The 209,420-nt window shown below is 45.8% G+C and overlaps 4 protein-coding genes, 3 long non-coding RNA genes and 4 pseudogenes across 22 annotated transcripts; 4 read left to right on the forward strand and 7 right to left on the reverse strand.

The window, feature by feature from the left end:
- Positions 1 to 9,541: 9,541 nt before the first annotated feature.
- On the reverse strand, positions 9,542 to 10,221 carry Atp5mc2-ps5 (ATP synthase membrane subunit c locus 2, pseudogene 5; annotated as a pseudogene).
- Positions 10,222 to 23,188: 12,967 nt separating this feature from the next.
- On the forward strand, positions 23,189 to 29,235 carry LOC102546542 (uncharacterized). Its single transcript, XR_005495548.2, has 3 exons — positions 23,189 to 24,021; positions 24,485 to 27,763; positions 27,846 to 29,235. It is a non-coding gene; the product is annotated as an uncharacterized LOC102546542 (long non-coding RNA).
- Positions 29,236 to 32,470: 3,235 nt separating this feature from the next.
- LOC108353141 (uncharacterized) lies at positions 32,471 to 50,594 on the reverse strand (annotated as a pseudogene).
- A 53-nt stretch (positions 50,595 to 50,647) lies between these two features.
- On the forward strand, positions 50,648 to 54,872 carry LOC102549715 (uncharacterized). 6 transcript variants are annotated; one of them, XR_010059401.1, is made up of 4 exons: positions 50,648 to 50,900; positions 52,788 to 52,949; positions 53,035 to 53,815; positions 54,587 to 54,872. It is a non-coding gene; the product is annotated as an uncharacterized LOC102549715 (long non-coding RNA). The 6 variants fall into 6 exon arrangements; XR_360841.5 differs by having other exon boundaries at positions 50,711 to 50,900; positions 53,035 to 53,193; XR_005495551.2 differs by having other exon boundaries at positions 50,719 to 50,900; positions 52,836 to 52,949; positions 53,035 to 53,180.
- Positions 54,873 to 59,260: 4,388 nt separating this feature from the next.
- On the reverse strand, positions 59,261 to 70,859 carry LOC120097933 (uncharacterized; annotated as a pseudogene).
- Wbp11-ps4 (WW domain binding protein 11, pseudogene 4) lies at positions 69,206 to 73,991 on the reverse strand (annotated as a pseudogene).
- A 7,775-nt stretch (positions 73,992 to 81,766) lies between these two features.
- LOC120097801 (spermatogenesis-associated protein 31E1-like) lies at positions 81,767 to 87,169 on the reverse strand. Its single transcript, XM_039096321.2, has 4 exons — positions 86,940 to 87,169; positions 85,691 to 85,742; positions 85,104 to 85,164; positions 81,767 to 84,853 (listed from the first exon to the last, which is right to left on the reverse strand). Exons 1-4 carry the CDS (start codon positions 87,120 to 87,122, stop codon positions 81,889 to 81,891), a joined length of 3,261 nt encoding a protein of 1,086 aa, XP_038952249.2. The 5' UTR covers positions 87,123 to 87,169; the 3' UTR covers positions 81,767 to 81,888.
- Positions 87,170 to 99,090: 11,921 nt separating this feature from the next.
- Positions 99,091 to 108,994, reverse strand: Spata31a5l1 (SPATA31 subfamily A member 5 like 1). The gene is made up of 4 exons (XM_039096324.2): positions 108,809 to 108,994; positions 107,568 to 107,619; positions 106,993 to 107,053; positions 99,091 to 106,741 (listed from the first exon to the last, which is right to left on the reverse strand). Exons 1-4 carry the CDS (start codon positions 108,992 to 108,994, stop codon positions 103,555 to 103,557), a joined length of 3,486 nt encoding a protein of 1,161 aa, XP_038952252.1. The 3' UTR covers positions 99,091 to 103,554.
- A 12,584-nt stretch (positions 108,995 to 121,578) lies between these two features.
- On the reverse strand, positions 121,579 to 185,520 carry LOC689316 (hypothetical protein). 2 transcript variants are annotated; one of them, NR_144439.1, is made up of 3 exons: positions 185,434 to 185,520; positions 182,073 to 182,193; positions 121,579 to 122,034 (listed from the first exon to the last, which is right to left on the reverse strand). It is a non-coding gene; the product is annotated as a hypothetical protein LOC689316 (long non-coding RNA). The 2 variants fall into 2 exon arrangements; NR_144438.1 differs by lacking the exon at positions 121,579 to 122,034 and adding an exon at positions 132,372 to 134,192.
- On the forward strand, positions 123,839 to 141,687 carry Fbxw17 (F-box and WD-40 domain protein 17). 10 transcript variants are annotated; one of them, NM_001082409.1, is made up of 10 exons: positions 123,884 to 123,994; positions 126,908 to 126,945; positions 133,291 to 133,451; positions 133,741 to 133,859; positions 136,850 to 137,059; positions 138,614 to 138,772; positions 139,572 to 139,782; positions 140,164 to 140,339; positions 140,420 to 140,547; positions 141,269 to 141,678. In NM_001082409.1, the coding sequence occupies exons 1-10, from the start codon at positions 123,905 to 123,907 to the stop codon at positions 141,375 to 141,377; spliced, it is 1,401 nt and encodes a 466-aa protein (NP_001075878.1). In that variant the 5' UTR covers positions 123,884 to 123,904; the 3' UTR covers positions 141,378 to 141,678. The 10 variants fall into 10 exon arrangements, with proteins under 10 accessions (XP_008769763.3, XP_038951790.2, XP_063132633.1 ...); XM_039095860.2 differs by lacking the exon at positions 123,884 to 123,994 and adding an exon at positions 124,984 to 125,118 and having other exon boundaries at positions 141,269 to 141,687; XM_008771541.4 differs by having other exon boundaries at positions 123,839 to 123,994; positions 140,220 to 140,547; positions 141,269 to 141,687.
- Positions 185,521 to 188,039: 2,519 nt separating the features above from the next.
- Nutm2f (NUT family member 2F) lies at positions 188,040 to 195,812 on the forward strand. The gene is made up of 7 exons (NM_001419755.1): positions 188,040 to 188,189; positions 190,072 to 190,783; positions 191,739 to 191,867; positions 193,048 to 193,175; positions 193,585 to 193,880; positions 194,245 to 194,361; positions 194,781 to 195,812. The coding sequence occupies exons 1-7, from the start codon at positions 188,132 to 188,134 to the stop codon at positions 195,546 to 195,548; spliced, it is 2,208 nt and encodes a 735-aa protein (NP_001406684.1). The 5' UTR covers positions 188,040 to 188,131; the 3' UTR covers positions 195,549 to 195,812.
- Positions 195,813 to 209,420: the final 13,608 nt, after the last annotated feature.

Raw genomic sequence — 209,420 nt, forward strand, 5'->3', positions numbered from 1 at the left:
TTTCTGTCCCCTTTGGGACCCATTCTCCTTCCTCCCACTCTTCCTTAAGAACCTCCAAGCTCTATTCACCGTTTGGCTGTGGATGTCTGCATCTGTCTGAGTCAGCTGCTGGGCCGAGCCTCTCAGAGGACCACATGCTCCTGTCTGCAAGCGTAACAGAGTATCATTAGCAGTGTTAGGAACTGGCGCTCTCCTATGGGATGGGTCTCAGGCTGGGCCAGTTACTGGTTGGCCATTCCCTCAGTCTCTTTGTTCCTGCCTTTCTTGTAGACAAGATAAATTTTGGGTTGAAAGTTTTGTGGGTGGGTTAGTGTTTCTACTACTTCACCGTGGTTTCTGTCTGAATACAGAAGGTAACCTCTTCACGGTCCATATCCCCAGTGCAGTGAGTAACAAGTAAGGTCGTCCCCATTGACTCTTGGGCATCTCCTTTATCCTAGGCCATGCCTCAGCCTGGAGATGCCCCCGCCCTGTCGCCCCACTCCCCCCATCAGTTGCAGATTTTCATTCATTTTCATGGCCATCTAGCCATCTCTCCTGGCCTTCTCCACACTGGATCCTGAATTCCCCATTCTCCTCCTTTTACCCCCACCTTCCCAGTTCCCTCTCCATCTGCCTCCTATGACTGTTTCATTCCCCCTTCTAAGTGAGATTCGAGCTTCCTTGCTTGGGTCTTCCTTCTTGTTTAGCTTCTTTTGGTCTGTGGAGTGTAACATGATACCTGTATTTTATGGCTAATATCTACTTATGAGTCCTTGCCATGCATGTCCTTTGTAGACTGGGTTACCTCACTCAGGAAGATAGTCTCAAGTTTCATCCATTTGCCAGCAAAATTCATGATGTCTTGGTTTTTAATAGCTGAACAGTATTCCATTGTGTAGATGTACCACAATTTTTTAATCTATTCTTCAGGTGAGAAACATCTGAAAATTTTCCAGTTCCTGACTATTACGAATAAAGCTGCTATGAACATGGTTGAGCGGGTGTCTTTGTGAGATGTTGGTACATCTTTTGGGTATATGCCCAGAAGTGCAATATCCAAGTCTTGAGGTAGAACTTCTCCCAGTTTTCTGAGAAAATATCAATTTGATTTCCAAAGTGGTTACACACGCTTGCACGCCCACCAGCAGAGGAGGAGTGCTCCCTATGCTACACGTCCTTACCAGCAAGGGCTGTCTCTTGAGTTTTTGATCCAGGCCATTCTGATGGGTGTAAGATAGGACCTCGGGGTTGTTTTAATTAGCATTTCCCTGATCACTAAGTTCTTTGAACATTTCTTCAAGAGCTTCTCGGCCATTGGAAATTCCTCTGCCGAGGATTCTCTGTTTAGTTCTGTACCCCATTCGTTGATTGGGTTATTAGGGTTGTTGGTGTCTAACTTTTTGAGTTCTTCATAAACTTTGAATATTAGCCCTCTGTCAGATTTAGGGTGAGGGTCTTTTCCTAATTTGTGTGCTGCAGATTTGTCCTATTGAAAGTGCCTTACAAAAGCTTTGTAGTTTCATGAGGTTCTATTCATCAGTTGTTGATCTTAAGAGTCTAAGCCACTGGTGTTCTATTCAGGAACTTGTCTCCTGTCCCACTGCACTCAAGGGCATTTCCCACTGTTGTTTTTATGAGATTTAGTGCATCTGGTTTTACGTTGAGGTCCTTCATCTACTTGGACTTGAGTTTTGTGCAGAGTGATAAATATGGATCTATTTTCATTCTTCTACATGTAGCTATCCAGTTACTCCAGCACTGTTTATTGAAGATGCTTTCATTTTTTCATTGTACAGTTTTGGCTTCTTTAACAAAAAAATCAAGCGTCCATAGGTGTGTGAGTTTATTCATGGGTCTTCAATTTGATTCTACTGATCATTTCTGTACCTATACCATGCAGTTTTTTTTAATCACCATTGCTCTGTAGTACAGCCTGAGGTCAGGGATGGTGATTCCTCCCGAAGGTTTTTTTCTTTTTCATTGTTCAGAATTGTTTTGCTGTCTTGGGTTTTTTTGTTTTTCCATATGAAGTTGAGAATTGGTCTTTCTAGGTCTATAAAACATTGTGTCGGATTTTGGTGTGGATTGCATTGAATCTGTAGATTGCTTTTGGTAAGATGGCCATTTTCACTATGTTAGTCCGATCGATCTATGAGCATGGGAGACCTCTCCATCTTCTGAGGTCTTCTTCAATTTCTTTCTTTGGAGACTTGAAGTTCTTGTCAAACAGATCTTTCACTCGGTTGGTTAGAGTTACACCAAGACATTTTATATTATTCGTGACTATTGTAAAGGGTGTTGTTTCCCTAACATTTTTCTCGGTTTCTTTATCAGTTGTACACAGGAGTGCTACTGATGTCCTTGAGTTAATTTTGTAGCCAGCTGAAGGTGTTTGTCACCTGCAGGAGTTCTCTGGTGGAATTTTTGGGCTCACTTATGTGTACTATCATACCATCAGTGAATAAGGATACTTCGACTTTTTCCTTTCCAGTCTGTATCTCCTTTAGTTGTATTATTGCTCTGGGTAGAATTCCAGTACTATATGGAATAGATAGGGAGAGAGTGAACAGCCTTGTCTTGTCCCTGATACATATTCTTTTAACATTGTACAAGAATTCAAAGACCTGCCTGCCTCTGTTAAGCACAGATGGTGAACTTGCTAAGTTCCTCTCACCGACCTGAAATTACCATTTCTACTGTACTGGGGCCTAACCTTGCTGTGTCCCAGGCTGATCCTCAACTGGGAAGTTTGTCTGCCTTTATAAGAATAAGAGTGGGGTCTCCTGCAATCACCATTCTCTAAATCTTTTTATTTCCTTCCTTAAAATCTTTCTGATAAGTTGCCTCCAAGTGTAGCTGCCTCTGTTCCTTTAGATTCTTTATATGAGAAGCCCCTCGTATAATTAATATCGCATCCTTATTTTTGGCATAGTTGAGAAATTATATCTATTCAAACTCACATTTTCAGAGTTCTTTTCCACAGCCTCAGGGGTTCTCCTGAAGGTCCCAGTGTTTACCATTTTGCTGAGACATTAGTTACACCTTTGCCTCCTGGACTCCTGTTCTCTGATGATTGTGGAGCCATTAATGTTAGCAGGGAGGACATGGAAAAAGAAAAACTGTGGAAATGTGTACATTATTATACAAACAATCCTTATGCCCGCATCAGCCACTGACACTCATGGGGGCCCATGTTCCCAGGCCCTGGGCCAGGGGCAGGAACCACATCATTCTGTCCCCACCAAGACCATGCTGGACCCAGCAGCAAGGGTAGATTCTGGGTCCATGGTAGGGTACAGGATGGAGTCCACAAGTAAAGAGAAAGTCCCAGAAAATCCTAGTGTACCCCATAAGAAGATAATGTTGGAAGTTGCTGAGTCCAGAGAACAGGGGGCTATGCAGGTGTGTGCCTGGTCACAGGGGCTGGCATTGAACATGGGGCCACGAGGCCTTGTAAACTTGTTACTGAGAGTTGCAGCCTAGAATGAGAAGTGGATCGTGGCATGGTAGGAGTACTCTTTGTGTCTACATGGAGGACAGGGGACAAGGGGACAGAAAAACTCATAACTGGATGTGACATCATAACCTGAAATGGGGGAAAATATAAAAACTAATTTCCCCAGGGGGGGCAGGAAGAAAGGAGGTGGCTGGGGACAAGGATAATTAGTTATGAGCATTTGTTGTTCCTGTGGAGAACCTTAGTTTGATCACCAGTAACCACACGGTGGCTCTCGACGGTCAATAACTCTGGTTCCAAGGAATCCAATGCCTTCTTCTGACCTCCCCAGGTACCAGGTCCTCACGCGGTACATAGACATGCATTTGAACAAACAGTCATACACACAAAACACAAAGTAAGATAAATCTAATAAGTGAGGAAAAAAGAATTTTATTTTCTGGGACACAAGTTGAGTTTTCGTGTTTAAATTTTTCTGGTCGTACCTCTTACCCGCAGGGACCCCAGTATGCACCCCAGAGAAAGAAACAGCTGAGAAGTAGAGTCAAGAAGAACTTCCCCCTGCTTGGCCTGGTAGTGTCCCCAACCTCCTCCAAAAGGAACAGGCAGCAGTGGGGACCAAGCAGCGTCCTGCTCCCATTGGATGGCAAGGTTAGTGTAAGAGGGGGAGGTAAGGGTGGGGATGGGGAGGTGAGGGTAAGGGGAGGAGGGAGAGAGTGTGTGTGTGGGGGAAGGGCCATTGTTCTGGTGAGGTCAGGAATTAGCTGGACCCCACCAGGTAGTCAAGTGAGCCCCTGACCCTGAAGGTTTCTCCTGCTGAGCTCTCAGTTTGTTGCTTGGTGACAACCACTTGGGACTGTAGCTAATGACATCCCATTTACTAGAAAACCACAGATGCCTGCAGCTGGCAGCATGCTGACTGACAGCCTCGGCTGCTCTCTCTGTGCTTCCCTCCTTCCTGCAAAGCCCATCCTTAAACGCCAAGCAAGAGCTAGACAGTTGCAACCTTTTCTTGAAAAAGAAAAGGCCCATCCCATGGGCAAGCGCCAGTTCCTAACACTGCTAATGATACTCTGTTACGCTTGCAGACAGGAGCATGTGGTCCTCTGAGAGGCTCCGCCCAGCAGCTGACTCAGACAGATGCAGACATCCACAGCCAAACGGTGAATGGAGCTTGGAGGTTCTTAAGGAAGAGTAGGAGGAAGGAGAATGGTTCTCAAAGGGGACAGAAACTCAACAGGAAGGCCAATAGAGTCAACTAACCAGGATCTTTGGCTGGGCCAGAGCTCTAGGGACAGTCAGACACCTCTGCATGGCTTCTTGGTCTCCGGAGGCTCTCCCGGTTCCTTAACATAATTCTTTGCCTTCCACATTCATTGTTGTCCTTGGGTCTCATTCATTACACATGAACTGGTGTTGGCCTCTGCTCTTGGAGCTCTGATGGCCTTGACTGTCCAAAACTTTTGTCCCCTTCTCGGAATATTTTTAAGTTTATTAAATATCATCATCATCATCATCATCATCAACAACAACAACAACAACAACAACAATAACAACATATTTGTGTGCCTGATGTATGTGTGAGTGTGGCTACCATGCACTGTGGTGCATATACAGAGGTCAAAGGACACCATTTAGAAGATGGCTCCTCCTATCTTGTTGAGGGAGTGTCTCCCTTGTTTTTTCTGTATTGCATATTTCATGCTAGCTGACGTTTGAGTTATAGCTGATCTCTCGTCTCTGCTTTCCCATCTCAACCTAGGAGTGCTGGGACGACAGATGAACTCCACATCTGGCTTTTTTTAAATGTGGGTTCTGGGGATTGAAACCAGGTCATCTGGTCTGTGAAGAAAGCCATGTCCTGTGGACTGTCAGACCAGCACTTTCCTGACACTGACATTTCATGTCTGGAATCTGTTTTCCCACAGTGGCCTCCAGCTTGTACCAAGAGGAGGCTTTTACAACACCTTCTGAGCTTCGATTGCAAAGACTTGAGACTATCGCTGCCATTGGACCCCCAGCCTGTGACAGTTATCCCAGATAAGCTGCTCAGTAAACATGATCAGAGATACTGTCCGCCAGCAGAGAGGACTTAAGGGTCTCCTGATAGCATCCATATATCCAGGACTGAATACAAACTCAGCTGTCATAACAGAACTTACGACAATTACAACTGGGAAAAAGAAATCAGCTTCTGATACCAGAAAGAATCAGATACTGGAATTGCCTGGCAGGGATCTTAAAGAAGCCATCATGAAAGTGACAATACATGGTAAATATGGCAGTTAAGAGCACTTGTTGCTTCTGCAGAGGACCTGTATTTCTCAGCACTTATGCAGAGTAGCTCACAAGCACAGGAAACTCCAACTCCAGTGGATATGACGCCCTCTTTTGGCCTCCTTATGCATCTGCATTCTTGTACACACACACACACACACACACACACACACACACAAATACACCTACATGATTTAAAAATAGAATCTTGGGCTGGAGAGATGGCTCAGTGGTTAAGAGCACTGACTGCTCTTCCAGAGGTCCCGAGTTCAAATCCCAGCAACCACGTGGTGGATCATAACCATCTGTAACGGGATCTAATGCCCTCTTCTGGTGTAGCTGAAGACAGCAACAGTGTACTAAAATAAATCAGTAAATCTTTTTAAAAAAAATCTTTTTTTAAGTAAACCCATTATGATTTACAAACAAAGAAACAGGGAGTCTATCAAGAAAACAGCACATATACTAAGTAGCCTAGAGAAATTATAGAGTTGAGGATTAACTTCCAAATAAAAGACTCTCTCTGGATGGGCTCAATAGAAGAATGTATACACCAGGGGAAATCAGAGAAAGCAGTAGAAAATGTGCAAACTGAAAAGCAGAGGAGAAAAAAAAAACTAAAAAAGGAAAAAGTGCATCAAGGACCAATGAGAACACAACAAAAGATCCTATACTCACTTCTTAGGAGTAACAAACAGAAAGGAGAACCTGGCTGGAGACGTGTGCAAAGAGATGGCTGAAAACCATGAACCTGACAAAAATCTCTACATCGACAGTTTAGATCCGCTAAGTGGTCATAAATAGTACAGGTCTAAAGAAAGCCACGGCACGGTATGTTACTATTAAGCTAACTAGGCAGAGGGGGCGGAACATGTCTATAATTTCAGTTCTGTGGGGACTGAAGCTGAAGGATCACAAGTTCCAGGCCAGTTTGGGCTATATGAACACATGAACACACACACACACACACACACACACACACACACACACACACACACACACTTCGTGTGCACACCATAAGAAAATATTCTTGGGGCCTGGAGATAAAGCTCAGTTGGTAACATGCTTGCCTAGCATGCATGAATCCCCCAGTTCAAGCCCGGCATTCATAGACTGACTATGGCGGCACATGCCTGCAATCCCATCCCTTAGGCAGTAGTGGCAAGAGTAGCAGAAGTTCAAAGTCAGTCTGGGTTATATGACACTCTTCCTTTCTTCTTCCTTCCTTCTCTCTCTCTCTCTCTCTCTCTCTCTCTCTCTCTCTCTCTCATTAGATAAGTACACCGTAGCTATCTTCACACACACCAGAAGAGGGCATCAGATCTCATTACAGATGGTTGTGAGCCACCATGTGGTTGCTGGGATTTGAACTCAGGACCTCTGGAAGAGCAGTCAGTACTTTTAACCACTGACTCCAGCTCTGAGACTCCGTCTTAAAATATAAATAAATATAAGGGATGAAGGGAGAAGGAAGGAAAAAGGGAGGTAGATGGACAGAGAGAGGGAGGAAAAATCTACATTTCACACATTATATAACCATAATAGGCCCCAAATGTAAGTGAGAATGGAAACATGGGAGAAAGCATTTGAGTTTAGGCTTAAGAATTCTTAGACCTAGGCCTCAAAGCGTTGCTTCATTGGAAGTTAATGTGTTTTGTTTGCAAAACAACCTGCTAAAGGACAAAAGAGAAGCCACGGACCTGAAGAACGCATTTGCCAACCACTGATCGGGAAAAGCCGTTCTGTTTCTGTAAGCTCGGTATAGCCAGCTGATGGGAAACGGACAACAAGCCTTCACTTTAACTGGTGGCCTTTGCAGATGGTGAGTGGGACAGATGTCCATCATTGATCACTGCCAGGGGACAGTCATCAACCCAGAGAGCAGGTCCGGTGCAGTGGTGCTTGTGACCGAACACTGTTTTCTACAGACAATTAGCTTATTGGGGTACAGCCCATGCGGCACCTGTCTTCATAACTGAAGCCCACAGCCTATCTCAGGTTCACCCTTGTGTTCTCTGATGTTTTGGTGCACACATAAAGCCACAGTCTTATCACGACACCACCACAGGAGAGTGTCACTGCCTTAACTATCTCTTGGCCTACAGCGTTCATCCTTCTTTGGCGACCCTCAAATCCTTGTAAAACACTGACTTTTTTAAAATAGTCTCTGTGGTTTTGCCTTTTCCAAAACGTCATGCAGCGGAACTCAGAGGTACTTAACCTTTTCTGACTGGTTTTCCTCCCCCAACCCCTTACCTGAATACTTTGTTGCTTTTGCAGATTCGTTTTGTTTTGAGACAGACTCTATATAACCCTGGCTGTCCTGGAATTTACTCTCTAGACCCTGTTGGCCTCTAACTCACGCAGCTCCCTCTGCCTCTAAGGCCGGGGCCACCACAGGGCTTAGCTTGTGTCTTTTTGTGGCTGGTTAGCTCATTTCCCTTCACCGCTGAGTAACTGGGCTGACACACCGGACTTTTCATTTTTACTCTCCTTCATCTAGTAATGGACATCTTGGTTGTTTTTCTGTGTGGACAAGGAAGGAAGCTGCTGTGTGTGGATTTTTCTGGAGCCTTTCGATTCCTTTGTTTCATCACCAAGGAGTAGCTGGGTCAAGGATTTAATTTTCTGAGGAACTCCTGATGGTCTCCTCAGGTCGCCACACCTGCTCACATTCGCGCTAGCACTGAATGAGTCAGTGGCTATCTTTGCCAGGGTTTGGTGTCATCGGTGTTTGGGACCTGGGCTATTTTACCAGGGCTTAACTGCCGTCTCGTAGCTGCTTCATGCATTTCTCATACTGTGTGGTTTTTGCTCATCTGTTTGTTTTCCCGACTCTGCGTCTTCTCTGGTGAGGTATATGGTCAGATGGCTTGCTACTATAATCACGGTTTGTTTTAATACGGAGACATTTGCCGAGTTCTTGTGTAGTTCAGATCCAAAGACTATGAGATGGTGCTTTGCAATCCCCCTGCCCTCCCCCCAAATCTCTGACTCATCTTTCATTCTTTAATAGTTTCTTTCTCAGATAAGAAGTCTTTATTTTTAAGAGATGCGTGTGCTTACGTGTGCGTGGCGCACATGCGAAGGCCAGAGGGACCTAGGGTGTCAGTCCTAAGGGGTTTCCCACCTTCCATTTGATGCAGGGTCTGCAACTTTGCTACATAAACAAGACTAACTGGCCCCCAGCTTCCAGGGACCTTCTTGTTTCCGTTCCCCATTTCATCATTTCCGAGATTACAGACACGGGTCCTGGAGGATCCAAACTCGAGTCCTCACACACACAAGGCTTTACCAGAGGAGCCGGCTCCTTGGCCCCAGAAGTCTTTAATGACACCCATTTACCAGTTTTTACGAATCGTATCTTAAAAGTTATTACCAAGTATAAGATCGTTTAGATTTTTTTCCTGTGTTATCTTTTAGACATTTCTTTTAGTTTTGTGCTTTAATTTTTAAGTCTGCGATTCATTTTAATATTAACTGTACCTCAGTGTGGCACAAACTGCCCAGTGACCGTGTCCAGTCCTGTCTGGCGTGCTGCCCCTTTCTTTACTGTGTCGACTTTGCTGCAGCTGGCCGTGTGTACGTGGACAGGCGCTCTCTCTGTACCTTCATTCAGTCATCCATTCCGTGCTGTCTTCGTTACCGGAGCTTCACTGGAAGGCTTGAAGCTGAGTCAGCACTCCGGCTTTGTCCCTAGTCAATTTCGTGTCGGCCACTCTGGTCTTATTTGGTTTTTCCATATAAAATCTTTTCATGAAGAAGTCGACTTCTGGAATCACACTGGATCTTCCAGATCAAGTTGGGAGGAATGTCTTAACCATGTTTTTTTTTTTTTCTTATTAATACAGTATTTATTTGTCTTCTCTTTGTCAAACCCTGAGCCAAGCACTTTCCCCAGACTTCTTGGGGAGGCACAGGAAAAGGAACACACAAGGCAGACGAGACACGGAAGAACCACGGGAGGTGGAGCTGGAGACAGCTGCTTCACATGGTGAAGAGGATGAGGAAGGCCACCATAGGCAAAAGAGCCCCATGGCCTCAAAGAGGTCGAGACCCATGGCCTCAGAGAGGGCGAAGAGAGGAGAAGAGTTGCTGCTTCAGAGAAGAGTTCCTGGCATAGCCAATGATGAGACTCCCCAAAACAGTCCCAATTCCTGCCCCAGAGCCAGCCACCCCAACTATAGCAGCCCCAGGTCCAATGAACTTGGCGGCTTGTGTCGATGTCCCTTGAAATGGCGCTGGTTTGGAAGCTGTGGGCTAGGGATAAGCGAGGTCAGAGGCCGCCAGACCGCCAAGCTGCTGAGGCCCTCATCTGTGGGCATCTGTGGTCGCTTCAACTCCACTGAGGAGAGCGGACAACTCAGCAGCTGAGAGGCGCTCCTTATAGGGGAGCGGGTAGAGACTTGGAGCAGGCAAGGGGTGAGGGGCAAAGGCAGAAGAGCTGCTCCCAGGGTAGAGAGGACAGAGAGGGGGTGGGGTGTCTTAACCAGGTTAAGTCTCATCCATGAACGTGGACTGTCTTTCCTGTGATTTCCTTCAGAGGTTTTTCCCATTCAGATCTTGAATACATCTCTGTCAGTATCTCCCCGTGATGGGGTCGCCATAATACAGAGGCTGCAGGACGCAATAACGCTATGCAGTTTTGAGTACCCCGATACGAGTTGAGTTATGTTGTCTTTTCTTTCTTCTTAAAAGGTCCCTAACACATTCCAAGGACGCTAACTCAAAAATATTAGGCTGTGGCTGTAGCTCAGTGGTAGAGTGCTTGCCCAACACACACGAGCCCTGGGTTCGATTCTCAGTAAAAAATAAAGAGGCGCGGCACTGGGAGCCGGCCCAGTAGTTAAGAGCACCCACTGCTCTTGCAAAAGACATGGGTTTGGTTCCCAACACTTACACGGGGATAACTGCCCATTGTTCCCAGCTCCAGAGAGATCTGATGCCTCTGGCATCCACTGGTGTCTTCGTTCATGTGCACGCGCACACACACACACACACACACACACACACACACTTAAAAATAAAACAATAAAAATTATGCTGTTTTAAAATATTTTAAAAAGAAAACTAGTAAACAAATTATAGACACGCAGGCAAGGCCGAAGGAAACAAAGACGGCTGTTGAAGCACTTGTTTTACACACGGAGAAACTGGGATTTATGAAGACAACAGTCAGCCACTTGTGATTGAAATAACTTTTCTTTCAGCAGAGCCATTGTAACTGTGTTACCCTCAGGCTTCCAGGGTGTTTTCCTCTGGGACGAAAAGTCCTACTGATCAAGTCTGGCGTTCAATTCATCTTCAAAGCGGGCGGGAGGTGATCGTGCTTTTAAAATCACAGCAAATTCGTGAAGGTCAAGGTTCTCTTCGTGTTTTCAAATGAGTCACAGCCTGAAAGGAAAGCACCTCTGACTCCTGTGGATAACGCAAGACACACGGTGATCCCCCTTCTCCCCGTTATGTAGAGAAAACATGTAGCCACCTGTCTGGAAATAAATTAACTGGAAGTTAGAAGGACAGGTGTCACATCTGCCAGCGTCGTCCCTGAGCGGAGGGACACTGTGTGGTGGGGGAGGATGAGGAAGCTCATCTTTGGTGAGTGAGCGAGTGGCAGACCAGGGTTAGAGCCTCAACTGCTGCCGCTGGAAACAGTCCTGGTTTTTCCCTGAGACACAGCAGCACGAAAATAGATTCTCCGGCCGCTGAGCACTTGCTGGTGAGGACGCCGTGGAAGAGCTGTGTTCCCTGCATTTCTGGAACAACCGTCTTCTGGGTGTGCACAGCAGTCACAGAATTACTCTCAAAACCCTTGTACATTTTTTATAATTCTCTCCTAGCTACAAGCTACTCACAGAGGGATTCAGTTTTACACACCCTGAGCCAGGCATGGAGTCTAAGCTCTTGGGAGGTAATTGACCCTCTTGAGAGGAAGACGAAGGAGGCTCGGAAATTCAAAACTTTCCCTTGCTACACAGAGGGCCCGAGGAAGGCCTGAGCTACAAAGCAGGACGGAGGAGATGCCTCAGTGGGAAAAGACACTTGCTGCTAAGACTGAGGCACTGAGTTTATTCTAGGGACACCCAGGACGGAGGGGTGAGCCGCTTCCACTTGTCCTCAGACCACCATGCTAATGCCACTGCACGCACACACGCGCGCGCGCACACACACACACACACACACACACACACACACACACACACACAAATCTAAAGAGAAACAAGAACAGCTATTTAGATCCTGCATATATTAGCATTTTTATGCTGACTCAGCCTCCTGAGGCAGGACAGATGATGGACAATCAAGGGGCACAGGAAGGGAAGGAGAGGCCTTGCCCTCAGATCTGCATTGTGCTTGCTTCCTGCAAGAGTCAAGACCTTCCAACTCATTTAAGCAGCCAGGCTTGGTGGGTTGCACACACCTTTAATCCCAGCCCTTGGGCAGAGGCAGATGGATCTCTGTGACAAGTTCTAGGATAGCCAAGCCTATATGAGACCTTGTCTCAACAAACCACTGAAATTGCCTGCACAGGTAAAGTGTTTCCCTAAAGACCCACAAACCAGGCTGTGGAGAGGAAGTCGGTTGTCTGTGGAGAGGAAGTCAGTGGTCTGTGGAGAGGAAGTTAGTGGTCTGTGGAGAGGAAGTCAGTTGTCTGTGGAGAGGAAGTCAGTGGTCTGTGGAGAGGAAGTTAGTGGTCTGTGGAGAGGAAGTCAGTGGTCTGTGGAGAGGAAGTCAGGGGTTTGTGGAGAGGAAGTCAGTTGTCTATGGAGAGGAAGTCAGTGGTCTGTGGAGAGGAAGTCAGGGGTTTGTGGAGAGGAAGTCAGTGGTCTGTGGAGAGGAAGTCAGGGGTTTGTGGAGAGGAAGTCAGTTGTCTGTGGAGAGGAAGTCAGTGGTCTGTGGAGAGGAAGTCAGGGGTTTGTGGAGAGGAAGTCGGTTGTCTGTGGAGAGGAAGTCAGTTGTACCTGCTCAGGGCTGGAGCATTTTTAACTTTCTGCGTCTCCACCCCATGATCCTCCTCTTATCCCTAACTCTGAATGCATACCCCATACACTGGAAAAAATATTCCATTTTTTCTTTCTTTGGAAATAGGTTTTTTTTCTTCATCTAATGTATCCTGATTACAGTCTCCCCTCTGTCTACTCCTCCCAGTTCCTCCTCACCTCACCTTCTGTCTGGATCCATTCCCTTCTTGTCTCTCATTAGAAAATAAACAGGCTTCTAAGGGATTAAATAAAGTAAATTGTAAAACAGAACAAAAACCAATACACCAGAATAAGACAAAGCAAACAGACAGAAGGAAAAGAACCTAAGGAAAGGCACAAGAAACAGAGCCACCGGTTCCCATACGCAGGAATCCCATCCAAACAGTAAACCGGAAGCCACAGTACATATGCAAAGGTGACAACGGAGTTATATTTGATTCTTCTTGCTCCGACTTATCCTTCCAGATTATAATTATATTTAAACATTAATTCCTATTTATAAATAAAATTAATGCATGATATTTTGCCAGGGAAGTTCCAACGTGCACTAAAATTAGACGTGGCAGTCTTGTACCTGAAAGACATTATGGAAATGATAGAGAGGTTAACTCATCGGAAATACGAAGAGTGCTTACTGGCGCTTGAAATAAAATGCATTCCTATCACCAAAAGGACGAAAGGGAAACCTGATTTTTCTACCGCAGCTTTTTCTCACAAGCCTGACTGTTTAAAGACTTGAATCAAATCTGCTCTCCTTCCGACATCTCCATGTTCTGCCTCAGATTACTACTTTCCAACAAGCTCAGAGGCTTCATGAATGTGAGTCTGAATGGAACCTTGTCCACAGCGATGGTTCAGCAGTTAAGAGAACTTCCTGCTCTTGCAGAAGATCTGGTTTCAGTTCCCAGCACCCACACGGCGACTCATGATTGTTTGTACTTCCTGTTTCAGAGGACTTGGTGACTCCTCTGACCTCCGAGGGCTCCTGCATGTGCTGTGCTGTGTGAGCATATATATAAGGGCACACACACACAAAATTAAATATATATAATTATATATATAATATAAAAGGATAAAGGCAGGAGGAAGGGATTCCTTGCACCCTTGCACACCTCTAGCTCCTGGTTGCTATCTGGCCAGCTCCAGCCTCTTGAGAGCAACATTTCAACGGTTTCCTCAGCTCTTGAAGGCTGTAGTTAAAGTGGCTCGGTTTCCTATGTATTCACCCTTTCACTCCAGGAGAAAGATACACCTAATAAACACTTACTAGGTTCTTATGATCTCCTGTGATATTTCTCAGTCGGTGTAAGCATTTGCAATCCAAAGGCATTTAAGGTTATAGGAACAGAGACAGAGAAATATCATAAACACTGCTGCTTCACTCAATATAATGCAGACAGGTGTCTAAGGGAAACTGAGGTCACTGGAGATAAGGTTAAACCTCTGCCTTTCATTTTCTAGCCTTGTTCCCTCCTTCAGTCCCCAGAACCAGATACACTCTGAATTTGGCATGTTTCCATTGCTTAAAAAGTATTGTTTGCATGGTTTAAAATTTATACAGGGTAACTTCAATTAAAAGTTAAGTTTAAAATCTACACAAGTAGTAATGCACCTTTCGTTTCATGTTGTATTCTCTGTCTCTCTCTGTGTCTCTGTCTCTCTCTGTGTGTCTCTGTCTCTTTCTGTGTGTCTCTGTCTCTTTCTGTGTGTCTCTGTGTCTCTGTCTCCGTGTCTCTGTCTCATCTCTGTCTCTCTCTGTGTGTCTCTGTCTCTCTCTGTCTTTGTCTCTCTGTCTCTCTCTCTGTCTCTCTGTCTCTGTCTCTCTCTCTCTCTCTCTCTCTCTCTCTCTGTGTGCACCATTCCATGCACAGAGATTTGTATGCAAAAACTGTGCTCTCACCACACCTGTATTTCAGTGACTACCGTTGCAGTCACAACCATCTGTAATGGGATCTGATGCCCTCTTCTGGTATGTCTGAAGACAGTGACAGTGTACTCATAAATAAAATAAATAAATCTTAAAAAAATAAATCAAAGTTTGGATTCCAAATAACTCAGTTTTTGGTGGAGAAACCCAGAAATTCCTGAGTGATTTGACTGGTGTTTTAATGGATTCCTGTTTTGTGTGTGTGTGTGTGTGTGTGTGTGTGTGTGTGTGTGTGTGTGTGTGTGTGTTGGGGTGTTCTGATGGATTCTTTTTTCTTCCTATGTTGTCCCACCTCCAGCCCTGGAACAGTCCTGCACTCTTTACAAGCTTCACTTGGTCTCCTCAAAAGATGCAAAGCAGCACGTTAACTTCTGTGTTAGTATAACATTGTTCTTTATTCTCATCTTCTGATTATTTCCAGGGAGAAAAGAGGATTCTTCTTGTTTTACAATTTCAAAATACAATTTTGTGACAGACCAGCTTTTCCAGAGTTTCTGAGTTGAGCATCAAAAGGATCCATCAGACCCTGGAAGCTCTCCTTTCCATGGTAGACAGAAATGGTCCCCAGGGCCAGTGAGATGGCTCTGTGGATAAAGATCCTTGCTGTCAAGCCTAGTGACCTAAGTTCAATCCTCATGACATAGATGGTGGAAGGAAAAAAACCTCACTCCTATGTCCTCTGACTTTCATATGTGGGTGGCTACACACACACACACACACACACACACACACACACACACACACACACACACACACACAATTTACAAATACAATAAAAGTTGAAAATAAATAAAACCTGCACCAATGTACATTTGAGGTAGAGTTAGACCAGGTCTTGATATATAGCCTAGACAGTCCCGGAACTCACTGTGTAGGTTAGGGTGACCTAGAACTTGTGACCTTCTCACTTCTGTTACCTAGTACTGTGTGGGTTTCTTTAATACATGTGTGTAGTGGTTTGAATATGCACGGCTCAGGGGGTGGCACTATTAACAACTAGGAGGTGCAGCCTTGTTAGAGTAGGTGTGGCCTTTTTGGAGGAGGTTGTGTTTTTGTGGGTGTGGGCTTTTAGACCCTTCTCCTAGATGCCTAGAGGAGTTAGTCTCTCTTAACTGCTTTTGGATCAAGATGTAGAACTTGATCCATGCCTGTGCCATGCCTGCCTGGATACTGCCATGCTCTCACCTTGATGATAATGGACTGAACCTCTGAACCTATAAGCCAGCCCCAGTTAGATGTTGTTCTCTATAAGAGTTGTCTTGGTCACGGTGTCTGTTCAGAGCAGTGGAAACTCTGACTAAGACAACATGAAACTGTGTGTTTTGAGAAAACAGAAAAGTCACCCACATTTTGAAGCTTCCCTATATCAAGTAGGCAATGAGTTAATTTAATTTGCCCACTTATGTTTCTGCTGCCTGATAAATAGATAGGTAGAGGACCTCATGCTTGAACATGATGTCGTCAGTCATTTGTCCTATGCTTTCTTAGGTTTCATTAAAATATTCATAAAAGATGAAACTTAAGTTATCAACTTTAATTAACTAAGAATTAAGGGAAATGTTTATGTATAAATGTTTGATTCTCACATCTGACAGTTCATGGGCTCCAATAGAACCAGTTCTATCCAAGCAAACTGTGGATGCTACCTTTTGGAAATGCAAATCAACACTGCCTTGTAACTGGGCACAGTGGTTTATGCCTGTAATCCCAGGATTCTGGTGGCTAAGGCAGGAGGGTTGCTGTGGATTTGCAGCAATCTTGGCATACATAGTCAGACCCTGTCTCAAACTACCCCCAAACAAGTAAAATCCTGCACTGAGATTCCATTTCACTGGTCAGAATGGTTACCATGAAAAAAATCAAAGAGTGCATGCTATCTATGACATGTGCCAGGGAGGGAGGCATCTTATACAAAGTTGCTAAGAATGTAAATTAGTGGGACCAAAATGGAAACGAGTATGAAAGTTTCTCAAAAATGAAAAGGGGGAACTTTGGCAGTTCTGGATCACCTAGCCCTGGAGAGCTAGGTTAAAGTACAACAATATGACTGTACCCATGTTTATTGTTGCCTCGTATTAAACAGCCAATGCATGCAATTAGCATAGATGTCCATCCACAGACAAATGCATAAAGACACAGAGTTTTAGTCAGCCTCAAAGAAGCATGACATTGTATCATTTTTCAGGAAAATGGATCTTCAATGGAGCATTGAGTGGTTAGACCACCACCATCCAAGTGTTTCTCAATTGCACCACCATCTGGAGACCAGGAAGCAGATTCAACACAGGAGCCTTTGGGCAGGCTCATGGTTTGAATATCTGGTGAAGGACGGAAGGAAAATGTAACCAGTGGCTAAGAGGGACTCAGTCCGGCATCTCCCCAAGAACAATGGTGAGATGCGCAGAACTGAGGACAGAAATGTCACAGACCGGAATACCCAAGGAACAGAGATTGCTATAGGAATGATCTCATTCTGCATGCGAGGAGTTTCATCTCCTTTTTCAGCTCCACGGTGTGCAGCTCCAGGGTCTGTACTTGTGGCTCAGTGCATGCTAGTCAAGCTCTTCATCCACTGGGCCACATCCCTAGTTGTTTGATTGATTGTTTCCACCTTTTAGATACTGTGTCCTGTGAGTGAAAAGAAACTTTGATTCTCTTTTCAACACCTTTGTCTTAGGGTTTTACTGCTGTGAACAGACACCACGAGCAAAATGACTCTTAGACAACATTTAGCTGGGGCTGCTTACAGGTGAAGAGGTTCTGTTCATTGTCATCAAGCATGGAGCATGGCAGCATCCAGGCAGACATAGGGTTGGAGGAGCTTAGAGTCCCACCTCTGTCCCAAAGGCACCTTGGAGAAGCCTAGCATCCAGGCAACTAGGACGAGGGTCTTAAAACCCACACCCACAGTGACACACCTACTCCAACAGGGTCACACCTCCTAATCATGCCACTCTTTAGGCCAAGGATATCCAAATCATCACATCTTTGTTCCTCTGTTCTAGTCTGTTTAATGTCCTCTCCCTTTAACAAGAATGTAAAGAAAAACTCCACCAAGAGTGTTTGAGCAGCCACCCCCCCCCCCATTCTCCTCTTGGAAGGAGCACACAACATTCTCTCCAGGTACTGTAAAACAGAGGCTTTGCAAAAAGTAGGGGTCTCATCCTAAACACAGTCTTTCAATTTAACCCCAAAGAGAACCAACCATTATCATTCTAGAAACTGAATCATGGTATGAACACTTCCGTTAAGACAGTATCTAAGGTATTTGTGTTGTGATAGCATTGTCTGTGACCCCCTTGTTTACAACCACAGAGACTTTGCAGAGTGACATTGATGTGTGTATCCCGAGTCTATGATGGGAACACCAGCCACAGAATGGCTTTGTTTTCCTGGTCACCAGCATGAAATGTCTATCACGAAGTTTCTTCCTGTTTCTGAGGATTGTGTGGACGTCAGGAGAAAGGATGAAGGGGTCCCACAGACAGTGACTCTCTGAGCTGAAGCATCCATAGGGGAAACATCTGGGGATGTGCACGAGGTGCTTGCCGTTCGACACCCATATCACCAGATGCATCCACTCTAGACACTTCAGTTTGGGCTCTAATTTGCTAATCCTTTTCCTACAGTGCCATCTGCTGCCAACTTCTAATATTGCAGGCTTCCCTGTTAACTTCCTGGCCTGAGGTGAGATCAGAAAGGGAAGTGACTCACTACAGCAACTGTTGGCGAAGCACTTGGCAGAGAAATACTAAACTGTACAGGGCAGTGAAGGAGGAGGACAAGGAGGTCGAGGCCATCTTCTGCTGCAGGTCGGGAAGTCGTCTGTATCCTGTCTCATCTAATAGGACGCACACTAGGTAACCTCAGGGAGTTAGCCGAGAAAAATCGAGCGGGACAAAAGTGCCAGGCAGAGTGGTGCATGCCATATTCTCAGTTACTCAGAATTCTGAGGCAGGAGGATTACTCGTGCACAGGAGCTTAAGGCCAGTCTCTTAAGCTAGCCAGAAATGGTGTCTCCTACCTGTAATCCCAACACCCAGGAGGCTTAGGTAGGAGGATAGAAGTTCAAGGCCAGAGGGGATTCAAAGCAAGTTATAGGCTATCTTGAACTACATAGAAAGTCCCTGTCTAAAAAATGAAGAAACATGTATGTAGAAAGATAGATAAATGATTGATAGACAATATAGACATATTTGATAGATAAGAGAGAGGTAGATATGTGATAGGCACAGGATAAGATTAGATTAAACAGATTATTAGCAATATAAGGTAAATAAGTGATTGATCATGAATAGTAGCTAAAAGGTAAGTAGATAGACAGACAGACAGGTCTGGCAACAGAGGCAGAGGAAGAGATTCCAGGTTCTGTGTACTGGCTGTGTGTGTGTGTGTGTGTGTGTGTGTGTGTGTGTGTGTGTGTGTGTGTACTTGACACAAGCTGGAGTTACCACAGAGAAAGGAGCCTCTCTTGAGGAAATGCCTCCATGAGACCCAGCTGTAAGGCATTTTCTCAATGAGTGATCAAGGGGGAGGGCCCAGCCCATTGTGGGTGGGGCTGTCCCTGGGCTGGTGGTCCTGGATTCTATAAGAGAGCAAGCTGAGCAAGCCAGGGGAAGCAAGCCAGTAAGCAACATCCCTCCATGGCCTCTGCATCAGCTCCTGCCTCCTGACCTGCTTGAGTTCCTTTGGTGATGAACAGCAATGTGGACGTGTGATCTGAATAAACCCTTTCCTCCCGAGCTTGCTTCTTTGTCATGATGTTTTGTGCAGGAATAGGAATCCTGACTAAGACACTCTGCTATATGTAAAGAGAGAGAGAGAAATGAAAACACTTATGAACAGATCCGATATTGACTGAGAGGGACAGATGTGAAGAATGGCCCAGGGAGCCAGGGATGGGATATGCCTGGAACCAGGAACATGGAGGAGAAGGATCAAGGACCTCAGAGTCATCTTCAGCTACATACAGAGTTTGTAGCCAACATGGGCTATGTGAAATCCCACCTTAAAAACCAAAAGGCAAGAAAACAAACAAACAAAGTTGGGGTGGACTTACATGTGAATGGTGGTAGTATTTTTTGAGAGCTGGGATTTTGGAACAAAAAAAAGATGGCAATGAGTAATTAGATTTGAGATGTCTTTTAAAAATATCAAGCAGATATGCTGGAAGCAGCAAACTGAAGTAGGAAGTCGGGCTAGGCATGATGGCACATGGTGTAAACCCAGAACTCCAGCAGTTAAGACGTAAACATCATGTGTCTGAGGTTAGCATGAGACCCTGCGTCAAAAAACCGAAAGAAGAGGAAAAGAGAAGACAATTCCAGAGTCCTAGGAGAGAGACATCTCATTGGTAGGAACATATCATGGTAGGTTTCCTCAAGTCGTACCCTAAGAGAAGCCAGGAGGGAACCCATGGTCACAGTTTGGGTTGGAACAAACTCTTTTTGTAACACTGAGCTCTTCTGATGGGAAACCTCAGTGGACTTGGGGCTGAGGTGCCCCAGGGAAGTCAGGAAGCAGAGAGAGGTGAATGCTGTGCTCATGTCATGTGTGTCTTTTAAGTTTTTGAACATTAAATCCATAGAAGGATGTCACTGTCAGGGTGGTTCCTCCCTGCTCACAGAAACCTATTTGGACTTAGCCTCACAGATGTGTCTAGAATGTGTCTTTTCTTTTTAATTCTAAAACCCAGTCAAGCTGGCAGTGAAGACCAACCATCATGTAGTGTATTAAACATGATCAAGCTATGTAAAACACCCAAGATGTGTGAGTGTGTGTGTGAGTGTGTGTGTGAGCATGTGTGTGAATGTGTGTGAGTGTGAGTGTGTGTATGAGTGTAAGTGTGTGTGAGTGTGAGTGTGTGAGTGAGTGTGTGAGTGTGAGTGTGTGTGCATCTATTGGTGTGTGTGTGTCTGTGTGTGTGCTCGAATGTGTGTGTCTTTCTGTTGTGAGTGTATGTGTCTGTATGCATGTGTGTGTGCATGTGAATGTGTATCTGTTTATGTGTGTGTATATGTATTTGTGTATTTGTATGTATGTGTGTGAATGTGTGTGTATCTGTATATGAGTTGTGTGTGTATCTGTCTGAGTGTGTGGTTATATGTCTGTGTGTGGGTGCAAATGTGAATGTATATCTGTCTGCTTAGATGTGAGTGTGTGTGTTTGTGTGTGTGTGTGTGTGTGTGTGTGTGTGTGTGTGTGTGTGTATTAGGAAGCTTCTGTAGCAGTACATTTCTATATGAGTTTTCGAAAGCTCTTTAGTGTTATTTACCCTTCCTTACTCTACCTTGCCCTCTGCTGTCCCACTATAATCTATCCCTTCCTTTATATCCATTATTCCCCTTTACTCTTTTATACAATACACTCTATCTCTCTTCTGTTGAAAACCCACCCTCCAACAATGCTCCTACTGGACACCAGAGGCTCACAAATAAAACACCCAATGCCAGGAACTGGTTATTTCTTTTGGAGTTGATGGCAAGCGAGGTCCCACAAACCCCAAGTAGTTCATGACATTGCCAATGCTCTTGGTTACCCTCCAGAACACCGTGGTAAGACCCTATTGTTGGTTGTGTATTGTACATACCTTTATTCCAGTGCTTGGGAGGCAAAACCAGGTGGGTCTCTGAATGTGAGGCCAGTCACTGCTACTTATAAAGACTTTGTCTTAAAGATGGCGTCACATACATGAGTCACAGAACATGGAGAATCAAGCTGGTACTGACCCGAAAGCTTCATCCTCACTCGATAGCTCTCATAGTGTTGGAAGGTGTTCTGTATGGTACTAGAGAAGAAAAGCAATCGCCAGTCTTCCTCAGCTGTTGGAACCTGCAAGCTACAACAATAACAGGCCTGACAAGACATGCCCAGCTAGTTTCTAAATGGATTCGAGTCCCGATCCACGAGATGAAACCCATACATTATACCCTTATCAGGCCAAAAGTGCTTATATAGAGTGGCCATGGATCCTTGGGGGAGACCTACTGCTATTATACTGCTAAGTGGACATCGTATTAAGCCAACTCCTACATATTGTCATGTCCATATATCAGTGCAGCTTTTAGCCCTTGTCAGATAAGCTTCTATTGTAGCGACTGATACAGAGACCCACAACTGGCCAGGGTGTAGAGAATAAGAAACTGTACAGTGATCAGCCCTAAATGGAACCTAGACACCACACCCTCTTTCCCAGAGGCTCAGGGATCGTGGCAGAAGAGAGGCAGGAGCACAATAAAAGCCCGAGGCAGTAGCTGATGACAAGGGAAAGAATCTTGGGGACACAACAGGACAGCCACGCACATGAACTTACATTGGTTGTGACAGCACACGCAGAGCTTAAACCAGGACACATTCAGCATGGAGATGGATCAGAGTTCGGCACAGAATCCCAACCCTGTGGTACTGCTGGAGGCTGCTGGGAGAGGGAGAGACAGTTTTCTACGAGATTTTTCTGAGAGCCTCTGATAAGTAGACAGTGCTCCAGTGGGAGACCCTACATCCAAGAATGTATGGGCAGCACGGCTGGGTCTTAATTAGTTAAAAAAGAGACAGAATGCTGGGATGGGTGTGGAGGAGGAGTGGATATTTGGGGAGAATTAGGGAGAAGTGCATATCACCCAATTGCATCATTCAAACTTCTCCAAGAACAAATTCTTTTACAAAGTGAATAGGACTGTTAAAGACAAACCTCTCAGACTGTAGGAAAAGTCCTGTTGAGACAAGATACTGCTCAGCTCATCAAAGGATCTAAATCAAGAGAATGTAAATTGATTTGAAGTGAGCACCTCTAAACTGATGGTGTGGCCCAAAGCTTAACAGAAGCTACCAAGGACAGAGTCTTTAAGTCTGACCCATTATGGGGCAGAGAGGCCACCTGGCTGTGCTGATACTGAGCAAATCGCACTAGGGCTAGCCACAGACTGGGGAAGCAATATTCACACGGTACGGGATTTTCAGATTGCAAAATCCAAGAGCAGGGATGGCATGCAGGCTTCGATGGTTGAAAGTATTTTCCAAAAGTACTGGAGAAGTCAGGAAAAAAAAACTGGGGGAGTTGCTACATCTGAGAAAAAATTTCTGGATTAAAATTATCCATCATGGGGACCCTAATGAGGAGTTAGAGAAAGAACTGAAGGAGCTGAAGGGATTTGAATGCCATAGGAAGAACAATGTCAACCAACCAGAACCCCCAGAGCTCCCGGGGACTAAACCAGCAACCAAAGAGTACACATAGAGGGACCCATGCCATGGCTCCAACTGCATATGAAGCAGAGGATGGCCTTATTGGACATCAATGGGAGGAGAGGCCTTTGATCCTGGGAAGGCTTGATGCCCCAGTGTAGGGAAATGCCAGGGCGGGGAGGCAGGAGTGGGTGGGTGGGTGGAGGAGTACCCACATACAATTGGGGGGCAGTGATGGAATAGGGGGTTTCCAGAGGGGATACTGGGATGGGGAAAACATTTGACATGTAAATAAATAACATATCCAATTAAAAAATTTATCCATCACAAAAGCATTGCAAGGAATGATGGGAAAAGGCAGAGGAAAATGTCATTTAATTTTAAGATATTTTGAGAGGAAAATCAAGTATGAGAAGCCTCGACTATTTTACGATGGAGTTCACTTTGGAGTTCACTGACTAATGGTGTTAGCACACAGGGAAGCACAGGCATTAAGGAAGAGCCCCTCTCTGAGGTAAAGGCTGTACACACTCCAGACGTAGACACTGCTTGAAAGAGACTCACTCATTATTTTAGACCGTGTGCTTCCTGAAGACAGGAATTCCTTCAGTCTTGTTGCCCTCTGAACCCAAAGGTAATCCCTAGTGAAAACTGAACAATCATGGACTGAATACCTAACTGAAGTCCCTTGTACTAGGGAGGACACACAGCTGGGAGCAAACCCAAAATCTGACCTTAGGAAACAAATCAGTATTTCAGGACCTGGGAAAGGAAGTGCAATCCTGACTTGTCCTGCTGAGGTAGGAGGTGGGATTGGGGGAGGTGCACCCTAGCTGTCACATCTCTGGAAAGGAAGCACAGAGCAGGCTAATGACTTTCCTTACCCCTGCTGTAATACTATTGCCCACCCTATGGTCTGAATGTGAGTCTTCTCACTAGAGAGCAGGAGTCACGTGATTTCAATATGACCATTCAGGAGAGTGCTGGTTGGCTAGCCAGTCTGACTGGCCAAGTTGTGGACATGTGACCAATTAAGTCATAGATGAGGAGTTACAGTTGGTGCAGGGTGGCTGAGACAGTTGGTAACTGGCCTGCTATCATTGAGGTTAAGGTTTCACTCTGGGACTCCAGAGGCAGAGACAGTATGCTGAGGCAGTGTGTGACACCATGATAGGAGGACAGTGGCTCTTGTCTACTCCTCAAACACCCAGGTACAGCCTGCTCTCCCTAGTCTTGCTAATGAGTTGGGTCCCTCACCCTGACTTCTCTGCTTGTCAGATCCACTTTGGTTGGGTTGTAGGCACTGACCCTCTCTTCCCACCGCCTGGCTAACGGAGGTGTTAAGGCTGCAGGAGTCTATGACTCTCCTAGGACTCTGTGCAGCCCTCACGGTACAGTCAGTGGTGACTGAGACACCCAAGCCCTGCCCAGGACATGTCCTGTGGTCCACCCCAGGGAAGCAGAGCCCTGCCCTCTTTGATGTCCCCTTTTTATGTCCAGGATCCTGCAAATGTGCACATTCTGCATAGGGGAGAAAATACATTTGTCTTTAGAGACTTGGCTTATCTCGTGTAACTTTATCCTTAGTTCCACCTGTTTCTTAAGGCTAGGCGCTTTCTTTGTCTCATATACACTTCACGTGCTTTTATTTGTGGATCTGTGTATTTCATTAAGCTTCTGGATCATCCAAACATCATGGAGCCGTTCCACATCAACCTGAAAACACATCTTTGTGGCAGGAATGTGCTGCTGAGGGAGATCAGCCTCACTGAGAAGGGCGGCTGTCTACAGAAGGGATACACTCATCACATCTTCACCCAGATGGTGTGTTCAGCTCGCTAACCCACGAGAACAGAATTGCACACAGATACATCAAACTGTATGTCTTTGGCCTGGCCATCAAACTCACCACTGGACAGAAGTTCAAGTGTGGTGTGGTACAGTGTGGGGTGTGGTGATGCCAGATTCCCAACACATTATGTGTAGCAGAGGGGCTCTCCATCTGGATCTGATCATAGCATTATATTGTCAGGTAGTGTGGGATGGGGTGGGCAACAGGATCTGATCACCTAGAAACTTACATATGTGCTGTGCATACACCTACACCCCATTAACACCTTATTTACATTGTTACTTTGAGGGCATGTAGGACTCACCTTATAGATTTCTAGATATCACTCCTGGCTAGGCAGCATCTTGTATGCTGCCACATATGCAATGCCAGGTACCAGATACTCCTAGATATCTCTGACTACATTGCCACTTGAGATACTGGGAAAGGCATTAGGTCTGCTGGACATTCCACCTCCTGTCATTGACCCTCATATCCTGCTAGATTCAGTTCTCACTGGACACCTCCGCCCTGGCATACACCCCAGGGGTATTGCACTGTGAGACATCACCTGTACAGTGAGGTTCTAGGCATTGCTGTACCACAGCCCCGTGCCTCAAATGCATTCCTAAGTATTGGGCAATGCATGGCTTCCCAGCAAACACCACATTGACTGGTAGGTATTTGGCCATGCTGAACAGACCCCCAACATCTACATCACATAAGTTCTGGATATCGGGTCCTAAATGATCTCTGACAAACCTCACAATAACTGACAGTCATCAGGCCATGCTGGATCCTCCCCTCCCCTGTATGCACAGCACACTGCTGTGTACAGGACCTGCTTGTCAGCCACACACTAACGACGCCCACGTGTACTGCTGGGTGTCAGGACTCTCTTAGACATGAGCCTCATCAGCACCTACTACAATATAAATTATCAGGCATCCAGCATGGCGTGATAAAAGCAGTGTATTTAAGGCTGTGGAAATGAGGGAAGTCAAGTGCAGAATGACCTAGTGCCTAGCAGTTGTCTGTGGTAGTGGAGGTGACATCCTGGAGGGTTTCAAACCTCAGTGAATGTGGTGTGGGTGGAGAATGTCTAGGAGGTTCTGAAAATGGCAGTGTATGGGGGTCTTTGTCAGGGGACAAGGTGTGGAGTCTGATAACTAGGCTGTGCTTTTCAGATCGCAGCAAGGAAGTATTCACGTGGTCTCATGATGTCTAGTACCCAGTATCGTAAGTGGTGTAACCCCTCGGATGTATTTTTCAGTGGGCCCTGACATTGCAAATATTATATGGGGTCCTAGAAGAGTGTGTCCAACCATGCCTGAAAGTCGTCATTGTATGTGGGGCAGCAGCATGGGAGAGGGGAGCGAGGCTGCTCACATACATCGAGCTATCGACCCTTGAGCATTTTCCTGGGCACATACAAACCTCCAGAATTGGGGTCCTCTCGGGCCCTACCCCACATAAACTGGACCATCCCAGACCCTGCTGGAGGCCACTCTGCAGCCTTGTGTACACTGTTATGAAACAGATGCTCCTGGGACCCTAGCCATACTATAGGACATTGGGCTGTGTCTCTAACTCTGAAGGACACACTCCCTCACTGTCCTCATCACCCATAGAGATGCTATGTTTCAGACTCTGCTGGGAACCATATTGTGTCTTACCCCACATACCGAAGTCTCACACCCTATGAGACCCCACACCTCCCATTCTCTGCTAGGAATCAGGCCCTGCTGTTCCGAACTCACACCCTAGGTACACTGCTAAGGTTTAGTCCCGTTAGGCACTTATCTACCAAACTCAGGGCACTCTGAGGAATCAGGACACACAGGACACCCCTCTTCCTGCCACCACTGTGCTGTGTACATTATCGGGCCCTACTGTACCTACCCCATACTCACAGTGTGGAGGGACTGGACCTAGCGATGTATGCCCCCCTTTCCAGTCTTCGCACACACATATCCACACATCGCATCTTCTCAATCCCTGATGGGCACCTTCCTGCTGTTTCCCTAGAAACTCCTTCCTATCCAGCCTTCCCCAGCTGCTCATGTTGTCCCACGTACACTAATACATGAGACCCTGTTGGACTCCCTCTATCTCTGTAGCCACCTCACACGTGCTTCCACTGTCAGAGCATACTGGGCTTCCCACTGCACAACTCACCCTCTGCTCTGTGTGTGTGTGTGTGTGTGTGTGTGTGTGTGTGTGTGTTGGTATGTGTGCCCTGCTCGTCCTCATATCTACTGGATCATGTTGGATTGGTCAGAAGTATCTTTCAGACGTGACTTTTGGGCAGTGACCGGGTGCAGGATGTCCACATATGTGCTTGTGCCTTCAATACTGTCACCCTGATATCTGTTCTCTAAGCAGAAGCAAACTTGCTGACAGACACAGTGAGCACATGGAAGATGGTGGCACCTGGTGACATGTTTTGGACAGTCTCTCAGGGACGTAAGGTTGCAAGGAATGAATGCAGGCTTGGCTGCATTGCTGACTTCCCTGGAAAGGAAAATGCTTCTGTGACCAGGAGGAAGCCACACTTGCTGGCCTTTGCACAAACCGATCAATCCTTCACAATTACTCCTGTATGCGCAGACTCTGGAGGAGACTTCTGCCACCTCTCTCTGGCCCGTCCCATATGGGTAATGGCATTTCCTGGCCCAGAATCCATTTCTAACATGGGTTAGGGAATGCTGTTGATACAGCTCAGGGCTACTCAGTACTGAGTCAGTGAGGTGTTTTAACCTTTCTGAGAGAGACTCTGTCCTGTGTCTCTCAAATGATGGAGGAGAAGAGGCTCATCTCTGTGGTTGTTGAACCATGGGAGCAGGGAGTTTCCTGACAAGGACTGAGAGGTTCAGGAAGGAGCCAGGTTCTAGCTTCCTGGGGATGTGTGTCTGTACACCATCAGACAGCAATGAGACTCTGGGTCTGTGTGCTTATAGGCTTCCTCCAGTGGATGGAATTTACCTATTAGCTCTACGCTCTGTCAGCTTACAGCAGCACCAGCCATGATGTCATGGTCAAACTGGTCAAGCATGGCACCCTATCCTAGCTCCTGACTTTGTATTTGCAACATGTCCTGGATCCTTGACCACCAGCAGCAGGTGAGTTACCCATGGGAAATGGGAGCCTTTGGTTCCATTTGCACATTTACTAGGCTGAACCGTCATGTCCTCTCTCTCCCAGCACATGGTGCAACGAACTTCCTAAACAGGATGTGAAAGTGTTTCCCGCTGAGCCTTGAGACGTGAACATGCATCGCGCCTGTCGTCTGGACTGAACAACTTGAGGAAGGGCCATCCATATTCCTGCTCCCTAACCAGGACACTGCTAAGGTGAATATGAGGAGTAAGTCCATCTCTGACTTCTTTTCCCTGAAGGGCTTCACTGCCCTGAAGTCGGCACACCTGTGTATGCCCTGCCTGTGACATCAGTGATGCAGACCAAATGGAGAGAGCAGCATGGCCGATGCCTGCCCTGTGGGCTACACTGATAGTCTAAGAGCAAGACAAGCACCAAGGGCTGTCATGGCAGTGAGTCAAAGCCAAAGTAAGCAGAGATGGAGGAGGAGGAAAGGAGAAACTTGACGGAGTGAGGAGAGCATTGGCATTCATTTTGGAAGGCCATGCCCACTGCAATAGTTAAAGCAGAGTAGCTTCTCTCCAGGAGCCTGGACCTAATGGCAGAAGTTTCGGGTGATCCCTGAGCAGGCTCCATGGAGGCAGAGCGTCATGCTGTGAGTGTGCTCAGTACAGCAGTTCACTAATCTAAGCTTAAGAACCGTTTATGTACTCCAGGGCATGCTCAATGCGTGTTGATGCCGCACATACCTTAATAATTTAAATGACACACAGAGGAGAGGACATTATCTTTTAGCAGACTCCACAGGTGCCTGCCTCACAGTGTGACAAAGAATACTACAGAGTGTGGCTTAGACACCACAGTGGACACTGACTTGTTGCCAGACCTTGGGCACAGGGCACACATGCAACTGTGTGAGGGTCAAAGCTGTTTCATGTAGACTGTATATCGAAGTGCTGCTGGGAAGCTATGTACAGTTCAGTCAGTGTTAGCAGGGGTCACGTATGGAAAGAATATAGAATCACAGAGTTGCTTTTCCTTCCAGCCTTCGTGCCTGGTCTCCTTCATATGAGCCGGTGCTTCTTAACCTTTGTAACTCTGCAGCCATTTAATGCAGGTATTCATGTTGTGGTGACCTCCACACCCCTACACACAACCATAAAATTACCTTACTGCTACTTCCAAGCTTCCTAGTTTTCTTTTTTTTTTTTTTGGTTCTTTTTTTCGGAGCTGGGGACCGAACCCAGGGCCTTGCGCTTCCTAGGTAAGCGCTCTACCACTGAGCTAAATCCCCAGCCCCACTTCCTAGTTTTCTACTGCTATGAATAATATTGTAACTATCTGAGATGCAGGATATTTGATATATACACCCCAAAGTGGTCGTGATCCTCAGAGTGAGGACCAACTCTCAGAGCAGCTCGTGCAGGGCTGTCAGCATGGCTGATCCCCTGACACCTGAGAGGGCCTGGTGTCCAAGGGTGGCTCACAGCTCCCTGCCACAATGCTCTCTCCTCTGTGATGAGACAGCTGTACTGCGGCAGTGTGATGGTGCAGGGATATTTTTAGGTCCATTTCCTTCTTTTCCCTGAGTCTTGGAGCCTCAATGCTTGTGGTACACAGATCAAGTGTAGAGGACATTAGCCAGCCTGTGCACTCCAGGCTTTGGTTATCTAAGATTCACTATTCTTGTGTGGGACCAGAGGCAAATTCCCAGGAGGAGCCATAAACAGGTCTCCCAAAAAGCACCTAAACGGTAATGGTTGGGACTCCTTAGGGCCCTCAAACAGGATGTGAGCTAAGGGTTTCAGTCCACTGGTGGTCAAGACAGATCGGCAGTGCAGTGTTAGACTCCAGTCAGGTCAGCTCATGTCCAAACAGGATGCAAAGAAGGTGGCAGAAGCCTCAAGACCCTTCAGGTACTTTCTGGTTCCCCTTTCCTCCAATAAAGTTTTTATCTATGGGTGTATTTAGACCCCTGTGCATATTTTAATAATATATATTACATGCCATAATTATACATATAAACATTTAGACCTAATTCATGGCAAAATGGGCTTTTAAGAGTCGGAGACACCTGTCCTTAATGTGCCCACTCTGAGGGAGGCATAGGTTACAGAGACAGGAGAGATGTGAGTCTATTGTGCTAGGTCCACTTGTATTTAAGTGTGTATCAGTTTTCCTTGCTCACTCCCTAAATTCTGGGTGTTTGATCTTACACTGTGTCTCGTCTGGCTTCTTCTCTTTCAGAAACACAAATCGTGAACCTGCTGCAGGGTGGAGAAGAGACAACTGGAGCCTTTCCCATACACTTGTGCACTCCATCTAGCAGGCTTCAAATGGGTAATCTGGATTTTTAGACACAGGGAAGGAGGAGACTGAGAGGTGAAGGCTGGCCTGGCCTGCGTGTTCTGCCAGGGCAGTGACTTGCAAATGTTGTTCCGCTGACGAGATTGTTGTGTAGTAACTGGGGAAATCTAAGAGGCTCTTTGAAAGTAGACTGGGTGAATGTGGAGCATGGTGGGGAACATAATTTTAATAGTAGTATTCCTTCCTCCCTCCCTCCCTCCCTCCCTCCCTCCCTCCCTCCCTCCCTCCCTCCCTCCCTTTCTTCCTTCTTTGCTTCCTTTTCACAAACCCTCTTCCTTTTTCCAGTCCTCTGTGTCTCCAACTTCCCTGTCCTGGACTGGAGATTACATTTGTTACCACCTCCCGTTACCTTGGCCAACAATCCCAAAACCAAGGAAGCTGATGCTGGAGAATTGGACATTATTGGCCAACCTAGACTGCCTTAAAAACAAAACATAACGAAACAAAATAACATCAATTACAATAACAAAAAGCAAACTCCTTCTCAAAACCATGTTCCTCTTTAAGTTTACCAACCTACCCTCTAAACCCATGCTCTCAGCTGTTCACTGATGGGGTTAGCCTTGCATTTTCCTTTTTAACATTTTGTTTCATCCTCCTGTTCATGTTTCTTTCTCAGATGATTCCTTTCATGCTCTATACTTTATTTGGTCATGTTAATTATTTTGCAGATTTTTGTAACCATAGTTACTAGACACTCTAATGAGGTACCCAAAACTATTTCAGTTTGGTAGTAATCTAGCTTTCATAAAATAGAAAAACTACTTCAAAATAGCTGTTTTTTTCCCTTCCCTGTGCCCTAATGGTCATTTTTCTTACATCTCTATGATGGAAACTAAATCAACACGTTGTTTCTTTACTCTATTGGACCTACAGCCCTCTTGGGTCTGTTCACTTCTACACAGAACATATTACTCCTGCCCTTGCCATTTCTCTGTTTAAGTTTGATTTACCACCTGGTACCATTTCCTTCCACACTGGGACTTTCCTTTCCCTTTGTGACTTGTAAGGCAGCCACATCCCACTCTTTAATTTGTCCTTTGCTGTGGGTCAATTTGCCAGGAGCCTGCACGGCTGGACAGAGTCTGAAGCAGCTTTAAAGACTGAGGGTCTCATACATGGACTGACCCTGGACTCCGACCTCATAGGTAGCAATGAATAACCTAGTAAGAGCACCAGTGGAAGGGGAAGCCCTGGGTCCTGCCAAGACTGAACCCCCAGTGAACGTGATTGTTGGGGGGAGGGCAGTAATGGGGGGAGGATGGGGACACCCATATAGAAGAGGAGGGGAAGGGGTTATGGGGATGTTGGCCCGGAAACTGGGAAAGGGAATAACAATCGAAATGTAAATAAGAAATACTCAAGTTAATAATAATAAAAAAAAAAGTCTGAGGGTCTCCAGATGTTCCTGCTCTCTGACTATACTGAATGCTTGCTGATAACTTCTAGAAAATCCTAAATATTCTTGCCTATTCTAAGGGTTAAAAAAACTGCTGGCTTAGGCAATATAGACCCATAGCAAAATGGCAGGGCATTAAGTAAGGTAGCCTTTGTTACTTTTCTGCAGGACTCTTTCAGAACTAACTCCCAGCCTGTTGGTGGAGTTCCAGAAAAAAAAAAAAAAGCATTGTAGTCTTTGTTTTCAATTCTTTCCCCTTCTCTGTAGGACTGAAACCTCCACACTGTGGTTTTCCATATCTAAAAAGTTCTCTGAGAATCTGTATGCTCCTAAAATTTCTCTAAAAATTGTCTAAAGAAAAAAGATTCTCTGTTTTCTCTTTGTCCTTAGCACTTACATACCTTTCAGAGTATATGATCACATGCTAAAAATTCATAGCAAGTTTATGCACAAATTCGAATCATAAATCGGACAAAAGTTTACAACAGATTGTTTGCATGCCTGTCCCTTAAGAGTAATTATCTGGCTAAACATTATCTCTCACAAACTCAGCAGGATCATGGAAAGTGAAACACCTTAAATTTTGTGACTAAGTTTTTTATAGATAATCTCAGTCAGTTTTCTATCTTTTGTCCTTGCAGCTATAGGAAATTGTTTATTCCATTTTTATGACCTTTGATTGTTTTACAACCTCTTGGAATATGCTCTAAGTTGTAAATACCTGCTTTCTATCTCAGAAGAATTTACTCTTCTGAAGCCTTGAGTAAGTGCAGGGTTCTCATTGCAGTTTTGACTTAAAAGCAGTCCTGTTATGATGTTAACAATTCTGAATATAATTGAAGGAATTCCTTATATGATCATGATTAAGAATTAAGAAATCATCTATTTACCTATATAGCATCACTATAAGACACTATACATTGGTTGTTCTGCAGAAATGTGCTCAAAATGGTGGACTAATAGCTAGTGTTTGTATATAAATTTAATAATAACTGAAAAGCCCATCAAGAGCAGGAATCTTTCCTCCAATGTAATCTTCTCAGCCTAAAGAAGCAAGTCCGACATACTCTACCTTCCATAAGGGAATCCTCTCAGGACGATCAGCTGCTAGGTTTTGGGTTCTCCTAGATGGCAGCTGGCACCAATGGCTTTATGCATGACTCCTGGTTGCTGTTTGTCTCCAATTTCTTTGTATCTGAGCGAATGGTTATGCCCCTTGGGGCTTCTTTGTAGACAGCTGCTGATTCCAATATTTATTCTAATTGGGCCTGGGTCACAGGCTCTCTGGTGAGCAGGACCTGGCTCCTGCTTCTCTCCAGTTCCCCTGTACCAACATGGATGGTCTTTCCCCTTGGGAGTGGGAAGCTAGTCAAAGCCCCTTCCTCTCTTCACTCACTTTGGATGTTGGTCAAAGGGTCTGTGGGTTTCAACTCCTGACTGCAATTTTTTTCAATTCCTGGTATCTGAATGGATGGTTGTGTTCCTCAGGGCTGCCATGGTCCCAGCTCATTCTGCTTCCTGGTCTGCTCTGGTTTGTGTGATAGAAACACCAGAGAAATGGGATGAGTCTCCCGGTTGGGATGTCAGTGATTGTACTTTATAGCCTTTTACCTTTGAACCCTTCAGTGTTCTTCAGGATCTGGAACAGAACACTCAGAGGGGATTGCAGCTCAGCTACCATAGTGTAGATGCCCTTGTTTCTGATTACAGCCTCCTGTATTTGCTCAGTACCTGATGGGGGCTGTCATTCCTTAAAGAATCTCCCTGTCCCTTGCATTTTGTGGTGAGATTTCCATATTAGAAACAGTACTTGAATGCTCTTCAGAAATATTGATGTAGGAGCCTCTCCTTTTTTTGGTATATATAGGGAGGACTGACTCCCAGTCTTTGCTGTATCCTTTAGCTGGGTGGAGCTTGGGATAGAAGACCTTACTGTCCCGAGACATGTTCCCTGACTTATCCCTCTAGGTCTTGTAATCCTCTGCGTCTCTCGATGGGGAGGAAACACCTTGAGATCATTCACTTTGATCTTATCCTTGGGGACTCTGAACTCTTGAGTCTCCACCCTCCTATGTCTTCTTCTGACATCATCACCTAAGCTGTGGGAAGTTTGGGCTTTTGGCGTGTACTCTGGGCAGAGTGCTGTGAAGGCAAGCTGACATTGGTGGGGTGTATGTACTGTAGGTGGGGGCCTTCTGGATGACATCTCATAGGCCAGGTCTGGGGCTGCTTGTTTGATCTCAAGTCAATCTTACTGTATACTTGTGTTTTTAGAGCCGTGTCCCATGAGTGCTGTGGGGTAGGTGTTTGGCGATGTCCTGTCCTATTGGCCTCTGCAGACTCAAATTCTTGGGACTGATGTTGATGGTTGGGCCATTGGGAAACCTATTGGATCCCAGTCTAACTCCCCAGTCAGGGGTGGCTCTCTTTCACCTCTCATGTATTGGTTTGTTTTGATCACTGAAGTTCGGACCCTATCTTTAGGGCCTATTGTTTTTGTACTCCAGAGCAGATATCCTGAGGTCATATCCTCAAATCTCTCCTATGTTGCAATCCTGGCCATTTCGGGTAGTCCTGATAGCAGAATGCATTTTCCAGTCCCTTTGATAGTTGTGTTCTGCTGGGATCTGGTCTCGAGGCAGGGAGCACAGAGCCTACCGCTCAGGTATCTCTGCCATGGATCACAATGAGCCTTTGGGTCCATGGTTGGCTGCAGGTGGAGGGACTCTTTGTATCTCCTGCACCTCTGCAGCTGAGTGCATAGACAGAGCCCTCTCTAGCCTGGCAGCTGATGCACTTTCTCCCCTTGTCCCTCTTGGGTCCTGGTGATGCAAATTTTTCAGATCCATGGCAGCCAGGGAATACTTAGTATTAAGGCGTGGAGTCACAGATGGGTGAGGATATTCAGCCTTGGAGTCACAGATGGGTGAGGATGGACACACAATGTGTGGAAGGTTTGAAGCTGAAACTGCAGGTGGGATGAGATCCCTTGCCTCAGAAATCTGCAGCTATTGTCTCCTTCTGCGTTTCACTGGAAGGTATGTGATGTTTGATTCCTGCTCCCATTCAGTCTTTGAGTCAAGCAGGGAACGATGCTCAGCAGGGTTCACACAGAAGAGCTGGTTTCTTCTCAGTGCAGGGTTCCTGATTCCAGCCTCTTCCCAGGGCTGCTGCTCAAAGTGCAGGTTAGGCCTTTGTCCCTAACACCTAGGCTCTTATTGAAGGTGTTCTGTGTGTTACACTTAGCTATTGCCTTTCTGAGGGCATCTCTCAGCACAGACCCCGTCACCTGGCCCCACTGGTAGCTTTTGGGGTTGAGGATGTAGGGCTGGGCAGGATAGGAGAGTTCAGGCTTGTTCTTAGAACAACACAGTGTTTGCTGGACATTGACCCTGGATGAAAGTAAGTTCACAGGATGGCAACAACCAGAGGGACGTTCCTTGTTGTCCTTAATTGCCTTGTCTTCTTCATTCTGTGACTATTCGTGATGGTGGATCGTCGGACAATGCTCAGGATGCTGGAGGCTGATCTGGTAGTTTTAGTCTGCAGGGTCCCCTGGACAAGTTGTCAGTGTGCCAAGTAATGGCTGTTTCATGTTTTCGTTCCTTGGAACCTGTTGTGCCTTTCCAATTCAGTCCATTTGCCAGAGCTGGATTTCAGTTGGTCGGCATGCCTGCCTGTCTATCTCAGTGCTAGGCTCAGCTCTTCCACAGGCCCTACTCTGTAAACAATCGGTGTTGGTTTGGTGTGGAACTTGGTAGTTCTTCCAGTTCCTGGGCCTCAGTCACAACAACCAAGCTTGGAAATACAAATGGTTGATGCAATGGCTGCTCCTGGGAAATCTCTGGAGGTCTTCCAGCCTTCTTTAGCCCTCGGACAGGGACAAATGCATCACTAAATGTCACAGTTTATATCCCGATGATGAAGGGCTTCTGAAGGCCTGGTCAGTAGCCACAACTGACTGAGAACACAGGATATGCCCCTGACAAGTCCACTAAACTTCAGCTGTATAGGATCCTCCAAGATCTTGAGGTTGGACAACAGCTGAGAAAAAGGACTATAATCCATTTTCTGATTAGGGTTTGAAAAAGGCTGTGGTGTGGAAAAGTTGTTTTGTGGGTCTGCAAGAGACAGGAGGCAAAAGTGTCGGGCCTATGCAGAGGATCATTAGACTGTGTAAATATGGCGCCTGTAGCCATAGAGTCCCTCCACTGCCTCCATATCCCATACCCCCTAGTGTCACATCCAATAGGGCTGTGTTCCAATCCCACCCTGCATGGCACCTTCAGTATGGAGACCCCCAGACCCAGAGCTCACATTATGGAGTGAAAAATTCCACAAGACTTAGAGATTTTCTTACATATTCACAGTTTGTGATGGAGTCTGGGCCTCTTCCTCAGTTTTTCTGCCATCTCTAACCCTAGAGATAGTTATGTAAGATAAGGACAAGGAACGATAACACAGATTAGTGAGGCATCTCTCTTATGACAACCCATGCTAGGACTCTAATGCTCAAGCACCATTGTGCAAGGACAGCACTGTGAGCAAGGGGAATGTGGGACCTCATCTCTCCATTTATACTTTCCTTGCTCTTCCCTCCATTCCTGTCATTCCCCTTACAATATAGCAAGGGGCACAGGACCTGTTCTCTGTGTAGGATGATGTCACAGGTGAGGCAGGTACAGGATAGAAGGAGGCCTGTCATTGGAGGAGAAGGAAGGATGGGCGGGAGAGAAGTTTGAAGGAAGAGGAGGAGACTAGGGGAGAGAGGAGGAGACAGGGCGGAGGAGAGGGTGAGAAGCTATGACAGGTGCTGTTAAGATTCTGCTCTGTGCATTTACAGGTTGTTATCAAAGTTCCTAAGGGATGGATGGTACCCGGGCTTTGTATGTTTAAGTGGGCAATTATATTATCTATTGGATCTAAGATTACTGTGTTGTGTGTTCTTTTATGTGAGGGTTTGAGTGTAAGAAAGTGTGCAGCTGGACTGTGTTTCCGCCAAGATATCTAGCAGATGTCTTGGGACACCTGCGGTGAGGACCTAGCGGGTAAAAAGACCAACATTACCATTTTATTTTTATATTTTACAACAACACTCTGAGAGAGAATTGCAGCTAGAATTGAAGCTACATGCTGTCAGGGGGACCTGGAGTTCCCATACCACTATCACCCCAGTATTATTCCAGTGCCTCAAACTACACTCCCAAGTGCAGCACCCACCAAGACCAACTACAGCTTTGTTCTTTCATGAAACCTGAGGATTTGTGTCCCTGATTTCCTTCCCAGCAGCCCCCCTTCCTTCTTGGAGCTCTGCATCTCATGTTCAAAAAGCATGGCTGACACCATGACCCTCATCAATGAGGTGAGGGCCAGATGGAATTCCTCTCCACAGGAAAGCAGGAGCCTACCTTTTACAGCAGCAGTTTTCTTCCTGGTCTTGCTCTGCCCCTCTTCAGCCCCTGTGAGTTCCAAACAATACAAATGAGCTGGGGACTTGCTTTACTCTCTCTGGTAGACAACCTTCCTGTTCTCTGTGCTCATGAATAACAATGAAATGCATTTCCCAGAGAGCTCTGTCTCATCCATCCTTGACCCATTCACACGGTGTATAAACACATTTTCTTTTAGCCCTGTTGGAAATAGCAGAAGGCAGTGTCTGTGCCTCAGGTTCCACAGATGCCTCAATCAGTGTTCCTCAGACAGGATCCTACTCAAGCCCAAGCTCTGCAGCTGATTCTGGGCTCTCAGGTGATATCTGCTTCCTCAGAGCAGAGACTCAGTCCGTGATCTGAGGCCCATGGCCTCATCATCTGCTTCACATTAGTTCACCACAAACATAGGCAAGTCCCTGAGCAGAGGACAACAGCTTTTCTCATAGCTTGTCCTGTGTCCTCAGCAACTCAGAAATAGTGTGTCCATGGAGCCATGTCACAGATGGTCTGAGAGCTTCACCCGGTCACCCCAGGGGCACTCTACTCTCACCGCTGGTCTACCTGCCATTTGCTGCAGACAGAAGTGCTGCTCTTTAGAGTTTGTCCCTTATGTATCTGTAGCTAGAGTTTGAATGTTTTCCTCTCTTCCAGCCTTCTCCACCCCTTTTCTTCCACCCTTTCAATTACTTAGCACTACATAGGAGAGAACAATGATGGAGTAGAAAGGGGGTGATGTTATTGTTAGACTACTTCCTGTTGACTAGGGGCATTGAATTCCTTGGGCCAAGTTTGATCTCTGCCATCAAGATATCCAACTTCTTGCTTCTGTGCACATGACTATGTAACAAACTGCAAACACCAACCACTAATAGGAAACACAGCCCACCAACAACCCACCATGCCTACCATTTTGTCATTTGTATACTCCTTGAGAAGATCACAGACCTAAAGGCATCAGAGAAATGCAGAAAATAACTGCTGCTGGCAGAATCACTCACCTGCTAGAGCATGAGGCAAATCATAGTCAGCTGATGTGGAAAATCTTAAGTAGCACCCTATACTCCTCCTGAGATGAAAACAAAACCATATTCTTATATTTATGTTTTTAAAAGAACGAAAATGCTAAACTTTGTCAGCAGCTGTCCCTGTCTTTCTAGGGAATGTAAGAGTAAAGTCGTGCACAAAAGACTGCAGCTCCATTGTGTGTGAACCATTTATTTGCTCACCTTTGGGATGTTCTCTGTGCTCCAGCTGTTGGTGACCATGGATACTTCTTGAAGAATGGGATTAGTAGGACAAGACCCCCTGTTCGCACACATCCCAATGCTCATGTCCATTGCTATATCCATGGGGCTGGGGCTCATCCCTGAGTCTCCCACGCTGTTCATCAGGAGAAAATTCTCCGTCTTCTGAACTGCAGAGCAGCTCCCAGGACAATGAGTCCTACACTTGATCTTAGCCAAAAGGCCGAGAAGCGATGGACAATGAGTCCTAAAGCTCAGTTTGACATGTGTCAGGAGGGCTCAGGGCACATCACACTGCTGTGGCCTCCTCATCACAAAGGGATTCTGGCAGTAGAGAGGCTGCCACAGCCCCTTGCCAGGCTCCAGCCCAGCCAGCCTCTCCTATGCCCTTTACCTGCTCCCTCCATCCAAATCCTGCTTGTGAATCAGTCTCAAGTAGATTCTGTCCATGTTTTGTTCCATATCCCTGAGCCCCATTATTTCTCTGTGTAGGTCTATATTTTCACAACCTACTTTAATATAGTTCAACTCTCCCCAGCCCAACATCCACCAGAGGTAGTGGAAAAGGAGGATTATTAGGATATGGGGAAGTGGACCTGTTTAGAAATAGTTCATTTGGGCAATTCCAATCTCTGTTGTTCTCAATCCAGACCCAGAGTAAACACCAAATATGAATCAGCAGCTGTAGTCTGGAGCATTGAGCAGACACCACACAGGAATCAGGAAGGGCATTTCAATCCTGAGCAAACTAGGTCAACCAATATACTGTAAGGGTGTGTTGACTTTAGAATGTCAACCTGCATTAGTTTTAAGATGGGGACATGGTTATGCTTATGTATGTATGGGGACTCAAAAAAATATGGCTACCAGCAAAACATAAAAAGATCAGAGATCAGATAGGACCAGGGAATATTCCTATCACTGGAGACCTGGATGTCTTCATGAAGCAAATAGCCAAAGTTATTCACAGACTGTCTCAATGTATGAATCCTTAAAAATGCATGCTAATCAACTTCAGAGGGCCCTCGTGTCCAATCACACAGGGACTGTATAATATAGACTGGAAGGGCAGTACAGAAAATGGATAAACACAGAGACTGGACAATAAATGATCCAGCTCACTGTTTTCAGACTAACCACTTTTCCTTGAGGCCCAAACAACAGATAGTTCAGCAACTGTATAAACCTAGAGTCTGGGCAATAAATGCTGCAGCTACTTTATTCAGACTAACCATTTCCCTCTGGGGCCCTAAACAGGAATTCTTCACTGGAATACATCAAGAAAAGAAGACTCTCGTCCCACTCCCTTAAGTTGACTAGGTAGTTTTAGTCACTGGATGTGTTATGGTTGTTATCCTCTAGTGTTATTTGAATTTGAAAATTAATAGAAATTTAAGGTTTTGGTTTAATTATTGTGCTTTATATTCAAAGACATGAAAGGATTATGTTTAGTCATTCTCTTTTCATAGACATCTGAGCTTGTTTTCTAGACTATGACAATATTGTACTTAATAAGCCCTTTATTGAAAAGCGATGATTTCTATTAATTATTTCTATTGTGAAAAGATTATTGATGTTAGAGAAAAGGACAATTCTTAAACAGAGAGGGGGATGTGATGAGGAACCTTAAGGGTTCTTTGGAAAGTCATTTCTTCTGGGTAATGTTTTGCTGGGGTGACAATGTGAAGGAAGAGTTTCCTGAAGTAGACAGAGGCGAAAGGATGTTTTGCCAAAGCAAGCATGCGAGAGGCCATGTGATGAACGATTCTCTGTTAACAACCAGCATTGATTGGTCTGACTTACATTTTTACTTGAGTTTCATTTGTCAGGACTCCATAGAGGAAAACTGGCCAAAAAATTTCTGATAGTGTGCTATTCTGAATTTTCTGGCTTTTTTGAGGACTTGAGCCAATTGGCAGAGTGGTGTCAGCTGAGGCAGACTCACATCCTGAGGCAAGACACCTGGTGAGGCAAAACCAGGGAGGGCATGTGATGCTTGGAGGGAGGGTAAATAGGACTCAACCAGTGTGAGAAGAGCTTGCACTGCTCACACAGCTAAACTCATCTTGGCCTTGTGTCGTCACTGATGTTCACTCAGTCCAGAGAGACACAGCAGCTCCTGGCATCCCTGCTGGTCTGAATCCCTCCTGCTGAATTGGTCTGAAATTCCCTTTCTTGAGTCTTCATGTGGTTTACCTATCAGGGTCATTGTAGCCTCATACCATGAGTTGCACAATGTTTCTTTCTTCTGTTTGTATTTTCTCAACTAGTTTGAGGAGTATTGGCATTAGCTCTTCTTTGAATGGCTGGTGGAGCTCTGTGTGAAAACCCACTGACCCTGGGTTTGTTTTGTTTGAGCGTCTTAATGGCTGTTTCTCTTTCCTTAGAGGTTTATAGGACTGTTTGAATTATTTACCTCTTCTCGATTTAACTGTGGAGAAAGGTATCTGTAGAATTGTTCCTGACATTTAGATGGTTTAATTTTATGGCATTCGGACTTTGAAGTCAGTCCACATGATTCTTTGGATTTCCCAGTGTCTGTTGCCATGCGCTGCTTTTAATTTCTGATTTTCCTGACTTGGGTACATTCTTCCTGCTTTTTTTTTTTATTAATTTGGCTAAGAGTTTGTCTTTCTTGTTGATACCCCCCCCCCAAAGAACTAGCGCTTTGTTTCTTTGGTCCTCTGTATAGTTCTCTCTGTTCCTCATTTGTTGACTCCTGTCCTGAGTTTGATTATGTTTTTACTGTCGACTTCTCGTACGTTTGCTTCTTTTTGTTCTGAAGCTTTCAGGTGTGCTTTGACGTTCCTAGGAGGAGTCTTTGTTGAGGATTTTGGTATAATTCTGGTAGGCCTGACTTTTTATTTTACTTAGCCTTTTTCTCTTGAAACTTTTTATGTTCTTTTTTGGTTGTCCTGTACATTTAGTGATTTGATTACTGTGTGGTAGGAGAACTTTTTTTTCTGGTCCAGTGTATTTGGTGTTCTGTACACTTCCTGTGTGTTTTATAGGCATTTTGTTTTTAGGCTTGTGAAACTTACCTCCAAGATTTTGTTGAAAATATCTTCTGACCCTTGTACCTGGAAACCTTCTCCCTCCTCTGCTCCTATTTTGCTTAGGAGTCTTATCATAGTGTCCCAGACTTCTTCAATGTTTTGTGTCATGACTTTTTATATTTGGTCTTTTCTTCATTCTATCGATTTCTTCATATCATACCTTCTATGCCTGAATCCCTCCCCTCCATCTCTTATACTCTGTTGGTGATGTTTGCCTCTGTAGTGCCTGTTCCTTCCCTTGGTTTTGAAGCTCCATGATTCACTCAGTTTTTGTTTTCTTCGTTATTTTTGTTTCTGATTTCTGGTTGTTGGCAGTTTTATGCATTTTTTCACATGTGTGATTGTGTTTTCCTATATTTGTTAAGGGATTTATTAATCTCCTTTCTACAGGTCTGTATCATCTTTATGTGTTTTGATTTAAGGTCACCTTTTTGCCCTTTGGCTCTAAGTGGTTAAGTATATAGAATGTATATACTTGTCTCACTGCAGATCTTAATGTACATACTCTGAGGTTTGCAGTGTTTGATATAAAGTTGTTCTTAAGTCTCTCACATAAAGCCTTTATTACATTTAAGCATGTTCTGTCAACTCATAATTGGTGAGAGATTTTCATCATTTAATCATGTTGAACATTTGTGTGTCTGTGTGAGTGTGTATGTGTGTAAGGGAACACACAGAGTCTAGCGGGATAATTGGAGTCCTTACCGCTGGACTCACAGGCAGTCGTGAGCTGTTTGGGGTAGGTGATAGAGTCTGGCTGTTATGCAAGAACAGGAAGTATACGCAGTCTTAACCACTGAATGCTCTCTCCAGTCTTTAGATTTTGGAAGGATTTCACTGTGGAGCACTGGAGCACTGGTGCCTTGGAACTCACTATGTAAACCAGGCTGTCTTCACACTCACAGAGACTTGCGTTCTTTGCATCCAAACTACTATGGATATTAAAGGCAGGCTCCACCATGCTTGGCCTCTAATTACTTTCATATGTTACAGTGGGTTTTCTATTTATTCTATATTAAGTTTTTTGTTTTCTTCTATGTATTTTCATGTGTTCCCCCAGCAATCCTTTGGATGTATTCTGAATGTGTTGTAGGATCTCTCCTATCATCTCTAATTTTGCTATCTGGGACTCTACATCTTTGATTAATTCAGGTGGGAGGTTTCCAATCCTACTTATTTTCTAAAAAACTGTCTCATTTAACTTATTGTTTATATTATCCTTTAGTCTCTATTACAGTTGCTTTTGCCCCTATGAGTATTATTCTTGAAATGTCCTGCTTGTAGTGGGTGCCAGCTCACTTTGTTTTTCTAAGACCTCAGGATGCATCATTAGGTCGTTTATTTGAGATTTTGGTTGTATTTCTTTTGCGGGGGGTGGGGTGGGAGTGGAGGTTAATGCATGCATACATTGCTATAAAATTTCCTCTTGAAACTGCCTTAAAGTATATCCCAAGCTAAGACTGTGAGATAGCACCTGAGGTCCCTAGTAAGAGATATATCCCTAACTGGCTTTAGTCTGCAGGCCTATTTTCTCCACCAGTACATTTGGAAAACGCCTTTCTAGTGATTGGATTTCATGAGCCACCGTCTTCATTACTGATCCTATCAGCACATTGTGCTGTCTTTGTAAATGGCTCACTGACCAGTTTCCTCACTGTTGCTATAGTGCCCACCTGAATGTCAATAAACAGCAGCTAGAACAATAAATAAATAAGTAAATAAGTAAATAAGTAAAAAAAACAAACAAATAAATAAAGAAGTAACTTTCATTGAGGTTTTCGAATTTTCCCCATGAATATATTGACATAGTATTTGGTTTATTGTAGTTTTAATTGTGTGTGTCTGCACACATGTGGAGGTCAAAGGACAAATTGTGGGGCCAGTTCTATCCCTCCACCATGTGGGCTCAAGAACTAGACCTGGCTCATCTGCTCTGGTGGTGAGCAGCGCCGCTCACTGAGTTATTTTCCCTTTGTCTGGCTTTGATGACAGGGATTGGCTTTGTGGAGCGCACTGGGAAGCGTCCCTTCTCCACTTTACGGAATTATTTTAGGAACATTGGTGTTTTTTAAAAGTCAGGGAGATTTCATCCACAAATATTTCTGGTCTTGGGCTTTTGCGTATTTGTTTTGTTTATTAATCTTTCAATTTCATTGCCTAGTATTGATATATTCATGCATTTTTATGTATTTAGAAATTTGCCAATATCTCCGTTTCACAATTGTTGGCTGTATGTCTGTCCCATAGATTTTTAGATCTGTTCTAAAGGCTGTTGTTTTTAGATTATTTATTTATTTTATTTAAGTTAGTACACATTTGCTCTCTTCAGACACACCAGCAGAGGGCATCGGATCCTATTACAGATGGTGGTGAGCCATCTCTCCGGCCCTGTCTTAATGTTCTTAGAGCCTTGCTGTATCTGCTACTGTATTTCATTTGTGTCTCCTTTTACTCTGTATCTTCTCATTTGTTAGATTCGGGAATGCTGCCTCAGTTTCCTCTCTCCTTCCCAAGGACCATGCCCATTCCCCACTGTTCATTATGGTCTGGTTAGGTTCAGCTCTCACTTCCAGCTGTTTATCAGCGGCTGCTTTGGGGTTTTGTGTATTATTTTTCTGTGACCCTGAAGCACTGTGGGGCCATCTCACCTCTCTCTCACTTACCCATGTGGGAACTGAAAGCCATAAAGCTTCCTCCCATCCTGCTTCTCTTGAGTGCAATATCATGGTTTTCATGTCAGTGTTTAGTCAGCTGGTGTTAGCATGGGAATTGCCGAGCAACCTGCCAGCAAGTGAAGAGAGCAGGCAGCAGTGAAGCTGGAACTGGAGTTAGATCCTCCAAAATGTGTCCGTTTCACGCGATCTTGTCACCTTCAGGACCCTTGGCACAGAAAGGCAGCTTTCCCCAGCTGTGCCTCCTCCATAGGAGGCGTAGGACACTTTCAGGGTCCAGGAAATGGGGGAGAAAATGACTGAGTCAATGTGACTGAAATTGACATAATGAATCTTCTGGGCCATCCAAATATAATGCAGCTGTTCCCCTCATAATGGGAAAAGGTATCTGTGTGGTGCTGGGACGGCTGCTGAGGGAGATCTGGTGAGCCTCATTGAAAAGGTCGGGCGTCTACAGGCAGAACAGGCTCAGCCCCTCTTCACAGAGACGGTGTTCAGTTCACTGAGCAGTGAGAACAGCATTGCACACAGCAGCATCTAACTGTGTGAATTCGGCCATCAAAGTCACCTCTGGAGAGATGTTCAAGCCTAGTGATGGTGCAGTGTGTGCTGTGCTGAGGCCAGATTCCCAACGTACTGTGTGTGGCAGGGAGGCTCTGCAGCTGGAACTGATCGCAGCAGTATATTGGCAGGTGCTTTGGGATGTTGTATGCAACATTGTCTGTTATCCTAGAGTCTCATATATGTAGTTAATCTGGTCCTCCCACCCTGTTAACACTGTATAATTATTGTTAGTGTAAGGAAATTTAGGACACTCACCATAGAGATTTCTAGATATCAGTCCTGCCTAGACAGTATCTCTTCTACTGTGGTGTATACAGTGCCAGGTTCCAGAACCTGCTCGACAACCCCTCTGACCCCAGTATAACCTGAGACTCAGGGATAGGTATCAGGTCCTGCTGGAGACCTCACCACCTGTCATTGACACAAACATTCTGCTAGACTCAGATCTTGCTAGACAACTCCTGCCCTGACGTAGGAAAGGGAGTAAAAGGTTATCAGCTTAGGTGTCAATAGAATTTTTTCGCCAGGGGAGACTTAATATCTACCCTTCTTCCCAAGGTCCCAGTGACACACGCTGATAGGATCCACTCTGGGAATCAACGAGTGCATGGGGTTCACTTAAAGACCAGAGGTTAGAGGTTACCTGCAGAGGTGCAGTGTTACTCCCTGCCAAGTAGTACCAGAAAAGTTAGTACCAAGTGAGGCTGACATCTTCCACATTCCTACATAGATGGAGGTCCCTCCCCTACTCTGCCCTGGCCCCACTCCAAGGCCAACATCAGGAAGGAAGGTGTTGCACATAGGATTTGTTTGTTGTGGAGACTCTCTTCCTGGTTGCAGATGAGCCTCTTGTATTGGCACACCCACCCACCAAAGAAACAAAAGAGAAAGGTCCACACACATAAACACACATGCCACACACATGCATAATCACACACATCACACATGCACATACACTGCACATAGATGATAGTGCAATACTTGTCCTCTCTTTCTATGTACAAGGGTCTCCCTCTAGATAGGAGGTCCCATGCTCCTAGTAACCTAGTAATGCCCCAAAGCCCATCTCAGGGGGGAATAGAGTTTGTGTGTGAAGTGGGCTGGAGAAGGGATAGCACATGATGTTCCTAAAGGCACACGTTATAAGGAAATGAAGAGAGAGGAAAATCTCTGAGAAGTGAGCCAAGTAGCCTGTTAGCAGGCCAGTGTGCAGCAATAAAGTGTGTTTCCAGGTATCAAAAAAAATCTCATTTGCTTTTATTTGAATGGCGTGTGCTAACACATCTGTTTTCATTTTTCCTAACTATTGTTTGTTTTATTTTGTTTGTATTTCTTTCAATATATAAGGGTCATATTCTTTTCTTCCTCCAACTTTCCCCAAATTTCTCCCTCACTACCTACCCAACTTCATGTTTTTATCTCAAGGAAAGCAAAACACACAAAATTAAAGTGGTCTAGAGGTTATAATTTTAAAACATGACTTGCATTTAGAAAAATATATAATACAAGTAGAAAAGCCTTGAAGGTAAAGTTTTACAAGATTATGAAAAGATACATTTAATCGTCCTAAACTTAAAATAATAACCTCATCTTCATAGTTTAAAAGAATCAGTTTAATAATGATAATGGCTATTATAATTGATATATTATAATTTAATGAAAATTAGAATTCAATATACTATCTTATGATTCAATATGATAGATTTTATGGTTTTCTCCTTAAATTTTGACAGCTATACAAAAATACAGGGGCAAAATAAAATCCTTTTGATGGGTGAAGTAGTGAAAGTCTTATCTCACAGTATTAGGACCTGTGGGACTGGAGAGTTGCCTCTGTAGTTAAAACCACTGGCTGCCTTGGACACACCCAGGGTTCATTCCGAGCACTTACATGGTAGCTCCCAGCCATGTGTAAGCCAATCTCCAGGGGAAAGTTCTTCACATGGAATAATTTCCTGCCAAGATATAACCAGTGAAATGCTCACATCCAGAATATACCTTCCTATCAATCAGTGAGGAGAAAGGAAGAGTGAGACTGGCATGGCTGCAGGTAAGAAAACAGAACCGTAAACAGAACCGTGAACAGCACCAAGCAAACCGAAGTCTCAAAACCCATCTGTTAACCCTGTAGTTACTCAAGTGAGTGCGACTGGGAAAAGAGGCCCAAAGCAGCCACAAATAACCAACCCTTGTGCCAGTGGGACCTCTGTACACCAATGCAGGAGCCCTAGAAGCACACAAGCTATTACTAGCATCATGCAGGGAGGAAGCAGTTTCCAGGGCAGTCATCAATTAAATGGGGATGTAAACATCTGTCCACTTTGGAATGGACAGAGAAATCTGAGTACATTAAAATAAGGTGAAAGTGCTAAATGATTCAGATGTGGGTCCTGTGAGCAGGGATGGATCATCCTATGCTACAGTGTTAAAGGGACGATGGCAGACAGAGTCACTGAGACGAGCAATACAAGCTCGGGGTGTCAAGACTCTACTTCTATGTGAGGAAGAGGAAGAGGAAGCTCCTGAAGCAAGGGCTTCCCTTGCAGAGGGGAGGGGTGATGACAGAGGAGCACATAAGCTTTGAGGGGTTGACAGCATCCTGTATTTTGACCCTGGGTGTTTGTTCCCTTGTTAGTTTTATACTAATGACTTAACATCCCATATATGTTTTGTTATGTTTTCCTTATTTTACACTAAAAACAAATATATGAAGAAAATGCAAAAGAAGAAGTGGAGATGAGATCTGGTGAAGCAGTGGGGGAGGAAAAATGGATTGTTTCCTTCAGGGCTTGCAGGAGGGATGCAGAATTGAAAGAAAATTATGGGAGGAGAGAGCAGAGATGAACTCTACCAGACAGTGGATGCAGATAGGGTGTTTGGTCTCCACAGAGCTCAGAGGGGTGGTAAAGTAGGAATGTAGGCTTCCAAATTATCTGCATAATAATCTTCACCAGGAAACAGTCTACAACTGACAGACATTGACTACTCCAGAGTGGCACTGGTGCAGCATCATATGAGCTGCATGTCTCCATGGTGATGGCTTGGGGAGGGAAGTGGAGAATATATCCAGGTCTCCAGGGAGAACACTGAGGGGACTCACGGGGATGTCTGTGGTTTCTCTGCAGGATTTCCTGTGTTACTGGGCAGGCCTGTGTGACGTGGCCCTCAGTAACTATCCATGGTCACACACTGCGCTCTATACTGGATCAAGCTATAGTCACAGAAGAAGGCAGACTGGTGATGATCACTGACCCATCACACAGGCTTAGATGTGTAGTGATAGGGTCTGCCCGCATCAAGGTGAGGAGCAGCTCCCAGGATAGGTGTTCTCTATGTCTGTCCTGGAAATGCAGATAGAGACTCCTGAGATAGTTCTCTATGTCTATCCTGGAAATGTACGTAGAAATTCTCCTAGCTTTGAAACAGGGATAGAATCTTTGTAATTGTTGTCTCTGCATATCATTCTGTACAGTGACAAAAGCCTCAGGTGGGGGGACAGTAAGGGAAGACATTGGGCCACAGACCTGGGTGGGGTCTTCACGGGGTTGGCTCATCCTGAAAAGGTGTAGCCTTTTGTTGTCTCTGTAAAGACAGAAAGATTAATACTATCTGCGCACTAATGGAATTGTGTGTAGATGACACCTCAAAGTGACCGTGACTACCCATGTGCCCTGACTCTCCATGAACTGTACTGAGGCAGAAGCACTTCTGACCTTCCCCCGGCTCCATCACTGTAAGAAAGAAACCACTGCGGTAAAAGACGTGAGCACGAACCATGTGCATATCATGTGTTTGGGAGCACGGCTCTCATCTGACCCTGGTCACTGAGGGGCAGGACAGATTTAATATCTCACCTCAGGGAAGCAGAAGCCTACCTCTTACAGTAGACATTTTCTTCCTGGTCTTGCTCTGCCTCCTCTTCACATCCTGCCATTTAGAAACAAAACAAATTAGCTGGGGTCCCTTCTTCCTCACTCCCGTTAACAAGCTGCCTTCTCTCTTCAGTCCTTCAGTACATGAAATCTTAGTTTCCCAGGGAGCTGTCTCTCATCCCTCCTTGCCTCTTCAACACTGTACATAAATCCATCTCCTTATTGCCTTGTTGCAAAGGTAGGGAAAGGGGGATGTCCTCAGTCAGCGTTCCTCAGACAGGATCCTACCACAGGCTGTGCTCTGCAGCTGCCTCTGGTCTGTCAGGTGATATCTGCTTCCTCAGACCATAGGAGACTCAAGCCCTGATCTGAAGCCCCTGGTCTCATCACCTGCTTCACCTCAGCTCAACCCAAACAAAAGCAATCGCCTAAAAGAGGAGAGATGGTCTTTCTCTGAGCTTGTCCTGTGCCCCCACCAACTCAGAAATATAGTTTGTCCATGGAGCCACAGTAGTCACTGAAGGCCTCTCTGCCTCCTTGTACAGATGGCCTGAGAGAATCAGACATAAACATTAGGGCCACTGCCACCTCCTGCCTGCCAACCCCTGCAGACTCTTTCTGGAGACGTCTTCTGACCTGTGTGCCGCTAGATTTTAGATACCTTCTTTCCATCCTTCTACCTAATCTATCCCCTAACACTAAATACGGAAAAAAGGTAGAGTTTGGGAAAGGGGGACACATTATTGATAGACTATTTTCTTGTGATTGGGGGGGTGAGTTCCTTGGGGCAAGATTGATCTTGACTGTCAGGATATTTGCTTTCTTCCCTGCACATGTCCAGTTTACAATCCGCAAACACCAGCAAAGGATAGCTGCCCACAAGAACCAACAACCCACCATGCTTCTCAAGGATCTAGCATTTATACGCCTTCTGAAATTTCCCAGAATTCCAAAAGACACAACAATGAAACTGTCTTCTGCTGGCAGAATCATGCTCCTGCTTGAAAAGGAGGCAAAACACAGGTCCTGTGGAAAATCTGAGGACGCCCCATTCCCCATGCCTGAGATTAAAATAAACAATCATATTCTTATATTTAGCATAATTTGTCACCACACCTGTTTTTCTAGGAAATGTGAGTAACAGTCCTGAACAATAGACCACTGCTCCATTGTGTGTGAACCAAGGATCCCCTCACCTTTGTGATGTCCCTGTCACTTTCAGGTGGTGGTAACACTAGGCTCTCCTTCAGGAAGTGGATTAGTAGGAAAAAGAGCCCCTCCCTCCACACAGGATGGCAATGCTCAGGTCCATGGCTGTGTCCATGGAGCTGGGGCTCATCCCTGAGTCACTAAGGCTCACTAAGTTCATCAGAGCGAGAAAACTCTCCATCTTCTGAATCCCAGTGCAGCTCACAGACCACTGAACCTGGGTGTATAGCAGGTGAATTCTCTATATGGATCTTGCTGTGTTCCTAAATCTGAGGGCACACCTACTGGAAGCAGACTAGGATTACACGAGTGACCCCAGGCTTATAAGCAGGTATCAGAAAATCCTGGGAACACAGTGACAGTTCCTGCTGCTTTTGATAAAGTGTAAACAATAACTCCATTATTTGCCCCAGCCTGAGGGTCATGCAGAAAGGTACGCCATCCTGAGGGGAGCTCCAGATGCATCCAAGAACAGCACAGAACACATATTGCTCTTGCCTGGTGACTGTCATAGCATCTTGGATGTTGAAATATGGGCTGTGTTTGTTTGTTTTCTGTGTATGTGTGTGTGTGTGTGTGTGTGTGTGTGTGTGTGTGTGTAGCACTTTTGCTCCTATCTAACACTCTTCTCAGAGGACAATGTCTGCCATCTTCAGTGACCCTGGTGTTAAGGCGTTCTGGCCAGCTTTCTCCATCAAGTTTTCTTTTGTTTTGTGTTTGTCCCCTACCTCCTTCCCTCCCCCTCTCCTTTTCTCCTTCTCCTCTTTTTTCTCATCTTCTTCCTTTTACTCCTCCTCCTCCTCCTCCTTCGTTCAAGATGCACTTTATCCTACCAAGCAGGATGCGCTGCTAAGTTATAGGGACACTACCCCGAAAGCTGTCAGTAAGGTTTAGACCGGGTGCTTTCAGAAGAAAGATGCGAGTGATGTCTTGTGGACGGAGGCAGTGGGGTGGGGGAGGTGCACCCTAGCTGGCACATTCCTTGAAAGGAAGCACAGAGCACAAAAAGCCTGTTTTCTTACCCCTGCTGTAATAGGATTGCCTACCTGTGGTCTGAATGTGAGTCTTCTCACTAGAGAGCAGGAGTCACATGATTTCAACTTAACCATTCAGGAGAGTCCTTGTTGGCTAGCCAGTCTGATTGGCCAAGTTCTGGACATGTGACCAAATAGAACACAGATCAGGAGTCACAGTTGGTGTGAGGTAGCTGAGACAGTTGGTATCTGGCCTGCTATAATTGAGGTTGAGATTTCACTCCAGGACTCCAGTGGCAGAGACAGTGCTCTGAGGCAGCCTGTGAGACCATGATTGGAGAAGAGGCCCCTGTCTACTCCCCAATACTCAGGTAAAGCCTGGTTTTCCTAGTCTTGCTAATGAGATGAGACCCTCACCCCGCCTTATCAGCTTGTCTGAATCACTTTGGTTGGATTCTAGGCACTGACCCTTTCTTTCCAGTGCTTACTTAGCTAATGGAGGCCTCGGGGCTGCAGGAGTCTGGATTCTGAACCTCTCAGGACTCTGTGCAGCACTCACTGGGCAGTCTGAGGTGACTGAGACACCCAGGCCCCTGCCTAGCACCCGCCCTGCGGACCGTCGCAGGGAAGCAGAGCCCTGCCCTCTTCCATGTCCCTTCTTTATGTCCTGGATCCTGCAAACGTGCACATTCTGCATAGTAAACACACTGCATTTGTCTTTAGCAACTTGGCTTGTCACCTGCAGCATTGACTTTTGTTCCACCCATTTGCTGGAAAATGACAAAATGTCATCCTTAAGGCTCGGTGCTTTTTTTGTCTTGTGTATACTTCACACGCTTTTATTTATGGATCTGTGTGCTTTAAACTTACCCTATGTTCGTGAGTGAACTGATCTTGATCATGAGCATGTGTCACTGAACTAGTGTGAACCACCAAGGTCTACTGCATCATTTACATGAAAATAGTGGCCCAATATTTGGTTTCTTGTAGTTTTAGTTGCATGTGTGTCTGCACACATGTTAATGCCCGAGGACAAATTGTGAGGCCAGTTCTCCAGTCATCAAGTGTGGTGGTCAGCAACTCTTCCCAGTAAAGCAGTGGTTTTCTGGTAGTCTGTTCTTGGCTCCAGGGTAACCTCGTCTGGACTGGACACTGGAAAGTGTCGCTTCCCTTCTACTTTATGGAATTATTTTAGGGTCATTGGTATCCTTTCAAAGACTGGTAGGAGTCATCCATGAATATGTCTGGCCCTGGAATTTTGGTGGTTTTTTTTGTTGTTGTTCATTAATCTTTCATCTTCATTGACTGCTAATGATCTCCTCAGGAAGTTTATATGGTTTTGGAAATTTGCCCCATTCCTACCAGTTTAGTGGGCCAGCAGAAGTTGGTGGTTTCCACCAGGGTATCTTAGCTAGCAGTGTGTGTGTGTGTGTGTGTGTGTGTGTGTGTGTATACGTGTACATACGTACGTACATGTATGTGCATGTGTGCACGCATGTCTGTCTGTCTGTCTCTGTGTGTGTTGGCAACAGGGTTTACCATGCTGGTTCTCATATCTCTTGGATCATTTTGGACTGGTAGGAAGGAGGTGTTTTCCAGACATGACTTTCCGTAGTGGCAAGATGCAGGATGTCCACATATGTGCTTGAGCCTTCAATACTGTCACTATGATTTCTGTTCGGTAAGCAGAAGAAAACTTGCTGGTCACATTGAACACACAGCAGAGGGTGGAGCCTGCTGATATGTCTCAGTCAGTCTCTGAGGGCATTAAGGTCACAAGGAGTAAATGCAGACTTGGGTGCATTCCTGACATCCCTTGAAAGGTAAACAGCTCTGTGGGCAGTTGGAGAAAGTCCCAGTTGCTGGACTTTACAAACTGATCGATCCTTCACAATTACTCATGCATACACATTCCAGAGGAGAGCTTTATCGCCTCTCTTTGGCCTGGCCCATGTGGATAATAGCATTTCCTGGCCCAGAATGCATTTATAACATGGGTTAGGGAATGCTGTTGATACAGCTCAGGGCTACTCAGTACTGAGTCAGTGAGGTGTTTTAACCTTTCTGACAGACTCTGTCCTGTGTCTCTCAAATGATGAAGGAGAAGAGGCTCATCTCTGTGGTTGTTGAACCATGGGAGCAGGGAGTATCCTGACAAGGACTGAGAGGTTCAGGACGGAGCCAGGTTCTAGCTTCCTGGGGATGTGTGTCTGTACACCATCAGACAGCAATGAGACTCTGGGTCTGTGTGCTTATAGGCTTCCTCCAGTGGCTGGAATTTACCTACTAGCTCTACGCTCTGTCAGCTTACAGCAGCACCAGCCATGATGTCATGGTCAAAGTGGTCAAGCACAGCACCCTATGCCAGCTCCTGACTTTGTATTTGCAACATGTCCTGGATCTGTGACCACCAGCAGCAGGTGAGTTACCCATGGGAAATGGGACCCTTTGGTTCCATTTGCACATTTATTAGTCTGAACAGTCCTGTCCTCTCTCTCCCAGCAGATGGTGCAATGAACTTCCTGAACAAGATGTGAAAGTGTTTCCCGCTGAGCCTTGAGAGGTGAACATACATCGCGCCTGTCATCTGGATGGAACAACTTGAGGAAGGGCCGTCCATATTCCTGCTCCCTAACCAGGACACTGCTAAGGTGAATATGAGGAGTAAGTCCATCTCTGACTTCTTTTCCCTGAAGGGCTTCACTGCCCTGAAGTCGGCACACCTGTGTATGCCCTGCCTGTGACGTCACTGATGCAAACCAAATGGAGAGAGCAGCATGGCCGATGCCTGCCCTGTGGACTACACTGATAGTCTAAGAGCAAGACAAGCACCAAGGGCTGTCATGGCAGTGAGTCAAAGCCAAAGTACGCAGAGATAACGAGGAAGAAAGGAGAAACTTGACGGAGTGAGGAGAGCATTGGCATCCATTTTGGAAGGCCATGCCCACTGCAATAGGTAAAGCAGAGTAGCTTCTCTCCAGGAGCCTGGACCTAATGGCAGAAGTTTCGGGCGATCCCTGAGCATGCTCCATGGAGGAAGACCCTCATGTCCCGAGTGTGCGCAGTACAGGAGTTCACTAAACTCAGCATGCTTAAGGAAGAGTTTACCACTCTCCTGGGCATGCTTAAATGACAGACAGAAGAGAGAAGATTACCTTTCAGCAGATTCCAAGGTGCCTGCCTCCCAGTGTGGCAAAGGATACCAAACTGTGGCTGAGAACACCACAGTTGACACTGAGACTTGCTGCCAGCTCTTGGGCCCAGGGAGCACATGGAACTGTTTGAGGTCTGAAGCTGTGTTCTGTAGACCGAATGTTAGAATACTATGGGGAGCTGTGTGCAATTCACTCAGTGTAAGCAGGAGTCAGTCATGAAAATGATGTGGAATGACATAGTTGCTTTTCCTTTGTCCTGTCTGCCGCATCTCCATCATATAAGCCAGGGGTTCTCAGTCTTCCAAACTCTGCAACCATAATACAGTTCCACATGTTGTGGTGACCACCCCAACCATAAAAGTACTCCCTTGTTACTTCCAAACTGCAATTTTCTACTGCTGTGAATCAGAATGTTACTACCTGATGCAGGATATCCGATATGCAACCCCATAGTGGTGGTGACCCACAGGCTGTGTATGCTACCACTTTATGCAGATCTTGCAGGGATAGCAGCTTGGCCCTGAAACCTGACAGGGCCTGAGGTCCAGGGGTGGTGCACAGCTTCCTGCTACATTGCTCTGTCTTCTGCGATGAGCTGTCTACATTGGTGAAGTATAATGGTGTAGGAATATATATATATATATATGTATATATATATATCACAATTATATACAAATATTTAGTCATAATTCATGGCAAATTAAGCTATTAAGAGGACACCCCTGTCCTTCATGTGCCCAGTCTGAGGGAGGCACAGGAAAAGTTTACAGTGACAGGAGAGATGTGAGGCCATTCTGCTAGGTCCACTTGTGTTTTAAGTGTGAATCAGTTTTCCTTGCTCACTCCCTAAATTCTGGGTGTTTGATCTTACACTGTGTCTCGTCTGGGTTCCTCTCTTTCAGGAGCACGAGAATCCACCTTGCTACATGTTAAAGAAGAGAGACAACTGGAGCCTTCCCCTTACACTCGTGCACTCCATCTAGCAGGCTTCAAAAGCCTAATCTGTGATTCTAGACACCGGGAAGGAGGAGACTGAGGGGTGAAGGCTGGCCTGGCCTGCGTGTTCTGCCAGGGCAGTGACCTGCAAATGATGTTCCGCTGACGAGATTGTTGTGTAGTAACTGGGGAAGTCTAAGAGGCTTTTCAAAAGTAAACAGCATATGCATCTGGAGCATGCTGGGAACATAATTTTCATAGTAATATTATTTTCAATAATCTATGAGATTGTTTAATAGTTTGTTAATTTATATATTTTGTTTACTTTTGTTTGATGAGCTTGTTGGGATTTTCAATATATGGATCCAAGTACTATATTAATGAAACGTCTACTGGCAGTTCCAGTAGGAGAGCAACTAATCCTTCCTTCCTCTTTTACTTCCGCCTTTCCTTCTTTCCTTCTCACATATGCTCTCCTTTTTTTCCAGTCCTTTGGGTCTCAGACCACTCTCTCCTGGACTGGAGATTACATTTATAACCACCTCTGTTCTGGCATGGTAGCAAGACCAACACTCCATAATCTGAGAAAGCTGAGGCTGGAGAATCTTGATGTTGTTGGCCAAATGGGCTGCATTAAAAACAAACAAATCCCAGTCAACCTCAAGAACCATAACCAAAAGCAAGCTCCTTCTCAAAACCATGTTCCTCTTTAAGTTTACCAACCTACCCTCTCAAGCCCGTGATCTCAGCTGTTCACTGATGGGGTTAGCCTTGCATTTTCCTTTTTAGCATTTTGTTTCATCCTCCTGCCCACATTTCTTTCTCAGATGATTCCTTTCATACTCTATACTTTATTGGGTCATGTTAATTATTTTGCTGATTTTGTAACCATAGTTACTAGATGCTCTAATGATGTACCCAAAACTATTTCAGATTGGTTGTAATCTAGCTTTGATAAAATAGAAAAAACGACTTCAAAACAGCTGCTCTTTCCCTCCCCTGTGCCATATGGCCGTTTTTATTACATCTCTGTGATAGAAACCAAATCAACATGTTGCTTCATTACTCTATAGAACTCCAAGCCCTCTTGGGTCTGTTCATTTCTGCACAGAACATATTACTCCTGTCTTTGCCATTTCTCTGTTTAAGTTTGATTTACCACCTGGTACCATTTCCTTACACACTGGGACTTTCCTTTCCCTTTGTGACTTGTAAGGCAGCCACATCCCACTCCTTAATTTGTCCTTTGCTGTGGGTCAATTTTCCAGGAGCCTGTACGGCTGGACAGAGTTTGAAGCAGCTTTAAAGACTGAGGGTCTCCAGATGTTCCTGCTCTCTGACTATACTGAATGCTTGCTGATAACTTCTAGAAAGTCCTAAACATTCTTGCCCATTCTGAGGGTTAAAAAAACCGCTGGCTTAGGCAATATAGACCCATACCAAAACGGCAGGGCATTAAGTAAGGTATCTTTTGTTACTTTTCTGCAGGATTCTTTCAGAACTAACTCTCAGCCTGTTGGTGGAGTCCCAGAAAAAAAAAAAGTAGTCTTTTATTTTCGATTCTTCCCCCTTTTCCGTAGGACTGAAGCCTCCACACTTTGGTTTTCCATATCTAAAAAGTTCTCTGAGAATCTGTACTCAAAAAATTTCTCTTGAAAATGTCTAAAGAAAAAAGATTCTGTTTTTTCTTTGTCCTTAGCATTTATGTACCTTTCAGAATATATGATCACATGCTAAAAATTTATCACAAGTTTATGCAAAACTGCAAATCATAAATTGAACAAGAAGTTTACAACAGAGAATGTTTGCATGCCTGTCCCTTAAGAGTCATTATCTGGTCAAACATTATCTCTCACAAACTCAGCAGGTTCAATGAAAGCAAGACACCTTAATTTTTGTGACTAAGGTATTATTGATGTTTTCTATAGATAAACTCAGGTTTTTTACTGGATATTTTTTATTTACATTTCAAGTGTTATTGTCTTTATTTCCCAGACTTAAGCCTCCTATCCCATCCTCTTCACCTCCTTCTATAAGGATGTTCCCCTCCCCAACCAGCCCCCCTTCCCACCCCCTGACATTCCCCTACACTGGGGAGTCCAGCCTTGGACCACAGGCTTCTTCTTCCATTGGTGCCCAACAAGGCCATCCTCTGCTACATATGCAACTGGAACCATGGGTCTGTCCATGTGTACTCTTTGGGTAGTGATTTAGTCCCTTGAAGCTCTGGTTGGTTGGCTTTGTTCTTATGGGGTTGCAAGCCCCTTCAGCTCTTTCAATCCTTTCTCTAATTCCTCCAATGGTGATTCTGTTCTTAGTTCAATGGTTTGCTGCTAGCATTCGCCTCTGTATTTGACATGCTCTGGCTGTACCTCTCAGGAGACATCTATATCCAGCTCCTGTCAGCATGCACTTCTTAGCTTCATCAATCTTATCTAGTTTTGGTGGCTGTCTATATATGGGCTGTATATCCAGGTGGGGCAGGCTCTGAATGGCCGTTCCTTCAGTCTCTGCTCCAGACTTTGCCTCCATATCCCCTCCTATGAATATTTTTGTTCTTCCTGTTAAGAAGGAATGAAGTATCCATACTTGGAATGTCCTTTTTGTGGTCTGTGGATTGCATCCTGGTTAATTTGAGCTTTTGGGCTAATATCCACTTATCAGTGAGTGCATACCATGTGTGTTTTTCTGTGATTGGGTTACCTCACTCAGGATGATATTTTCTAGTTCAGTCCATTTGCCTATGAATTTCATGAAGTCATTGTTTTTGATAGCTGAGTAATATTCCATTGTGTAGATGTACCACATTTTCTGTATCCATTCCTCTGTTGAAGGGCATCTTGGTTTCTTCCTGCTTCTGGCTGTTATAAATAAGGCTGCGATGAACATAGTGGAGCACGTGTCTTTTTTATATGTTGGGGCATCTTTTGGGTATAAGCCAAGGAGAGGTATAGCTGGGTCCTCAGGTAGTGGAATGTCCAATTTTCTGAGGAGCCTCCAGACTGATTTCCAGATTGGCTGTACCAGTTTGCAATCCCACCAACAATGGAGTAGTGTTCCTCTTTCTCCACATCCTCACCAGCATCTGTTCTCACCTGAGTTTTTGATCTTAGCTACTTTGAATGGTGTGAGGTGGAATCTCAGGGTTGTTTTGATTTGCTTTTTCTCTGATGACTAAGGATGTTGAGCATCTCTTTAGGTACTTCTCAGCCATTGGATATTCTTCAGCTGACAATTCTATGTTTAGCTCTGTACCCCTGTACCCCATTTTTAAGTAGGGTTATTTGGCTTTCTGGAGTCTAGCTTCTTGAGTTCTTTGTATATTTTGGCTATTAGCCCTCCATCAGATGTAGGATTGGTAAACATCTTTTCTCAATGTGTTGGTTGCCATTCTGTCCTAATGACAGCGTCCTTTGCCTTACAGAAGTTTTGCAATTTTATGAAGTCCCATTTGTCGACTCTTGATCTTAGAGCATACCATTGGTGTTTTGTTCAGGAAATTTTCCTCAGTGTCCATGTGTTTGAGGCTCTTCCCCACTTTTTCTTCTATTAGTTTGAGTGTATTTGGTTTGATGTGGAGGTCCTTGATCCACTTGAACTTGAGCTTTGTACAGGGCGATAAGAATGGATTGATCTGAATTCTTCTACATGCTGACCTCCAGTTGAACCAGCACCATTTGTTGAAAATGCTATCTTTTTTCCATTGGATGGTTTTAGCTCCTTTGTCAAAGACCAAGTGACCATAGGCATATGGATTCATTTCTGGGCCTTCAACTCTATTCCATTGATCTATCTGCCTGTCTCTGTACCAATACCATGCAGTTTTTATCACTATTGCTCTGTAATACTGCTTGAGATCAGGGATGGTGATTCCCCCAGAAGTTTTTATTGTTGAGCATACTTTTCACTATCCTGGGTTTTTCGTTATTCCAAAAGAATTTGCAAATTGCTCTTTCTAACTCTATGAAGAATTGAATTGGAATTTTGATGGGGATTGCATTGATTTTGTAGATTGCTTTTGGAAAATGGTCATTTTTTACTACATAAATCCTACCAATCTATGAGCATGGGAAGTCTTTTAATCTTCTGAGATCTTCTTCAATTTCTTTCTTGAGAGACTTGAAGTTCTTGTTATACAGATCTTTCACTTGCTTGGTCAGAGTCACACTTAGGTATTTTATGTTATTTGGGACTATTGTGAAGGGTGTCATTTCCCTGATTTCTTTATCAGCCTGTTTGAGAAGAGAAGGCTACTGATTTGTTTGTAAACTTTGTTTTTTTATCTTTTTTCCTTGCAGCTTTAGGAAATTATTTGTTCGATTTTTATGACCTTTGATTGTTTTACAACCTCTTGGAATATGCTCAAATTTGCAGATGTCTGCTTTCTATCTCAGAAGAAATTAACTCTTCTGTAGCCTTGAAGAAGTGTAGAGTTCTCACTACAGTTTTCATATGAGGTAGGACAACAGCAATCCTGTTATTAAAGATGTTAACAATTCTGAATATAATTGTAGGAATTCCTTATATGATCATGATTAAGAATTAAGAAATCATCTATTTACCTATATAGCATCACTATAAGACACTATACATTGGTTGTTCTGCAGAAATGTGCTCAAAATGGTGGACTAATAGCTAGTGTTTGTATATAAATTTAATAATAACTGAAAAGCCCATCAAGAGCAGGAATCTTTCCTCCAATGTAATCTTCTCGGCCTAAAGAAGCAAGTCCGACATACTCTACATTCCATAAAAGAATCCTCTCAGGAAGATCACCTGCTAGGTTTTGGGTTCTCCTAGATGGCAGCTGGCACCAATGGCTTTATGCACGACTCTTGATTGCTGTTTGTCTCCAATTTCTTTGTATCTGAGCGAATGGTTATGCCCCTTGGGGCTTCTTTGTAGACAGCTGCTGATTCCAATATTTATTCTAATTGGGTCTGGGTCACAGGCTCTCTGGTGAGCAGGACCTGGCTCCTGCTTCTCTCCAGTTCCCCTGTACCAACATGGATGGTCTTTCCCCTTGGGAGTGGGAAGCTAGTCAAAGCCCCTTCCTCTCTTCACTCACTTTGGATGTTGGTCAAAGGGTCTGTGGGTTTCAACTCCTGACTCTGCTATATTTTTTTCAATTCCTGGTATCTGAATGGATGGTTGTGTTCCTCAGGGCTGCCATGGTCCCAGCTCATTCTGCTTCCTGGTCTGCTCTGGTTTGTGTGATAGAAACACCAGAGAAATGGGATGAGTCTCCCGGTTGGGATGTCAGTGATTGTACTTTATAGCCTTTTACCTTTGAACCCTTCAGTGTTCTTCAGGATCTGGAACAGAACACTCAGAGGGGATTGCAGCTCAGCTACCATAGTGTAGATGCCCTTGTTTCTGATTACAGCCTTCTGTATTTGCTCAGTACCTGATGGGGGCTGTCATTCCTTAAAGAATCTCCCTGTCCCTTGCATTTTGTGGTGAGATTTCCATATTAGAAACAGTACTTGAATGCTCTTCAGAAATATTGATGTAGGAGCCTCTCCTTTTTTTTGGTATATATAGGGAGGACTGACTCCCAGTCTTTGCTGTATCCTTTAGCTGGGTGGAGGTTTGGATAAAAGACCTTACTGTCCCGAGACATGTTCCCTGACTTATCCCTCTAGGTCTTGTAATCCTCTGCGTCTCTCGATGGGGAGGAAACACCTTGAGATCATTCACTTTGATCTTATCCTTGGGGACTCTGAACTCTTGAGTCTCCACCCTCCTATGTCTTCTTCTGACAACATCACCTAAGCCCTGGGAAGTTTGGGCTTTTGCCATGTATTCTGGAAGCTGGGCAGAGTGCTGTGAAGGCAAGCTGACATTGGTGGGGTGTATGTACTGTAGGTGGGGGCCTTCTGGATGACATCTCACAGGCCAGGTCTGGGGCTGCTTGTTTGATCTCAAGTCAATCTTACTGTATACTTGTGTTTTTAGAGCTGTGTCCCATGAGTGCTGTGGGGTAGGTGTTTAGAGATATTTTCTCCTAATAGCCTCTGGAGATTCAAATTCTTGGGACTGATGTTGATGGCTGGGCCATTGGGAAACCTATTGGATCTCAGTCTAACTCCCCAGTCAGGGAGGCTCTCCTTTCACCTCTCATGTATTGGTTTGTTTTGATCACTGAAGTTCAGACCCTATCTTTAGGGCCTATTGTTCTTGTACCCCAGAGCATATACCCTGAGGCCACATCCTCTGATCTCTCCTATGTTGCAATCCTGGCCATTTTGGGTAGTCCTGATAGCAGAATGCTTTTTCCAGTCCCTTTGATAGTCCTGTTCTGCTGGGATCTGGTCTCGAGGCAGGGAGCCCAGAGCCTAGAACTCAGGTATCTCTGCCATGGATCTCAATGAGCCTTTGAGCGCACATGGCTGGCTGCAGGTGGAGGGACTCTTTGTGTCTCCTGCACCTCTGCAGCTGAGTGCATAGACAGAGCCCTCTCTAGCCTGGCAGCTGATGCACTTTCTCCCCTTGTCCCTCTTGGGTCCTGGTGATGCAAATTTTTCAGATCCATGGCAGCCAGGGAATACTTAGTATTAAGGCGTGGAGTCACAGATGGGTGAGGATATTCAGCCTTGGAGTCACAGATGGGTGAGGATGGACACACAATGTGTGGAAGGTTTGAAGCTGAAACTGCAGGTGGGATGAGATCCCTTGCCTCAGGAATCTGCAGCTATTATCTCCTTCTGCGTTTCACTGGAAGGTATGTGATGTTTGATTCCTGCTCCCATTCAGTCTTTGAGTCAAGCAGGGAACAATGCTCAGCAGGGTTCACACAGAAGAGCTGGTTTTTCCTCAGTGCAGGGTTCCTGATTCCAGCCTCTTCCCAGGGCTGCTGCTCAAAGTGCAGGTTAGGCCTTTGTCCCTAACACCTAGGCTCTTATTGAAGGTGTTCTGTGTGTTACACTTAGCTATTGCCTTTCTGAGGGCATCTCTCAGCACAGACCCCGTCACCTGGCCCCACTGGTAGCTTTTGGGGTTGAGGATGTAGGGCTGGGCAGGAAAGGAGAGTTCAGGCTTGTTCTTAGAACAACACAGTGTTTGCTGAACATTGACCCTGGATGAAAGTAAGTTCACGGGATGGCAACAATCAGAGGGACGTTCCTTGTTGTCCTTAATGGCCTTGTCTTCTTCATTCTGTGACTATTCATGATGGTGGATCGTCGGACAATGCTCAGGATGCTGGAGGCTGATCTGGTAGTTTTAGTCTGCAGGGTCCTCTGGACAAGTTGTCAGTGTGCCGAGTAATGGCTGTTTCATGTTTTCGTTCCTTGGAACCTGTCGTGCCTTTCCAATTCAGTCCGTTTGCCAGAGCTGGATTTCAGTTAGACACCATATCTTTCAGTGCTAGGCTCAGCTCTTCCACAGGCCCTACTCTGTAAACAATCGGTGTTGGTTTGGTGTGGAACTTGGTAGTTCTTCCAGTTCCTGGACCTCAGTCACAACAACCAAGCTTGGAATTACAAATGGTTGATGCAATGGCTGCTCCTGGGAAATCTCTGGAGGTCTTCCAGCCTTCTTTAGCCCTCGGACAGGGACAAATGCATCACTAAATGTCACTTTTTATATCCTGATGATGAAGGGCTTCTGAAGGCCTGGTCAGTAGCCACAACTGACTGAGAACACAGGATATGCCCCTGACAAGTCCACTAAACTTCAGCTGTATAGGATCCTCCAAGATCTTGAGGTTGGACAACAGCTGAGAAAAAGGACTATAATCCATTTTCTGATTAGGGTTTGAAAAAGGCTGTGGTGTGGAAAAGTTGTTTTGTGGGTCTGCAAGAGACAGGAGGCAAAAGTGTCGGGCCTATGCAGAGGATCATTAGACTGTGTAAATATGGCGCCTGTAGCCATAGAGTCCCTCCACTGCCTCCATATCCCATACCCCCTAGTGTCACATCCAATAGGGGTGTGTTCCAATCCCACCCTGCATGGCACCTTCAGTATGGAGACCCCCAGACTCTGTGCTCACATTATGGAGTGAAAAATTCCACAAGACTTAGAGATTTTCTTACATATTCACAGGTTGTGATGGAGCCTGGACCTCTTCCTCGTTTTTTCCGCCATCTCTATCCCTGGAGATGGTTCTGTAGGGTAAGAACGAGGAATAAGAGCACACAGGAGTGCGGCATCTCTTATGAGTACCCATGCTCTGCCTCTCATGCTCATCAATCATAGTGCAAGGGCAGAGCAGAGACATAGAGCACGGGGAATGGCGGGACCTCACCTTTCCATTGCCACTTTGCTTGTTCCTCCCTCAACCCATGTCTTCCTCCTTACAACAGAGCAAGGTTTACAGGTTCAGCGTCTGAAAGAGAAATGCAGCTGGCAGAACTGAAGCTCACTGCTGTAAGGGGGACCAGGGAGTCCCCATACAGGGCACAGCATCACTCCAGTGCCTTGAACAACACTCCCGTGTGAAGCACACATCACAGGCCAACCACAGCTTCCTCCTATCACAAAACCTGGGAATTCCTCATTTCAATGTCCTTCCCAGAAGCCCCCTCTTCCTTCTTCATCTCATGTCCTCAGGCATGGCCGTCTTCATGATCTCCTCACTAAGGGGCAGGCCACACGGGATTCCTCTCCACAGGAAAGCAGGAGCCTACCTTTTGCAGGAGCAGTTTTCTCCCTGGTCTTGCTCTGCCCCCTGCTCGGCCCCTGTGAGTTTCAAACAATTCCAATGAGCTGGGGACTCTCTACTGCCTCTGGTTGGGAATCTGCCTGTTCTCTGTGCTCACGGATAACATGAAATCCATTTCCCAGGGAGCTCCCACTAATCCATCCTTGACCTATTCACAGTCTGTATAAACATTTCCTTTTGGCCCTGTTGGAAATAGCAGAAGGCACTGTCTGTGCCACATGTACCACAAATGTCCCCATTCACTGTTCCTCAGAGAAGCTCCTACCCAAGCCCAAGCTCTGCAGCGGCCTCTGGGCCGTGAGGTGGTATCTGCTTCCTCAGAGCAGAGACTCAGTCCGTGATCTGAGGCCCATGGCCTCATCACCTGCTTCACATTAGTTCACCACAAACGTAGACAAGTCCCTGAGCAGAGGACAACGGCTTTTCTCATAGCTTGTCCTGTGTCCTCACCAACTCAGAAATAGTCTGTCCATGGAGCCATGTCATCCTGAGTAGCCTTTCTGTTTCTCTCTATAGATGGTCTGAGAGCTTCACCCGGTCACCCCAGGGGCACTCTCACCGCTGGTCTACCTGCCATTTGCTGCAGACTGAGGTGCTGCCCTGACGAGAGATTTCCCCTCCCCTATCTGTACCTAGAGTTTGAATGTTTGCTACTCTTCCACCCTTCTCCACCCTTTTTCTTCCACTCTCTCAATCAATTAACTAAATAGGAGAGAAAATGGGGAAAGGGGTTGTATTGTTAGACTACTTCCTGTTGATTAGGGAGATTGAATTCCTTGGGCAAAGTTTGATCTTTGCCATCAGGATATCCAATTTCTTCTTTCTTCTGTGCACACAAATAATTACCTCAAACACCAACCACTGATAGCAAACAACCGACAACCACCAACCCCCCACGCCTCCTAAGGGCCTGTCCTTTCTGTGCCCTCTGAGAAGCCCTCAGAATTCCGAGTCACAGAAACATGGAAACTGTCTGCTGCTCCCAAAATCACGCACCTGCTGGAGCATGAGGGAAATCATAGTCAGCTGATGTGAAAAATCTGAAATAGCGCCCTACTCCCTACCTGTGGTCAAAATACAAATGTAGTCTTATGTTTATGTTAAAAGAACCAAAAATGCTTACATTTGTCAGCACTCTTGTCTCTCAGGAATGTGAGAGTAAAGTTGTGAACAATCGACTGCATTTCCATTGTGTGTGAACCATGTTTGCTCTCCTTGGGATGCCCCCTTTGCTGTTGGTGACCATGGATACTCCTTGAAGAATGGGATTAGTAGGACAAGACCCCCTGTTCGCACACATCCCAATGCTCATGTCCACTGCTATGTCCATGGGGCTGGGGCTCATCCCTGAGTCTCCCACGCTGTTCATCAGGAGAGAATTCTCCGTCTTCTGAACTGCAGAGCGGCTCCCAGGACACTGAGTCCTAAAGCTCAGTTTGACATGTGTCAGGAGGGCTCAGGGCACATCACACTGCTGTGGCCTCCTCATCACAAAGGGATCCTGGCAGTAGAGAAGCTGCCACAGCCCCTTTCTAGCCTCCAGCCCAGCCAGCCCCTCCTGTGTCTCTTTCTCTGCTTGCTTCTTTCGAATGCTGTTGAATTCATCAGAAATGCATTCTGTCCATGTTTTGTTCCTTCTTTCTGAGCCCCAGAACTTCTCTGTCTAGGCACATGTTTTTCACAATGTACTTTAATCCTGTTCAACCTCCCCTCTGGCTTACAACCCACAAGAGGTAGTGGAAAAGGAAGGGTATTGGGATATGGAGAAGTGGACCTGTTCAGATACAGTTCTTTAGGGCAATTCCAGTACTTGTTCTCAGTCCATTCCCCTAGCAAACACCAAACATGAGCATGCAGCTGCCGTCTGGAGCACAGAGCAGACACCACACAGGAATCAGGAACGCAGTTCAAGCCAGAACAAACAAGGTCAACCAATATTCTGTAAGGACGACTTGACATTCGAATGAAACATGCAAATGTTTCACGATGGGGACACAGTTATTCCTTTGAATCTTCAGGGAATGAAAAAGTATGCTTTTCAACAAAACTTATTAGATCAAACCAGGGAAATCCTCTTATCACCTGAGACATGGAGGTCTTCACAAAGCAAATAACCCAAGGGATTCACAGACTCAGCGTCTGATTTTACAAAAAAAAATGCAAATCAACTTCGAAGGGTAGCCTAAGTGATTGATCACACACAGACTGGATAAACCCAGAGACTGGACAATATGTAGACTGGAAGGACAGTACAGAAACTGGATAAACAGAGTCAGGGCAAAAAATGTTACTAGCAGCTTTCTTCAGACTAATCATTTCTTGGGGGGGGGGGCGCGGGTTGTGGGGTTCTAACAACGTACAATACAGAGATTACATAAACCCAGAGTCTAGGCAATAAATGCAAGAGCTAGCTTTATTCAGACTAACCATTTTTTCCTCTTGGGGCTCAAGCAGGAATTCTTTGGCCCAATACAGAAGACTCATCACAATCCCTTAAGTTGGCTGGGTAGTTTTAGTCGCCGCATGTGTTATGCTTGTTATCATCCAGGGTTGCAGGTGATTTTGTTTGAATTTTTGTATACTAATAGAAATTTAAGGTTTTTGTTTAATTATTGTATTCTATATTGAAAGAAATGTAATGTTTTTTCATTTAGTCATTCTGTATTCATAGAAATTTAAGTTTATTTTGTTAGCCTATTTTTGATTATTGTAATAAACCCTTTATTGAAAAAGTGATGTTTTTTATAATTATATCTATTATGAATAAATTGTTAATGTTGGAGCAAAGAACAATTTTTTTCATCTTTATTGGGTATTTCCTATTTACATTTCGATTGGTATTCCCTTTCCTGGTTTCCGGGCCAACATCCCCCTAGCCCCTCCCCTTCTCGATGAGTGTTCCCCTCCACATCCTCCCCCCCATTACTGCCCTCCCCCCAACAATCCCATTCACTGGGGGTTCAGTCTTGGCAGGACCAAGGGCTTCCCCTTCCACTGGTGCTCTTACTAGGCTATTCATTGCTACCTATGAGGTCAGAGTCCAGGGTCAGTCCATGTATAGTGTTTGGGTAGTGGCTTAGTCCCTGGAAGCTCTGGTTGGTTGGCATTGTTGTTCATATGGGGTCTCGAGCCCCTTCAAGCTCTTCCAGTCCTTTCTAAGATTCCTTCAACGGGTGACCCGTTCTCAGTTCAGTGGTTGGCTGCTGGCGTTCGCCTATGTATTTTCTGTATTCTGGCTGTGTCTCTCAGGAGAGATCTACATCTGATTCCTGTCAGCCTGCACTTCTTTGCTTCATCCATCTTATCTAATTGGATGCCTGTATATGTATGGGCCACATGTGGGGCAGGCTCTGAATGGGTGTTCCTTCTGCCTCTGTTCTAAACTTTGCCTCCCTATTCCCTCCCAAGGGTATTCTTGTTCCCCTTTTAAAGAAGGAGTGAAGCGTTCGCATTTTGGTCATCCTTCTTGAGTTTCATGTGTTCTGGGCATCTAGGGTAATTCAAGCATTTGGGCTAATAGCCACTTATCAATGAGTACATACCATGTGTGTTTTTCTGTGATTGGGTTACCTCACTCAGGATGATATTTTCCAGTTCCATCCATTTGCCTATGAATTTCATAAAGTCATTGTTTTTGATAGCTGAGTAATATTCCATTGTGTAGATGTACACACTTTGTGTATCCATTCCTCTATGGAAGGGCATCTGGGTTCTTTCCAGCTTCTGGCTATTATGAATAAGGCTGCTATGAACATAGTGGAGCACATGTCTTTGTTATATGTTGGGGCATCTTTTGGGTATATGCCCAAGAGAGGTATAGCTGGGTCCTCAGGTAGTTCAATGTCCAATTTTCTGAGGAACCTCCAGACTGATTTCCAGAATGGTTGTACCAGTCTGCAATCCCACCAACAATGGAGGAGTGTTCCTCTTTCTCCACATCCTCGCCAGTATTTCCTGTCACCTGAGTTTTTGATCTTAGCCATTCTCACTGGTGTGAGGTGAAATCTCAGGGTTGTTTTGATTTGCATTTCCCTTATGACTAAAGATGTTGAACATTTCTTTAGGTGTTTCTGAGCCATTCGGCATTCCTCAGCTGTGAATTCTTTGTTTAGCTCTGAAACCCATTTTTTAATAGGGTTATTTGACTCCCTGCGGTCTAACTTCTTGAGTTCTTTGTATATTTTGGATATAAGCTCGCTATCAGTTGTAGGATTGGTAACGATATTTTCCCAATCTGTTGGTTGTAATTTTGTCCTAAGAACAGTATCCTTTGCTTTATAGAAGCTTTGCAGTTTTATGAGATCCCATTTGCCAATTCTTGATCTTAGAGCATAAGCCATTGGTGTTTTGTTCAGGAAATTTTTTCCAGTGCCCATGTGTTCGAGATGCTTCCTCACTTTTTCTTCTATTAGTTTGAGTGTATCTGGTTTGATGTGGAGGTCTTTGATCCACTTGGACTTAAGCTTTCTACAGGCTGATAAGCATGGATCGATCTGCATTCTTCTACATGCTGACCTCCACTTGAACCAGTACGATTTGCTGAAAATGCTATCTTTTTTCCATTGGATGGTTTTGGCTCCTTTGTCAAAAATCAAGTGACCATAGGTGTGTGGGTTCATTTTTGGGTCTTCAATTGTATTCCCCTGGTCTATCTGTCTGTCTCTGTACCAATACCATGCAGTTTTTATCACTATTGCTCTGTAATACTGCTTGAGTTCAGGGATAGTGATTCCCCTGGAAGTGCAAAGGACAGTTCTTAAAGAGAAAGGGGGATGTGATGAGGAAACTTAAGGATTCTGTGGAAAGCCGTTTGCATTGAATGATGATTTGCTGGGTGGGTGAAGGAACATTTCCCTGAAGTAGATAAAGTTGAAAAGATGTTTTACCTAAGCAAGCTTGTGAGAGGACACATGATGAATGACTCTTTGCTAACAATCCACATGTATTGGTCCACTTTCGTCCACTTCTACTTCATAGTTTAGCTCTATTTGTCTGGATACCACAGATTGAAACTCACCCAAAAGTTTCTGGTGGTGTCCTGTGCTTGTTTTCTTGCTACTTTTGAGGATCAATTGACAGAGTGATGTCAGCTGAGGCAGGCTCACATCCTGAGGCAAGACACCTGGTGAGGCAAAACCCAGGGAGGTCATGTGATGTTTGGAGGGCGTATAAATAGGATTCTACAGCTGTGAGAAGAGATTGCATTGCTCACACAGCTAAACTCTTCTTGGCCTTGTGTCTTCACTGATGTTCACTCAGTCCAGAGAGACACAGCTGCTCCTGGCATCCCCGCTGGTCCGAATCCCTCCTGCTGCCTCGTGTTAATTCAAGTGAGGCCTAGTTATACCTGCTAAGGTCTGTTACCACTGCTGCTATCCTGACAATACCAAAGTGGTCTCCTCATGTATCCGTAAAGTGTTTTTGAGAGTCAGTCCAGCTTCCACTGCTGACCTGTGAACTGAACTGCTGATTTCCTGAGAAGGTAGATTGGATTTGCTCCCAAGAACCATTTCTACACAGGTCCACTTCCCCTGTATCATTTCTTTTCCACTACCTCTGGTGTGTAGTGTGCTAAAATGGAGATTACAGCATTTATGATTGTAATTAAAAGTAAGCTTTGAAAAAATTAAAGTTATGACTACTGATTTTTTGAGTGAATTTTGTCCACCCACTTTGTTGATGTGTTTGTTACATGCACTCTGCTGTAGGAGTTCTTGGGTAGAATTTTGTGGTCACCGAAGTGTACTATCATATCATCTGCAAATAAGGGTACTTTTGGCTGCCTCATCTCCTTTAGTTGTCTTATTGCTCTAGCTAGAACGTCAAGTACTATGTTGAGTAGTTAGGGAGAGAGTGGGCAGCCTTCTTTCCGATATAAGTGGAATTGCTTACGTTCCCCTCCATTTAATTTGATGTTTGCCATTGCCTTGCTATATATTGCCTTCATTATATTTAAGTATGCACTATGTACCCTTGATGTCTCCATGACTTTTTAACATGAAGTGTTGCTGGATTTTGTCAAAGGATTCGTCAGCCTCAAATGATCCTGTGGGGTGTTTTTCCTTTCAGTGTTTTAGACGGTGGATTCCCATGGTGGAATTCCATTTAATGAGTCATCTTTCCATCCCTGGGATCAAGTCTACTTGATCATGGTGGATGCTATCTAAGATACGTAGTTAGATCGAGTTTGGATGTGTTTTCTGATTGTTTCTACATCAACGTTCATAAAGGTAATTCATCTGAAATTCTTTGTTGAGTCTTCGTATGGTTTAGGTATCATTATGACTGTGGCCTCTCAGAATGGCTATTTTCTTTCTGTTTCTATTTTGTCAGGTAGTTTAAGGAGTATTGTTATTAAGTTCTGTGAAAGTCTGGTGGAATTCTGTGTGAAAACCATCTGCCCTGGGTTTGTTTTGTTTGAGAGACTTTCAATGACTTTCTATTTCTTTAGGGGTTTATAGGACTGTTTGAATTGTTTACCTGATCTTGATTTACCTTTGGTAAATGGTGTCTATAGAAAACTGTCCATTACATTCAGATTTTTAAATTTTGTGGCATTCAGCCTTTTGAAATAAGGCCTGATAACACTTTGTATTTCTTCAGTGTCCTTTGCTCTATCTTTCTTGTAATTTCTGATTTCCTTGATTTGGGTGTTCTCTTTCTGCCTTTAGTTTGGCTAAGCTTTTGTCTACCTTGTTGATTTTCTGAAATAAGCAGCCCTTGGTTACATTGGTTCTTGATGTGGTTCTCTTTGTTCCTCATGTGTTGATTTAAGTATCGAGTTTGATTTTTTTTTTATTGACTGCTTCTCTTATTTTGCTTCTTTTTGTTCTAGAACTTTCAGGTCTGCTATGACGTTGCTGCTAGGAGAAAATCTCTCCTTTGTGAAGGCATTTAGTGCTGTGAACTTTCTTCTTAGCACTGCTTTCATTCTGTACTATGAATTCATGTATGTTGGGCTTTCATTTTCCTTGAATTCTAGAAAGTTCTTAGTTTCTTTTTATTTTTCTTACTCCAGTGGTCATTCAGTAGAGAGATGTTCATTATTCATGAGTTTGTAGGGTTTCTGTCATTTCTGTTGTTGAATTACAGCTTTAAACTCTTGTGGTCATACTAGATGCAAGGGGTTATTTAAATTTTGTTTTACCTGTTGAGGCTTGCTTTGTGACCAGCTATGTGGCCAATTTTGGAGAACATTCCATGAGCTGCTGAGAAGAAGGTATACTCTTTTGTGTGTTGGTGAAATGGTCTGTAGATACCTGTTAGGTCCATTTCATTCATAACAACTATTAATTTCATTATTTCTCTGTTTAGATTCTGTCTTGATGACCTGTCCATTGGTGAGAGCTGGGTGTTGAGGAGTCTCCCACCATTAACAATGTGGGGTTTGACGTGTGAGTTAAGCTTTAGTGATGCTTCTTTTATGAGTGTGGATGCCCTTTCACTTGGGGCATAGATGTTTAGAATCGAAAAGTTGTCTTTGTGGAATTTTCATTTGAGGTGTCTTCCTTAACTCTTTTGATCATTTTGGGTTGAAGTTTTATTTTTATTAATTGTTAGATTTCCTACTGCATCCTGAGTATAGGGTGCAGTAGAAGAACCTTTTCCAGCCCTTTACTCGTTGGTAACGGCTGTCTTTGTTTCACAGGTGTGTTTTCATTATGCACCGGAATGATGGATCTGTTTTCAAGTCCATTCTGTCAGCCTGTTTGGATTTCTCATCAGAGGTCATCCTCTGACCCTCTTTGGGGTCAACAACAGTAGCCCTCTTATTCTCATGGGGCACCCGCAGTGCAGTGGGCACAAACCGTGTGACCTTTGCCTTGGGATTGGTGATCTGGGACTTGGCACTCATGGTTGCTGTGGCTTCTTCTCGATGGTGGCTGCACTTGCATCATCTGCCTTTTGTTTTTGAGTGAGGGCGGGCAGGAAACTCAACACTTCTGGGTTGGGCAAGGGAGCTGGTGAGAAAAGGCCAGGTGGGTTAGGTGCAATAGGGGGCAGCAAGGGTGGGCGCATCATGCCAGGATGAGGTGTGGGAGGAAGTAGCTTTGACGGGGGTCTTGAGGAGGAACCAGGGGGCAGGCCAGGAGGTGGGCCTGGGGGAGGATCAGGAGTTTGGTCTGGTGGTGGTCCTGGTGGAGGTAAAAGTTGTGGTAAAGGCCCTCCAATTCCTGGCATTCCAGATGGTTCTAGGAATGGAGGAGCCTCTGGGGTGGCCCAGGAGGAAGGCCCATAGGTGGTCCAGGAGACCACAAGGGTGGGACAGGTGGTTGTCCAAGACGTGGTGGTCCTGGCATGGGAGGTGCTTGTGTGTGAGGAGGAGGACGGACTGTGCAGGAGCCTGCTGCTGTGAAGAGGGAGCAGACGAGCCACCAGAGTGGGAATCTTTATGCTGCTTTGTGATTGCTTCTCTGCTTCAGAATCATCCGTCTTCATCGTCATCCTCCTCTGAAAACTCCTCCACTTCCCGTCCTTCCTCAGGGATTTCCTGACCTGCCATTCGCAGCATCATGACTTGAAGAGGAGTCAGCTCCTTCATGTTCTTCTCCCTTGGTTTCCCAGGCATCTGTAAATCAGATGCTCAGACCTGACTTCTCCTCCTCAGAGTTGTCGGGCTCACTGACATCGTGGTGCCCACCTCATCCCCATCACTCTCTGTGGCCAATCTGTCCGTGTCACCGTCCTCAGTATTGTCATCCCGCTTATCCTGATCCATGACCTCAGGATAGCCATTGTCCTCACTGGTACTGGACATGTCATCGTCATGACCCGCTGAGCAAGCTCTGGACTGTACAGCATGTCTTCCTCTCACCTCCGAGGGGAGATCTAGAGCAAAGCCCGGTCTTTGGCCATGCATCTGCAGAGGAGGAGGTGGGCCATGTAGAGGGCTGTGCAGTTTTCTATCAGGGGGCAAATGTGGAACACCATGTCCCAGTAGAGGAAGGATCAAAACAGCTCGAGTTGGAGACCCATATGCTGAGGTTTTCTTCAAGATGGAGGGTGGCAGGGCACCAGGAAGAGGAATGTCCTGGATCAAGATGTTGGAAGGAGCATGCGGCATGTCTGGCCAAGGAATGCTCTCTACGTCCACATGGTGAGCATTGCTGATGGCATCAAAGCATTGGCTCAGTTGAGCTCTCTTCTGTTCATAAGCTACGTCTAGCTTTCTCAACTCTTCATAAATATCTGGGTTTTCTTTTTCATAAAGTCGTAGAATTCATTCAAAGTTTTCCCGCACCTTTTTCCGCTTGTCTTTCATATTTTCTCATTCAACTGTGGCTGTTGCACTGGGTTAAACTCTGTTTCATTCAATTTCTCCAAGTCCCGGATAATCTGTTTGCGACCTTAACCTTCAAAAAAGCAGAGCTCGGACCGTCATGCACTGTTTTTTGTTCTTTTCCAATTCTTTTTTTCGGGCTTCCTTTTGGCTTGGTCTGTGGGGTTCATAAACTTCCCACTCTTCGTGGAGGATATTGATCTTCCCCCCCCATGTTGGCAATTTATATGATTTACTTCTTCATTTGGAAAAAGAACCAGTGCGAGGCTCCTTGGATGGTGAGAGCGACTAACAGGTGGTCCTGACTACCTTCTGTGAAGGGGCCTTCACCTCTGCCTCTTGGTCAACCACACAGACACTGCCATCTTGAAATCTTGCCTAGCCCGTTTTTTCTTTCTTTCTTGTGTGTGTGTGTGTGTGTGTGTGTGTGTGTGTGTGTGTGTGTGTGTGTACTTCCCTTCCTGTGGTTTACTGCTGTGGGGTTACTTATTTCCTGTGCTTTCTTGGGTATACTTGCCTCCCTGGGTAACAGTTTTCTTACTAGTATCTTCTGTAGGGTTATATTTGTATTTAGATATTGTATAAATTTGGTTTTTATCATGGAATATCTTTTTTTGTCTATCTATGGTGATTGAAAATTTTTCTGGCTATAGTTTTCTGGGCTGAAGTCTGTAAGACATCTGCTAAGGCCCTTCTGGCTTTTAAAGTCTCCATTCAGAAATTTGTTGTAATTCTGGTAGGTCTGAATTTTAACATTTTTTGGTTGATCTGTATATTAAGTGCTTTGATTATTTTGTGGTGGGTGAATTTTATTTTTTAAATTATTATTATAATTTATTACTTTCTTTTTTTTAATACTCCAGAATTTATTCCCCTCCAGGTTCACTCTCAGACTGTTCCATATCCCATACTTTCTTCCCAGCGCCCCTTTCTCCTTGAGGATATCCCCACCCCCCACCAGACTTCTAAACACCCTGGGGCCTCCAGTCTCTTGAGGGTTAGGTACATCTACTCTGACTGAACCCAGACCCAGCAGTCCTCTGCTGTATATGTGTTGGGGGCCTCATATCAGGTGGTGTATACTGCCTGGTTGGTGATCCAGTGTGTGAGAGATCTCAGGGATCTAGGTTAATTGTGACTGCTGATTCCCCTACAGGGTCACCCTCTTCCTTAGGTTCTTCCAGCTTTCCCGTAATTCAGTTAGAGGGAACAGCAGCTTCTGTTCATTGGTTGGGTGCAGATATCTGCATCTGACTCTTTCAGCTGCTTGTTGGGTCTTTCGGAGGGCAGTCATGATTAGGTCCCTTTTTGTGAGTGGTTCAGAGTCTCAGTAATGGTGTCAGGGCTAGGGGCCTCTCCTTGAGCTGGATCTCACTTTGGGCCTGTCACTGGACCTTCCTTTCCCCAGGCACTTCTCTATTTCCATCCCTGCAGTTCTTTTAGACAGGAACAATTGTCGGTCAGAGTTTTGACTGTGGGATAGCAACCCCATCCCTCACTTGATGCCCTGTCTTTCTGCTGGGGGTGGGCTCTACAAGTTCCCTCTCCCCACTATATGGTTTTTCATCTAGGGTCTCCCCCTTTGAGTTCTGAGATTCTCTCGCTTCCCAGGTCTCTGGTATATTCTGTAGGGTCCTCCCAACCTCCTACCTCCCAAGGTTGCTTGTGTCCATTGCTTCTGCTGACTCTCAGGGATTCAGTCCTTTCACCACACCCAATGCCAGATCATGTTTCCCTCTTCCCACTCCATGCTCCCTGTTCCCATTCCCCCTCATGTCCCTCCCTCCCTCCCTCCCTCCCTCCCTCCCTCCCCCCTTGTGGTTGCTTTCTTGTCCCTTTCAAGTGGGACTGAAGTGTCCTCACTTGGGCTCTTCAGCATGTTGACATTTTTGAGTTCTGTTCTCAGGTATTCTGTGCTTTTTTTTGGCTAATGTCCACTCATTAATGAGTATATACCATGTGAGTTCTTTTGGGTATGAGTTACCTCACTCAGAATGATATTTTTCTAATTCCATCCTTTGCCTGCAAAACTCAGGTTGCCCTTGTTCTTAATAGCTGAGTAGTACTCCCTTGTGTAAATGAACCACTTTTTGTATCCATTCTGTGTCGTGGGACATCTGGGTTACTTCCTGCTTCTGGATATCACAAAAAAGGCCACTGTGAACATAGTGGAGCATGCGCCCCCGTGGAATGTGGGGAATCTTTTGGGTACATTTCCAAGTTGTATTTATAGCTCGGTCTCCAGGTAGGTCTGTTTCTAATTTTCTGAGGAACCTCTAAATTGATTTCCAAAGTGGTTGTACCAGTTTTGCAAATTCCACCAGCAATGGAGAAGTATCCCTCTTTCTCCAGATCCTAGCCAACATGTGTTGTCACCTGAGGTTTGATCTTAGCCATTCTGATTGGTGTAAGGTAGAATCTCAGGGTCGTTTTGAATTGCATTTTGCTGATCACTGAGGACTTTAGGTGCTTCTCAGGGATTCGAGATTCCTCTGTAGTAAATTCTCAGTTTACTTCTTTGCCCCATTTTTTTCCTCCATCTTTATTAAATTGAGTATTTCTTATTTACATTTCAATGGTTATTACCTTTCCTGGTTTCCAGGCCAACATCCCCCTAGCCCCTCCCCCTTCCCTTCTATGTGGTTGTTCCCCTCCCCATCCTTCCCCCATTACTGCCCTCCCCCCAACAATCACGTTCACTGGGGGTTCAGTATTAACAGGACCCAGGGCTTCCCCTTCCACTGGTGCTCTTACTAGGATATTCATTGCTACCTATGGGGTCAGAGTCCAGGGTCAGTCCATGTATAGTCTTTAGGTAGTGGCTTAGTCCCTGGAAGCTCTGGTTGCTTGGCATTGTTGTACATATGGGGTCTTGAGCCCCTTCAAGCTCTTCCAGTCCTTTCTCTGATTCCTTCAATGGGGGTCCTGTTCTCATTTCCCTGGTTTGCTGCTGGCATTCGCCTATGTATTTGCCATATTCTGGCTGTGTCTCTCAGGAGAGATCTACATCCGGTTCCTATCAGTCTGCACGTCTTTGCTTCATCCGTCTTATCTAGTTTGGTGGCTGTATATGTATGCTTTGCCCCATTTTTTGATTGGGTTGTTTTTTTTTCTTCCCCTTTGGTGGTTAGCTTCTTGTGTTCTCTATATATTTTCGATCTTAGCCCTCTACTGGATGTGGGTTTAGTGAAGATTTTACCCCCAACCTGTAGGTTGCTGGTTTGTCTTCTTGACTATGTCCTTTGCCTTACAGAAGCTTTTGAGGTTCATGAGGTCCCATTCTGGGACCCTAGAACTTGAGCCATTGGAGTTCTATTTAGATAATTTCCCCTGTGCCAATGAGTTCATGGCTCTTTCCCACTTTCTCTTCTATTAGATTGAATGTATCTGATTTTATGTCGTGGTTTTTGATCCACTTGGACTTCAGCTTTGTGCAAGGTGACAAATATGGGTCTATTTTCATTTTCTACATACAGTCAGCCAGTTAGACCAGCACCCTTTATTGAAGATGCTTTCTTTTTCCGTTGTATATTTTTGGCTATTTTGTCAAAGACCAAGTGTGTATAAATGTGTGGCTTTATATACGGGTCATCAATTTTATTCCATTGATCAACCTCTCAGTCTCTGTACCAATACCATGCAATTTTTATCACTATTGCTCTGTAGTGGAGCTTGAGGTCAAGGATGATGATGCTCAGCCGATCTTTTATTTTTAAGAATTATTTCACTATTCTGGGTTTTTATCCCTTGCAGATGATTTTGAGAATTGCTTTTTCCATGTCTTTGAAGAATTGTGTTGGGATTTTGATGGGGATTGCATTGAATCTGTAGATTGTCTTTGGTAGGATGGCCATTTTACTATGTTAATTCTGCCAATCCATGAATGGGGCAGATCTCTCTATTTTCTGTGATCTTTGATTTCTTTCATGAGAGATTGAAGTTATTGTCATACAGATCTTTCCTTTGTTTGGTTAGAGTTACCCCAAGATAATTTATATTATTAGTGGTTATTGTAAAGGGAGTTATTTCCCTAATTACTTTCTCAGCCTCTTTATCATTTGTATAAAGGAAGGGTACTGATCTATTTGATTTAATTTTATATCTGGCCACTTTGCTGAAGTTGTTCATCAGCTGGAGAAATTCTCTGGTAGAATTTTGGACTGCTTATGTATACAATCATATCAGCTGCAAATCGTGTTACCTTTCTTTCTTCTTTGACAATTTGCATCCCCTTGATATCTTTTTGTTGTCTTGTTGTTCTAACTAGCACTTCCAGTACTATATTGAATAGTTATGGGGAAAGTGGACACCTTGTCTTTTCCCCAATATTAGTGGGATTGCTTTAAGTATCTCTCCATTTAATTTGACATTGGCTGTTGTTTTGCAGTAAATGCTTTTATTATGGTTATGTATGGGCCTTGAATTCCTGATCTCTCCAATAATTTTTACATGATTGGGTGTTGTATTTTCAAGTGGATTTCAGTATCTAAGGAGATGATCATGTGATTTTTTTCTTTGTTTTTGTTTATATAGTGGATTATGTTAATGGATTTTCATATATTGAACTAACCTTGCATCCCTGGAAGGAAGCCTACTTGATCCTGGTGAATGATGGTTTGACATGTTCTTAGGTTTGGTTTGCAAGAATTTTATTGAGTATTTTTGCATCAATATTCATAAGTGAGATTTTTCTGAAGGATTTTTTTGTTGGGTCTTTGTGTGGTTTGGGTATCAGAGTGATTGTGCTTTTATAGAATAAATTAGGTAGTGTTCCTTCTGTTTCAATTTCTTGGAATACTTTGAGGAATATTGGTATCAGATCTTCTTTGAAGATCTGGTAGAATTTGGCACTAAATCCATGTGACCCTCGGCTTCTTTTGGTTGTGAGGATTTTGAGAACTTCTATTCACTTAGGGGATATGGGCTATTTTAGATTGCTTGGATGCTTTTGATTTGACTTTGGTATATGTTATTTGTCTAAAACATCATCCATTCCATCTAGAGTTTCCAGATTTGTTGAGTATAGGCTTTTATAGTAGTATCTGATGATTTTTTGAATTTCCTCAGTTTCTGTTATTATGTCTCCCTTTTCATTTCTGCTTTTGTTAATTTGGAAACTCTCTGTGCCCTCTGGTTAGTCTGGCTGAGGGTTTATCTATCTTGTTGATTTTCTCAAAGAACCAGCTCCTGGTTTTATTGATTCTTTGTATAGTTCTTTTTGTCTCTACTTGGTTTCTTTCAGCCCTGAGTGTGATTATTTCCTGCCTTCTACTCCTCTTGGGTGTATTTGCTTCTTTTTGTTCTAGAACTTTTAAGTGTACTGTCAACTTGCTAATTGATTCTCTCTCTAGCTTGCATTTGGAGGCACTCAGAGTCTGAGTTTTTCTCTTAGCACTGCTTTCATTGTGTCCCATAAGTTTTAGTATGTTGTGCCTTCACTTTCATTAAATTCTAAAACGTCATTAATTTCTTTATTTCTTCCCTGACAAAGTAATCATTGGGTAGAGCATTGTTCAGCTTTCATGTGTATGTGGGCTTCCTGTGGTTTTTGTTATTGAAGAGCAGCTGTAGTCCATGGTGATCTGATGGGACGCATGGGATTATTTCAGTCTTCTTGTATCAGTTGAGGCCTGTTTTGTGACCTATTATATGGTCAGTTTTGGAGAAGGTACCATGAGGTGCTGAGAAGAAGGAATATTCTTTTGTTTTAGGATGAAATATCTTATAGATATCTGTCAAATCCATTTGGTTTTGTTAGTTTCACTGTGTCTCTATTCAGTTTTTCCATGATCTGTCCATTGATGAGAGTGGGGTGTTGAAGTCTCCCACTATTATTTTGTATGATACAGTGTATGCTTTGAGCCTTGGTAAAGTTTTTTTTATGAATGTTTGCATTTGCATTTACATTTGGAGCATAGATATCCAGAATTGAGTGTTCATCTTGGTGGACTTTTCCTTTGATGGGTGTGAAGTGCCCTTATCCTTTTTGATAACTCTTGATTGAAAGTCAGTTTTATTCGATATTAGAATGACTACTCCAGCTTGTTTCTTGGAACAAGAAACATTTGCTTGGAAAATTGTTTTCCAGCTTTTTCCTCTGAGATAGTGTCTGACTTTGTCACTGAGGTGCATTTCCTGTAAGCAGCAAAATACTGGGCCCTGTTTAATTATACAGTGTGTTAGTCTATGTTTTTTTATTCAGGAATTGAATTCATTGATGTTCGGAGATATTAAAGAGTAGTGATTGCGTTTCCTGTTATTTTTGTTGTTAGAGGTAGACTTAATCTTTGTGTGGCTTTCTTATTTTGGGTTTGTTGCAAGATTACTTTCTTGCTTTTCCTAGGGTGTAGTTTCCTTCCTTGTGTTGGAGATTTCCATGTATTATCCTTTGTAGTGCTGGATTTGTGGAAAGATATCGTGTAAATTTGTTTTTGTTATGGAATATTTCAGTTTCTCCATGTATGGCAATTGAAAGTTTTCTGGGTATAGTAGTCTGGATTGGCATTCATGTTCTCTTAGGATATATATGACATCTGTCCAGGATCTTCTAGCTTCATGGTCTCTGTTGAAAAGTGTAGTGTAATTCTGATAGGTCTGCCTTTATATGTTATTTGACCTTTTTCCCTTACTGTTTTTTTACATTCTTTCTTTGTTTTGTGCATTTGGTATTTTGACGATTATGTGTTGGGAGGAGTTTCTTTTGTGGTCCAGTCTGTTTGGAGGTCTGTATGTTCATGGGCATCTCTTTCTTTAGGTTTGGGAAATTTTATTCTTTAATTTTGTTGAAGATATTTCTTTGCCCTTTAGGGAATCTTTGCTTTCTTTTATACCTAATATTCTTAGGCTTGATTTTCTCATCCAGGAGGAGTTTCCTGGATTTCCTGGAAGTTTTGGGTTAGGAGCTTTTTTTATTTTGCATTTTCTTTGTTGTGTCAATGTTTTCTATGGTATCTTCTGCTCCTGATGTTTTCTCTTCTCTTGTATTCTGTCGGTGATGCTTGCATCTATGATTCCTGATCTCTTTCCTAGGTTTTCTATCTCCAGGTTCATCTCCCTTTCTGATTTCTTTGTTTCTATTTCTATTTTTAGATGGTTTTGTTCAATTCCTCTACCTGTTTGTGTTCTCCTGTATGTCTTTAAGGGAGTTATTCCTGTCCTCCTTAAAGTCCTCTATCATCATCATGAGTTATGATTTTAACTTCGAATCTTGCTTTTCAGCTGTGATGGGGATATCCAGGACTTGCTGTAGTGGGCGAACTGGATTCTGATGATTCCAAGTAGCCTTGTTTTCTGTTACTTATGTTCTAGTGCTTGCCTCTTGCCATTTGGATGTCTCTAGTGCATGCCATAGCTGTCTCTGTCTGGAGCATGTCCTTTTCGTGATCCTGCTTGTATGAGAACTCCTCAGAGTCCAAGAGTCTTTCTGATTCTTTGATCCTGTGATCCTGTGAATCAAACTGCCTCTGAGATACTGAAGTCCTGGTGTGACCAAGCTCCTGAGGTCCTTTTTTTTTGTCAGAGATCCTGTGAGTCAAGCTTTCTCTGGGTGTTGCAGGAGTGGGTGGGGTTAGGCCAGAGTCCTGAGTTTGCTCTGAGCACAAATAAAAGCTGGACGGAACCCATGTCTCTGGGTGGTCGGGAGTTTGTGTTTCCCTGGTTTCTATGTGGGTCCCTGTTATGCTGGGTGTTGGAGAAGAAGTTGTGGCCTCAACCGTGACTTTCAGTGTGTCAGAGCTCCAGTGCTCCTGAGTGTGTCCAATTTCCTGGGAGTTCAGCTTTCTCTGTGTTCCTGAGATCCTGGGCATGTTCGAGCACCTGGGTGATGGGCTTTCTGCTCAGGGTACAAGTTCAGACCATAAGGGACCCTCCCCACGGATGGCTGGGCAAAGGTTCCTGCATCCCTGGTTCCCAGGAGACCCAGTCACTCCGGACATTGTGACAGATGTGTCCTCCTCACCTGTGACCCTAGGCGTGTTACAGCACCTGGCTGATAGACTTGCTCTGGGTGTTGTGTATTCTTTATTGTACACTAAAGACCAATATATGAAGAAAGTGCAAAAGAAGAAGTGGGGATGAAATCTGGTGAAGCAGTGGGGGATGAAAATGGATTGTTTCATTCAGGGCTTGCAGGAGGGATGCAGAATTAAAAGACCATTATGTGAGGAGAGAGGGGAGATTGAACTCTGCTAGACAATGGATGCAGATAGGGCCTTGGTTCTTGACAGATCCAGACACATTGTGAAGTACGAGTGTAGGTTTCCAAATTATTCACATAGAAAGGGTTTCTGTTCTCCTTAGATCTTGAAGGATGGTAAAGTATGAATGTAGGTTTCCAAGTTGTCTACATAGAAATCTTTTACCAGGAAACAATCTACAACTGACAGACATTGTCTACACCAGGTTGGCACTGGTGCAGCATCATATGACTTGAATGTCCACATGTCAGCAAGGAGATGGGCTGGGCAGGATGATTCCAGGTCTCCAGGGAGGGCACTGAGGGGACTGACTGGGATGTCTCTGGTTTCTCTGCAATCTTTCCTGTGTTACTGAGCAGGCCTCTGTGACATGGCCCTCAGTAACCACCTATGGTCACAGACTGCACATTCTATTCTGGCTCTGGCTCTAGTCACAGAGGAAGGCAGACTGTGGACAGTTACTGACCTATTGAACAGGCTGTAATAAATACTAATATGGACTCAGCCTACATCAAGGTGAGTACGAACTCCTGGGATAGGAATTCTCTATGTCTGTCCTGGGAATGTAGGGAGAGCTTTTCGTACCTTTGTAACAAGGATGAAATGTTTGTAGTTGCTGTCTCTGCACATTGTGTGTACAGTGACACAATCATCAAGGTGGGAAAATGAAGGGAACACATTGGGACCTAGACCTGGGTGGGGTCTTTACGGGGTTGGCTCATCCTAAAAAAATGTAGTGTTTTGTTGTCTTTGCAATGACAGATGCTTAATAATAACTATAAAATGATGTATAAAATGATGTACTGTATGTCGATGACACCTCAAAGTGACTGTGCCTTCCCACCTGCCCTGTCTCTCCATGAACTGCACTGAGGCAGAAATATGCTATTCCATCACTGTAAGACAGAAACCACTGTGGTGAAAGGCAGGGGTGTTTACAAGGAAGCAGCTCCTATCTGGGAAGGAGCCATGAGTGCAGGAGGAAGAGCTCCGAAAAAGAAAAATCTTTCTTTGCAGGTACAAAACCAAGTTTATTACCAGGAAGCATGGGGGACACAATGGATGGGTAGATGGGACACCTTCTAGAAAAAGGATGGCCAGAGCCACCTGCTCCTTGCCCTGTCCTGGTCAGGTGTACCTGGTGTCAGAGGCTTGCTGGGCAGCAACTGAATGTGAGGACCAGTCAGTTCCCGTCTGACTGACTGGATGGTTCTCTTTGGGACTCAGAAAGCAGGCACAGCCCATTCCTTTCTTTGTATTTTGATGAGTGTCAAAGGCTTTATGGACAATGCCTGACTGCTGTTTGTCTGTAATTTCTCTGTATCTGAAGGAATGGTTGTGCCCCTCGAGGCTGCTATGTGGCCAACAGCCTATTCCAACCTTTGTTGTAATTTTACCTGGGTCACAGGCTCTCTGGGCTTCAATCCCTGACTGTAGTTGGTCTTCAATCCCTGTATATGTAAAGGGGAAGTTAATGATCTCAGGGCTGACATGATCACAGCTCAGTCTGTTTACTGCTCTGCTGTGGATTGTATCATGCAGACCCACAGGAGTGTGGGATGGGTCATCCAGCTGGGATGTCAGGGACTCCACTTTACACCCTAGTACCTTTGATTGGTACTCTTCAGTGTTTTCCGTGATCCGGACGAGAGCATTCACAAGTGATTGTATTTCAGCTACTGTATTGTAGAGGACCTTGTTTTTTGTTACAACCTCCTGTATTTGCTTAGTACCTGAGGTAGGGAGAACATTCTCTAAGAAATCCCCCTGTCCAATGTATTTTGTGCCGGAGGTTCGATATTTTGAAGCAGTCCCTGTGATGTTATCCCAAGGACTTTTCGAAGTAACCTCCCCTTTCCCTGGAATCCAAGTCTTGGTTGTATCCGTGATCTGGGTGGAGCTTTGGATGGAAGGACTTACCCTCCTGAGCCGTTCTCCCTGGCTTATGGCTCTAGATCTTATAGTAATCTGCTTCTCTTTCTGGGGATGGGACCCCTTGAAATCTTTCACTTCAATTTTTTCCTTTGGGACACATATCTCTCCAGTTTCCAGCATTTCATGTCTCTTCACTAAATCTTCACTTAAAGCCAGGGTAGTTATGGGGTTTTGGCATGTAATTTGAAAGCTGGGCATTAGGTGCTGTGAAGGCAAGCTGACCTTGGCAAGGTGTACTGTACTGGGGACATCTGGATCGTGACTCACAGGCCAGGGCTGTGCCTGCTCCTTTGATTTCAGGTCTATCTTACTGTGTGATTGTGGTTTTTGGACAGAGTCCTCTGAGTGCTGTAGGGTAGGTGTTTGCAGATGACCAGGATGTTGGTTGGGCTGTGAAGACTCAAAGTCCCTGCGACTGATATTGATGGATTGGCCATTGTGAACCTCACTGGATCCCAGACTCACTGTCCATGCAGATGGCTCTTCTTTCACCTCCACTCTGTTGCTTGGTTTGGCTGCTGAGGGTGGAATGGTTTCATCCTGACCAAGCACTATCACACGACAGCAGGGTTGAGATGAGTCCACATACTGAAACCCCTTCCATGGTAGATACTTGTCAATTTTTATGCTTGTATTTTGTTGGAGACTGCCTGTTTCACTTCCTTGGATGGTCCGGTTCTGCTGGGGTTGAGCCTGGAGGCAGAAATCAGGTTGCTGACTACTCAGGTGACTCTGCCATGAATCTGGATGAGCTTTTGAGGGCCCATGGCTGGCATCAGGTTGAGGGGCTCTTTGGTTCTCCTGCACCTCTGCAGCTGAGTGCATACACAGAGCACTCTCTAGCCTGGCAGCTAACGCACTTTCTACCCTTGTCCCTCCTGGGTCCTGGTGATGCAAATTTTCCAGGATTGTGGCAGCCTTGGAGTAGTATTCCTCCTTGGAATCACAGATGGGGGAGGAGGGAAACACAACCTGGGGAAGGTTTGAGGCTGGAACTCCAGGTGTGGTGAGATCCTCTGTCTCAAGGATCTGCAGATATGATTTCCTTCTGTGTTTGACTGGAAGTTCTGTGATATCTAATGCCAGCTTCCTTTCAGTGTTTGAGTCATCCATGGAAAGATATTCAGCAGGGTTCATGTAGGACAGTTCGTCTGACCTTAGTGTGGGAATACTAGGATTCAGCCCCTTTTTATGGATGCTGCTTGAAGTGCAAGGCAGGTGCTTGCTCCCAAGACCAATGCCCTTCTTGATGGTGGTATGTTTTTCACTCTTTTCTATGACCTCCCTTAAGGGGACCTCCACGGGCACAGACCCCCTCATTTTGATCCACGTGTACCTTTTGTGGTCGAGGATGGATGAGTGGACAGATTGGGAGAGTAGAGGCCTGCTCTTGCAATAATGACTGTATGCTGGAAAATTTCCCTGAAGCTGGGCCAGCCTCCAGGATGGGAGGAATATGATGGGGGTTCCTTGTTCTTGTCCCACATTAGTTTCCTTCCCTTCATTCTGTGGCCCCTCATTTTTGTGGGCCATCTGCCAATGCTCAGGAAGGATGGAGCCTGACCTGATAGCCTCACTGTGTAGGGTCAAGTTTTGAGTTGGTCTCATAAAGGCTGCCTGATGTTTTTGGATATCATCACCTTCGGTGGGGTTCCAATACTGTCCATGTTGCCAGGCATGTTTTTCCGTTGATAGGGATACCTGTATCCCTTTATCACTGGTAGGATATGGTTTTCTAAAGGCCTGCCTCTTGAAACAAGGAGGTGTTTTGATTGGTGTAGAGCTTGGGAAGATTTGCATTAGTTGGGCCTTTGTCACAGCTAACAAGCTTGGTGTCACAAGTTGTGCAGGCAATGGCTGTTCTTGGGAACACTCTGGAGGTCCTTGAGCCTGGGAAGGAGCTTGGCCAGGGTGACAGGCATCACAAAACCTCATGGTTTTATGTTCTGTTGAGGAAGGGCTTCTGAAGATGTGGGCAGTAGCCAGGACCGACTCAGAGAACAGAGTGGATATGCCCCAGAAAATGTGACTAAATTCCTTGTGTATAAGATATTCCAAGAACTTGAGATAAGACAACAACTGAAAGAGAGGAAGGTGTTCCATTTTCTGAAGAGGGTTCCACCAGGGACGCCATGTGGAGTCCTGGGGAAGTTGCTTGCTGAAAGTGCAAAAGAAAGGAGGCAAAAGCATCAGCAACAATCAGAAGAACAAGAGGTCCACAACTCTGTGTAAATAGGGCACCTATAGCCATATAGGGCCTCATTGCCTCCATAAATCCTGTCTCTCAGTGTGATACCCAAGAGGCCTGTCTTCCCATCCCACTCTGCATAACATCTTCAGTATGAAGATACCCAGACCCTTATCATACATTTTGGCATGAAAAATTCCACAAGCCAGATATTTCTTACATTTTCATAGGTCGTGATGGAATCTTGGTCTCTTCCACATTCTTTCCATCTTCTCTGCAACCTGGAGATGGTCATGTAAAAAATATGAGGAATGAGAACACCTAGGACTGAGGCGTCTCTCATGACTCCCCATGCTAAGAATGGAATGCTCAACTCCCATAGTGCAAGGACAGAACACTGAGTGTGCACAAGGGGAATGGAGGGAGTTTATCTGCCCGTTAAAATTTCCTTCCCCCCTCCACTCCTGTCATTCCTCTTACAATAAGGCAAGGGCCACAGGTTCAGTTATGTGAAAGGGAATTGCAGGTCGGAGAACTGAAGCTCCCCGTTTTCAGGTGGAAGTGGGATTCCCACATAAGGGGCACAGAATCACTGCAGTGCCTTGAACAACATTCCCATGTGCAGCACTCAGCGCAGGTCAACCACAGTTTCTTTCTATCACAAACATGGGTGTTTTCTGAATCTATATTCCTTCCCTGAAGCCATTCTTCTGTTCTGCATATCATGTCCTAGGGTTTACATCATGACCCTGGTCACTGAGGGATAGGCCAGATTTACTATCTCAACCCTAAGAAACGGTAGCCTACCTTTGACAGTAGTGATTTTCATCCTGGTCTTTCTCTGCCTCATCTTCAAATCCTGCCATTTAGAAACAACACAAATTAGTTGGGGCCCCTTCTACCTCTCTCATTGACAAGCTACTTGTTTTCTTTGGTCCTATAATACATGAAATCTTAATTTCCCAGGGAGATCTCTCTTATCCCTCCTTGCCTCTTCAACACTGTACATAAATCCATCTCCTTATTGCCTTGTTGGAAAGGCAGCAAAAGGGGCTTCCTATGCCACAGTTACCAGGGATGTCCTCAGTCAGTGTTCCTCAGACTATGCAGCTGCCTCTGGTCTCAGGTGATATCTGCTTCCTCAGAGGAGAGGAGACTCAAGCCCTGATTTGAGCCCTTGGTCTTATCACCTGCTTCACATCAGCTCAACACAATTGAAACCAAGTGCCTGAGCAGAGGACGGATTGCCTTGCACTGAGATTGTTCTGCGTCCTCAGCAACTCAGAAATGCAGTCTTTCCAAGTAGCCAGAGTCGTACTTAGTGCCCTCTCTGCATCCTCTTACCAATGGTTTGAGAGCTTCAGGCAGACACCTCAGGGCCACACTCTCCTATGCCCTTCCTGCTAACCCATTCAGACTCTTTCTGGAGATTTCTCATTCCCTGTCTGTAGCTAGATTTTAGCTAATTTGTTGGTTCTTCTTTCTTTCATCCTTCTCCACCCTTTTCCTACCACCCATTCTATCCCCTAACACCAGACAGAGGAGAAGAAGGATAGAGGGTTAAGGGGGAGACATTATTCTTGAACTATTCTGCTGATTACAGGGGATGATGTCCTTGGTGAAAATTTGACCTTTACTATCAGGATATCCAGGATGACTTCTTTTTTCTTCTGTTCACACAACTAATTAACAAACCACAAATACCAACAAGGGCTAGAAATGCCCAATAAACGAGAACCCCCCATGCCTCTCAAGGTTCTAGCTTTTATATACCCTCCAAAAATTTCCCAGAATTCCAAAAGTCACAAGAACAATGAAACTATCTGCCGTTGAAAAATTCATGGTCCTCCTTGGTCATGTGACAATACAGTTACTGTGGACAATCTGAAGCAGCCCCTTATCACCCACCAGACTTTAAAAATTAAATTCTTATATTTATGGTTCTTTTTTTAAATACCAGAATTGTCAGTGCACCTGTATCTCTATGAAAAGTTAGAGCAGCAGTGGTGAACAACAGACAGCTTCTCTATTCCATGTGAACCAAGGCTTTCCTCACCTCTGTGATGTCCGTTTCACTTTCACATGGTGACACAGGGAGGTTCTTCAGGAAGGGGGTCAGTAGGAAATAGAGCCCAGCTCCACACAGAATGGCAATGCTCATGTCTATTGCTGTGTCTATGGTGCTGGGGCTCACCCACGAGTAAATAATGCTATTCATCAGATTGAGAAAGCTCTCCATGTTCTGAACCACAGTGCAGGTCACAGGCCACTGACCTGTGCTGTATAGCATGTGACTTTTCAAGGGGGCTCAGGCCACATCACACAGCTGTGGTCTCCTCATCACAAAGGGCCCCTGCCAGGGGAGAGGGTGCCACTGCCCCTCCCCAGCCTCCATGCCAGGGTTACCTGCTGTGTCTTTTCCCTTTCCCTTCTTCCTAATCCTGTTGCTGTATCAGGCACAAATAGACCTCTGTCCATATTTTGTCCCTTCTTTCTGAGCACCAGTATTTCTCGGTGTAGGCATATGTTTTGCTCAACCTACTTTTATAAGATTTCACCCTCCCCTCTGACCCTCCACCCACCAGTGAAAGAGGAATGTTATTAGGATATGGGGGGACAGGGAGCTGATTGGAAATAGTTCTTTTGGGACATTTCAATCTTCCTTGTACTCAGTTCAGTTCCCTAGTAAACACCAAACATGAATTAGCAGCTTCAGTGCTGTCTACTCACAGACACCACACATGAATCAGCAGGGGCAGTTCTATTCAGAAGAATCTGGGAGGCTGGCCTGTTGGGCCCAAGTCTAATAAGATGGCAAGAATCCTCGAGGTTCTTTGGTGAGTCTTCTCAGATGAATCCCCAGGAGAAGCTTAGGAATGCAGTGTAAGGTGGACCAATACAAGCTTTTCTTCAGCAATGACTAGGAAGGCAGAGTAAGGTGAACCAAAGCCAGAGATCCCATTGTCTCTGGGGTCTTATCAATATTCCTTCTAAATATCATGTTTCCTTTCATGTGTCTCCTGTGTCTGCTTCAGGCAAACATTCTTTCATGTGTCCGCTGTAGCAAAGCATTCTTTCCCCTGTCTGCCCCAGCAAAACATTAGTATCATCTGCCTGGGTCTCCAAAGAAACCCAAAATTTACACTTTACCTTTGTCTTCTGGAAGATATCTGCTCAGGTCCATTGGTTCTTAGTTTTTCAGAAAATGAGCTTCTCTGTGGAACTTATGTTTCCTTCTTATGAATTCTTTCTGTAGGGTTGTGTTTTTCTGTAGATTCATGTTTGTCCATTATGTGATCACAGCTCATCTCCATTCAGACATTAAACTTCCATTTTCTCCTATTTATTTAGCTTTGTCATTGTTCAGTATAATCAAAAAAACAATGTACTTTTATTGTCTTCTGGTATAGGATGGTAAGGATAATGAAATTCATTTCCGAATCATAAGAAAGCACGTGGGTAATTCTGAACTAAACCTTCTATGATAATTGCCATGCTTAGTAGTGTTTTCCTTCTTGACATGTTCAGTTTTCTTAGTTACCAAACTCTAGTAGAAGTAATTTAGGTATTTTTAACTATTTAATTGTTGTTGGGAGTGGTACCACAATCAACATGGCTGTGCACGTATCCCTTGTCATAGACCACATCCTTTGAGTCCATGCTCAGAAACGGTATCCCTGGGCCCATGGTAGTTCTGCTTTTAGGAATGTCTGTACTGATTTCCCCCATGCTTCTCCAGTTCACACACCAGTTAACAGTTCCTGATGGGTCCCTTCCTTAATCTTTGGCCAAGTTTCTCTTTTGTTTTGATCTCAGTCATTGTTGTTAGGTAAAATGGAATCTCAATGTTTCCCTAATTTGAATCTATCTGATGGCTAAGGATATTGAAAGTTCTCTGTTGTGTCTTCTCTGTTATCCTCTTATAATTTGTCCCTTATAATTTGGTGACTTATTTTGGTTGTTGGTGGCTACTTTCTTGAGTTCATTTTATATTCTGAAGTTGAATTTATCTGAAGGCGAAGAATTGATCAATTGATCAATTGGTAAAATAGTTATTTTTAAAATTGTTTGTTAGTTCATATATTGGTTTTTTGATATTTAAATTGCAATTCTTTGTACATTCTAAATGTTAAGGCCCCACATTGGAATTTCACTAGTGGGATTGTCTCCCATCCTCTAGGCCTGTAACGCAAGCATCTTTGTTTGAACAGAGACTTTTAATTTCATTTCATCTCATTTTCTATTTATTGGGCTCTTTTCTGTGCTACTGGAGTTCTTTTTTTCCATTAAAGTTTTTTATTCCCTTTATCCCTTGATCCTAGTACATCTTTCCAGTCCAAGTCTCACAAATACCTCCCCCATTACTCCCTTTCCTTCTCCTCAAAGAAGGGGACACCCTACCTTGGATACATACCAGCCCTTACAATCAACTGGGAGAAGGCCTAAGTGCATCCTGTCCTGTCTGAATGAGGTCTACGCAGGCAGTCCAGCTGGGGGAAGGGAATCCAAAGGCAGGCAACAGAGTCAGAGGCAGCTCCCACTGAAATTTTACAGTATCCACAAGAAGCTTGAGCTGCACAACTGCTACAAATGTGTAGGGGGAATGATGGATTTGATGTGGTCTTTCATTTGGTTGGTTAGAATTTAATTGAGTATTTTTCCACTTATTTATTAGTGAAATTGGTCTGAAGTTCTCTTTCTTTGTTGGATCTTTATGTGGTTTATGTATCAGAGCAACTGTGGCTTCATAGAATGAGGTAAGTAGTGTTCTCTCTGTTTCTATTGTGTGGACTACTCTGACAAGTATTGCTATTATGTCTTCTTTGAGTGTCTGGTAGAATTCTTCACTAACACCATCTGGACCAGGGCTTTTTTGGTTGAAGATTTTAATGACTGCTTGTATTTCCCTACGGGTTATGGGACTGTTTAAATACTGGAGCTGATCTTGATTAATCTTTGGTGTATGGTATCTGTCAGCCATACCCACACTCATGCATTTCATCTAGATTTTCCAGTTTTGTTGTGTCTAGGCTTTAGTAGTAAGATCTGATGATTCTTCAATTTCCTCAATTTCTATTTTTATGTATCACTTTTCATTTGTTATGTTGTGAAACTGGATATTGTCTCTGTGTGCTTTAGTTGGTTTTGCTACGGTTTGTCTATCTTGTTGATTTTTTTTTCCTTTTCTTTTTTTCAGAACTGGGAACCGAACCCAGGGCCTTGCGCTTGCTAGGCAAGCGCTCTACCAATGAGCTAAATCCCCAACCCCTATCTTGTTGATTTTTATCAAAGAACCAGTTCTTGGTTTGGTAATTCTTTGTCTCACTTTCTTTGTTTCTAAATGATTTCAGCCCTGAGTTTATTTCCTCGCTTCTACTCCTCTTGTGTGTGATTGCTTTCTTTTGTTCTAGAGCTTTCAGATATGCTGTGAAGTTAGGAGAATAGGATTTCTCAAATTTCTCCATGAAGGCACTTAGTGCTCTTTATTTCATGCTTAGGACTACTTTCATTGTGTCCCATAAGTGTGGATATGCTGTGCCCTCTTTTTCATAAAATCTAGAAAGACTAATTTCGTTCTGTATTTTTTCCCTGAACAAGTTAGCACAGAGAAGAGAGTTGAAGAGTTTCCATGAGTATGGGAGGTTTCTGTTGATTGATAACTTCTGTTAATTCCACTGTGTCTGTGTTTAATTACTGTTTCAGTGACCTGTTTATTGGTGAGAGTGGGGTATTGAAGTCTGTCACTATTATTGTGTGAGGTTCAGTGTGTATTTTGGTCAAGTTTCCTTTACAACAGTGGGTGAGCACATGGGCACCCACACCTCTAAGAGGTGCTGTGTGCTTGTACTGTGTTTGGAGATGGTGTAAGTGATCAGCAGTAGCTGTGTCTTAGTACAAAAGCAAAATAACAGAGATGGGGCATAGAGAGTGAAGACTCTGTATCCGTCACAGGCATGAAGAGTACGCACATACTTTGTAAGGCACCATCTTCCCTGAACACAGAAGCATGTGTTGTCATCCAGTGGTAGATGGTACAGTCTGATCTTGAGCATGCTCAGTGAAGGAGGGTCTTGTCATCCTGAGTTTTCTCAGCTTAAGGTCGTGGCACCGAAGCACAGAGATTTCTGGTATGGGGCAGATGTTGAGTTGTTCTAGCAGGAAAAGCACCCCCTCTGTAACCTCACAACCCCAATAGGCCGCAGGTTCAAATGATAAAAGAAGAGCACTGATACCTCAAGTTGTCTCAACAGTCACACGTGTGCCCACAAGTTACACTAAAACACACACACACTCACACACACACACACACAGATTGACATACACACACAGACACACATACACACACACACACACACACACACACACACACACACACACACATTTGACACCTATTCTCTGCTCTGACAGAAGTCATTCTGAGACTGGAGACTGTGATGGTCTGGAGATCTGGCACTCAGAGCCCCTGGCTAAGAGTTAGACCTGTTAGATGGTCTTTCTTCAGAGTTTGTAGGCTCCACTCTCCCTGGGAAGGAGTTGTATATATGGATCTTGCTTGGTTCCCAAAATATGAGCAGCAAACCTACTTAATGCTGAATTGGATTACCTGTGTGAACCCAGGCTTATAAGCAGGTCTCAGAGAATCCTGGGTACATAGTGACAGTCCCTGATTCTTCAACAGTGCACACACATTACCTCTACTGTGAGGCTAGGCCTAAGGGTCATACAGGAAGAGACAGCAGCCTGAAGTGAGCTCCAGGTGCATCCAAGAACAGGAATGAAATGTTTATGCACTTTCCTTGTTATTGTCATTGCATCTTGGATCTTGAAATATGCGGTGTGTGTGTTTGTTTTCTGTGGGTGTGTGAATGTGAATGTTTGTATGTGACTGTGTGTGTGTGTGTTTGTGTGAGTGTGTGAGTGTGTGTGTGAGTGTGTGTGTTGGTGTGTGTTAGTGTGAGTGTGTGTGTGTGTGTGTGTGTGTGTGTGTGTGTGTGTAGCACTTTTGCTCCTATCAGCTCTCTTCTCAGAGGACAATGTCTGCCATCTTCAGTGACCCTGGTGTTAAGGCGTTGTGGCCAGCTTTCTCCATAAAGATTTGTTTTGTTTTTGTCCTCTTATTTCTTCTCTCCCTCTTTCTCCTCCTGCTCCTCCTGTTCCTCCTTCTCTTTTCCTTCTTTTCCTCTTCTCTTTCTCTTCCTTCTCCTGGAGTTATATGCATGCTAAGCAGTGATCTCCCACAAGCCATAGTCCCATACTCAGATATAAAATTAAAATAGACTGTGAAGTGCAGAAGCAGTGTGATATTTCCTCAGTTAGAAACATAACCAACTTATCATTAATGATTACTAAATTTGTAGGGTTTTTGCAAGCTCATCATAAAAGGTAGCCATTGCTCAATGATATCCTTTGTTTAATTATGTAAATATATTAAAAGGATATTATGTGCATGATGCTTAACATACCCATTGCCATCACCACATGGAGGCCCCACTCTATGGGTCACTATCCTCCCAGTGCTCTCTCTTAGACTTTGAACAATCTAGGCTGACATGCCATGGGTGACAGGTAGGAGCTTTGCCACTGAGTCATCCTCTGTACCTCAGATAAGAGTGCTTAGTCATCCTCAGTGATTTTATACAATGGAATAAGGACATTTATTCAAGGGCAGGGCTCTATGTGTCACAGGCTGACCTAAACTCTCTTAAGTATTTGAAGATAACCTTGAAACCTTGGACATCGGATCTCCTGTCTCCTCTGGGAGCTGGGATCCCAGGCTTGTGCCACAAGCATGGCATGTGTGGTGCATACAATGGAATACAGTGGCTCCAAACTCTCGCTTCATCCGGTTGAGGACTGTCAAAGCTTAGCTTTTTATCATCCATCGTCTGCCTGCTGAGGTCCTCATCTCTGGAACAATTGAAACACTCACATTTATTGGCAAGTGGTAGCCATTGTTAATAGCTCTCCCAACCCCTGAAAATCTGACCACATGAGAGGTGGAGGATGATCAGGAGTTCAAGGCCAGCTTCAGCCATATAGCAAAATAGAGGCCAGCTTGGTCTACATTAAATCCTCCTTGAACAAACCATATAAATACCAAGGTGTAACCACTTTGCAAATCAGTATGGGGAACTCTTGGGAAGCAGAGAACACAGGCAGATGTGACAAAGCCATACCACCCACTGATTTACTCCCAAAAGAATGGGCATCCTACTTCCCTGAGTCTTTCCCTGGCAAGTGCATTGTGCCCTCCCCCCTCTCTAGTGGAGTCACCCCAGAAAACAGGAAAGTACAAAGGGTGTGGGAGCTGGAGGGTAGTGGACAGGGGGATAGTAGGACACAGGTGCCTAAAACAGGGGAAACAGCAAGAAATATGAAGGTGATTGTGACAGTTTCTGGGGATGAGGGAGGGAGGGAAAACACTGAGAGAGGATGGCACCAAGGATGATAGGAAAAACCAGAGGAACATTATTTTATTTTTATGTAAACATACAGAAGGTGGACACACAGACAGCATCCCTGTCCCTGCACACTGCACACATATTCTGAAAACTCCCCAGAACAAAAACAGTGCACTTTATGAAAAGGAGTAGGTTACTGGGTTCTGGCACAGACCTGTGTACGTATGGCTCCAACAGTTTGTTCGCCCGGATCTCATACTTAGACACAGCAGTGTATGTGGTACTGGACAGCATGGAGGGCAAGTCAGGCAGGGGATGGTTTCCAGCAGGGGTGGTGGTGGGGATGGAGTCTGCTAGAGAGTCTGACCTCCAGCTGCGTCTGTGATGGGGTAGCATTGTTTGAACTCTATGAAGGTTACCTCTGTCCATCCTAACCTGCCTAAGGCATTCTCAGATTGGCTTTAATAAAGAGCTTCAGACCTAGATCTGCGCAGGACAGGGAAGGTGGGACTTCTGGGCAGAGAGAGGAACTGTGGGAAGAATTCAGAGGTTTGAGAGATTTACCAGCCAGCCATGCATGAAGTCAGATGTACTGAGGGAGAGGCAATGGACACATGTTAGATGTGAAGCAGAATACATGGGTTAGTAAGTTACACCTGCTTGTTTGAGGTAGCAAGCTAAGGCCCAAGCACAATCAATAAATACAAGTCTGTGTTGCTGTCCAGCAGCAGTCGGGTGAGACAGTTCTGGGATTGTTCTGTGAAGGAGTTCAGGAAATAGCAGTGAGTAATGGCTGGAACCAGGGGTGCTGAAATGCCTGACACCTAACTGTACCCATGGAGTTTCATGAAAAGGGAGGTGGTTATCTAACAAGCCCTGATATCTAGCAGTGCCTGCAGAATGGGGAGAAGGAGAGAGAGCCTGATGTGTAGGAGTTGATGTGGAGGCAAGGTGTGTAACAGGACTCAATATCCAGTTTTGTTGTGGATTGCAGGGTGAGAGCTGGACTGGACATGTTTCCTACTTAGCCACAGCGAATCCCACATGTACCACTCTGCAGCAGGCCCTCCTGGATACCTCAGGGTACTACTGTTTGACTACACTGTCAGAGTTAGTCTGTGCCTTGGAGGCCTGGAATCTAAAGGTTGGTGTGTGCTGCTGAAGTGGAGGTTTCCATCAGAGTCTGATGAATCACCAGGCTGCTGGCTTCCCCTAGTCGTGTGTGTCATAGGCCTGATTTCCAGCATGGTTTGTGGGTGGAGTGGGGTGGATGCATGGCTCAGGCTGCTTCAGAACCAGGATACCAGAGCACCTCAGGGTGAGAGTCTTTATCCTGCACGCAAAACTGGAGATTTGCAGCCAGGGATCAGGATGTGGGGACTGGGTTCTGTGAGGGGCAGGATGGGTAGTCAGTTGTTTTCCTTAGATTAGCTGTTTTGAAAGTGTGGGCTCTGTTGTCTCATTTTGCAACTACCAGGTGTCTGGGATGGGGTCAGCTGCTTTTCTTCTGCCTTCCCTAAATAGCCAGCTCAGTTTAGGGAATCAGCTTTTGTGGGGTTCATTTAAGAATAGTTCTTTCCACCCAGGAGGGAGGAGTGAAGCCAGATCAGCCTGTCTCCTATCCCGGTATGAGTTGGCACATAGTGAAAGGAGAGGTTGGGAGGTGAGAGCTGGCCTGGCCAGAGCATGCAAGCCCTTTGCTGTACCTGTTCCATGGGAAAGAGCATTCCTGAGACTAGGTTTTAGCTAGTCACCAACAAAGACCAGGAGAGTTCTTGACAAGTGCTGGGTGCTTTTCCCTGGAGCATGGCAGAGAGAGGATCTGCAGAGAGGTTGTCTACTTGGGGATTCATGAAGGGCAGCCACGAGACCCTGCTCTCAGCTGCTCTGTGAGATGTGGTGGCACAAGTAGCTGCTGTAGCAGGCTGTGCTGATTATCCCTGTCCCAAGTGGGTGTCAAAGGCTTCATCTTCAGCTCCCCGCAAGCCTGTTACTTCCTTAGCTGTCTTGGGAAGAGGAGAGCCCCCAACCTTTTTTATGGACAACCAGGTTAATTTCATATCCTTGGTATTGTGAATGTAAGAGCAATAAGCTGTTTTATCTCTGTAGTAGGATGCAAAGTCTTTTGGACTTGTGTGCACAAGTAGATGGGTGTATTTTTAGTTATTTTTGAAACTTCCCAATTTCCACCATGACTGTATCAGTTTGCACTGTACCGGCAAACAATACTAGTTTTTAATCAAATTGTACCTAGGACCCCCCCTCCCCACTTGAACAATTTACATAGGATGGCAAGGCTCCAACCTGCCTGTCTCACATCTTCATGAGCAGAGGCTGGGGAAGGCCAGCTTGGAGCCAGGCTGCATGGAGCCAGGCTGTAAGCTGTGCCCTCCTTGGCTGCATGGAGCCCCTCTCTAAGCCATGCTCTCACAGGCTGCAGTGGGGTCTAGGTGTAAGCTGTGCCCTCCTGGGTTTCACAGCTGCTTCTGCTGGAACATCCTCCACCATGGACTGAGCCTGGGACAGACCTAAAGAGAGAGTTTGCTCTCCAGTTCCAAGGGACCTAGGTTTGCCAATGAGAAGAGGAAGAGCATACATTCAGGGGGAGATGGTGACAGTGGGCAATGTTGTCACCTCTCCCTCTTCTTGGACAGCCACAGGTTACCAGATTTCTTAAGGACTCAGGCAGTAGAGAGCACCCTGCATTATCACGCCTAGACTTGGACCAAAATTGTCCTGAGCCGCCTCTTTGCTAAGCACTTGTGTTCTTACGAACAAGTTATGGACTCCGTCGGCTCAGTGCGAGTGATGTAGACATCTCTCTTCGTGAGGCTTGAAGTGTAGGCAACACCCTGGTCACCCTCATCCTAAGGGAATCGTGTTTCACCTTTGGACCTGAAAATTACCCCAGCTCTGGGCAAACCCCAGCTCTCTGCCCTGCGTTATCAGGGGTCCCCCAAGTCTGTCCTGGACAAGAGCGCTGAAGTTCTGGAAGATATCATCTTCCTTCCTGTGACACATTTATCAAAAGAACCCAGGTCCAGAGCATTGGAAGGATTCACCTTGGGGCTCTTAAATTTCAGGGCTCTGTCTATCCTTCTGTAGCAGGCGGCTCATTCCTGATTCCCTGGCCTCTAAGTGTGGCTGTGGATTCCAAAGCAGCATTCAGTGGTAGTGATGCCCGGCATGCCTGAGATCTGCCTGCCAGGGCACCAGGGGGCTCTTCTCTTCTATGCTGCCAAATTCTGGTACACAGCACACACAGGTGGTAGTGCTTCCGGGTTCAGCTCTGCTGATGAAACCCAGACTCCTACACAGTCACAGAGATTCCACCAACCCCTCAACTGAAGAGAAACAGGAAGAACCAGGTCACCTAATAATTCTCCCTTCCTCAACACATGCACATTTGAGGCCTACTCTCTGCTCTGACAGAAGTCAGTCTGAGACTATGATTGCCTGGAGATCCCACACTAAGAGCCATTGCCTAAGATCCAAGTCTGTTAGAGAGTCTTTCCTCAGAGTAAGTTGGCTCCAATTTGCCTGGGAAGGAATTCTGTTTATGGACCTAGCTGTCCGATTCAAATTGAGGGGCAAGCTCACCGGAACCAATCTTGGACTATGTTGTGTGGCCCAAGGATTATAAGCAGGTATGTAAAGTCCTAGGGACACAGTGACAGTTCCTGTTCCTTTAGATAGTGCACACACATTAACTCTACTCTGTGCCCATGTCCACGGGTCATGCAGAAAGTGATGCCAGCATTACAGGAGCTCCAGGTGCACCCAAGAAGAGAAACGAAACGTTTATTGCGGCTGACTGTATAGTGTCATTGTATCTTGGCATCCTGAATTGTGCAGTGTGTGTGTGTGTGTGTGTGTGTGTGTGTGTGTGTGTGTGTGCGCGCGCGCGCGCACATGCGTGCCTGTGGAACTAATACTTCTATCCACCTAGCACTGTTCCCAGAGGACAGAGTGTCTGCCCTCTTCAGTGACCCTGGTGGTGAGGCTTTCTGGACAGCTTTGTCCTGTTCAGGTTTTTGTTTCCTGTTCTTTTGTATTGTCTTGGTTTTTTTTTTTGTTTTTTGTTTTTTGTTTTTTTATTCTTTCATCATGCACTACCTTTAGCTAGCAGCAGGTGGCGCTTCCTCAACGATGACACTAGCCAAGATGGAAATGAGCTTTAGACCTGGGACTGACACAAAGCATCCAAGTAAGGTAATAAAAGGTAAGAGTCAGGGAAACCTCTAGGTGTGCTGGGGCACGAGGGGGGTAAGGCAGACACTGAGAAGTCTCCTGTCAGGACAGCTTTACTCCTCTCAAACACTGAGCAGCATCAGGGAGAGAGTCCCCACAGCACAGTGTTTGAAAATGAAGAGGCTAGGACCTCTGTTATGAGAGGGATTCCAGGCACTGGGGGTGATTCTCAATGGAGGAGCAGAGTTTGGTTGTCCTGGGGATCATATATGTCCTTCAAGTTCTGTGAACCTAGACAGAGAGGGAACAACCTCCCAGAGTTTTGGGGAGGAAGGAGCTGCCACTGAGAGGAGAGAAGAGGGGCACCCATATCTGCCTTGCTAGTGAGATGGGTCCCTCACCTGCCTTCTCATCCTGTCTGAATCACGTTGGTCAGGTTTCAGGTACTGACATGCTGTTTCTGCCGCCTGGCTAATGGAGACCTCGGGGCTGCAGGCGTCTGGAATCTGAATCTCCCAGGACTCTGTGCAGCACTGGCTGGACAGTCTGTGGTGAGGGAGACACCCAGGCCCCTGCCTAGCACCTACCCTGTGGACCATCGCAGGGAAGCAGAGCCCTGCCCTCTTCCATGTCCCCTTTTATGTCCAGGCTCCTCCTAACCTGCAGATTCTGCATAGCAGAGAAAACACACCATGTTTGTCTTCAGAGACTTGACTTGTCGCATACAGCATTATCTTTATTTCCACTATTTTCTGGAAAGTGACATTATGTCATTTTTAAGGCTAGGTGCTTTTTTATCTTGTATACCCTTCACATGCTTTTGTTTGTGATCTGCGTATTTTAAACTTACCCTATGTTCACGAGTGAACTGATCTCGATCCTGAGCTTTTAAATGTTTTGTTGAAATGGTGCGAAGTATCAAGTACTCACGTTGAGGTTTTCACGTCTTCTGCATGAAAGCATTGACATAGTGTTGGTTTGCTGTAGTTTTAATTCTATGTGAGAGCACACATGTGGACAGAGGACAGACAGACTGTGGGGCCAGTTCTCTCCTTCCACCATGTGGGCTTGAGGAATAAGTCTCCGTCATCAGGTCTGGCAGGTAGCAGCTCTGCCCAGGGAAGCAGCATATCTTCCTTTGGTCTGGTTGTGGTTACAGAGTAACAATGTCTGCTGGAACACATGGGAAGGTGTCCCTTCCCTTCCAGTTATGGAATCATTCCAGGAACATTGGTGTTCTTTAAAAGTCATGGAAATTTTATCCACAGTGATGTCTGGCCTTGGGATTTTTTTTGTTGATTTTTTGTTTGTTTATTAATCTTTCAACTTCATTGACTCTTACTGATATATAACATTGTTGTACATTTTATATATTAGGAAATTTGCCCATTTCTCCCAGTTTCAAACTTGAGTACAGTATGGGTTTCCTATATTTATTCTACAGATTCTATAGGTTCATTTGTCCCTAGTTTTATTCTGAATCTTCTTGTTTGGTTAGTTTTGGTCATGCTTCCTCAGTTTCCTCTGTCCTTTCCAAGGACCATGCTTTCTTGTTGTTTTAGTTGTTTTGTTATGCTTGGTTTTTTGTTATTTCTCATTCATTGTTGTTTATGATCTGGTTAGGTTCAGCTCTCGCCTTCAGCATGTTTTATCAGCTATGGTTCTGAGGTTTTGTTTCTATGACTCTGAAGTGCACTGTGGGACCTTCTCACCTCTCCTCTCCTCTCTCTCTCTCTCTCTCTCTCTCTCTCTCTCTCTCTCTCTCTCTCTCTCTCTCTCTCTCTCTCCTGGGAATTGAAAGCCGTACAGCTTCCTCCCATCCTGCTTCTCTTGAGTGCAATATCATGGTTTTCATGTCAGTGTTTAGTCAGCTGGTGTTAGCATGGGAATTGCCGAGCAACCTTCCAGCAAGTGAAGAGAGCAGGCAGCAGTGAAGCTGGAACTGGAGTTAGATCCTCCAAAATGTGTCCGTTTCACACAATCTTGTCACCTTCAGGACCCTTGGCACAGAAAGGCAGCTTTCCCCAGCTGTGCCTCCTCCACAGGAGCCGTAGGACACTTTCAGGGTCCAGGAAATGGGGGAGAAAATGACTGAGTCAACGTGACTGAAATTGACATAATGAATCTTCTGGGCCATCCAAATATAATGCAGCTGTTCCCCCTCATAATGGGAAAAGGTATCTGTGTGGTGCTGTGACGGCTGCTGAGGGAGATCTGGTGAGCCTCATTGAGAAGGTCGGGCGTCTACAGGCAGAACAGGCTCAGCCCCTCTTCACAGAGACGGTGTTCAGTTCACTGAGCAGTGAGAACAGCATTGCACACAGCAGGATCTAACTGTGTGAATTCGGCCATCAAAGTGACCTCTGGAGAGACGTTCAAGCCTAGTGATGGTGCAGTGTGTGCTGTGCTGAGGCCAGATTCCCAACGTACTGTGTGTGGCAGGGAGGCTTTGCAGCTGGAACTGATCGCAGCAGTATATTGGCAGGTGCTTTGGGATGTTGTATGCAACATTGTCTGTTATCCTAGAGTCTCATATATGTAGTTAATCTGGTCCTCCCACCCTGTTAACACTGTATAATTATTGTTAGTGTAAGGAAATTTAGGACACTCACCATAGAGATTTCTAGATATCAGTCCTGCCTAGACAGTATCTCTTCTACTGTGGCGTATACAGTGCCAGGTTCCAGAACCTGCTCGACAACCCCTCTGACCCCAGTATAACCTGAGACTCAGGGATAAGTAGTAGGTCCTGCTGGATACCCCACCACCTGTCATTGACACAAACATTCTGCTAGACTCAGATCTTGCTAGACAACTTCTGCCCTGGCGTAAGAAAGGAAGTTAAAGGTTATTGGCTTCGGTGTTGATAGAATTTCTTCCTAAGGTCCCAGTGACACACTCTGACAGGATCCACTCTGGGAATCAATGAATGAATAGGGCTCACTTACAGAGCCGAGGCTACCTGCAGAGGTGCGGTGCCCAGTGAGGCTAACATCTTCCACATACCTACCTGGAGGGAGGCTCCTGCCCTAGTTTTCCCTGGCCTATATCCTCTAGCCCCACTCCAAGGCCAACATCAGGAAGGAAGGTGTTGCACACAGGATTTGTTTGTGGCGGAGACTCTCTTCCTGGTTGCAGATGAGCCTCTTGTATTGGCACACCCACCCACCAAAGAAACAAAAGAGAAAGGTCCACACACATGAACACACACGCCACACACATGCATAATCACACACACCACACATACACATACACTGCACATAGATGATAGTGCAATACTTGTCCTCTCTTTCTGTATATGAGGGTCTCCCTCTAGATAGGAGGTCCCATGCCCCTAGTAACCTAGTGATGCCCCAAAGCCCATCTCAGGAGGGAACAGAGTTTGTGTGTGAAGTGGGCTGGAGCAAGGACAGCACATGACGTTCCTAAAGGCACACGTTATAGGAAAAGGAAGAGAGAGGAAAGCTCTGGGAAGTGAGCCAAGTAGCAGGTTAGCAGGTCAGTGTGCAGCGATAAAGTGTGTTTCCAGGTATGAAAAGAAGTCTTAGTTGCCTTTATTTGAATGGGGCGTGCTAGCACAACTCTTCATTTTCCCAACTATTGTTTGGCTTTGTTTTTTGTTCGTAAGTATTTGTTACAATATATATGGGTCATATTTTCTCCTCCCTCCAACGTTTCTCAAAATTTTCTCTCACTACCCACCCAACTTTATCTTTTTATCTTAAGTGAATCAAAAGAAATAAAAACCATAAAATTATAGTGGTCTGGAGGTTACAATTTTAAAACATGACTTGTACTTAGAAAAGTAACTAATATAAGGAGGAAATCCTAGAAGGTAAATTTTTCAAAATTATGAAAAGATACGTTTAATTGTCGTAAACTGAAAATAGTAACATCATCTTCATACTTTAATGATGGCAAGGGCTATTATAATTGATACATATTCTAATTTAATGAAAATGAGAATTCAATATAATGATAGATTTCATGTTTTTTTTTTCCTCCGAAATTTCTGACAGCTATACACAAATAAAGGGGCAAAATAAAATCCTTTTGATGGGTGAAGTAGTGAAAGTCTTGTCTCACAATATTAGGACCTGTGGGACTGGAGAGTTGCCTCCGTAGTTAAAAGCAGTGGCTGCCTTGGGCAGAACCAGGGTTCATTCCCAGCACTCACATGGTAGCTCCCAGCCATGTGTAAGCCAATCTCCAGGGGAAAGTTCTTCACATGGAATAATTTCCTGCCAAGATATAACCAGTGAAATGCTCACATCCAGAATATACCTTCCTATCAATCAGTGAGGAGAAAGGAAGAGTGAGACTGGCATGGCAGCAGGTAAGAAAACAGAACCATGAACAGCACCAAGCAAACCGAAGTCTCAAAACCCACCCGTTCACCCTGTAGTTACTCAAGTGAGCGCAACTGGGAAAGGAGGCCCGAAGCAGCCACAAGCAAACCGACCCTTGTGCCAGTGGGACCTCTGTACACCAGAGGAGCAGCCCTAGAAGCAGGGATGCCGCATCCAATGCTACAGTGGCAAAGGGAAGATGGCCGACAGAGAGGAGACAGAGCATGAGGGAGCCGGGCTGCTGAGGTGAGCAACACAAGCTCAGGGGATCAAGATTCTGCTTACATGTGAGGAGGAGGTTCCTAAAGCAAGGTGGCTGTCCTTGTTGAGGGGGCTTGGTGACAGAGAAGCGTGTGGGCTTTGAGGGGCTGACAGCATCCCGCATGTTTACCCTAGGGAGTTTGTGCACTTCTTTGGTTTATACTAATTCATTGATATCACTTAGTCTTAGCTATATTGTCTTTATTTTACACTAAAAACAAATATATGAAGGAAACACAAAAGAAGTGGAGAGGAGATCTGGTGAAGCAGTGGGGGATGAAAGGTGGATTGCTTCATTCAGGGCTTGCAGGAGGAATGCAGAGTTGAAAGAAAATTATGGGAGGAGAGAGGGGAGGTTGAACTTTGACAGAGCATAGATCCAGAAAGGGTCTCTGTTCTCCTCAGATCTTGAAGGATGGTAAAGTACGGATGTAGGTTTCCAAATTGTCTGCATAGAAATCTTCCACCAGGAAACAATCTACAACTGACAGACATTGTCTACCCCAGGGTGGCACTGGTGCAGCATCATATGAGCTGCATGTCCACATGTCAGCAAGGCGATGGCCTGTGCAGGATGATGCCAGGTCTCTAGGGAGGTCAGTGAGGGGACTGACTGGGATGTCTTCGGTTTCTCTGCAGGTTTCCTGTGTTACTGGGCAGGCCTCTGTGACATGGCCTCCAGTAACGACCCATGGTCACACACTGCATGTTCTACTCTGGACCCTACTCTAGTCAAAGAGCAAAGCAGACTATGGACAATCTCTGCCCATCACACAAGGTGAGGTAAGCTGTGCTAGGGCCTCCGTCTGCATCAAGATGACAGGGGCTCCTGGGATAGTTGTTCTCTATGTCTGCCCTGGAAATGCAGGTTGAAATTCTCCTACCTTTGAAGTGGGGATGAAAAGTTTGTGATTGTTGTCTCAGCACATCATTCTGTAAAGTGACAGAAACATAAAGGTGGACAGTAAGGGAACAGATTGAGCCACAGACCTGGGTGGGGTCTTCACGGGGTTGGCTCATCCTGAAAAAGTGTAACCTTTTGTTGTCTCTGTAATGACAGAAAGATTATTACTAACTGCACAGCAAAGGGAGTGTGTGAGGGTGACACCTGAAAGTGACCGTGCCTTCCCACCTGCCCTGTCTCTCCATAAACTGCACTGGGGCAGGAGCAATGCTGACCCTCCCCTGCTCCATCACTGTGAGACAGGAACCACTGTCCTGAAAGACAGGAGTGTTTACCAGGAAGCAGCTCCCATCTGGGAAGGAGCCATGAGCTCAGGAGGAAGACTTCCAGAAAGAAACGACTTTCTTTACAGGGACAAAACCAAGTTTATTACTAGGAGGCATGGGGGACACAATGGCTGGGCAGATGGGACACCTTCTAGAAAATTGGTGTGAGAAGGCAAGGACAGCCTGAGCCACCTACTCGTTGCCCCGTTCTAGTACCAGAGGCTTGCTGGGCAGCAACTTAAGGTGAGAAGCAGTCAGTTCTCCTGTGCTTGACTGGACGGCTCCCTTTGGGACTCAGACAGGAGACACAGCCCATGTCTTCCTTTGCACTTTGATGTGGGTCCAAGGCCTTATGGGTAAAGTCTGGCTGTTGTTGGTCTCCAAGTTTTCTATATCCAAAGGAATGGTTGTGCCCCTTGGTGCCTCCATGTGGACAGTGGGTCATTCCTAACTTTTCTGTAATTTTATGTTGGTCACAGGTCTGGTCTGTGAGACCCAGCTCCTGCTGGTGTTGAATTCCCCTGTACATACGTGAAAGGTCATATTTTTTGGGCATAGGGAGCTGGTCTGAGAACATCCCTCTGTTCACCTGGTTCAGATGTTGGTCACAGGCTGTCTTGGCTTTAATCCCTGACTGTGTTTTGTCTCCAATCCCTCTTTTTGTGAAGGAACAGTTATGCATCTCGGGGCTGGTGTGGCCCCTGCTCACTGTGCTTGCTGGTGTACCTTGATTTATGCCATAGACACCCTCAGAAGAGTGGGATGAGCTACCCAGCTGGAATTTCAGGGATTCTATTTCACACCCTTGTACCTTTGATGTGTCCTGTTCAGTGTCCTCTATGACCTCAAACAGAAAGTTCATAAGGTATTGCAGGTGAGCTATCATACTGCAGATGACCTTTTTCCCTGTCCAGTCTTCCTCTGTCCGCTCAGCCACTGCTGGGGGCTGATCTTTCTTTGAAGTGTCCCCTTGTCCAATGTCTTTGGAGCCAACATATCCATGTTTTAAAATCTCCCTTATGTCGCTCTTCCAAGAGCTTTTAGAAGTAGCCTCTCCTTTATCTGATGTCCGAGTCTTTACTGTATCCTTGAGCTGTGTGGAGCTCAGGCTACAAGGCCTTGATCTCCCAAGCCTTTCTCCCTGGCTTATGGCTGTAGGTCTTATAGAACCCTGCCTCTCTTTGTGGAGACACAAGTCCTTGAGATGATTTATTCTAATCTTATCCTTCAGGACTCTATTCTCTTCAGTATCTGCCCTCTCATGCGTCCTCAGGAAGACATCACATGAGCCCTGGGCAGTCTTTGGCTTTTGGCACGTATTCTGGAAGCTGGACATTGAGTGCTCTGAAGACAAGTTGACCTTGGCAGGGTGTACTGTACTGGGGCATTCTGGATCGTGTCTCCCGGGCCTGGGCTGTGGCTGCTTGTTTGAACTGACACTGATATTCCTGTACCCTTGTGTTCTTAGAGTTGAGTCCTGCGAGTGTTGTGGAGTACATGTTTGGAGATGGCCTGGGCTTCTCTTGGCCCCTAAAGAGCCAAAGACCCTGGGACTGATATTGATGTCCTTGCCAGTGTGACTCTCGTTGGATCCCAGACTCCCTCTCCATGCATAAGGTGTCTCTTTTTTTACCTCCCCTGCTTTAGTCTGTTTGGCTGCTGAAGCCCTTTCTCCAGGGCCCACCACTGTCCCATTCCACAAGTGATGTCTTGAGTCCCCCTCATGAAAGCTCTTGAGTGGTGCATGCTTGGCCTTTTGGGGGTTGTTATTTTGTTGTAGGCTGCCCTTTCCAATCCCTCGGATAATCCTGCCCTCCTGCGGTTTTGCCTCAAAGTACAAAGCAGAGCGCTGAATACTCAGGTTTCTCTTCAGTAGATCTGGATGTGTTTTTGGGAGTCTATGGCTGGCAGCAGGTGGAGGGGCTCTTTGTGTCTTCTGCACCTCTGCAGTTGAGTGCATAGACAGAGCCCTCTCTAGACTGGCAGCTGATGCACTTTCTACCCTTGTCCCTCCTGGGTCCTGGTGATGCAAATTTTCCAGGATCACGGCAGCCTTGGAGTAGTATTCCTCCTTGGAATCCCAGATGAGTGAGGAGGGAAATACAACACGGGAACATTTTGAGGCTGGAACCCTATATGGGGTGGGATCCAGTGCCTCAAGGATCTGTAGATATGGTGTCCTTCTGTGTTTGACTGGAAGTTTTGTGCTATTTGATGCCAGCTTCCTTTTAGCCTCTAAGTCATGCAGAGAATGATCGTCAGTAGGGTTTATGTCGGACAGCTCGTCTGTCCTCAGTGCAGGGTTCCTGGCTTTCAGCCCCTTCCCAGTGATGCTCCATGAACTGTGAGGCACATTTTTTGCCCCAGCACCACGTCCCTTCTTGATGGGCTTTCCCATATCATACCTTGCTGTGTCTTTCTTTAAGGGCACCCTTCTGGGCTCAGACCCCATCCTTTTACTATGTTTGTACCTTTTGGAGTTGCGGACGGAAGCCTGTGGAGCCTGGGAGACTTGAGACTGCATAGTACAGTCTGCTCTGTCCTTCATTAAGGTCATCCCTGCAAACACAGACGCTAAGATTTTGCCTAAATTGTAGCTCTTGGAATTGAGGATGGAGGGCTGGCCAGGCTGGGAGAGTTGAGGCCTTCTCTTGCAATAATGATCAGTGTTTGGTGGGAAACGTCCCTGAAGCTGCTTCAGTTTCTTGGATGGAGGGAATCTGATGTGGGTTCCTTGTTGTTCTCCCACATTTGTTGCTTTTTCTTTAGTCTGTGGCACCTTGTGGTACTGGAACATCCGAAGATGCTCAGATGCAGGCCTGATAGCCTTAGTCTTCAGGGTGTCCCTGGGCAAGTTCCCAGGGGGCTTTCCAATGGCTTTTTGATGGTTTCGTTTAACATAACCTTTGACGGCTTTAGAATACAGTCCATGTTTATGGGACAGGCATTCAGGGGGTAGGGATGTCTGGATCCCTTTCTCAGTGGTAGGACATGACACTCCATAGGCCCTTCTCTTCAAACTGGGATGTATTTGTTTTGGGGTAGATCTTGGGAGGATTTCCTTTTCTGGGACCCATGTCAGATCTACCAAGCTTGTTTTCCTATGTTCGTGAGGCAGTGGCTGGTACCAGTAATGCTGAAGTCCTTGAGCCTGGGATGGAGCTTGGGCAGGGACACAGGGATCACTAAACCTCACAGATTTCTGTTGTTCAAAGCAAGGGTTTCTGAGGACATGGGCCATAGCCACAACTGATTCAGAGAAAATAGAGGATGTGCCCCAGAAACATCGATTAAATTTCTGCAATATAAGATCCTCTAAGCTCATGAGGGAAGAAAACAGCTCAGAGAGTAAAAGGTGGTCCGTTTTCTGACTTGAGTTCCAAAAGGGTTGTGGTGTAGAGTCCTGGAGAAGTTGCCTAGTCAGACTGCAAAAGAAGGAGGTGAAAACCTCTGCCCAAGCAGAGGATCAAGGGGCCCTCAAGTCTATAAGTATGGCATTTGTACTCAGAGCCCTCCCTTGCCCCATATCCCAGTCCCTTGGTGTCGCATACTACATGGCTGCCTTCAAATCCCACCCTGCATACACCTTCCATATGAAGATGCCCAGACCCAGAGCTCACCAGACCCAGAGCTCACATTCTGGTATGAAAAATTCCACAAGACAAAGATTTCTTACATTTTCATAGGTTGTGATGGAGTCTTGGTCTCTTCCACATTTTCCCCTCCATCTCTACAACCTGGAGATAGTTATGTAGGATCAGGATAAGGAGTGAGAACACACAAGAGAGTGGCATCTGTCTTATGATTACCCATGGTAAGACTCTAATGCTCAACCACCATAGTCCAAGGACAGAACACTGAGCATGAGCAAGGGGCATGGAGGGACCTCCTCTCTCCATTTACACTGTCCTTGCTCCTCTGTCAGACCTTGTAATTCCACTGACAACACTATAATGGCCACAGGGTCAGTTATCTGAAATAGAAATGCAGGTGGGAGAACTGAAGCTACCTGGTGTCAGTTGGACCTGGGAGTCCCCATACAGGGCACAGTATCACTCCAGTGCCTTGCACAACAGTCCTCTGAATAGTACCCAGCCCAGGCCAACCACAACTCCTTTCTATCACAAACTTGGGGATTCCATAATGATAATTTCCTTCCCAGAAGTTCCCTCTTCTTTCCTGCATATCGTGTCCTCCTGACTGAGGGTTAGGCCAGAGGGCGTTTCTCTCCACAGAAAAGCAGAAGCCTACCTTTTTCCACATCAGTTTTCCTCCTGGTGTTGCTCTGCCCCCTCTTCACATCCTGCCAGTTAGAAACAACACAAGTGACCCTGCGTCCTTTCCTCCTCTCTCTGGTAGACAACCTTCCTGCTCTCTGTTCTCAGGGATAACATGAAATCTGCATTTCTCAGCGGGCTCTCTCTCATCCATCCTGCGTCATTCTCACTGTGTGCAAACATTTCCTTTTGGCCTTCTTGGATAAACAGCAGAAGCTGCTATGTATACCACCCTTACCAGGGATGACCTCAGTCACTGTTCCTCAGACAGGATCCTCCTACCTAAGGCTGCTCTCTGCAGCTGTCTCTGTGCTGTCAGGTGATATCTGCTTCCTCAGAGCAGAGGAGACTCAAGCCCTGATCTGAGGGCCTTGGTCTCATCACCTGCTTCACATCAGCCCAACCCAAAGAAGGCAAGCACCTGAATGAGGACAGATGACCTTTCACTGAGGGTGTCCTGAGTCCCCACCAACTCAGAAATGCATCTGCCCATGGAGCCCAGTCGTCCTGAGTGTCCTCTCTGCCTCCTTAGACATGGTTTGAGAGCTTCAGGCAGACACCTCAGGGCCATTCTCACCCCTTTGCTGCCTGTCAGCCCTGTCTGACTCTGAGATTTCCCCTCACCTGTCTGCAGCTGGACATTAGCTACTTTGTAGCTTCGCCTTTCTTCCACCTCCCCCACCCCTTTCTCCCACCCATTCTATCCCCTAACACTAGATAGGGGAGAAAAATAGCAGGGAAAGGGGGAGAAGTTATTGGTAGATTATCCATATCTGTCGATTAGGTGGATTGAATTCCTTTCATCTTCCCTGTCAGGATACCAAATTTCTTTTTCTTCTTTCTTCTGCACAAACAACTACTGAACAAACCACAAACACCAGAGACCCACAACAAAGGACCCACATGTCTCCTAAGGACCTGGCATTTGTTTATTCTGGAAAGTCCCCAGAGTTCCAGAAGTCACAGGAACAGAGAAACTCGCAGCTGATGGAAAATCATGCTCTGGCTTGACCATGAGCAAGGCTCACTCAGCTGCTGTGGACAAGGTAAGCAGCCTACATCCCATCCCTGAGTTAAAACAAAGAACATCTTCTTATGTTAATGTTTTTATAAAATAATCAACTGCCACTAAACCTGTTTTCCAGGAAATATGAGAGTAACCGTCATGAACAACAGCTTACTGCTCCATTGTGTGTGGACCAAAGCTCCCCTCACCTTTGGGATGTCTGTTTTGTTTCCAGAAGCTGGTGACAGTGGGCAGTCCTTCAGGAAGGTGATTAGTAGGAAAAAGAGCCCCACCCCACACAGAATGGCAATGCTCAGGTCCATTGCTGTGTTCACAGAGTTGGGGCTCATCCATGAGTAAAGAATGCCTTTCATCAGATTGAGAAATCTCTCCATCTTCTGAATGGCAGTGCAGCTCACAGGCCACTGAGCCCTGGGCTGCAGTGTGAGATGTGTCAGGAGGGCTCAGGCAGCATCACACAGCTGTGGCCTCCTCATCACAAAGGGCTCCTGCCAAGAGAGGGGATGCCACAGCCTGTCCCCAGCCTCCAGCCCAGGAGTCCCTCGTGTGTGCTGTCCTTGCTCCCTCCTTCCAAGGGAACCAGTCACAAATAGATCCCAGTTTATGCTTTGTTCCTTATCCCTGAGCCTCAGTAGTCTTTTGTGTAGACATATATTATGTTTATCCTACTTTAGTAAGGGTTCTCTTCCCCTCTAGCCCCCCAGCCCACAGAGAAAGTGGGAAAGAAAGGTTATTAGAGATCTGGGAGAAGCAGACGTGTGTAGAAATAGTTCTACTGGGCAATTACAATCCCTGTTCTCATCCAGTCCCCTAGCAAACACCAACCATGAGTCAGCTCCTTCAGATCAGTCCCCTGGGTACAAGGAACACACTAATCACCAAGGGCAGTTATGTCTGAAGAGTCTGCGAGCCTCCCCAGTGGAGCCAGAGTCCAAGGAGACTCGGGAATCTCACTAGAAGTTCTCTGGTGACTTTCTCTCTAAGAAGACCCCACAGGCAGAGCTCAGCAATTGTAGGGGGAACCAATCAATACAAACTTGTCACAAGCAATGACGAGCAAGGGAGGGCAAGGCGAACCAAAGGTGGAGCTCCTTGTCTGTTGGGTCATATCAATGTCCCTTCTAAACGTCATGTGTCCCCTCACGTGTTTGCTACAGCAAAGCATCCTTTCACCTGTGACTGCTTCAGCCAAACTCTCTCACCTGTCTGCCCCAGGAAAACCTCAGTATAACCGGAGTCTCTAAAGAAACCAGACGTTTTCACTCCACCCTTGTGTCCTGGAAGCTGTCTGCATGAGTCCATCAGGTTCCGAGTTTCTGACAAAGTGGCTTCTGTGTGGAACTTGAGTTTTTTCCTTGGGGATTGCTATTCTCAGGTTGTGTTCTGTCTGCAGATCCATGTCTGTCCATTATGTGATCCCAGCTTGTCTCAAGTCAGACGCAAAACTTCCATTTACCTCCTATTTTCAATTTTGTCATTATTCAATTAATTCTAAAATAGTATACTTTTATTTTCTTCAGCTATAGAACGGCACAGAAAGTGAAATTCAGTTCTTAACCATAAAAATGCATGTGGCTAATTATGAACTAAACTAGCTATGATAATTTGTATGACTAATAGTGTTTTGCTTCTTTTCTTTACATGTTCACTTTTTCAAAGGAGCAAACTCTGAAAGAATTTATTTAGGCATTTTTCAACTACCCAATTGTCTTGCTTTTGGTAGTAGAATCACAGTCAACATGGATGTGCAGGTATCTCCTTGGCAGGGTGTAGACCGCATCCTTTGAGTCCATGCTGAGAAATGGTATCCCTGGGGCTATGGTAGTTCTGTTTTTAGGAACTCTAGAACAATTTCCAACATGCTGCTCCAGTTTACACACCCAATCCCAGCTCTGACAGGTCCCTTCACTCATCTTTGGTAGAATTTCTCCTTTGTGTTGATCTTAGCCATTGTCATTAGGCAAAATGGAATCTCAAAAGTTGCCTTAATTTGAACTCCCCCGGAAACTAAGAATAGTTTCCTGACCCCTAAGGTCCAATCAGGAGCCAATCTGATTTGATCACACCAGGTTCTTTATTTACAAGCTGGATTTCTGGCTTAACTCACTACCAACCCACAGGAAGGTTCCAGCAGAGAAAAGCTCTGAACACTCATCGGGTCAGGTTCTATAGAAAATGGCAAGCAAGGTGTAAGTGTTTCTAGCCTGGAATGCACATGAGTGAGAGGTTACTGTTGCCTTAACATAATTGGCTGCTGTTGGGAGCTAAACCATAAAATTAACTTCTGCATTTCTCCTACTTAGTGGGGCTGTTGGGCAGGGGTGGGCGTGTAACCTGGAGGTGCAGATTTGTTGGGGACCCCTGGAAACTGGTGCGAGATGCTGGATTTGTTGGTGGGATGACCTGGGGGTGGAGCCCTTGCTGGACGTAGACAAGAAATGGGAGCTAAGCTCAGGTTTTCTAAGATGGAGTTTAAAACCCAGAAATTTGATGTCTCACTGTCCCTTCTCTGGTAACCGGAAGTCCCAATCATGGGACTTCCTGAAGCTATTATTATATTTTAGAGGGGGTATCAGGGTTGGTACCACTCAAGTCCTCATGGTGCCCCTGTGGCTTGGGTAGGTGGCCCATCAGTGGGACACAGGAGGGAGTCCCGAGGCTGAGTAACCTCCAGCTGCTCCAGTTTGGCCTCAGCTGATAACGGATCTGCCATTCAAGAGTGAGTGATGAATGCACACTACAGTTGTGTCAACATTTATGGTGGTAGATGTGAAGGATGGCATGGGCGTCTTTCCAGCATTGATTTAATGCCAGTATCTCTTGACTAAGACTCATTCTGTAGGCTGGAATCCATAGGGCTCTGGAGGTAGACCTGTTTCACAGAGAACAGGAAGTTTAGGTTTTTGTGGTAATTTCTTACCCTGATAAGCCCGCATAAAAAGCACACAACCAGTTATTATATTTATGAACTCTGTTCCTAGAGTGGGCGGGTCTATCACTGTATCTGTCTGGTCCCCAGCTATGAGACCCCCACCCCGATACCTGCAGCTCCTTCAAGCCATGTGGTTCTGCCCCATCTTCCTCCTCCTCCTATCTGAGACCACCCGTTCCACCTTTCTTTTCCACTGCCCAATCATTGGCTCATGTCTTTATTTGTCCAGTAAGAATGGGGAGAATGTTCAGGAAGATCACCTGAGTATGTGATCTACTTCTGCAGACCCTCTGGAGGAAGCGAGATTAACATCAAAATACAAACAGCGCCAGGGCAACTGACCACAGTTCCCCCTTTTTGTACAATTAAAAGGCTCTTTTCTCTCAGATATAAATTGAGCACAATTCTCACAATTATGCAAATGGTAAAATATAATATGCTTTTAACATACAGTCTATCATATTTGTCAATTTAGATAAAGCACTCTACTCTTTATCTGAACTTTAAGAGTTTACGATTCTACACCTGAATTACGTTCTGATTGTATTTTGCATTACCATCTGAGAACCATCCTGTCAAGTCTATATCGTATCTCTCAATGCTAAACAACTCAAGTTTGCTTATGAGACTCTAACCAGTCTTCAACACATCAGAAATCCCAGAACGAATTAACTATTATCTGAGTATATACGAAACACAAAACATAGATTCTAGGACTTAAACAGTTTGTAGAGACGGCTGACATGCGGAAAGCCCCCAATTTCTTATAAAGTTGGAGCATCGTCTCCAGCCTTCAGGCCCAGTACCATCTGACAGACCTTGAAATGAAGCAGAAGCAATGGAGAACTAGCTTACCCTGTCTTGGCAGAGTTTGGCAGTCAACTATCCCACATCTTGTTTTTCCTTTTTGGACAGTATTTTATCTGCAGATGATGTAGGCGAGTTCTGCCCAGGGGCTACCTTGTCACAATAAGCAACCTCGCCTGGAGACAAAGATGCTCAAAGTCATCTTTGAACTGTGAAGGCGGAAGCTGTCAGGGTCAGACATGTCTCATGGTCAAATTATCCTTAAAAATGAAATACCATTAGTGATAACCATGCCTCTGGTCACACTTGTCCTCAAGGAGTCTCTGGACGGGAACGCTGACATAGGCTCTGGCAGAACCCCAGCTCTCTGCCTGGATTGGCAGGGGGCCCCACGAAATGAACCACAACGTAGAAAGTCCCCAAGAATGCAGTACACTGAGAGACAGAGTGACAGCAATTACAGCATGCAGCTCAGCCTTGCTGAAACTGTGTCAAGCGGCTGTGCTGGCCCCATGACTCCTACCATCTCCAGTGGAGACGGCTCTGCCCTATTTCCTTTTGAGAACTGTCCAGCTCATTAGCCCATTGACTGACCGCTTGTCTTTTAGTGTTTAACATTTGCGACTCTTTACATTCTAGATGTTAGCACCCCACAGTGACGATCTTATCCCATACTTTAGGAGGTCTGTTCCCTCGAATGCTAGCATCTTCTTGTGCTGAAGCTTTTTAATTTCATGTACTCTCATTGTCACACATGGTTTCATGTACTCTCATTGTCACACATGGGTCCTTCCCTGAGCTCTTGGTGCTCCAGTCAGAGAGTTCTGCCAATGCCTGTGTAGGAAGACTCTTCCTTCTCCTCCCTCCAGCAGCCTCAGCACTCAGGGTTGAAATTCAGGTCTTTTGAGGCTGGAGAGATGGCTCAGCAGTTAAGAGCACTGACAGCTCTTCCAGAGGTCCTGAGTTCAATTCCCAGCAACCACATGGTGGCTCACAACCATCTGTAATAGGACCTGATTCTCTCTTCTGGTGTGTCTGAAGACAGTGACAGTGGACTCATACATGAAGTAAACAAATCTTTAAAAAAGATGTTAAATTCAGGTCTTTTGTCTATTTTGATCTGATATTTGTACATGGTGAGAGGCAGAGCTGTCTAAATTCTTCTTCAGTTTTGAGGCCTCAGTTGATTGTGCCACCCAGCCCCAGGCTTACATCTGTCTGGGCCCAGGCCCAGGCTTACACCACCCCCCCCCCCGGGAAGAGATACCCAGCCTGAGGTGATCAGATATGTCCCATTGAAGAGGCCTCACCCTTTCCCACCAGCCCCAGGAACAAAGACCGGCCCCAGTGGCTCAAGTAAGGTCTGCTCACTGGGCCCCTGGAGTGTGCTACCTACTAGTCAGGAGGATAAAGCAGGCGGCTTTCTGAGCCTAGGAGTTCAAGATCAGCTTGGGCAGTGTTTTCAAACCACAGATTTAGCCGTGTGTGTGTGTGTGTGTGTGTGTGTGTGTGTGTGTGTGTGTGTGTGTGTGTGAGAGAGAGAGAGAGAGAGAGAGAGAGAGAGAGAGGAGGTGGGGAGGCTCAGCTGATGACGTCTTTCTGTGTTCCTTGAACTTTCTTGCCTCTGAAAGCACCATGAAGCATGAGCACAGACCCCACAGTTTGATCTTTTTTTTTTTTCTATGTTGAGTCTAACCGTGTTCTAGATTAAGGTGACATGTCATGTCATCCAGGAACTCCTTCAGACTCTGCAGCAAGCAGCTCTTCTCCAAAGGGTCTCAGTTGCTCTTGCCTTCAAAGTCATAGACTTTACCACACATGCTTCTTCATCTCTCCCTGTGTGTGCATGTACACGCATACCTGTGTGCACATATGTGTTCATAGGTTCCCAAGAGTGACCAGTGTGAGCTCTGTCATTAAGCAGTAGCCTCACCTTCTGTGCTCCCAGCCACCTCAGCCCCAGGGGCAGAACAGCATCGTTGCCATGACAGTGTGCCTGGGACCCGGTGCTGTGCCTGACACATACCTAGCTGCATGGGTCTGTTGAACAAATTGGCACCTCTCTTTGCATTGTAGGACGTCTCTAGAATGATATGCTGTGTGGCTCGCCTGTCACTGTTCCTCATGAGGATGTTGGAAGCAGAGAAGGATGCTGCAGGTAACTGTGAGAACAAGTGTCACCTACTGTAAGCAAGGAAGGGGACACCATGCCTCAAAGAATGACTGGAGGAAACCAACAAAGACCTGGACACTCCACATCTGCACTTTAATATTTTTTATTCTAAGGCAAGTAGCATTTTCACCCTGGGTCAGCAGGTGAAAGGTTTATTTATATATGCAGGTCTACCGTAAGCCCCATTTTTAAGGAACCCAGAGCCCCTGCATAGCATTTCTACTGATGTGGCTTTTCATTTAGTTCACAAACATCCAGGGGCCAGGGGGAAGCTTGAAGCTTGCCAAACAGAACGAAGGAGAACCGTGTCCTGCGACAGCGTAGAGGACACTTAGGAGCACTTGGATACCTCTGTTTTCTGCAATCGTGGAAACCTCCGGAGGAAGCGGCATGCACCGCCACTTTTCAGCAGGGTGGTGGCCTTGGCCAGGGGATCACTCCTGGCATCACTCAGTATTTCCTGCACAGCAAGAACAAGGCCATAACGGGCAAAAGGGGCTTCTGGGGCCATGTCCCGTATCCCTGCAAATAAAAATGGTAGACCAAGTGTGAAGGCTAGCATGGGGAAAAATGAGGCCTTTTTATATTCTTTTTTAATGAAATTTTTCTTCTTGCCATGTCTGGCTACATTGTACTTCCAGTTTCAGTGAATGGTATGGGCCCGATCTCCAGTTGCCTGTGGGTGTGAAGTCTGGGACACGCTGGTGCCCATGCCTCAAACAGCTGTGAGCCTTGTACTTCTGAGGTGGCAACACCAGCCTTGATGCCACAGAATTCACTCCAACTGAAGCAATGGAACTGATGACAGGAAAGATGGCCATGGGATGCTATGGGGTTGATATCGGAACTCCAAAACCCAGTCTGAGTCCACAGAGTGTGGCTCGTGCTGTCTGAGGCAGACTCATGTGTCAGTGAGCTGTTAGCGTGTCTCCTTATAGCTTCAGGGTTACGGTGCAAATAACCCTCAAGCAGGAGCTCCATAGCCTTACACCGATCCTGCTCAGGAATGCCATGGGCAGGCAATGTAGGGTGCACATGTCTTCACTGCACTAGCTAAGGCCTGGTTCGCACATAATTGAGATACATCAGTTCCCTGTGAAATCCTTATGCTTTCCCTGGAGGAAGACACTGCCTCCCAGATAAAGCCCATCCTCTCCCTTCCTCAGACAACACATCTCTCTCTATACCTCATCTGTTTACTTTGGCTTTGTTTTCTTGGTGTTCAACTATTGTAAATTATCAGAGTAGCTAGAAACAGCAGCAATTCTAGTCTGTGCATTTGATGTTGAGGCTAACCTGGCCATGCAATCTTCACACCATGGAAAAGCCTTCAGGGGGAAGGAGTCAGAGACACACCACCACGATAAGGAAAGAAACACATTTAGGGGGTGGATAATGGACATAATGTTTGGTATTACCCAGGACTAACTAAGGTCAGCTTTCTCTGCAGAGGACAGAAAGTTCATTTTGGCTGGTTTCCAGGGACTAAGGGAGATAGCCATAAAACCTCTCTGCCTCCTTCCTTTGTGACACCTGGGCATTTTCTGCAGTGGCTTCCCAGAGGTCATCATTTGCAGTGACTAATGTTGCCTGGGTGGCCCTGCTGCTGTCCTGGGCACCAGGTTCTGGAACAAATGGCTCCAAAACAAAACAAAACAAAACAAAAACCTCCCACCCACCAACATGCCTGGACCTGGGGCCTCTACCCGCCATACCTCAACTCACTTGCACCTATCCATTTGGGACCAGGGACCCAAGATGAGAAGATGAGCTCCTTCATACCTCACATGGGCCAACTGAGCACACAGAGCTGATGGCAAAAGAGCCTGTGGGGGGGCTCTGGGGTTGGATTCTGAACTCCAAAACCAAGTCAGAGGCCACACAGAGAATCACAGCTAGGGCCAAAAGGCCTGGCTCATTAGCTCCAAGGGCCATCATGGAGAGCCTGTCCTTCACTAGACGCTAACTATTCACCACCCCTCTTTCGGTGTTCCAATCTGAGGTAGACATCGTGGGTTACATAAGGATCTATGCAGACAGACTGATATATAGGAGCTCTAATGGCACTCTCCACCCCCACTGTGAGGGTAGGAACTTGTGGATAAGAGAGTATGCTGGGGGTTGGGCATGTTGCTTTCCTCTCTCTCTCAGGTAAGAGTTCCACACCACCAGCCCAGCCTCCTGGGCAGTGCAGACATGATTGTGTACAACAACGCTACTGGACCCTGATGGAAAGCAGCTCTGTACACAACCAGAGACTAAAAGCCTTCCTCAGAAACCACCATGCTGAAGCACTCACCCATCTGGCCTGCTTCACTTAGGGCAATAGCTGCCCTCTTCTCTTTCCTCGTGCCCTGGTCCCATAAAGTGAACAGGGTCACAGGCTGGCCTCTGCAGTCACCCACTCAATCAAACCCACTCTGGTCCCTTGAGCTCAGTGTCTCTACCTCTATTTCCCCCACGGGAATCACCTGACAGTTGTGGTTTTACAGCACGGTGCAGTTCAGTGGCTGACCCACTCAGTCATTTTTAGCTCTTCAGCAAGTCAGGCCATTACACTGTCCCCTGGGGATTGTGGGAGCCTGGCCTCTGCTGCCTCCTTATCCTTACTTAGGCCAGCGTTCATCAAAACCAGGCTTCAGAAACTCATCTTCTGCCACCGGCTGGCACTTAGTAGACTCAGTGCCATCTTCAGCAATAAGAGTTCCACCTACCATTTAGTACTAGAGGTGGCCTGGCAACTTGAGGGTGTCCAGTCGATACTGCACCATTGGTCGAGAGTTCCAGTCCCATGGCAATCCATTTCCTTGTAGGTCTGATCCCAAAGGTGGTGTTGGGCACAGGGTAGAAAAATGACCACTGGCTTTGTAAGGGCTTCTGTGTCCAAGGCCTGACAGGGCCGTCTTCTCCAAAGTGGGACAGCACTAACTCAGTGATCCAGTCAATCTCCTGGGTTGGTAGAATAAAACTCAGACTAATGGAAACCAGCCAGGGAAGGAGATGACAATACCATCTGGGTACCAGGGCCTGGACCAAGGAAGCTGAGAAGACAAAGACACAGCATATAGTAGAGCTGCCCAAGGCTAGGTCAGACAGGAAGAGGGATGGTCTCCTCCTGAGCTGGGGCTTCCCTTCTCCTCTCTACCCATACCTCTCCTGTCCATGCCAGGAGCAGTTTGCCAAGGCTGCCTCCCATTTGTGCACCTTGACCCGGAGCTCTCCTTTCCTCATGACTGCCCAGGTCCCGCCTCCTCCAGCTCCACTCTTCTGGGGACTTGCTGCATGGCCTATTTGCCACCCAATGCCTTCATCCCTTTCCCTCAGCTCAGGATCTTGAATTTCCTCAGGACAGACTCTCCTTCTGGCCCCAATCCCCACATCCCATTCTCTATCCTTCCTCTCCCTTCTCTCTTCCCCTAGCCCTCCCCTCTCCCCATCCCTTCCTCTACCTCTCCTCTCCTCACCCCCTCCCCTGCTTTCTGTATTTCTTTCCTACGTTGGTCAGTAGAAGACTGTTAAGCCTGAAGGGGCCAAGCTGGTGAAAAGGCCCCGGGTTCAATTTCCAGAGGTGACTGAAGGTCCCACAGGTGGGGTGGTGGTGAACCGTCTTTCTCTGGCTCCAGCATATAGTACTGGGACCACAGTGAGCCGAAGGAGGCAGGAACCCAGCAGCTGGAGGAGTGATGGGCTCGGGGTGGGGGTGGGGGTAGAAGGGTGGTGGTGTGCCCTACTGGCGTCTAATGAGTGTGGATGCAGACACGCTCCTGCAGTTCTGACTTGGATCCTTCCCGTGGCTCTCCGTCCACACCAGGTTGGAAACAGACTCGACATTCAATAACCATAGAACTGGGCGTGTTCTTCACTCCTTGAAAAAATACGTGGAGAGAACTCTATTAGAGACTTTGACATAGACAGGACTTAGCCTGGAGCCACCCCGCTGTGTCCTCCCTTCTGAACCTGTGTTCTTCCATTTGCCAAACCCTCCCTCCCTCTTTCCCTCTCTCTCTCCCCCTCCTTCCCTACCTACCTCTAGTTACACCCTGTGCTGTCCCCTTCTGCCTCAGCTTTCCCAGATTTCCTAAGAAGGACGAAGTTCCTTCTTAGGTGAAAGACATCACATTTCATGTCCTTGTGATGGGTGCACATTGCAAAGGTTAATTAAAAGGCAAATATAAAATAAGAATGAAGAAGTATTGAAAGGCCAGCGGAGTGGGGAAGACCCCACTCAAATCTCGAGACAACACAGCCCCCCAAGAACTCACGAGAAACCAGTCTTGATGTAATGAACAAGAGGTGTATTTGAGGAACCAGAAACAGAGGAGGCGACGCCGAGCCCAATTAGGGGAAGGGATTTATAGGGAGAATTACATAGGCAGGTGGCAACAGTTACACAAAGCAAAGCAATTTTACTAGTTTGTTTACATTGGTGCACATGATCTAGCTTGGGCTCAGTCCAACTCCAGTCCACCCTGCCTCTGGGGCGAGCTGACCCCAACTCTTTTTCCTCAGGATTGGTAAGTCAGGCCTTATCGAGGCCAGATGTCTTATGTCGAGTTAGGCCTTAATGAGGCCAGATGGCTTATGTTCGGCCATGTCTTTTCTTTCTTTCTTTCTTTTTTTTTTTTTTTTTTGGTTCTTTTTTTCGGAGCTGGGGACCAAACCCAGGGCCTCGCGCTTCCTAGGTAAGCGCTCTACCACTGAGCTAAATCCCCAGCCCCGTTCGGCCAGGTCTTATTGAGGCCGGATGGTCTATGCTGAGCTAGGCCTTCTCGAGGCCAGGTGGTCTATGGCTGGACTACTTCCCCATAACATGTGGTGTTATTCTTTTGTGAGGTGCACTGGCCCTCACAGCAGGGACAGTGGGGGATAGTTTAAAAATCTTTATTCTTTCAGTATCAAGATCGCCTCAGTTATTGGGTCTCCTGCAGACTCCGATGTCCTCACCTCTCACTGTAACCTCTTACCTTGGGGATATAGTTTCTTCTCTCTGGGTCTGGAGGGCAAGAGCAAAATGTTCTAAGCACGTGGGTCTATCTCCCTAAACCCTTCCAGCCCCTGTGTCAACTGGACTCAGAGGCTGTGGGCACAACCTGAGGCTGGTTCCTGGGGATGTTTGGCCCAGGATGATTCCTGGGAAGGAAGATAGACCTGTGTCACCTCCACCGGCCCCTGCGGTTGTCATATCCTAGGGTGGTGCAGAGGAGGATGGTCATCAAGTGGTGGGATGTCATGCCATGTTACTCTCCCCAGACTGCTGGTTATGATATTGGTACCCAGGGCATCACTCTGCAACCCTGGGCTGCACAGTGGTCTTCTCCCAGCAGCACTGTATGCCGGGAAATTCTTCAGCTCTTCCACCTTCCCTTCTCCTCATCCCCCTCCAATCGGCTCGTTCCAGATGAGAGGAAAGGAAAGCAGGTTTACTTCACCTCTTCCTTGGGGAAAGGGGTGCTGACGGCCTTGGAGGGGTCCCTTCAGAACAGGGCTTCAGGCTTCACAGCCTGCTGACAAGTGTCTGGATAGGTCAGACAACGTTGCAACCTATTGGTATGTTGCTTCACCTCACTAACCTTGCTGTTCCTTGTAAATGTCATGATTTCCCAGACATACAAGGTTTCCACCATGCTCGTGACTGGGAGTCTGGGGGCTGTCTTTATGGAGGCTACAAAGTGAATCTCCTTCACAGTCAGATAGCCATGCATGCCCCTTGGGCTGGCCTGTAGGCATCCTGGTCTTGGGGCCCACATAGAGCAAGCACATCATGAGACATTGCATGATCCTAGATGGGTTGGTAGAACCTGATAGTGTGCGGCTGTGATCAGCCAGCGCAGGCCTCAAGGGGTTGACGCTTTGCGTGGTGTGCAACCACAGAAGTGACCGCGTTATGAATTACTACGCCAAGGAAGCACATGCTGATGGGAAGTCCCTGGTAGCCTCTGCCCTCCAGTTAGTATCTCTTGGGCTAAAAGGAAAGGTGGTCAGGGGATCCCCCCCAGCTCTTGCCCAATGCAAAGTCACTGCTCGGCATTGTCTGTCCCCTTCACTAGGATATTCTCCAGTTCTATGTCTGGGTGGGCCGTGAGTGCTGTCACCGTCCAGTGGAGAATGAGGTGGCCCAATGACACTCTCCAATCTTCCCTGCTGCAAATTCTATGACCAAATACGGCTTTGCTGGCGTGTCGATTAAGTGGAAGAGGGTAATGATATTTGTATGTTATCCAGACTCCATGAGGGCCACCTCAGTGGTGATGCTGGAGGTCCTGTTGACGCCCTTGTCCAAGATTGTCACAGCTACTTCGGTGTTGTGTGGATGTGGCAGACACGCTTTGTCTCTGCAGATGTGCCACAGGCAAATGTCACTGACATCTTGGACTTATCTTTGAGGGCTTCCTCATCAGAGGGCTGGCCTCAAGCTCCTCCTCCATTGCCACCATGTGAAGTGTGACATCATTGTACAGTGCTAGATCAAACAAACAAACAAAGCAGGTCTAGGAGACAAGTGCATGGTTATACAATCCTATGTCATTAAAAAAAGAGTTATCTTGAACAACTGGATGATGACCTTCAAGGTTATAGAAAGATAAGAACAAACCAAACCACAGAGCATAGTCAACAAAACACAATAAAAATCAGAGCTAGAATTAATAAAGATGATCGGAGCTCGTTATATGCATGTATAGAAATGTCACAATAAAATTCCTTATCTTGTACAGTTAATATATACCAATGTAAGCTTTATGATGAGAAAAGCCAGAGTTGAAAATGATAAGCATAAATAGTCTACATGGTGGTTTGAATGAGGATGACCCCCATAGGCAGGCAGAGAGAGAGTCTCAAGTTGGTGGAGCTGTTTGAGAAGGATTAGAGGGTGTCTCACTCTGGGTAGGCTTTTAGGTTTAAAAACTCAATCTTTCTCTGAGGTAGAGAGATGTAAACTCTCAGCTCTTGCTCTAATGCCTGCCTGCCTGCCTGCATGTAATTGTAAATCAGACTCAAAAGCACAGCTAGTAAGTGGATAAATACAAAATTTAAAAACCAAAACAGGCTGGGCAAAGTGACGCCTATCTTTAATCCCATTACTCCAGAAGCAGGGCAAAGGGAGAACTGTGAACTCTGGACCAGCCTGCTCTACATAGCAAGCTCCAGGCCAATCTGGTCTACATGGTTTCAGGCCAGCCCAGGAATTAGAGTCTCAAAGACAACAGAATCAAGCAAAACGGCCCCATCAAAAATCAAAGAGCCAGTAAACGTACTATGTCAAGGTCCAACTGATCAGGGAAGCCCAAGTTTATCAACGTCTATCCAAGTCCAACTTCTTTCCAAGCAACCAACAGTTCTCTCAGGTATAAGCACAAAGCCAGCTGGAGCCAGTGCCTTGTATGAACAGGTTCCTATGACGACTCCTTGTGAGGTCACCCCAAAGACGCACCAGACATGGGGAAGTACGGCCCACATGACGTTCTTCTTTCTCCCGCTATTTTCTTGTGGCCGTTCACCTCAACCTGACAAAACATGACACAGAGAAGGAAGAATTTACTTTGGCTTAGGCTTTCTGAGGGCAGGGACAGGATGGTGGTGGGCTCAGCTGGTGGCCCTGGCAGCAGGGTGTGAGGCATCTGGCTAACATTGCACTGACAGTCTCCCAGGCCTCCCAGAAGCCCCAGTATTGCCATAGAATCTCCAACTTTCAAGGGTTTCCCAACTTTCTAACACAGTGCTGCCTATTGGGAACCAATGGTACAAACACATAAAACAGACCCTTTCGCTTTATTAATGTCAGCAGTAGTAACTCTGCTAATGAGAGACTTGGGACACTTTGTACTTCCCTGGGTTCAATGCACTGGCATTTACTAGTTAGGGAGTGACTGTAGGGTGCTTCAGTGGTCTTATGACTTGTTAATAATTTGACATTCAAAGATCCTGTCTATCTCTTTACTCTAGGTATGCAAACCCTTTTCATTTAAACATGGGTCAATGGCTTTAAAGAATGGTAGGCCTCACTGGTGCTGCAGTGCACAGGGATTCGTGTGTACACATCTGGAGGTACTAGATCCCTCCACGGCTGGCCCATGTGCAGGGGTGGGAGAGGAGGTCATGTCTGTCATCCCAGTTTTAGGTGCTCCTCAGTGAAAGGGGGAGTGGCGTGTGTTGGGAAGATGACCAGGTGCCTGGTCTAGGGCAACCGTCAGCTTAGCTCTCTGCTCCACACTCTTCTTGGTCACCCCTCTTGCCTTAGGTCACCTTATGCTATGCACAAAGCAATCGTTTCTGTCCCTGGAGGGTTGGGAGATCTTTCCATGTTCAAGCATCTTGACCGTAGTGCACTGAAATGACCCACATGACACAGTTATTGGCAACCATGGTGATGAAGCCAGTTAAAGGTTTTAAGGCCTTTTTATTGATGGCCAGACCAAGAACAGGCTTATGTCTCTGAAGGGTCTCTTGGCGTCCAAGCTCAGGGGTGCAGACTTTTTAAAGGCAAAACTCACAAAGACCATAATTGACATCAAAGTCAAACGAGGGTCAAGGAACCTCCACACGTCCGTCACTGGCAAAGCATACTGATTATTTCAGACATAGTGTGTCATTTTTTTTTTTGCTTGTGCCTTTAAAATGTATTGTAGTTTATTTTTGGTTAATATATCTGGCCCATGGTCAAAGCCACGGAAATGTCAAATGTGTGGCCACTGCAGACCGAGCTATCTGAGCAGACAGGAAATGAGAGTCGAAACAAGATGATGCTCCCTTAATCATTTCAGAACCACACAGGCCTCACCTTGCTTAGGGAAGGTGTGGCTCTGACTGGGGAAAATGTCTTCACCTGCCCACCAGTGGCAGTAATGATGGTCTATGGCCAAGGATGGGCAGTGTGGGCTTGTAGCTGCCCTGATCCCTATAGGAGTACAGAAGCGTTCATTACGGACACACAGTACTCAAAACTTTCTCTTTTCTAAGGTTAAACTTATTTGTGCGTGGTGTTAACAGAAGCTGTAAATTGCAGTATTAGAGGAAGCAACTGATCACAATAGAAGATTCATGCTTCCTACGCTTTGTCCTACGGCGCAGCCCATTTCTGGACAACACCGAATGCATATAAAAACAATGCAGAATCATAAGCAGGGAGGAGGCTGAAGCCAGAACCGGTGAGGGACAAAGACTGGTTGTAAGAGGAGAGGCAGAGAGAAAAACAAGGTCAAGATCAGGCTATTCTAACTTCAGTGTTCGCTAGGCCAGAGCAGGATGGAGTTAAGGGTCAGCAGCTGGGGAGGAGAGCTCAGGAGCGGAAGTAACCAGTACTAATTCCGCATGTGGGCGGGCTTCTCTAACGGTGGAGGAAGCGGACGCCCGCAGGGCTGGGGCGTGGCAAGCAGGATGGCGCTGCAGCTTGGCCCGCACGAACTGCAGCACGTCTTCTCCTTCCTGGAGGCCCGCGACCTGCTGCGCGCTGCGCAGGTGAACAAGGTGAGGTCCCGGGCGGGGTCGCCCCACCGGCGCCTACCGCCGGCCCGGGGTCGAAGGGCTTCTCCTCCAGGAATTGGCTTGGCGGGTGGCCTCGGATGGCTCCGGGTGGCCCCGCCCTACCCTTCCAGTCCACTTTGTTGACCACGCCCCTGTCTTGGTGGTCATCTGCCCCTAGCACTCTCTAAACCCCTGCAGTGGGCTTCCCCTGAAGGACTGACTGCAAGGGCGACTAATCACTGTTAGTGTAAGGTACTTATTTTTCCTTGCCAGATTCATTACTGAACTGTGACCGAAAAAAAAAATGCTAAAAACTCTCCCTCTTTAATGTCTATCCCAAGTACCCGGTGCATTGTAGTGTGTCTTCATTAAATGTTCAAAAGGTTAGACGCAACGTTGCTTGAACAGAACACTTAATTTGCAGTTTCAGACCTGTTCGGTTTTAAAGCTTTTACTCACAGAAAGAGACCAATACTATTCATTCCAATCTTGTCAACTTTGCCAAAACCATCAAATGACAAGCATGCCACTAGCTCTTCTGTTAGGATCACCAAAGAATGGTACCCCAAACTCAGATAGTTCGCAAAAGCAAAGAGCGTTTACTGAGCTGAGTTTCCGGCGAGTTGGGCTCTCCCCACTGGGAAATGGAGACCCCTGGTGGACTCCAAGCTCAGCTTTTGTTGTCCGGGGAATTCCAGGAAGGGGTGTGCGCCTTTATCTCTATCTCTCCGGGCCTGACTGATTGTACAATTCCTTAGGCTCAGGAGACGTCCCAGCCGGTTGCTTACTCATTCTAGCTACCTATCCTTACTTCAGGCCAGAAGGCGAGGTGTCCTCAGATTGGCTGTCCACTGCTGTGGTTGGCTGACTGGAAGTTCCTGGATCCCGGTTCTCATTTCTGGGAAACAGAAACTTTGGCCTGTCATAGAGACAGCCTGACTCTGGCTAGCTCAGTCTTTTCACTTCAGACTTCATCAGAGGACCCAGAGTTGACATCTGGCAGTGAAGCTGGAAGGTTCTAGACTAAGGATGTGTATGTAGATAAGGCATCATCTAGTTCTGTGCTTTTTTTTTGTCGTTCTGGGGGAAGTGCCTAGGATCTTGAGCGAGCCATGTTTTCTTACCAGGTGAGGGACCTTCCTGTCTGCCCTTGTGGGTTTTTAATGCTGCAGTAGTTTGACCAGTATCTCTAGCTATTTCTTCTTTCTGCTACATGGTAATACTTCTTGGGGCCTGCATCTTTTTCCTTTGCATCAGTTGTCAAAACTTTGTGAATTGGAGAACTCACCCCACATTCTAACAGTTGGTCATTTTACACCTTGTCCCTGACAGACCCTGGAGAGAAAATGGAGGTCGTGATTGAATGGTCTGCCTACAGCGACTAGTTAACATCTTGGTTGATGGATGGAGATGGCTAAAGTTATATTTTAAGTTTAAATTACTGTGGGTAGGAGATCTGTAGAGCAAAAGTTGCCTCTCTCTTGCAAGCCCCACCTGTACAAGAACAGAAAATTTTCTGGAATGCCGGGGGCTGTTGTTCGTGTAAGATAACAAGCCACGAGTTTTCATTTCTGTAAACAAGATTGGTTACCTCAACTACACAGGATGCGCTTCATCACACATAGGTGGGAAGTACATAGGCGAGAAGTAAGTCAGGGACGTACTTGCCCTGAGTGGACAGAGGTGGCAAGTATGCAGCCTCATGGGTTTTGCCTACATAAGCCCCCATCTAATGTAATCCAGTGACATACTTTGGAAATACCAGGTATGGACCTGTCCAGGGTCCATCATCCTGGCCAATATGCATGTCTTGGTCAGTAGTTAATAAAGCTTGCTTCAAATTTGGCTCAAAAATTGGTGGTGGTGGTGGTGGTCGTATTCTCGCCTGGTGAGCTTAACTTAGTGAACAGGTAAATGATTTCTACCTCTGATGCTGTTCCAAATGCTTGAGTAGCTTACTGGCATTTTTACTTGGAAGCTTGGGAGCAGTAGGGTCCTTTTTCTGTTTCTTTTCCAACCAGAACCTCGTGCTCTGAGGCAAATTACACAACCATCCTTTTCATATTTATGAGTTGTTTGCATATCTGGCGTGTTTCCCTACATCTCTTTAGACCAGCTATCCAGCCCTTGTGTCTCTGAGCTCCTGGGCCCCGACCCATCAACCCCACTGAACCTCCCTTTCATCACTTGGTGGTGGCTGTTTGCCTTTTATTTATTATTCTCTCCTATATTACATTCCGACTGCAGTTTCTCCTTCCTCTTCTCCAGTCCCTCGCCCACCTCCTTTTCCCCCAATGTCCATTCCTCCTCAGTTTCCATTGAGAAAAGAGCAGGCCTCCCAGGGATACCAACTTGGCCTAACAAGTAACAGTAAGACCAAGCTGGGCAAGGAGACCCGGTAGGAGGACATGGATCCCAAAAGCAGCCAAAAGGTCATCTGTTCCCACTGTTAGAAGTCCCACAGGAACACCAAGCTACACAATCATAACATATGTGGAGGACCCAGGTCAGACGCCTATAGGCTCCCTGGTTGTCGGTCCATCTGTGAGCCCCTATGACCCTGGCTTAGTTGACTCTGTTGGCCATGTTCTTGTGGTGCCCTTGACTCTTCTGGTTCGTCCAATCCTTCCTCCTCTTCTGAAGGGTTCTCCAAGCTCTGCCTAATGTTTGGCTGTGTGTCTCTGCATCTTCTCCCACCAGTTGCTGGATGAAGCCTCGCTGATGACAGTTATGCTAGGCACTGTCTGTTTTTGTGACTGGCCCATTTAGTGGTTCTATGGTTTGGAATGCCCCGGGTTGAGCTGTGTTGAATGCAGGGCTGGTTTTGTTCTTTGTTCCCCTCCATGGGATTTGGTAGGCCATGGTGCTAAATGGTCATTGACTGACCAGATCTGTCTTTCCCACTCCTTATTCTAGGTCTGGAATGAGGTTTCAATGACCAATGAACTGTGGAGGTGAGTGAAGAGGAGCCAAGGGTATCCTGCAAAGGAGAGGGGCTCGTTCACCAGAAGTGGCTTTCAAGTGTCTTATACCAAGATAAAACTACCAGCAGCTGGAGGATGGGCAGCAGCTGAGTCCTCTCAGGCTAAACGTAGGACAGGCAGCCTTGAGGGTCAGGTGGGAGTTGTATTTTAGTCACGCTTAATGGGAAACAACTGTTCAAACATGAAGTTGCTTCAAAAGCTGGAGGGGGGGTCTTTGCTTTTATTTGGGGGTAACTATGACACCCCAGAATTCTCCGTTATTTCAGGGCTATCTTAGCTTACTCAATTTTCAGCATCTTAGGTCCTGTGGGGTTTCATTAGCTTTTATTTTTTTTAATTGGTTATTTTGTTTATTAAAATTTCAGATGTTATCCCCTTCTCCAGTATCCTATCCACCAGCCCTCTATCTCTTTCCCCCTCTCCCCTGCCACTTATGAGGGTGCTGTCCTACCCTCCCACCCGCTCCTGCTCAGAACCATGGCATTCCCCTACCCTAGGTCACTGAGCCTCCATAGGACCAAGGGCCTCTCCTCCCAGTGATGCCCGATAAGGCCATCCTCTGCTACATATCTAGCTGGAACCTTAGGTTCCCACATGTGTACTCTTTGGTTGGTGGTTTAGTCCCTGGGAGCTCTGGGGGGAGGTCTGGTTGGTTGATATTGTTGTTCTTCCTATGGTGTTACAACCCCTTCAGCTCTTCAGTCCTTGCCCTAACTTCTCCATCAGGGTCCCCATGCTCAGACTGATGTTTGGATGTGAGCATCCTCATCTGTATTGGTCAGGCTCTGGCAGAGCCTCTCAGGGGCCAGCTATACCAGAATCCTGTCAGCAAGCACTTCTTGGCATCAGCAATGGTGTCTGGGTTTGGTGTCAGCAGATGGGATGGATGCCCAGGTCGGGCAGTGGCTGGATGGCCTTTCCTTCAGTCTCTGCTCTACTCTTTGTCCCTGCATTTCAGTTTTTTTTAAAATAATTTATTTAATACACCATCACTGTCTTCAGACACATCAGAAGAGGGCATCAGATCCCATTACAGATGGTTGTGAGTCACCATGTGGTTGCTGGGAATTGAACTCTGGGCCTCTGGGAGAACAGTCAGTGCTCTAAACCACTGAGCCACCTCTCCAGCCCTGCATTTCGTTTTGACAGGAGAAATTCTGGATTAGTATTTTTGAGGTGATGGGTGGCCATCCCTCGACCTGGGACCATGCCTGTCCACTAGATGTGGTCTCTCTAGGTTCTATCTCCCTTTTGTTGGGTATTTTGACTAATGTCCTCCCTGTTGGATCCTGGGAACTCTTGGGTCCCTGGCATCTGGGACTTTCTAGTGGTTGGCCCCCAGTTGCCCCTCCCTTCTTGCTAATCTCCTCCTTTCAAATTCCTTACTCTCTGTACTTCTCCCCCACCCCCTTTCTTATTTGAACCAGCCCCGTTTTCCATCCTTCTCTCTCCCCCTCCAAGACCCCTCCCTCCCTCGACTTCAAGATTATTTTCCTCCCCCTTCTGAGCATGACAGAAGCATCCACTTTGGTGTGATCTTTCTTCTTGGGTTTCATATGGTCTGTGAGTTGTATCATGGGTATTCTGAGCTTCTTTTTGGCTAATATCCACTTATCAGTGAGTACACCATGTGTGGGTTTTGTGTGTGTGTGTGTGTGTGTGTGTGTGTGTGTGTGTATGTGTGTGTATGTGTATGTGTATGTGTGTCACTGGGTTACCTGACTCAGGATATTTTCAAGTTCCGTCTGTTTGCCTGCGGATTTCATGAAGTCATTTTTTAAAAACAGCTGAGTAGTAGATTCCATTGTGTAGATATACCACATTTTCTGTATCCATTCCTCTGTTAAGGGACATCTGGTTTGTTTCCAACTTCTGGCTATTATAAATAAGGCTGCTATGAACATAGTGGAGCACGTGTCCTTGTTATATGTTGGAGCATCTTTGGATGTATGCCCAGGAGTGGTATAGCTGGGCCCTCAGGTAGTGTGCTATGTCTAATTTTCTGAGGAACCGCCAGACTGATTTCCAGAGTGGCTGTACCAGCTTGCAATCCCACCAACAATGGAGGAGTGTTCCTACATCCTTGCCAGCATCTGTTGACACCTAAGTTTTTGATCTTAGCCATTTTGACTGGTGCGAGGTGGAATCTTAGGGTTGTTTTGATTTGCATTTCCCTGATGACTAAGGATGTTGAACATTTCTTTAGGTGCTTCTCAGCCATTCAGTATCCCTCAGTTGAGAATTCTGTTTAGCTCTGTAGCCCATTTTTTAATAAGGTTATTTGGTTCTCTGGAGGATAACTTGTTTTTTGTATATATTGGATGTAGGATTGGTAAAGATCTTTTCCCAATCTGTTGGTTGTAGTTTTGTCCTTATGACAGTGCCCTTTGCCTTACAAATGCTTCTCAATGTTATGAGGTCCCATTTCTCGATTCTTGATCTTAGAGCATAAGCCATTGCATTCTGTTCAGAAAAATTTCCCCTGTGCCAATGTGTTCAAAGTTCTTTCCCACTTTCTCTTCTATTAGATTCATCATATCTTGTTTTATAATGTGGAGGTCATTGATCCACTTGGACTTGAGCTTTGGACAAGGAGATAAAAATAGGTCAATTTACATTCTTCTACATGCCAACTGCAGGTTGAACCAGCACCATTTGTTGAAAATGCTGTCTTTTTTCCACTGAATAATTTTGGCTCCTTTGTCAAAGATTAAGTGACCAAAGGTGTGTGTGTTCATTTCTGGGTCTTCAATTCTATTCCATTGATCTACCTGCCTGTCTCTGTACTAATACCATGCGGTTTTTATCACTATTGCTCTGTAGTATAGCTTGAGGTCAAGGATGGTGATTTTCCCATGAATTCTTTTATTGTTGAGGTTTTTTGTTATTCCAAATTAATTTGCAAATTGTTCTAACTCTATTAAGAATTGAGTTGGAATTTTGATGGGGATTGCACTGAATCTGTAGATTGCTTTTGATAAGATGGCCAATTTTACTATATTAATTCTGCCAATCCATGAGCATGGGAGATCTTTCCATCTTCTGAGATCTTCCTCAATTTCTTTCTTTGAGACTTTAGGTTCTTGTCGTACAGATCTTTCACTTGCTTGGTTAGAGTCATACCAGGATATTTTTATATTATTTGTGACTATTGTGAAGTGTCGTTTCCCTAATTTCTTTCTCAGCCTGTTTATCCTTTGAGTAGGCTACTGATTTTTTGAGTTAATTTTATATCCAGTCACTTTGCTGATGTTTACCAGGTTTAGGAGTTCTCTTGTGGATTTTTTAGGTCACTTATGTATGCTATCATATCATCTGCAAATAGTGATATCTTTACTTCCTCCGTTCTAATTTGTCTCCCTTTGATCTCCTTTCGTTACTCTGGTAGGACTTCGAGTACTATATTGAATAGATAGGGGGAGAGTGGGCAGCCTTTTCTTGTCCCTGATTTTAGTGGGATTGCTTCAAGTTTCTCTCCATTTAGTTTGAAGTTGGCTATTGGCTTGCTGTATATTGGCTTTTACTGTGTTTAGGTATGGACTTTGAATTCCTGTCTCAGGCTGGTCCGTGGTTCCTGTGTCCCATGGGGTCCAATTGTGTCCCCACTTGGGCCAGGTTTTGGAGCAGTAGTGGTGGTCTCAGCTGTGATCTTATGTGTGTCAGCAGCCCTGGGAGACCAGCTCTCTCCAGGTGGGATTTGGGTGTGGAGAGCTGTGGCACAGGGTCAGCCCTGGGGTGCCGATCATCAGCTTTTATAACTAATATTGATTACAAAAACAATCTCAGGTTCAAAGCAGACTTTCATTGAAATCCATTCTTAGGGAACTGTAGGTAATTTAGGTAAAGGCAGGTCTTGCCTTGTGTGCGGCTCAACAAAATCATCTGCATGGATGAAGTGGCAGTGCAGCTGCCGCTATAGCCCGTGGAGGGCACACATAAGCCAGGGCAGAGCTCTCCCTGAGTGAAATGTTCTTGAGAAGGTAACAGAGGATTCCGTTTTCATCGCCTAACTTCCTTACAACATCTCGATGCTCACAAGTTCATTTTTCTCTTGTTCTTCTTTTTGATGTAGCATCATGATTCTTTGATGTTGACAGCTGTCAATCCCATGCAGGCCCAACAAAATCACTCAGCAGCTCTTTTTGTCTGGGGCTGGTCCACATGCTTTATTCCTATAGACCAGAGAGTCCAAGACCACATTTGCCCGGACGTGTGAGCAGTGGAGGCCTCGTGCCATACACGCAGAGAGCTTACATACTGAGGCTGACCGTGGGGGTTTCTGTTGCTGTGACGACCAGAAGGCAACTTGTGGAGGGCGGGGTTTATTTGGCTTACACTTCCACATCACTGTGCATCACTGGAGGAAAACAGGACAGGAACTCAAGCAGGGCAGAATCCTGGAGGTAGGAGCTGATGCAGAGGCCATAGGGAGTACTACCTATTGGTTTGCTCCCCATGGCTTGCTTGGCCTTCTTTTTTTTTTTTTTCTTCTTTTCTTTTTTTCGGAGCTGGGGACCGAAACCAGGGCCTTGTGCTTGCTAGGCAAGCGCTCTACCACGGAGCTAAATCCCCAACCCCTTGGCCTTCTTATAGAACCCATGACCACCGTCCTAGGGATGGCACCACCCACCATGGGCCTGGCCCTTTCTTATTGATCACTAATTGAGAAAATGCCTTACAGCTGGATCTCATGGAAGCATTTCCTCAAGAGAGGCTCTTTCTCTGTGATGACTCTAGCTTGTGTCAAGTTAGCCCACAAAATCAGCCAATACAATGGATGTGTAAGTTAGGATAAAGGTCAGTTTGTACTGGTGGTGTTCAAACTGTGGAACTGTGAACAGGCTCTTTCCCATCTGACCACATTCTCCGCTTTCTGAACTGACCCATGACGGGTAGCAGCAGAGTATTCTGTTTTAGCTCCAGTTCTGAAAGCTGCTCTCCTCCCCAGCCAGACCTCCACTGTTCTTGCACTCAGCTCTCACAGCACCATTAGCTACTCCTCTCCAACTCCAGACAGGAGCTTTAGTCCACATAAACACATACCAGCAGTAAAGGCAAAAGGAACTATGTAGAAACACGGTGTGGAGGTGGTGTGAGTGCCTTTTGTAACGTTGTCGACTGTGGTACGAAAGCAAAGCACTGTGACCCACCCCATCTCCTGCTCTTCTCTTTTCCAGCTGGGGTCTAAACCAACACACCACACTCCGACTCTTACACAGGCCGTCTTTCCTCACAGCCTAGGCTGGCTCAGGCTCAGCGCCTGTACTGCCTCAGTCTCCCAGGCTCTGGCAAGTGCACGCCTTTACAACAGCATAGAAAGTCCCTTAATGGGTCTACAGTGTAAGACGGTGTGATTTATGACACATGTTAAAGGAGGAAGGACAGAAACAGACACGTATGCACAGAAGTTTTACTACTGAAAATTGATTGTGTACTAGTCAAAAAATAAAACTTCGTATTTCAAAATCCAAGTTATAATCTTAAAGCCAACCACTGAACAGTAACTAGTAATACAAAGAAATGACCAAGAAATTGAAACAGTATATTAGACCGTGCTTAACACAAAACATGGCAGTAATGAAGTATTGGGGCTTAATCCAAGAGAGCATTAAAATAATGAAAAACACGATTACACAACCCAAGGGCTTTCCCTTGGAAGGAGCCACAGAACTGGCAGAGAGAAATGGTCCGGCTTAATGCTGTACACACGAGATACACTTAAGTCTTCCTTTTTCTTCTTTTTGTTACGAGAGTTGGAGATCAAAGGCTGTGCTTGCTCGGCAAGCACTCCTGAGGCAGACTTTGGCTTAAAAGACGTAATGTGCTGAACGCTGGGTTTTGGAAGAGGCATACGCAGACAGTATTGAAAGCAGCTGAATGCCAGCACTGAATAGAGTTTGGGGTCAGGCGTGTAAAGAAGTGTCATAATGACAAACAGGTGGATCTGAAGAGACCCTCTGACCCCTGGCAACAGCAAGGAAACTCAGGAAGGACCAACAGAACAGCAAGGGCAAGTGGGGAGTTTGACATAGTTGGCAACATGAATCCGTCCTTTAGCGTCTGTGTCCCCAAGAGTGGGATGGTGGTGAGCGCCTCCTCCATAGGGCTGCCGTGAGGGGCAGCCTGTCATATAAAAGGTACACATGGTTCACACTGCCACCATTCACTTATCATCAGCACTGCCCCCGTTCGACAGAGCAGGAAGTTGAGGCCTAGGTAGGGACAGTTGGTTTCGAGGCCAGAATTCAAAGCTAGATCTGGTTTCGGAATCACTGACTGTTGTGTCCTGCCTAAGCTTGTGCGTTTGTGTTTCAGGCAGCTGTGTCTGAGGCGATGGGCCCCCTGCAAGGCCCTCCCAGTGGTCCTGGGCACGCAGACTTGGAGGCAGTACTATTTCTGCCGGTCTGAGCTTGAGTTCCGTGTGAAATCTGGGCGGCCACAGGACTTCATCTGCAAAGCTATTTCTGGGCACACAGGTATGGGCTGGAGAGTGTAGGAGCCATGTCCACTCCCACCGATCCCCCTCTTCCTGATCAAGTCTTGGGGTACTTGGCATCCCAGCTGATGCCAGTTGATGAATGCAGGTCTATCATATCATAGGGGGAAAGAATAAGTTGCTATCTCCATTTCTAAATTGTCTAAAACGGCAAGACGGGCCTCGGTAGGCTCTGCTCTTGGGAGTGCTCACCCACCAGCTGAGTGGCTATAATGGGAAAAGAGGAACACATGTGTGTCAGATCCATCTCTGCCTGTGCTCTCTTCCAGGAACGATAGATCAGCTGGCCTACGTCTCACCCCACGAGTACCGCTTTGATGAAAAGGCAAGGTCCGTGGTTTGCACTGTGTCTTCAGACTGTACGGTGCGTGCCTGGGATCTGCAGGAGGTGAGCTGCACCCTGGGGAGGGACGTTTGGGGTGATTCTCTTAATGCAGGGCAGGTGTCCCATTTTGCAGATGAGACATCTGAGCTGTGCCTTCGGCTGTCACCAGTAGGACAAACTGATAACAAGCACAGCCAGGGGACTTTGGAAACTTGAGTGTGACCTATTTTGTGTGACACATGCTTGGCTTCCCTCTTGAGACCAGACTTTGCTGATGGTGATGGGGGCTCTTGTGGCCTGTGCCTGGGATGACAGCTGCTTTGCCATTCCTTACTTCACAGCAAACCACACAGTCACGGTCCTCCATGCTGGAACTCATGTTGACACCAGGAGGTTCTGCAAGAAGACAGCTTTTGGTCAGCCCTTTGTGTGTGCGTGAGCGCATGCCAGCCTGGACAACTTGCCTAGAATTTTGAACCTTGTCAGTACTTGTGCAGATGTAAAATCTGAAGTGTTAGATGGAATATAAAACAAAAGCATCCACACTAACGGCAGCTTGCCCCGGCAGACGGCCTCTGCTGAGAGAGCGCATTCTTCCCTTTCCTCCTGTCTCATTGAACCCCATCGATGGCTGTCACCACGGGCGCCTCCAAATTCCTGTGGCTGCTTGGGATGCACCCTTGCACACTAAGCTCTGTTGCTCCTTTCTCTGGAACTCAGTTGAGTCGCATGAAGGAAAACACCACACAATCTTACTTTAGAACCAACAGGTAACACAATCGCTGGGTGCAGAATCTAGCATCTTAAGTTTACAAACTGTTCTAGGTCAGAAACCCTCCGGTCAGAATCCACTCGAAACAACAGCCTCTAGCCTCTTAGTGCAGCAGACCGTGGTGTGCAAGGGTGCATCCCGGCCAGCCACGGAAATCTGGAAGTGCGTGGGTGCGCGTGGAAACAGCCAGCTATGGGAACTTAGTGAGATGGGAGGAGACAGCCCTGGTTGAAAGGAAAGTGTGCAGTCTCAGCCTGCCCGGGCTGGAGACAGACTGAGGCCATCTGCTGGTGCTGGCCTGGTATTTTGTGTTTTGTTTTGGAGATAGCATCTCATTCTGTACACACACACACAAATTATTAGGTAAATAATTTAAAAAGACATCTTTCCATTGTTGCCAAAAGAAAAGAGTGATGTGCTGAGTGGGCCAGCAGCATTTTCTTGAAACGACTCGACCAACTGTTTAACCCCTCGTAGGCCCATCTCTGTCAAAACTACTTACCAGGCCCGCTGTGACACAAAGGGAGCCACGGACAATGTCTAAACAAGCGAAGAGTAGTGACCCCCAGCAGTACTTCAGGTCATTGCTCCTTTTTGAAACCGAGATACAAAACTGCTCAGTGGCCTGTGTGGCTGCGGGCAGGCGGTGTCACCCCAGACCCTGCATTGCTGCCTCTCCATTGTCTCCAGTGTGGGATGCCTGCAGGACGCCAGCAGCCCTTCCTGCCATCCGGCCTGGTCCCAGCCTTAATGCTATTTGTGAGCAGATCTTACTGTCCTTTCTCCCTGAAGGAGTCCGATGTCGAGCTGGTGCTGGGCTGGGCCACACTGAGCCCTGCTTCGCAGTAGCAGGCAGGGTCTTTGCCTGAGCTCTGGAGGTGACAGATCTATGGTCCTCTACTGAAAGGTTCTAACCGAGGGGTTCACACCCCTTTCCTTTCCCACCATATGTTATTTAAGGACATGAAAAGAGAACCTTTACCAGACAATCAAACCTGCTTATGCCTTGATTATGGGCTTTGTAGCTCCAGAAATGTGTGAAACCCCATTTCTATACAAACTGCTGGGTGTTTGGCATTTTGTGGCAGCAGCCCAGATAGAAGGACAGTATGTACCTTTTAAAATTGGCTTCTGTCAGGTAGCACATGCTCCTCCATGTGGTTTGTAGGGTCTTGTATAGCTCAGGCTGGCCTGAAACTTGGGATTCTCTTGCTTCCCTAGTGTCGGCACCCCAGGATGTGCAAACCGCAGCTGGCTTGTGTTTGTGCCTTGAAAGGTTCTAAAACAAACTGGCAGGCTGGAGAGTAGGCAGTGCCCGCCTGGCTGGGAGGGAATTTAGTGAGTGGCGCTCGTCTGTACCTGGAGGGCTGGTGTTTTCTTCTCTCCTTTGTCTGCCCCTCTCTCATTTGTTCATTAGCTTCAATTATTTCTTGGCACATTGCTGTGGGATGCTTTTGAGGAAATGCTATCAGAAGAAACTGTAGAGCCTTGCAGAACTTTTCTTGAGTCTCCTAGAAGTCCAGAAGCACTTGCCTAGCAGGCTGGGAGATTAGTGAATGGGCAGCTCTTGCCTGGCATGGGTGAGGTTTGGGGTTGAATCCCTAGACAGTCACTTCACCATCAATAACAACAAAAGCACAAACAGAAACTAGACAATTCTGATGAACAAATATTCTCCATCCCTTCCTTCCAGTCCTTCAAATTAACAGTGTTAACAGTTTGCCCCTTCTCCTGCCCTTCTGGCTTTTTGAGATCAGGTTGGATTTTGCCCTGCAGCTCAGGCCGGCCTGGCGCTTATGGGAGTCTTTGAGCGTTTCCTCCCAGTCACTGGGATAGCAGTTCGTGATGCCATGCCTGCCTTATTTTGCTTGTTTTCATCAGAGTAGTTTGCGTCCATCCACACCCAGATACGGGATTCTTTTAGTATTTAATCTTTTTGAAGGTTTGCTGTTCATGTGTGAATGCGCCGGTGAGATCATGGTGGTCAGATGAGGGTGTCAGATCCCTGAGAGCTGGAGTTCTAGGTTTTTCTCTTTTTCATTCAGTCCAGGACCCCAGCTCATCAAATTCTCACGTCAGTTAACCTAATCTAGCAATTCCCTGTCATGTGTGACATAGGTTTGTTTCTGGGTGAGCCTAGAACCACACAGGTGGGTCAGCCTCGGTCTGCTACGGAGCCTGGTAGAGTAGGCCCAGGAAACCTATGCTGATTGATAAAAAACCATATCTATCTATGGAATAAATCAAGCCCAATGTCAATAGTTAATTTTGTTGTTGCCAGGGCACAGAGATGTGGTCGAGCCCTGTGCAGCCTGCCCCTCTGGTGAATTTGGTGGCCTACCCTCAGCTGCAGCTGGTTGTCACTGTGGATACACAGGGCCTGATCCGGGGGTGGAACACAGACACAGGGTCTGAATGGGCCTTCTTCAGCTTACCCACTTCCTGTTCTTCAATGGAGGCCTGCGACCACCCAGAGGGCTCCTTCCTGCTGGTGAGTGACACGCACATGCGCACACACACCCACCCGTTCTCTGGAGCCCCTCGGGGTCTATCCGTCTCTTGGGGTAGCCACTGTGGTGGGTGGAGCCCGATTCCCTCTTCATAGCGGGCGGGCGCTGCTCTTCTGGCTCTGTTTTGCCTGAGGGGAAGGCAGCTTGTAGGCAGCTCGTCTGTCCTTCAGAAGCAGGTGGCATCAACTGTTCCCCGCAGCCTCTGCTGATGTGGTGGGAGCCTGCAGGGTGCACTCTCTTCCTTTTGTAGCCATGAACCCTTGCTTTCCTGTGTGCTGGAGCCCTCTGTCAACTGTGTTTCTTCACTCCTTCACTTTTTGTAGCTTTTTATGAGGGGCAGAGCTCCTGACCTTCAGGGGCCGGTACCTTATACCATGTGCACCCTGCTTTTCAGTTTGCCAGTGTCTGTTCTTCCCGTTGTCTCCACAGCCACCTTCAAGGGTCCTCACCCCAAGTCGCAATGGATTAAATTCTGGCTCCTTGGCTTGGGTTTCCTCTCCTCTCTCAGGACCCCAGGGGAGCACCCTTTTCAGCTGGTTCCCCGATATACAGTGCCTGGAGTCCGCCCTCTGTCATACAGTGACACGATGAGAGCCCCCTCCAGCACGAACTTATCCCCTGGGGAAATCAGCTGTCACGCAGACCTGTGGCTGGGTGTTGAGGATTGTGTACTTGTATTGAAAGTAAAACAGGTTTTCCTCCACCAGATGCTGCCTGGCTTACTGCAGAGGTTTTGGCTTGACACACACACACACACACTCAGTCCCCACCCTCACCCCGACATGCACACATACATACGCACATGCCCACACACACACACACGAACACAGCCGTGGATAAAGCTGTTTGGTCATTTTGGCGCCTGCCTGACTGTTCTTCGCGTCTCAGCTGTTGTCACTTCCTTTGAGTTGAGGACAGTGGCTGTTCCTGTTCCGACTCTGTCCTTCACCAGGTCACATGCAGGACACAGTCTTACCCAGAAGTGTTAAAATGTTTATTTTTCTACAGGCAAAGTGGGAATGTGCTTTGAACTGGCTTCCAGAGTTGGGTGGTTATTTCAATTTTTGAAACTTTTTTTTTTTTTTTTTTGTTCTTTTTTTCGGAGCTGGGGACCGAACCCAGGGCCTTGTGCTTCCTAGGTAAGCGCTCTACCACTGAGCTAAATCCCCAGCCCCTGAAACATTTTAAATATGCATACTTTCGACCTAATGATGATAATTTAGGCACCCTCCTGAGTGTATATACAGGGTCTAGGCAGGAGCACTCAGTGTAGCAGAAATTATAGTGACTTTTGTACTCAGGGTGACCTTCCCAAATTAGTAAACATTTTCTTTTGACCTTTTAAATTGCCCTCAGTGCCAGAGGAAACACAGAGGCGGGCTGCTTCTGTCCTGGCTTACATGGCAGGCTCCTGCAGGGGACTTGGCTCGGCTCTGAACACTTACATTGCTGTGAGCTGTGCCCACCTTTCAGCGGGGACTCGGCTCTGTCAGGATGTGGTGGTACACCTCCTCCTCACTTTCTTTCTCTTCCAGGTAGCCTGTGCTGAAGGGACCCTCTACACCATGACGGTACCTCAGTTGCAAGTCGTCTTCAGAGTGGCCACATTTCCTCACACCCCTGTAAGCCTCATGTGCTCACCTGACAAACAGTGGGTACTTGTGTCTGCACAAGACTCCGACTTAGGCCCAAAGGTCAGTGCCCAGGAACCCAGTTCCTGGTGAACCTGCTGCAGTGGGGGGTGGCTAACGTTTCTGCACAACATGGTTGCAGGACATGGGCTCTCAGACCACCACAGGACCAGGCACAAGTGATGCCTTCCATGCAGGAAGCCCAGTCCTGTTATTCTCTTACTCTTTCCTGTCACCATGCTATGAGCTAAAAGGGTCAGCTCTCTGTTAGGAGGGGCAAAGTCAGCTTTGAATAGGCTGGGCTTGGGCATCTCGACTGGGATGGTCTTAACATGTTGTCTGAGCTGAGATCAGGGCAAAGACAAGTGCACAGTGAGGCCCATGCAGTGCTGGGGAAGAGAGCATATGATGCACGGGGTGCGGGTCTGCTCTGCCTCATCCTCTGTGGTCAGGAGCAAGCCCTGCAAGTCACAAGGAGTATACTAACCGTGACCTGGTTCATAGACACAGAGATGTCCAGTCATTTGCCAGAGGCGAAACCCTGATTGAGTGCCAGAACCTAACTTACAAGTTAGACCCTAGAAAGAAGAGCTGGTAGAACACAGGAGAGAGACGTGGTAGCCAGGGAAGAAGCAAATAGCAGTCTGGTACAGAGGATACAGGATGCTGTAACCCACAGCCTAGAAGGGGGACAGGAAAATGACCTGGGTTGCCCTGTTGGGCCTAGAATAGAGGCTTCAGTGTGTGACCAGCCAGGTGTCCAGGCCGTCCCGCCAGAGGGTGAAGTCAGCTTGGGGCTGGAGGGCTTTGGGAACAATCAGACCCCTCACCACACTGTGACCATACAGGGGTGTTTCCACAGGTGTTCTACACTCAGCCCTTGCTACACCCATCAGAAGACAGACTTCCTGCCTCTGCTACCCTCCCCATCAGGCTGAGCTCCAGAGCATGCTGGGCTCCAGATGAGGCGGCCAGGCTCATGGTGACACACAGAGATGACAGTGGCGTCCATCTGGTTATCACTACCTTCGAGTTAAAGGCCAACAAGTCCAGGGACAGAGTGAGCATCCTGGGTAAGGTCCCTGTGCTGGCCAAAGCCTTTAGTTGGTACTTGAGGAGAGGTTCCTCACAGTTCCTCCAGGATAGTCTCTTTTCCCTTCCGGGGAAGGAGAGCAGAGTGGCCTGGAGCCTTTGCTGCATGATTTCATGTCCTAGGTGGTGGAATGCTTAGCACATGTTGGTCCCCATGTGGTCCTTGTCTTCAGGAGTAAATTCCACACCCATGGTCTCTTTCTCTGTGGGTGGTGGCACCCCAGCACTTTACTGCTCCTGGACTGAGCTTTAGGGGCCGAGCTCTCTAACTGTAAAGTCCTGCACTTTTCAGTGTACCAGATCATTGGGTGAGGCACACGGCCATCCCAGAGAAGCAACCTGTGTGCTTTTATTCTCCCAAGCACAGCAGCTGGCCAGCTTCCCCCTGCCAGACACCATGACTCCTCACCTCATGCAGGGCCACGGCTCCCAAGTGATCCTGCTCACCTCTGGGTCAGAGCTGGTGCTGTTCAACATTCACGGCCTGCAGCTGATGGCCTTCCAGGACCACCAGAAGCCCATCACGTCTGTGTGGGTGGTGAGTGTGGTACTCCCTTCTGGGACATGCTTGCTGCTCTTGGGAACCCATGGCTGGAGCTCACTGGACTTCTTTTCAAGGATCCAGACCGTGTCATCACTGCTGCCTTGGACCTGTCCTTGTGTGTCTACGTGTGGAATAAGGAGAACACATCTCCCATTCTCAAGAGCTGTTATCATTTGCTCGGGGGATCTCACAGATGGGCCAGGTAACTGGCTGTTCTCCAGCCCTGCATCTGTAGACTGGAAAAGCACTGGTTTTCTTTCTTTTGCAATAAGTTTTGCCACGTTGCCCAGGATGGTTTCAAACTTCCAGCATAAAGTATTCCTCTGCCTCACTTTCCTCAATAGCTGAGACCAGATGTGCATATCACATCTGCTGGAAGGAATGATTCTAAAGGAATTGTGGGAAAGTCCAGCCTCGTTAGCTGGGTCTCAAGATGAGCCACGGTGCACACCCATTTCTTATTCTGCCACAGATCAGACTTCCCAGCTCTCTCTGGGTGCTGTGTGTTGTCTCCTGTATTGGACAAAACCAGCCCATGCTGATATTACCCACACTTTGCAAATGAAATAGATGAGAAATTTAGATGTTTTGTGTATAGTCCACAGAGAACATGGGGGCTAGATGCAGGTTAGACCTTGAAAAGGTCCTGGGAGCTCTTACGGGCACACAAGCTTTGACTGTGGATGGGTGCACTGTAGACCCTGGTGGAGACGCACGTGGATCATGGTGATTCAGGCAGCCCTGCTGGGGGAACCTGACATGCCCTTCCCCCTGAAGAATGCAGTACCTTTTCCAGTCTTGGTAGCGGGCTAGGTAGGATTGGGATGGTGCAGGCTGGGCTCTGTCTTCATGTAAAATCTTTTTTACGTAGACGTCTGCCTTTATTCCAAGGTTAATGCCTGGCATGTCCTTCTTCCTCGTAGTGGATTCACCCACGTGAAAAGCGACAGCAGGAGCATTGCTGGGGTGGAAGCCAGAAGCACTGGAACAAGTATTCTGAGGTCATATTGCTACAAGGTTCAGCTTGGGTAGGCGCCACCAGTTGAAGATGCTCTTGCTTGGTGTGCAGAGTCCTTACCAAAGATGTTGTTGGCTCTAGGGAAAGAACTAGCAAGGTGCCCGCTGCCTTCTCACAGTGAGCCAGTCAAGTAGTTTCTATTGTCTTAGGCTTCCCTGTCCTGCTCAGAGAAGCACGGGAGAATCAGCACCATCTCCAGTCACAGAGTGGACCGCTTATGGTAGTGATAATTAATGGCCTGCTTGTTTGCAGCGTCCAGATGGCCATAGAGCTGCTTTTGTTATCAAGAATGTAATTAAAATATTTTTATCTGCCTGTGCTGTAGACATACATTTGTACGTGGACTTTGTTGTTGCTGAGATGAATTCTGTGAGGTCATTTTGAAAGCTCAAGGTCACTAACAGAGCAGAGTGGCAGGGTCAGCAGGGGAGCCCTGGCTGGGCTGGTGGGTGTCTGCTAGGCTCCCAAGTGTGAGCAGTATGAGCAGGCAGCCACTCACGGAAGCCCAAAACAGACCTCGGCCTAGGTCAATAGAGCACCTCACTTCCAAGGAGAAGGCTGGGGAGCTACATGGAGCCAGGCGGCGTAGCAGCAGGGCACGGCCAGGCTCTGTTCTGGCACCCTGCCTCCTCGGTTGCCAAGTTTAACAACAGTGTCTGTGTACCACAGATGACCGTGGGCGTGTAGGACATAGATGGCATCATGAGACTGCCTCCCCTGAAGCTGTCAGTGGGAATCCTAACTTAACTCCAACACAGACAGGTCCATAGGCTGTTCTATGACTGAGCCATGCCTAGACAGCCATGGACAACAACGAGGAGGAGAAACCAGCAGACATGAATACTGTGGCCCAGCAAGAAAGGTAACGGTCATGTTCTGAAGATGATGGGAAGGGTCAGACCAGGCAAAGCTGGTTTCTGCTGGAGACCTCACGGGCACGTTCCGTTTGCAGGGCCTTGCACAAGCAGCGTCCTCAGCAGATGATTCCTGTTAAATCCCTCCTTGGCAAAGTGTCTGCTCTGACATTACAGTGACTCAAGGCTGGGCCTAGTGCCCCTACCCAGGAACACAAACCGCTCTAGGGATCTTGCTCTGGAGTTGTGAACCCGCGTGGTAAGGGAAGTCTTACTGGAGACAAGGGGCCAAGACCAGCCATAGCCAGTTAATCTTGCTGAACGGATTGATCTTGGGTGTGGTGCTCTGGGCCCCCAAGAAGAGACTTAAAGAAACTGCTACATGCCCCAGTCCTCCAGTTCCATGTTTTGAAGCTCCCTTCCGGTACTGTCAGTGGGCACAGCAGCTGATGGGGCAAGAAGCCACAGGTGAGCACATGAAGCTATGTGAGCCTTCCTTCTGCAAACCAAGTGAGAGACGAACCAAGGGGCCAGGCCGGCAAGACAAGCTCATCACCTCTGCCACTTTGAGAGTTCAGCCTAGTCTACTTAAAGAGTATAAGCCCGTCCTGAGCAACTTAGTTTCAAAATATGAGGTAAAATGAAGCCAGAGATGAATGTCATTTAGTGCTGCAGACCATTTGCCTAGCTTGTGAAGCCTAGGGCTCAAGTCCTGGTACTATTTAAAAAAAAAAAAAGGAGGAAGAAGGAGGAGGAAGAGGGGGAGGAGGGAGGAGAGGGAGGAGGGAAGGAAGAGAAGGAGGAGGAAGAAGTAGTAGTAGTAGTATATAAGTTCAAGTGTTATCTGGAGGTGATAATACAGGATTTTAAAAAATATAAACAAGTTCTAAAAATATTGCATTCTTTAAGACATGGCTCAATGGTTAAGAACACGGACTTCTCTTCTAGAGGACCTGGGTTCAAATCCCAGCACCCACATGGCAGCTCACAACTGTACCTTGAAATCTAACACTCTCACACAGACATACATGCAGACAAAACAACAATGCACATATAATAAAAATAAATTCTAAAAAAGAAAAAATGTTGCCCCCTTTGATACTATATTTTAGAAACCTACATAAGTTGTTAGAATTACTAAAGCCAAACTCTGCAATACTGGCAAAGCATCCCATGTTGTAGGGCACATTGACCGTGCCACCAGGTGGACATGGACTGCTGAGGTGGAGCATGCTCTAACCCCAGGAATCTGAGGTTGAGATGGCAGGAGTAGAGCTGGCCCTCCATGCCCCCATGCCTGCTTTGGAACACTTAACCATGACCCTCAACGAGGTGGTCATGTAGCACAGCCCCTAGAATTCTTCCCCGTGCAAATAGAGGCGTCACCAGCACCATAGCCTTAGCCAAAAGCATGTACCCCCAAATCACATCCCCACTTCCCAAGGTTCATATAGTCCCTACCCACATGGAATAAAACACACAAGTTATTTCACCAAGAATGGTCTCAGAGTCGTTGTTTTTACTGAGTTGTAACACTTAGGGGAAGACTCAGCAGGGACCATGAACCCCATCTGCCTGGCCAGGCTCCCTTTGGCTGCAGAGACTTACATCACACTGTAGACGCCATAGGAATCCAGACCCTACCCCTGCGCCTCACCAGAACCTCTTTAGTCCTCGTTAAGAGGTGTGACACTCCCAGCATTCCCCGCTGGGCCGGAGCCTACGCACCATATCTGTCCCAAACTCCACTCCATCCTCCTTGGTCTGGCATATGGCGACATCTGACACCCCCGAGGGAAGGGGTGGGCTGGGGTCTAGGGACACCACCCGTTCCAGACTTTGCCCTGCTTTCTCTGAGCTGGTGTCCCCGAGGTGCCTGGACACCCCAAAAGGAGAGGCAGAACGACGCCAGGTGTGAGTGAGAGTCACTGTACCAGCCACTAGGCAAGATGGAGTGTCCTGCTCACGGGAACAGTAGAATGTACAGGAGGAAGACAAAGACTTTCTAGAACAGTCATTATTTCCATGTACACAGAATACTGACAGTATTGCTATAGTTTTTACGTGGAAAAAAATCCTAAACTACACGTGGAGCTACAACCAGTCAAGAACAAGAACAGACTTGTAGAAGCAAGAGTTAGAGAATGGGACAGGCCTGCCCTGTGAGTTATAAAGAAAACAGAAGCTCCAATTATTAAATAACGATTGGCATCAGTGCATACAGCAGAATAGAGGGTCAAGAAACAGCAAGGGATCTAGAAGCTTAGGCACACTGAGAGAGGGTTCAATGGGTGTGTGGGGATCAAAGCTGAAGAGGCTTCCCCAGTGAATAAAGTCAGATCCTCCCGTGTGCTGGCACATTATCGCTCCTCAAATGGAAAAGGCCAAAAGGAAAATTATAGACAAAACAGGGATGCAGATAACTCATGGCACAATCCCTAGTGTGTGCCCCCCCCATTCTTTTTATCTTATACAGGAATCACACCTTTATTTACTGCGTATCATGACATCAAAAGGCTTATTTATACGCGGTGGATTTTGTTTTAGAATGCATGCTTGTAGAACTATTGTGTGATACACAAGAAACTTCTGTGGGAACAAGAACTGGAAAACAGCCAAAATAGATTGCTATGCTCAGTAAAAAGTGACGTCGAGTAAAAGAGTATGGAGCAAGTGTGACGTCACCCACAGAGCTGCCCTTTCCTCACCACATACGCTGCAAACTAGAAATGACCTCCCTTTACAGGTCCAAGGGCCAGTCAACACAAACGTCCTGGCTGGTTTTGTGAGTCAGCTTGACACAAGCTAGAGTCATCGGAGAGGAAGGAGCCTCAGATGAAGAAATGCCTACATGAGATCCAGCTGTAAGGCCGTTAAGTCTCTCAATTAGCAATCAATGGGGGTGATGCCATCCCCAGACTGGGTTCTATAAGGAAGCAGGCTGACGTGACCTACAGATACCCAACCCCTGCAAGCCAGCAATTTCCATTCGTTCTTCCAGCCCTCTGGCCCTCTCCTGTCTCTCCCCACACCTGATCCTGAACCTCTCCGCCCTCCCCCCACTTTCTCATCTAGTTTCCTCCCTCTCTCTGCCTCCTATGACTATCTTATTCTCCCTTCTAAGTGAGATTCAAGCTTCCCCACTTGGGCCTTTCATCTTGTTCGGCTTCTTTGGGTCTGTGGAGCATAGCATGGGTTTCCTGTATTTTACGGCTCGTATCCACTTATGAATGAGCACACACCATGCATGTCCTTTTGGGTCAGGGATACCTCACTCAGGATGACATTTTCTAGTTCTATCCATTTGCCTGCAAAGTATCCTTCTTCTAATAGCTGAATGGTACTCTGTTGTGTAACAAACCACAATTTTTGTATCCATTCTTGGTCGAGGGATATCTGGGTTCTTTCCAGTTTCTGGCTATTGTAAATAAAGCTACTGTCAACATGGTAGAGTGCATGTCCTTGTGGTAATGGTGAAACATCTTTTGGGTATAAAACCCAGGAGTGTTTTTATCTGGGTCTCAAGGTAGAACGATTCCCAGTTTTCTGAGAAGCTGCCAAATTGATTTCCAAGCAGCCGTACACGTTTGCGCTCGACCAGACATGGAGGAGTGTTCCTCCTGCGCCATATCCTTCCCTGCAGGAGATGTCAGTTGAGCTTTCACCTTAGCCATTCTGATGGGTGGGGGATGGCATCTCAGGGTTGTTTTCATTTGCATTTCCCCATGGCTGAGAACACTATAAACTTTTCTTTAAGTGCTTCTTGACCATTCAAGGTTCCTCTGTTGAGAATTCTGTTACCTCTGATTTCCATTTTAAAGTTGGGCTATTTGGTTTGTTGGCGCCTAACTTCTTAAGTTCTTTATATATTTTGGATATAGGAATCTGGGATCGGAAGGCTCCCAGGAGTCTATGGAGGTGACTTTAGCTGAGACTCATAGCAGTGGGAATATAGAACTCTAAGTGGCCACTTCCTATATCCAGACAGGACTCCTAGTGGAGGGACAAGGACACCAACCCACCCAGAAAACTTTCAACCCAAAATGTATCCTGTCTACAAGAAAGGCAGGAACAAGGATGGAGCAGAGACTGGGGCAATGGCCAACCAGTAACTGGCCCAGCCTGAGACCCATGCCATGGGCGAGCACCAGTCCCTGACACTATCCGTGATGCTGTTATGCTAGCAGACAGGAGAATCCCCTCAGAGGCTCCACCTCCACCCAGCTGTAAAAACAGAGGCAGAGACTCACAGCCAACACCGGATGGAGCTTCGAGGCTCTTACGGAAGAGTTGAGGGAAGACCTGAGGGACCTGGAGAAAACAGGAACCCACAGGAAGACCAAAAGAGTCAACTAACGTGGGCCCTTGGGGGGTTCACAGAGACTGAACCACCAACCAAACATACACGGGCTGAACCTAGACACCCACCCCCCAAATATGGAGCAGATTGGTCTTCATGTGGGTCCCCCGACAACTGGGGTGGGGACTGTCCCTAAATCTGTTGCCTACCTGTGGAACCTGCTCCCCTAACTGGGCTGCCTTGTCTGACCCTCAGTGGCCCTGCAGAGACGATGCGTCAGAGTGCAGGGGCACCCAGGGGCAGTGGGCCTCCACACTCTCAGAAGGAAAGGGGATTGGGGGAAGGGATTGTGTAAACAATGGACCAAAAGGAGGGTGTAGTGGTTGGGATGTAGAATGAATGAATGAATGAATGAATGAATGAATGAGTGAGTGAGTGAAGAAAAAGAAAGAAATATAGGAAGGAAGAAAGGTTGAACAAGCCATGTGAAGCAAGTCAGTAAGCAGCAGCCCTCTATGGCCTCTGTATCAGCTCCTGCTTCCAGGATCCTGCCCTGCTTGAGTTCCTGTCCTGACTTCCCTGATGAACAGCAATGTGGAAGTGTAAATTAAATTAACCCTTTCATCCCCAACTTACTTTTTGGTCTTGGGTTTTTATCATAGCAACAGAAACCCTAACTAAGACAACAAACAACCAGTTAAGCAAAGGAAATTTAAGTTCCAAAGCATTTGGCTTAATCTTTATTTTGTTAGCTGCCACGTCTAACATAAAATGTCTCCCTGCATCCCCATTTTTTAAGAAAAGAAAATTGAGAGATGAGAGCTCACTACCCAGGTTTGCCTAGAACTCTCCATCCTGGACCTTCTCACTTCTGCTGCCTGAGTGCTGGAGTTACAGAAGTGAGCGGCTAGCACAGCCTGACCAAAACCTAAGTCTTTATGTACCAAAGGCACCAGGGAGTTAAAAAGCACGTTGTCAGCTCAGTTCCCACAGAAGGCAACAGACAGGAGTCAGGGATACAGTGAGGAGGCCCCTTTGCTCCAGGTTGTCAGTGTGGACAAGAAAATCAAGCCATCTGGAGTGGTTGCTTAGTGGGGTGACCTGGGCCTTCCTCTTGGGGTCTGAGCTCCCCAGATGAGGATATGTTCACTGCTGGGTGTAAAAGTTTAGAGACACCTTGTGAGGTACCTGTTTCCAGGCTCCCTTTACCATTTTCCCATCATATGAAAGCAAGCTTCATCCTTGTTGTTCATAGCTACGGCCCCAACCTTTCCTGTTGAACCACTGACTCCAAGAAACACACACACAAACACACACACACACACACACACACACACACACACACACACACACACATACACATTCTCAAGGCAGTGAGTACAGGTTCTTTTCAGTTAACAACAGTCTCTGAAAAGAATTGTCACCATTCCCACACCTGGTAATTTGGCTTTTAATCACCACGAGTGCAAGGCCACACAAATGTAGATAAAAGTATACAAGAGGCCCACTCCCTAGATGCGCAGAGAGAAGCACTCCTTGTACTTGCTGGCTCTCGGCTTCGGGTGCTGATGAGGCATGGCAGTGGGAGTTGTTAGTGTACAGGATGTTCTAGACCGGAAGGCGGTATCCAGATCTCAGTGGATCAGATCTCATCCCATCACCACCACTTACACTAACCTCAGTGGATTGGCTCCAGTGCCCTGAGCTCAGTGTCTTGTGTCCTAAAGGACTGTGTGTGTTATCAAGCTGATGGACAAGGCATTCGGCAAGGCTTTGGGAGGGGCACAAGCGAACTCACATGCAGGGATGGCAGACTCATCCCCTAAACTGTAAGAAAGCAACCCGAGCTCAGCCAGCCCGTGTGCATTAATTCATGCTCTCTGCTCCTGACTCGGGATGCAATACAACCAGCGGCTGCACGTTCCTGCCACCCCGGATGCTTGCTGCAGTGAGGAACTGTACTCAGACACTGAGAGCCACATGCATCTTTCCTTCCTTAAGCTGCTTTGCCATAGCAAGAAAAAAATAACTTGGTTTGAGGATTCTGGTGGCAGCTTATGAACATGTGCAGAACGGCAGATGTGTAAGGGGGAAGAAATAAGACTGAGTAAGAAAGATGAATTAATTTTATAACTGGCTTTCTCTTGGGATCTAATCCCGTCCCCTGAGATCTGCCAGATCCCTCAAGATGGCTAACTCATTTAGGAGGGTCAGGCCTCTACCTACATGCCTCTTTCTTCTTTTAGGCTCCACCAAGTCATCACCACCTGTACACTGCTACATAGGAGAACAAGATGGTAGCACGTGCACCTTTGGGAGCGACCCTCAAATCACATCAAAGCCATGGAACAGTCCTTGCACCTCTCAGAGTCCGATCAAGGCTCATCTTTAGCTGCCCAGCAGATATAAGAGGTACTCCTAGACACTAACAAAAGAAACTGGTATGGGCTTTTAAAGAGAACCGAGTCAGTTCAAACCACACAGGCCACTGTCTGGATGGTGTGCAAGATTTGGCTGTACCATATTTAAATTCACTATAAGTAAGGGGGCCTCCAACATCGATGCTGTAATTTCTAATGAGCATGCTGGAAACAAAATACAATTTCACGGACAGAGAGTTCTGATGTTACCTCCCACAGCCAAGGAATAGCCTGGCACTTCCTCTCCCCTCTACTTCCTTGAAGAAAAGCTGCTGGTTCTTCTGAGGCCCTGATAGGGACTTGGCACTCTGAGTCCCTGTGCTGCCAGCTGATCACCTAGGACCAGCAGCTCTGACCAGTGCTATGGGGAGAAGCATCCTCAGCTGCCACTCTCTCATGCTTACTGCACTACAGACGTACAGTAATCCAATCTCAACTGGACGGCACCCCAGCACTATTAGGGAGTAGCCAGTTCCCCTCTGCTGGTCACACATGACCTGCAACTTCAGTCTCTACACCATGATACTCTGCCCTTTCTTGGGGAATTCCTTTCTTATGGGATGTTCTTTTAAAAGCACACAATTCACAGAAGACGGTCACCAAAGGCCAGCAGTGCTACTGCTGGAGTATCCCAGCTGCCATGTGTGGCTGAGAGAACAGATAGTGTCACAAGGCAACAGCCGTACAGCCAGCCATTATGTGACATATTGGATCCAGTTCCGTTTTCTAAAAATAAATTGTCTCCCCTATGAGAAGCCCATGTGTGAATGCCTTATGGTCAAGGGGCCAACTTGGTATACAACTAAATTAACTTGTTTTGCAGATGCAGAGGGCACCTGATCCCATACCCATAAAAACGCACCACGCTTCTAGATACTGGTGATTAACAGAGACTCTATCACCCATGTGATGCCGCCACAGTACAAACAAGGACCATACATTTGCTCAGGACATCATGACCAGTCAGCATAGCTCTCCACTGGCCAATCCTTCCTCGCCGGGACAAGGTTAGACATTCAACAGGGATACTGATACCCAACAAATGTAAGACAAACTCACACAGATGTATGGGTTCAGCAATGGGGGGCTGAGCCCATAACCAACTGAGGTGGTCCAGATGCTGACGATGGAAGATAAACCAGAGGTTGCTTCCCTGTAACATCACAAGCTCTGATTCCTGCTGCTTAAAACTGCACGCTCCCATGAATTTACCTTCACAGACGCACAGAGAATACCCCACCTGCACACAGTTTCTCCAACAGCACCTGGCTTTCATGCCCTTGGGGTCACTCACTCGGAAGGTGACAAGCACAATGTGTATGTGGTTCCCCATAGGAGGGTGACCAGCAGCAGAGAGAGACCCATGCCCATGTCCACATCCACATGCAAGGCCTGGGACTTTGCACAGAAACTTTGTGTACTTCAGGGATGGTGGTTTCAAACAATGAGTGCTGGCGTTTGCTAACTAGCCGTGTACCTGTTAGCATATCTTACTATGTTTCGCTCTAGTTTTTTTTTTTAAAGATTTATTGTTGTGACTAATATTTTAATTTTACCTAGGTGTGTGTGCCCGTGCACACACGCAGGTGCACTCGTGAACATGCATGTATGTATATGCACACATGTGCTTGTGTAGGTCAGGGTCAATGGAGCTGGAGTTACAGATGTTATGAGGTTGTGACCTGGGTTTTCTAGAAGACCGACAAGTGCTCGTCTGCTGACTCATCCCACCTGTCCCTGCCCTAAGACTTACCAATGGCTGGGGAGGTGTCAGAGGGCCTCAACTCACATAAGAACCTTGTCACATGTTCTCCAGGCTTCCTCTACTAGGCAAGCCAGTCAGCTAAGATCATGCCATGAAATTCTGCCTTGTATTCAGGATGGTGGCTTACATTTGTAAATCCAGCACTCTGGAGACTGATTCAGGAGAAATGTCACAAATTTGGGGCCAACCTGGGCTATACAGTGAGTTGCAAAGCCAGGCTGGTTACAAAGTGAGATCTGTCTCAAATTTGACACACACACACACACACACACACACACACACACACACACACACAGAGACACACACAGACACACACACACAGACACACGCACACACATACACACAGCACACACACACACACAGACACACATATACACACAGCACACACACAGACACAGACACACACACACACACAGACACACGCACACACATACACACAGCACACACACAGACACAGACACACACAGACACAGACACACACACACATACACACACACACACACAGACACACGCACACACATACACACAGCAAAACAAAGCAAAGTAAAATAAAAAAAAAATCACTACCAAACCAGACCTTGGCTTATGGCATTTACGATTATAATTTTTTTCCCCTGGGAGCTCAGGCCCAAACCCAGGCCCTTGCGCTTCCTAGACAAGCACTCTACCACTGAGCTAAATCCCCAACCCCTACAATTATAAATCTTATGCACTCACTGATAAGCGGATATTAACCCAAAAGCTTGGAATCCCTAAGATATAGTTCACAAACCACAGGAAGCTCAAGAAGAAGGAAAACCAAAATGTAGATGCTTCAGACCTTCTTAGAAAGGTGAAAAAAGGGGTTGGGGATTTAGCTCAGTGGTAGAGCGCTTGCCTAGGAAGCACAAGGCCCTGGGTTCGGTCGCCAGCTCCGGAAAAAAAAAAAAAAAAAAAAAAAAAAAAAGAAAGGTGAAAAAAACATACACTCACAGGAGGAAATACAGAGACAAAGTATGGAACGGAGACTGAAAGGCCATCGAGAGACTACCACACATGGGGATGCATCCTATATACAGACTCCAAACACTGACACTATTGTGGATGCCAAAAAGTGCTTGCTGACAGGAGCCTGATATAGCTGTCTCCCGAGAGGCTCTGGCAGAGCCTGACAAATACATAGGGAGATGCTCACAGCCAACCTGTTCTCAGCCAACTGAGAAAAGGGTCCCCATTGGAGGAGTTACAGAAAAGACTGAAGTAGCTAAAGGGGTTTGCAACAAACCAGACCCCCCAGAGCTCCCAGGGACTAAACCACCATCCCAAGAGTACACAGGAATGGACCTAGGGCTCCATCCGCACATGTAGCAGAGGATAGGACTTGTTGGGTATCAGTGGGAGGAGAGGCCCTTGGTCCTGTCAAGGCTCGATGCCCCAGTGTAAAGGAATATCAGGGCAGGGAGGTGAGAGGGAAAGAGGAGTGAGAGTGGGATAGCAGGTTTATGGAGGGAAAACCAGGAAATGGAATAACATTTAAAATGTAAATAAAATGCAATTAAAAAATATAATGTGGGATCCCGGCCCACAGATCCCTGCTCCCAAACCCCGTGGAAGAGAGAGCTCATCGCTCAGACAGGTGGGCACTCCTGAGACTGCAGGGTAGGAGAGACTGCCAGTACTGACCACTCTTGCCCACATCCCTGGCCAAAGAGGAAAATGAATAGGGCCTCTAGGAACAGGAAGATAGGGGCACTCAAGCCGCAGGAGCGTTGAGGTCCAGACTGTGACCAGATCTGAAGGGACCTGGTCAAACAGTTTCCTGCACCCAAATCCTGTGGGAGAGAGAGCTAGACCATCAGAGGGGCAGATATGCCTGGGAAGCCAGAGGAGACTACTCTCTTCCCACGTTTCTGACTCTAGAGGAAAATGCCTAATGCCATCTGGGCCCCCTGTGTACTGCTGCCCTCATGGAGTGCTGAAATGCAGCTCAAGGAGTGACTTCAGGCCTGAAAACTGAGGTAAGAACAACTTTTCTGCTCCAAGTCACCTGCCTGGTGGACTCAGGACACACGCCCAAAGGAACAGCTGAAGACCAGTAGACAGGAATGACTACAAGCCTGAAAGCTGAACACTCTGCTCCCATAACTGGCTGAAAGAAAACAGGAAAACAGGTCTATAGCACTCCTGACACAAAGGCCTATAGGACAGGCTAGCCAATGTCAGAAATAGCAGAACAAGGTAACACCAGAGACAACCTGATGACGAGAGGCAAGTGCAGGAACCCAAGCAACAGAAACCAAGACTACATGGCATCATCAGAGCCCAATTCTCCCACCAAAGCAAACACTGAATATCCAAACATGCCAGAAAAGCAAGATCTAGATTTAAAATCACAATTGATCATGATGATGGAGGACTTCAAAAAAGACATGAAGAACTCCCTTAGAGAAATGCAGGAAAACACAAATAAACAAGTAGAAGACTATAGAGAGGAAACACAAAAATCCCTGAAAGAATTCCAGGAAAACACAATCAAACAGTTGAAGGAATTAAAAATGGAAATAGAAGCAATAAAGAAAGCACAAAGGGAGACAACCCTGGATATAGAAAACTAAAGGAAGAGACAAGGAGCTGTCTACAAGCATCGCCAACAGAATACAAGAGATAGAAGAGAGAATCTCAGGAGCAGAAGATTTCATAGAAATCATCGACACAACTGTCAAAGATAATGTAAAACGTAAAAAGCTACTGGCCCAAAATATACAGGAAATCCAGGACACAATGAGAAGATCAAACCTAAGGATAATAGGTATAGAAGAGAGTGAAGACTCCCAGCTCAAAGGACCAGTAAATATCTTCAACAAAATCATAGAAGAAAACTTCCCTAACCTAAAGAAAGAGATGCCCATAAGCATACAAGAAGCCTACAGAACTCCAAATAGATTGGACCAGAAAAGAAACTCTTCCCGTTACATAATAGTCAAAACACAAAATGCACAAAACAAAGAAAGAATATTAAAAGCAGTAAGGGAAAAAGGTCAAATAACATATAAAGGCAGACCTATCAGAATTATACCAGACTTCTCACCAGAGACTATGAAAAGCCAGAACATCCTGGACAGATGTCATACAGACCCTAAGAGAACACAAATGCCAGCCCAGGTTACTGTATCCAGCAAAACTCTCAATTAACATAGATGGAGAAACCAAGATATTCCATGACAAAACCAAATTAACACAATATCTTTCTACAAATCCAGCCCTACAAAGGATAATAAATGGCAAAGCCCAGCACAAGGAGGCAAGCTACACACTAGAAAAAGCAAGAAACTAATCGTTTTGCAACAAAACAAAGAGAAGACAAGCACACAAGCATAACCTCACCTCCAAATATGAATATAACAGGAAGCAAGAATCACTATTCCTTAATATCTCTGACCATCAATGGACTCAATTCCCCAATAAAAAGACATAGATTAACAAACTGGATACGCAATGAGGACCCTGCATTCTGCTGATTACAGGAAACACAGCTCAGAGACAAAGACAGACACTACCTCAGAGTGAAAGGCTGGGGAAAAAACTTTCCAAGTAAATGGACTGAAGAACCAAGCTGGAGTAGCCATTCTAATATCAAATAAAATCGATTTTCAACCAAAAGTCATCAAAAAAGATAAGGTAGGATACTTCATATTCATCAAAGGAAAAATCCACCAAGATGAACTCTCAATCCTAAATATCTATGCTCCAAATACAAGGGCACCTACATACATAAAAGAAACCTTACTAAAGCTCAAGGCATACACTCAAACTAATAGAAGAAAAAGTGGGGAAGAATCTCGAACACATGCGCACTGGAGAAAATTTCCTGAACAAAACACCAATGGCTTATGCTCTTAAGATTAAGAATTGACAAATGGGATCTCATAAAACTACAAAGTTTCTGTAAGGCAAAGGACACTGTTGTTAGGGCAAAACGGCAACCAACAGATTGGGAAAAGATCTTTACCAATCCTACAACAGATTGGTTATATAATTGGCCTTATATCCAAAATATACAAAGAACTCAAGAAGTTAGACCGCAGGGAAACAAATAACCCTATTAAAAAATGGGGTTCAGAGCTAAACACAGAATTCACAGCTGAGGAATGCCGAATGGCTGAGAAGCACTGAAAGAAATCTTCAACATCTTTAGTCATAAGGGAAATGCAAATCAAAACAACCCTGAGATTCCACCTCACACCAGTCAGAATGGCTAAGATCAAAAATTCAGGGGACAGCAGATGCTGGCGAGGATGTGGAGAAAGAGGAAAACTCCTTCATTTTTGGAGGGATTGCAGACAGGTACAACCATTCTGGAAATCAGTCTGGAGGTTCCTCAGAAAATTGGACATTGAACTAGCTATACCTCTCTTGGGCATATACCCAAAAGATGCCCCAACATATAACAAAGACACATGTTCCACTATGTTCATAGCAGCCTTATTTACAATAGCCAAGAGCTGGAAAGAACCCAGATGCCCTTCAACAGAGGAATGGATACAGAATATGTGGTAACTCTACACAATGGAGTATTACTCAGTTATCAAAAACAATGACTTTGTGAAATTCATAGGCAAATGGGTGGAACTGGAAAATATCATCCTGAGTGAGGTAACTCAATCATAGAAAAACACACATGGTATGTACTCATTGATAAGTGGATATTAGCCCAAATGCTCGAATTACCCTAGATGCACAGAACACATGAAACTCAAGATGGATGACCAAAATTAGAGTGCTTCACTCCTTCTTTAAAAGGGGAACATGAATACCCTTGGGAGGCAAAGTGTAGAACAGAGGCAGAAGGAACACCCATTCAGAGCCTGCCCCACATGTGGCCCATACATATACAGCCACCCAATTAGACAAGATGGATGAAGCAAAGAAGTGCAGACCGACAGGAGCCGGATGTAGATCGCTCCTGAGAGACACAAGCAGAATACAGCAAATACAGAGGCGAATGCCAGCAGCAAACCACTGAACTGAGAATAGGACCCCCGTTGAAGGAATCAGAGAAAGAACTGGAAGAGCTTGAAGGGGCTCGAGAGCCCATATGTACAACAATGCCAAGCAACCAGAGCTTCCAGGGACTAAGCCACTACCTAAAGACTATACATGGACTGACCCTGGACTCTGACCTCATAGGTAGCAATGAATATCCTAGTAAGAGCACCAGTGGAAGGGGAAGCCCTGGGTCCTGCTAAGACTGAACCCCCAGTGAACTAGACTGTTGGGGGGAGGGCGGCAATGGGGGGAGGATGGGGAGGGGAACACCCATAGAGAAGGGGAGGGGAAGGGGTTAGGGCAATGTTGGCCTGGAAACTGGGAAAAGGAATAACAGTTGAAATGTAAATAAGAAAATACCCAATTTAATAGAGATGGAAAAAAATAATGTGTACATTGCGTGTTACCACTTTGAGATGTAAAGAAACTCACGCAAAAAGCTAATGCTTATTTTGCGTTGTGGGACAGATATGGGTGGATTCTTTCATTCATGTCCTCATTTAAAGTCTTACTTTTGGCTTCCAATTGCATTTTTACTGCTTTCTTTGGTTATATGGAGAAAAAAAGAGACTCGGTGTCTTTGGATTTGAAGCTTTAAGATGAATCTTTCACCTGCAGTTGCAAATGTCACCATAATTTTCCTTGAGGAAAATACCCACTAGTCTTTTGAAGCTTCACCAAAAACAACTTCAGCATTATCCTCTCCTTCTCGATCTCTCTTATGCGGAGGAGTAGAGCTTTCTGTAGTTTTCGGATGTGAAGCCTGGTCCTCTTTTCCTCTCCGGAGTTGTTCACAAGGGCCTTCCGGAGGCATACACCATCTCTAGCTTTGAAGCTTGCATTCTTTATTAAGCTACCCATTCCACCCCTCTTGTAAGTGTGGCCAAGTGGGATTGATGAGGCTCAAGGCAGGGCAGGGCAGCTGCCTATAAATGTCTCTGGAACAGAGCGGCATGGAAACAAAGCTCACGGAATCTTGGAGCTGGGTGACATCAGAGATGTACCTAACCCCAAACTCTAAGACTCAGTGCACAGAAAAAGCGTTTACTCTAGGGTGTTAACCACTGTTACTCTGGGAACAGATTACTATATGTAAATACCAGGCGAGGCTGGCTATCAAATACCTCCTACCACTTTGTGCTTCTACTGATGCCCCATGGCAAGTGCCTTAGGTGCTTACCAGGACCAGAAGGTTTATGTTTATGGGGAGAAAAAATTAGAAGGATGATTCAATAATTGTGTTTAGTTTCAAAAGTGATCCATTATTGTGGGAAAACTCTGCTAATTAAGGGCGCAGTCTACCACAACCACAGAGTCCCGAGCTTGGCACAATATGGGAGACTCCCTTTGGTTAGCAGGGCTTCTTCTCCTCTGACCTTGTCCAGGGAATTTTAAGGCCCCAAACTCACCTCTACCTGAGGATGTCAGGTAGTCTCAATTAGCTCATAGGATCAATTTCCTTTCCCTTGATAAAACCTGTTCAGCCAGTACCTGAGATTCCTGAAATGCTTCCCCATCTAATGAGGCAGTCCAGGTATCCTAAGCCCCCACCAGCCAATGACCTTTACCCATCCCAGATGTCCCTATCCTCAGTCCCCTAAAACTTTATAAGCCTTCATTCACCCTAAGTAAAGTTGATCAACTGACAAGTGGTCCCAGTGTGGTCATTCACAGGGCTTCTGAACCCCCATTTGATGTCTCTGCTCCTACTGCCCTTGTGGGCTGATTAGGCCAATCAGAGCAGGGGTGTGTGTGCATGTATATATTTATATGTAATAATTATACTACATACATTTATGTTTACATGTTATATATTTATAAGTATAAATATATTTCTATATAACATGCATATATATGTGTATATATATACATACATATATATATATATATACATACATATATATATAAAACATTTCTGTTACAGAAAGCTAGAGTGAAGACAGTAGCAAGGGTATATGTACTGGGATTGGCGATACCAATACAAATCTGGTTTTTCTGAATCAGTTGAACTTATGGCTCTATCTGCCAGTCAACTATCAGCAGCAGCAAGGACGGATACACAGCTCTAAGACTAGCCCACAGCAGCCTGGGGCACTCTTAATCTCGTAGAGACCTCAAATTTGGGCAAAGCCAAATCCTTCACTACAGAGCAGAATCTTAGTATCAACTAGCGTGACCAAGTACAGTATATTAAAAGACATTGTAAACACAGATTTTAATGAACCTGCACACCTATGGGCGTTGCAATCTGGTATAAACACTCTGGAAATCAATCTGGAGGTTCCTCAGAAAATTGTATATAGTACTACCTGAGGACCCAGCTAGGTACCTGAGGACCTCTCTTGGGCATATACCCAAATGGCTCCAATATATAACAAGGACACATGCTCCACTATGTTCCTAGCAGCCTTATTTATAATAGCCAGAAGCTGGAAAGAACCCAGATGTCCTTCAACAGAGGAATGGATACAGAAAATGTGGTACATCTACACAACGGAATATTACTCAGCTATCAAAAACAATGACTTCATGAAATTCATAGGCAAATGGTTGGAACTGGAAAATATCATCCTGAGTGAGGTAACCCAGTCACAAACAACACACATGGTATGCACTCACTGATAAGTGGATATTAGCCCAAATGCTTGAATTACCCAAGATACAATCCACAGACCACATGAAGCTCAAGAAGGATGACCAAAGTGTCAGTCCTTCTTAAAAGGGGGAACAAAAAAATTCATAGGAGGAGATATGGAGGCAAAGTTTGGAGCAGAGACTGAAGGAGTGGCCATTCAGAGCCTGCCCCACCTGGGGATCCAGCCTATATATATATATATATATATATATATATATATATATATATATATAGCCACCAAACCTAGACAATATTGATAAAGCCAAGAAGTGCATGCTGACAGGAGCCTGGTATAGCTGTCTCCTGAGAGGCTCTGCCAGAGCATGACAAACACAGAGGCTGATGCTAGCAGCCAACCATTGAACCAAGAATGGGGTCCCCATTGGAGGAGTTAGAGAAAGGTTTGAAGGAGCTGAAGGGGTTTGCAACCCCATAAGAACAAGAATACCAACTAACCAGAGCTCCCAGGGACTAAACCACTACCCAAAGAGTACACATGGAGTGACCCATGGCTCCAGCTGCATATGTAGCAGAGAATGGCAATGTTGGGCACTAATGGGAGGAGAAGCCCTTGGTAACTGCCAAGGCTGGACACCCTGCCCCCAGTGTAGGGGAATGTCAGGGTGGGAAAGGGGGTTGGTTGGGGATGGGAACGCCCTCATAGAAGGGGGAGGGGGATGGGATAGGGGGTTTATGGATGGGAAACCAGAAAAGGGAATAACATTTGAAACATAAATTTAAAAAATATCCAATAAAGAAAAAGAATAGAAAACAGATACCAAGTCTCAGAAGATATAATTCTATAATTCTAGAGATAAAAGGTAACTCCCAAATAAATTACATTATTGCATGATTAAAAAGAAAAGCATGAGTGTTAAAAGAAAGAGAGGCACTTGAGAGGAAAAGCAAGACATGCTAGAGACCATGGCTGTGGGCTTCTCAAAGAAGACACAGTAAACACAGGCTGCTCTGTTGGGTGTGACTGACATCTGAAAAGGCTGTTAAGAAGTCCCCCCACCCCACCCCACCCCACACTTTACAAAGCATTTAAAATAGTTAGAGGACTGGCAGTGGACAGTCACAAGGCTGGTTTGGATGGAAGCCTGATCTGAGTTTGTCCTCATGTGGAGGCAGAGTTACATCGTTCTGTAAAGGACGAGGAATAGGCCCAGAGAACGTGATAAAGCTGGAAGCTGTAGGAGCTGGGGCCATTGAGAAGGGGTACCCTGGACAGTAGCTAGAGCTGGAAGGTGCTAGGATATCAGGGTGGGGACGAGGGTGGGCAGGATATGGGTCATTGGTTGTAAAGAAGCTTTCTGGATGAGGTTCCCAGAAGATTGCAGTTTGTATCTGGGAAGACAGAAGGGTGTGATTAAATGTTAATTTTACTGGGCTTCTGATTGTCAGCTGACAAGAGTCTTCAACCAGGTCCTGAGCACAGGATTCCTTTTCCATCTTGTATCCCCATAATTGGCTCTGGTGCGTGCGTGCGTGCGTGTGTGTGTGTGTGTGTGTGTGTGTGTGTGTGTCTGTCTGTCTGTCTGTCTGTCTGTCTGTGTCTGTGTTTATGAAGATACATGTGTGAAAGCCAGCAGAGGGTTTCAGTTTTGAGGCACGCTCCCTCACTGGCCTGGAACTTGCCAAGTAGGCTAAGCTGGCTGGCTAACAAGTTCCAGCTGTTCTCAGGTACAATGGTGTTCTGCCATATTCTGCTGTTTTACATGAATTTTGAGGATCATATTCATGGCCTCATGGTTGCAGGGCAAGCCCACATCTTCCTAGCCTCTCTGTCTTTCTCTCCACCTTTAATTTCACGTCAGAGATTTTGATCTAGAATTTATAAGGAACCTTCAAAAACTAAACACTAAAAAAGTCAAATCATCCAATCACTGTATAAGCAAATTAACTGAATGATCAGTTCAATTTTAAAAAACCTTCAAATGTCCCCACAGTCTCAACAATGTTTAAAAGTTCAAAGTCTCTTCTGAGATCCATCCAATTGCTTAATTCTAATTCCCTATAAAATCAAAATAAAAAAGCCAATCACGTACCTCCAAAGTCACAGGATATACATGCCATCCCAAAACATCATAGAAGGGAAATCCTGGATAAAAGCACCAAAACCCACCCAGCCAAACTCCAAACTCTGCATCTCCATGGCTGCTGTCAATGCTCTTCAGATCTCCTTTCTGCCTTGTTAACTGCGGCCCACTTCCTTCTCTGAGGCTGGCTGCACTCCCTGTTAGCAGCCTTCCTCAGCAGGTATCCCACAGCTCTGGCATCTCTAGCATGAAGCGGTTTCCCGTCACAGCTAGGCTTCGCCGATCGCCTCTCAGAGGCTCACTTCATGTTGCCAAGCCTCCACTCCTTTGCCTGACCGCTTCAATCCTGGGCCATCAACTGCAACCCAGTCTGTACTTTTACCAATGGCCTTCCCTGGCCTCTCACAGTGCCCAGCCTCAGCTGGTCTCCACGACCCCTTCATGCCTTCAAAACCTATAGCACCTGGGTAATGCTTACACATTACCAGGTCCTGCTGCTGCAGGAGATACAACCTTGGCAATCTCTAGAACACAGCTTCTCCGTGCTCTCAGAAATCACCTCCCAGAAGATTTCGCCTCAGTGATGCTGGTCTCTTTTTTAATCACTGCTAATTTCTTAGCTCCAGCTGACCGGCATCATTAACTGTCTCTGTAGTCTCTTTCTGCTCTTGATTCTAAAACCAGAGCCACATGGCCCTGATTACTTACTGAGTTCTGCTGCTTACTGGAGTTGGAACGTGCCCCCCTTGTTCTATTACATTATAATCAGCTGTCTGTTTTCCAACTTCTTCACCGCCTAAGCTTGGCTGTCCTGGAACCTGCTCTGTAGGCTGACCTTGAACTCAGATCTGCAGGGCTCACTCTTTCCTGAATGCTGGGATTAAAGGTATGGACCACTAGCTGGGCTTTAGCTTTTCATGGCCACTGATCCTCAAGAGCAGGATCAAAAGTCTGTGTCTTCCAGCCTCAAGGTCTGGATCACACTTGTGCCCTCCACGTCTGGACTGTAGTTCATTTTAGATTAAAAGTCTAAATGAAAATAACACCCAAGTCCCTAGTTCCACTACAAAAGCATAAACAATAAACTTAGCAGGGTGGGGTCTTGCTTCCGGGTGACCACTCCCTTAATCTGAGAGTCTCCTAGAACAAAGGATTCAGGTCCATTCTACTTCCTGGTGCCCCTATGTTCTTTTTAATGCATTTATTAACATGTCTGCGTGCTCTGCCTTCACGTGTCCCCCTCTGTTCCTGAATCAGACGTGTTTGTATTTTTCCGTCAAAGCTTGCTCCTTTTCATCAAACACTCTTCCTAAGAGTGAATTTTAGTAACTACATAACAGAATTTATACCTGGCTGTTTTAAGGTTTCTTTTGTCAAAGCAATTAAATCTAACTATCTTCACCTTAGCCTCAAGCAGACTCTTCAGACAAAGACAAAGAGCAGCCACATTCTTCACCAAAATATCTTAAAATAGTCTCTAGGCCACATACTGAAATTCTTTTCCACTGAAACCTCTTGGGCCAGGTCTGCACAGTTCAAATCACCCCAATACCAATGTCTTTTATACTCCTATTAGGATGGCTCATTAAGCCCCGCTTAAAAGCATTCCACTGCATCCCAAATCCAAAGTCCCAAAATCCACATTCCTCCAAATGAAAATATGACAGCAATATTATAGGCCTATTACAGCAATACCCCAGACCCTGGTACCAACTTCTGTCTTAGGATTTCATTGCTGTGAAAAGATGCCATGACCATGGCAACTCTTATAAAAGACACCATGGCTTACAGGTTCAGAAGTTCAGTCCACTATCATCATGGCAGGAAGCATGGCAGTGTCCAGGCAGGCATGGCACTGGAGGAGCTGAGAGTTCTATATCTTGTTCTGAAGGCGTCTAAGAGAATACAGACTTTCAGGAAGCTAGGAAGAGGGTCTCAAAGCCCACCTCAACAGTGACACACTTCCTCCAACAAAGCCACATCTACACCAACAAGGCCACATCTAGTAGTTCTGAAAGAGTCAGAGTTGGGGTCAATCTAAGGCCAGTGGGAGAGTTCCACCACAAACCTCCAAGTACAAAGACCCTTCCCTTCCAGGGAGTAGTTAGTTCCCGGAGCAACTGCAAACCAAACTGTCAAAGAAAGCTACCTGTAACTCCCAACTAACCTCCCCTTGACTCCCAACCGTCCCCCTGGAAAGTCCGGAACGGTCCACTGATCATTAGTCAGCTTGGGGGTCACTTTGCCCCATCAATAATACCCTTCCTAGTTACCAATTGTTTGAATTCTGCCCCAATTGTTTGCAAGGTATATAATTCCCTGTCAGAGTCTGCTCGGGGTCATTACCCCTTGAAGTGGGAGGACCCCGACATGTCGGAATTAAACTCCTCTTGCTTTTGCATCGATCACTGTCTCTGTGAGTCTCATTCAAGATGTCCTGGAGGAAGTTCAACTTGGACCTCAAGTTGAACTGGGCCACGCATATTCAACCTGTCTGCAAAATATGGTCTTTAATCTAATAATGGCGTGGATATCAGGTGAATAATTAACCATTTTCTACTAGACTAAAACCTGCTGTATGAAATGGACCTTGACACTTCATGAGGCCAAGAACCAGGACTAGATAGATAGGTCATGGACCTAGGGTAAAACCTACTAATACTATTCTGTTAAGTGAACATAGCAATAAAACATCTAATGATATATCACTATATCCATAGATCAGAGCATAGCTTAACCCTCACCAGAGGCTTCTTTTTGAAGTAGATGGGCATTAATTAACATTAACAACTAGACAGCGTGCAGAGCATGAGGGATCGTGGGGCATTCAGCCCTAAATGGGATGTCTTCATCATAGCATCCTTCCCCTCAGGCTTCAGGGAATCTATGTGACGGAGGTAGAAAGATGGTAGAAGTTAGGGTAATGGATATTTCCCACACACAACAGGGCAGGTGCGCAGGTGAATTTACAGAGACGATGACCTGCAGAGACCTCTGTAAGCTGAAGTCAGCACAGAGGTGGTGTCTTAGAGTTTCCACTGCTGTGAGCAGACACCATGACCAAGGCAAGACTTATAAAGGCCAACATTTCATTGGTGCTGGCTTACAGGTTCAGAGGTTCAGTCCATTATCATCAAGGCAAGAACATGGCAGCATCCAGGCAGGCATGGTGCAGGAGGAGCTAAGAATTCTGCATCTTCGTCTGAAGGCTGCTAGGAGAACACAAACTTCCAGGCGGCTAGGATGAGGGTCTTAAAGCCAACACACACAGTGACAGACCTACTCCAACGGGGCCACGCCTACTCCAACAAGACCACACCTCCAAATAGTGACACACCCTGGATTAAGCACATACAAACCATTACAGGAGGGAAAGTAGTGGCACTAAGTTCCGCCTCTAGTCAACAAGTGTTTTTTCTCAATTGTGAGCTGCTGGAAGTGGGGATATCAGTTTTCATCAGTGGAGTGACAATGAGTTTATCAACCACGATCCAGGGCAGGCTTCATGATTAGGTATTACTGACCAACCAACATAAAATGGACTCCACATTTTTTTGTGGGTTCTGTATTTATTTTTTAAGAGAGAGAAGGAACATAAAGTTGGGTGGGCGGGAGATAGGAAAGGATCTAGGAGGAGTTGGAGGAAGGAGAAAGAATATGATCAAAATATATTGTATGAAATTCTCAAAGAATAAAAACATTAAGAAAATAAAACATATGGCCTGGAACTTTACAAAACAACAATAACATGTAAGCAATCAAGGAAATGCAAATTAATCTGCTTTGAGATTCCATTTCATTCCATTCAGACTATATTCAAGAAAACAAGATTCATGATCACAGCAGCTGTGTTACCTGCACCAGATGGGCCCATTGTGATTCCAGCATGGATGGGAGGGTGGATGTATGAGGCTAGATCCCTGCCAAGGTACTGGCAAGTAATGGGATTGGAGGCAGTCATTTTCTCCAGTAATGTAGTCACTGGTAACTTGCCCCTGTTCCAGGAGAAAAAAAAAACTTGCATGCAACCCTAATTAAACTTAGTGAACCATGAGACAGCAAAACAAAAAGAAGTCATGAAAAGCAGGAGAGTAACTTTGTCTTTGCTGCTTGGGTTCTTCTTTTGCTGGCATCTTGGAAAAAACCTCCATTCCTCTGTCCCCTGTCATTTTCTTTGTGGCATTTGAAATCAAACTTCCCATTCTGCTTAGCTCCACACCTGGACTGCACTTGTAACTGTCTCTCGGTACTGTGTGGGTTCTTCTTTCTACCCCCTTACTTCCACCCTCTCAACCCCCTAACACTACATAGGAGAGAAAAACAGATAGAAAGGGATGAGATCCCTGAATAAAGTCAAGGGTTTAGAAAGAGGCGGCATTATCATTAGGCTACTTCCTGCTGATTAGGGGTGTCCTGTTCTTTGGGGCAAGTTTGATCTTGGCCATCGGGATACCTAACTTCTTCTTGTTATTTCTTCTTTGCACAGGAGTACATAACAAACCATGACCAACAACACACCATACCTCTCAGTGGCCTAGCATTTATATAGCCTCTGAAAATACCCAGAATTCCAAACTTCACACAATCATTAAAACTATCTGCAGGCAGAAATATCATGTCTCTGCTAGAGCACCAGGCAAATCTCAGTCAGTTGCTGTGGGCAATCAGAGGCAGCGAACGTGAGATTAAAACAAAAGTATATTCATGTAATATTTCTGTGTTTTTTTAAAAAGAAACCAAAACTCCAAAATTGTCACTACAAGATTTGCTAAAGAAAAGGGATTTAAGGAGTGTCAGAGAAGGAAGAGAGAGGATTATGAGGTTGAAAATGATATCTATATATATCTATATCTATATCTATATATATATACACACACATATATATGTAGTGTATATAATATGTAATATATATATATATATGAGAGAAAATATCAAATAAATAAATAAAGACGAAAACAAGCAGCAATGAGTGCTGGTGAGGATGTAATGACAAAATCTTATCCCATGCTGGGAGCTTCCTTGAGCCACAGGTACGCACATAGACACACACAACACACGCACAGACAGCTACACACCCATACATAATACACATAAACACATACACAGATGTGCCTAGAAGTCTGTGATGATTCAGTATAGATGATAAAAATTACATACAAGGGATCTTGCACATTACTTAACAAAAGTCTTATAATGTAGAAGGCAATGTAATGAAAGAATTAAAATGCTTTACAAAGTTCATCCAAAATCTCTCTCTAACAAAGTTGTCATTGAAAAGTAACAGACATTCAAAGACAAGAGTCAAAGGAGTTCATTACCACTCGTCTAGACCTGTAAGAAATATCACAAGTGGTCTTGGTGGGATAGCCTAGTCAGTAAGCATTTGCCTTGTGAGTCTGAGGACCTGCCCTCCACCCCCAGAACCCAAGTGAGAATGCTGGGCATGGTGGTGAACACTTGTGTTCCCAACAGTGGGGAGGCAGGGACCCAGGGGCTTGCAGAGCGGCCAGTCTACCCTAGTGGTTAAGTTCCAGGCCAGTGAGAGACAAAGGAAGGAGAAAGCTTTTCTAAAGGTAAGACTCAAAGCATCTGTTCTCCACATGTGCACACACACCAGCACACATATGACGGTGCACACATACCTGCTTACGGATGGGTATGCAACATACCTGAATATGAACACACATGGATAGCCACACACAGGCGCAGATCAAGTACAGCAATGTCCATTTGGAATTCCTCTTGTGTCTCCTCTCTGCCTTTTCTTCCTCACCTTCCATGATCACTTTTGGTGGAGAGAAGCAGTCCCTTGGGTTTCAGTTAACTGGTTTCAGGAGTCTAATTCTGCTGTGATAATCCTGCCTGAATGGAATAACCCTTCCACTCTCAGATCCCCAGGGTGCATCCCCATTCAAACAAGCCAGTGCTTCACACACATGGAACAGGAGTGAGAGATTGACAGTCGGGTGTGGCTGTGTAGATGGAAACAATGTTCATGCTTGTGCTGGCTGGTGTTGTGTGTCCACTTGACACAAGCTGGAGTTAGCACAAGGAAGGAGCCTCCTTCGAGGAAATGCCTCCATGAGACCCAGCTGTAAGGCATTTTCTCAATTTGTGATCAAGTGAGGGAGGGCCCAGTCCACTGTGGGTGGTGCCGTCCCTGGGCTGGTGGTCCTGGGTTCTATAAGAAAGCAAGCTGAGCAAGCCAGGGTGAGTAAGCCAGTAAGTAACATCCCTCCATGGCCTCTGCATCAGCTCCTGCTTCCTGCCCTGCTTGAGTTCCTGTCTTGACTTCCTTTGGTGATGAACAGCGATGTGGAAGTGTAAGCTGAATAAACCCTTTCCTCCCCAACTTGCTTCTTGGTCCTGATGTTTTATACAGGAATAGAAACAGTAATTGTGAAGGTCGAGGATGTGCAGAAATCTGCTGTTGGTTATTTTATGGAATGTAAGGTGAAGAACTGGGGCTTTGAGGGAAAACTTGTTTGCTCTGCTTTGTCTCCCGGCTCTTTTCTCCAGGGCTTCTCATTGTCGAAGGGTATCCTCTGCAACGGCTCCTCCTTGCCTTATGAATTTGATTTTAAATAAGAAGGTGGAGATGCTCATTTCAGGTGGTTGAACTCTAGTCACATTTTCAACAAGGAAAGAAAAGAGCACTGTGAAGAGATGGTGGTCTCTCCTCAGCCTGGGAGTTCAGGTTCATCTTCTCACTGTAACCACTAGGGTCCTACAGGACCTGCCCCTCCCTCCTGCCCCAGAACCCTCAAAAATGGAGATTTGACACAGAAAAGTAGTCTTTTTTTTTCAGAGCCAGCATTGAGGCAGGAGGATCGTGATTTGGAGGGGAACCTGGCCTACGTGCTGAGACCCCCGTGAGGAAGTTAGTTAACACTGTGAGACAGAGGTTACTTGGCCTACACAGAACCAATGGGCAGAGTTAAATGTTAGCGAGGAGGACAGGGAGAAGGGTCAATGAGTGATGTGCTTTCTGTGCAAAAGCAAGGACCAGTACCCATGTGCAGCAACAGATACCTATAAGCCCAGTCCCCCGGAGGCTCCAGAGACAGGAGGATCATACAGAGATGTTGGACAGCAAATCAGCAAATTGGCAAGTTCCAGGAAGAATGAGAGACCCTATCTCAGAAAAGAGGTCAAGAGCAATAGAGGAAGGCATCTAAAAGCAACCTTTTTATGGTCTTTATATGGAGGCACACATATATGTATATTATACATGTACACACAATACTCATGCACACAGACAATACTCATTTTTAAATCCATTCAAAATGCTAGTGATATGGTCAATAACCGACAATTTCACTTTGAAATCATCCTCCAGCTACATCTACACTGAAAAAAGACCATTGCAAGCTGGAACCGAGATGAGAGCTTCTGAAGAAGCAGGATAAACTCCATTTTGTCCCTAAGACTTCGTTCTAAGTAAACTTGCTGTTAGGTAGGCGTGGTCCCTACCCTCTGGGTCTGAGAGAAAAATCACTAACTGTCCCTGGCAGTTGCAAAACACACACAACAGCTGTAGCTGTTAACAGATAATGGATAACAGATAGCTGATAACAGAGTTGGCTAAGAAAACATGAAGTCTTAAAAAAAAAAAAAGAAAAGGAAAGGAAAATGACAATTGGTCTGAAGCGTCCCGTGTCCCAGCCTTTAGGACTTTACAGAATTACAAACAACATTATGAAACTGTTATTTGGACAACAATCTCTCTACCCTCTAGTTCCCAAGGCAGGTTGCCACCATGCCAGACATACACATCCCAATTCCATGGTGTCCCAGTGTCTCCAGTGCTCACATGTTGCTAACGAGGACTGTGCTCGTGGAGATTTGTCTCTACAACCCATCTCAGTTCTGGAAGCCGTGTTAGGTTTCCTATGTTTATATTATTTGGTCATTCTCAGATTTCTGACAGATTGAAGACTGATTATAGTCTCATAGCCTATTGGGCTGTTTAACTTCGAAAATACATTATTTTATAAGATAGTTATCAGATAGTAAGCATACAAGCTAGCCAGGACAAAACATAGATTTTAAGCCTTTCTTAAGCGGGAATGGATAACTAAATGTTCTGTTTTAACTGATAGAGTGTTAGACTGGGTGTTAGATAGATTTTATGCTTTTAATTATAAAATGATAATAGTTGTGCTCATCTTATATTTGAGAGAAAAGTTTTTAATTAGACAAAAAAGGGTGAAATGTAGGATGATGTCATTATGCAGGTGAAGGCAGGTACAAGATAGAACGAGGCCTGTCATTGGATGAGAAGGAAGGATGGGCAGGAGAGAAGTTTTAGAGAGGAGGAGGAGGAAGAGCCTGGAGCGAGGGAGGAGAAGCAGTCGAGAGAACATGGAGGCGGATGTTAAGATTCCTCTCTACACATTTACAGGTTGTTATGAATATTCTTAAGGGGTGGATTGTACGGGGCTTTGTGTGTCTAGGTGGGCAATTACATCTTATCAATTGGATTAGAGGTTGTTGTGTTGTGTGTTCTTTCATGTGGTGATTTAATTGAATTCAAGAGGGTGTGTGGTGGCTGGAGACACTGGGCCGCCACAGAGTTGGGATGTGTGTTTCTGTCATGGTGGCAGCCTGCCTGGGGAACTGGATGGGTAGAGAGATTGTTGCCAGGCTCAGAGAGTAGCCATTGGCAGTGTGATATGGGATGGAGCAGAACAGGTGAGAGGCTTTGCTGACTGAGATGAGGATATCCACCAGATATCTTGGGGCTCCTGGGTGCTGGATCTAGTGTGGGGTAAAAGACAGCATTTTTCTTTTTTAATTTTACCACAACAGCCCTTCCCTGTGGCACTCAATAAAGCTCATCGCAGAGTTCCCTACCCTTGGGGGTCGGTCTGGTGTTGCTATGTATTCAAATGCTAAATTCTGTAACTCTAGCTCTGGTTGCCCCAAGATGAGAGAATTGTCAAGTACCCCAGCTTTTGCTGTGCAAACCTTGTTCCTCAAGTTAACTGGGCAATAAAAGCTAAGTCCTGTGACTGGCAGTAGAGAGATGGATGGGACTTCTGGGAGGGAGAGGGGAACTCTAGAAAGAAGAGGAAGACCTTTTGAGAGGAGACGTGTGAAAGATAAAAGTTTTAAAGTTGCCCCTCTAGACACAAAGTTTAGAGCAGAAAAAGAAAACAGGTTAGGCCCCAGAATTGTATGTTCCAAGAAGCCTCTCCTAGGGCTATAGAATGGATAATTACATTGGCCAGCTCAACAGCTTTCTCCCAGAAACTAGCTGACCATAAATCTTAGAGAACAATCTTGAGAAGCAGGAAACAACTTCTCCTAGGAACTAGCGGACCATGAAGTTAAACAATCTGAGAAGTAAGAGACGGCTTCTCCTAGGAAACAATCTTGGGAGACAGAGAGTTCTTCCTTGTGATTTTTTCACTGTTATTCTATGACACCATCCCTGCCCCCTCAGGTTGTGGTTTCTCCCTTTAAATACCTCTTCTCCCAGCCTCTCGGGGTCGAACTCCACTGCCCCTGCGTGGGATACGAGTCTCGACCCCAGTGCACTGGTTGCTATCGATAAACCTCATGTGATTACAACAAGGACGGTCTTGTGTGAGTTCTTGGGGGGTTGCGTCATCCTGAGACTTGAGTGAGGGTCTCCCCACTCCGGGCGTCTTTCACGTGAACGGAGATGGTCATGATCTCAGGCCTGGAAGATATAGACAGCCACGTGGCTGAATGGAGCTAAGTGGTTGGGTTGAGCGAGTTAAGAGTCTGCCCAAGTAAGGCCTAAGCTATGAGATATTAAAAGGTCTCTGTGTGATTTGGGAGCAGTTGGGGGGTAGGGGAGAAATAGCTAGTCAAGGGATAACTGCTGCCATATTAATTTTCAGCACCAATTAATATACAGAGGACATTAATAATCAGTTTTACACCCCAGTCTCCCAACCTGAAGCCCACAGACTGAAGCCGTTCTGAGGTGCAGGATGCAGACCCTCAGGGCATGACTCCAGAGTCACAGAATCTGAGCACCCGAGTGATTTCACATCAACTCCAAAGTCAAAACTAAAGTGACCCATCTCCTGTCTGTCACAACAGGAGCCATTCTCTCTCCTGGGTGTGCTTTGCCCACTTTGCTTCTGCTTCTTTATTAACACTTTTAGTCTACTAAATGCTTCGTCTTGTCATTGCTGGCGAGATGCACGAGACACTCCAGCGTGCGCAGATGTGCACAAATTCCATAGGCGCTATGAATTCACACACACCTACGTGACTAGAGTTCAACATATACATCACACACCCTTACTTCATCCAGAAGCACACATACAACTCCCCCCAAACATTGAATAGCCAAACGAACCAACAGAGAACCAGCACATATATAAACTCCACCCTACCTAATCCCACAGATAGCTTTAAAGCTCCCTCACAGTTCCTCACAGTTCCTCACATCCACTAAACTCATAGGTCTAAACCCTAATGTTTTACACAGACGAGCTACACTGTCATCTGTCAGCCACCTCAGCACTTGGCACCAGCTGCGGACAGCATTTGGGCATGCAGGGCAGTAACAGCATATGATAAAAGATCTATGCCCAAGAACAGCCCTGATGGATGAGACATTTCAACTCTAGGTAACACACAGCAGTAGATGATGGTGTTTTTGGGGCCCAGCGTTTCTATGTGTTGGGGGTGTTGTGGGAGCATGTGAGTATGTATGTGTGTGTGTCCACTCATGAGTGGAGGCCATCTTGTATTATCCCATATCATTCTTAGTTTTGAGGGAGGGTCTCACTGACCCTGGAGCTGACTGAGTTGGCCAGGCTGGCTATCCAGTGAGCTCCAGAGATCATCCTGCCTCCTCTGGGTCCTCAGTACTCTGATTATAAGTGTATGCCAGCATATGCAACTTTTTATATGAGAACTGAACATCTAAGCTCAGGTCCCCATGTGTCCTAGTCACTATTCTCTTGCTGCAGAGAGACACCATGGCCAAGACAACTCATAAAATAAAATTTAATTGTAGGCTTGCTTACAGTTTCAGAGATTTAGCCCATTATCAACAGGGCAGGGAGGATGGCGGGGAGCATAGTGGCATGCAGGGAGTGGCTGGAGCAGTAGCTGAGATCTACATTCTGATCCACAGGCAAAGACACAGATACTGGGCTCAGCATGGACCACCCCCAGTGGCACACCGCCTCCAACAAGGCCAAAACCCCCAATTCATTCTGTAATAGTAATTTTCATATAAATAGATGTAGAAAATTAATCTATCTGACTGTTTATCTTATCTAGTCCCTTCAATAACAACATGAAGAGACCGAGATTTATTTAATCAGGCTTTATCTATCTCACAATACCTGGGCAACATTGATCTATTTCAATCCTTTAAGCTAATCTGGCAATACCCACAAGCCAAAATGCCCAATGCATTTTAGTATTGGTCTGGCTCTCTGGGCTGTATTTTCCCATGATGTCTCCTCTTACCACCCCCCCCCACCATACTGAATTCCCCTTCTTCCTCCTCTCCCTCCTCATCTTCTTCCTCCTCTCTCTTGTTCCTTCCCTCCCTCCTTCCCTCTCCTGGATGGCAGAAGTCTTACCCTATTCTCTCTGGCTGATCAGCTTTTATTGACAAGGTAGAGAACAAATTGCAAGCATCCTTTACACAAACTTGAAACAGGAGATATTTGGAATAAGCATTACAATGCCTTGTCCAGATTGCCACAAGATATGAAGGCAGAGAAATCAGCATTTGAATAACAAAAGGAAAACCTTCACAACATACAAAAGCATCACACCTACACACTTTCCAAATAGTACTGCTGTCTGATGGCTATACCCTAAAACATGTGAACCTATCGTAAGAGGGGGGGCCATTCTTATTCAAACAAACATACTGCATTTGTCCAGCAAGTCGTTCAATGACCGAGCCATCTTCCCATATTTTGAGTTCTCCCCAAATAAACTGTGTGCCCCGTTTTACTTTTGAAGTCAACCGTGCCAATGAATATAAGGAATTCAACATAATATCACATTCTTTGATTTCTTCGTTCTAGAATCGCTAAACAGTCTCAAACAATGAGTTTTTAACCACTTGGTGTTCTACAAAGATCAGCCTCTAATACAGACAATGGAGGTTAAAATAAAGAAGAGAATCCCCTACGAGTGAGGGTAGAGGCTGAGGAGAGCAGCTTGTGGACTGCTTCAGGGATGGTTGACAAGAGATTCTCCTCCCACTTCTCTGCCCACCTTCAGACCTGTGGATCCAGAACCATACAGGTGAGCTTTGTAGGGAACCGTATTGGATTTGGGCCTGGCCGCTTTGTGACTGTATGGCCACAGTTAAGATTACTGCCATAAGTCTTGAGATTGTTGGACAAAAAGCCTCTCCCATGAATTTACAGCACAGGAAGAAAAGACCAAGTATCTCCTGAGTAAACACCCGGTATCTCCACTGCATGACCTCTGCTGAGCCCAGCTGATGCATGAGGAACCGACACACCTGGGCCACACCTGGGCAGTGGTCAATTTACTTCTGCCTTTTGCTTCCTCAGCCTTTGTCCTTGAGATTTAGACTGGTCTTCTGGGATTTCTCCCTAATTAATTCAGGTCTCATAGTTGGTCTTTTGTTACCGAAGTCACGAGCCAGGTAGTCACGAGCCAGGGTTTCCCACTGTGCTTCCCAGTTATTTTCTACCTGGAGACTTGGGTGTATAAGTGGTGAATAAAGCTACAGGAGTCGCTCCCTCTTCCTCTCCTGGCTTGACACGAATAACCTGTATGTGTGTTTCTTTAATCCTGCAGGCTTTCGCCCGATTCTTGGTATTGTGTCGGTGCAGGCGCCGCCAACTGGAGGTCCCACTGAGATTGGAGAAGAGAGGATTACTGACAGGACGTCCCAGAAGCCCTGCCGACATAGAAGAAGGGACGTATTGGGTGAGTGAATAGTGAAAAGGAAAATTTTCGCGCCATGGGAACTGCGAGTTCTACTTTACAACTAGTGGATCAGACAGTTGCTTTGCTCGAGCATCAGGGAATCGGTGTAAAGGAAGAAACAGTTGAAGAATTTATTAAAACCTTAGAAAAAACTAGTCCTTGGCTTGTCCATTCAGGAGAACTTAATATTCCTGATTGGGAACGGGTTATGAGAGATTTGCAAAGAACGCTGCGGAGAAATGGCCCCGAGAGCATTCCTGCCGCCACACTTTCTTTGTGGAGATTGGTCAAGGATGCTCTCTTGAAAACAAGGGGACGGATGTCAGAGATAGAAAGAACATTTGGAGCGGCACAAGATGATGCCTCTCATAGGTCCTTACAAACCTCTGATTCAGATCAGGATTCTAGCTCAGAGGAGGAAAAAGGAGAGACATCAGTAGAGGAATTAGAGGTGCCTAAGAGAAAGATTAATAAGCACAGGGCCACTGAAAGATCAAGATCTCGTCCCCCTAGCGTAAATCCCTTCTTTACAGGAGAGGGAGCTACTGCTCCTCCTGCCTATGAACCCTATTCCTCCTTGCAGTGGTGTTGTGAAGACAAGGCTACAAGGAGAGGGGTAATTTTCTCTGAGCCTCCCCTTGGACAGGGGGTGGCATTTCCTATTGTTGAGGTCCCGGACCCCAGCAATGCGGATCAATCCATCAGACAGCATGCTCCTTTGAGTTTTTAAGGAGTTGAAAAACCTGAAAGAGGCAGTCTCTGCCTATGGTCCCCTCACTCCCTTTACCTCTGCCTTTACTTATTTTTGAGTCCTATGTTGCTTCCACTCTGACTCCTGGAGATTGGCAACAGTTATGCAGGGCAGTATTGAGTGGGGGAGACTTTCTGTTATGGAGGGGAGAATTTCAAGAACAATGTGCGCAACTAGCTAGACTTAATGCGCAAGCAGGATTCCCCCAGCGGAATCTAGAAATATTGACAGGAACAGGACAATATGCAGCCCTTCCAGCCCAGATTCAATACGATTTTGCCGTTTATGCTCAAATTTCCCCAGCGGCAGTTAGAGCTTGGAAGGCCCTGCCAAATAAGGCAGCTGGAGAACAATTATCGAAGGTAGTACAAGGACCCTCGGAACCTTTCCAGGAATTTGCAGATAGATTATTACAGTTGGCTGGGAGGCTGTTTGGAGATATTGATACTGCTATGCCTTTAGTGAAACAATTGGCATATGAAAATTCTAATAAGTGGTGCAAGGAGATTATTAGCTCTCATAAGAATAAGAGTTTGATTGACTATATTAAATTGTGTAAAGAAATAGATGGGAATTATGTGATGGGACAGGTCATGGCTGCAGCCATGCGGAAGGGAAATGGAGGAACCAGGACTTGTTTCGGGTGTGGACAACCTGGACATTTTAAAAGAGTGTGCCCTCAGAATGATAAGATAGGAGGCCCTGGATTGTGCCCTCAGTGCCATAAAGGCTATCACTGGGGAAATAAGTGTAGATCTAAGCAAGATGTTGAGGAACAGCCTTTAAACCTTCTGGGAAATGGGAGACGGGGCCTGCTCCGGGGCCCACAAGCCAGAGTGTACGGAGCCATGAAAACTTCTGTGGTAGAACATACCCCAACACAGTTTATCCCTCAAACCAATCCCTTTTCATCAAGGACCTGGTCAGAGGGACCCCAGGAAGTGCAGGACTGGACCTCTGCTCCTCTGCCAGAGCAGTGTTAACCCCTCAAATGGGCCCCCAGGCCCTTGGCACTGGGGTACATGGGCCTCTGCCCTCCGGGAGTATAGGCCTTTTATTAGGCCACAGCAGTGCCCTGATGAGAGGAATAAGAATCTTTCCTGGAGTGATTGACTCCGATTTTACTGGAGAAATTAAATTTATGGTTTCTGTAGAAAACGGAGTTGTAGTTATTCCTCAAGGGGATAGGATAGCTCAATTGGTCCTTTTGCCCCGGTTTCATACTGATAATCCTGTGTTTAAATCTGCCCGTGGTAATCAGGGCTTTGGGTCCACTGGGCCCGGAGCATTTTGGGTGTCCTCCTTAGAGAAGCGTCCCACACTCACTCCATGGGTTGAAGGAAAGCCCCTGCATGGGCTCCTAGATACTGGAGCTGATACAACTGTAATAGCTAAAGCTTTCTGGCCAAAGGCCTGGCCGCTAGAGATATCTTACTCCACCCTACAAGGAGTGGGGACAGCTACAGCTCCTCTAAAAAGCAGCAAGATTCTTAAATGGAGAGACGAGGAAGGACATGAGGGATGGTTTCAGCCTTTTGTTTTAGAGCAAATACCTACCAATTTGTGGGGACGAGATGTGCTCAATGATATGGGGGCTGTGCTGACAACTCAGCCTGAATGAAATGTGATGAGGAAACAAGGCAAACCTTGTAGTGTAAGCGGTAAAACAGGCTTGGGAAATCTATCCTAAGGGCCACTGTTAATAAGCCTCCGAATGTTAAACCTCTGTCCATCACCTGGAAGTCTTAATGATCCAGTGTGGATTCCACAGTGGCCCCTATCCAAGGAAAAATTGGAGGCAGCTCATCAATTAGCACAGGAACAATTAGAAGCTGGTCATATTGTTCCTTCCACTTCCCCTTGGAATACACCTATTTTTGTGATTAAGAAAAAGTCTGGGAAGTGGAGATTATTACAAGATTTAAGGGAAATCAATAAAATTATGATACCTACGGGACCTACTCAGCCTGGTCTCCCTACTCCTGTAGCTATACCTAAAAATTGGCATATGATAGTTATTGAGTTAAAGGATTGTTTCTTTACTATTCCACTAGATCCTAAAGACTGTGAGAGATTTGCCTTTAGTATTCCTTCCATAAATTTTCAAGAGCCTTCTCATCGCTATCATTGGGTCATGTTACCTCAGGGGATGGCCAACAGTCCTACCATGTGTCAGGTGTATGTAGCCTCTGCCCTAAAGCCTTTAAGGCAGAAATATCCACAGATTTATATCGTCCATTTTATGGATGATATCTTGATAGTGGCTCCAGATGAAAACGAGTTGCTGACAGCATATGCTGACTTACAAGAAAGTTTGGCTGCTACAGGGTTAGTGATTGCCCCTGAAAAGGTCCAAAAGGACTTCCCATATCAATATTTAGGACATGAATTATTATGAAAAGGAATTCGCCCACAAAAACTTAAAATTAGATTGGATACATTGAGGACCTTAAATGACTTTCAAAAATTATTAGGGGATGTAAATTGGCTCCAACCAACGTTAAAATTAACCACGGGACAGTTGAAGCCATTGTTTGATATTTTAAAAGGTGATTCCTCTCCAAATTCACCTAGACAATTAACTCCAGAAACTCGTGAATGTTTAAATGTAGTACAACGGGCTTTGGAAGAGGCTCACCTTAATTATATTGATTATTCTAGGCCTCTTTTATTTTTGATTTTCATATCTGCCTATTCCCCTACGGGACTTTTTTGGCAAGATGGACCTTTAACGTGGGTTTATTTACAAGCTTCACCTGCGAAAATAGTGATGGCTTATCTTCAGGCCGTTGCTCAATTACTGTTTAAGGCTCATAGAATTAGCTTACAGAGTTTTGGTAAAGAACCGGATCTTATCATTACTCCCTATACCAAAGAACAGCTACAACATTTAGCCCAGGAACTTACAGATTGGGCTATTTTAATGTGCACAATTGTTAGTCGATTTGATAACCATTATCCTGATAGTAAGATTTGTCAATTTTTCAAAATGCATCCAGTGATTTTTTCCACGAATTATTGTTAGTTCTCCTTTACAAAAGGCTCGTTTAGTATTTACTGATGGTTCCTCCAATGGTAGTGCTTCGGTAGTGTCTGGAGGGAAGGTAGAGGTTATAAAAATTCCTAATTGTTCTGCACAGCTAGCAGAATTGAAAGCCTTACAATTAGCTTTGGTTATGTTTTCTGATGAACCTTGCAACACATACACTGATAGCGTATATGTGTCTCAGATTGTTTCACCCCTTGAGACTGCTGCCTTTGTTGCTCCTGTTTCATCCATTTGTGCCTGCTTATTACAAGTACAGGCTTTGCTGTGGCAGTGTCGGGAACCTATTTTTGTGGGCCACATAAGAGGTCATTCCATGTTACCTGGCCCCTTAGCACAAGGCAATGAATTGGCCGACTCTTATACTCGATCTTCATGTTGCTATGTGTTAATGAATAGTACTGCCTATGATAAAGCTTTACAAATGCACAGAAAATTTCATCTTAATGCTAGTTCTTTGAGGTTTCACAATGGAATAACTAAAGAACAAGCAGCTCAAATAGTCAGTCAATGTCCCCAGTGTGCCCCATTTATTTCCTCTCCCAATTTGGGAGTTAACCCAAGAGGGTTACAATCTAATGATATTTGGCAAATGGATGTTACCCATATTTCTTCCTTTGGAAAGCTACGGTTTGTCCATGTGTCTACTGATACCTATTCTGGCCTGCTCTTTGCCTCTGCTCATAGTAGAGAGAAAATTAAAGATGTTAAAAGTCACTGTTTACAGGCCTTTGCCTTTACGGGAGTCCCTCAACAATTAAAATCTGATAATGGTCCAGCATATACTAGTGGGCCCTTTAAGAAATTTTGTGAGGATTATGATATTGTACATAAGACTGGCATTCCTTATAATCCTCAAGGACAAACCATAGTAGAAAGAAAAGCTCACTTGACACTTAAGAATTATCCTGAAAAAACTAAAACAGGGGACCAGAATTCCCCACCTGCTAAACTTGCCTTTATTACCTATATTTTAAATTTTTTGTTAGTAGATAAGAATAATTGTTCAGCAGCAGACAGACATTGGAAAGGAAAAAGACATAAGGAAGGTCTGGTCCGTTGGAAAGATTTGACCTCAGGATTATGGAGGAGACCTGACCCTGTCTTAGTTAGGGTTAGGGGTTCTGCTTCTGTTTTTCCTAGAGATGCTGGAGCACCCATTTGGATTCCTGAACATTGTGTTCGTCCTGTCTCCATGGAATCCGGTACCGATGGAGATCGTGATCCTGATACCAGTAGGAACAAGAAGCACACTTCAGTCAGCAGTGATGTCCACCAATAGGACACCAGAAAAAACAGCTGTCTTGCCTGCTGACAACAAGATTCAGCTCTCCTGGTTTGGGTCCCTGGAGTCATTCCTGTGTCCTTAGAGGAAGATGGAGGATTCCCCCTCATCTTTTGTCATCACAGAGATTTTGGCATTGCTGCAGTCAGTGTTACCACTGCGTGTGTCCCATCCCACTGTGGCCTACACTCAGACCCTCTGTGCACTGCTGCTTGCTGGAGAAGACTGGACTCCAGCTGTAACCCCTGTCCCCCCTCATTCCCCTGGTGACTCTTGCTGCCTTAACTGGTGTTGTCATCTTGCAGTCTATAGCTTCACAGGAATGCCATCTGTGTGAAGCTGCTGTGGACTGGGGAACTCTGCCCTGGTTCTGCAGATCTCAGACATGGTTCCATTGCCTGCTGGTTGTTCTAGAGAAGAATGGCCGATCCTGAACTGTCCTGTGAAAGACCTTGTCATTTTCGCTGCTATTGTAGCAGCCATTACTGCTGCAGCCATTGTGTCTGCAGTGTCTGGAGTTACCCTCCCCCAATCTATTGTTAGGCGAGCACAGTGGGTGAACTTTCTGAAGTAGTTGCTAACAATTGGGAATTCTAAATTTTATTACAGGAGCGGCTTGACTACGGCCCTTGGTAGTAGCAGCTGAGGAGAACCAGAGAGACAACGAACTAGATGAGGTGCCCACTACTTATTGGGAGAGGCTCAACTTCCACAATCTCTTAAATTAATGCCATCTGGCCCCTGCTCTTTCGCACCTGGGCTCAAATAAGAGGAATGAGAAGATGACCCAATGTAGCTATCCTCAGCGATGGGCAACTTCCTCTGACCCTTGACCAATCTAAGAAATGGAACCTTGGGGGCGACAAGGTGACCCTATGACAGATAAGGCTGGGGTTCGAGAGGTCAAACCTAAGACAGAGGTGGCTACACCACGTTTAAACATACGGGCCAGTCAAATGCTCCTCTGCCCAGTTTCTCCCCCAAAACACACACGTATAGCCCAGAACGGTGTGTTACAGCATAAGTTCATTCCTAGCCATTGGGGTGCAGTCCTAACTGCAAGAGTGGCTCTCCATGGCCGAGCTGGGCACTCTGTGAGGCATGTCTGATCTCTCTCAGACCACTACTTCCACCTAATGGTCTTTTATAAAAGAAAAACGGGGGAGATGTAGTGAGCCATATTGGATTTGGGCCTGGCCACTTTGTGACTGTATGGCCACAGTTAAGATTACTGCCATAAGTCTTGAGATTGTTGGACAAAAAGCCTCTCCCATGAATTTACAGCACAGGAAGAAAAGACCAAGTAGTAAACACCCAGTGTCTCCACTGCATGACCTCTGCTGAGCCCGGCTGATGCATGTGGAACCGACACACCTGGGCCACACCTGGGCAGTGGTCAATTTACTTCTGCCTTTTGCTTCCTCAGCCTTTGTCCTTGAGATTTAGGCTGGTCTTCTGGGATTTATCCCTAATTAATTCAGGTCTCGTAGTCGGTCTTTTGTTACCGAAGTCACGAGCCAGGGTTTCCCACTGTGCTTCCCAGATATTTTCTACCTGGGGAACTTGGGTATATAAGTGGTGAATAAAGCTACAGGAGTCGCTCTCTCTTCTTCTCCTGGCTTGACACGAATAACTTGTGTGTGTGTGTTTCTTTAATCCCGCAGGTTTTCCCCCGATTCTCGGTATCTTGTCGGTGCAGGCGCTGATAGAGCTTCCCTCCCCACCCCGTACTCCCCCCATCTTACCTGCTCACTGAGTCCTCTCAAGCAAGCCAAGCTGCTCTGAGCAGCCTGGTATCCCAGGGGGACCTCCATTTTCCCCACCACCTCTCTGCCCACCTTCACTGGACCTGTGGCTCCTGAACAATGTAGACTGCAGATCCAGAACAAGACAACCTGAGGATGCCCATCAGAGGCCTGCCACACCAAGGCCATTGACATTAACCCCCTTCTCAATACCTACTACTAGAAGAACATCTGGGGACAAAGCCTATCCAGATGACTAAAGACCCTCGAATGAACAAAACCAGTAAATGCCAGGGGAATAGGATACCCTACACTACAGCAAGCCCTGCATATCCTAACACAACAGAAACACGAGAAAATGACCTTAAATCCAATTTTATCAAAATAACTTTAAAGAGGAAATGAATAAATCTCTTAAAAGAAATACAGGAAAATATAACCAAAAAGGGAGAGGTCTTTAAAGAAGAAACAAATAAGTTCCTTAAAAATATACAGGAAATTACCATTAAACAGGTGAAGGAAATAAAACTGTGCAAGACCTGGACATGGAGATAGAAGCAATAAAGGAAACAAAATCTGAGGGAATCCTGGAGATGGAAAACCTAGGGAAGAGAACAGGGGCAACAGATGCAAGCATCTGGACAGAACACAGGAGATGGGAGAGAGGATCTCAGGCATAGCAGACACAGTAGAAGACGCCGATACATCGGTCCGAGAAAACACTACATCTAAGAAATTTCAGACAAAAAAAAATTCTCAATCACCATAGATGGAGAAAACAAGATATTTCAAGACAAATCTAAATATAAGCAGTATCTATTCGCAAATGCAGCCCTACAGAAAATACTTTAAGAAAACCTCCAACCCAAGGAGGATAATCACATCCAAGAAAACACAGGAAATAAGTCCATCCCCAACAAAAACAAGGAACACACACACACACCACTAACATCAAAATAACAGAAAATAATTACTGGTCAATAATCTCTCTCTATATCAATGGGCTCAATTCCCCAACTGAAAGACACAGGCTAACAGAATAGATAAAAAACAGGATCTATTTATTATTCTGCTGTATACAAGAAACACACTACAGCAATAAAAATAGACACTCCCTCGGAGTAAAGGGCTGAAAAAAAGGTTTCCAAGCAAGTGGACCCAAGAAGCAAGCTGAAGTATAGATATCACTTACCAAAGTTAAATCAAGACCAGATAAACTATTTAAACAGCCCTTGTCTTAGTGTTTCTATTCCTGCACAAACATCACGACCAAGAAGCAAGTTGGGGAGGAAAGGATTTATTCAGCTTACACTTCTACATTGCTGTTTCATCTCCAAAGGAAGTCAGGACTGGAACTCAAGCAGGGCAGGGAGCAGGAGTTGATGCAGAGGCCATGGAGGGATGTTACTTACTGGCTTGCTTCCCCTGGCTTGCTCAGCCTGCTTTCTTATAGAACCCAAGACCACCAGCCCAGGGACGGCACCACCCACAGTGGGCTGGATCCTCCCACCTTGATCACCAGTTGAGAAAATGCCTTACAGCTGGATCTCATGGAGGCATTTCCTCAAGGAAGGCGCCTTTGTGGTAATTCTAGCTTGTGTCAAGTTGACACACAAAACTAACCAGTACAGCCCTATAACCCCTAAATAAATAGAAGCAGTCATTAAAAAGTCTCCCAACAACAACAAAAAAAGCCCAGGGCCAGATGGCTTTAGTCCAGAATTCTACCAGATATTCAAAGAAGAGCTAATGCCAATATTCCTCAAACTATTCCACAAAATAGAAAAAGGAACACTGCCAAACTCATTCAATGAGGCCACAATTGGCAATACCTAAACCACACAAAAACTCTATAAAGAAAGAGAACTTAAGGCAGATTTCTCTTATGAACATTGATGTAAAAATACTCAATAAGATACTCACAAACCAAGTCTAGGAACACATCAAAAACTTCATCCACCATGATCAAGTAGGCTTCATTCCAGGAATGCAGGGATGGTTCAATATATGAAAATCCACCAAGGTAATCCATTATATAAACAAACTGAAAGAAAAAAAACGCACATGATTATGTCATTATATGCTGAAAAAACCTTTGACAAAATCCATCACCCCTTCATGTTAAAAGTATTAGAGTGATCAGGGATACAAGGCACACACCTAAACATAATCAAAGCAATATACAGCAAGCCAGTAGCTAACATCAAGCTAAATGGAGAGAAACTTAAAGCAATTCCACTTGTCTGTCAGGGACAAGACAAGGCTGCCCACTTTCTCCCTATCTATTTAATATAGTACATGAAGTTCTAGCCAGAGCAATAAGACAACTAAAGGAGATTAAGGGGATACAAACGAGAAAAGGAGAAGTAAAAGTATTGCTATTTGTGGATGATATGATAGTATATATAAGGAACCCCAGAAATTCTACCAGACAACTCCTACAGCTAATAAACACCAGCAAAGTTGCTGGATACAAAATTAATTCAAAGAAATCACTGGCCCTCCTTTATACAAATGATAATTGGGCTGAAAAAGAAACTAGGGAAACAACACCCTTTATAATAGCCACAAATAATAGAAAATATCTTGTTGTGACTCTAAGCAAGTGAAAGATCTTTATGACAAGAACTTCAAGTCCCTGAATAAAGAAACTGAAGATCTCAGAAGACAGAAAGATCTACCATGCTCAGGGATAGGTAGGATTAACTGTGAAAATGGACACCTTACCAAAATCAATCTACATATTCAATGCAATCCCCATCAAAACTCCAACACAGTTTCTTACAGACCCTGACAGAGCAATTCTCACCTTCATATGGAAGAATAATAAACCCAGGATATCCAAAACAATCCTGAACAATAAAAGAGCTTCAGGAGGAATCACCATCCTGACCCCAAGCTGTACTGCAGACAACAGAGCTAAAAACAATAGTGACACATTTATCGATGGGATTGAATCAATGGCCCAGAAATAAACCCATGAATGATGAATACTTGATTTTTTTTTGTAAAGGAACCAAAAGCACACAATAGAAAAAAAGCATCTTCAATAAATGGTGCTGGCCTAACTGGATGTCTGCATGTAGAAGAATGAAAATAGATCCATTTTGATCACCCTGCACAAAACTCAAGTCCAAATGGACCAAGGACCTCAGCAGAGGAACAGATACACTAAATCTCAGAGCAGAGAAATTGCAAAATACAATGTCCTGGACAGAACGCCAATGGCTCTAAGACCAACGATTAATAAATGGGATTTCGTGAAACTGAAAAACTTCTGTTAGCCAAAGGACACTGTTAATAAGACAAAACATCAGCCTACAGGTTGGTAAGATTGTCACTAACCCTTTATCTGACAGAGGGCTAATATACACAATTTATAAAGAACTCAAGAAGTTAAACACCAACAACCCTAATAATCCTATTTTAAAATAGGCTACAAAGCTAAACAGAAATTCTCAATGAAGGAATCTCGAGACGCCGAGAAGCACTTACAGAGATGTTCAGCATCCTTAGTCATCAGAGAAAACAAAAACATCTCTGAGATTCCATCAGAATGGCTAAGATCAAAAACTCAAGTGACAGCTCATGCTGGCATGATCTGGAGCAAGGGGAACACTCCTCCATTGCTGGTGGGGGTGCAAACTTGTACAACCAGTCTGGAAACCAATTTGGTGGTTCTGTAGAAAACTGGGACTAGTTCTACCTCGAGACCCAGCTATACTATTCCTTAGCAGATATCGAGAAGATGCTCCACCATCCCACAAAGACGGTTTATCAACTGTGTTCATAGCAGCTTTAATTCACAACAGCCAGAAACTGGAAACAACCTAGATGTCCCTCAACTGAAGAACGGATAAAGAAAATGTGGTACATCTACACAATGGAATACTATTCAGCTATTAAAAACCAAGACATCATGAACTTTGCAGGCAAATGGGTGAAACTTGAGACTGAGTGAGTCCTGAGTGAGGTAACCCAGTACCAAGAGGGCATGCCATGGTAAGGACTTATAAGTGGATATTAGCCCTAAAATACAAGTAGCATGTTATACTCCACAGACCCAAGGAGTCTCGATAGGACTGAAGGCACAAGTGAGGATGCTTGAATCTCTCCTGGAAGCGGGCATGAAAAGGTCATGAAGGCAAATTGAGGGAGAGAAGTGGATGGGACAGGGATTCGGGAGGGGAGTTGGGGCATTGGAGGGACAGAGGGGCTGGCCAGATGGCCATGAGAATAAATGGAAATCTGAAACTGACAGGGGGAGGGAGGGGTGGACATAGGGGGCATCTCCAGGAAGAGACAGAGACCTGGGATAGGGAAGGTACCCAAGAATGGGTGGGGTATCTTCAGCTGTGGGAGTATGGAGCCTGGGGATGCTGCCTCCTGTAGCCAGGCAGGAAGTCTGGTGGATGAACAGGGACACCAACCCACCCACAAAACTTTCCACTCAAAACTTATCCTGTCTATAAGAAATGCAGGGATTGGGGACGGAGCAGAGGTTGAGGAAATGACCAATCAACTTGAGACCCATCCCATGGGCAAGCACCAACCCCTGACACTAATAATGATGCTCTGTAATGCTTGCAGACAGGAGCTTAGCTAGCATAGCTGTCCTCTGAGACACATCACTTAACAGCTGACTCAAACTGAAGCAGACACCCATACCCCAAACTCTGCATGGAGTTTGGAGACCCTTATGGAAGAATAGGAGGAAGGATTGCAACCCCAAGGGGATGGGAACTCCACGGAAAGACCAACAGAATCAACTAACCTAGACCTCTGGAGCTCTCAACTGAACCACCAACCAAAGAACATACATGGACTAGGCCTAGGCCTCACTGCACATATGTAGCAGATATGTAGCTTGGTCTTCACGTGGGTCCCGAAAAACTGGGGAGGGGCTGTCCCCAAAGCAGTTCGCCTGTCCGTGGGATATGTTCTTCTAGCTAGGTTGCCTTGTCTGACCTCAGTGGGAGAAAATGCGCCTAGCCTCAAGGCACTTGGTAAAATAACTGATTTTAAAGGGGGAAGAACAAGAAAAATACCATCCGCACCCAACACACATATCAAAAGCCAGGCACCCTACGGAATGATGGAAAGAAACCCTGGTCTGAGCACTTGCCAATTCCAGTGGTGTAAGAACTCTGAGCGTCAGGATGGCCTCAGGAGGGTACTGAAGTCACTCGAGGCCACACTGCCTGCAAGACACAAGGAACTGACAGCCAGAAGCAGCCACAATGCTGATTGCATGCTCAGGAAGTTAGGCCTGAGTTTCCGTTACCTCTTTCTCTATAACGGACTCTGGACGCCGCCATATTCAGCAAACGTTAAGAGGCGTCCTCCATACTCGCGCTGGCGTGCTCGCTCCAGCGTCCTCCATGCTCGCGCTGGCGTGCTCGCGCTGGCGTGCTCGCGCTGGCGTGCTCGCGCTGGCGTGCTCGCGCTGGCGTGCTCGCGCTGGCGTGCTCGCGCTGGCGTGCTCGCGCTGGCGTGCTCGCGCTGGCGTGCTCGCGCTGGCGTGCTCGCGCTGGCGTGCTCGCGCCCTTGTTTATTTATCTGTCTGAGCGGGTGGACACAACGGATGGATGCTGGGAAACAGGGATGGGGCGGGGGTAGTGGGGAGGAGCTCGCGCTAGAACTCCAATAGCATGCACAAAGAGGAGCTCTCAGGTGAAGCGTAGAGCTTTGCGGGGAGAGGAAAGAACACATCGCCGCCGTCCCCCTCCCCAGCCCTGCCTCCTCAATGAACCTGTGCCAGCCAACCCTCCTTAAAACCAGGGATTACAAACCCTCCACCCATGCACCTAGTGTCCTCACCGAACACTGTTGAAGAGATATGACTCCTTCTGGACCCAACACTTTGGATGACATTTGTCTCCTTTGCATCTTTTTTTTTTTTTTTTTTTTCTTTTTTTCGGAGCTGGGGACCGAACCCAGGGCCTTGCACTTGTTAGGCAAGCACTCTACCACTGAGCTAAATCCTCAACCCCTCCTTTGCATCTTTTAAAGTTCCTCTCCCATACTTTTTGAAAACTCCATTAAGAAACAATGGGGGTTTGGGGGATTCAGACCCAGGAGACTCTTGAGACATGCTTTATCCAGACTCTGCCTCTAGGGTCCCTCCTACAACATCCACTGGGTTAAGACCTGCCAATAAATGTTGGTTCACAAATGTTTCCAGTAAAATTTGACATAATATTTTTAATTGAGACTTGATAGTCTGGGTCCCTCTAAACCTCCCTTTCTTTCCCAAACCTGTGGGACAGCTACCAGGGAAGCAGCGAGGCTTGCACTTAGCCGCTTCCAGGATCGTCCCCACTGGGACCATTTCCTAGCAACCCTCTTGTCACAATACAAAATGAGACTGCTGTCCCCCAGCATTCGGCACTGATCAAATGAGATACACAATATTAAAATAGGAACCAGACAAGCTTTTTTTTTTAAGGGTGCCACAAATGTCCCCCACACAGAAGAGCCCCTGCTCCTTCAGTCATGACTCTGTATCATCAGAAAATACCACAAATCAAACACATATTTAACTTGCCAAGCCTCCAAGGACAGTTAGCACGGTCCACCTTACTCGTGTTCAGAACAGACATTATCCTGTAATGGAGTAAAATCATCTAATGCAAAGTTCTTTATGATGGAGTACTGAATAGCTCATGCTACTGAAAACTTGCAGTTGGTGTCTTTGCATCAGATAAGTCTCAAAGACTCCTGATATGCAAAATGCAAACAACTCACTGAGGTTACCCTGGGCCCCCTGCGCCACCCAACATGCATTGTGATAGCATTTTCAGTCCATGCAAACGTAATTTGTTTGTGAATGCCTTTTGCTTTAGCATCCTAACATTAACTATTTGTCAGGTAAATTCTATTAAGTCAGAGATAGTCTTTTCCTGCAACCAGGAAACGTGATTTTAAGGATACCAGCAAATTACAAAAAAACCAGGAAGATGGTAGCCTACGGTTGGTGAATCCAGTGTCATGATGGAGCTAGGAATAAGGTGGGCACATGCACACAGGAATCTGTATTGGGCATGGTAGATGGAATGCTGACTTTGTCAAATGTACACAGGGAGTGGGGTTTGTACGCTTGGAAAAGCAGGGCACTAAGAATGCCAAGCCCCTTCACCTTGGAGTGGGAGAATTTATTTCCTCTTCTGTCTCTCACATTTAACCCTATTCCCATTGAGAGTCTCGGGAGGGCCAATTTGTCACCAAAGCCTACGAATTCATTTTGTCATAGTGACTAGATTTTTAATTCTGTTGTCAAAGATGTTTGCACTAATAGGACTCAGTATCACTGAGCCAGAGAGAAGTGATGTCAGCATTGAGTCCTGTAGGCTACACACCGAGTAATGCCTTCACGAGCTAGGACTTCTAGCAAAAGGAGATGGTAACAGAGGCTATCGTGGGCAGGGTACAGCCGTCCTAGCACCGCACTGATTGGACACAGAAAGAGGACTCTGTAAAGAATGGTACGCTCATGGCAAGAAGAGCCATTGGATCTCCCAACATCAACTTTTCAAATATGCTGTACTCCTCTACTACTGAAACCCTTAATGTCTGTCTGAATATATGTTGTAATTTGTTCAGAGTAAATGGAACATTACAAGAAATATTCAAGAGCCTACCCTCTGTCGAAGGGATGGAGAACCCAGGATGAAGGGGGTCAAACGAGGTCTATGGAGGAGGAATGAGAGAAGAGGCATGAGGCAAACCCCAAACATGTGCAGGTATCTCCGACAAGGGTGCATCGTTTGACTTGACCCCAAGGTTCTCGTGCACCTGCCACAACCCCTCACGGAATGTTCCCCCAGTCCTGTTCTACTTCCTGCCCCACCCCCACTCTAGAATGCTGTATGCCACATTCCGGAGCTGTTTACTTTCAAACTTTTCTCAGCTGTGGCTGACTCTCTTGAGTGTCTGCCACACGTTGGTGACTCTTGGGTGTGATTTATCTGAATTGTCTCGACATGGACCTGAGCAGACAGGCGTGGTTACTGTCCAAGCCTATAGGAATAGCTTCAGAAGGTAAGGCTGGAGTGTCAGGGTATGGGGGGTCTAACAGCCTGACAGAGGCAATTTAAACTCGATACTCCCAATGACTGACTGGACTAAGGAGTGGGGGGACAGAGCTCTGGACTTCTACAAGGACGTCTCACCTTGGAGACTGATGAAAGAGCGGGTGATGCAACTATGTTGCCATAGGAAGTCCGCTGATGAGAAGACTTGGACTAGTTCTTCCTGTATGGCAGGCAGGTCTCCTGAACACAGTTCGTATGTGTTTGGGATGGGTCACTGTGGTGGTCCAGAGAAGGAAGGTTCTTAGGCAACAACTGATCTCTGGGTCACTTCTCTTGACTGCTGGAACTTGCTCAATGAAATTGTGGGTTCCAGGAATTTTAACTGAGCCATCCTAGACCTGAGAAGGACCGTTGAGACAAATGGCAAGATGGAGACCAGCTGCATGGGGCCCTCTCTATAGAAGTAGAGGCTACTCCATCAACTGGCAGTCTGGGGTTCCACCTTCCCACCCAGGGAAGGTTTCTCGCTTATCGGGTGGTTAACGTCTTTGATTCTACAGAGGCAGAATTGTTAGAGGACATCAACTAGGGAAGATGTTGGTGCTTGTTCCGAATCTTTAGACTGTTTTAAAATATCAATTTAGAGGTGTTGTCTTGGCACTATCTCTACAGTCCCCTTAGCCCATCGTTTCATTGTGACAGGACGCCTCTCTTCCCTGACACTGCTTTGGCAAGCGAATGGGATGCGGAGTGCTGTTGGTTTTAGTGGGTTCTGAGGTGGCTGGTTTCCTTTGCCAGAGGCTTGAGGGAGAGCCATTTCTACATGTTCTACAGTTACTGTTAAGCAGACCTAGAATGTGTGTCCTGGTCATCATGCGCAGAATCTTTGGGCTTGTCTCTTTGATGTGGTCCTCCTGAGTTCCTGCTGAACAGCCATAACTTAAGATATCTGCATCTTGCTTGGCATCGGGCTCATGACTGTATCCCCAAGTCATTCCTTCATTTAGGTGGGAGCTCATAAGATTTCATGGCCAAATTGTGACAATGTCAGTAGCTGTGATAAACCCCAGAAACCTCCTGGTGTCCCCTCCATTCATCACTCCATTGCGGCCTCCCACAGCCACTGCAGGGATGGCAAGGACAGGCTTTGGAGAGATGGCTTACACACTGGTGCTGTGGGAACAGCTCCCATCCATGGTGGGGACCAGTAATTGTCAGTGTGGGGCTGTTGAACCTATCCCTTTACTGTTTCCTGTGGGCATATTAGGAGCGGGAGCCGCAGCATGGGTAGGGGTTGCTACGGGATCCCCTCTAGGATTCCAGAGTACTGGCTTGGAGGACCTCTCGGTGTTGCTTTTGGATTGTTGCGCTGGATTAGAAAGGGAGGGAACTTTGAGGGTGTGAAAGGGACACTCAGAAGGAGCCGAGGTCAAATTATTTGAAACCTGCTGCCCTCGCAGAGACCCTTCCAGAAACTGGCCCTCCTTGATGGTGCCTTGCCTCCCGTGAGCATCAGCACTGAGACAGTGGGGAGGGAGACACAAACTGATCCATTTCTGGGTAGAGAACTAGAACACTGTTGAGCTTTCTGCCAGAGATTCCTGAAAGGGACTCTCAGAGGTGGGGAAAGCTGGTGTGTGTGTGGGGGGGGCTCCTCTCCACAGACAGCCCAGTGATCTGGGAATCTTGGTGACTGTGGAGGAAGGTCCCTGCTGTGACAATGCTCAGGCAGATGACTCCCGCAGGGGATTTACTCAGGGACAGCTGCAGACTGTATAGTTTCCTCTTCCCGGTGACTCTCCCTCAGTTTCCACTGAATTATCAGGATCAGAGAGCCACCCTCCTGTGCGATTTCCCTCATCCTCCCACTCTCTCCTTTATCTCCACAGCATCTTCACTGGGACAGAACATGACTGTCAACGCTGGTGCCACCATGTCTACATTTGCAACCTTGCCTGTTCTCCCCCCTGCCCCCCAACCAGCACCCCAGTTATTTTGGGAGCCCCCAGCACCCCTCATGACTGCGGGCATCTCTCCCAGGAATCCTCTAGTCCTGTCTGCCTTGCCTGGGATGTCGTTGGTGGCAGAAGATGGGAGCACTGCCCTGAATGCAGCTGTTCCCCTGAACATCGTACCGCTTGGAACACTGGGCAGGCCCGTCCAGCCTGTGCATAATGCCAACATTGTTCTCACTCAGGTGCCTCTCAACTACAATATTCCTGGGGCCCAAGGTGTGGGTATGGGGTACTCAACTCCACTCTTCATGGCAACACCTGCTGCAAACACCTTCATTAATACACGAATTGCTTCGGCTGTCCAGCCCCAAGAGGGAACATGGGTCCTGGGACCTCGCCCTCCCACCACACAGCAAGTTGTCCAGCTAGTTCCTGTCAGGTCTCCAGTGACCTCAGCACCACCTCCGAAAGGAGCATATGGAGAGAGTGTCCCAGCCAACATCCAAGCCAGAAACTCCCCAGAAAATTACTTGTCCAAGCCAGACAGTGTCTATGGGAACTTCCGACGCTGGCAGCATATCAAGACACTCGTCCAGAGGCACTTGCCCCAGACACCTGATGTGGCGGCTTTCTCCTGCTTCCTCATGTGAGTGTGATCTGTAACCGGAAGGTCCTCCTGGGGCTCCAGCACCGTGAGTGTGAGGTAGACAAGGAAGGTGCTGAAGTTGATGGGGCCACTTTAGAGAGACACAGTCTGAGGAGCAGCTATGTCACACCCTGGATCCCGAAGTCCTGGGATCGAGGGTTTGGACATAGGAATTTGATTCCATTGGGTAATTCTTCTCCTTAACTTTTTTATCTTCAAGCATGAATTGGAGGGTTTGGGGCCCACAGCACATCACAGTGGGGGTGGGGAAGAGCACACCTGGATGTGTGTCCCCCACCTCATTGTTCTGGGGAATTCCCCTTAGGCCAGAAAGGCACTGGACCTGCACTGGGGAAATCATTGGGGCCGTTGCTCCATTTTAATCTTCAGCAAGCATTCGCGCCATTGCCCCAGGTAACCCTAGGTTCCAGATCTTTCTGGGGCATTTTGCCAGCCAATTCAGCTACATGACCAGGTAGACTAGATGACTGAAACCACAGACACTATATTCTCATGGTTCTGGACACTAGAGACCCAGGCAGGACCTAGAAGACCCAGCTCTGGTGAAGGGTCCATGGCTGACTCACTGGACCAAAAGAAAACTTCAGAGTTTCTTCTCCCTTCCTGGAATAGCACTCTCCTATCCTGGGAGCCCCACATCATGACCTACACCTAGCTATCACCAAGGTCCCATTTGTAGTGACTTTTACTTTTATTCTGTTGTCCATACTTTCATGTTGCGATCCTAAACCCCATTCATTTTCCCCTACATGGTGATACATGGAGAATTCACATGGCAACTAGAGAAACAGGCATATATCTTTGTGTTGATCTTTGCTGGGGCTCCTGGAGGCTAACACTACACTGGTACAAAGACATAGATGTGTCTGGGCTGAGCCTGCTGGGGCTGGGGTATAAGCCGATCATTAGATTGAATGGTCCTAATGAATTACAGTCCAGTGCTTCGGTCCCTGGCCCGGAGGAAGCCCACCATGAATGTGGAGGAAGGCCTGTGGAGGGGGCTGCAGGAATGGCAGTGTACAAGCAACTATGACCGGATGATCTTCTTTGAGATGGCAGAAAAGTGAGTCAGGGTATCTTAAAGGAGGGCACATGGGGAGCTGTTTAGATGTAGATGGGTCTTGTGAGTCAGGCATCTTGAAGAGGGTGTGTGTTGGGGGACTCTGCTCAGCTAGAGCTGGGTCTGGTGAGCTCATTACCCACACCTTGCCAGGAGGGTAATCTTGCTGTTCAGAGGGCTGTTCTCACTTCCGATAGTGCTGGGTTTTCTGCTCCATGGTCCCAGCAGCTTCTGATCTCATTGGTCATGAGTATCTATCCCTGCTTTTTTGTTGAGGGTCAGGGTGGGAGAAGTGACCCATTCCAGCCCCAGGACACTGAAATATTGTTGTCTCCAAGTGCTCTCCCATATGAGTTCAAGACATAGCACCTCTTGCAACATCTCCCTTCACAGATCTTTAGAGAAGACTGTTTTGGATCACCCTAGGCCATTGCAGTTACCCTGCACATAGGGTCTCCTCTCCTCTAGCACTGTGGGATGTGCAAAGGCCACATGCTTCACAAGTCTTAATGCCATCTACCTGACAATTAAACCATCTTTTCACAGTAAAGACTGCTATGCCAGCTAACAGTTAAGTCACTTCTCTTTTTGGCAGTAGAGACCACTGTGTCTCAAGAGAGTTGCTTCAGTTGATCCTAATGTATCATACTGGGTGAGACTCAAGAGAGCGCACAGGAGATGGATGGCTCTTAAACACTCTGAGAACACGTCTCTGCTCTTTTTGCCTTTGCACCGTGTGCGACGCCCTCATGCACACAGCTCTCAGAAGGAGGCAGTTACACCTCTCAGTTTCCCTTCTGCTTTCTCCCGACATCTCCTGGGCCCTTGTCTCCCAGGCTATCCTAGCTTGCCCAGTCTCCGCTCTCGCATCTCTGCAGCTGGTCCGAGATTCCTGATATATTCCATCAGTTATATCTGTGGCCATCTTGGCAACTGGCTCTTCTGTGTGGCTCTAGGCAAGGTCAAGATGGGACTTAAGGAGGAGTCTCATGTAAGCCCTGCTTGTGACACCTCAAACATGTTTGATTCCCTGCAAGGATCAAGGGATGTAGGGTCCCTCAGAACTGTGGTTATGTCCCAAGGTCAGCAACTTCATGTGTCTGTACCAGACTATGTCAAGACCCTGTGCACATTACCACCATAGTAATCTCCCATGCTGGGCCATGGCCTCCTTCATCCCTAGGTTCACAGAATTTGAGAATGCAGAAGAAATGGAGAACTCAATGAGAAACATCCAGTACCAAGTTCTTGCAACCGCACCAAGGCAAGATCCTCCAAGGCTCCCAGCTCCCAAGGCGGTTAAGGAACCAGGTAGGGTTCACATATATTTAGATTCTATACAGAGGCCAAATTAGTAAAAATAGACTTTTGTCCCACACATAGGCTTCTTCCTTCAGGATGGGGTATTTGCTATGTAGCCTGGGGTTCCTTGCAGCCCTTGGTTTTGAACTGGGTAATCATTGAACTGGCTTCTCTGCCTTCATCTCACCAAGCATCCAAACACCGTGTGATCAGAACCTGGGCACTGAAATATTGGTGGCTCTAAATATTCACTTGTTGCATACCACCTCTTGCAACATCCCCTCTCACAGAGTTTTAGAGACAACTGTTTTGGCTTGCCCTAGGCTATTTTAGTTCCCCTGAACTATATGTCCTGCATGATTTGTCTGAGGTGTCAGTGGTCTCTGTCCATGTAGCATCATGCTTTCCTGTCTCCTAGAATGTACCTCTATGAAGACTGTCCCCAGGACCGATTCTGCCCATCTCCCAGAGTTCAGACACCAGCAGTTACGAAAGGCCAAAACACCCACGGAAATTCCACCAGAAGCCGTGCAGGAGTACATGGATATCATGGACTGGCTGGAGGGGTTTCCTCAGCCATTCGCAGGAGACCCCAAGGAAAAGGAGGAAGATGAGAACAGTGGGACAGAGCAGGAAGGAGATGACTTATACTCAGACGCGGGACTCCTGAGCTACATTGATGAGCTATGCTCACAGAAACGGTTTGTTGAGCAGGTGAGCTACATCTGGAGCCCTAGGGTGGGCCAGATTCTGAGTTTGGCATCCTAGCCCTTGTTAATGAGCCTGCTCTCCCTTCTGCCTCTGCCTCTATCTCTTCCCCCAAACACACACACACACACACACACACACACACACACACACACTCTCTCTCTCTCTCTCTCTCTCTCTCTGTGTGCGTGTGTGTGCGTGTGTGTGCGTGTGTGTGTGTGCATGTGTGTGTGTGTGTGTGTGTGTGTGTGTGTGTGTGTGAATGTTGGTTACCATCATGACTTGTCAACAGCATTGGGCAAGATAGAGGTCCTCTTGGCTTGGAGGTTCCCTGCCCCTGGCACTCAAGCTCTTTTACTTATGTTTATAGGTAGAGGCCATAATAAACCCCCAGTTTGTGGCAGAAATTCTATCTGCCAAACCAGAAATGGACATCCTGGCTCTAACCAAGGAGCTGGAGCATGAGGAAGAACTCACGATTGACCAGGTATACAGGGAAGGTGAATGCCAGAGACATGGGGAAGGAGCAATAGGTTAAGAAGAGGCCACCAGACACCATGTATATAAGATATAGAGAGACACTAGGTAAACTGGACGGGGCAGGAAGGACCCCGAATGGAATGGGACACTGAGACACAGCAGGTGAACAGAGAGAAGACCATGTTCATAAGACCATGTGACCTTAACTCACCCTGACCTATGGGAAGTCAAGTCATCCTGCCTCGGGCTTCACCCAGAAGGGGACGCAGGCAGCGTGACATGCACAGTTGTAAGGAACAAAGCATGTCAGCCCATCTCTGACACTCAGATAGTTGATTATTCCCTTGGCTAACTCCACCCCAGTGCTTTGCCCTCTCTGGTCCTTCCAGCCTGTGGTGGGTCTTACATACCCGTTTCCTCCTGCAGCTGATAGAGAAGCACTGCCTGGCTTTGAAGAAGAAAGGAGTTGAGAGAGCAGCTCTGAATCCTGGTGACCCTCAGAATCCTGCCAACGCTTCTGTACTGCCTGCCTGCCAAGGTGCACAGAGAGATGACTGTGGTGCCCAGAAAGGAGCCAGTACACAGACTGCTTCCTCACGAATGGCTTCCTTAGACCAGCAGTGTCTTGGAGGCACCAATACAGAACTATGGGGGCCTAAGCCTGCTACTCTCCACCCCAGTAATCAAAGTTCACCATCACTGGTAGACAATGGATCCACTGGTTTTCCCTGTGGCAGAGGAGCACATAACCAAAGCCCAGGATCCAGATGCGCGGGGATCCTCAGAGGAACTTCTGCTACGGAGGACCCTCAAGGGCCACTGGGCAAAACCATTGAGGACAAGGAGGAACTCCATAGCCTGTCTTTCCTCCTGTCCTCCCAGTACAGGCTAGTGCCCTGGAGACTATCTCCCCAAATGTGCCCCTATGCAGATCTCCCCGACTCTGCTAGTATCCCCAAACCATGCCCAAAGATGAGGGGCCCTAGCCCTGATCCATGTCCAATTGTCAAGTCAAAGAAGCGAGCAGTCTTTGGAGGCTTGGTTCCTACGGCTAAGAAGCCTAACTTAGAACCTGGTTTTGGGGTGTCTGAAGAGCCACTCTCAGCTCTGGAGCTGGTTCACCTCTCACAGACTCAGAAGAGGAATCACGAGACACTAGGTACCCGTAAAAGGAAAAGGAAGAAGAGGCATTAAGCCTCCTGTGTGATGTCCCCTCCAAGTGGACAGAGGTTTCACCCTTCCTCTATCCCAAAACCCCAGAGTGAGGAAAAAAAACCAACAAAACAAAACAGCTCTTCCTCACTCAGGACTGATCCAGCTGCTGCCAAGGGACTCTAGAAGGTCAAAGGCCTTGGAAATAAACACAGGGATGAGGGGTGGGGCAAGGGTTGGGAGTATGATATCACTTTAGGATTAATAAGTTTCCAAGTTACAGTAAATAAAGGTAGCATCATGGAAAACAGTGTTAGAGCTGTCACTTTGATTCTGACACCCCTGCCGCCACATGGAGTAAGAGGTTGAAGGGAAGGCCTAGAGAGGCAATGCTCTAGGGTGCTCTAGATTTACTCACTGATCTAGGGAGAACGTAGACTGACAGCTCCTGGAATCCCACCCTGACCCTCTCACAAAGTCTGTCTGGTTACAGGTACTACTTAGAACATGCTATTATTACCTGTGTCCTCAAAAACCTGTGACTAGGGAGATGTTTTCCAGCCTTCAGCCCTAAGGACCATTACCCAGTTTCTAGAGTTAGCCTGGAGATTGAAGTTCTCTTAGGGAGCTTTTTCTGCTCCCCTAAAGACTAGGGTGGCCAGACTAATCCAGGCCTCAGTGAGCCAGGGACCTCTTGAGTGAGTGGTTTGAGGAACAGGCCTGGCATTTAGAGGAAGGGACCAATAGTCATCTGGGGGGGGGGGTTCGGTTGACAACTTTAGGCAGCTTCCACCTTATGTGTCTGCAATCACCATGCTCCCTGACAGCAGCAGGAGGACCCTGTGCTTGTGGATGTTCCTTTGTAGCCCCACTTGTTTTTTTTTTTCTTTACTGGGGACTTTAAGGCAATCACTAACTAAAAGAACCATAACTTATGGTATGCTAAGAAAGGAGACAAAATAGATAATAATAATAAAAGATGTTCATTTGTCATTACAAAGGTCAAAAACATAGAAAACAAAATAGGAACGAAGGACATGGCAGATGGCAGTTAACATACTTAGACCACTGATGTGTAAACCGGTCACAATATAACAGCTCATTACTAGCTAGCATATTCACTATGAGATGGAGACTACAAAGTAGATTATTAGTCAAGACCAACAAAAGTTAATTAAAACAGTGTAAATGTGTGGGCTGGGGGCTAGCCCAGTGCTTGCTCTCTCAGGGTAAGTACCAGAGCTCAGGTACCAGAGCCCTCATAAAAGATCCAGGCAGATCTCAGCAGTGAGAAGGCAAAGACAGTGGACCCAAGGGGATAAGTGACAGGTAGACTGGCTGAATTAGCAAGCTCTGGGGTCTGAGAGAGACCATGTCTCCAAAGATAAAGAACAGGACAATCAAGGAAGAGATCTGTTATCAACTTCTCACATCCACACACACACATACACGCACACACACTCAAAAAACACATATACCCATGCAAAAATATACAAGGACACACAGACAAACAGTAATGGGACAGAAAGACACATCTAGTTTCTGCTAATCGAGAATCGGTCAGAGGGTTATTATGATAAAGAAGGTTCCAGCAAACATGGGACCTCAGGTTTGACCTCTGGGCACCCAAAATAAACAAAGGTAGGGATAGGTGTGTGCTGATTTCTCTCGGAGCAGACATTACAGCTAGGGAGCTAACAGGGCTTGTAGCACATGACGATACAGTCACTGCCCGCAATGCTGTGTTTCTTAGTGTGTGTGAGCCACTCAACAGAGACCCAGAGGAAGTGAGCCTAACAGAACCACCAGGAGAAGCGGAGAAGCACAGGGCTTCACTGGGGGCCTTCCAGACCCAGACAGCAGACAGAAAAGCAGGAGGGTCAGCAGCACCAGCCTTCCTTCAACAGGACATAACTGACATCTTCAGACCGAGTCATCCAACACAGCAGGATACAGACTCTTCTCCAGCTTTCATGGAACACTCACCAACATAGATCACATTGTAAACCATAGCGCACACCTGCTAGGAACAGGAAGGACAGAAATCACGTCGTGTCTATCCTTAGACCACAGTCACATTAGAAACAACAGAAGCACCCAAGAAACCCCCCAGTACTAGAGATGGTGGTGGTGGTGATGGTGGTGGTGGTGGTGGTGGTGGTGGTGGTGGTAGTGATGGTGATGGTGGTGGTGGTGGTGGTGGTGATGGTGATGGTGGTGATGGTGGTGGTGGTGGTGGTGGTGATGGTGATGGTAGTGATGGTGATGATATAATACACATCATTTTAAAGATGAGTCAAAAAGGCAATCAAGAGAAAATTTTAGTGTTTAAATATGCTCATGAAAGTTATACAACAAAAACAGTGCTTCCCAGAAATTTACAGCATTAAATGGATAAAAACCATCCTCAACTTAATAAGAAACAGATACATAAAACCTAGAGGTAGCATAACTCTTAGTAGCCAAAAAAACAAAACAAAACAAAACCACAAAAAAAAAAAAACTGTGAAGAGTTCCTGATAAGATCAGGAACAAGACAAAATATATCCTCTCATCACCAATGCCAATGCTTCCCTAAGAAGGGTTACCAGGCAAAGCAGAGACAACACCAACTGTGGACTTCCACCCATTATTGCTACAAACTCACTGTGGCAACATTTTGGAAGCCAGTTTGACAGTTTCCAATTTCCGGTAAGATTTCCATAATACTAAGTTGCTCCATGTCCAGCAAAGTTGTGAATTATGTAAGTATTGATTCTCCCAAGACCACAGCAAGACGGGGGTGGAGGGTGGGGCAGAACTTGAAGGACATAAAATTAGTCCTCATCAAGAAATAGGAACCTAAGATAGACGTGTTCACCTAAGGTCTATGTCTCTGTGACACCATTTGAGAGGGCCAGGTCATTGGATGTGGCCCTTAAGGGGATTTGGGACAGCAGTTCCCACCCTCACGTGCTCTGGTTCTGAACTGTTGTGGAATTGTTAGTGCTCTTTCACACACAGCCTCCTGTCATGCTCGGCTGCAATGCAGACCTCAAACAGTGGAGCCCACATGAGCAGGAACCTCACACGATACTGCACAACACAAAGCATAAAGTACTTCCCACATTTTTATGTATGTATAATGCATGTGTGACTGTCTGTGTGCGTGCTGATCTGTGTGTGTGTGTGTGTGTGTGTGTGTGTGTGTGGTAGAGCCTGGTGACATATGTCTTCCTCAGTCATCATCCATGTCATCTGTGGATACAGCGCCTCTCACTTGCCCTGGTGTTCACTGGTGGTTGATGAGATGGGCTCACCAGGGTGCTCTGGGGATCTGCCTGCCTCCACTCCACCATTCCAAGGGCTACAGGCTTATGTATGTGATCATGCTTAGCTTTTATGTGAGGGTGGGGATGAAACAGGTCCTCCTGTGTGCTTAGCAGGCCCATTATCTGTGGAGGTGTCCTCTGGCCCACAGGCTCTGCTTCTCAAGCACTGCGCACGCTCCCATCTCTTGCCGTGTTAGCTTTGCTAATAGTTCTGTTGATGTCCAGGGAAAGAGTAAAGAGTTGAGCACGTGTTGGTATCAGTTTGTGGAACTTACATAAATGGCCACAGGCGTTTGAAGCTCGTTATACCTTATAACCTCTTCAGGAAAAAAAAACATGGCACATGACTGTTCTACTGGAGTGACTTTTTATAATAGAAATACCACACAGGTCTTTTAGATTCTCAGTGGGTGTAAACAAGTGTGTAAAAATTTAAACATCTAAATCTTTGAAACAAACAATTATAGAAGGATAAAGAATATTCATAACAGCCCCCAACTGCATACAATATGAATGCTCGTACTTGATAAGTAGGTGTAATTGTAAGTGTGGTACAGACATAACACAACAGGAAGCACCAGAGACCCTTTCCCGAAGGAGCCCATATCCCTGCTCTCAGGTGCAGCTGTCTCTCCCTTCTCCTGTGTACTTTTTTCCTTCTCCCAAACTTCTGGCCAAACTCTATTAAAATAGCTTTTTAAAACACAAGCATTTGCTTCATTACAAAAAAAAAAGGAAGGAAGGAAGGGAGGAAGAAGGAAGGAGGTCAAATAATAGGTGTGGGAGGAAAGAAGAACTTTTAAAAATATGGTATGTGCAAGAAAATGCAAGTTTAAAAAGCTATGGAGGAGATCAGGGACACAGCCTTACACTGTGAGGGATTTGAGTGAAAGGCTTGAAGGTGCAACAATCAAATGTTAACTTAAAATCAAACCCATGTAACAATCTGAGGCACACTGCCATCCCACTCTTGTGTTAGATCATACAACTTCAACTTGGCTCTGAACACACAGCCACACAGTGCACTATGTACACATGCACGGCCACTCCAAGTAACTGAGGAGTGGCTCCTGAAAACTTGTGTAGCCGTTCTTTGGCTACTGTGTGGGTTCTTCTTTCCTCTGTGCTGTTCCACCATCATTCTGCCCTTTCATCCCCCCAACACTAGGTAGGAAAGAGATCGATGAATCGAATTCCCTTCTTTCTGTTTCTTCTTCTACCCTGACAACTATCAAACAGGAAGCAACCCTCTCAAAAGACTGACCAACAATCTACCTGCCTCTTAGGGCCCCGGCCTTTAGACACCCTCTGAAGAGTCCCCAGAATTCCAAACGTCACACAATCACAGAAACGATCTGCAGCTGGCGAAACCACGCCTCTGCTAGAGCACGAGGCAAATCACAGTCACCTGCTGTGGACGGTCTGAGGCAGCCTCATACCCCACACCTGGGATTAAAACAAAATCGCATTCCCATGTAATACTTCTGTGTTTTTCAAAGAAACCAAAATTCTCCCTGCACCCCCTAGCCCAGATTGGAGATTCTGGTGTATTACTATAAATTTTTCTGCTCTTACAAGAGGAACACGATGTTTTCAATACAGAAAACCAAGGCTTTTTTCTCTTTTTCCTGCCATCATTCCACAGCATGTAAATGCCAAATGTTTGGATTGAGAATTGAATTACATTTTTTTGTTGTTGTTGTTAGAAATTGCTGTTTCAAATTGCTCACTTGAGTTACAAAAAAAATTGTTTTTTAAACTTATGTCCATTTAGTGTGGGACCCAGACAGAAAGTAATGTGGGTACATCCTGAGGGGAACATAGTCTATGCCCTGGAATCCTGATGAGAGAGTGACATATGTCCAGAAGTAATATTCTGCTCCTTTTCCTAACAGGAAACGTTGAAAGAATGGATGAATTTCTAAATGCACAGTACCTACCAAAGTGACACAAGGCTGAAGCACATACTTTGGAACAGACATAACAGCAGTGAGATAGGATCAGTGATTTAAAATGCCCCGCCCACCAAATAAACATCCAGGGCCATATATGTGGGAGTTAACTGAAGAATCAGAGCTACACACACACACACACACACACACACACACACACACACACACACACACACAAAAGCAAGTGTATTGATCTCAGAAAATGGAAAGTTACCTTCAGTAGTACTCTAACAAATGTCAACAAGATTATTGACTTGATGCATGGGAAGTGGTCCTGGCATTGGTAAAGCACACAGCACATCAATCATTACAAGCTGGCTTCAGTCTGTCAACTAGAAGCAGAACACACAGTCTGGTCCGTTTATTAATAGCCAAAATGTCAACTGTTAACTCATTACAGAGACCAAGAGGACTGTTTGCTCTACACAGTTGTGTAAATAAATAAGAAAATCAGTAGAGTGTTATAAATGACACCTAGTACAGAACACTAGGAGGCAAACAGATACTACATATGCCTGGACCTTAAATTCTGGCTGGACAGCACTGGCGAATTCCTAACTCTGAGGCTACACACTGAGCCGTGTGCCCAGACATGTTTAGGTCCCCCACTGTGCTGGATGCTTGTTTACTGACACTGTATATGTAGACATTATCAGTTAGAAGCAGTTCTCCTACAGTGCAAACATACTTCACTCTTGCCTCTACAGAAATTATTTTAAGTAAACTACCATAAAAAAAAAAACCAACAAATTTCTAGACACTGAATTTCTTCCTAACTCTTCCTGGGAAGTTGCTAATGTAAAATGGTCAGGTATTTCTCCCTTTCAATTACCTGAGATCACTAAGATATTTATTACAGGATTGCTGTATTACACATTAATCAATAACTTCAACTAAGCCTTTGATGGAACACCCTGACTCCATCTTAAAATTAGAAACCATCTTGTTACATGGTTAAAGAAAGTTCATTCCTGTATTGATTGATTGATTGATTTTGTTTTATTTTCATTTTTTTGTTAAACCATATCTTAATGCATTTCCTGGAATTTGAGTTTTTCCAGACCTTATACCCTAACCTCCAAGGTGTTCTGCCAAATAATTCTGAGATGTTCTGCCAAGTTCCTACGTAACCAAAATGCCTCCGGAAATCCCCCACCCCTTGAAAACTCTAGTCTTGCAGGTTTTTGAGCTCTGTAAACCCTACTTTCTCCTATGTTCAGGGAAAGCCTCTCAGATCTCTCACTTAGAGGAGGCGGTGGCCAGGCCAACTGTGTTGTGAGCTTGTAATAAAGCTTGCTACAAATTTGGCTAATATGGGTGAAAATTCATTCTCATTAAAAAAAATTAATGAAATATGGAGCCTCTCTAGGCCAGTTGCTTCCTTACATCATCTGTGTCCTTTAATATTAATCCAAATATCTTCATTCGTCCCAACAGTGGGAAAGCTGTCTTTCAATAGACCAGTGCGAGGGCCTCAAAACCCTAATGTCTTTTCCCTGTCCACTCAAATCCTTGTCCACCATATATTTCCTGTTGCCAATGGACATTTCTGAAAATGCAAATCTCACGTTGTACTCCGTGGAAGAATCCATGTGAATTTTTACAGTATGCCATTGCTGCGGGTTTCTTCACTGGGTGAAGTCTAGGGCTGAGGATCCTTGTAGCCCAGCGCTACCCAGATCAACACACATGAATATACTTACATCAGCATAAAATAAAAATATAACTACATTCTAATTGAAAATTGGTACTCCATGGTTGGAAATAACTGCTATAGGATCCAGTCTTTTCTACACTTTTACTAAGCCACCTAAGAAATGCACATTTTACTAGCGATGTGAATATGTTAGGTTTTTGTTGTTTGTTTTTTGGATTTTTGCTTGTTTTTGAGACAGAATCTCACTTTGTAGCCCTGACTAGCTTGAAACTCAAAAGACTCACCGGCCACCCACTGCATCTCTAGTGCTGGGATCAAAGGCATACATGGCCATGGCCTTCCCCACTTACTACAGATTGACTAAATCACTCACATCTGAGGGCCGCCCCCTTAAGAGCCCCACCCAGAGCACACTGGTGCTGCCAAGGAAGCCCCACCCAGTTCAAGCCCCACCCCTCACCTTACACCTTGTTTTGCCCCTGCTGTGTATTTAGGCCCTTGCACACAGTGTGATGTTGTCTTTTACCATGACTTCAACTTGTGCTCTCCTGACACTGTATGATCTAAAACATTCCATTTACATGTGTTTGGTTGGGTGTCTGCTGAACCCTATTTAAAAAATGGTCTGTCTTCCAATTGTCTTTTGTTAGGATTCTTTGCATGTCTTACAGCCCCTTTGTCAAGTCTGTCTTTCGTGGATGTTTCCTAGCCTGTGGCTTGTAGTATTATTTTTGACCTTATCCCTTACAGAGCAGAAGTGTTTACAGTGAGTGGTGGGGCTTGAACCCATAGTCTCTTGAATCCATTTCAGTAAAGTGTTACCACTGAGCTGCACCCGGAGTTCAGAAGGCTCCCATTTCCATGATGTAGGTCTTATCAACAGTTTGTCCCTGAGTTTTAGTTCGGTTTTGTGTGAGACTTGGCTGAAGACTTGGCTGGCAGCTGAGAGTACTTACTGCTCTTGCAGAGGACTCGTGTTCCACTCTAGCACCCACATGGTGGCTCACAGCTGTCTAGAACTCCAGCTCTAGGCTATGTGACATCCTCTTCTGGCCTTTGTGGGTAGTACTCAGACATACATGAGGGAAAACACCTGTACATATAAGAAATAAAAATTAAAAAAGCAAAAACACCTTCCTGTAAGGCATGTAATTTTCCTATGTTATGCTCTACATGTTCATAGTTTCCATTAACATCTCAGTCCATGGCCCATTTGAGTTATATTTTGTCATGGAATAAGACTGGGCCTATATTTGTTTCATTTTTGGTTTGGTTCTAACTGGCTTTGCTTTATTTGTGGGTTACATATTGAATTCTAACTCTCCCGTGAGCATATGTTGAAAAAAGTGACTGCTGTATTTACTGCTTTGCCCAATACGAGTTGATTGTGTGTAGATGAAGGTGTTTCTAGGCTCCATGTACTGTCCCACTGCAATGAATTTACAGATCAGTTTGGAAAAACCGACATACTGATAATATCGACAAGGATTTGTTTTTTGTTTTGTTTTAATTCATGAACATGGGATATTTCTTTTTGCCTAACTGCTCCAAGATTTCATTTGGGTTTTGAGACACCTTATGTGTATATTGTATATATTCTTAGATTTGTATGTATCCTCCCCCCACCCCTTATCCTCTTCCTTCTCTTCCTTCTCCTACACCCTGATTCTCCTACTTCACCTCCCTTCTCCTTGTGCTTGGCCCTGTCTGGGACCCCGCAGTTCTACAGATATAACTGAGGGCTTGACTGGCAGTGGGCTCTGTGGCAGGCAGAGGTTGGAGCACACCCTGGCCAATGACGTGAAAGCCAAGCCACCAGAACTAGGGCTAAGTGCTTACGGGTGCAGGGAGTCTGCATCTTGCTGTGTATCTCAGGCTGGCTCAGAATTCACTATGTAATTCATACTGGTCTTGAACCTTCCTGTCCTTGCCTCCCAGGTCCTGCCATGACAGGCTTCCTCTAAATACATCTGGACTCTGTACTAATATATTGTGGAGTTATATTTGTGTTCATAGGAGACACTGGTCTGTCATTTTCTGTTTTTGTAATGTCCAGTCTTGGTATTTGGGTAATTCTGGCTTCGTGGAATGGATTAGGATAGATATCTGCTTCTGTGCTCTGGGGAGGTTGTAGGGAATGGGGAAGGGTGAGGGCGATACCTCTCGGTGGTAGGGCGCCTGCCTCCCTAGGTTCAGTCAACAGTACTTCTGGGCAAAGGGGAATTTGTATAATTTCTTCCCCAGATGACCGATACAGGACTGGTGTTTATTTAGTGTCATGTTGGTGTGCACTGTGCACCAGTGGGTCACGGACGACCTGTGGGAATCTCCTTCCATCACGTGGTATTATGTGCTAGAGCTCAGCCATTACACTTCCTATTGCCATCCATTTCACTTACGCCGAGGGCCATACACCCTTGTGTGCATCCGCTCACGCACAACACACCTGTATCCACTGTTACTTATCGCTGGACCCGATTTCCTTCTTTCCTTCCTTCTGTGTACATGTTCACACACATTTATGCATATAGAAGCCAGGGAACAACCTCAGGTGCCAATCAAATGCCCCCCTGACCCTGGGATTACATCATGTGCCAGGCTTTTACATGGGCTCTGAGGACCAACCCTAGATGTTCAGACACACTTACTGAGCAGCTCTGCTAGATGAATTATGAGTCAGGAAAATCAAATCACTATTTCTTTGCTTTCTTCTTTAATGTTCTTCCTTTCATTATGTAGATTGGGTTGTCTGACCTCCATCCTTTTTTCTTCTCTGGGAATTTTATCTAAAATTTCTTTTAAGGTGAGTTGCCCAGTTACAAATGTTCCCCAAGTTCTTCCTATTTGTAAGATCTCTCTCTCTCTCTCTCTCTCTCTCTCTCTCTCTCTCTCTCTCTCTCTCCTCTCTCTCTTTTTGTATATACCTGTGTGTGTATGTGCACGAGTGTGGGTTCCTATACCCTGAAGCTGGGGTTCCAGTGGTTGAAAGTTGCCTCCTGTGGGTGCTAGGAAATGAGCTCAGGTCCTCTGCAGGAGAGGTACTCTTAGCTGCTGAGACCTCTCTCCAACCCTTGGCCTTGGCCTTTGAAGGATAATTTCACCGATGATAGCACAATCACTGGTGGAGTTTTCCCTGAATGCTTTTTAAATAGACTTTTTTATTGTTTGTTTTTATTTTATGGGCTACAGGAGTCAGAGTCTCAATATGTAACTCTGGCTAGCTAGGAATTCACTACGTAGATCAAGTTGACCTTGAACTCATGGAATAATCCTCCTCCCTCAGGGAGGGAAGGGTGTGTGTTGGGTATACAAGTGTTCGATACCAGGGGTTGGGGATTTAGCTTAGTGGTAGAGCGCTTGCCTAGCAAGGGCAAGGCCCTGGGTTCGGTCCCCAGCTCCAAACAAGTGTTCGATACCACGCCCAGCTTTAAAAGTATATTTTAAGTGTTCTTCACTTATTTTAAAATATTTAATTCTATTTGTTTTAATTATGTATAGGTATATTACAGCAGGAGCTTTCCCATGGCTACCTAGGCCTCTAGGGCTTTCCTGGATGTCAACCTGAAAGAGACTTTTCGGTACAGCTCTGGCCAGGAAGTCATTTACTGTAGCCCCATGAAACAGTCACAACATTGACTGAAGCTCCCCTGGGAGAGGAACACCCCACTGCTAACTGCAGCATATCCATCCTCCGCCTGGCTACTCCTGGTCCACCAGCTTGGACTGGTGTGCCTCTTCCTACCATGTATTAACACCTGAAAATGGGCCTCAGGCTATCCCACAGAAGTATTTAGTCCCCTGCCTCAAGGCTTGGTGGGTCCTTTACTAGGCAGATCTAGCGAAACCACGAGGGGATTTTTTTTTTCCTGGACATCACTGATAATTACATAGAATAAAATTAAAGTTATGGCTCATTTTTCTCAAGGAATTCCACAGTATGCTCTAATTAGCATTGCCTGATTATAGCACCACTAGTTAAAGGAAATTATCATGTGCTTACTGGCTTCAGGGGAACAAACGATGTTGGTTTGTCCGATATTGCCTTTTAGTATAATTGGTGGGGCTACAACATCCTGAGTTGCAGCTAAAAAATCTATGGCCAAGCATTTCAGGGCCCAGTGAGTACTGAGCTGATGTGTCTGTGATAGGCTTGAGTGGTTGGCCCAAGGCCTGGCCTCTGCAGGAGGCTATCACAAGGCTGCAGGATGCTGGATAAGCACAGATCCCTCAGAAATGCTGTCCTTCTTACCTAGGAAACAGAGGAGGGTCACCAAGGGCAACTTTAACCAACGTGTTCTTTCTGTCTTCCCCATTAATTTGTGGGAAAGGGATGTGCTCTCTAGGAAGAGAGCAATGGTGTCTGTCCCCATGTCTTACTGTGGCCCAGCAAATGTTTCAACAGGGATATAACTCCTGAGAGGATTTGACAGAGAGGGAGAAGAGACAATTTCTACTATTGTGTCTTCCCTCAACCCTGGATCAGAAAGCTTGGGTCTTTCCATGAGGTACTGATCCTCCGTGACTCAGACATTAAGAGCCTATGGTGTGGCTCACTGAACATGCAGGCTGGGCGGGTCAGTAGATGATTACACTGGAAGGACTTGCTACACAGTTGGTTGAGGGGCACCTTTCTCTGGACATCTCCAGCCCAGTCTCTGTAATACTATTTTTAATATCAAGACAATGGAGTTATTATAAGACCCAAGAGCTGTCAATGGTTATGCAGCCTATGGGAGCTTTAGAGCCTGGCCTCTTTTCCCTATGCCGTGTCTTTTCCTTGGGGTCTTATGGTGTTAAAGGATGCATACTTACTAGTCCCCCTTTATCCCCAGGACCTCCTTGTTTTGTTTTTAGACTCCCTTGGCTTAATTTTCAGGACCTATGATTAAGTTTCAATTGACGGTGTTACCGCGGGGTGTGGACAACAGCCCCTCCTTGTGTCAGCACCTTATTGCTTGGATGTAATTCCCAGTAATAGAAAGGAAAGTGGCACGCTCTCAAGGCTACCATTCTCTCAAGGCTACCCATCATGTGGAGGCTTTGCTCTTGGCAGCTCCTACTGGCGAATTAGTGACTCGGGTTTTTCTTACTATCCAGTTTCATCTTCAGCTAGCAATTTCTCCATAAAAGAAAAATACGGCTCCCCATTCTTATTAGAGGAACACACTATCTGCCTACAGAAGGCACAACTATATATGGATCAATTGCAGGCGCTTCCTTACTTTCAAACTATGTTGTTAGGAGACATTAACTGGCTTATACCTTTCTTAAAATTAACTACAAAAGATTGTTCTCCTGTTTTCCCCATTCCAAAACCCCTCTTCTCCTGGACAGCTTCAGTCTGAATGCAAAAGGACCTTATAATTAGTAAAGCCAAGCTACTAACTCATAGGTGGCTGACCCATAGTGACATGGGGCTTCCCCTATCTCTTACTTTATTTCTTATTCCTACAAAGACTTCTACATACTCCCACAGAGTGCATTTTCCTGCCCAGTAATGTTGGCTGTGCTTTGACCTTTTACTGTAAACTTCTGGCTTGGTTCCCTCAGTGGGGTTGTTGGTTATTGCCTGTCCGGTCATTGCCTGAGACCTGATGTCATAGTATGCCCCTTCCTTCCTTTTACCTCTTTACCTTGGACATTCTTTGACTCGTAATAGACAGCCCTTGCTTACTTGATGGGTCAGCTTTATACTCCATATCCTGCAGATTCTTTAACTCAGTTTTCTCAACACTACCCTGTGATGATCCCAACTCCCTCTATGAAGTCCCTATATTCCGGGCAGCTACTGCGTTTCTTGATGGAAGTTCTTCTGGGGTCACTGCTGTTATGCTTCATGAAGAAGCTCCTTGTATTTTTTTTTCCAGGCAAAATCTGTTTAATTATTTCTATACAAACCATTTGGGAGTTATTAAAAATAATCTGGTAACTCTGGTGTCAGCCATCACAGGGCCTTTTATCCTTATGTTTCTGCCAATCGCTGTTGGCTCTTACCTCATTAATGCCCTAATTAGATGATAATTCTCGTTTGGGTAGCACTGAGCTGATGGTGCTGAGACCGCAATATAAACAAATACCTATCACAGAGTCAAGGGCTTGTCCTGGGATACAACTGAAGGAGAGAGTGTGAGAGCCAAAGCTGTTTCACGTTTTAATTAGTGTTTAAGAGAGCCCTGAAACAAAAGCGCCACTCACCTTGCCCAAGGACAGATACTGCCTGAGATGCTGGAGGCTCTTGTTCATATAGCATAACAAGCCACACTTCCCTAAATAAATGTGGTTGACCCAAATGTGCCTGATTACATGCAGGTGGGCGGCGCATAGGCAGGAAGTACATCACGATGTATGCTTGTCCTGATTGGATGGAGGCCGGAACTATGCGCATAGCCTGTGGGTTCGCGATTCTAAGCGACATAGCTCATGGCCATTTTCTGGGAACCCTGAGGTAGACCTAGTCAGTGCCTATAATCCTAACCAGTGTTTGATTAAAGCTTGCTTCAAGTTTGGCTCAAAGTATTGGCAAAGGTTTTATTCTCACCGGTGGGATTAACAGCTTTAGGTTTTATTTTTGTTCTGGGTTTGATTTGTGCTCATGTTTTGACTGTATAGAATAAGGAATTCATTACAACATTTCCATACATGCATATACTGTACTTGGATCATATTCATCTGCTCCAGTCACTTTCTCCACATGGCTAATGCTGTCCCCCTTTCCTAACCAGCCCCATCCACTTTTCCATGTTTCTAAACATATAACGTGGACTCTACTTCCATGTATTTTTCTGAAAATGACAAAATTTTGTATTTTTTATGGATAACTGGGGTTGAAGCTTCGAGTCTGCTTAGATGCTGTGTTCTTCATCAATGTGTATGTGGACTTACCCTAAGAATTCTCCCAAATAATCATTGGGATTTTAGCTATATCTGTAAAAATATCACCTCCTTGTATCTCTTATTTTTTTTTACTGTCTTGGTAACTTTAAATAGGGTTTGT

This window comes from Rattus norvegicus, chromosome 17 (genome assembly GCF_036323735.1).
Source record: "Rattus norvegicus strain BN/NHsdMcwi chromosome 17, GRCr8, whole genome shotgun sequence".
Classification (NCBI taxonomy): domain Eukaryota; kingdom Metazoa; phylum Chordata; class Mammalia; order Rodentia; family Muridae; genus Rattus; species Rattus norvegicus.

Bases quoted from the DNA above. Each gene is read 5' to 3' on its own strand.
- LOC120097801 (XM_039096321.2), bottom strand. From the start codon at position 87,122: ATGGAGAGCTTTCTCAATCTGATGAATAGCATTATTTACTCGTGGGTG. The intron at 85,743-86,939 runs GTGAGGAAAGCC...TCTAAATGGCAG, and splicing joins GTGAAACGGACATCACAGAG to GATTTGAAGATGAGGCAGAG. The intron at 85,165-85,690 runs GTAGGCTACCGT...GACCATCTCCAG, and splicing joins GAAAATCACTACTGTCAAAG to GTTGCAGAGAAGATGGAAAG.
- Spata31a5l1 (XM_039096324.2), bottom strand. From the start codon at position 108,994: ATGGAGAGATTTCTCAATCTGATGAAAGGCATTCTTTACTCATGGATG. The intron at 107,054-107,567 runs GTAGGCTTCTGC...AACTATCTCCAG, and splicing joins GAAAACTGATGTGGAAAAAG to GTTGTAGAGATGGAGGGGAA. The intron at 106,742-106,992 runs GTAAGAAATCTT...CTTCTTTTGCAG, and splicing joins CCATCACAACCTATGAAAAT to TCTGACTAGGCAACTTCTCC.
- Fbxw17 (XM_008771541.4), top strand. From the start codon at position 123,839: ATGTGGGCGGGCTTCTCTAACGGTGGAGGAAGCGGACGCCCGCAGGGC. The intron at 123,995-126,907 runs GTGAGGTCCCGG...TCCTTATTCTAG, and splicing joins GCGCTGCGCAGGTGAACAAG to GTCTGGAATGAGGTTTCAAT. The intron at 139,783-140,219 runs GTAAGGTCCCTG...CACCTCATGCAG, and splicing joins GGACAGAGTGAGCATCCTGG to GGCCACGGCTCCCAAGTGAT.
- Nutm2f (NM_001419755.1), top strand. From the start codon at position 188,132: ATGGACCTGAGCAGACAGGCGTGGTTACTGTCCAAGCCTATAGGAATA. The intron at 191,868-193,047 runs GTGAGTCAGGGT...CTTCATCCCTAG, and splicing joins TTCTTTGAGATGGCAGAAAA to GTTCACAGAATTTGAGAATG. The intron at 193,176-193,584 runs GTAGGGTTCACA...CCTGTCTCCTAG, and splicing joins CAAGGCGGTTAAGGAACCAG to AATGTACCTCTATGAAGACT.